Here is a 229,648-nt window from a genome sequence, read left to right on the forward strand (position 1 = left end):
GAGTGTTTTTGATGGTTACTTCTTCCAGATAGCCTTAAAAATTGAAACATGAAGTTACAATAATGTTGTTACTGATGTAAATGGATCAGTCGCTTAGACTTCATTTATCTGAGCAACACAGGACATGATGTAACCTGAATTCAATCCAAAAAGCTTGGAGAAGCTGCTTTCTCTTGACAACATTCTCATCTAGCAAACTGAGCTGGGGGAGCCCTGATCTGTTTGTTATATATGTAACCAGGCTTCTATCTTTCTTCTTGGGAAAAAAAAAACAAACAGTTAGAATGGCTTGCCACGTCCAAGATCACTCCATAATTTGACAAATAACAGCAGCAGCATTGTTATTAATTTTATTTTAAATATTTTTAAATTGCAAATTGTTTTTACATAATGGTAGATTCACATGCAACTGTGGGGAATAATACAGAGAGATCCCTCATACACTTCGCCTAGTTTCCCCCAATGGTAAGTAACATTTTGCAAAACTATAGTGTAATAATATCCCATGCAGGATATTGACATTGATACAATCCACTGATTTTATTCAGATTTTCTCAGTTTTGCTAATACTCACTTGTGTGTGCGGGCATATTAAATTCTATACAATGTCGCCCAGCCGGCGTGGCTCAGTGGTTGAGTATCAACCCATGAATCAGGAGGTCACGGTTCGATTCCCAGTTAGGGCACATGCCAGGGTTATGGGCTCAATCCCCAGTGTGGGGCGTGCAGGAGGCAGCCAATCAATGATTCTCTCTCATCATTGATGTTTCTATCTCTCTCTCCCTCTCCCTTCCTCTCTGAAATCAATAAAAATAATTTTTAAAATTCTATACAATCTCATTACCTGTGTAGGTTCATGTGTCTACCACCACAGTCAAAGTACAGAACAGCCGAAACTGGTTTGGCTCAGTGGATAGAGTGTCGGCCTGCGGACGGAAGGGTCCCGGGTTCGATTCCAGTCAAGGGCACGTACCTTGGTTGTGGGCACATCCCCAGTGGCGGGTGTGCAGGAGGCAGGTGATCGATGTTTCTCTCTCATCAATGTTTCTAGCTCTCTATCCCTCTCCCTTCCTCTCTGTAAAAAATCAATAATATATATATATATTTTAAAGTACAGATCAGTTCCATCACAGGACCTCTTGTGTTCTCTTTTATTACCACCCCCACCTCCCTACTGTGCCCCTTTCCCACTCCCTCAACCACTAATCTGTCCTCCAATTATAAAATGTTGCCATTTGAAAAAATGTTTTATATTGATCAAATCACACAGTATATAATCTTTGGGGATGGACTATTTTCACTCATCATAATTCCATGGAGAGTCATCAAAGTTGTTGCATGCATCAATGGTTCATTCCTTTTTATTGTCCCACCGTTAGGGTAACCATTGACCTATTGAAAGACATCTGGACTCATTCTAGTTTTTGGCTCTGACACATAAAATTGCTATGAACATTCATGTACAGGTTTTGGTGTGAACATAAATTTTTATTTCTCTGGGATAAATGCCCAGAAGTACAATTGCTGGGTCATATGGTAATTGTCTATATAGTTTTTGTTAAGAAATGGCCAAACTCTTTTCCTGGGTGGCTGTAACATTTCACATTCACACCAGCAACGTCGGAGTGATCCAGCTCCCTCTGCATTCTCACACCACTTGGTATTGTCACCATTTTTATTTTAGACATTTAAGAATTCTGCAGTGAAACCTGATGGTGGCTTTAATTTGCATTTCTCTAATAGCTAATGACGCTGAACATCTTTTCATGTGCTTCTCTGTTATCTCTATGTCCTCTTAAATGTCTCCTCGCATCTTTTGTCCATTTTCTAGTTCAATGTTTTTTAAACTACTGCGTTTTGAGAGCTCTTTACTATATTCTACATAGTAGTCCTTTGTTGCATATGTGGATGACAAATATTTTTCTTCCAGTCTGTAACGTGTGTTTTCATATTCTTTATTATTATTTTTCAATGTTTTTGCTTGATTTCAGAGAGAGGGAGAAAGGGATAGAAACATGAATGATGAGAAAGAACCATTGATTGGCTGCCTCCTGCACTTCCCACACTGATTCCCAAGATTTCCCAGTGTACATGGTGAGAAGTGGACAGATTTAGGATATATTTGGGGGATGGGGCTGAGAGGACTTGATAATGGATTTGATGTAGACTGTGAAGGAAAGGGCGGTATCAAGGATGACTCTTGGGTTTTTAGTCAGAACCACTGGGAAAATAGAGTTGTCATTAACCGAGCTGGAGAAGACTACAGGAGGAGCAGGGTTGTGGTGGTGGGAAAACCAAAATTCAACTTTAGATATGCTCAATTAGAGACATCCAAGTGAAAAGTTCAAGTAGGCCACTGAATTTACAAGTGTGAAGTTTAGGGTATGAGGCAAGGGATGTCTATTTGGGAGTAATTAGAATAGATGATGGTAGTTACAGCGTGAGGAACAGACGAGATTATCTGGAGAAATGTCTGAGGACATTTGGAGGCTGGGGAAAAAACTGGCGTCAGCAAAAGGTAATGTGAAGGAGCGGCCAGTGAGATAAGAGGAACACTATGAACTTTCAGTGTCATGAAGACTAAGAAAAGAAGTATTGTTAAGAATGGAAGGGTTGCCGAAACTGGTTTGGCTCAGTGGGTAGAGCGTCAGCCTGCGGACTGAAGGGTCCCGGGTTCGATTAAGGTCGAGGGCATGTACCTTGGTTGCAAGCACATCCCCAGTGTGGGGGGTGCAGGAGGCAGCTGATCGATGTTTCTCTCTCATCGATGTTTCTGACTCTCTATCTCTCTCCCTTCCTCTCTGTAAAAAATCAATAAAAATATATTAAAAAAAAAAAAAGAATGGAAGGGTTAATGCTGTTGAATGTTGGTGTTTTAGTTCCAACTGCATTAACAGAATACCATAGACTGGAGGACTTATAAACAACAGAAATTTGTTTCTTTTTAAAATATGTATATTATTGATTTCGGAGAGGAAGGGAGAGGGAGAGAGAAATATCAATGATGAGAGAGAATCATGGATCGGCTGCCTCCTACACGCCCCCTACTGATAGAGCCCACAACCTGGGCATGTGCCCTTGACTGGAATTGAACCTGGGACCCTTCAGTCTGCAGGCCGACGCTCTATCCACTGGGCCAAACCAGCCAGGGCTGAAACTTGTTTCTCACAGCTTTGGAGGTGGAAGTCCAAGATCAGAGTGCCAGCATAGTTGGGTCTGGTGAGGCTCGCTTCCAGGTTGCAGATAGCCATTTTCTCCTTACATCCTTACATGGCTGAGAGGGCAAGAGCGTTCTCTGGGGTACCTTTCACAGGGGCATAAATGCATTTATGAGGGCTCATAAACTAATCACCTCCCAAAGGCCTACCTCCTAATGTCATCACATTGGGGATTAGGATTTCAACATGAATTTTGGGAGGACACAAATATTCAGTCCATAACAGTTGATAAGTTATTGAATAAAATGAGGATAAAGAAATATGGTTTGGCCCAGCTGGCGTGGCTCAGTGGTTGAGCATCGACCTATGAACCTGGAGGCCACGGTTTGATTCCTGGTTAGGGCACCTGCCCGGGTTGTAGACTTGATCCCCAGTGGGGGGCATGTAGGAGGCAGCCCATCAATGATTCTCTCTCATCATTGATGTTTCTATCTCCCTCTCCCTTCCTCTCTGAAATCAATAAAAAAAATATCTTTTAAAAAAAGTGGGAAGTCGCCAAAACCGGTTTGGCTCAGTGGATGGAGCATCGGCCTGCGGACAGAAAGGTCCCAGGTTCGATTCCGGTCAAGGGCATGTACCTTGGTTGCAGGCACATCCCCATTAGGTGTGCAGGAGGCAGCTGATCTATGTCTCTCTCTCATCGATGTTTCTAACTCTCTGTCCCTCTCCCTTCCTCTCTGTAAAAACTCAATAAAATATATTTTTAAAAAAACCAACTCAAGGTTTATTAGACACTTAAAAATAAAGGCAAAACTTTGAGAAAGAAAAAAAAGAGCATCCCCTGACATTCAGAAGTTGACCTGGCACTCACATCTAGGCCATGTTATTCTCTTATTTAGACATAAACACAGAATACCAACCTCAGACAAGGTTACTCTGAGACCATAATAAATTGAGACACAGCAAGGTCACTTCATAATTTTGTCTATGCACTGTGCCACTCACTAAGTACCAAACACCACTTCTCTTGTCCAAAGTAATGACTTCTACTTCTTGACCAATTACAGCTTTAGCTTTATACTTTTCTCTCCTTCCCATAAATAAGATTTATTGAGCTACCCAATCATAGAATTGTCCCCACTTCTGATGGCATCCAATCTAGACCAAATTTCCACTTTCTTAGACCCTCTTCCAAATCTCTCAACCAAGGTTCAATTCCAATAAAAGTTTTTTTTTCTATGCAGTCTCACTGATACACCCCTTGGTTCCTCTTGGTGTGTGTTCTCCCTTGTACAATGAGTCATGAACCCAACTTGTTCAATTACAGGTGTGTTACCGGTGGTCATTGATAACTTACTAGTAAAAACATTTAGAAGAGCCTGGTCAGGTGGCTTGGTTGGTTGGAGCATCGTTCCGAACCCCAAAAGGTTGCAGGTTTGATTCCCGGTCAGGGCACATACCCAGATTGTGGGTTTGATTCCCTGTAGTGGCATGTATGGGGAGGCAACTGATGGATGTCTCTCTCTCTCTCTCTCTCTCTCTCTCTCTCTCTCTCTCTCCCTCAAATAAATAAAAACATATCCTCAGGTGAGGCTTAAAAAAACATTTAGAAGAAAATATTGGAGAATATATTTTTACTTTGGGATAGGGAAGTATTTCTTAAGCAAGACACAAAAGTACTAACCACATAAGATCAAAATGATATATTTGAATGTGTGGTAGGCAGCCTCCCCTCCTCACGGTTTTTACACTCTTGTAGAATCTCTTTCCTTGGGCCTGGCTGGTGTGGCTCAGTGGTTGAGCACTGAACTATGAACCAGGAGGTCAGAGTTTGATTCCCGGTCAGGGCACATACCAGGGTTGTGGGCTTGATCCCCAGTCGGTGGTGTGCAGGAGGCAGCCAATCAGTGATTCTCTCTCACCATTGATGTTTCTATCTCCCTCTCCCTTCCCCTCTGAAATCAATAAAAAACATATTTTAAAAAATAAAATTCCCTCCTTGGAAGTAGGCTGGATGTAGTGACATGTTTCTAATGAATATGATAGGGTAGAAGTGATAAGATGTTACTTCTGATATTAGGTCATAAATACACTGTGGCTTCTGTCTTGGATAGTGTCTGTCTGTCTGTCTCTCTGACTGCTCACCCTGAGAGAAGCCAGTTATTATGTCATGAGATGACTCTAAGAAGAGACACTCAGCCCTAGCTGGCTTGGTTCAATGGTTAGAGCGTTGGCCTGTGCACTGAGGGGTCCCGGGTTCGATTCCGGTCGGGGACACATGCCCAGGGTTGCAGGCTCAATCCCCAGTAGGGGATGTGCAGGAGGCAGCCAATCAATGGTTTTCTCTCATCATTGATGTCTCTCTCTCTCCCTCTCCCTTCCTCTCTGAAATCAATAAAATTATGTTTAAATAAAAGAAGGAGAAGAAGAGGCTCTCACGACAAGACACCAAGGTCCATTGAGCACCACATACTAGTAAATGAGTTTGAAAATGCTTCCTCCCTTACTCAGTCCTTCACCTGAGCCCCAGTCCACAGCTTCACAGCAACCTCCCGAGAGACCTTAGCCAGAGGCTAGACCATGTTTGAATTCCTGACTCTCAGAAAATGCGAGATAAAAGTTTGTTGTTTTAAACGGTTACATTTTGAAGTAATCTGTTACATGTTGGTAAATAACTAATGCAAACCACATTAAAATGAAGAACTTTGGTTCATCAAAAGACATGTAATTAAAGTGAAATCACAATGCTGTAAATGGTGAAGAGAATGTTTGCCATATACACACTTGACAAAGGACTGGTAGCTAGAATATAAATCAAGAACTCCACAGATCAAAATGGAAAATAAAAAAGGAGTCAGTAGAAAAATGGGCAAAAGACAAGGACAGGCATTTCAGAGAACGGGAAACAGGAATGTCAAATAAATATATGAAAGAACACTCAACCTCATTAGTGATGAGAAGGTGGTGAATTCAGACCTCAATGAGATACCACTTTTACTCATTAGATTGCCAAAAGTTAAGAAGTCCACCAATACAAAATGACAGGGAGGGGAATGCTTATACTAGTATACAGCTGGTGGGAAGGTAAACTGGGACAATCACTTAAGAACACTGGTATTACCTAACTAATAAAATTGAGAATTTTGGCACCCATATCCTACATTGAATATGGCACCCATATCCTACAACCTGAACATTCCAATCTTAGGTATATGCCCTGGAAAGTCTTTTATGTGTGCACTAAAAGATATGTTCATAGCCACATTTTTGGTGATAGCAAAAACAAGAAAACAAGTCAAATGTCCCGTGAGAGAAAGATAAGTTGTGGGCTGAGACCGGTTTGGCTCAGTGGAAAGAGCATCAGCCTGCAGACTGAAAGGTCCCGGGTTCGATTCCGGTCAAGGGCATGTATCTTGGTTGCGGGCACATCCCCGGTGGGGGATGTGCAGGAGGCAGGAGGCAGCTGCTTGATGTTTCTGGCTCTCTATCCCTCTCCCTTCCTCTCTGTAAAAAAATCAATAAAATATATATTTTTAAAAAAGATAAATTGTGACAGGTACACAGTAAGAACTATTATATATCTTTGGAAATGAGTGAACTACAAGTATATATAACAAAATAGTTGAATCTTAGAAACATAATGCTGAGTGAAAAGAGCAAGATGCATTTCTAACTCTCTATCCCTCTCCCTTCCTCTCTGTAAAAAAAAAATCAATAAAATATATATTTTTAAAAAGAGCAAGATGCAGAAGACTTATCTAGAGCACATTATATTTATAAAGTTAAAAATAAATATAACTTTATAAATTCAAAATAAGAAAATATTAAGCAATGTATATATTTTAAAAAGTTGTTCTTTATTGATGAGAGAGAGATCAATTTGTCATTCCACTTATTTATGCATTCATTGGTTGATTCTTGTGCCCTGACTGGGGATCAAACGGTGCCCTCCTGGTTATAGGTCGATGCCCAACCACTGAGCCATACCAACTGGGCAGAACTTTTTAAACAAATGACAAATATAAAATTCAAAATAGTGGTTAGTTCTGTAAGAGGCAGGGTTTGGGATAGACAGAAACATTCAGATAAATGCAAGTTACTAATAATGTTCTAGTTTTTAAGTTGGGTGGTAGATTCATGGGTATTTATTTTATTGTTAAGCTTTACAACAAACATAAAGTTACAAATATTATTCTGTATGCATCAAATGTTACTTCCTTTAAAATATTTTACAGATGAATTAGTATTTTAATCTGTTATAATGGAAAATTAAGAGCATGTTTTTACATCTAAAGAAAGCAACAAAGTTCATTTTGTAATGGAAAGGAAAAACACAGGAGGAAGAAAAGTTTGGTGAGCTCCTAAGAGGATCAAGAAAAGGAATAGAATTCAGGGAAAAAGAAAAAAATTTTTTCCCCATTTTAAGCAGTGTTATTATTTTAATCCTAGATCATTCAGGAAGCTATGCTGGCTAAAACTGGAATTTATTAAGAAGATTATACTTTCACCTGCAGTTCATTTCAAGTCATTTCCATCCATGTTCTGTATCTAGATCTTTAAATAGTTCATAATGCTCTCCATTCTCAAATTAATCTCAAACTTCAGAAAACGCCATATAAGGAAGTAGATAGAGCTACTTCTGTTGGGGCTAGAGGTGTGTGGGAGAGGTCAGTCTAAGTTATACTCTTGGTCTTCCTTGACTGGTTCTGGGGTCTTATGCAATGCCAAGTCTTGGGTAGGAATTGAGAAGGATTCTCACAGGTTATTACTGAGGAATATTGTCCAATGGGCAGCTACAGTCTGTGGCTTCTATGGCAGCGTTGGGACACAGAAATTTCTTATAATGTTTGAAACCCCAGGTCTTGCATCTGTGTCCCTCAAGTTCATTAAAGCAGCCATTCCCCTCTAGGGCCTCACCAGGAGGCTGTGGGAAGCAAGGTCCAGGTCCCAGCTGACTTCTCTCACCTTCTCTCCCCACAGCTCAAGGGACATTTCTTTTGAATTTGGTGGGAGTCCCATTTGGTGGAAGAACACAATTCTCCTTAATGTGCTTGGGCTTTTAGAAAAGGAAGTTCAAATATATTTTTAAATATATCCTACCTAATAATAGACAAATATGCAAATTGACCATACCTCCAACACACCCACAAGCCATGCCCACCATCCAATCAGAGAGAGGATGCAAATTAACCCAACCAAGATGGCTACAGCCACAGAGAGCAAGGTTTCCCAGGTAACAGAGGAAGCCAAGCTTTCCACCTGCCCTTGCCAGGCCTAAGCCTCCACTCAAGCTACAAAGTTTCAATTATAGAAGGTAAACAAATTCAAACAAATGGCGGCAGAATGGAGCTTGAAAGAGCAGGCCAGGGTTGTCCCCGGCTAAACACACACATATCCAATGACCCAGAAATTCCATTTCTAGATATATACCCAAGAGAATACATACATATGTTCATCAATACATATATAGGGTGTTCCAAAAAGTATATATACACATTTGAATAATTATAAAGGCAGTGTTTATTAAAATACATTTCATTGTCAAAATTGAGCTATCAGCTGTTAAAGTATGTATACATTTCTGAAGACACCCTGTATATAAGAATATTTGTGGCCCAGCTCGTGTGGCTCAGTGGTTGAGCATCGACACATTTGAACCAGGAGGTCCTGGTTTGATTTCCGGCCACGGCACATGCCCTGGTTGTGTGGGGTGTGCAGGAGGCAGTCGATCAATGATTCTCTCTCATCATTGATGTTTCTCTCTCTCTCTCACCCTCTCCTTTCCTTTCTGAAATCAATAAAAAATATATATATTTTTAAAAGAGTGTTTGTGACAGCACTACTTATCATATCCCCAAATGGAAAGTACCCAAATGCTCATCAATGATAAAATAGCTAAGGTATATGGTAGTATATTCATACAATAGAATAACATACAACAATGAGAATGAGTAAACAATTTCTACATGAAACAACTTGAAAGACTCTTACCAATGCAACATTAAGTGAAAGAAGCCAGATATAACAGTATATTCCATATTATTCAATTTATATATTTTTTCAAAGAGGCCAAACTAATCGTTGGCCTTAGAAATCAGGATAGTGGTTCTCTTTGAGATGAGTAGTGACTGGGAGGGTACATTAGGAGGGCTTCTGAGGGACCGGTCATGTTCTGTTTTGGGGTCTGCATGCTAGTTACACAGGTATGTTCTCTTCATGAAAATTCATTAAACTTTACACTTAAGATATGTGTACTTTTAATATTTATGCAATACTTCAATAAAATGTATCTAAAAACTTTGACCTAAAATTTATCCAGCCACATTGAACTGCAAGTCTGAGGGCCAGACTCTGAAATGTGATTCACCAAGGGAACCGATGTCACCAAGAAGCTTCTTCTTTTTTTTTTTTTTTAACCCTCACCTGAGGATATTTTTCCATTGATTTTTTTAGAGAGAGTGGAAGGGAGAGGGAAAGACAGAGAGCAAGAAACATCGATGTGAGAGAAACACATCGATTGGTTGCCTCCTGCGCAAGCCCAGACCAGGGCCCGGGCCTGGGAGAAGCCTGCAACCGAGGTCCGTGCCCTTGACTGGAATTGAACCCGGGACCCTTCGGTCCTCAGGCCGATGCTCTATCCACTGAGCCAAACGGGCTAGGGCACCCCTGAAGCTTAAATACTGCCCTTCCACTTATCCTGGTGATATCCCTGTGCAGGTTTTCCTGGAACAGAGGGGACTCAGCAAAATTTCTTCTATAGGTTCTGTTACCGGAATTCTGAATAAAGTAATCTAAGTACATATGTAGATTTTTATTAAACATGGTGGGCTGTCACCCATGGGAAACTTGCTCTGTACCTACCTCAGCTGAGGGACAGCAGTTCATGAGCCTACTTGTCCAACTTTACTTGAAGGCAAATCTTATCCAGTCCCCAAAGCAAATTGCAAATATCTTTCTTTTTTCCTTCTTCAGATTCTCAATTCACACCTTCAACTAAATAGGAGAAGTAAACTTGATTGCTTTTACAAAAATCATGTGTGCTTTTAATTTATTTTTTGTTAATCCTCACCCAAGGATATTTTTTCCATTTATTTATTTATTTATTTATTTATTTATTTATTTATTTATTTATTTATTTATTGTGATGTACTTTCCCTTTATTATCTAACTCTTCTGTTCAATGTACAGCTATTTTGCCTTTAGTTCCTAGTCTTTCTTTTTTTTTAATTTCTTTATTGATTAAGGTATCACATATTTGTCCTCATCCCCCCATTCCCATCCCACACCCCTCCCCACACATGCCCCCACCCCCCTGTTGTCCTTAACCGCTGGTTAGGCTCATATGCTTGCACACAAGTCCTTTGGTTGAACTCTCACCTTTACCCCCATCCTTCCCTACCCTCCCCTTGAGGCCCGACAGTCTGATCCATGCCTCCTTGTTTCTGGTCCATTGATTTTTAGAGAGAGAGGAAGGGAGGGGTAGAGACAGAGAAACATCGATGTGAGAGAGACACATCAATTGGTTGCCTCCCACATGTGCCCCGACCAGGGCCAGAGATCGAGCCTGCAACCAAGGCTCATGCCCTTGACCAGAATCGAACCCACGACCCTTCAGTAGGCGGGTCGACACTCTATCTACTCAGCAAACCAGCTAGGGCTCATGTATGCTTTTTTCCCCATATTCTTTTTTAAAAGATATTTTTATTGATTTCAGAGAGGAATGGAGAGGAGAGAGATATAGAAACATCAATGATGAGAGAGAATCACTGATTGACTGCCTCCTACACACCCCTACTGGGGATGGAGGCCGAAACCCAGGCATGTGCCCTTGACCGGAATCAAACCCTTCAGTCTGCAGGCTGACGCTCTATCCACTGAGCCAAACCGGCTAGAGCTCACATGTGCTTTCTATAGAAAAGTTAAGCAATAGAGACAAGGACAAAGAAGAAGGCAACAAGTGCTCCAAAATCCCACCAACCAGGAATAACCAGAGTTAACAGATTAATGAGTCGCTCTACAGGATGTATTAAAACAGCAAGAAGGAAATATAAATGAGTAGATAGGTAGTGAATGGATAGAGATAATTTTGTGAGCATTCAAGCCACAAATTGGGAGAAGATAAGTTGTCATAAATATAGTAGCAAAAGATTAATGTCCAGTATATATAAAGAACTCTAATAGTAAAAAATAAAAAACTCAATTAAAAAGTGGGAAGCTGTCTGGCCAGCGTGGCTCAGTGGTTGAGCATTGACCTATGAACAAGGAGGTCATGGTTTGATTCCCGGTCAGGGCACATGGCTGGGTTGTAGGCTCGATCCCCAGTGGGGGTAGTGCAGGAGGCAGCCCATCAATGATTCTCTCTCATCATTGATGTTTCTATCTCCCTCTCCCTTCCTCTCTGAAATAAATAAAAAATATCTTTTAAAAAAAGTGGGAAGCTAATATGAAGATAATTCACACAAAGTGAACCACAAAAGAGGCAATAAACATATGAAAAGGTGGCAAATATTACTAGTACAGTAATCAGGAAAATTAAAAGTAGAGTGACACAGCCCTAACCGGTTTGGCTCAGTGGATAGAGTGTCGGCCTGTGGACTGAAGGGTCCCAGGTTCTATTCTGATCAAGGGCATGTACCTTGGTTGCGGGCACATCCCCAGTAGGGAGGTGTGCAGGAGGCAGCTGATCGATGTTTCTCTCTCATCAATGTTTCTAACTCTCTATACCTCTCCCTTCCTCTCTGTAAAAAAAATCAATAAAATATATTTTCAAAAAAAGTAGAGTGACACAGAGTGAAAGAGATGTGACTTATTCCCACATCTGTGCAATCTGATTTGTAATACTTTACACCTACAAGGTTGGCAAATTTAATTAAATTAAAAAATTAATTAGGTCTGGTAATAACAAGTATTATTGGTAAGAATGGGAAGAAAGCCCTAACTGGTTTGGCTCAGTTGATAGAGCCTGGGGACTGAAGGGTCCCAGGTTCCATTCTGGTCAAGGGCACATGCCCGGGTTGTGGCCTCAATCCCCAGTAGGGGGCGTGTAGGAGGCAACCAATCAATGATTCTCTTTCATTGATGTTTCTATCTCTCTCTCCCTTGCTCTCTGAAATCAATAATAATAATAAAAGAATGGGAAGAAAAAGGACCTCAGATATGAATGGTTGGAGTATAACTCAGTACAACTACTTCGCAGATTAATTCAGAAATAGAAGATGGAACTTATCCCTACTTCTATGCATAACACAACCTATCTCTTTAGCACTTGAAAAATTGGAAGTACTGTAGCAAGAGACACACCCATAATACAGATGTTCTCAGGATGTGTTAGCCTCTGTTGTGAGTTGAATTGTATGCCCCAAAAGGATATGTTTAAGTCCTAGCCCCCAGTACCTGTAAATGTGACCTTATTTGGAAATAGGGTGTTTGCAGATGCATTCAAGCTAAGATGAGGTCACACTGGATACTCCTCTCTCTTGCCCTTGCATGTTGCTAGGCATGTCAGAGAACAGTCAGAACTCTGATGACCCAAAATCCTTGGCTTACTACCTCTGCAGGCTCCTAAAAGAGTTATGCTAAAAGCCCATTCCAAGGAACTGTGCCTCTATCTGCTCTTTTATAACCATTTACCTAATACAGTGAAATTTTAAAAAATTATCCCAATCTCTTTGATGTCATAAAGACTGTGACTCACTCTGGGCAGATTTTTTTATTCTAGAAAAAATAATTTGGCTAGTTCCCCCAGTCATGGACATGAAAGGCAGGAAGGCACTCTTAGCCAAGGAATAACAGGATCTTTTTTTCTGTGTTTTAGCAATGTTATTCAGCGTTCTGGAGAGTCCTGAGGAAGGGGCAGATCCATTTGCATACGAAGACAAGAGGATTTCTAAGAACCCCATCAGTGCTTTCTTCCCTAAAGTTTTAAAATTCTGTTGGGGTGGCAAGAAAGGATGCCAGTGGGTCCCCGAAGAGAAATTACCTGCCTGGAAGGCAGCAAGAAGCTGGGCAGCTTATCTGGTGTCAACACCAGGGCCTAAGGGTTCTTAGGGGGTTGGGCTAATTCTAAGGTTTGAAGCCCTACGACTGAACCTGGCAGGCACAGTCGTATGTTTTGAGGGTCAACAGCTAAACATAAAGAATTAACTCAAAGAGTCCCGGCTGGCATGGCTCAGTGGTTGAGCATCAACCTATGAACCAGGAGGTCACAGTCCGATTCCCGGTCAGAGCACATGCCTGGGTTGCAGGGGTGGGGGTGGAGGTGGGGGGGGGGAGCATGCAGGAGATGGCCGATCAATGATTTCTCTCTCATCTCTTTCTATCTCTCTCTCCCTCTCCCTTCCTCTCTGAAATGAATAAAAACTATTTTTTTAAAAAAAAGAATTAAAGAGCCCTAACCTTGGTACTCTGAACCCTTGCATTGTGCAGGACCAAAGAAGATGGCAAGAGAGCTATAGGGCTAGTGGACTGACTGGTATTTCCAGTTCTCTCTCCCTCTGCCTAGCGTTTTGAAATAGGACTCATCACCAGGGAATGAATAGCTACCTAGGTTATTTACCAAGTTAGGGGGGAACAGGGACTTCCCATTAATAAAGGCAGATGATTCCTTACACAATTAATTGAGAGAGAAGACAGCCATTATTTATTCTCTTAAGTGGTAAAGCTGGCCATAACTTCACTAGATGAATATTTATTGGCTTCTATTATGCACCAGGTACTACCAGACTCTAGGACTACGGTGGTGTGCAAAGGAGACATGGTTCCTGTGCTCTTTGACTTTATAATCTTGTAGAGGAGACAGATACTAAACAGACCGGATGAAGACTCAGTGTCTCTGCCAGCTCATCAATCAGTCCATGTAGCCCAAATGTGGGCTGTAAAACTCCAGATGTGTATCCTTATCAGTCCAGAACCTGTAGCTAGCTAACTGGAGTGTCTGAGTTCCCTTCCAAAATCTTAGGGAAGAGAAGCTGATCAGCTCAGCTTAGATTAGGTGTCTACCATAGTCCAATCAGCTGCAGCCTGGAATGAGGTGACAGGGGCCTATTGCCCACTCAGTGGGGCTGTTAGAAAGTTCTGTGAGGAGTATGGGGGGAGGGTAGTTGAAAACAATGGACATGGAAAAGAGTGTGGAATCTCAGAGGGAAGGGGGGAAGGGTGGGGGGAAGGGTGGGGGTGGGTGGGAGGTAATCAACCAAGGACCTTGTACGCATATATGCATGGCTCATGGACACAGATGAGGCCATGCATATATGGGGCGGTGAGGGCCTGGGGCGGGGCGGGGGGTGACGGGCAGGCTGGAGGGGGTCAATGAGGGGGGGAAAGGGGGACATATGTAATACATTCAACAATAAAGAATTAAAAAGAGAAAACAAGGACATGTTGCCTAACTCTAAAACGCAACTCTACATATTGGATCTCACAATGTGCATCAAGTAATTACCATGACCTATACAGTGCTCAACATAATTTAATAATATCAAGTCCTTTCCATCAGCAAGAGAAGACTTCCTTCCCAAGGAAAAATTAAAGCCCAAATATATCCAAAACATCTTCTCTCTCACTTTTTTCCACTTAGAGGAAACCCACGTGGGTACCTGGTCGGGGGCCTGAATTCCTAAGTCTGTTGCTCTGGCCTGGGCTGTCTCCCACTGATGCTGTGTTGTTTGGCTTTGGGAAGAAGTCCTCAGGAAGAGGCCAGGTCTGGCTCTTGTTGACATGAAGCTGGGGTTGCCCTGGTCTCTCCCACCCTGATATGTGCCAGATGGCAAGATCCACAAACTGACCAATGAGAGGTCATCATGCCCCTTTCCATGATCTCTGCCCACCCTCTAAACCTCCACAGGATAATGAGAGGCATTCACTACCATTTCCCAGACAGTAAGCAGAGGTGTTGGCATCACCACATTGCATGTGTATGTACTTACCACAGGTGGCTGAGTCACATTATATGTTAATTGTGCTCTATGAGTAGGAACTTTGCAATGCAAGATCAGGGCGATCTCTAGATATAACTCGGATAAGAGGAACTGGAGTATGCGTGAGCAACAAGGAGTCTAAAAGGAATGATTCTTTCCAGCTTAAAATCCAAACTAGATACTGACCTGTTACGTTCCTTGGTCCTTTCCTCTGGACTCATACTCTGGGTTCTGTCCCTCTCAATCTTATTAACCAGACTATGAGCAGTAAGAGGCATAAAAAAATTTTTCAGAAGTCAACCAGGGGCAATTTTTCCCCCTTTCCTCCATGTCCAGAGGATGTGTGGTAATGCCTGGAGATACTTTTGGTGGTCACAATTGTGTGTGTGTGTGGCGGGGGGAGGTGATACTGGCATCTACTACATAGAGGCCAGGATGCTGCTAAACATCCTACAATGCAAAGAATAGTCTCTACAACAACAAAAAATGTCCATAGTACTGAAGTTGAGAAACCCTGGCTTAGAGAGTTCAAAGCAGAAAATGCCTCTCTTCCACTCCCCATTAACAGGCCTCCAATCTCTTGGAATCCATCTGAATTCCCACTTAGCTTGCGCAGTGAAGGATAGTAGTCTAGGAATGGACATTTCTGCCCCACGACCTGCATAGAAAAAAAAGGCACAATCCAACAGTTTAACTAGAGAGAGAAAGATGTCCAAGCAAGGGGAAGATCAAGAGATGCCAAAGGAGAGGTCTCCACAGCAACATCTTTTTTTTAAAAAAATATATATATATATATTTAACTTAATAAATCTTTATTGTTCAGATTATTACAATTGTTTCTCCTTTTCCCCCCCATAGCTCCCCTCCACCCAGTTCCCACCCCACCCTCTGCCCTTACCTCCCCCCCACTGTCCTCATCTATAGGTGTACGCTTTTTGTCCAGTCTCTTCCTGCACCCTCCATACCCCTTTCCCCCTGAGAATTATCAGTCCACTACCTTTCTATGCCCCTGATTCTATTATATTCACCAGTTTATTCTGTTCCTCAGATTTTTAATTCACTTGCTTTTTAGATTCACTTGTTGATAGATATGTATTTGTTGTTCATAATTTTTATCTTTACTTTTTTCTTCTTCCTCTTCTTAAAGAATACCTTTCAGCATCTTACCTTATAATAGACAAATATGCAAATTGACCGCACCTTCGCTACGCCCAAGCCACGCCCACCAACCAAGCCACGCCCACCAGGAAACCGTTGCAGGGACATTGGGGTGTGGTGGAGCCCAAGGCCGGGAAAGCCGCCCGAGGCTTTCCCGGCCTTGGGCACCAGCGGGGAGCCTGCATGGATTGCAGGAAACCACTGGGGGTCGGCTCCTGCGATCCCTAGCAGGGATGTTGGGTGCAGCCGAACCCAAGGCCACCGCCCGGGGCCAAGCCCCGACCCTGAAAGAAGGCAGAAGGCGGTGGCCACAGCCAAGGCCTGGGTCCCCGGTGCCGGCAGAAAACTGGTGCAGGCAGCCAGGTGAATGAAGGTCTATTGCACGAATCTTCGTGCAAACGGGCTACTAGTTTCATATAATACTGGTTTGGTGGTGATGAACTCCTTTAGCTTTTTCTTGTCTGTGAAGCTCTTTATCTGACCTTCAATTCTGAATGATAACTTCACTAGGTAGAGTAATCTTGGTTGTAGGTTCTTGCTATTCATCACTTTGAATATTTCTTGCCACTCCCATCTGGCCTGCATAGTTTCTGTTGAGAAATCAGCTGACAATCGTATGGGTGCTCCCTTGTAGGTAATTAACTGTTTTTCTCTTATTGATTTTTTACAGAGAGGAAGGGAGAGGGATAGAGAGTTAGAAATATCGATGAGAGAGAAACATCGATCAGCTGCCTCCTGCACACTCCCTACTGGGTATGTGCCCACAACCAAGGTACATGCCCTTGACTGGAATCGAACCCGGGACCCTTGAGTCCGCAGGCCGACGCTCTATTCATTGAGTCAAACTGGTTAGGGCCACAGCAACATCTTTTAACCTTTCAGTTCTTACCCCATCAAGTTCCGCCCTCAAGAGAATGATTGACTAATGTGTCCTTGACTCTTATCACAAAATCTTCATTTTGGGAGTAGGTGGGCATAAAGAAAATGTGAACTCTTCCCACTAACCCAAGTCAGTTACAAACTTCCAATATCCAAGTCTTTGCTTCCACCTAGAATGTCCTTTCCCAGCATCTTGGCCTGTCTAAAGCTTACCAATCTTTCAAGGCCCACATCAGTGTTGCCTCTACCTAATCCCCCACAACTCCCCTTGCTCTCTTAAGCTACATATATTTTTTATAGCACACATTATTTTCTACTTTGTATTCAGGTTATTTGATTTCACAGGAGGTGTTCAGCTTTTATACATTCGACTTTTATAAAATATCCAAACCATCTTTGGATATATTAATATATCCGAACCATCTTTGTGGGGCTGAATTTTGACTTGAATACACCAGACAACAAACATTTCAAGCTATTGCCTGCCGGCCAACCCTCCAGTTCCTACAATGAAGCCATCTTGATAGAGCGCATTTTGTGATTCAAACATTTTATTACATTTTTCTTATTATTTTATAAAAATTCAAATGGGAAGCCAAAGAAAGTGAAAGGGCTAATACTATAATTTAAACAAAGACTAATAACATTAAATGTATCAAAAGCAGTGGCTCTTGAGATAAGCATACTAGAGCAGCTGGTCAACAGGAGATTGAACTGTGAAGGAAAACAAGGTAAAGGAATATGTACAGATGACTGAAAATACATCTGAAAAATGAGTCAATATATCTTTATGAACATATGTTTCTAAATTTTTTAGGTAGATACCCAGAAGAGGGATTTCTGAGTAATATGGTAGCTCTATTCTTAATTTTTTTGAGGAACTTTTGTACTATTAACATAGCAGCTATAACAATTTATATTCCCACCAGCAGTGCATGAGGGTTCCCTTTTCTCCACAACCTTGTCTCATTGATAATAGCATTCTAACAGATGTGAGGTGGTATCTCACTGTAGTTTTGATTTGCATTTCCCTGATAGCTAGGGAAGTTGAGAATCTTTTCAAATACCTATTGGCCATTTGTATGTCTTCTTGGGAGAAGTGTCTGTTTAGGTCCTCTGGCCATTTTTTAATTGGATTGTTTGGGTTTTGTTGTTGTTGAGTTGTATGAGTTCCTTATGTATTTTGAATGAGGTATTGTTTGCAAATATCTTCTTCCATTCAGTAGGTGGTCTTTTTGTTTTGCTGATGATTTCTTTTACTGTGCAGAAGCTTTTTAGTTTGATGTAGTCCCATTCATTTATTTTTCTTTTACTTCCCTTGCCTTTGGGGTCAAATTCATAAAATCCTCTCTGAGACCAAGGTCCTTAAGTTTAGTATCTATGTTTTTTTCTATGTGATTTATTGTTTCAGGTCTTATATTTAGGTCTTTGATATATTTTTTAGTTAATTTTTGTGTATGCTGTCTAATTTCAATCTTTTGACTGTGGCTTCCCAATTTTCCCAGCACCATTTATTGAAAAGGTTTTCTCTTCTCCACTATATGTATCCCTATGCTTATTGCAGCATTATTCATGGTAGCCAGGACATGGACACAACCTAAGTGTTCTTTGATGAATGATTAGATCAAGAAAGGTATAGTACATATATACAATGGAATACTACTCAGCCATAAGAAAAGATGAAATACTGCCATTTGTGACAGCATGGAAGGATCTTTAGAATAAGCAAAGTAAGTCAAATGGAAAAGGACAAGAACCTTTTCACTCATATGTCGGATATAAAACAGAAAGCAGCAAATGAATAAACAAACAAAATGTATAGACAGGCAATAATATGGTGGTTACCAAAAGGGAAGGAGAGTTGATAGAGATTGAAGAGGGTAATGAGGGTCAAATATATGGCGATGGAAGGAGACTAAACTTTGGGTGGTGAGCATACATTGCAATGTACAGATGATGTATTATAGAACTGTGCACTTGAAACGTATACAATCTTATTAACCAATGTCACCCCAATTAATTAAAAAAGAAAAGAAAATTGAGTCAAAAAGTTACAGTGTAATGACAAAGGAAATGGAGTAATTTTGTTTAGATTTTGGACTGATATATATATTTCCAGAATCAGAGAAGCTCACAGCTCCACAGAGCTATTGATTGGGGTGCAATTTATACATTGCTATCAAATGAAAAAGAAGGATGGTGTCAGACTTCCTTTGGACAAATTTGTCAAGAGAGTTGAAAAGATACCTCAAAATCAACATAAAAATGTCCTGTTTAATCTTTTGAAAGCCATCATCTAACAAATCCTTCTTCCCAACATTAAAATAAAAAATGTTTGAAGAACAGTGCTCGCTTCGGCAGCACATATACTAAAATTGGAATGATACAAAGAAAGAAAAAGAAGCTTGAAGAACTAATGGTCAACATTTTTCAAAATATGTTGGAAATTATAAAATCACAGATCTTTCGGGGAGGCCCCTGACTAAATTGCAAGGTCAAATGTTGGGACTTGGCTTAACTTAGCCTTCTGTCCTGGCTTCTCACTTCAGTTGAGCACAGAATGTGTTAAATTAATGAATGTAATAAATAAATGAACCTCATTGTTTTCCAACAAATATTTGCTAAGGTCTATAGAAGAGGGAGGACAGTTCTTGAAAGCAGAAAGTGTAAGGCTTACTGGGAAGGGAGCTTCTGTTCCCAATAGGTTTTATTGTTTGAAACAAAAAGTCTGCTGTCATCCTTATCATTGTTCTTTACCTAAAGAACAATATTTAAAAACAAACTTCCTGGGCCCTGTCCCTCCCAGGAGCACACCCTCGCTTTTCCCCTCCCCCTCTTCCACCCTTCTTTCTCCAGAGCTCCAAGGATCCTTCTTTTGCCTCTGTAACTTGTTTCCTGAGCCTGTGTCTTCTACAGCTCACTTCTACCCCTGTGACTTTCTAAACTTTCCCTTATAGTTTGAAAAATATAAGAATATAAAATAAAAACAAGCTTCCTGGATCTCTTCTTTCCCAATTTTCAACAAATTTTGAAAAATTTCAGCCAATAGTTCTCCAAATTTTTTATGTCTCCTCTCTCTTTCTGGGACTCCAGTTACATGTATATTAAGGCCTCTTGAAGGTTTTTCACAACTCACTAATACTCTTCATTTTTTTCAGTCTTTCAGTGTGTTTAACTCTGGATAGTTTCGCCCAGTTGGCATGGCTCAGTGGTATGCTCACCTATGAACAAAGAGATCAGGGTTCGATTCCTGGTCGAGACATATGCCCAGGTTACAGGCTCGATCCCCAGTGTGGGGCGTGCAGGAGGCAGCCGATCAATGATTCTCTCTCATCATTGATGTTTCTATCTCCCTCTCCTTCTCCCTTCCTCTCTGAAATCAATAAAAATATATTTTAAAAAAATTCTGGCCCTAACCGGTTTTGCTCAGTGGATAGAGCATCGGCTTGTGGACTGAAAGGTCCCAGGTTCGATTCCGGTCAAGGGCATGCACCTTGGTTGCGGGCACATCCCCAGTAGGGGTTGTGCAGGAGGCAGCTGATCGATGTTTCTAACTCTCTATCCCTCTCCCTTCCTCTCTGTGAAAAATCAATAAAATATATTTTTAAAAAATTCTTAATAGTTTCTATGACTGTGTTTCCAAGTTCATTTATCTTTCTTCTGCAATGTCCAAGCAAATCTTAAAGCAGCTTGTTTTTAACACTATATTCATGTACAGAACAATGATAAGGATGGTAGGAGACTTCTGGTTGAAAACAATATAACATACTGGGAACAGAAGCTCCCTTCACAAGTAAACCTTACAATGGAAAGCATTCTACTTTCAAGAACTGTGTTGTCTCTCCTTAGCAAATATTTGTTGGAAAATAATGGGGTTATTAATCCCATCTACTGTATTTTTCATCTCAGACAATGAATTTTTCATCTTTAGAAGTTGAATGCGTCTTTAAAAAATATTGTTCATCTTTCTCCTTAACATGCTCACTCTTTCCTCTACCTCCTTCAACATATAGAATATATTTAGAATAGCTGTTTAAATGTTCTTTTCAATTAATTTTACCTTCGGTGTCATTTCTGGGTCTCTTTCTATTGATTAATTTTCCCCCTTTTTGGTTGCATTTTTTGGCCATTGTGCATGCATGATCATTTTTTTTGTTTTGTTCATCCTCACCCAAGGATATTTTTCCATTGATTTTTTTTTTTTTTTAGAGAGAGTGGAAGGGAGAGAGAGACAGAGGGAGAAACATTGATGTGAGAGAGACACAGCGATTGGTTGCCTCCCACGCGTGCCCCAACCAGGGCTGGGGAGTGAGCCTTCAACCGAGGTATGTGCCCTTGATCGGAATTGAACCATGCCTGATCATTTTTTATTGGGCCACAGACATTGTGAAGTTTACCAAGTTGGGTTCTGGATTTTCTTTTTTACTATTTTAAATGATTTTGAGCTTTGTCTTAGGATACAGATAAGTTACTTGGAAACAATCTTATCCTTTTGAGGTTTGCTTTCAAACACTGTAGATGGGACCAGCATAGTTAGTTTTTAGTCTAGGGCTAATTTTACCTTACTATTGAGGCAATATGCCTCTTAGTGCTTTTCCTGATGTCCCAGGTAGGGAATGCGAATGATTCCAGCTCTATGTGAGCACCAGGAATTTTCCCCTATGCTCTTTTCAGGTGATTCTTTCCTCAGCCTTGGGTAATCTCTTCACATGCATGTGCTGACTAGTAGTCAGCTGAAGATTAGAGAGGAATCCTCTGCAGATCTCTGCAGTTCTTCCTCCATGCAGCTCTCTACTCTCTGTGCAGCTCTCCCTTCCCTGGTATTTTGCTCTGTGAATTCTAGCCATCCTGTTTACCTGAATCCTCAGCTCCACCCTTCAGCTTAGGCAGAAGAACATCAAGCTCCATTTGAATCTCTTCTCTCTGTCCTGTGGTCTGGAAGCTCTCTTCAGGGGTAAGCTGGGGCAATTGCAGAACTCACTTCATTTGTTTCCCATCTCTCAGGGCTGGCTTCTCTGTACTGCTTATTGTTGAACACTTGAAAACCTTTTTTTTTTCATATATTTTGTGTGTTTTTAGTTGTTTTAGGCAGAGGGTAAATCTGGTCCTTGTTCTTTTATCGTGGGTGCAAGTCGATTGAAGGGTTTTAAGCAGGTTAAATGACATGGATGGGTCTATGGGTTAGAAGGATCATTGATGGCTGATATGAGATGGACTGGTGGTACTGGAACATAGGCAGAGATATGTACCCCTACGTTCATTGCAGTGTTATTTACAACAGCTGAGATATGGGAGCAACCTAAGAGCCCATTGATAGACTATTAGATAAAGAAGATGTCCATCCCTGGCTGGGTAGCTTAGTTGGTGGGAGCATCATCCCGATACACCAAGGTTTTGGGTTTGATCCCCGGGTCAGGCACATACAAGAAGCAACCAATGAATGCATAAATAAGTAGAACAATTGATCTCTCTCTCTCAAATCAATAAATTAAAAAAAATGATTTGGGACATATATACAATGGAATATTACTTGGCCTTAAAACAGAATGAAATCTTACCATTTACAATAGCTTAAATGGACTTAGTCAAATAATGGGCTAAGTGAAATAAGTCAGCCAGAGAAAGACAAATACCATATGAATTTCACTCATATGTGGAACCTAAATAACAAAAATAAATGAACAAACAAAACGGAAACAGACTCATAGATACAGAGAACAGGCTGATGGTTTCCGAGGGGAAGGAGGGTTGGGTGACTGGGTGAAAAAGGTGAAGGGATTAAGAAGTACAAATTAGTAGTTACCCAGTAGTCATGGGGATATAGAATACAGCACAAGGAATATAGTTAATAATATTGCAATAACTATGTATGGTGCCAGGTGGGTACTGGAAATATTGGGGGAACACTTTGTAAAGTATATGATTGTCTAAGCACTATGCTGTACACCTGGAACTAATAGAAAATAATACTGAATGCAGACTGTCATTGCAAACAAAAAATAAATTAATTAAATTAAATGGAATCATAGACAATAAAGAAGATATAGCAAATGGTTAAGAGCATGAACTCTCAATTAGACGAACCGGATTCAATTCTAGCTCTGCCATGTAGTTGCTGTGCTACTCTGGGCAAGTTATTTAACCTCTTTCTGCCTTGGTTTACCAATTTGAAAAATGGTGTTAATAATGGTACTTACCCCACAGGGCTCAATGAGTTTGTATAAAGCACATAGTAAATGTTACTTAATTATTAGTTATTAATATTAATTTTTTGTTATTCTACATCTTGGTGGCAGACTCTGATTCATTTCCGCTACATGAAGGATTTGCAGCAAGACTGTTTTTGAAAGATTATTATGGAATGTTGGAACAGATTCAGAGGGATTAGTGGAAGGGAGAGAGAGAAGGAGAGATAAGGAGAGAGAGGCAGTCAAATGCAGCCTGTTGCTATCCCAGGTGACTGACTTCTCTGATTCCCAGAAGAATATACTATGTTCGACTGTACATTTCTTAAAGAACTGATCTTCTGGAGAGGGAAAGGGCTGTTCTAGCAACCCCAACGCAGGCTCTGTATTCTGTCCACATGGGGGCTTGGAACCGGAATCAAGATTCCATACACAGCAAGTTTTAGAGAAACGATGTGGGCTTACTCTTTTAATGTTTTGATTCTTTTTAATACATTTTTATTGATTTTTTAAGAGAGAGTGGACAGGAAAGGGAGAGAGAGAAACATCTGATGTGTGAGAGAGAAACATCAATCGGCTGCCTCCTGCACCCACCTTGACTGGGGACCGAACCCGCAACCTGGGCATGTGCCCTGACTGGAAATTGAACTAGCGACCTTTGGATGCTCGGGACAACATTCGACTGACTGAGCCACACTGGCTGGGGCATGGGCTTACTTCTTTAAAAAAAAAAAAAAAAAATATATATATATATATATATATATATATATATTTGATTTTTCACAGAGAGGAAGGGAGAGGGATAAAGAGTTAGAAACATCGATGAGAGAGAAACATCAATCAGCTGCCTCCTGCACACCTCCCACTGGGGATGTGCCCGCAACTAATGTACATGCCCTTGACCGGAATTGAACCTGGGACCTTTCAGTCCGCAGGCCGACGCTCTATCCACCGAGCCAAACCGGTTAGGGCTAGAAATGGATTTTTGTATTTCCCCCTTTTTTCTGCCACCCCCCCCCCCCCCGCACCTCAAAGTAGTCAGCTTTGTGGTATATCTCAGGGAAAGGAGGTGGCAAGTCAGGAAAACAAATACACAGCCAGTCTCTTGCTTTTGTGTTCCAAAAGTATAAGCCTGCCCGGCCAGTGTGGTTCAGTGGTTGAGCCTCTACCTATGAACCAGGAGGTTACGGTTCAATTCCCGGTCAGGTCACATGCCAGGACTGAAGGTTCCATTCCCAGTGTGGGGCGTGCAGGAGGCAGCGGATGAATGATTCTCTCTCATCATTGGTGTTTCTATCTCCCCCTCTCTCTCCCTTCCTCTCTGAAATCGATACAAATATATACATATATATATATATATATATATATATATATATATATATATATATATATATTTAAAAGTATAAGCCTTAGGGAAGGGGGTATTAGGGTGCAGGGGCAGAGACAAAGTATCTGGGCCAGAAAACTAAAAGGAAGAAAGAGTTGCAAAGCCTATAAAAAGATTCTTCTCTGTATCACTTCCCCCCTCCCCCCACCTTTGGGAAAAGAGGCAGAGAGCTCTGTGGGAGCTCAAGTGGCATATACTCCTAAAATCTACCCTTGGCTGGCAGGGAGACTCAAGAGAGGAAGGGCTGTGGGGAATGTCTAGGTATTTGGACCAACAGATGACCTTGGCAATGAGTTCCATGCCCTAAGTGTGGTAGAGATGTTAAAGAGGACCACAGCACTTGAAAATACCCATGTGGGCAGAGGGCTCAGCAGTAACTGACAGAATCTAAGGACCTGCAAGCAGATACATTTAATCCACCCACATGCCTGAGCACTACATAAGATCCCCAAAATATGGCATCACCTGGGATAAGGGAAGTGAACATCAAGAATGACTTATATTTTCCTTCAAATATTAATGTTTATTGCATGTAAATGGCTATTTTGTATCTACAATCTGGTAATAGATGTACTTTGTATATTGTAAAAAAATAATAATACTGATAAAAAAGAACGACTTACATTGTTTTCCCAGTAGCTTAGTCAAAGGAGGGATCAAGGTCAGAAACTGAGTTCTAGAAACAGTAACAACTCTACCCACGGCTGCAGTAGTGAGCTAATGGCAAACTTTGAGGTTCATCTTGGTTCCATCTTGATGGAAGGAGTTACTATCCTCTGTGGTAAGGAAAAGATCAACAGCTAGCAGGGTCATGAAACTACCCCCCATCCCCACTCCTGCAGAATATGGGGTCTAAAAATGGATCCAGTGCCAGGCTGCCATGGCTCAACATTTGAGTGTCAAGCCAGGAACCAAGAGGTCCCAGGTTCGATTCCCGGTCAGGGCACATGCCGGGTTGCAGGCTCCATCCCCAGTGTGGGGCGTGCAGGAGGCAGCCGATCAATGATTCTCTCTCTTCGTTGATGTTCCTATCTCTTTCTCCTTCTCCCTTCCTCTCTGAAATCAATAAAAATATGTTTAAAAAGAATACATAAAAAATCAAAATGGATCCAGTGAAGGCTTTTGTAATTTCTTGGCACCTGAGCCTTCAGATAAGTTGAAGTAGATTATTGGAAGGAAGTTTTCCTGGAATAATGTAAAGCCAAATATAACTGGTTAATATAAGTCAAATTTTCTATTTGATGATTAGAAACAGTACACAAATTCCATTTGAGAGTCAGTGGAAACCAGTGGGCAAGAGGGGAATGTTCTCTGTTGTTTGTTTGCTGTTGACTAGATATAATTGCCCATGCCCTTTTCTGCCTATAGTGACATTTGTGCTGAGTTATGGACAGGTTGTTTCAAACAGAAGAGCACATCGACATATATAAAAAAACCAGTGACCAGAACGCTGTAAGGACTGTAATGACCTGTTGCTATGACGCCCACTATGGCCAGGGAACTGGCCGGATGGGGGTGGGGCCAGCTGGCCAACCTCCCTCCGCCCCTCCCCACAGCTGGCCCCACCCTGATCAGCCTCTCCCACCCAGATCTAGGGTGGAGCAGCCAGCCAACTCCTCCTGAGGCCCTTCACCCAGGCCAGCATCGCCCCTATTGGCCCGCCCCACCCCAATCGGCCAGCAGCTCCTCCTCCCAGCCGGCCCTGATCCTGATCGTCCCCCCACCCCAAGAGGGGGTGGGGCTGGCCGGCCAACCTCCTGCAGTCCCTCCCCCTGGCTGCCCCACCCCTGATGGGCCCCCACCACCCCAATCGGTCCGAAGCCCCTCCCCCTAGCCGGCTCCGGCCCCACCCCTGATCACCCCCCTTACCCCAATAGGGGCTGGGGTCAGCTGGATGGGGGGAGGGGCTGCAGGAGGTTGGCCGGCTGGCCCTGCCTCCGATGGGCCCCCACAACCCCAATAGGCCCACGGCCCCTCCCTTCAGCCAGTGCCACCCCCAATCACTCCCCCCCACACCAATCAGGTTGGGGCTGGCTGGCCAACCTCTCACCACCCCACCCACAGCTGCTAACCGCGGATTGGCCCCCTCCCACCCCATTCGGGGGCAGGGCCAGCCGGCCCATTGCCCACAGCCCTTCCCCATGGCCGGCCCCGCCCCCAATCGGGGTGCGGGGCCTGCTGACCAATCGCCATGGCCCCTCCCCCCAGCCAGCTCAGCCCTGATCAGGCCCCAATCTAGGCGGTTGGCTAGCCAACCTCCTGGTTTCTCCTACTCCCTACAGGCCCCGCCCAGATCCACCCCAATTGGGGCCAGACCAGCCGGACCCCACCCGTGCATGAATTCGTGCACTGGGCCTCTAGTATGTCAATAAAAGGCCTACATTGAGAAAGGCCTTTACTTAGATGGGGAGCAAACTTGTTGGATTTTCTAATTTCCAAAGTTTATAAAACTCACATGACTTTAGATTTATTTAGCAAATGTTTGTCAAAGAGGGACTTCCTAGATGGGTTCACCTCTGAGCAGATTGAGGGGCTAATGCTTCCAAGTACTGATCTGTGTTGATTAGATCTTCAGGCTCAGAGACAAAGAAAGGAACAGGTGACAACTGAGGGAGCTACCTGTTGCTTTTCCTAAAGGTGGGTTGTATGTGGTGGTGGTGGTGGGAGTAGAGTGACATTGAAAAATAAAAATGGCGGACAGTTTCTAGTTACTATCTCAATGGGAGTCAGGACCTATAAAGACTTGGAATAACGTGGTAACCTTTAATATTGTTCTTAAGTGGTTATTTGGCTATGCATCCCAATTCCCCCACAGTAGTCAATAATTTAACAGGGAAAAGGGACTATCCTCAGGGGCAAGTGAGTAAAGAAGGATTTGGGGAGACCTCATCCATTCTACAGCTAATTGGGAATGTAGACACCTCTAAGCTAGGGAGGTGGCACTATCTGGAGAAACCTTTTCTTTCAAATTTATCCAGGAAGATCTCCACAGGTGGAATAGCTGGACCTTATAACCCTGAATTTCATTTCCTCAGTTTCCCTCCATTGTCAAAATTGGGATATGGCGATTTGAATTTATTCAGGGCAAGGTCTGGTTTCCTTGCATGTCCTGGCAATATTGGGATTAAAAATCAACCTTTGAGAGGAAAGGTGCAGAGACAAGACGCAGGGCCACCATTCCACTCCATTTGGACTAGAAAGTTACATGTATTGCTAGTTTTTTAAAGAGCTGAAAAAGGCTGAGGTTCTGAGGGCTACAGCAGGAAAAGAAAAAAAAAAGTGTTGGAGATAAGAGGTTGGTATAGCTTAGTGATGGGGCCCTTAGGCTGTGCAGTTGAAAATATTAGCTCTGCATTTTCCAGCCTCCGACCCTCAAGGCATCCTAAGGCTTAAGGGGCCTTGAGAAAGCAATCCTGCCCTTAGGGGCTTTCAGTCTAGGGCTGTGACGCCAGACGCACCTTGGGGGGGTTGAAAAATGCCTGAGTTCTGGACTGAGCACACTTGGGTTCAAGTTCTGACTCTTCAATACCTAGTTGTGTGAACTTGAGCAAGTCATGTGCATTTTCCCCTCCTGAGCCTCAGTTTCCTCTTCTGTGGAGCCAGGATTGTTCATGTAAGAATGACAGAAACAATTCTGATACAGTTAAGGAAACAATCTTAAACCAAGTAGCTGCCCGGAGGTTAACATGTAGTGAATGCTCTAAGGAGGTAGTATTCATACCAACTAGAGGATCTGGGAGGTGGATGGTGGGAGATGTGAGAGCCAGTCTCAGGGGGGGTGGAATGTGGCCTTTCCGCATGCGCACAGGCTAGGAGCCCTGCGGAGCAGCGAGGGGGGCGGGGCCAGGTTCTGAAAAGGTTGCTATGGCACCGTGGGGCCAGGGGAGGTTAACCGAACCCTTAAAACCTTACTCCCTCCCCCACTCGCCACCGCCTGGGCCGAGAGCCATTGTTCCTGGCAAAATGGCGTCGGTAATCCCCCTCCCGGCCTGAGGCCTAAGTAAGGCAGAGGGTGGGAGTGGACCTGAAGGTGGGAACAAAAACTACAATTCCCAGAGTACCCTGCACCTGCCCGCGAGGCGCAGGGCACGTGCCCAGGCCTAGCGGTTACAAGCCGTCAAAAATCCCTTTCATAGCTTCCCTTTCCCATCCCAGCTTTTGCTGTTGCTCAGCCCCCGCGCGCGCGCACTGCAGTCACCGGGGGTGGGGGGGTACATGCCGTGGCCGTTGCCCTCGCAACGTAACCGGGAGACCGGTATTTGTAAATCTGTGCTTCGACTTCTAATCCCAAAGCCGGCAGGTATGGGTCTCGCGAGAAAAGCCGGGAGTTGGAAAAAAAAAGGGAGTTAGGGGTGGTAGTTGCAAAGGTGCGGGCGGGTACCACATCTCGGCGGAGCCCCCGCATTTACAGTCCTGTGAAAAACTGAGAGTGGATGGAGGGTGGCTAGGAAGTTGTGTGTGCTTGGACTTTTTTTGTTCTCAGAAAGCAGCCGTGGAGAGAGAGCTTTTGAACCCACGGGAGGTGTCACGCGTGGCTCCTTCCTGAGATTTCCTTCTGGGAGCCTTTCTCCTCGACGCGCATCTCTGGCTCCCGCTGCGCCGCAAAGGGCGGGGGAGGAGCGCGCACTCTCCCGTTGGCCAGCCGCTCGGCACCTCGCCGCGTTCGGGGCCGTTCGGAGTCGGGGCTGCTCCTTCGGCTGTCTCCGCCCCTCCCCCTCCACTTTCCTCCCCTCCCTTTCCCGCCCCCCTCCGCCCCTCTCCCGGCTCCAACTGAATTCCCTGGCTGGAGTACGCGTGCGCTTGCTCAGCTCTCGGGCGAGCGCGAGCTCGGGCTCGCACCCCGCTCTCCGAACCCCGCCCGCTCCATACCTACCGGCGGTAGCTGGCCCGGTGGGCTCGCGGGGAGACGCTCGCGCGCGCACGCGCACACGCCGCGGAGCGGAGCGCGAGACACCGAGGAGGGGAGTTAGTAGCATCGGAGGAGGCGTTAGAGGAGGAGGCGGTGTGTGCGTATGTGTATGCTCTATGGTGTGGCTCGTCGAGGGGCGAGCGGAGGCTTGGAAGAGGACAGAGGAGAAGCGAAAAGAGTCCGAGTCTCCATCTACTAGAACCTCTAATCTGGTGAGGGTCCCGGGCCGGGCAGAGCGCCGGGAGAGAGGGAGGAGGCCGGGGGGCGTGTCTGGGATCGGGCTGAGAGATGAATGGGCCGGGGATGAATGGAGGGAGGCAGCGGCGGCCAGGAGTCTGTTAGGAGTAAGCGCCCTAGTGGGGGGCGCTTTGACCGAGGCGAGGTGATTGCCGTCCCCAAGAGGTATGGGACGAGGCCGGGGCTCGGGTCTTCGGGGTTGTCGGTATCGGCGAACAGGCGGGGAGGAGAATGAAGAGGGTAAAAGTGGGGAAGGGCAGGTCCGAGGTTGAGGTGCGTTTTTTTGTCTTTTTTTTGTTTTTGTTGGGGGGTGGCAACTTTGGGAGTTGATGGAAGACGAGGGGACGGGGAAGGTGAGGAGGGGACACGGTGGGGCGGGAGACGGTTGACAAAGGGGCTGAGTGATCCTTTAAGTTAGATTGAGGCAGCTGAAAGGGGAAGATCGCTTCAGGTATGGGAAGTTGGGTTTCAGTGGGTAATGGGGTGGGGGAAAGCGGATTTCGTTTAGAGATTCAGTGGATGTGTGCAGGTCCTTAGGACTGGATCGGGGCGAGGGATACTGCGGGCTCGTTGTGTAAGTGGGTTAGGTTCAGAGAGACTGAGAGGTGTTAACTTGGGACCCGGTGGTGTGTTCTGTTACTGACAGGTTGGGGATGTGGTATAAGGGGGTTAGGATAAAGTGGCGAGCTGGCTTCACTGTACTGAGAGAGGTTTTGTTTGACTAGTTAAGAGTGGTGAAACATTTATGTAGTGGGGTATGGCTGGAAATCCTGCACGTGTGTCTCCGTGCCTTGGGAGTTGATAGACCTTGTTAAAATGAAATTGAACCCTCAAAACAGATGCGAATGGTATGGCTGGTCCTTAAGAGCTACTGTTGGCTGAAGCAGTTCTATGAAGAATAGCCTTTAAAGTTGGGAAAATGTTCGGTACAATAGTGATTGCATCCAATATTGGGAGGCATTGTTACCTGTTTTTTTCATCTATAGTAAGTTGTAATACCAAGGGAACTTTTGAAGAGGTCTCAGTATATGACACAGAGCAGCAGGTGTCTTTTAGACAGTCTCTATACTCTGGATTTACCAGTTTAAAAATTGTTTCAACTCAACAGTGCAAAGGAAAGTTACCTTGCATTCAAGAGTAGCTAAAAGGCACTAAAGCTGATTTTGAGTGCTAGAATACTTTATATATGATTTTTTTTGGTGTCATTCTGAATTTACCTTGTTTGCAAAATAGGCACTTGATTTTTTAATGTGAGTTTAAATTACAGAAGATTACTTGAACATTTTGTTCTCGGAATACATTACTTATCTGGTAAGGATGTCTTGTGATGGTCTCATTCTGTTCTGGGTCAAGATGAATAGTTTATGGATTTTTAACTTTTCATGATTACTTTTTACAAACTTGACTGACATCCATCCATTTATCTTGGAGATGTTGCACATTTGAGAACATTCTTTCATTCTGCTTTGATGTAGATACAATGTTCACATTCTCTCAGATTAAAATGAATACTACTTACTTATTAAGTGGCAGCCTGGAAATGTTGCACTCACTCTGGCAGGCCAAGGTAGTGTCCCCATTTTCAGCTAGATGTTCCTGGAGTGGAAGAACATTCAAGTATCGAGGCTGGAAAGAGTAAGCATTGTATATTTGGGGAGTGGAATGAGATAAGGCTAGAATCTTACATTGAGGTCGGGGTGAAGGACTACTCTGAAGAGTCAGGAGCCCTTGACTCTTTAAGAAAGGGAACAACATAAGCAGATTTGTGGTCATCTCACCACCTTTGCTTCTGAGCCCCCCTTCCCCCCCCCCCCCCCCCCCCCCCAGTTTGGAATGCTCTCTCTCCCTTTCCCTTTGAATTTGAATTCAATAGCTATTTCTGAAAGTCTGGCCTGCTCCCATCTTTTTTCCTTTTCTCAGCATCCTACACTAAGTTTGGTTAGGTGTCCTCCTTTAGTGGGACCAGCCACCTTGTACATATTTTTATTACTGTACTTCTGTTGGGAGACAAGCAGGAAAGTTTTCCTTTTTATGCCTGAGAGAGAAAATAAAGCTCAGAAAATAAGACTTGCCCTAGTAAAGTAAGTGGTAGACCCTGGAGTTTGGACTTCTAGACCAATGTTGATCCTCATATCACAAGTCTACATTCATTGATATGATTATTCTGTAGTGTTTTAGGAGTTAAATTTCTGTAATGTGGACTTGAACTTTCTTCTGTAAAGTAGAGGGATTTCTTTTTCAGTAAGATGTCCCATCATTTAGCCAGTAAATGATAAAGGCAATGGTTGCAGTGAACCAGAATCAGAAGTAAAGGAAAGAAAATAGTCATAAGGTCCTGGCTGAATAGCTCAGTAGATTAGAGCATCTTCACCATATGCCAAGGTTGTGGGTTCAATCCCCTGTTAGGGCACATACAAGAATCAACCAATGAATGCATAAATAAATGGAACAACAAATTGATCCTTCTCTCCCTCTCTCTCTAAAAGTCAATCAATACTTTTTAAAATTTTTAATAAAAAAGCAAGAAAATAGTCAAGTAGGAAAAAGAAAACTTATATTACTATCAGATTTCTAATCAGATAATTTACATAAAAATAATGGAGGGCCAAAATTTTTGTGTCGTATATGTTTGGGGAGGTTGTGTATAAAAAACGCCCTTCCTTTCTCGTCTCCCATCATAGTATAAGTAGACCAGCTCTATTTGCAGATAAACTTTATTGTGTCTGTTGGCTAAAAGCCAGAATACAACAAGAAGGGTGGGTCTTTTCCATTTGGTTTGAAATCATAAAATTTACGGTGCTGTTAGGAGATATTTGATGACTGGGAAGGACAGCTATAAGGCATTCATTCAGAAATTCTCAGGGCTTCAAAAGTAGAATCTGATGCCGTTTTTTAATTGTTTTGATTGAGCCTGTCATGAGATTGTTGGGTTTGAAAACATGTTGAGATGAACTGACTACAGAAATGAGCCTTTAATGCCCCTTTTTTTCCAGGAATATATAATTTTTGCATGAACTTTTTTTTTTTCAATCCTCACCTGAGGATATGCTTCCATTAATTTTTATTTTTATTTATTTTATATTTATTTTTTATTTTTATTTATTTCAGAGAGGGAGGGAGGGAGGGAGAGAGAGAGAGAGAGAGAGAGAGAGAGAGAGAGAAATATCAACGATGAGAGAGAATCATTGATAGGCTGCTGCCTCCTTTACACCCCCTAGTGGGGATTGACCCCCCCCCCCCAACCCGGGCATGTGCCCTTGATGTGAATCAAACCTGGGACCCTTCAGTCGGCAGGCCGACACTCTATCAAGTAAGCCAAACCAGCCAGGGCATTTTTAAAAATATATTTTATTGATTTTTTTTTTATTTTTTATTTTTATTTTTTTACAGAGAGGAAGGGAGAGGGATAGAGTTAGAAACATCGATGAGAGAGAAACATCCATCAGCTGCCTCCTGCACACCTCCTACTGGAGATGTGCCCGCAACCAAGGTACATGCCCTTGACTGGAATCGAACCTGGGACCCTTCAGTCCGCAGGCCAACGCTCTACCCACTGAGCCAAACCGGTTAGGGCTAAGGCATTTTTAGAAACAGAGGGAGGGAGGGAGGGAGGGAGGGAGGGAGAGGGGAGGGGAGAGGAGAGAGAGAGAAAGAAAAAGAAAGGAAGGAAGGAAGGAAGGAAGGAAGGAAGGAAGGAAGGAAGGAAGGAAGATAATAATCGATGTGAGAAAGAAAGAAAGAAAGAAAGAAAGAAAGAAAGAAAGAAAGAAAGAAAGAAAGAAAGAAAGAAAGAAAGAAAGAAAAAAGAAAGAGCAATAATAATAATCGATGTGAAACATCGATCCATTGCCTCCCACAGGGGCCCCAACCGGGCATACAACCCGAAGCTTTTTGGTCTGTGGGATAACCATTTAACCAACCGAGCCACACTGTCCAGGGCTCATGAAGTTTTGAAAATAGAAATGAAGCAACATTGTTTCCTGTGGTTTTGCCTGGTAACTTTTTATTGTGATAAAATCCACATAGTATAAAAGTTACCATTTAGAGCATACAGTCCCTGGCATGAAGTACCTTCATGATGTTGCATATCTAGTTCCAAACATTTTTATCACTCCAAAAGCAAACCCTGTACCCATTAAGCAGTCGCTCCCCATTGCCCTTTTCCCCCAGTCCCTGGCAACCACTAACATGCTATCTCTGTGGATTTGCCTATTCTGGATATTTTGTATAAAGGAAATCATACAATACATGGCTTTTTTTTGTGTCTGGCTTCTTTCACTTTGCATGTTTTTGAGAGTGGCATATATCAATACTTCATTCCTTTATTATTATTGAATAATATTGCCTTGTATGTATATACTGCATTTTGCTTATTCATCAGTTCATAGGCATTTGGGGTCTTAACATATTTTGACTTTTTTTGTTTCCAAGTATCTTAATTTTTAGAGTTTTAAGTTGTTATTTGCAAAAAAATCATTAAAATACATAGAAATATGTTATTTTCTTTTTTTTGAAATATGCCATTTTCATTGGATTTTGTATATTGGATTAAAAACTATTATATTTGTTTATTTGTGAATTTAAATATCTTATATATATATATTTTAAAAGTTTTCATTGTTGAAAGTATTACATATGTCCCCCTTTTTTCCTCCATTGACCCCTTCTAGCCCGCCCCCACCCCAGGCCTTCACCACCCTACTGTCTGTGTCCATGGGTTATGCATATATGTATACAAGTTCTTTGGTTGATCTCTTCCCACCCACCCACCTTCCTCCACCTTTCCTCTTGAGATTCCACAGTCTGTTCCATGCTTCTGTGTCCCTGGATCTATTTGTTCATCAGTTTATTTTGTTCATTAGATGCCCCATATGAGTAAGATCATGGGATACTTGTCTTTGACTGACTTATTTCACTTAGCATGATAGTCTCCAGGTCCCTCCATGCTGTCTCAAAGGGTAAGAGATCCTTCTTTTTAAAAAAAAAAATAGTTTTATTGATTTCAGAGAGGAAGGGAGAGGGAGAGAGAGATAGAAACATCAATGATAAGAGAGAATCATTGATCGGCTGCCTCCTGCACGCCCCCCACCGGGAAACGAACTCACAACCCGAGCATGTGTTCTTAACTGGAATCAAACCCAGGACCTTTCAGTCCGCAGGCCGACTCTATCCACTGAGCAAAACCAGCCAGGGCAAGATCCTTCTTTTTTACTGCTGCATACTATTCCATCATCTACTGATGGAAAAAACTATTTTATATTATGAATTGTAGTAACCAGATTAGGGAAGTTTTCCGTCAGTTTTTCAGATAGGTTTTAAATTCCTTGCTCGCTCTCTTCTTCTGGCACCCCCCGTGATGTGAATGATGGTATATTTGAAGTTGTCCCAGAGGTTCTTATCTATAATATCCTAATTTTTTCCTTTTTTATTGAATGTGTTGGGGTGATACTGGTTAACAAAATTATGTAGGTTTCAACCCTAGCCAGTTTTGCTCAGTGGATAGAGCATCGGCCTGAGGACTGAAGGGTCCCAGGTTCCATTCCGGTCAAGGGCACTTGCCTGGGTTGCGGGCTCGATCCCAGTAGGGGGCGTGCAGGAGGCAGCCGATCAATGATTCTCTCTCATCATTGATGTTTCCATCTCTCCCTCTTCCTTCTTCTCTGAAATCAATAAAGAAATATATATATATATATACATATATATATATATATATATATATTAAATTATGTAGGTTTCAGGTGCACAATTCTATCACATATCATCTGTACACTGTATTGTGTGTTCACTACCCCAAGTCAAGTCTCTGTCCATCACCATTTATATTCCCTATACCCTCCTGTGCTCCCACCCCACTACTATCCTCATTTTAAAATTTTTCTTTTTGCTGTTCTGATTGGGTGTTTTCTGTTTCCTTATCTTCCTAATCACTAATTTGTCCTCTGCTTCATCTACTCTACTGTAGATTCCCTGTAACGTATTCTTCATTTCATTATTGTGTTCTTCATTTCTGACTGGTTCTTTTTTATGGTTTCTTTTTATCGCCATTTTTATGTTTCTTGTCTCTTTGTTGAAGTTCTCACTGAGATCATTGACTATCTGTTTAACCAGTGTTTTGAACTCTGCATTTGGTAGATTGCTTATCTATTTGATTAATTCTTTTTCTGGAATTTTGTTTTATTTCATTTGGGGCATGTTTCTTTGTCTCCTCATTTTGACTGCCTCCCTGTAGAGTTCCTATGTCTCCTGGTCTTGGTAGAGTGGTCTTAACGTAGTAGGCGTCCTGTAGGGCTCAGTGGTGCAGCCTCCCTGGTCACCTCAGCTGGGTGCTCCAGGTGTTTTCGCCATGTGGGCTGTATGCACCCTCCTGTTGCAGTTGAGCCTTGATTGGTGTTGGTGCACCAATGGGAGGGATTTACCTCCAGGTTGATTGGCTACAAGAACTGGTCATGACCACCGTGAAGCATAGGCTGTGTAGGGATCAACCCCATGAAGCAGGACTGGCTTTAGTGAGACTGGGGCCTGCTGAGTCAGCCCCTTGAGTGTGTCACTTGTGGAGGTGGTTGGGTGGTGGTTTGCCATGGTCTGAAGCTGTCCACTGTGTGCACTGGGTCTGGGGCCTCCTGGGAGGTGCAGACTAAGGTCAGCCGCCACCTGTGTTCTGCCTAGAGCCACCTGGCATGAGCTACATAGCCATGTGCCGATGGCTACTACTTGTGCTGGGCTTGTAGTTGCCTGGGAGTGGTGTAGCTGCTAATCAAGGCTGGCTACCCACTAGTGCCAGGCGAGGGGCCACTTAGCAAGAGGCACCGGGCATGCCAAGCCCAGATATTGCTTGTTTGAGAGATTTTAGGCAAGTCTGAAGCAGGAACCAAGACAGGCCATTTATATGGAAAAGCCACTGGAAATGGATTGGGTGGGCCCACAAGTTGGGTGGGGCCGGGTCTGAGGGAGCCACCATTGCAGGGCTAACGGTGTTATCCAGGTTGATAGAGACTCACATATGGCACCCGCCTGCCAGCTCTATGTGAGGAGGGCTCAGCAAAGGGGCAATGGCTCCTGCCAGTACTTCTGTCTGGGAGAAAGCTGCTCCTCCAATCCTCACTGGACAACTCAGTTCTTCCCTGTATGTTCCCTGGCACCTTTGGAGTTACTGTGAGTCCAAGTACATCCTTGCGGCAGGCCCCTTTAAGAGGAATGCCTGGACTCCAACAGCCTCTATCTCACAGTCAGAGTTAAAGGGACTTCCTGGCACTGGAATCCTGGGCTGGGGGGCCTGGTGAGGGCTTGGGACCCCTGGGTCCTTAGAGGGGATCTCCACAGCCAAGATATCCCTCCCAATTTTTATTTTTAATTTTTTCTTTTTAATCCTCACCTGAGGATATATTTATTGATTTGAGAGAGAGATATAGATAGATAGATGATAGATAGATAGATAGATAGATAGATAGATAGATAGATAGAGAAACATAAATGTGAGAGAGTAACATCGATCAGTTGCCTCTTGTACGTGCCCCAACTGTAACCTGCAACGTAGGTATGTGCCCTGACCAGGAATAGAACCTGCAGCCTTTTTGGTGCACAGGACAATGTTCCAACCCACTGAGCAACCCAGCCAGGACCTCCCTCCTGATTTTTAAATTTCACACGTGGGTGTGGGACCAGCCCATTCCGAGTCTCTCCCGTCTTGTAAGTCTCAATGTGGCTTCTTTTTCTATATACTTAGTTCTAGGACTTCTGTTCAGCTAAACTTCAGGTGGTGCTGAATGATGGTCCTATAGTTTTCGTTGTAATGTTGATGTGGTTGTAAGGTGTGTGTGTGTGTGTGGGGGGGGGGCGAGGACAGCATTTACCTACCCTGCCATCTTGATCGGAAACCCCCACTTTTGGCTTTTGTGAATGCAGACAGTCCTCGGGTTACGTCGGACTCGACTTACGTTGTTTCGTGGTTACGTTGCCATCTCCCATTTATTTATATATATAAAAAAAGTTCCGTCATTTCGACGTATGTGCATATGTGCTTTATGTTTTATATTATTTATTTACCACCAGTAAAGGTCAGGAATTGTTATCTTTCTTTTAACTTATTTTTACTGTTTCACTTCATTACTGCTGTGTCTGTGCTCCGTGTGAGTGACGTAGGTGGGTTCTGACTTACGGCAAAAATCGCTTACGTCGCGCCGTAGTAACGGATCTCTGATGTAACCTGAGGACTGCCTGTAATTCTGGTATGAATATTTGTCCCAGGTTTGTTTGAAAACTGGTTTTTAACTTTTTTGGGTACGTACCTAGGAGTGGAATTTCTGGTACATATTATGTTCTGCACATAATTCTATGATTTACTTGTTAAGGAACCACAAAACTGTTTGCCACAGTGGCTGTACCATTTTACATAGCAGATAACAATGTATGGGAGTTCCAATTTTTCCACACCTTCACCAGCATTTGTTACTGTGTGTGTGTGTGTGTGTGTGTTTTGTGGCCATGCTAGTAGGCGTGAAGTGATACTTCGTTGTGGTTTTGATTTGTAATTCTTTTTTTAAAAATATATTTTATTGATTTTTTACAGAGAGGAAGAGAGAGGGATAGAGAGTTAGAAACATCGATGAGAGAGAAACATCGATCAGCTGCCTCTTGCACACCTCCTACTGGGAATGTGCCCGCAACCAAGGTACATGCCCTTGACCGGAATCGAACCTGGGACCCTTGAGTCCGCAGGCCAACGCTCTATCCACTGAGCCAAACCGGTTTCGGCTGATTTGTAATTCTTTTTTTTTTTTTTTTTTTTTTTAAATATATTTTATTGATTTTTTTACAGAGAGGAAGGGAGAGGGATAGAGAGATAGAAACATCGATGAGAGAGAAGCATCGATCAGCTGCCTCCTGCATGCCCCCTACTGGGGATGTGCCCGCAACCAAGGCACATGCCCCTGACCGGAATCGAACCCGGGACCCTTCAGTCCGCAGGCCGACGCTCTATCCACCGAGCCAAACCGGCTAGGGCTGATTTGTAATTCTTTAATGACTAATGATGTTGAGCATCTTTACATGTGCTCGTTGACTATTTGAATTTCTGTTTCGGAGAAATGTTTATTTATTTTCCCATTTTTAAGTCTGATTGCTCATCTTTTTATTGTTATTTAAGGAGTTGTTGCCAAATCCAAGGTTATGAAGACTTACTAATTTCTTTGCAGAGTTTTATAGTTTTAGCTTTAATATTTAGTTCTTTGCTCTGTTTTGATTTCATTTTTGTATATGGTGTGTATAAGGGTCCAGCTTCGTTGTTTTGCAGGTGGATTAACTTAAAGTTTTTAAACTATAAAATACAGAGTACGCAATACTTACTATATGTGTGTATTAGTTAAATGAAGCTATTTTGTGATGATATCTAGTCACTCTTTGAGCAGTTGTGGGGGAGAAATGCATTTTTTAAGGGCACACCTGATATTTGAAGTGAGAGATATTCTAAAGCTTTTTTGACTCAGGGAGATTTTTATGATCAGGAAACTTTAATACAGCAAGCGAGACAATCTTTATGCTAAAGTTACATAAGTGGTTTTTAAATAACGAATATTATTTTTGTTCTCAAATTGTTTGTCAAGGGTGAAATCCTTGCTTAAAACAAGGAAAAAAGCCTGGCCAGCGTGGCTCATTGGTTGGGTGTCCATCCATGAACCAGGAAGGAGGTCACGGTTTGATTCCCGGTCAGGGCACATGCCTGGGTTGCAGGCTGGATCCCCAGTGTGTGGGGCGTGCAGGAGGCAGCTGATCAATGATTCTCTCTCATCACTGATGTGTCTATCTCTCTCTGCCTCTCCCTTCTTTTGGAAACTGTAAAGCAAGGTGTGATCAACTTTTTCCTATAAAGGACCAGGTAGTAAATATTTTAGGCTTTGCGTGCCATGGAGTCTCTGTTGCAAGGACTCAGCGGCTGTTGTAGCAGCCTTAGGCAATATGTAAATGAATGAGTATGGCTATATTCCAATAAAGCTATTTATGAACACTGAAATAATTAGTTTTGAATATCTTTCATGTGTCATAAAATATTCTTTTTATTTTTCCCAACCATTAAAAGTGTAAAAGTCTTTCTCAGCTCACCTACTGCACAAAAACAGTTAGTTAGGTGAGGTGGGTTTGGCCTGGGTGCTATATGTAGTTTGGCTGCCACATTTTATTTTTTATTTTTTAAAAAAACTGGGTTCTTAAGTACTCATATGATTTTTGATGGGCCAAAGGAGGGAGGGGATACACACTGTTCCTTACATATGTTCTACCATGTTTCTATGCTCTTAGATTTCCTAAGAATTCGGGTTTCTCTGACTGCTCCTTTCAGTGAAAGTCATGACTATCACTTTATCTATAGTCCCTGTTTCAGTGATCTCATATAGTCTTTCTAGAGGCCCGCTGCACGAATTCGTGCACAGGCAGGGACCCTCTGTGTGGCCTGCAGGGATCGGGCCAAAACCCTCAGTGCAATGCCACCTGCAGCTCCCACCTGCCGCTCCCACTCATCCTGGCCCCACTGTGCCTGCCATGGGCTCACACCCATTCAGTCCCGATCAGGAGAGGTGAGTGCTACAGCCATGAGCCCTGCGTCTGGTGCCCTCCCAAGGGGAGTGGTCTGAGGGATTGGGCTGAAACTGACTTTCCGACAACCCCCAAGGGGTCCCGGATTGTGAGCGGGCGCAGGCCAGGCTGAGGGACCCTCTCTGGTGGTCCGTGCACGTCATAGCGACTGGTCAAACAGTTGACTGTCTGCCCCTGGTGGTCAGTGCACATCATAGCGAGCGGTTGAGCAGCCTTAGCATATCATTAGCATATTATACTTTGGTTGGTTGTTTGGTTGTTCTGCCATTCAGTCTATTTACATATTACCCTTTTATTACAGAGGATGGCATAAAATACCGTTTCACACCAAATTCACATCTCCAGCCTAGACCTACCTCATGAACTCTAGCCTTGTTCCTGACATTGGGCCTTTGCAACTAGCTGTCCCTTTAGACATTCTACACCAGGGGTCCTCAAACTACGGCCCGCAGGCCACATGCGGCCCGCCTAGGACATTTATCCGGCCTGCCGGGTGTTTTTGCTGCCACTGCCTGTCCTGCTTAGCAGCCGACTTAGCAGTGTGCATAGGAATTGGTTCATAGTTTTTTTTAAACTATAGTCCGGCCCTCCAACGGTCTGAGGGACAGTGAACTGGCCCCCTGTTTTAAAAGTTTGAGGACCCCTGTTCTACACCCTTACCTCCTCATCTTTGCTCAAATGTTGCCTTTTCACTGAAGCCTATTCTGACCATGCTACTTAATGTTGTAACCTGTTTCTTACTCACAGACTGCAAATACTAGATATTTTATATATTCACTGGGGGCCCAGTGCACGAACTCGTGCACCTTAAAAGGAACTGTGGGCTGCGAGGCTGCGGTAGTAGGCACAGGGGCGGGTCTCGGCCCATCCTCCATGCCCCTGCCTGGCCCCTCCCACTTCGGCTCCGGTCCCCTGTCTACGGCAGCCCTGCTCCTGCTGCAGCCACCACTCCCATGCACTGACCCTGCTCGCACCCGCTGAAGTTGCAGAGCAATTGGGACCAGTGCCAGCAGTGGGTGCGAGTGGCAGCTACTGCCCCAATCACCCCTCAGGAGCAGGGGGAGGTGGAGAAGTCCTCAGGGGTGATCAGGGCCTGCAGCCGCTGCTCACCCATTGATGGCGCTGAGTGATTGGGACCAGCACCGGGCACCAGCAGCGAGTGTGAGTGGTGGCTCTGGCGCTGGCTATGGGTGCAAGTGGGGCTGTCGCCAGCAGCTGGTGCAAGAGGCTGCTGACAGCCCCGATCTCTCCTCAGGAACAGGGGGAGGTGGAGAAGCCCTGAGGGGCGATTAGGGCCGGCATCCTCCACTTGCATCCGCTGATGGCACCAAGTGATCAGGGCTGGCGCTGGGCGCTGGCAGTGGGTGTGAGCAGTGGCTCTGGTGCCAGCAGCGGGTGCAAGCGGATCCAGCGCCGGCAGCAGGTGCAAGCGCTGGGTGGAACCGCGGCATGCAGGAGCCAAGAATTTTCAGTAACTACCAGAGGCTCGCCCCGATGACAGCTACTGGTGCCCCCCCACCCTTGGTCTGGCACCCCCTGCTCACCTGTTCCACCATCCCACCGCAGCCAACACCCACCATGTTCTGCACACGCCCCCCTCCCCGGTGGTCAGCTCACGTCATAGCAACCGGTTGTTGTTTGGTTGTTCCAGTTGTTTTGCCCGTTTGGTCTATTTGCATATTAGCCTTTTATTATATAGGATTATGCTTATTGTTTACTATTGTTTCCCCTTACTAGTATTTAAGCTCCATGAGGGTAGGGATATATATTTTTTAAAATAATTCTTTATTGTTGAAAGTATTACATATGTCCCCTTTTTCCCCCATTGACCCCCTCCAGCCTGCCCCTGCCCCTGCCCCAAGCCCTCACTGCCCCATTGTCTGTGGCCATGGGCCATGCATATATGTATACAAGGTTCTTGGTTGGTTACTTCCCACCCTCGCCCCCTCTGAGATTCCACACTCTCTGTTCCATGTTTCCATGTCTACGGATACATTCCATTCATCAGTTTATTTTGTTACTTAGAGTCCACATGATGAGTGAGATCATGTGATACTTGTCTTTCTCTGACTGACTTATTTCACTTAGCATGATACTCTCCAGGTCCCTCCATGCTGTCTCAAAGGGTAAGACATTCTTCTTTTTTAATGCTTCATAGTATTCCGTTGTGTAAATGTACTACAGCTTTTTTATTCACTCATCTGCTGATGGGCACTTGGGCTGTTTCCAGATCTTAGCTATGGTGAATTGTGCTGCTATGAACATAGGGGTGCATATATCCTTTCTGAATGGTGCTTTAGGTTTCTTAGGATATATTCCTAGAAGTTGGCCACCACATTTTAAAGGGTTAGGCAGAGTAAGGTGTTAATTAAGGATTTGAAGGAAGGTGATTGATAAATAGAAATTGTTTAATTTTGATGATGAAAGAATATAGAGATGATTTCAATCCCCTTTCTAATTTGGATCCAGACATTTTTTCATATAAAATGGGCATCTTTAATTGAAGAAATGACCTTGCCAAATCAAAGCTGGAGGATGGAAGTGAGGAAGAAGATAGTTTTAGTGTTATAAACTCCCAAGGACTGTGATGGGGTTGTGCAGTATATGTACCTGTGAAATTCAGGGTTGTGTACTGTGTGTGCATCTGGCTCCAAGTGATGCATGGCCTCCTGTTAGGAGTAGTTAAGATTGGACTTCGGAATCAAATGCCTGGGTTGACTTCTGGTCCTGGTTTTTACAAGCTGTGTAATCTCAGGCAAGTTAACTTAATTTTTTGAGCTTAGTTTCCTCGTTTGTAAAATGAGAATAAAAATATTTACCTCAAGATTCTTGTGATTATTATATGAGAAAATGCTTACAGTGCTGGGTACAAAACATTCAATACATTTTAACTGATGGCATTCATTTGAATATATTTGTACATAATTATTAGTTTTGTCTTTCCTTTAGTTATTGTAAGAAATTATAATATCCGTAACTGGTTCTTTTGTACAGGTTGTTGATGGACAGTTCTGCTTTAAAGGGTTAAAGATAATATAGAAGTAGATTAAAACCTTAAGATTCCCCTTTACCCAACATCCTGCCCTCCTAGCGGGTAACTGTTAAGAGTTGACTGTGAACTTGTACAGTCTTTTTTTCTCTGTATTTACATATATATGTCAGTATGTATATGCTCACTTCATTCTTTTTAATGGATACACAGTATTTCATACTACCTGTTTTGTTAACCACTAGGATCAGTTTAGAGCATATCCTGTCAGTCATTTTTATATGTATGTACACATATATGAGTACATATAGAAATATAAAGTTTTGGGGGGATTTTTACATAAATATACATAGATGTAATGTATACATAGTACTACAACTTGCTTTTCTCAGTACATGTATGTAGATTTTTATATATTAGTATATATCCATCTCATTTTTTAAACAGATGCATATTATTACATAGTACAGATATACCACTGTTCATTTCACTATTCTCTTAAAGATAGATATTTAAGGTGTTTTTCTTTAATTCTTTATTGTTGAAAGTATTACATATGTCTCCTTATTTAAGGGTTTTTCCAGGTTTTTTCTATTTCAAACAATGCTTCATTAAAAAAATCCATGTACATATATATTTGTACATATATAGGAATATTTCTCAGGTAAATAATAAGAAGTGGAATTGCTGGGTGACAAGTTTGCGCTAGATACTTGGAATTGGAATTGCCATATGAAAAGGCTATTCCAGTTTACCTGCTAACAGTGCAGGATTTCTCACATACTTCCCAAAACATATTAGCATATTTTATTATTCTGCTCATCTGATGGACAAGAATGACATTGGATTTTTTGAGTTTACATCTCTCTGCTTACTAATTAGTTTGAGCCATCCTTCTACCATACATGTATTGGTCGTTTGTATTTCTTCTTCCTGATTTTTTTAGTTCTTTATATATTCTGGATATTAATGCTTTGCTATACCTGTGGCAATTGCTGGCTCCCAGTCTGTTGCTTATCTTTTAACCTTGTTCATGGTCAAATGGCAAAATGTGTTAGCTTTTTCGTTAATGATCTCTGCATTTTGTCTTTTTAAGAGGCCTTTCTTCAGGTTAGAAATATATTGTCATATTTTCTTTAATAGTTGTAGTTTTGCTGTTTATGTTTAGCTCTTTAATCTACCTGGAATTTATTTTTGTGACTGAGTTTTAAGTAGGGCTTTGACCCCTTCCCCCCCCGCCCCCCGCAAAGTGGGTAGCCAGTTATTCTGATACCATTAGAAATGCCATCTTTATCATGGACTACATCCCCATATATTATTATGTGTCTGTTTCTGTACTGATTCTTTTTTTTTTAATTAAAAAAAATTAAATATTTTTTTATTGATTTCAGAGAGGAAGAGAAGGGAGAGAGACATCGAAACATCAATGATAAGAGAGAATCATTGATCGGTTGCCTCCTGCACACCCTCCCCTACTGGGAACCAAACCCGTAACCTGGGCATGTGCCCTTGACCGGAATCGAACCCAGGACCCTTTAGTCCACAGGCTGATGCTCTATCCACTGAGCCAAACCAGCGAGGGCTGATTCTTTTGTTTTATTCTTCATTGGAGGATATGGTCATTGACCCTAGAGAGAAGGGAAGGAGTTGGGGTGGGGGGAGAGAGAAACATAGATATAAGAGACAACATCAATTGGTTGCCTTCTGAATGTACCCTGACTGAGGATCAAACCCACAACCTTTTGGTGTATGGGACAACGTTCCAACCAACTGAGCCACAGGGTCAGGACTCTGTACTGATTTTTCTACTCTATTAGTCCATTTGTCTGTTTCTGTGCTGAAACTACACTGTAATTTACCAGGTGTACCGGTTAATAATGCGGATTTTGTAATCAAAGAAAACACGGTAATTTCCAGAGAAACATCAAAAGTGCTTTATTCAAAGTAATGACCATCACTAGCTACACATTTCCCCCATCTTTCAGGTAATTTGTGGATATCGTCCCAATAGAATAGAACTTTTCTTGTTTTGAGGCAAACCATTCAGAGACACGACTTTCCACTTCTTCGTACGTTTTGAAGTGCTGCTCAGACAGTGCGTGTGCCATCGATCGGAACAAGTGGTGATCTGAAGGAGCAAGGTCTGGTGAATACGGCGGGTGGGTTAATACTTCCCAGGCAAGATCTTTTAACGTGTCTTTAACTGGTTTTGAAGTGTGTGATGGTGCGTTATCATGAAGCAAAATTGCTTTGCCGTGTCTTCTGGCCCATTCTGGTCGTTTTACGATGAAAGCGTGGTTCAAATTGATTGTCTGTTGTCAGTAGCGATCAGTATTAACGATTTCACCTGGTTTTAGAAGCTCATAATATACCACACCTTCCTGATCCCACCAAACGCAGAGCACTGTCTTCTTTCCTAAGCAATTTGGCCTTGCAGTCGATGTTTGATGGTTGACCTGGGTCAACCCATGATTTTGTGCGTTTGGGATTCTCAAAAAAAAAATCCACCTTTCATCGCTAGTCACAATTCCATGCAAAAAAGACTTTCTTTCGTGCCGTTGAAGCAACATTTTACTGATGACTTTTCGGTTTTCCATTTGTCTTTCGTTCAATTGATGTGGCACCCATTTTCCTTCCTCTAAAATCTTTCCCATTGCTTGTAAATTATCGGAAATTGTTTGCTGAGCAATGTTTAATCTTTCTGCAAGTTGTTTTTTAGTTTGACACGCATCTTCATCCAATAATGCTTGTAATTGTTGGTCTTCAAACTTTTTCGGTTGACCTGGACGTTCTTTGTCTTTCACATCGAAATCATCACTTTTAAAGCGTTTAAACCAGCGTTCACAAGTATCTTGAGATGGAGCATGTTCACCATAAGCTTCCCGAAGTATTCAGCAGCACTTTTCTTCAAAATAAAGTAATGAATTAAAACTTACCAAAAATGCTCTTTTTTTGGCACAAAATTCAACATTTTTAAGTGCAAAAATATCTCTGATGTTAAAACCTTCAGCAAATTTGACATATGAAGTTTTGAAGCTTGCTGTCAATACAACAAAATAGCATACATATCAAATCGCATATATGTCAACGTATGTGTAACTCCATCTATTGAAAAAAATCTGCATTATTAACCGGTACACCTGGTACTATAGCTGTATGTAGTATCTGGTAAGACAAGTTCTCATTGTTTTCTTTTTCAAGATTTTCTTGGATTTCCTTGTGTTCTTTTAGAATCCGCTTTTCAAGTTTGGACAAAAAATATCTTTGAGATTTTGATTGGGTTTGCATTGAATTTGGAATAATCTGGCGGGGGATATGAAGATGCTGATATTGAATCTTTTGACAAAGGAAAAGGGTTTTTCATGTACTTCAGTAAAATTGTACAGCTTTCTTTATATGTGTTGCATACTTCTTCTTGAGTTTATTCCCAGATGAATATTTTATAGCTTTGCGGCTCTTATGAACAGGATAGTTTGTTTTTTTTTAATATATCTTTTGCCCTAGCTGGTTTGGCTCAGTGGATAGAGTGCCGGCCTGCGGACTGAAGAGTCCCGGGTTCAATTCCCGTCAAGGGCACATGCCTGGTTGCTGGCTCGATCCCCAGTAGGGGGCATGCAGGAGGTAGCCAATCAGTGATTCTCTCTCATCATTGATGTTTCTATCGCTCCCTCTCCCTTCATCTCTGAAATCAATAAAAATATATTTTAAAAAAATAAATAAATATCTTTTAAAAAATCAACTGACTTGCCTTTCTTCCAGGGTACCCAGCTCTTCCTACCCCTCTTGTGGGGTTGCCTACCCCCCTGCTCTAGCCCTCACCTTAGGATAGTTGTCTTTTAAATTCCATTTTGTAATTGATTATTGCTGATGTCTAGCAAAGCTGTTGATTTGTTTGTTGATTTTGTCTTTGGTTTTTCTGCTGAGCTCCGCTGTTCAGTTCTTATTATAGTTTTGTAGTTATTTTGCTTGGATTTTCTAGATAGATAATCATGTAGTCTGCACGTTTTGAGTTTTGTCTCTGACTTTCCGATATTTGTAGGTCTTTTATTTCCTTAAGTGATAGCAGTGATAATAGGAATTCCTGCCTTATTCCTGACTTTAATTATTGTTTATGTGAAAGATGTTTAAGCTCACTCATAAGATAAATGCTAATTGAAACCATACAGAGATTCCTTTATTAAATCTATCAGCGTTAAAAATCAAAACATTTGATGACACCCTTTTTATTGTGAAGGATGTGGGGTAAAAGATACTCTCACACATTGCAGGTGGGAGTTTACATTGGTACAATGCCTGGGGAAGGCAGTTTGGCAGCATTATATAAAGATACACTTGTATTATGTGTACTCTTCTGGATATATTAGTATGTTTCGATACAAGTTAAATATACAAATTTATTTTGATCCAACAATCCCATTTCAGGGAATTTATGTACACACATAGGCAAAATGAAACACGCAATGTTATCTAGCATAGCAAATAACTGAATACATACTATATAGTTAGTAAAAATAAGAGTGAGGAACATTTATGTACGGACAGGGAACGACATAAAATATTGTGACTAGCCTGGGTAGCTCAGTTGATTGAAGCATCGTCCCCATACGCCAAGGTTGCATGTTCCATCCCTGGTCAGGGCACACACAAAAATCAACCAATGAAGGCATAAATAAGTGGAATAACAAATCTTTCTCCCTTTCTCTCTCTCAAATAAATCAATAAAAATATTGTGACTGTAAAAAATTTAATACATACTATGCTACTTTTTGTGTAGAAAGGGGAGAGAGAGAACATGTATTTATATTCACTTATTTTTTCCTAAAGAAACTCTGGAGGGCTATAAGAATTGAGTAAGTGGTTACATGTTGGAGTGGTGGGAATTAAATGGCAAACAGGGTTGGGAGTGTCCATATATAACTCCCTCTTTCTTTGATTTTTGGATCTTCTATATATTTAAGCTTTTTTCCTTTTTTATTGATTTCAGAGGGGAAGAGAGAGAAAGAGAGGGCGAGGGAAACATCAGTGTGAAACATCGATTGTTTGCCTCCCACACGCACCCTGACTGGGGATAGCACTTGCGACCTGGGTATGTGCCCTGACTGGGAATTGAACCATGACCTCCTGGTTCATAGGTGAATGCTCAATCACTGAGCCACACCGGCTGGGCTCAGGCCTGATTTTTGTAGACTATTTCACCGAGCTGTGTTTCTGCATTGCTGAATGTAGAAGAGATAGTATTGTGGTCACTGAAGTAGATACCCCAGTAGCAATGCAACTGCGAAGCTTTAAAAGAATGCATTATATACTTTTTGGCCTTATTAAAAATAAATGTAATCTCCTGAAAATAATTTACAATTTTGAGTATTGTTGAATAGTGCTTTAATATAGGGCTGCCACTAGGGGTTATTAAGAGATAGAGAATAAAAACTTCCATTTATTGATTATTATATTATGCCAGGCACTATGCTAAATAGTTGATATGTATTTCTGTATCAGTCCTGTGAGATTTCACAAATGAAATCAAGGATGAATGAGGTTAAGTAATTTGCCTCAGATCTACTCTGAGAAGTGAGAGGCAGAACCAATATTTGATTCCAGGTTTCTCGCACCCCAAAACCTGTGTTCTGAAACTGTTTTATGTTCAAGAAAGCTAGTGGATCCACAATGAAAAGGCCCCAGATATACTATGCGTAGTGAAGTTCTTGGCCTAGTTAAATTTTTTTCTTATTCATTGTTTACCCTAAGGCTACCAGCTATTACATTTTATTGTTGTCAGTAGTTTCCCTTCAGAACAGCAATTCTCAACCCAGGAGGCCAGGTTGAAGATAAGGAGAGTGGACAGAAGGGGGGTGGGTAGAGTGTATGGTTTTAAAAAGGCATATTTGATATTATGATTTTAGTAAAAATATTTTAGAATCATAAACAGGGACATCATATTTTATTGAGATGTAATTTACATACCACAAAATTCACCAATATAAATGTCAATGATTTTTTAGCAAATTTATAGAGTTGTATATTCTTGATTACAATCTAATTTAAAACATTCCCATCACCCCAGAAGATCCCCTGTACTGGTTTGCTATCAGTGCTATTCCTGTGCCCCAGCCCCAGCCCCAGCCCCCAGGCAACAACTAATCTATTTTCTGTTTCTAGATTGGCATATTCTAAGCATTTCATATAAATGGAACTATACAGTGTATGGTGTTTTCCTCTGGCTTCTCTCTCTTAGCATAATGTTTTCAAGGTTCATCCTTGTAGCAGGTATTGATACCTCATTCCCTTTTATTGTGTGAATACTGTTCTATTGCATGGATATAACACATTTTGTTTAGCCATCAATTGATAGGCATTTGGATCATTTCCACTTTTTGGCTATTGTGAATAGAGCTGCTGTGAACACTTGTGTACAAGTTTTTGTGTGGACATGTGTTTTCATTTCACTTGGGTAGATGGTATCATATAGTAACTCTATGTTGACTTGTTGAATAACTGCCAGATTATGTTCCAAAGCAGCTGCAACGTTTTACATTCCCACCAGCAATGCATGAGGGGTCCATTTTCTCTACATCCTTACCAACAGCTTGTTGCTGTTCATCTTTTTTATTGTAGCCAACCTCATGGGTATGAAGTAGTATTTCATTTTAGTTTTTGATTTGCATTTACCTAATGAGTAATTATGTGGAACATTTTTTTCATGTGTTTATTGGCCATTTGTATATCTTCTTTAGAAAATGTCTATTCAGATCTTCAACCCATTGGATTATTTATCTTTTCATTATTGACTTGTAAGAATTTTTTTGTATGTTCTGAATATTTTGTATGTTCTGAATACTAGTCTCTTATCAGATAAATGATTTGCACATATTTTCTCCAAGGCTTTTGTGTTTCACTTTCTTGGTGGCATCTTTTATTTTTTTAATATGTTTTATTGATTACAGAGAGAGCAAGGGAGAGGGAGAGAGAGAGAGAAACATCAAAGATGAGGGAGAATCATTGACTGGCTGCCTTCTGCATGTCCCCTACTGGGGATTGAGCCCACAACCTGGGCATGTGCCCTGACTGGGAATCGAACCCGGCAACCTCCTGGTGCATGGGACAATGCTCAACCAACTAAGTCATACCAGTCGGGCTCTTGTCACTTTTAACTTAATGTATTTTGGGGCTTTGTTGTTAGATGTATATAATTTTACTAGAGGCCCGGTGCACGAAATCGTGCACGGGGAGGAGGGGGGTGTCCCTCAGCCCAGCCTGCACCCTTTCCAATCTGGGAACCCTCGAGGGATGTCCGACTGTGCGTTTAGGTCCGATCCTACCTCTAACTGCCCTCCCCTGCAGGCTTGATCGTTCCCAACTGCCCTCCCTTGCAGACCTGGTCCCTCCCAACTGCCCTCCCCTGCTGGCCATCTTGTGGCGGCCATCTTGTGTCCACATGGGGGCAGCCATCTTTTGTGTTGGAGTGATGGTCAATTTGCATATTACTCTTTTATTAGACAGGATTGTTCTAATGAATTAATCTTTTCATACTTATAAAATATCCCTCTTTGTCTCTATAACATTTTTCGTCTTAAGGTTGATTTTTAAAAGACTGAGGGAACACTCCTTTCCCCATCCCTCTTATTTTCTGCTTCTTATCCTATAGTTTGGAAAACCAGGTGACCAAACATGTTAAAATTATACTAGAGCAGGACTACTTGCCCCTCTATTTTTATGTTAGGGTTTCGAGTAAGATTTCACTTTTTAAAAAGAATTTCTGCAGTTACTTAAATTATCTTATTTTACTTATTTTTGTCTTTTTAGAAGTCCTTTTGGCTTATGGATCTCTGTTCTTGAGGTTTCTGGATAATTGGCCTTTAGTTAAGTGAAGTGAGTAATATTTTTAAGAATATCTCACCTAAAATGTTAACATTTGGGAAATTTGAGTGAAGGGTATATTGGATTCTTTGTGTACTTTTTTCCAAGTCCAAATTGTGTCAAAATAAGTTAAAGAAAAAAATCTGCACCTAAGTGAGGTGTTATTAGTTACCTTTTCTTACTTACAGGTAATACTAGTCTTATTCATTGACTTTTGAAATACATTGATTTGGCAATGTAACCTCATAAAGCGGTTCATGAGTCCTTAGATTGCAGTCATGCACCATTTAACAATAGGGATAGGTTCTGAGAAATGCACTGTTAGGTAATTTCATCTATGTGAACATCACAGAGTATACTTACACAAGCCTAAATGGTATCGCCTACTAGACACGTAGGCTATATGGTGTATGTGGTCTGTCTTTGACCAAAATGTCATTGTGTGGTCATGACTGTAATTCTTATCTCTGGTATTGACACAGCTATGTCCTAGTAGTGTCATGTGATAGGCAAAATTTCTGAGAATTATCATAGATTCTTCCTTTCCCCTCAAAACCATATTCACTCAGGTAATAAACCTCGAATTTAGAACTTCCTTTAATGTATCTTGAATCTATCCCTCTTGCCAATATTTTCATTCACACATCAGCATCTCTTTCCTGGATTATTGCAGTAGATTTCTAACTGGTCTTCTTATTTTATATCTGCTCTCTGTCTTCATCTGCCTGCTTCTAAAGTATGCGGTAAACTATTCACGGTACCATTCATACACTTAATCCATGCTGTCTCATGACTTTGCTTGTAATCTTCCTTCTGCTTGGATCAGGTAATTTTCTTTCTTTGAGACTCAGTTCCAGCATCTCTTCCAGTAAACCTTCCTTAGAGTGTCGACTTCATTCTTTTGCATATAGATATCCAGTTGTCCCAACACCGTTTGTTGAAAAGAGGGTTCTTTCCACATTGAAATGTCCTGGCACCCTTATTGAAAATCCACCATAAATATGTGGGTTTATTTCTGGGTTCTCTGTTTCATTCCATTTATTTTTACATCTATCCTTATGCCAGTACCACGCTGTCTTAATACCATAGCTTTGTGGTAGGTTTTAAAATTCGGAAGGATGAGTCCTCCAACTTTGTTCTTTTTTCAAGATTGTTTTGCCTTTGGCTATTCTGGTCCTTCAAAGTTTTATGAGTTTTAGGATCAATTTGTTAATTTCTGCAAAGAAACTAGGTGGATATTGATTGGATTTATGTTTAATATGTAGAACAATTTAGGGTATTTCTCCCCATTTTGTTTTAGTTAAGGATTGTTATTCTCAGGTTTTCAAATTTGATATTTCTGCGTATTTTTTGATTGTGACAAAAAGTGCCTTCTAAGGTGCATAACATAATAATAGTTAGACAGAACTTAACTTTGTGATGCATGTTTGTGGTGAGAAGAGAAGAATTTTTTTATTGGTAGTTCGACTATTCATTTAAAAAACTATTTCCTTAGGCGATCATATACTTTACAAAGTGGTCCCTGAAATATTTTGCTGTACACCTGAAACTAATGCAAAATAATATTGAATGTAAACTATAATTTTAAAATAAAATTAAAAAAATAACTTTTTCTTTATATGTTTCACGTATTTCCACATGTTCTTTGTGGAAAACTATAAAAAATACAGAAAAGCAGAAAGTCCATAATTATACTATTCAGAATTAATATCATGTATGTATGTATATATGAAGGCTTATTGTATATATTTCATTTAACCATATAATATATAGATGTCTTTTAATCTCATTAAAAGCTAGTGGTTTTTAAAAAATACTGTATCCATCTCATTTTGAGATATTTAATTAAATCCCTATTAGGCTTATGTTTAGTTACAGTTTTTTCCAACTTATAAGTGCTGTAATGAATGTCTTTATAATTAAATCTTTGCTCAAATTGACTATTTTCTAAGGCAAGTTCCTATAAGTAGAATTGCTGGTTCAAGAGAATGTATATTTTAAAGTGTTTCTTAAAAGATTTAGTATAGTGTTTTAATTTTTTCGTATTGTATGTTAATATTTTACAGTAGTTTCTGCTAAAATCGGAGGCAAGCTCATAAACAAGTATCTGTGTACCTCAAAACTACAATTGGATGTTCATAGCAGCATTATTCATAGTATTCAAAAGGTCGGAACAACCCAATCCATTGACCAGATGAATGGATAAACAAAATGTGGTATACAGTATACATACAATGTAATATTGTTCAACCTTAAAAAGGAATGAAATTCTGATAACATGCTACAACATCAGTGAACTTTGCAAACATTTTGTTGAGTGAAATAAACCAGACACAAAAGGACAAATACTATATGATTCCACTTAGATGTAGTACTAGAATAAACAAATTCATAGAGACAGAAAGTAGGATAGGGATTACTAGGGACTGGAGAGATGAAGAGTTAATGGATACAGTATTTCCGTTTTGTATGACGAAGTGATCCAGGATGGAGAGTTCTAGAATAGATCATGGTGATGATTGCACAACATTGTGGCTATACTTAAAGCCACTGAAGTGTATGGTTAAAATAGTAAATTTGGTATTAAATATATTTTACCACAATAAAAAAAGACTACCATCGGATTCCAGAATTTTATTTTTTTAAATAAATCTTTATTGTTCAGATTATTACAATTGTTTCTCCTCCCCCCCCCATATGGATTCCAGAATTTTAGACGAAAAACAATTACTGAGAAGCAATGTGCTTGTTTTAATTATTGTGTGTTACCTTTTACCTTGTAGCTAAGTGAACTCAGGTTTAGATACTTGTTTTAAATATGATGGATTGGTAGATGGGACTGAGAACTAGGTTCCTAACCAACATTCATTCAATATGAAGACTTACTGAGCTATATGCCAAGTAGCCTGCTAGGCAGTGAAGGTTACAGTGGTAAACAAGATAAGACATAGTCCCTGGAGTCTGCTGGTTGCTAAGCTTGGACAGAAAAAAGAACAAACTTCTTATTAAGAAAAAAATGGATTAAACCATCAGGTGACTTGTTTTCTCCTTAATGATTTCCTTTGTGAGGTAATTTTAAAATATCCTTTTTTTTTCCCCTTTCAGGTTACTATGGAAACATGACCACATAAAAAGGAAGTCCATTCTGATCATTCTGATACCTGAGATGTAACTGGACTGAAGGGTAGAACAGGGAAATTTTTAGTGCCAACCTTAATTACCATGGCTACTGATTCAGGGGAGCCAGCTAGCACAGAAGATTCGGAGAAACCTGATGGAGTTTCACTGGAAAACAGAGTTCATCAGATGGCAGCCACTCTGACCGTGGAAACTAGACTGAAGGACAAAGGCAGCGCCCTCTCTGCTGGCGGGGAAACCGTGGAAAGGAAGAGGTTCTTCCGAAAGAGTGTTGATGACAAGGTTGTTGATTCTTCCTCCAAAGATGACGAGAGATCGAAGACTGCAACAGATACGCCAGGAGGAGAAAAGCTTCCTGCAAATGTGCTAAGAAGTGAAAAAGAAGCCAAATTCTCACAAGGTTCAAAGGCAACTTCCGAGTCCTCCAAAGATTGTCTCAAGGAGAAGAATGAAAAGGAAATGGAAGAAGAGGCGGAAATGAAGGCTGTAGCCACTTCTCCTAGCGGCCGGTTCCTGAAATTCGACATAGAGCTGGGAAGAGGAGCCTTTAAAACAGTGTATAAAGGACTGGACACAGAAACATGGGTTGAGGTTGCTTGGTGTGAGCTGCAGGTCGGTATATAATCTTCCTGGTTTTAATAAAGTCCAGCTTTAGTGGACCTGGTCTTCTGTGTGATCCAGGATTAAAACGCATCCGAGATTAAAATAAAATTAAGCGCTTGTCCCCCCACCTCCCGGAAATTATGCCCCTTTCCTAGACCTCTTAGGACCTCACACCAACTGGTTTTTTTTTTCTTGTCCTGTTGCTTTCCCCTCTGGTTTAAGAGGGAGAAACTCTATGGTGTCTTTCCGTGGGAAAATGCTCTTAATTTATTAACGTTAGGAAATTCCTGAAACTCTTAACGTCTCATTTTTAAAACTTTTTACTAAATTTGTGCCTTAAGACGTGATATAATAAGTGCTTGAGACTGTGATATGTTAGTCATATATTCTGTGATATCTCCCTTTTCTCTTAACACATTTTTGGGGGTTCATGTACTGTTTTTTTAGAACAGGAAATGCTTTTCTTGATTCTTTGAGGACTTCTGTTAGTATAAACTCCCACATGCCTTTGTGTTTACCTTGAAGAGGATCTCTGGAAGAAATAATCAGCAGAATTTACTGAGGTTAGTCAAATGTAATGTGCTTAGAAAGGAGAAATGAAAGCAACAGGACTGTAGTTGAAATCAACTGGATATTTGGTTCCATAATAAATGTTTATGTGGACTTCTAACTAATGAATGACTACATAGGGGGTCAAGCATCATAGAAGGAGTTATAATAGTAGTTTCAGACAGATGTAGGTCAAATATAAGGAAAACCTTTGTGACCTCAATCAGCTCAAGAGAAACGGTCAGTTTTCACGGGAGATGCTTAAAATTAACATAGAATAAAGCCAGTAATTCTAGGCAGGTGATGGTTGTTCAAATTCTAGTAGTCTCTGTGCCTCCAGTGGGTGTGTCTTATTTCACCCTTTCTGAATATGCTGCAGGTTACCATTTAGATAGGTTTGAAATTTAGTGCAAGTCTCTGCATTTCTAGGGAGCTTTTTTGTTTAACACCAAGTTTCCAAACTTTACTCTCTGTAAAAGTCAGTGATTGCTTCATATGCAGATTCAGGAGTTTATTGTCAGAGATTCAAATTCAGCAAGTCTGGGTGGAGTGCAAGACGGTAATTTTGGTTAAGGGCATTTACCTAGGTTGCAGGTTCAATCCCTAGCCCTGGGGCCCTGGTTGGGGCAGTTGTGACAGTAGATGTGTCTCTCTCAAGTAGGTCTCTCCCTCCCTCCCACTCTGTAAAAAAGCAATGGACTGGTTGGGGTGGCTGGGACAGTAGATGTGTCTCTATCACATAGATGTATGTCTCTCTCTCTCTCTCTCTCTCTCTCTCTCTCTCTCTCTCTCTCTCTCTCTCGTCCCCCCCCTCCTCCTTCCCTCCCTCCCTCCCTTCCTTCCTCCCTCCCTCCCTCATTTCCACTCTGTGTGAAAAAGCAATGGAAAAAATATCCTGGGGTGAGGATTAACAAAAACAAAACAAAAAACAAAGTGTTTTGAATGTGGGAAATCCCTTGATGACTCTTTGGAATGCAAATAATTTAGCAGTAGAGCCATTATAGTAGTTCTTGAAAAGTGTGTGCAGGTATGGGGTTTGCTTGATTTTCTTCTCACCCCCTTTTTAATCTTTGAAGAATTTTATAAGGTCTGTGCCACAGTAGAAATATTAGATAATGCAAGGAAACAAACATGAAAACCATCTGAGTCCCTGGCCGGTGTTGCTCAGTTGGTTGAGCATCCTCCCATGCACCAGAGAGTCCGGTCAGGGCATTCCCCTCCCCCTCCCAAAGAAAAAACAACCACCTTAAATTCTAGTACTTTGAGGACGCTTTAAACAATTTAGTATATCTTTCTGGACCCTTTTGCATAAATGTATATATGGCTTTTTGTGTATTTTCTCCCCCACAAAATGGAATCAAACGATAAGCTTTTACAAAACCTTTTTAAAACTGATCACTAACATCTTTTCAATACCAGTAATTATACATTTACGTCATTATTTTACTAGGTGCCCTTATAAGTTATTTAATCAGTCCTCTATTATTGGACGTTTAGATTTTTCTCCAACGTTTCACCATTATAATCATGTTGTGGTCAACATCCTTATATATTTATTGGATATTATGTACATTTTAATTTCACCTCTGCATCATGACATTGGTAACACTCATCTTTCAGTGATACTCTGTAAATGGGGGAAGCAATTTCCATTCCCTTGGGTTATATAGTAGGTTATATAGTAAAGCTAGGTCAAGTTATTTTGCAAATTGTGCATTCTATTTATGCTAAAGGATGTTTAGATAAAAGTTGAAGAATATATTCTAGCAGTAGGACCTGCCTCCTATCATTCGCCTGGGGAAAGATTGAAAGATCCTATAAGGTCTTCCTAGCAAAGCTTGTTGGAATTGTATGTTCCCAGGCCTCATTCCAGACCAATGAATCAGAATCTGCCGCTTAGTAACATCTGCAAATGATGAACAGCAGAGTTTGAAAAGCACTGAAATAAGGGACCAGTTCCAAGAATTAGCTGAATCAGAGGAGGAAATCCCTGAGTACACTTAACATGAGCTTTATATTTTATTATATACTAGAGGCCTAGTGCACAACATTTGTGCACTGGGGGTGGTCCCTTTGCCTGGCCTGCCCCCCTCTCACAGTCCGGGACCCCTCGGGGGATGTCCGCTTGCCTGCTTAGGGTGTGGGCCTCAGCCAGCAGGCGGACAATCCCCCAAGGGGTCCTTAGCGCTGCCACAGAGGTGGGAGAGGCTCTCGCCACTGCGCTCCCCAGCCATGAGCCCGGCTTCTGGCTAAGCGGGGCTTCCCTAGTGGTCAGTGCAGGTCATAGCGACCAGTCGTTCTGCCGTTCAGTCTATTTGCATATTAGCCTTTTATTATATAGGATACTGACTCCTGGCACTTACTCCAAACTTTCCAAATCAAAATCTCCAGGAGATGGGACCTAGGAATTTCTTTTTTCAAATATGTTTTTATTGATTTAGAGAGAGAGTAGAAGGGAGAGAGAGAGAGAGACAAACATTGATGAAACAGAAACAGATCAGCTGCCTCCTGCACACCCTTACTGGGGATGAGCCCACAACCCAGGCATGTGCCCTGACTGGGAATTGAACCTTGGACCTCTCAGGTGCATGGGATGTTCTCAGCCAACTGAGTCACAATAGCCAGGGCCCAGGAACTTATTTTTAAAATGTTCCCCAGGTACAATAAAGATTTAAAAAATAAAAGTTCCCTAGGTAATTGGATACAAAGCCAGATTTGGGATTCTCTCATGTGCAGCAAATGTTATAAATTATATAAAGTACATTTTAATTTATACAGAGAAAAACAATTGCAATTTTCTATTATGAAAGGAATGTCAGAATTAGTGAATTTGGTTGATATAATTTTTGGATATCATTTCATTTTCTGCATATTTGGAACTAAGAAAAACTAACTTATTTAGAATATCAGAAGGATGTGCTTAGTGATTTGAGAGAGAGGGAAAAGAGGAGAGAGAGAGAGAGAGAGAGAGAGAGAGAGAGAGAGAGGAACATCAATGTGGGTTGGTTGACTTTCATACGTGCCCAGACCAGGGATCAAACCCACAACCTAGGTATGTGCCCTGACTGGGAATTGAACCCACAGCCTTTTGGTTTAAGGTCGATGCTCCCACCATGGCCGGGGTGGGGCATCACCTTTCAATTACTTTCCTGTGAGTACTATGCAGTTTGTAATGGACAGTTTCTCATATTTTTAAAAAATAAAGTGTTCTTTATTATATAATTAAACAATTTTATAGAAAAACATTCCAGTTAGCAGTTTAAATTATTCTAGATTCTTTTCAATCTTTGCTTATATATGTGTATGTAATATAAAAAATTGGTATGTCCACTAACAACATGATATACACTGAGTGGCCAGATTATTATGATCTCTGAAAGCATAATAATCTGGCCACTCAGTGTGTGTGTGTGTGTGTGTGTGTGTGTGTATTTTAGAGGCCCGGTGCATGAATTTGTGCATGGGTGGGGTCCGGCCAGCCTGGCCAGGGGGAGGGGACATGGGCGGTTGGCCGGCCTGCCTGCTGGTTGAACTCCTGGTCGAGGGGACAATTTGCATATTAGCCTTTTTTTATATAGGATATACACTGAGTGGCCAGATTATTATGCGTTCAGAGATCATAATAATCTGGCCACTCAGTGTATATTCTATTTACTAACATCATTTAAATTGTAAACTATATTGCATTCACACCACCTCTTGCTTACTCTTCTCCCCTGAAATTAGGCAATTCTGTTCTTTTTTAAAAATTTTATCTTTTACATGTTTAATTTGAAATTCACAGCTCAACAAAAAGTTTTTATACCTTTTCTCTTGATGGCATTTCCCCTCCATTGTGGACATTTGAGCCTTGTGTACAAATTCTTAAAAGCACCAACCACTTCCATTTGTTTAGATGATGTGGACTTTATGGCAGTGCAAAGAACCAGTAGAGAGATTTTTACTGCTGATACTTGCCTTTCAGGATGTTAAAAACAAACAAGCAAACAAACCCTTTGATGTAAGTCAGATTTAGGATTAGGCCATAAACAACTGCATTTCAACAGTTTGTCATATTTTAGGGTTTCCATTCTTGACTTTTTATGCATTAGTGCAGAAACTTTGACCTATTGTTCTTTGTAAAGAACTTGGTAAATTACTTGGTAATTCCTTGGTAAATTGGTAATTTACTGTGAGTGAGGGCTTTAAGACCTACTTCCCGTTTACAAGACTATTTATTTCAGTTCATGATGTTGAATGACCTGGTCAGAATTTACTGAAACTGTTTAGTAACTCTCAGGAGGAGTCAATCACAGGTATTTTTAATAGTTTCTTTCCTCTTCCACTAACGGTTAGTGACTAACCACTTCAGAATCAGCAGCACTCTGCTTTTACACCTGGAAACATAACCAGGTTTTGCTTTGCTATAACTTGGAAAAATATTTCCACTAGTACATTTGTCATTTGTTTTCTTGATGAAAGTGAGTTTTCATCTAATGGGGCTATTTTCCAAATGAAGGAACATAGCTATCTGAAAATCTTTGTTGTTTATGCCTAAAATGTATTTGAATGTGCTTCACTGTGGGGTCACATGTGATTGTGTGCTTCTCAGGGTAATTAAACAGGCCTCCTTTAAGTAGCATCTAACAAATAAACATCAAAAAGTCTACCTGTGGTCTCTGAACTCAAGCAAAATGTCACTGAAAAGAAACATTAAAATAAAAGACACAATCGACTTTAGCAGGATGACATGTGGAGTGAGCCTTCTCATACACTTTCATTATAGTAGCGAATATATTCAAAGCAATGCAATGGAAATAACAGTTTAAAAATCCATACCTCCACACTGAAAGCTTATATCAAAATTGTGGAGCCCTGACTGGGTGGCTCAGTTGGTTGGAGCATAGTCCTGTACACCAAAAGGTTTTGGGTTCAATTCCCGGTCAGGGCACATGCCCGGGTTGTGGGCTTGATCCCCAGTGTGGGGCGTGCAGGAGGCATCCAATCAGTAATTCTCATCATTGATGTTTCTATCTCTCTCTCCCTTCCTCTGTGAAATCAATAGAAATATATTTTTAAAAAGTATAAACCAAAGGCAGATGCTTTCATAAAATGACAGGGTGAGAGCAGCAGGAGACAGAGGGACTTGGTCTGTGAAATATTCATTTTCCCAGTTATGTCAAAGGGTTAGTTTTGAGCTATCTGCTTGGTAGATAACAAATTGATACATGTATTAGGCTGAATAATTGCACCTGAAAGATGCCTGTGTCCTCATCCCTGGAACCTGTGAATATGTTACCTTACAATGCAAAAAGGGCTTTGCAGATGCAGTTAAATTAAAGATCTTGGTAGATTTTCCTGGATTATCTGGGTTGGTCCCGGGTAATAACAAGGGTCCTTATAAGAGAGTAAGAAGGGTGGCCAGAGTCAGAAGGAGATCTCATGATGGAAGTGATGCAATTGTTGGAAGCAGGCAATGAACCAAGGAATGTGGGCAACCTCTAAAAGCTGGAAAAGGCAAGGAAACAGATTCATTCTTCCCTAGGGCATCCAGTAGGAATGCCGCCTTTCCAACAACTTGACTTTAGTGAGATTCATTTTAGACTTCTGATCTACACAACTGGAAGGTAATACATTTGTGTTGTTTTAAGGAACCGAATTTGTGGTAATTTATTACAACAGCAATAGGAAATGAATATAATACACACAGCTGCCATTCATTCATTTGTTCATTCATTCATCAAATAAATATTTAGTGTCTATAATGTACCAAGACTGTGCTAAGTGCTAGGGACATAATGGAGAAAACCAGACACAGGCCCTATTTTTATAAAGTATAAGCAGAGGGAGTTTATAATCGGTAAGAAGAAGGTTTGGAGATTGGAATTAGTGAAAATCAGATGAAAGGGCTGTTAAAATATAGGTTTGTTTGATGGAAATGGTAGGGTTGGGAGTAGCAGGCAACAGAATACCACTCCATTACTACATGGTTTTCTCTTTTTTAACTTTTTATTCTGAGATAATTTGCTACTAACAGAGGAGTTGCAAAGATAGTCTAGAAAGTTCCTGTATGCCCTTCACTCAATTTTCCCTTACGTTAATATGTTAACCAGAGACAGAAATTATTGTTAGTGCAATACTATTAACTAAAGTTAGAACTTATTTGGATTTCACCAGTTTTTCCACTGATGTCCTTTTTAAAAAATATATATTTTATTGATTTAGAGAGGAAGGGAGAGAGAGTTAGAAACATTGATGAGAGAGGAATATCAATCAGCTGCCTCTTGCACACCCCCTACTGGGGATGTGCCCGCAACCAAGGTACATGCCCTTGACTGGAATCGAACCTGGGACCCTTGAGTCCGCAGGCCAACGCTCTATCCACTGAGCCAAACCCATTAGGGCCTGATGTCCTTTTTTAATGCTATGATTCAATCCAGGATCCCACATTGCTTTTATTTTTAAATATATTATTGATTTCAGAGAGGAAGGGAAAGGGAGAGAGCAATAGAAAAATAAATGATGAGAGAATCATTGATCAGCTGCCTCCTGCACACCTCACACTGGGTATCGAGCCTACAACCTGGGCATGTGCCCTGACTGGGAATAGAACCTCCTGGTTCATAGGTCAGTGCTCAAGCACTGAGCCATGCTGGCTGGACCCACATTGCATTTAGTTATGTCCCCTTAGTCTCTTCCAAGATGTACTAGTTCTTTAGTCTTTCCTTGTGTTTCATGATCTTGAGCTTTTGAAGAGTATTGTTTAGCTATTTTGTAGAATGTTCCTTAATTTGGGTTTGTCTTATGGTTCCTCATGATTAGATGTAGGCCAGTGATGGCGAACCTATGACACGCGTGTCAGCACTGACACGCGTAGCCATTTCTGATGACACACGGCCACATGCGGAGGATGAAACATTTGCTGCTCCTGAGGATGAAACATTTGCAACTAGAGTCTTGGAGTTAGTTTTTTCCTCAAAGTGACACACTACCCGAGTTATGCTCAGTTTTTTGGTGAAGTTTGACACACCAAGCTCAAAAGGTTGCCCATCACTGATGTAGGCTATGAATTTTGGCATGGATACCACAAGAGTGATAATGCCATTCTCAGTGCATTATAGTAGGGGGTATATAGTGTCGACTTGGATTACTGGTGATGGTAGCCTTGATCACTTGGGTAGGGTAGCATATGATAGGTTTTCTATACTATTAAATACATATTTTTATATTAATATCTTGAGGGTAGACACTTTGAGACTTTGCAGATATCTGTTTCTCCTCAAACTTTCCCCTGTTGTTTTGGCACTCATTGGTGTATTTCCCTGTAGTGAGTATTACTGTGGTATTATAATGGTGATTTTCTATTTTCCACATTCCTTCTACATTTATCATTGGAATTACCTCTTAGTTTTATGTGGTCTCTTCCTAAAATGACTGTTGAATTTCTGAAACCACCCCTCACCCAAATTGGGGAATTTGTGGTTGAGGAATTTTAATATATCTTAAGTTATTAAGATACTTTCCTTTTATCATATACTAGAGGCCCGGTGCACGAAATTCATGCAGGGGGGGGGCGTGTCCCTCAGCCCAGCCTGTACCCTCTCCAATCTGGGACCCCTTGAGGGATGTCCGGGATCAGGCCTAAACGGGCAGTCGGACATCCCTCTCACAATCCAGGACTGCTGGCTCCCAACCACTCCCCTGCCTGCCTGCCTGCCTGCCTGCCTGATTGCCCCTAACCACTTCTGCCTGCTGGCCCAATTGTCCCTAACTGCCCTCCCCTGCAGGCCTGCCCCCACCAACTTTTCTCCCCTGCAAGCCTGGGTCCTTCCCAACTGTCCTCCCCTGCCGGGCCAGTCACCCCTAACTCCCCTCCCCTGCAGGCCTGGTCCCCTCCCAACTGCCCTCCCCTGCAGGCCTGATTGCCCACAACTGCCCTCCCCTGCTGGCCATCTTGTGGCAGCCATCTTGTGTCCACACGGGGGTGGCCATCTTTGACCACATGGGGGCAGCCATCTTGTGTGTTGGAGTGATGGTCAATTTGCATATTACCTCTTTATAATATAAGATAGACAGGCTCTATTATATGCTGATTTCTTGATTAATTCTTTGGCGGTACCATATACTAACTGCCATTGCCCTTGTGTGTGTTTATTTCATTTCACTGTAGTTCTGGGGTGCTACTCAGTCTCTCCATGGAAAGTGGCTTGTGAGTGAGGTATCTGCAGTCCTTGCTGTGAATATTGTTTCTGAGAGGCACAGTGATGACCTGGAAAATGCATGGGTTTCAGAATACAGCAGACCTGGTTCCAATGTTGCCTGTTCCCGTTAGGTACCCTGGACAAGCTAAGCTACTTAACATTTTGAAGCCTTAGGTTTTCACTTAAAAATAACGAATATTTCTGATATACAAAAATAATAAAGAATAACACAGTGCAGCTTGTGTACTTACTACTCAGCTTGAGAAACAAAATCTTGAGGGTTAGAGATAATGCTTATAAAGCATGTGATACATGTCTGAGTGTTCATTAAATGACAGTGATAAAATACTGAGCAATGCCATATTTATCCAGGCTAGTCATTGATAGACTGCTTTGTAAAGTGAGCAGTGTGTTTTGAAGCCTTCATAGTGTTCATCCTTATTTGAACAAGTTCTTTTATAGTACAGCTTTTAGAATATGTTGATTTCTTCCTCCTCTTGCGTTTGCAGAAACGTATCCACGTACCCTCTGACCTGATTCTGTACTTCATTGTTGGTGTTTGCATTAAGAGACATAGCTGATAAGGCCAGAGTTTACCTTTTGGAAATGAAATGCTTCTTATCTTGAATAAATACATATGCAGGTTACTCATGTTGGTATTGTGCCTTGCTTCAGGAAAGGTTTTGTGTACATTTTAAGCATGCCATATATTATGATAGATTAAGTGTTTAGTTAACATTCATAGAAGGACAGTAATTCTTTTTAAAGTAGTGTTGGAGTAGTTGAAATCTATTCGGTGAATTTGTATTTGACCTCTTATTATATTTATCAGCCATACAAATTAATATCTATAACACTAAAACATTGATATTTGATGCTTTTTGGGGGGGTGACATTACCTAGAGACAGTAAGATTAAAGGATCATTTTTGTAGACTGTAATTTTCCTGCCTTCTGACTATGTCAACTCCATTATCTATCAGTGATCTCTAGTTTGCCATTTGTGGGTCATCATTCCTTTCTTGTGTAAGAACTCTTCATTGGCAATGTGTGAAAGTTACTGATTAATACGAGAGAGAGAGAGAGAGGGGGCGGGGAGTGTTTAAAGGAGAATTATTATAGTAGCTGAAAGCTCTCCTCTGGATTTGGGTGTGAATTTGACAGGTTTACTTTCCACTCTGAATTAGAATGGACCTTTGAAGACCTTGGCCATACCTTTTTTAAAAAAGATTTTTTAAATTGATTTTTAGAGAGAGAGGAAGGGAGCTGGAGAGAGAGAGAAACATCGATGTGAGCAGAAAATGAATCGGCTACCTTCTGCACACCCCCTACCTAGGATCAAGCCCATAACCCGGGCACATGCCACGACTGGGAATCGAACTGGCAGCCTTTCCTTGCACGGGAGGACGCCCAACCAACTGAGCTACACTAGCCAGGGTTTGGCCGTACCTTTTTAGTGGAATTTTACCTTTAGTAATATGTCTGAGACAGCAGTTACAACTTTGTAAAGTTGTTTACTCTGAATGCTGACTACTTTTAATCCATAGGATCAAAGGATAAAATGAAGTATGTAGCTTATCTTGGCACATGACTTGTGTTTGCTAATTTCATCAGAGGGCATCAAAATTTCTTCACTGTTCCTCAGATCAGATCTGCTGACCTATCACAATGGAAAGACTTCTAGCTAATTATAGGGACATTTAGGACTTATTCGTCATGTTAGGTTAAACAGAAAATCATAAACACTTGTTTTTAGATATCTTCTAAGTTTAGCATTTCTTACTTTTCCTTTGAGTTCCTTAACTCTTATTAAGTCTTTTTTTTCTTCAGAAATACAATTGAAATATAATATTGACATATGATAAGCTTAAAGTGTACAGTGTCTTGATGTAATATATTTATCTATTGCAGTATGATCGCCACCATAGCATTAGCTAGCACCTCCATCATGTCACATAATTATCATTTTATTGTGTTGAGAACAGTTAAGATTTAGTCACTTACCAATTTTATTTTAAAAATATTTAAGGCCCGAACCAGTTTGGCTCAGTGGATAGAGCGTCATCCGCGGACTCAAGGGTGCCAGGTCCAATTCCGGTCAGGGGCATGTACCTTGGTTGCGGGCACATCCCCAGTAGGGGGTGTGCAGGGGGCAGCTGATTGATGTTTCTCTCTCATTGATGTTTCTAACTCTCTCTCCCTCTCCCTTCCTCTCTGTAAAAAAATCAATAAAATATATTTTAAAAAATATTTAAGGAACTCGTACACTATTTGTCTATGTCTGTCTGACATCTCACTTAGCATGCCTTCAAGATCTATCCATATTGTTGCAAATGGTAGGATTTCCTTCTTTCTTTTCCAGCAACAGAAGTTTTATTTATTTTTCCAGTTTTATTCAGATATAAATGACATATAACAATGTATAAGTTTAAGGTGTACAATGTAATGATTTGATATATGTATATATTACAAAACTAGAGGCCCAGTGCATGATTTAATCATGCACCTGGTGCACCAGCGGGCTGTCCGCCGGTGCCCCAGGCCTTCCGAAAGCCTCCGGCGCTGCGGAGGCTTTCGAAAGGCCTTGCGCCGGAGCAGACAGGCGGCCAGGTCCCCCGCTTTGGCCTTTGATCGCGGGGGACCTGTCCGTCTGGCTGTCCGCCGGCGCCCCAGGCCTTCCGAAAGCCTCCGGCGCTGCGGAGGCTTTCAAAAGGCCTTGCGCCGGAGCAGACAGGCGGCCAGGTCCCCCGCTTTGGCCTTTGATCGCGGGGGACCTGTCCGTCTGGCTGTCCGCCGGCGCCCCAGGCCTTCCGAAAGCCTCCGGCGCTGCGGAGGCTTTCGAAAGGCCTTGCGCCGGAGCAGACAGGCGGCCAGGTCCCCCGCTTTGGCCTTTGATCGCGGGGGACCTGTCCGGCTGGCTGTCCGCCGGCGCCCCAGGCCTTCCGAAAGCCTCCGGCGCTGCGGAGGCTTTCGAAAGGCCTTGCGCCGGAGCAGACAGGCGGCCAGGTCCCCCGCTTTGGCCTTTGATCGCGGGGGACCTGTCCGGCTGGCTGTCCGCAGGCACCCCAGGCCTTCCGAAAGCCTCCGGCGCTGCGGAGGCTTTCGAAAGGCCTTGCGCCGGAGCAGACAGGCGGCCAGGTCCCCCGCTTTGGCCTTTGATCGCGGGGGACCTGTCCGGCTGGCTGTCCGCCGGCGCCCCAGGCCTTCCGAAAGCCTCCGGCGCTGCGGAGGCTTTCGAAAGGCCTTGCGCCGGAGCAGACAGGCGGCCAGGTCCCCCGCTTTGGCCTTTGATCGCGGGGGACCTGTCCGGCTGGCTGTCCGCAGGCACCCCAGGCCTTCCGAAAGCCTCCGGCAGCCATGGTACAAACGCTGAGCTCGCGGCGCCAGAGGCGCCGCGAGCTCAGCGTCCTTATGGCCCAATCAGCTACCCCGGCCACCCTGAGTCCCGCCCCCTGCGCCTCCTGCTGGCCCAATCGTGGGCGTAGCGGAGTGATGGTAATTTACATATTACCATTTTATTATGTAGGATGATTACCGTAAAAAGTTAACTCCCAAGATATGTTTTTCAAGGTATTGGTTTATTATGCAGGTGGGTTTATAACAGTTATGAAATGCAGCAGCTGCTGCATTGCTGTATGGGAGGAGTCAAAATCACTAACAAGGGATATCTATCAGTGATTATATAGAAAAGAATTGTCAGGCAAAAATAAATACATATATAAATAAGTACAATAAAGTAAAGCACTCATTTGAGTGGTATTAGAAATGTGCATGAGAATTTCCACGCTTTAATTTGGAATTTGTGTCTTCATTCAGGATCGGAAATTAACCAAAGCTGAGCAGCAAAGGTTTAAGGAAGAAGCAGAGATGCTAAAGGGTCTCCAACATCCCAATATAGTTCGATTTTATGATTCTTGGGAGTCTACATTGAAAGGAAAGAAATGCATTGTATTGGTGACTGAACTTATGACATCAGGGACATTAAAGACGTAAGTTGACCCTGATAGTATTAATGGAGTTCTTTTTGGAAATAATTTTCAGAGTCATAAAAGTTGCTTGTAAAATAACAGTAATTGATTAAAGAATTTGTAGAATCTGAATCTAGAGACTATGTTTCAGAGCAGGTTAAAAAATTATGATGTTAATGAATTTTGTTAGAAAATACAATGTTGTGAAATTATTTGTGGCATAGCAGGATTTTAGAATTAGAAATCATAGAGATAATAGAATGTTGTGTAAAAAATACTGAAAAGTTGGCCAGGTTCACATATCTAATGAGCTATATACTATGTGATTATAGTCCATTGCTTTGTTTCTGACTAGTTTTTCATTTGATGGTTTAATCCCTTATTTGTAACTATTAAATGTGAGGTATACTTCCTCTGTTTCCTGACACCCTTGCTCTAAAATTTTACATAGTTAAAGCCTCTAGTGGTCTATATAAGCAGTTATTAGGAAGTAGAGGCGGACTTTTAAAAATATATATATTTTTATTGATTTCAGAGAGGAAGGGAGAGGGAGAGAGATAGAAACATCAATGATGAGAGAGAATCATTGATTGAGCCCGCAACCCCGGCCTGTGCCCTTGACCGGAATGGAACCTGGACCTTCAGTCCACAAGCTGAAACTTTATCCACTGAGCCAAACCAGCTAGTGTGAGACCGACTTTCTTAAAATTGTGCTGCCATTTCACAAAAGGCCACCCTGATTGGAATGATTCTTGTTTTGAATTAAAAATACTAATCTTGGTAGGATTCTTTTCTAAGAATGAGGCCTTAGATTTAGAATTTTCTTGCCATAACAGACAATAAAAAACAACTTAGTGCCCAGCCGGCATGGCTCAGTGGTTGAGCGTTGACCTATGAACCAGGAGGTCATGGTTTGATTCCCAGTCAGGGCACATGCCTGGGTTGTGGGCTCGATCCCCATGCAGTAGACAGCCAATCAATGATTCTCTCTCATCATTGATGACTCTATCTCTCTATCCTTTCCTCTCTGAAATAAAAAAAACCCATATATTTAAAATAAATTAAAAAAACAACAACTTAGTGATGGTAATAGTAGTATGGCACATACAATTTCTGCTAGCTTAAGTGATTTACTCTAATACTGCTCATATAGTAAGTTAGGTATGTTTATTAACATGTGGTCTTTTGTTTCTTTATATAGGTACTTAAAACGATTTAAAGTCATGAAACCAAAGGTCCTAAGGAGCTGGTGCAGGCAAATTTTAAAGGGGTTACAGTTCTTGCACACTAGGACTCCTCCTATTATTCACCGGGATCTCAAGTGTGACAATATTTTCATCACGGGACCTACTGGATCTGTGAAGATTGGTGATCTAGGCCTGGCTACCTTAATGCGCACATCATTTGCTAAAAGTGTCATTGGTGATTAACATTTTATAGTTGATTGGTTGGGTAAAGAGAGTTGTTGATTGTATTTGTCTAGAACAGGGAGCAGCAAACTACAGCCCATGGGCCAAATTTGGCCCTGCTGCCTATTTTTTATAAATAAAGCTCTATTGGAGCACAGCTATACCCACTTGTTTGTGTATTGTCTGTGGCTGCTTTTGTACTACAGTGGCAGAATTAAGTAGTTGTGACAGAGACCGTATAATGGCAGAGCCTGAAATATTTACCATTTGTGTCTTAATGGAGAAGTTTGCTGACCTCTGGCCTAGTATGTGAATTTGCTTTGAAATATTATATATTGCCTTATTTTTGAGATATCCTACTGTATTTTTTTCTTTTGTGGGGTATATTTTAAATTATTGAAAGTTTCTAAGGACTTAAGAAAGCTAATTTACTAATTTAATTATGAAAAATTTCAATAACTAAAAAGGATAGAAATAAAAACAAATTTTAGTGATCATGACCTAATCTTGAGCATTACAGATTGTACTTTATCAGTACACAAAGTTAATGAAATTCTTTAAGTGCTTTATATAGATACTAGAGGCCCGGTTCCTTCAGCCCAGCCTGCACCCTATCCAATCCGGGACCCCTCGGGGGATTGGGCCTAAACTGGCAGTCGGACATCCCTCTCACAATCCTGGACCACTGGCTTCTAATCGCTCGCCTGCCTGCCTGGTTGCCCCTAACTGCCCCCCGCCTTGCCAGCCTGATCACCCCTCACTGCCTCTGTGTGCCAGCCTTATCGCCCCTAACTGCTCTCCCTGCTGGCCTGGTCACCCCCAACTGCCCCCTGCTGCTGGTCAGGTCACCCCCAACTGCCCCCCGTTCTGGCCCAGTCGCCCCCAACTGCACCCCCCCACCGGCCTGGTCGCCCCCAACTGTCCCCCTCTGCTGGCCTGGTAGCCCCTAACTGTCCCCCCCTGCCAGCCTGGTTGCCCCCAACTGCACCCCTCCCCCTGCTGGCCTGGTCACCCCTAACTGCCACCCCCACCAGCCTGGTCGCCTCTTACTGCCCCCCCGCCTTGCCGGCCTGGTCACCCCCAACTGACCCCTCTGCTGGCCTGGTTGCCCCCAACTGCGCCCCCCTGCTGGCCTGGTCGCCCCTCAACGCAGCCTGCTGTTCAGTCGTTTGGTCATCCCTCACTAAACCCCCTGCTGGCCTGGTTGCCCCATGCAGCCTGCTTGTTCAGTCATTTGGTCGTCCTTCACTAACCCCCCTGCCAGCCTGGTTGTAGGCAGCCATCTTGTGAGGGCGTGAGGGTTAATTTGCATATTACCTCTTTATAGGATAGCAAGTATTCAACAAATTTTATATTTATAAATTTCTTTTAGGAAGTAGAAATTATCTCAAGTAATCCTTTTTTGCAAAGGGAAAGTAATTTTTGTGAACACATTTTTCTTTTTAATAAAAGTGCGGTTGTGGTATTACCTTGTAGGGACTCCTGAGTTTATGGCCCCAGAGATGTATGAAGAGCACTATGATGAATCTGTAGATGTCTATGCTTTTGGGATGTGTATGCTGGAAATGGCTACTTCGGAGTACCCTTATTCTGAGTGCCAAAATGCAGCTCAAATATACCGTAAAGTAACTAGTGTAGGTATAACTTTATTCTTTTTACTTCGCAAACTGCCATATTTCATGTTGAAGTTGGTTTAAGTAAACTGAGTAAAACCTAATTTTGGTTTAGTTCTGTATAACAGTGCAAAATTAAAATAATTGTAACGAAACAAGCTTTAGATATATGTTGTATATCTATATTCTATTGGGGTCATATAAAATGCTCTGTATTAGTATTATTGGGAAAACATAGACATCTCATCTATATCCATTTGTTTGTAAAGAATTTTTAGATACTTATTAGATGGTTCTTATTTTCCAAACCTGAATAATAAAAATTGGCTAAATAGTTTTGAGGGTCTCTTTTAGTTCTAAAAGCCTGATTAAGAAAGGGCATTCAAAATATAGTTATATAGTTAAACAGATACAGTATTTGATTCTTACTATGCATAAATTTTTAGAAATTGCAAGGAATGCAAAGATGTATACGAAGTGTCTGCTACCCACAAAGAGCTTATATTTTTAGCAGGACAGTAATATAAATTCACAAATAACTATAAAAATAACAGCATGGGAGTATTTATTGTAAGGGACATAAGGGAGGTAGAAGCAAAGTGTTAGAATTGTTCAAAAGAGGTCTACATCATATCCAATTAGGTGACTCAGGATAGGCCAGGAAGGTGATTGTTAGACTGTTTCAGTAACTAATGCTAATAGGTACTGTTTTTAAAAGTATGCTGTATGCCACATGCTTTCATCTTTGTATCTCTACAAGATGGTGCTATCTTCAGTTTATAAATGATGAGACTTGAGTATCAGAGATTGTGACTTATCCACATTCACATTGCTACTACTAATGGATTTTGATCCCAAGTCTGACTTCAGAGGTTTGTGTAGGTAGACAATAAGAAATAAGGCCAGCCCTGGCTGGTGTAGCTCAGTTGGTTTGAGTATCATCCCATACACCAAAAGGTGGCAGGTTCCATTCTCAGTCAGGGCACATACCCAGGTTGCTAGTTCAACCCCCAGTTGTGGTGTGTGTAGGAGGCAACTGATTGATGTTTCTCTCACATCAGTGTTTCTCTCTCCCTTCCTCTCTCTAAAAAAGTCAATTAAAAAAAAGAAATAGGCCAATGTCCAGAATATGGGATATTCTATAGGAAAAATTACCTAGTTTCTCCAACAAATCAATTTGATTGTTTATTGTTTCTAGCCATTCTAGAAGACTTTGAAATAATATTGATTTGGAATATTTGCAATAAAGCAGCCCTTCTTAGGAATTTTCATAAGTGTTCTTTAATAACATTGAATATTTTCTGATTTCAAAAAATATTTGTTTATTATATTTTGCTAATTGGGGTAGTACTATTTATACATTTTGGGGTCTTGTTTTTTCCTTACTTAATGTTGAAGTGAGAATTTCCCATGTTAATAATTACTTTGAGAACAATTTTAATTTCTACATAATATTGGCACATATATATTACATAATATGCAATTTTGGCTCTATTGTTGATTTAGATTATTTACAACTTTTACTGTTATCTATAGAACTAGGACAAAATCCTTGTCAAAAAAAGTTGTTAAAGACATAGTGTATGTATATATTTATCTCATTTAAAACTTGAATATAGTTTAGGGTAAAAACCATTATTGTAATAAAAGTCATGTTGATTTGGGCTTTCAGTTGCTTCATTTGTAACTAGAAACCATTTTCTCCTCCCAGGGCATAAAACCAGCCAGTTTCAATAAAGTCACTGATCCTGAAGTGAAAGAAATCATCGAAGGTTGTATTCGTCAAAACAAATCTGAAAGGTGGGTGCCGATTTAGTGAAATGACATAACTGATGGATGCATTTTCTCTTACCTTGCACCCAGTCATTTTCTGACCTCTGCATGGAAGCCAAACCCAAACCATACTGTCTTTAGTAAAGTGTATCAGTGTACCTTGTTTGCCATTTTAGACTTTGATATCATCTGCTAAATTTTCCTTGAAGCAACATTTGGGTTGTGTGTGTGTGTGTGTGTGTTGTGAGAAGCCTTCGTCACCTTGAGGCATCAGTTTAAGTCAGTGGGTTCTCCCTCCCCCATTAACTTACTTCTGACAGTTGATTAAGTAGAGAGCTTCTGTGGGTCACCTTTATGTAAGTACTTAAATGGTTTTTTTATGGTAGTTTTAAAAAATGTAACCATCAACTCACCAGGTTTTTTAAATTTAACCCTATGTCCTTATAGTATGACTAGAGGCCCGGTGCACAGATTCATGCACATTGAAAGGAAATTAATTAGAAGAAATATTTTAATATCGCTATTCGCCCTTTCCCTATAATAGAAGTATCAACCAAATTCACGATCAACAATGACAGATCAAAACACACGTGTGCAGTTGGCACCAGCAAGAGCTTTATATGTATCATGCATGCATGAGTCAACTTAGCCATACACACACACACACACACACACACACACACACACACACACTATGTATAGATGGAATAAACTTGCTTAATTAGACATGCTTTCTGATTTAGCTAAACTTTTTCCAGCCCAGTGAAGCACCCCAATTTCTCTTTCAGGTAATTGTCAGCAACACAGCAGATTATTATTATAGATCACACAGGGAGAACAAAGGATAAAATATTTAACTGTAGCAGTGTTTGACTATACTCTGCAGTGAGAAAACCTGAAGTCATTTTCAAGGTCCACTATTTCTTACTTCTTTTCAGTTGGGTCAAGTTTCTAAACTTTCTAAATCTCCGTTGTCTTGCTAATGAAAAGAAAATAGGATTCTACTGAGTCTCCTATCTACCTACTCCAGGACTTCTGTAAGGATCAAATGAGATGAGGCACAGGAAAACGCTTCGCAGACATTTGGTTAAAGTGTAAAATGTTTGCACCTGGCTATAAAGCAAGTCATGTTCCTGGGCTGAAGAAACTCCAAGGAGGCTAGTCGCCAGGGAGAGAAAGCTCGGCGTTGCTACCTGACGTCATTATCCCCGCGTCCACAGCAGCCGTTTCCGGGCTGGGTTGGGCTGGGCTGGGCTGGGCTGGGCTGTGGGCCGCATTTTGCACCATGGAGTCTTGGCAGCGTTTTGCTGCCATTTGGTGGGCTGTTGCTCTATGGTCGTGGCAGGGCCTCTGTCCCACTTAGGGGAAGCTGAGTGTTGCTTTGTCAGGCATCAGGTCCACAGTGCCATTTCTTTGTAAATGGCCAGTGCGTCATGACAGCTCCTATGTTGAGTGTCTCCCCACCCCCCCTGTGGTCAGTGCACATCATAGCGACTGATTGAATGGTCGGAGGGACACTTAGCCTATTAGCCATATATATATATATATATATATATATATATATATACACACACACACACACACACACACACACACACATATATAGTAAAGTTGATAGGGCTGTTTTTGTTCAAGAATTGGTATTCTAGATTATTTGTATCACAATTTCTGTCTTTCTTGTGGACAACACCCTTTAGTTTTAGCTTATATTTCCCTTTCATTTGAGCTTTGGACAGTTGCTGACTTAAATTGATAGATTAGTCATTTGATTTTTACCTCCTTATTGACTATGGTTAATAAAGATGACAGGTCCTGCCCTGGCTGGTGTGGCTCAGTGGTTGAGCATTAACCTATTAACCAGGAGATCATGGTTCAATTCCTGGTCAGGGTGCATGCCCCGGTTGTGAGCTCAATCCCCAATGGGGGGCTTGCAGGAAGCAGCCGATGAATGATTTTCTCTCATCATTGATGTTTCTTCCTCTCTCTCTCTCTCTCTCCCTTCCTCTCTGAAATCAATAAAAATATATTTTTTAAAAAGTGACAGGTTCTTTATAGAAATTATTTCCACCAGCATTTGATTGTTGCCTACTTTTATTATTTTTCCATCTAAGTTTAGTGTTGCTTATCTGAGAATACATAAAGCCATTAAGGTAAGGCCTGTGTAAGCTTTATTACAGAATATTCTTTGTATTTGTATAGCTTTATTACAGAATATTGTATAGCTTTATTACAGAATATTCTTTGTGTTTGTACCAACAGGCCATATCTAGGTATGTATTTGTTTTCATTATGGTAAAATTTATATAACATAAGATTTACTATTTTAGTCCTTTTTGTGTGTTATAATTCAGTGGCATTAAGTACATTCACATTGTTGCACAACCATCACCACTATTTATTTCCAGAACTTTTCAGCAGCCCAACAGAAGCTCTGTACCCATTAAACAACTCCTAATTCCCTCTTTCCCTCAACCCTTTGTAACCTCTCTTCTACTCTCTAACTCTATGAATTTGCTTATTCTAGTTACCTCATATAAATGAAATCATACAGTATTTCTCCTTTTGTTTCTGGCTCATTTCACTTAGCGTAGTTTTTCAAGTTATAGCATGTATCAGAATTTCCTTCCTTTTGAAGGCTGAATAATATTATAACACATATATGCATATATACACACACATAAACATGCCACATTTTGTTTATTCATGTATCTGCTGATGGACACGGGTTATTTCTACATTTTGTCTATTATGAATACTTCATGAAAATTGGTATACAAATATTTGCTTGAATCTCTGCTTTCAATTCTTTTCAGTATAAACCTAGGAGTGGAATTACTGGATGATATGGTAATATTACATTTAATTTTTAAAAAAATATTTATTGATTTCAGAGAGGAAGAGAGAGGGATAGAGAGATAGAAACATCAATGATGAGAGAGAATTATTGATCGGCTGCCTCCTGCCCGCCCCCTACTTGGGGGGAATAGAGCCTGCAACCCAGCCATGTGCCCTTGGCTGGAATCGAACCTGGGACCCTTTAGTCCACAGGCCGATGCTCTATCCCCTGAGCCAAACCAGCTAGGGCTACATTTAATTTTTTGAAGAACCACCCAACTGTTTTCCACAGTGGCTGCACCATTTTGCATTCCCTACAGCAATGTAGGAAGGTTGTAATTTCTCAACATCCTCACCAACCCTTGTTATTTTCTGTTTGTTTGTTTGTATGATTTTTTATTATAGCCATCCTAGTGGGTGTGAAGTGGTATTTTATTGTGGTTTCTATTTGCATTTTCCTACTGACTAATGATGTTGTATGTTTTCATGTGCTTATTGGCCATTTGCATATCTTTGGAAAATTATCTATTTAAGTCCTTTGCCCTTTTTAAAATTGAGTTATCTATTTTTGTTCTTTTTGAGTTGTAGGAATTTAGGCTTGCTCTTTTTAAGCAAGGCTAAAATACTATGTTGAAGTATCCATTTTAGTTTAGATTCTGATTATTGTTTGTACAGCATTTTAATTACGATTTATTAAGAACAGTGGAATATTCAAAAGGATTCATGGCATATTAGTTTATTAGAAAGAGCACAGGCTTCAGTATGAGACTAAAATTCAAATCTGGACTCAATCAGTGTGATACTGATTTAACTGTTACTCAAAACAGGCATTGTTTTGATGATTAAAAAGATAATGAATGCATATAAAATACCTAACAGTGATATGTATTTAATGAATGGTATCTTCTGCGATTGCTATAATTATTCTTTAATCAAGTAGGCAAATTTTTCATTGAAGGCAGAGGGTTTAACTTGGTTGTGCTTTCTTAAACACATTTCTCCTTAACCCTAAAACTAATTAGTCTGAGCAAGATTATTCTTTTTATATCACTGCCTTAGTTAAATATTTGTCTTTTTTTCTTTTTCTGTTTTTTTTCTTTATTGATTAAGGATTATTTGTCTTTTGATCACTAAATATGTAGAGGGTTTAAATCCTTAATTTACAGGATAACACTTTGTCAATATGCTTTATCTGTTTTAAATAGCACAGCAGGGCTTTCTACGTAGACATTATGGAATACATCAATTTTAGTGCTCCCTGGCCTGTAATACAGATAGATTAGATATTATATATCTATTTTGGAAATTGGTCAAAGGAAAGGAAATTAACTTCCCAGCTTGTAAAAGAATCTTTAGAACCCCCTGTACTTTTTTTTTTTCTTCAAAGATGGTTAATCCCTGATATTAGGCTAGTCTTGTATCCATTGTATGTATACTTTGGCCTAAAACACTAGACATAAATACTTCAAGAAAACCATGGGACTTTGCTGAGCTAAATTATAAATTATAAATTAGCTTCACCTGTGGCATGCTCTAAAGTGTGACATACACTGATTATGGCTGATGAAGTCTACGAGTTCTATTTTTTTTATGTTCTTATTGATTTTAAAGAGAGAGAAAGCAAGAGGGAGAGAGAGATAGAAACATCAATGATGAGAGAGAATCATTGATCAGCTGCCTCCTGTATGACCCCTACTGGGGATCGAGCCCGCAACTAAGGATGTGCCCTGACCAGGAATCGAACCAGCAATCGTTTGGTGCCACACTGGCCAGGGCTATGAGTTCTATTTATAACATTTGCAAAGAATTTGAACTTCTAATTTACTTTAGAGTTTACATATCTGGAAGAGTTTTTCATTTCCTTGGCAGACAATCTGTTGTTTGAGTCTTAAAAAAATTTGGACCAGTAGTTTTATTGCTAGCTTTACCCAGTGTCCAGGTAAGTTTCTATTGAATGAGGACAAAAAACGTTTTACATAAATGTTACAGGCACGCCTTAAAATTAAATACCCATTGCATTTTGAAGTTATTTATTACATGTTCTTACAAGCTACTATCTTTTTAAAGTATGATACTTTGTAAAACCCTGTGTAATATGAAAACACGAGAATTCGCATGATCCGTCTACAATGTGTTTTAATAACCTAAGCCAGTGGTTTAGGGAAACTACTCAATTCCCGTAACATGAACTGCAGCACTTCTCTAAATTTCCCTCTGTCTCTTTTAATAATTCTTTATTGTTGAAAGTATTACATATACCCCCCATTTACCCCCTCCAGCCCGCCCCCTCACCCTCCCCCCTCCACCTGCCCTAGGCCATCACCGCCCAGTTGTCTGTGTCCTTGGGCCATGCATAAATGCATACAAGGTCCTTGGCTGATTACCTCCCACTCACCCTCCCTCCAAGATTCAGTCTTCAACTTTCTTTAAGGCATACTTTTAGGTATGTAAAACTTCAGTATCTAGATATGTTGCTAGTAATAATCTTTAATTCAGGTCCCTACAGATGCATGTTAGTTGGAATTTTTTTTGCATCCTTGGTAATAATAAGTTAGAGAAAATATTTTGTTTTTATGACAAGGCAGATTAATAGTTTAATTAATAGAAATTTTAATACAGAGTGTTACTTTGATACAATTAGTTTTAAAGGTTCTATATGTTGTTTATGATTGGAAGGATTGCTAATAAGCTATGTATTTTGTTTATTAGGTTGTCTATCAAGAACCTACTAAACCACGCATTTTTTGCTGAGGATACAGGACTGAGGGTGGAGTTAGCAGAGGAAGATGATTGCTCAAATTCATCTCTGGCTTTACGACTCTGGGTTGAAGACCCTAAAAAATTGAAAGGCAAGCACAAAGACAATGAAGCTATTGAATTCAGTTTCAATTTAGAAAAAGATACCCCTGAGGAAGTAGCCTATGAAATGGTAAGTGAATTCTACTGCTATTTCCCTGCCCCTTAGAAGTATCAGCATTGATTTCCTTTCTCATTACTTTCTTTTTTCATTTTCTCCTTTTCTTTTTTAAATTGATATTGTACTATGAAATGTATTGCTATAGCAGAGTATATTAAATTTGTACATAAAGTATAAAGACTGATAATATACTACCTTTGTTAAGAAACAGAATGCAATTGGTATCTTAGAAGCCATCTGTGTGCCCCTCCAGGTTGCATTTCCCTCGCTCATCACCACCAGCAATATCTATTCTGACTTTTGTGTTGTTCATTCCTTTGCTTTTCATTGTAGTTTACCTAAGTAACACATGGTTTTGTTTTGAAAACCTGAGTGGCAAGCACACGCCCCACTGGTTACTGAAGTTACTCCTATAGGTGAAGCTGCTCAGGAGAGGAGGAGCTGAACAGAACCCCTCAGTCACTGTCTGGCTTCAGCTTCGAGAAGGGTTTACAAGAGCCCCTTCTGGCAAAGTCAGTGGGTGAGGTCACGCGGGAGTCCAGGGAACTAACCATGTGGCTCCCCTCAGTCAGTGCATCAGTGGGGCTGTTGTGTGGACCAGAATGAGTTGTCTGGGTCCCCAACCTGGACTGTTGCAGTGCTTGGAGGGAGGGCTTGCAGGAGCTTCATTCAGCAGCATGTGGTCAAGGTTAGTGAAGTACAGATACTGTGAAGCAGGCTCATCTGGAAATTCTGTTCTCAGGTTAAAAAGAAGAATGGGCCCTAGCCGGTTGCTCAGTGGTTAGAACATCAGCCCCTTCTGGTCAACGGCACACATACCTCGGTTTCAGGCTTGATCCCTGGCCATAGTCAGGATGTGTGTTGGAGGCAACCAATCAATGTGTTTTTCTCACATCAATGTTTCTCTCTGTCTATTCCCCTCCCTTCCACTCTCTATTAAAATCAATGGAAAAAATATCCTCTGTTAAGGATTAACAAAAAAAAAAAAAAGAAGAAGAAGAAAAAGAATGGGACAGTGATGGTGGAGATCTTGGAGACAACAGGGCTGTCTGTCTAGTCACACTTCCAATCTGGAATGACTGCCTTGAACATCTGGTGCACAGCTCTCATCCTGGTATCTCCCTTCACTGTCTTCATAGGCTTCTCTGCCTCTCTCCTGTATTGGACTTCATGTTCCTGAATCGCACATCTTTCTCTTCCATGGCTTACTCTTTTTTTTTTCTTTCTGATTTCTTTTTTTTTAAATTTCTTTATTGATTAAGGTGTCACATATTTGTCCTCATCCCCCCATTCCCATCCCACACCCCTCCCCACAGATGCCCCAACCCCCTGTTGAACTTAACCATTGGTTAGGCTCATATGCATGCACACAAGTCCTTTGGTTGATCTCTCCCCCCTCCCCCCACCCTCCCCTATCCTCCCTCTGAGGCCCGATAGTCCGATCGATGCCTCCTTGTTTCTGGTTCTGTTCTTGTTCATCAGTCTATGTTGTTCATCATTTCCCCTAGATGAGCAAGATCATGTGTCACTAGAGATATACTTATATGAACTGAATGTGAGATGAGCAATAATAGTTATGCTGACAGGCAAATGAATCAGTCTAGTGAGTTTCTTTCTGGACCAACAGTTCTTTTGAGACCCAATATCAATGTCCACCAGTTCCTTATGTGTACATGTCGGCACTGACCCCTCAGCTCTGGATGGTGGACAAATGGTGGTAATGCAGGTTCGATTCCCTCTGGTTGGGTCTCGGCCGGACCCAGGGGCACAGCTTCATCTGGACCCAGGGGCACGTGGCCTCACCCGGACCCAGGGGGTGCGTGGCCTCACCTGGACCCAGGTGTGCGCGGCTTCTCCCGGACCTGGGACCCAGCCTCACCCGGATCCAGGGGCACATGGCCTCACCTGGACCCGGGATCCAGCTTCACCCGGACCCAGGGGCGCGTGGCCTCTCCCAGACCCAGGGGCACGTGGCCTCACCCGGATCCAGGGGCACATGGCCTCACCCGGACCCGGGATCTAGCTTCACCCGGACCCAGGGGCGCGTGGCCTCACCCGGACCCAGGGGCGCGTGGCCTCACCCGGACCTAGGTGTGTGTGGCCTCACCCGGACCTGGGACCCAGCCTCACCCGGATCCAGGGGCACACGGCCTCACCCGGATCCGGGATCCAGCTTCACCCGGACCCAGGGGCGCGTGGCCTTACTCGAACCCAGGGGCGCGTGGCCTCACCCGGGCCTGGGACCCAGCCTCACCCGGATCCAGGGGCACACGGCCTCACCCGGACCCGGGATCTAGCTTCCCCCGGACCCAGGTGCGCGTGGCCTCACCCGGACCCAGGGGCGCGTGGCCTCACCCGGATCCAGGGGCCCACGGCCTCACCCGGACCCGGGACCCAGCATGGCTTACTGTTTTGTTATGGTTTCATACTTCCTCTGTTAGCGTCTTCAGAAAAGTTACATGGGAGGTAAATTCTTTGAGACTTGCATTTATAAAAAGTGTCTTTTTTCTGTCTTCATATTTTAACCGATTATTTGGCTGGCTAAGGCATTTTAGATTGGCAGTTAAAAAAAATTAAGAGTCATTGCTTTTCTAGCTTTCCATATTGATATTGAGAAGTGCAAAGTTGTTCTGTTTGCTGGATCTTTTGCATGTGATCCATTTTACCTCTTTGGAAGCTTGTAATATCTTGGCATTCTTCTCAGTATTCTAAAATTTCACAGTTATGTCTTGATTTGGGTCTATTTTCATTTACTGCCTTGGCTACTCAGTGGACCCTCCCAATCTGTCAACCCATAACCTTTCTTTCTTTCTTTCTTTCTTTCTTTCTTTCTTTCTTTCTTTCTTTCTTTCTTTCTTTTTAAACTTATTTATTTATTGTTAATCCTCACCTGAGGATGTTTTTCCATCAGTTTTTAGAGAGAGGGGAAGGGAGGGGGAGAGACAGAGAAAGAAACATCGATGTGAGAGAGACACATCGATTGATTGCCTCCTGCATGCTCCCCGACCAGGGCTGGGGATCGAGCCTGCAACCGAGGTGTATGCCCTTGACCGGAATCGAACCCGGGACCCTTCGGTCCGAGGGCGGACACTCTATCCACTGAGCCAAACTGGCTAGGGCCAACTCATACCCTTTAGTTTCTGGGAGATTTCCTGAAGTATTTTATTGATGAGTTCTTCCCCTTTGTTTTCTCTTTCTGGAGCTGTTATTATTTGGATGTCGGACCTCTTGAACTGTTTCTCCAATTTTCTTATCATTTTTATGTTCCATCTTTTTGTCTTTTTATTCTCCTTTCTGGCAGTTATTATCAACATTATCTTCTAACCCTTCCATTGAGTTTTTCATTTCTGCTATCATGTTTTTAATTTTAAGAGTTCCTTTATACTTTGGTCTGTTTCTTTTTTAGAGTAAAAATCGTGTTCTTTGTTGTGTTGATGCAATATTATTGCATCTTTCTGTAACCTTAGTAAAGGGAGTGCTTTTGACATTTTTTTCTCCCTGCATAGTCTCTTTACTCCAATTTGCTGTTTTTTTTTCCTTTGTTAGTTTTGTGCTCCATCTTCTTGTTAGAGGCTTTTCTCATATTTCTGGTAATTCTTGGCCGGCTGTTCATGATTAATAGTGGAAGAGTGTATGAGTTTTCTGTTGCTGTGTGACAAATGATCACAAACGTCTTAGTGGCTTAAAACAACACTCGTTTATTATCTCAGTTCTGTAGGTCAGAAGTCCTAGTGGGCTTCGCTGGATTCTCTGCTTGGGGTTTCGCAGGTTGAAATCAAGGTGTTGGCCACCAAGGCTCTTATCTGGAGGCTCTGGGGAAGAATCTGCTTCCAGGTTGTTGGCAGAATGTAATGCCATGCAGTTGTAAGACTAAGGTCCCCATTTCCTTGCTGGCTGTTAGTCAGGGGGCCACTTTCAGTTCTTACAGTCCCTTCACATGCCCCCACTTCTTCTTTAAGTTAGCAATGGCATGTTAAATCCTTCTAGTGTCACCAGCTGGTAAAAGGCTCAACCAGATCATCTCCCTACCTTCATGTCAACTGTGCATAGCACAGTGACATCTCATACGCTCAGGTTTGAGGATCAGGATGTGACATCTTCCAGGGGCCATCATTTTGCCTACCACAGAGACTGACAAGCTGATTGGACCGTATGATTGCTTGTGTCAGACTTATTAACTTTGACCTCTACCACCGGGTATCTGGGTAGGCCATTAATTGGGGACTCTCTGACATCAGTATTTGTAGGTTTTTCTTCTTGGATTGGTCAGATTCCCTAGAGAGGAATCTTTCAATGTCCTTCCTGGAAGGTAAGGGTCTGGTTACTGGTATTTTGGTAGCCAAGTGGGGAAGAGGGCTGGAAGTTTCTGCATAATGGCATTCAGCATGCATATGGTCACTTAATTTTTTTGTTATAAGCCATATCCTCAACTGTGCCTGGTGTTCCATAGTCCAGAGAACTAAACTGTAGACTCCTTGGGTAGGGGAGAAGCAGTCACTGAAAAGTATGGAATGGAGGGCAGGGTACAGGATCCTACATATCTGCTTCTCAAAACCCTTTCCCTTAGTCTTCCTTATTTTAGTCATCTCTTGATTTTACCCAGTTTTGGAAGTACCTGGTACTACCAGTCCCTGCAACTTGTGAGTAGTGTTGAGCGTGAATGGGAATGAGTCTCCGCTTTCTCTAGTTCACCTTTTTGAGGTTTGCTAAGTCAATTATTATCTACTAGAGGCCCAGTGCACGAAAATCATGCACTCAGAGGGGGGAGGTCCCTCAGCCCAGACTGCACCCTCTCGCAGTCCTGGAACCTTCAGGGGATGTCTTAGGCCCACTAGGGAGCGGGCCTAAGCCATCAGTTGGACATCCTTAGCGCTGCCGTGGAGATGTGAGAGGCTCCCACCACCACTGCTGTGCTAGCCAGCCATGATCCGGGCTTCTGGCTGAGCGACGCTCCCCCTGTAGGAGCACACTGACCACCAGGGGACAGCTCCTACATTGAGCATCTGCCCCCTGGTGGTCAGTGAATGTGTTCTGCTATTTGGTCGATTTTGCATATTAGCCTTTTATTATATAGGATTTGTTTTCCGTATTCAAAAGAGTCCAAACTATTGTTGCGGTTGTCTTTCTCTCATTCTCCCTGTCCTTACGGGCTTATAACTTAAAAATCCATTTACTGTGGGGTTTGTTTGCGTGTTCTTTTAGCTTTCAAAGGGAGTGAACTTAAATATATGGACTCCGTCTCACATTTTAATCATCTTTCAACTACCATGAAATTTCCCCAAGTCTGCAGACTCCCAAGACATACTCTAAAATGCAGATAGTAGGACTGAGAATGATAGGCCATAGCACCTCCCCAGGTCATTTCTACTCCTCAGCCCTGTTCCTCTCAGACAAGTCCTTAACTTCTCCTCACTCCTCTAACACCTAGCACGCTGTAGTACTTTGCTGTTAGCATACTTCCCTCTGCCTGGAGTGTTGATCTGTAAATGTCATCTACACTCAATAGCCTGCCAAGTTCTTTTTTTTCCGTTTGTTTGTTTTAATCCAGGTCAGAGTTTATCTTCTGTGACACTTTCTCTACTTCCTCCAGAGAGGCAGGTGCGCCTTTAGGGCTTTTACAGCAGCTCATTCCTACCTCTTATTTCCTTTTCAGTGTGTATCTGTCCCTCAGCATCAGATTGTGTGCTCATATAGGACAAAGGGCCAACTTAATCACCGCTATGTCTCTAGAGCCTATTGTAGGCACTTAATGTTGCTGAGTGTGCAAACCCTTTTAATGTCACAAAACAGGGCAGTCATAAATGCCCTGTAATGAGACTGCATGTACTGAAACATCAAGTTATTTGCTTGTTTGATTTAAGACCAGAATTCTTTTAACAATGCTTGGTGATAGTATTGTTTTCCTTTTGTTGATTAAAGACTCTGACATTTACCTATGTCTAATTAAGAAAGAACATAGAAACTGTTATTTAATAGCATTTGGGATTTGGGGGCACTAAATAACTCCACTAGTTTTTTAAAATAAGGTTAAAATCTTAAATGTTGGATGTGAGGGCACATCTTGCTGCAACATCTGTCACCCCATTGATCCCCAGGGTTAAATGTTAAAGATATAGTTTGCTGTTTATGTTTTGTTTATAGGTCAAGTCAGGATTCTTCCATGAAAGCGATTCCAAAGCTGTTGCTAAGTCCATTAGAGACCGGGTGACCCTGATAAAGAAGACAAGAGAGAAGAAGCCAGCTGGCTCTTTAGAAGAACGCAGAGATTCGCAGTGCAAGTCTGTGGGGAGTGCTCTCCCCACACCCCAGAATACAACTTTGCCCCCTGCTCCTGCTCAGCACACCGCAGCTGAATGTGAAGAAACTGAAGTCGATCAACAAGTTCGACAACAGCTTCTACAAAGAAAACCACAGCAGCAATGCTCCTCTGTTACAGGTAACATAGTTATAACTTTTAAAAATAAACAATGCCTGGCTGGTGTGGCGCAGTTGTTTTGGCCTCGTCTCGTCAGGACACATACCTGGGTTTCAGGCTTGATCCCTGGTAGGGCGCGTGCAGGAAGCAGCTGATCGATGTTATGCGCTTACATTGATGTTTCTCTTCCTTAAAAAAAAAAGTAAAAAAAAAAAAAAGCAAACAAATGTGTAATTATATTCCCTTATCTTTAGATAATACTTTTTTTATTTTTCAAAGTATTGTTATCTATCATTTTATCAGTCCTTTTACAAATTCCCTGAAATAGATAAGCCGGCTAGTTTTATTTGAAACTGTTCTGTTACATGACTTGCCCAAGGTACTAGTGGCATAAGGATTATAATCTTTCTACCATTTTAGGGGACTAAAATAAGTCCTTTAATATAGAAAACTAGGAATTAAAGGGTATGATTTTTTCTTTAAGAAGGAATTTTCTAGACTTTAAGACCCTTTGTATTTTTATTCAAGTATAAAATTAACACTAATTTTATACTTGAATTAGTGCCTCTAATTTTTCTATTGTAATGCATTCTCTTTTCTAGAAGGGCACAGCATTTTCATAGTAATAGCTAATTGTTGTATAATGACAGTATTATTCTCTAGCTAGGTTCTAGGAGAATAAAAAAGAATATGACATTTAGATTTTACTGAAACCCTATTGAAAAGTATAGGCTAGTTAGGGATATATGTGAAATGGCCAGCAAATGGATTTGATTTTTATGTGATTCTTTGTTTTCAGCTTTTGCTTTACTAAGAAAAAATTTGCCATTCTACCATGTCAGCACAGAGCGTTTACACTGAGGGTTTTTGATTAATTCTGCATTATGCATATTTTATTTGAAGATGTCTCAGGTTGTCAGCGTAAAACAAAATGAAAGAAACACCATTTCCTATGCCGTTTAGACCTGGTGCTTCAAGTTTTCACTTCTACCTGTTGCTTATTATCTTTGTTCTAGGTGACAACTTATCCGAGGCTGGAGCTGGATCAATTCCACACTCAGATTCAAGTCAGCCCAGCGCAGGCTATTCCTCTGACCAGATGATGGGCTCTCAAATGGTTTCTAACATCTCACAGGCCGAAATGAATGTTCCAGGGAAGATTTATCCACCCCAGCAGCTAGTAGGACATTACCAGCAGATTTCAGGGGTAAGATGAGCTGTTATAATCAGTATATTTACTGTAAATGGTAGGAATTATCTTTAATCTGTGTTTTTTTTTTCTTATTTGACTGTTACAGAAGCAGCCACAGCTGACTCAGCCCCAAATTTTGCCTTTGGCTCAAGGTCAGTCCACTGTTTTGCCTGTACATGTCCTTGGACCACCAGTCTCACAACCCCTGGTGTCCCCATTAACTGTCCAGAAGGTCTCACAGACAAAGGTAAGATTCATTTTCGAAGCCTTGTATTCAGTTAAGCATATCTGACACTGCCTAGATTTTTCTGCTAGGCAAAGGCTCTCTTTCACAAATTCATCATCTCTATATATAAAAGCCTAAATGCAAATTGTCCCTGCGAAGTTCGACTGGGAGACCAATCGCTCGCTATGACATGTGCTGACCACCAGGGGGCGGCACGAACGAAGGAAGGCCCTGATTGGCCCTGATTGCTGGCCCTGCCTAGGGACCCTACCCGTGCACTGGGCCTCTAGTGGTTTTTATAAAACTCACTAAAAGCTGAAAGTTTCTGCTTTCCTTCACCTACGGCATTCTCCTTGAGGATGCACCTAAACCAGTGATGGGCAACCTTTTGAGCTTGGTGTGTCAAACTTCGCCAAAAAACTGAGCATAACTCGGGTAGTGTGTCACTTTGAGGAAAAAACATTATTTCGCAAATGTTTCATCCTCAGGAGCAGCAAATGTTTCATCCTCGGCACGTGTCATCAGAAATGGCTACGCGTGTCAGTGCTGACACGCGTGTCGTAGGTTCGCCATCACTGCCCTAAACTAACATTGTATAACGAGGATCTTGAGACATTGCTCATATAATTGGAAAAGAAACCACCCTTAAACTTTGTCAAGCCATTCTTCTGCTCAGTATGTGAGTACAGCACAGTTCCCTTCTAGTTCCATTAAAGGCCATTCAGGGGCCCATCAGACTTCACAAAGGATACACTGAGTATGCCAGTCATACCCAGTGGCACATCAGGAGTCTATAACTCCAGGGTCTTCAGTGCCACAAAATCAGATTCTGCATTTGAAGAAGCCTTGTTTCCAAGCCTGTATTCAGCAGCAGCCATGAACTTGACAACCTAAGATTATGGCATCACCACTGAAAAACGTTCATCAGGGTTGTATTCTGCAAGAGTCTGAAGCCCATGCCACTCAGTGACAGCCAAAGGGTGGTATTGAAAGAGTGACTCAGCCTCTGGAACAGCCATCTTATTCTGTTCAACACACTTATCCAGGACCATCACAGAACTTCCATCCTTCCCTTGAAGGCTCCTGAGCAGCTGCTCTTTGGGATACATCCCTGGGAACAAGCTCATCATAGCTTACCCAATCCAGGCTCCAGCACAGCCTGTTGATATACTGCCAGCCAGAGAGCATCCTCTTTACACTGTACAGCCATCGGGATCACAGCCAACTCATTCTTTGCAGACTTCTTATCCAGTCTCACCCACTGGTACAACCCTCTTATTCAGCCCCAGGCCAAGGGAAGCCTGCTTATCCAGTGCAACTTCCAGTTCAGTCACCTTTTCCAGACCAGGGAGCATATAGGATCCAAGCAGCTTACCCCATGCAACCTATGGAACAGCCCGCTTACCAGGCACTGTCTCTATAGCATGCCCCTTATTCAAGACAAACTTATTACACCATCCAGACAACTTAACAGGCAACCTTTATAACCCAACATGTATACACTGTAAACCCTTCTAATAGCAAGAAAACACATATTACAAACTCTGCAGGTCAGAAGTTGTATTCAGTACCACCTTATGTAGCAGACATCTGAACAGGCCTTAAGGTAATTCTTCAACGAAAGACATTTAACATCAACCTTAGATACACAGATTATACACACACACACACACACACACACACACACACACACACACACACAGACAGAGAGGGAGGTGGGGGTGGGGGCCGGTGCATGAATTCATGCATTGGTGGGGTCTGGCCAGCCTGGCCAGGGGGAGGGGACATGGGCGGTTGGCCGGCCTGCCTGCTGATCGAACTCCTGGTCGAGGGGACAATTTGCATATTAGCCTTTTATTATGTAGGATATACACTGAGTGGCCAGATTATTATGCATTCAGAGATCATAATAATCTGGCCACTCAGTATATATACTAGTGACCCGGTGGATGGATTCATGCACATTGAAAGGAGATTAATTAGAAGGTGGCCAGCGGGGCAGGACTGGGCGAGAAGGACAGGACACGTCCTGGAGCCAACCTCCTGCAGTCCCTCCCCGGCTTGCCGTATCTGGGGTGGCACCGTGGCTCGAAGGGCATCTGCGGAGTGAGCAGGGTCCCTCCGGCAGGTGGGGTCCCTTGGCCTGGCCTGCAGGGATCGCCTGCAGGGATTGGGCTGAAACTGGCTCTCTGACATCTCCCGGAGTGTGAGAGGGCACTTTGCAAAGTTGCTGTCATACAGGGTGTGGAATGCAAACGCAAGTGTGCAGTAAACCAGATTCGGGCCGACAGTGCCCCAGCAACAACATAACCTACGGCCAAAGGTGGAATTATGCGTCCCCTCAAGGAATTGGGCTCCCTCCCTGGTTTTAGGGTGCATCACCCAAGAACTGCCGCTGCCAAGTCACTGCAGCTCTGCAGCTCCTGTGTTGAGTGTCTGCCCCTGGTAGTCAGTGAGCGTCATAGCGACGGGTCAGTCCAACATTTGGCATATTAGCCATATATGCATTGATTTCAGAGAGGAAGGGAGAGAGAAACACCATTGATGAAAGAGAATCACTGATTTGCTGCCTCCTTCACACACCCCCTCTGGGGATTGAGAGCGCAGCCCCGGCTTGTGCCCTGACTTGGAATCGAATTGTGATTTTCTGGTTCATAGATCAATGCTCAACCACTGAGCACGCTGGCTGGGCCACAGACACTTTCTCCTGAGCCTTTATTTAGTGTCCAGCATTCAGAAGCTCCACCCCAGATAGATGTCAATTTTGGACACGAGCAGCTAAAAGCCCAGTCAACTAGCATTCCATCTCAGAGGGCCGTGGAAGGACAGTTTCAACACCCTGCGTAGATGTCCTTCATTCAGCAGACCTCCTCACTGGCCCACGTCCAGCCCTGTACTTCTCTGCACAGCTTTCTGCCTCACATCTAACACCAAGCCAGGTTTCTCACTCAGCTGTCATTCAGCATCAGCAGATAATTCATTCATCTCATAGACAAACACATAAAAGCCATCAGCAGTCTACTCAAGAAGGTCACATCAGCAGTAGCATTTTTTTTGTTTGTTTTAAAGAATATTGCCTATTTATTCCTTACACCCAGTGTTTAAAATATGTTTTTATTGATTTCGGAGAGGAAGGGAGAGGGAGAGAGAGATAGAAACATCAATGATAAAAGAGAATCATGGATTGGCTGGTTCCTGCCCGCCCCCAACTGGGAATCGAGCCCGCAACCCAGGCATGTGCCCAGCATGTGCCCTTGACCAGAATCAAACCTGGGACCCTTCAGTCCACAGTCCGACACTCTATCCACTGAGCCAAACCAGCTAGGGCAGTGGTCGGCAAACTCATTAGTCAACAGAGCCAAATATCAACAGGACAACGATTGAAATTTCTTTTGAGAGCCAAAGTTTTTAAACTTAAACTTCTTCTAACGCCACTTCTTCAAAATAAACTCGCCCAGGCCGTGGTATTTTGTGGAAGAGCCACACTCAAGGGGCCAAAGAGCCGCATGTGGCTCGCAAACCGCAGTTTGCCGACCACGGAGCTAGGGCAGCAGCAGCATTCTTTGTGTAGCCAGCATGCTGTTTTCCTGCAGCGGGTACCTCAGTCACAGGCACCTAACCAAGTTCAGCCATTACTAGGTATTCTAAGGGCCATTCCAAACACAGTCTGGATTACACATCCTTGGCAAGAACAGTTGCAACCAGCAGCAATGGGACAACATATAATACAACCTTTAGATCAGCCGTAAGTGCTTCAGGCATTAGACAGAAGTCAGACTTTTCCTCTACAGAAACACCTAGCATGGCACCAGCCAGCATGGACTCGGCAGTGGCCTGCTGTCCAGCCACAGTGGCAGCCAGCTTCTGGCTCAGCACTTGTTTCTGGGTCAGCAGAAACACAATTACAACAGCAGACCCTCTATCAAAGTGCTGGGATAGCCCTTCCAAATCGGCCATCTTCTTCTGTTCATCTATCAACACTTGGTCTCCCAGTACAGGCTCCCACTGCCTTTCAGAGCATTTTCCTGTTACAGATACAGCAGCATTTGCAAAGCCAAGAATTTCCAAAGGTAAATCCTCCTGGGAGAAGATAGTGGGTGATTGTGATTTTTCTGTAATGTTCCAGGGTCAGGGAGATAGTGAGCTATAGTAGAAATGGCACTGAACTGGGAGTCACAGTCCCTGTTTTGGCTCTTTTCCTTACTGAGTGGCCTTGATGCAAGTCTCTCTGGGTTTTCCTTATCTGTAAAGTGAAGGGATGAGACCCGATGATGATAACAACAATTACTTGAGCACCAACTTGGGATGTGTCAGTTAATAAAAAACAAAAACGCTTTCTGTCACTGAGTTTTGTTGCCTAATCGAAGGAAGACTCAATTACCATAATAAAAAGTAAATTATATAATACAGTACAAAGAGATTGGGGAAATTTAGAGCAGGGTAAGGAGGAAAGTGGGTTGCAATTTTCAGTAAGGTGGCGATCAGGTTAGGACTCATTGAGAAGGTGACATTTGAGGAGGCGAGGGAGTCCACAGTGTACATTCCAGGCAGAGGGAATAAACCGTGGAAAGGCCCTGAGTGAGGACTGTGTCTGGCATGTTTGAAGAATAGCAAGGAGGCCAGTGTAGTTGTTAGTCCTAAAATGTTAGAAGCCCGTTTTTTTGTTCTACATCCTATAGAATAAAACCCTAATATGCAAATCAACCGAACAATGGAATGACTGGTTGCTATGATGCACACTGACCACCAGGGGGCAGACGCTCAATGCAGGAGCTGCCCCTGGTGGTCAGTGCACTCCCACAGGGGGAGCGCTGGTTCAGCCAGAAGCCAGGCTCACAGCAGCGCTAAGGACCCCTCAGGGGATGTCCAACCACCCTGCAAGAGGGTACAGGCTGAGGGACACCCTCCCAGTGCATGAATGTCGTGCACTGGGCCTCTAGTTTATTATAAAGCATTGCCTTTATGAAATGATACTAACGATCACCATTGAGTGATTCCTAGGTGCCAAATGCTGTTTTCTAACAGCCTAACATGTACTGTCCTACCCTATGAAGAGTAGCTGTCATTACCCCCATTTTTACAGGTGAGAAAACTGAGGCTCAGGAGTTTGAGTTACTTTCCCAATGACATACAGGAGGGTCAGGGTTTAAACCCCAATTTCCCAGCTGCAGAGGCTGAGCCCTTAATCATGACACCATTCAGCCTCTTTGTAGGATAGCTGTCTTCTCTACTGGAAAGGAGAAAAAAGGGTATGATGACTTCAGTGAGATTTACTTAAAGCAGGGATTGATTGAAATAATTGAAGGAAAGAACTGAGAATCCAGTTTATTCTTTTCTTACTCTTCTGGTCTGCATTAGATATCTCTAACATCCCTGAATTTGTTGAGTTTGGCTAATAAAAATGCCTTGAGCTTCTTAGATAAAATGTACGCTGCACTGGAAGAGTTTTGTAATTATGATATATTACTGTTCCAAAGAGCTATTATCTCAAGTATTATGTGTTTTATAAAATTCTCTTTTTATCAAGGGCATATATCAGTGATTTTCAACCTTTTTCATCTCATGGCACACAAAAACTAATTACTAAAATTCTGCGGCACACCAAAAATGTATTTTTTTTACAATCTGACAAAAAGTAGGTATAATTTTTATTTGTTCACACTGGATGGCTATTGTTATGTTAGCTGTTGTCATTTTTTAATTTGACAATCTAAGGGAAAAGAGGTTAGTGTCCCTGACTAAACAGTCAGGTATTGCATGATTTAAAAATTATTGTGCACACCAGCCTGGTTGAAAATTGCTGGCATAAATTATAAGGAACTAGAGGCCCAGTGCACAGATTCATGCACATTGAAAGTAAATTAATTAGAAGGTGGCCAGTGGGGCGGGACTAGGTGAGGTGAGCCGGACACGCCCTAGAGCCAACCTCCCACGGTCCCTCCCTGGCTGGCTGCACCTGGGGTGGCACCGGGGCTCAAAGGGCATCTGCAGAGTGAGTGAGGTCCCTCCAGCTAGTGGAGTACCTCAGCCTGACCTGTGAGGATCTGGTCAAAACTGGCAGTCCGACATCCCCCGAGGGTTCCCTGAGTGCAAGAGGGAACTCTGCAAAGTTGCATTGAGCATCTGCCCCCTGGTGGTCAGTGTGCATCATAGCTACTGGCCGGTCAGCCGGTTGCTTAGGCTTTTATATGTATAGATATAGATTGCTATGTGTGCGTGCTCACTCCTAGCAGGAATGGTCAAGGATTAATAAAGATCTTTCTGCTATTATGAATCAAACTGATATATTGCTTTCTATGGCCTCAGAAACCTTTGCCGGCACCCACATTACAAAGATACTCTCCTGTTTAATGGTTTTAGGTTTTATGTTCAGATCTATAGTCCATTTTGAATTAATTTTTATGAATGGCATGAAGTAGGGGATCAAATTTCCTTTTTTATTTCTCCGCATGAACATCCCATTGTTCAAGCTCTATTTGTTGAAAAGATTTCATTTTCCCATCGGGTTGTTTTGGTACTTTTGTCAACAGTAAAATCTATATATAAAAGCCTAATATGCAAATTGTCCCCTCAAGAGTTCTATCCGGGAGAAAGGGAGTTCAATCACTCACAATGATGTGCGCTGACCACCAGGGGGTGGCACAGAATGAAGGAAGGCCCCAGCCGGCAGCCAGCAGCCAGGGAAGGGAAGCCCTGGCCAGCAGCCAAAGGCCCCGATCGGCCATGTTCGCCGGCCAGGCCTAGGGATCCTACCCATGCATGAATTTGGTGCACCAGGCCTCTAGTAACCATATAAATGTGCATCTGTTTCTGGGCTATATAACCTATTGCATTGATCTAGTTGTCCATCCATAAGCCAAACCACAATGTCATGATTACTATAGCTTTATAGTATGTCTTGAGGTTAGGTAGTACAAATCTTTCTAATTTGTTATGCTTTTCAAGATTTTTTGTATATTCTAAGTCCTTTGCATTTTCACATAAATCTTAGAATCATATGGACAATTTCTACCAGAAAAAATGTCTAGCAAAATTTTAATAGGGATTCTATAAAATTTTTATGGTTTTTCATTTATGATCCATGTGACCTATGTTATTTTGTAATTTTTGTATAAGGTGTGAGGTTTAGATTGAGCGTTTTTCTTTTTCTTTTGCCTGTCCATGTATAGTTGATATAGTGCCATAATATTTGTTGAAAAGACTATCCTGTTGAATTCTTTTTATACCTTTGTCAAAAATCAGTAAGGCATATTTGTGTGGGTCTTGTTCTGGGCTCTTTATTTTGTTTAGTCCATTTGTGTCTAGCCCTCTCTTAATTACATACGGTCTTGATTATGTAGTTGTATAGAAAGTCTTACATTGGGAAAGTGATTTCTCCCACTGTCTTCTTTTTTTAAAGATTACTTTAATTATTCTAGGACTTCTACCTTTCCATATAAATTTTAGTATAAGCTTGTCTGCAACAAATCCTGCTGGGATTTTGATAGGAATTTGATTAACCCTATATATAAATTGGGGAGAATTGACATCTTTATTATATTTAGTCTCCCAGTACATGAACACAGTATGTTTCTCCATTTATTTAGGTCTACTTTGATTGCTTTTATTGCCTAAGTTTATCCCTAAGTATTTCATTTTCTTTGGAGGGATTGTAAAATGGTATTTTTTAATTTTAGTTTCTACATGTTCATTGTTAGTATATAGAAAGCAAATTTATTTGTGCGTGTCTGTACGTGTCTTGTATCCTATGACCTCGCTGAATTTATTATTAGTTCTAGGAGGGTTCTTTATACAATCCTTGAAACTTGTTTTTGTGGACAATCATATCTCCAAAGTAGAGACAGTTTAACCTCTTTCTAAACTCTGCCATTTAGTTCTTACTTTTTCCTTTTATTGTGCTGGCTAGAATTTCGAGTACTGGGTAGAATAAGGGCGGTAAGAATGAATATGCTTACTTTGTTCCAGACTTGGGGGAAAACATTAAGTCTTTCACCATTAGGATTATTATAAGATAGATTTTTTATACATGCTCTTTATCAAGTTGAGGTGTTGCTCCATTATTCCGACTCCTGGGTTAATTAGTATGCTCATACTATTTTTATTTCACCTATTGATAAATGTGTTATATTGACTGATTTTGGAGGTTGAAATACTCTTGCATCAAACCCAATTGGTCATGATATATCATCCTTTGTGTACATTATTGGATTCAATTTACTAATATTTTGTTGAGGATTTTTTGAATCTTAAGTTCATGAGAAACAGTAGTTGGTAGTTCAGTTCTTCTATGTCTTTCTAATTTTCTATCTAGAGGTTCGACCAATTGCTGAGAGTAGGGTTGATGTTCCTAACTATAATTGTGGATTTATGTATTTCTCCTTTTAGGTCAGTTGTTTTTCCCCTCATTTGTTTGAAGGCCTCTTGTGTGGTGCATCCACATTTAAGATGCAGTGCCTTCTTGGTGGATTGGTCTTTTTGTCATTATATTATGTCCCTCTTCATCCCTAGCAATTTTCTTTTTTTCTGAAGTCTACATTATCTGATATTACAGATCTACTCCTGCTTTCTTTTGATTAATGTCAGCATATTTTTTTTATATCCTTTTACTTTCAACCTATTTATCTTGTGTTTGAAGTGAGTTTCTTGTAGAAAGCATATAATTGGTTTTTTATCCACTCTGCCAGTGTCTCCCTTTTAATTGATATATTGAAACCATTTTTGTTTAAAATAATTTTTGGTACCTTAGTATTTGCTTTTTGTTTTTTCCTTATGTTTCTCTTTCCTCTGTTTCCCTTTCCTTGTCTTCCTGTGAGCTACTTGCAAGTTTTTTAAGATTCTTTCCTGTTATATTTATACTGTTTTGAGAATATTGTAAGAATATGGGTTTTCAGTCTTATAAGAATATGGGATTTTTTTCCTGAGTTTTAGCTTCTGTAGGGCCCTCCCTCAGGAGAAAAGCCTAAAAATGGCAAACTCCTTCATCCACTGTCCTTCCTTTCTTCCAAGTGGCACCTTCCTCTCAGTTTCTACCTGCTTTTGGTTGTTCTCTTATGCCTGCAGGCAGTTGTTTTTTCTTTTTGTCCAGCACTTTTTGTTGGTAACTACAGGGTTCTGATGGGGTCCTTCCAGAAGTAGAACCTCTCTTTCCTCATTTTTGTTGTTGCAAAATAGCATCCCTGACTTAATTGAGGTAAGTAACCACTATATGCCCATCTGTAAACCCTGAAGAGTTAATGACAGAGGAATGGAGTGAATTTCTGCTGTTGGGCGGTTTTTCTTACTGCCTAGGGCCCCAGTGATGGGCAGCCTTTTGAGCTTGGTGTGTCAAACTTCGCCAAAAAACTGAGCATAACTTGGGTAGTGTGTCACTTTGAGGAAAAAACATTATTTCACAAATGTTTCATCCTCGGCATGCGGCCGTGTGTCATCAGAAATGGCTACGCGTGTCAGTGCTGACACGCGTGTCATAGGTTCGCCATCACTGGCCTAGGCCAGTGGTCGGCAAACTCATTAGTCAACAGAGCCAAATATCAACAGTACGACGATTGAAATTTCTTTGGAGAGCCAAATTTTTTAAACTTAAACTTCTTCTAACGCTACTTCTTCAAAATAGACTCGCCCAGGCTGTGGTATTTTGTGGAAGAGCCACACTCAAGGGGCCAAAGAGCCGCATGTGGCTCGCGAGCCGCAGTTTGCCGACCATGGACCTAGGCAAAGGGGAGAGGGCTCTTCACCGGGGTCAAATTGCAGGCAGTGCTTATATTTTGTGTCTGTACCCCCAATAAAACTGAAAATTCTTTACAATGAGATCTGTACCTGATGTATCTCTATTCCTAGCACCTAGCACAGTGTTGGACACAAATAGTTGCTTGTTAACATGTTTGTTGAATAAATTAATAAATAAGAATGGCACCCGGCCGCTTTGGCTCAGTGGATAGAGTGTCGGCCTGTGGACTGAAGGGTCCCGGGTTCGATTCCTATCGGGGGCACATGCCCGGCTTGTGGGCTTGATCCCATTGTGGGGTGTGCGGGAGGCAGCCAATCGATGATTCTCTCTCATCATGGATGTTTCTTTCTCTCCCTTTCCCTTCCTCTCTGAAATCAATAAAAATATATTTGGAAAATAAATAAATAAATTAATTAATTAATTAATTAATAAAACTGGCTATAGATATTGCTATCAGCCTGCTATCAATGGGAGAACAATCCTTTGTTTATGTTCAGCATTCTTGTTGCCTAATCAGGACTTCTAAGTTGATAATGAACTTGTATTGGTGGACAACCTAAGATCTGTTCTTGTTTCTCCATTTTATTTCCCCACGTAGCAATAGGGCTTATGAGAGACAAAGCAGATTATGAGTTCAGATGTGTTGACTGTGCTTTTGGTGGTTTTACCTAGAAATAGGAAAAACCACTTATTCTGATTTTTATCTATCGCTGAGGCCAGCACTTTTTACCTCCTGTTCTGTGATGTGATAGTATTAGTGCATTAGTACTTTGGTGGTTGACATTGGTTCCTTTTCAGTTGACATTGTGGTCTAATCAAACATTTGTTTAGATGGTTTTATTTTAAGCCTCTGGAAAGAAATACTAAACCTCAGCATTTTTCTATGCAGGTTTATTTCTACTCAGTACAGTGTTTGGATATCATTTTGATTCTCTACCACAATATTTGCATTCTTTTAAAAAATCTCTTCTGATTAATTTAATTACTTAGGTAATAAGCCAATATATACTCCTGGTAAAAATTTAAAACAAGGCAGAAAAGTCTCATTTGACCTCCTTATGTCCTTGTCCCTTCTGTTTTCAGTTTGGTGTGTATCCTTCCAGATTAAAAATTTTTTAAATATATTTTTTATTGATTTTAGAGAGTAAGGGAGAGGGAGGGAAAGAGAGAGATGGAAACATCAATGATGAGAAAGAATCATTGATTGGCTGCCTCCTACACACCCCACACTGGGGATCGAGCCCACCACCTGAGCATGTACCCTAACTGGTAATTGAACCGTGACCTCCTGGTTCATGGGTTGATGCTCAACCACTGAGTCATGCCGGCTGGGCATCCTTCCAGATTTTTTTTAGTGTAGTTACATACATAGATATGTACCCTTAGATCATATAGTACTGTTTTCTGGTTTGGAATGGTTTTAAGCACATAAAAGAGATCCTACCATATGTGTCACTTTGTATGTTTTTACTCAATTATATGTCCTGGAGATATGCCTCTGTTATTACATAGAGATATACTTGCTTTTCTGTAATTGCCCTATAGTATTCATTTGTAAGACCACACTGCAGTTTATTTAGCTCTTCCACCTTACTGGTGGACATTTTGGCTGTTTCCAGTTTTTCACTATTTAAATTAATGTTATAATAGTAGATCATGCTAGACAAGGCACTGGAGCAAAAATACTGCACCATAAGTTCTACACATTTTTAAATTTAATACATACTAGAGGCCCGGTGCATGGGATTCATGCCCTGGTGGGGGGCGTGGCCTGCGGGGATCAGCCCACTGTAGGAGCACTGCTCATCCTGGTCGCCGAGTGGCTGTGGACCCGCCCTCTCTGAGTGGCTGCTCTCTGGTCCGGCATCTTCCGTGGAGCCGGAGCATTCGCCTCTCCAGGGGAACTGGTCGGGGCTGGGCCCAGGGACAATAGCACTGAGAGGCAGTGGAGTAGGCCTCAGTCCTGCAGCGGCCACGAACCCACCTCCCAGCCTCTGGGGTGCGGGTATCTGGAGGAAGTGGCAGAGAGTGAGGAGGAGGAGCCTGGGGCAAGGAGGCAACGATTGAAGCCCAGGTTCCTGCCCATGGACCCAGGGTTCGCAGTGGGAGCAGCCACTCATCCCAGTCAGCCAAGTGGCGCTCCCACTGTGGTAGCGCACTGACCACCAGGGTGCAGCCCCTGCATTGAACATCTGCCCACTGATGGTCAGTGCATGTCATAGTGACTGGTCAACCAGTCCTTCTGGTCATTCCGCTGTTCAGTCGCTGGGCTTTTATTATATAGGTCTAGTGGCCCAGTGCACGAAATTCATGCACAGGGGGAGGAGGTTCCCTCAGCCCAGCCTGTACCCTCTACAGTTGGGGACTCCTTGGGGGATGTCTGACCGCTGGTGTAGGCCCGATCCCACAGGACATCCCTCTCACAATCTGGGACCACTGGCTCCTAACCGCTCACCTACCTGCCTGCCTGATCGCCCCTAACTGCCCTCCCCTCCCAGCCTGATCTCGCCCCCAACTGTCCTCCCCTGCTGGCCTGATTTCACTCCAAACATCCCTCCCCTGCTGGCCTGATCTCGCCCCCAACTACTCTCCCCAGCCGGCCTGATCACCCCTAATGACCTCTGCCTTGGCTCCCACCCCCATGGCTTTATCTGGAAGGAAGTCGGACATCCGGAAGATGGCCAGTTGACCCGGTCTAATTAGCATATTACCCTTTTAGTAGTATAGATTATATAGGATAGGATTGCTTAAATGGGGGGAGGAGCCTTTTTCATCAGGAGGAGATGCTCTTGGCAGACAAAAATACATAATCCCTATACCTGGACTGATAGCCTATGCACTATACTGCCAAACCAGTCATTAAAAAATTGAACTGCTTTCTTACACCTTACACCAGGCGTCCTCAAACTACGGCCCATGGGCCACATGCGGGTGTTTTTGCCATTTTGTTTTTTTACTTCAAAATAAGATATGTGCAGTGTGCATAGGAATTTGTTCATAGTTTTTTTTAAACTATAGTCCGGCCCTCCAACGGTCTGAGGGACAGTGAACTGGCCCCTGTTTAAAAAGTTTGAGGACCCCTGGGTTACACCAAACAGCTGTTGCCCTTAAAACCCCTCCTCAGCCCCCACCTTAGGTTCTGCCTTTGCAGCTCACCCAGATTTGGTTCTGATTGGTCGGATTCTATACCAGTCAACGTCTCCAGGCCTATCAATAGGCCTGATCAGAGAGGGGCTGATCAGCAGTCTCAGTGGAGGCCCGAGAGAAAGACAGGCGCTGCTGCTGGCCAGGCCCCGAGAGAAAGAGAGAGGCAATGGCTGATCAACAGCTGCCACGGAGGTTGCGGATCAAACCCTGTCTCTCTTTCCCTGGGCCTCTCTTCGGGCCTGATCTGAAGCCCCCTCAGCAGTCAGTGTAGGGTCACCACGCCCGCAGTGGCGGGCAGTCAGTGCTGGGTCGCCATGGCAACCCAGCACTGACTTCTGGTTGGTCGAGCCATTTTGGATGTTACGGACCCTGGGTTTTTATATATTAGGGTTACAAAATTGCTTTCCCAAGGGACTAGACCAATTTAAAATTTCAACAGCCAGTGGTATAATCTTACTTTCAATGTTTGGTAATTCAGATGTTTTTTGATAAGCTGATGAGTGAAAAATAATATATTATTTTAGTTTGAATTTCCTGAGTACTAGAGATGATGATTATATCTTCATATGTTTATTTATTTTTAACTTTTTATTTTGAAATGATTTTAGACTCACATAGAGATTGCTAAAAGAGTACGGAGTTCCCTTGTACCCTTCACTCAGCTTTCCCCAACATATATATATAATATATCCATAGTACAATAATTAAAACCAGGGAATTGACATTGGTACAATACTATTAACTAAACTATAAACCTTATTTGGCTTTTACCAATTTCCACATGCATTCATTTATTTTGTGTGTCTGTAGTTCTATTAATTTATTTCATGTATAGATTTATAGAATAATCACCACAATTAGGATATATAAGTTTCATCACCCCCAAAAACTCCTTTGAGCTATCCATTTATAGTCACACCCTCCCTCCCCACCTCTAACTCCTGGCAATCACTGATCTGTTCTCCATCATGATAATTGTCTTTTCAAGAACCCTATATAATAAAAGCCTAATATGCTAAGTGTCCAACCATTCTACCAGTCACTGTAATACACACTGACCACCAGGGGGCAGACTTCCAACTGGTAGGTTAGCTTGCTGCTGGGGTCTAGCTCAGTGGTTCACAAACGGCTCTCGAGCCACGGTTTGCTGCTCTGTTGACTAATGAGTTTTCCGACCACTGTCATATACTACCCTTTACCTCTTTGCACACAATATGCCACAATTGCCTAATCCTCACAGCTTCCAACTACACGGTAACATTTAGTCTAGTCCAGTGGTCGGCAAACTCATTAGTCAACAGAGCAGCAAACCATGTCTGGTCTAGCTGATTAGGTCTGGGCGAGATGGGCCGGACACGCCCTGGAGCCCTCCCTCAGTCCCTTCCCGGCCCAGTTGTGCACCGGTGGGGTCCCTCAGCCTGGCCTGCACCCTTTCACAATCTGGGACCCCTCAGGGGATGTCAGAGAGCCGGTTTCGGCCTGATCCCCGCAGGCCAGGCCGAGAGACTCCACCAATGCCCGAATCCATGCACCAGGCCTCTAGTATTATATAAATAGAATCATACAATATATAAACTTTTGAGATTGACTTGAGATCCATTCAGGTTGTTATGTGTATCAGTATTTGCTTACTTTTTTACCCTTTTTTATTGTTGACACTATTACAGGTGCTTACATCCCCCCCTCCACCCAGCCCCTGCCCCAGTAGTTTTACTTCTTCATATGTTTATTGAATATTTATTATTCTTTGTAAATGCCATTCATATCTTTTTGTCCATTTGTCTATTGAGGTCTTCCTCTTTTTCTCTTTGATTTCTTTATACATTCTAATACTAATCCTTTGTTAATTATATTACAATTACTTTCTCTAATTGTGTCCCTAATTTGCTTATAGAATCCTTTGTCACACAGAAGCATTTATCTTTTATACAATCAAATCTATTCTCCCCCCTTTTTTTGCTTTTCGATTTTGCATTTTGCTTAGGAAGGCTCATGAGCATAAAATATTCTTCTGTATTTTCTTCTGATACTGAAAATATTTTGTCTTTGTTTAGCTCTATATTCCATTTGGATTTTTTTGTTTGTTTGTTTGTTTGTTTGTTTTTGGTTTTTTAAAATATTTTTATTGATTTCTTACAGAGAGGAAGGGAGAGAGAGAGAGAGTTAGAAACATCGATAAGAGAGAAACATCGATCAGCTGCCTCCTGCACACCCCCCACTGGAGATGTGCCCACAACCAAGGTACGTGCCCTTGACCGGAATCGAACCTGGGACCTTTCAGTCCGCAGGCTGACGCTCTATCCACTGAGCCAAACCGGTTTCAGCTGGATTTTGTTTTTTGTGTGCTGTGTGAGGTAGAGATCTAGCTGTGTTTTTTCAAAGTTAATAGACATTTCCCCCGACATTCTTACTAAACAGTCCATCAGTTCCACACTGATCTGAAATGCCATCTCTATCATATCTGAAGTTACTATACATTCTTGGGTCATTTCTCAACTGTCTGTTTTGTTCCTTTGACCTTTATCCATTCTTATACCAATACTCGTGTTCTATTTACTTTATTTTTAAGAAGTTTAAAATTTTTGCTTTGATTTCTGCTTAAATAAAAGTTGTTTTTAAATGATTATGAGTTTATTTATTTTGATGCACCATCCATCTCAGATTTCGCTAGTGGGATCCTCTTCAAGCTGGTTCCTTTGTCCTTTTGACATGTCCCCATCATTCTTTGAACTTATCTTTTACACAACAAGACGTTCCAGGCATATCCTATTCGTCACTGCCCCAGCTTCATAATCGGTCATATCTCAACAAGCCTTGGTGGAGAAGATTTGTTTTAATAGAGATACAATCTCATGTTTATAAAAGGAATGATTTAGGAGCATGGGGAAAATATGGTGAGATAGGAGAATTACTGGAATGATATCCTTGAGAAGGTGAGAGGAGGTAAAATTTAGTTTCTAAATAGAGGGGTTGGCCTTAGCATAGGAGCCCAGACAGGTTTTTTTTTTCCATAATAAAGGCAAAGGCAGAGAATATGGTCACAAATGCTATTAGGTGAGCAGATCTGGTAGTGGGAGCTTATGGAAATGCTCTTCTTTGTTGCTTTTTATTTTCTCATTGAAATAGATAGAAAGCCATAATCTGAGCATGAGTTTGGGAAGGAAGTGGGTATTCAAAGTTTGAGGAAAGCCCAGGTGGCATGGCTCAGTGGTTGAGCTTAGACCTATGAACCAGGAGGTCCTGGTTCAATTCTTGGTCAGGGCACATGCCTGGGTTGCCAGCTCGATCCCCCAGTATGGGACGTGCAGGAGATAGCTGATCAATGATTCTCTCTCATCATTGATGTTTCCATCTCTCTCTCTCTCTCTCTCTCTCTCTCTCTCTCTCTCTCTCTCTCTCTCTCTCTCTCCCATCCTCTCTGAAATCAATAAAATATATTTTAAAAAGAAAAGTTTGAAGAAAGAGGCAAAGCTATAAATAGTTTTCTAGGAGAATGGTAGAATGAACAGTAGTAAGATTGCCAGGCAGCATTAAGTACCTACTTGAAATTCGTTGTTCTAAAGAACTAATCTCTTTGTTGAATTTGGTGCTTATCTTTTTCTAAACTTTAGTTTTTCCATAGATTTTGTTTCCCTATCGATGTGATCCATTTGGTTTCTGTTCCTTCGGAGATTCTCCACCATTTATGATTTGTGGATGGCACTCTTTTTTAGTTTACTATAGTATTAGAGTGGATGTATATATTCCTTGTTATCATGTTGATTTAGTCTCTTAGAATTTTTTATCTGCATGAATAATGCGGGTTAACATTATAAGAGAAAGGTGACTGAGTGATTTTTGTTGTTGTTAATGTTTAGTATTGACAAGGAGGAGAAGGGGTTTTTGTTGATACATCTTTAGAAGCAGTGATAGAACTGTCCAGATTTCAGACTTTGAATGCATCAGGAGTCAATAAAATATTATCATGCATTAACTGTTTTCACAGATAAATCTACATATTAGCATATCTGAGTTGTCTATATATAAAATCACTCTGGAGATTGTGGTTCTTAGCAATTCCTATTTTCCTACTGTTTCCTAGCTCATCTCAGTGGAATAATTTTCAACTCTACTTGCTTTTTTATAAATGTGTTTTTATTAGAGAGAGAGGAAGGGAGAAGGATAGAGAGATAGAAACATCAATGAGAGAGAAACATCAATCGGCTGCCTCCTGCACGCCCCCCACTGGGGATCAAGCTCACAACCTGGGCATGTGCCCTGTCTGGGAATCAAACAGGGACCTCCTGGTTCATGGGTCGACGACGCTCAACCACTGAGCCACACTGGCCGGGTGGCTCCACTTTCTTAATCAGTGAAGTACTTAATATCTTTACACTTCAGACTTGGTGTTTTTAATTCTAACCATGGAAAGGTAGTTACTGAAGATAACAGTGCCTTTTTTTAAAAAAAAACATATTTTATTGATTTTTTACAGAGAGGAAGGGAGAGAGATAGAGAGTTAGAAACATCGATGAGAGAGAAACATCAATCAGCTGCCTCCTGCACACCCCCTACTTGGGATGTGCCCGCAACCAAGGTACAGGCCCTTGACCGGAATCGAACCCGGGACCCTTCAGTCCACAGGCCGACGCTCTATCCACTGAGCCAAACCGGTTTCGGCTAACTGTGCCTTTTAAATGTGTACTTTGTCTCTGGTTACGTTTCTATTCTTCAGTTTTTTTGTGTGGGTTTTTTAATATATTGCTTTCAGAGAGAAAGGGAGAAGGGAGAGAGATACAAACATCAATGATGAGAGGGACACATGGTTTGGTTGCCTCCTGCATGCGCCACAACTAGGGCTGGGGATCAAGCCTGCAACCGAGGTTATGTGCCCTTGATTGGAATCGAAGCCTGGACCTTTAAGGCCTCAGGCCGATGCTCTATCCACTGAGCCAAACCAGCCAGGGCTCTTCTACTGTTTTTAAGACAGTACAGAAACTATATGAAGAACAGACTTTGTTTTGTTGATGTTTATAATGCTGCTATCAATTGGCCAAAGAATCTGCAAGTTCAGTTTATTGAGAAATATCTGTGGGCTTACTGTGTGTGAATATGATTAAAACAATCAAGTTTATTATGGTAAAGAAGGTTTTAATATATCATGAGACCATTTTTCTGAAGCATTCTAACAGAGTAAATCTGCCGAAACTGGTTTGGCTCAGTGGATAGAGCGTTGGCCTGCAGACTGAAAGGTTCCAGGTTCGATTCCGGTCAAGGGCATGTACCTTGGTTGCGGGCACATCCCCAGTAGGGGGTGTGCATGAGGCAGCTGATTGATGTTTCTCTCTCATCGATGTTTCTAACTCTCTATCTCTCTCCCTTCCTCTCTGTAAAAAATCAATAAAATATATTTAAAAAAAACAACTAACAGAGTATATCTTACAGTTAGTGAACTGACACTGAGGATCAAGCTAGCCACCTCATTTCATTTTCACCGTAACTTCCTCTATAAAGCCGTTAATTCCATTAAATGAAAATCTTTGTGTAAAAATTGAGAAAGTTATGACTGGTTTCTTTAGAAAGAGTGATTCTGGCTTTCAGGGTATTAAACCAGTTATGTAAAAATGCTATTTAGCACAATAGTGGTTTTATGTGAAATTACTGTACTGTAATTGAAGGGAAATTGGTCTAAGTAGTGGGTGTGTTTCCTGAACATTGTCAAAAAAATGTTCGCAAAAGGCACACACTGCTTTGTATAGCTTCATCATGTCCAAGGACATTAGTCATTTGGATTGATTTACAGGGACATTATTCAGCCTTCTCCCCGTTGAATGTAAATTAGGTAAAGCATGGAACATGTTGAAAGAATGGGGACCTTTCTGGTTGATCTCATTCTCCAGGAAGGAACCAGCCTGTAAAATAGCACAGTTGAAATCTTCAATTTGGGAGATTGGTGGAATGAGATAAGAGAATGATTACCTGTGGATTACTACTATATAAAGTATTTAAGGAAAAGGCAAACTATTATTTCTGGGGGATAGTATGAAAGGTATTTTTTATTTTATCATACTATACATTTTACATTTTCAGTTTTTATGTGTACAATTTTGAAATGCAGTTTTAATAATTTGGACTTAATACTGATTGCTAGTGTTAGTACACAGGACCAGTTGTTATACCACAACTATCCTGGATTCTTAAATTTTGCTAAGTGCCTCTGTGGTTAGGAAAATGGGTTTGTGTAATTTTTTAAGGTTACTTTGGTGTGCTATTTTTGATCCTGTGGGTATGTGAAACTTACCTTTCACTCACATTCATAAATGAAATATAATTTGGGTAGAAAAAAGTATCAGATTGCAACCTTTTCTTTCCTTCTACAAGATATTTTGTTCTGCCCTGGCCAGGTAGTCTAGTTGGTTAGAGAGTCGTCCCAATACGGTAGTTGTGGGTTTGGTCCCTAGTCAGGGCACATACAAGAATCAACCAGTGAATACATAAATAAGTAGAACAACAAATTGATGTTTTTCTCTCCACCTGTTAAAGCAATCAATCCGGTTTTTTTAACTATAAAGAAATATATTCTAACTCGACCGGCATGGCTCAGTGGTTGAGCATCAACCTATGAACCAGGAGGTCACGGTTCAATTCCTGGTCAGGGCACATGCCCTGGTTTCGGGCTCATTCCCCAGTAGGGGACGTGCAGGAGGCAGCCTATTGATGATTCTCTCTCATCATTGAAGTTTCTATCTCTGTCTCCATCTCCGTTCCACTCTGAAATCAATAAAATAGATATTTTTTAAAATGTGAGGTAAACATACAAAAGTGTAGATGTTCTTCCTGGTTATTGAATTAACCAAAATATGAAATGTCACATGTATGTTTTCTGAAATAATACCAAATTTCATCTTTAGCCTGAAGTTTGCTGTTAACATAAGTTTTATTTCTATACTATTTACAGCCTGTATCCCACCCAGTTGCAGCTGAACAACAAGCAGCAATTCTAAAACCGGATTTAGTTAGAAGGTGAGTATCTTCAAATTTAATACCATGGAAATGATAAGGGTATGTTGAAGTATTTGCAATCATTAGGGGCTCATTGTATCATGACTGGAGAAGATTTTAGTTTCTTGAATTTATGTGTACATTCAATAAAAATAGTAGGTATTGTTTTTTACTTTTTTATTTTAATGAAGCTCATGTATTGTGAAATTATTGACCATTTTCTTGTTCTCATTATAACATTTCTGTTTCTAAGAAAAACTTAGAAGAATTAATAAAGGAAAGAAGTAATATAGAGTAAAATTCCAGCTAATGTAAAGAAATAAATTATAATGAGATATATAATTGTGCTATTATTTGGTAGTTGTAAACTAATGTTTTACGCTGTGTTATTCAGATTGGCTAATTCCTATTGCTCTGTTTTCAAGTTCACTGAGTCTTTCTTTTGTCCTACTCATTCTGCTATTATGCCCATTCCAATGCATTGTTTTTCTGTGGTTGTACTTATAGTTCTATAATTTCTATTTCGATCTTTTTTAATACTTCTTTTTTATGAGATTTTTAAATTTTTTAATGTGCTTCAAGAGTATTTGTAATTACTTATTGAATCATTTTGATGATGGCTGCTTTAAAATCCTTGTCAGTTACTTCCAATATCTTATTCATTCTGGTGTTGGTGTTGGTGTCTGTTGACTCTCTTTCCACATTCAAAGTGTGATTTTTCCAGGTTTTTGGTATGACAGGGAATTTTCATTTGTCTCCTGGACCTTTTGGATATTATTTCAGGGGACTCTGGACTCGATTTAAATATTGTAGCTTATCAGGCAGTCACCCTGTTCTGATGGCCATTTAGTTTTCACAGTACTTGGAGTATGATTCTGGTCTCCTTGGATCACTTGCCGCTCCTGGGCTCCACCTCTGGATGGAAGGGTTGGGAGCACTCTCTAGGCCCGCTGTCCCAGGCCAGGTCTCTAGGTCACATGCTGCTGGTGGAGTGGCCACCAGTGTCATCAGGGGGAGGAAAGGGCTTGCCTGAACCACTTTCTGCTGCTGGGTTGGGGGTCAGGAGACTGGACTTGGGCTGCCTTTGCCTTTGGGCTTTGAGTTAAGAGACACTAAATGTGGACTGCCTTGTGTCACTGGGTACGTACATACCAAGCTGCCGTCTTTTTCCTTAAGTTCTGGGAAGTCCCATCAGTGCCCTCCTGTGATTGTCTACTGTATTATTTCCAGATTTTTTAGTTGTACTTTGAGGGGAGATGCAGGGAGAATTGAGTTTCTGTCATCTTGTCCCAAACCCTATACTAGTTTTTTAAAGTAACTCTGCAGCCCTGGCTAGTGTGGTTCAGTGGTTGGAGCATTGACGTGCACACGGAAGGGTCTCCGGTTTGTTTCCTGGTCAAGGGCACTTACCTGGGTTGCAGGTTCCATCACTGGCTCCAACAAATCAATGTGTCTCTCCCACATGGATATCTCTCTCTCCCCCTCTCCCCCTCTCCCTTTCTCTCTCTCTTGTCCCCCTATCCCTCCCTTCACTCTCTAAAAACCAATAGAAACGAATATCCTGGGGTAACCCAACTGGCTTGGCTCAGTGGTTGAGCATCAACCTATGAACTAGGAGGTCACAGTTCAATTCCTGGTCAGGGCACATGCCTGGGTTACGGGCTCAATTCCCAGTAGGGGGCATGCAGGAGGCAGCCGATCAATGATTCTCTCTCATCGTTGATGTTTCTATCTCTCTCTCTCCCTCTCTTCCACTCAGGAATCAATAAAAATATATATTTTTAAAATTTACCCATTTAAAGTATACAGTTCAATTGCTTCTAGTACATTCACAGGATTGTGAAGTCATAACTTTTTAAAAGATATTATACTACTTACTTTCCATAAACTTACTATTTATGATTTTAAATTGGGAGGTTTTCTTAGAATTTTAATATCAGGATGAAATGATTCTATCCATGAAGAAAGTTTATTTGGTAAGTCTGATTGGGGTCAAATATTGGGTTTGAGAATCACAGAAGAATGTCTGTCGTGAGAAATTGAATAGAAGTTGCTTCTGTATTTTTAATTACTAGTTTGCAGCATGATGTGGCAACTGTGAAGGAAAACAACAACACCCCCGATAATTCAAGTGGAAATGGCAAACAGGATCGGATCAAACAGAGAAGAGTGTCCTGTCCTCGACCAGAGAAGGGGACCAAGTTCCAGCTTACTGTCCTGCAGGTCAGTGTGTGAACATGGGTGGGCTAAGGGCGCGTAGAGGTCTGGGGAGTCAGGGAGGGGCAATGTTACTGTGCACGTGGGGAATTGTGAGACACTCTAAATTAACTTTTCCTTCAGTAAAAGTTTTTAGTGATAAGAGTATTATGTATTAATTGTTAAACATGGGTAATATAAGGAAAATAAAAATCACTTGTACAGCCTTAGATTGTTTGGCTCAGTGGATAGAGCATCGGCCTGTGGAGTGAAGGGTCCCGGATTCAATTCCGGTCAAGGGCACATGCCCGGGTTGGGGGCTCGATTCCCAGTGGGGGGCATGCAGGAGGCAGCTGATCAATGATTCTCTCTCATCATTGATGTTTCTATCTCTCTCTCCCTCTCCCTTCCTCTGTGAAATCAATAAAAATATATGTTTTTAAAAATCACTTGTATTCTCATATATAATACTTGTTAATGTTTTAGTTTGTTTCATCTCTTTTATTCTGTATGTATGTATCATCTTTTACATTAAGATTGTAATAGTACCAGTAATAGTGAAAATGTATTGAACTATTTTGTGGTAGACACCCCAAATGTTACATACTTGTTTTATCATTTAATCCTTTGATAATCTTGTATGATATGTGGTAGTATACTTATCTTTACAAATGAGAATTAGAGAAGTATAGTAATTTGCCCAAGGTCATTGGACTAGCAAGCCATAGTCAGACCTGAATCCAGATCAGACTGTAACCCCATATCTCTAATCAATATAGTATAGGTTTTGGATGGATGCTAAACCTTATATTTAATTTTATATCCTGCCTTTTAAATATATACATATATGTATAGTATTAATTTTTACAGAGAGGAAGGGAGAGGGATAAGAGAGATAGAAACATCAATCAGCTGCCTCCTGCACACCCCCCACCAGGGATGCGCCCGCAACCAAGGTACATGCCCCCGACTGGAACCGAACCTGGGACCCCTCAGTCCACAGGCTGACGCTCTATCCACTGAGCCAAACCGGTCAGGGCTATCCTGACTTTTAAAAATCTTAGTATATTATATATACTTTATTGTGTCATTAAATAAATTTTAATTTTTTTTCAGAACTGATTGTGTCTGTACCACAAACTTTAAGAGTTTTAAATGTATTTTTATTGATTTCAGAGAGGAAGGAAGAGGGAGAGAGCTATAGAAACATCAATGATGAGAGAGAATCATTGATCGTCTCCCTCCCGCATACCTCCTACTGGGGATCGAGTCTGCAACCCAGGCATGTGCCCTGACCAGGAATGGAACCTTGACCTCCTGGTTTATGGGTTGACACTCAACCACTGAGGCACACCAGCCAGGCTCATTAAGTAATTTTTTTTAATATATTTTTATTGATTTTTTTTTTTTTTTACAGAGAGGAAGGGACCTCTCCCTTCCTCTCTGAGGGATAGAGAGTTAGAAACATCAATGAGAGAGAAACATCGACCAGCTGCCTCCTGCACATCCCCACTGGGGACGTGCCCGCAACCAATGTACATGCCCTTGACCGGAATCGAACCTGGGACCCTTCAGTTCGCAGACCGACGCTCTATCCACTGAGCCAAACTGGTTTCGGCTCATTAAGTAATTTTTAATAACATATTTAAAATGGCTACCTTGCCCTAGCTGGTTTGGCTCAGTAGATAGAGCATTGGCCTGCGGACTGAAGGGTCCCAGGTTTGATTCTGGCCAAGGGCACATGCCTGGGTTGCGGGCTGGATCCCCAGTAGGGTCCGTACAAGAGGCAGCTGATCAATGATTCTCTCTTATCATTGATGTTTCTATCTCTCTCCCTTACGCTCTTAAATCAATAAAGAAATATATTTTAAAAAATAAATAAATAAAATGGCTGCCTTGGATAGTTCCTTGTATAAAATAATTTAATCATGCCTTCTGTTTTTTTGTGTTTTTTTTTCATTTAGTCTGTTTCTTTCTGTTTGTCTGTCACCATCTCTGTCTTTGCGGCAAACACCTTGGAACCACAAACCTTTGTACTACATATCCCTGATTTTTTCCTTTATGTTAGATTCCTAGAAGTAGAATTAGTGGGTCAAACAGTATGAAGATTACATGTTGCTAGATCACTGTTCTAACAACATGTTGGACCAGTTTACATTTTCATTAGCAGTGCCAACATTGCTCAGTGGTCGAACGTTGATCTATGAACCAGGAAGTCACGGTTCTATTCCTGGCCAGGGCACATACCCGGCTTGCGGGTTCAATCTCCAGGAAGGGGTGTGCAGGAGGCAGCCAATCAATGATTCTCTCTCACCACTGATATTTCTATCTCTCCCTCTCTCTTCCTCTCTGAAATCAATTAAAAATATTTTTTTAAAGAGAGTTTTGGAAATCAATGACCAAATTTAGGTCTTTGCATTGCAGATAGTGATACTATTATAACTTGTTTTTGCCTTGTTATAAAAGTTGTTTCCACCTGGCTGGGGTGGGTCAGTGGTTTGAGTGTCGACCCATGAACCAAGAGGTCACCAGTTCAATTCCTGATCAGGGCATATGCCAGAGTTGTGAGCTTGATCCTCTATAGGGGGTGTGCAGGAAACAGCTCATTGATGTCTCTTCTCAAATCGATGTTTCTCTCTCTCCCTCTCTCTAAAAACCAATTAAAAATCTTTTAAAATATATTTTTTTTGCCCTAGCCACTTTGGCTCAATGGATAGAGGGTTGGCCCACGGACTGAAGGCTTCCGGGTTCAGTCTAGTCAAGGGCATGTACCTTGGTTGCAGGCTCGATCCACGGCCTTGGTTAGGGCACATGTGGGAGGCAACCAATTGACAAGTCTCTCTCACATCGATGTTTCTCTCGGGTGAGGATTAGCAATATATATACATATATATAATTATTTTTTAAAATGCCATTGGCATTTTGATGGAGATCACATTAAATCTGTATATTGCTCTGGGTAAGATAGTCAGGCATTTTAACTATGTTGATTTTCCGACCATGGTTGATTCTTAATCTGGTGATGAAATGTTTGTGCCCAGGTGTCAACCTCTGGAGACAACATGGTAGAGTGTCAGCTGGAGACACACAATAACAAGATGGTCACCTTCAAGTTTGATGTTGATGGTGATGCACCCGAGGATATTGCGGACTATATGGTAAGTACAGTAAAACCAAATGATTCTCCTTTCAGTGTTCTCTCTTTTTCCCCTGTGACTCTTCCCCCATTTATTCAGAGTCATCTTTTTCTTAGGATACTGTTTTTAAAATTTGTGCAGAGCTAAATTGGTTATGATCAAGAGGAAGCCAGTGCACCTCCTCTGGTTTCAGTTTATTTATCTGCAAAATATGAAGGCGTTTCATTGAGAGATGTTTTAGATCAGTGGTTCTTTATCCCGGGCTGCATGTTAAAATCACCTGAAGAGGTTTTTTAAAAAACAATTCCCTAGGTCCTTAATTAAATCAGAGTGTTTGGAGGTGAGGCCTAAGCATCCATCCTATATAATAAAACCCTACTATGCAAATCAACTGAACTGCAGAACGACTGGTCTCTATGATGCACACTGACCACCAGAGGGCAGACGCTCAATGCAGGAGCTGCCCTCTAAGGTTAGTGTGCTCCCACAAGGGAAGCGTCTCTCAGCCAGAAACTGGGGATGTCCGTCTGCCAGGGAACGGGCCTAACCCGGCAGACTGACATCCCCCGAGGGGTCCTGGACTGCGAGAGGACACAAGCAGGGCTGAGGGCACCCTCCCCCCCCCCCCAGTGCACGAATATCATGCACCAGACCTCTAGTAGTTTATAAAGTTCACCAGAATTTAATCTTCCCAGGAGCATGCCTGTGCACACAACACCTGCCCTGCCCACACCAGCTTCTTTCCCCACAGGCATGCATCTCCTAAACTTTAAGGGACCCCATGAGGTTTGCAACCAGGGCAAAAATGGGCAGTGGCAGTTCATCCCCGGCAAACACCCCGAGCCTGTCCCCAAGGTCGTCTTTTCCCTGACTTTTTAGTGAGCCTAAGTAACCCAGTCTAGGCTCATTTCCCCAGCCCTTCCTTGTTTCACTGTCCCCAACTTAAATAAGTAAAAAAAGGTTCACCAGTTAATTCTGATGTGTTAGCCACTGATATAACATGTTATATTTCAGTGTTTAAGTGATGTTCATTATGTCATTTAATTTTCATATTTTTCCTGAATTGTTAGGCTTAAGTTAGTATTTTCCCATTTGTTTGTTTGTTTGTTTGTTATTTTTTTAAAGAATAGATTATTGATTTTTAAAGAGAGAGGAAGGGAGAAGAGAGAAATAGCATAACATTGATCAGCTGCCTCCTGCACGCAACCCGGATATGTGCCCTGATTGGGAATCAAACCAGAAACTCTCGGTGCTTACGATGACATTCCACTGTGTCACACTGTACAGGGCATATTTTTCCATTTTTTAAAAATGAGGATGTGCCCGGCCGGTTTGGGCTCAATGGAACAGGAGGTCAGGGTTCAATTCTGATCAGGGCACATGCACAGCTGCAGGCTCGATCCCCAGTAGGGGATGTGCAGGAGGCAGCTGATCAATAATGCTCTCTCATTATTGATGTTTCTGTCTCTCTCTCTCTCTCCCTCTCCCTTCCTTTCTGAAATCAATAAAAATATATTTTTAAAAACTGAAAATAAAAACCTATTTTAAAAAATGGGGATGGGCTACTGTGACAGGAAGAGTACACATGCTTTTGTTTCTGCCAGTTTTCTTTAGACATATATTCCTGGGCCATTGCCTCAGTTATGTCCTTCAAATGACAATCAATTTCTAGAATGCCAGATAGTTTTTCAAATGCTGGCTTCTTCTCTGGGAGGTAATGCCAACCTGACAAATGTTAGTGGTCTCAAAATAGAACTAATAATTTAATAACTGGTCTTTGTTAATTCTGTTGTGGCATTTGGATGTAAATAATAAATTTTAATTTATTTTTCTTTAGGGTAGTAACCATTGATAGACATAATACTATAATTTGGAAGACACTAAATTCATTCTCGTAAATAGACTTACTTTTACTTTTGGACAGGTTGAAGATAACTTTGTGCTGGATAGTGAGAAAGAAAAATTTGTAGAAGAATTGAGGGCTATTGTAGGTCAAGCCCAGGAGATTCTTCATGTCCACTCTGCTGCAGAAAGAGCCAGTGGAGTTGACGCTGTCGCTGTAGAACCCAGCAGTGGCCAAGTAAGAGCAATTATTTAGCAAATAGGTCTTCTGGGATATGTATCAGAAACTTCTTTATTTACCTATTCATTTTTAATTCAGACAGGGTCATCTGAACAAGCACAGATAAATTCTGCATCCACTCAAACCAGCAGTAAGTATATTTAATAAAATTTACCAGTTGGCATTTGAAACAAGACATTGGGAGACTTTAATTGATACATCTTCATTGAGAAAGATGTTGGCCAATAAAGGAATTAGATAAGTTGTTAATGTAGGATTTCCCATGCTCTGAAAGAACTTTATAGCCCAGAAGAAAGTAGAATAAGAAGTAAAACTATTCTCCAAATTTCCTTCAAGGCTTGGTTCTTTATCTGATTCATTTATTTCTGAGTTGCTGTATGGTATGCTACCAGAAAAAGCAGTCATGGTACTGATGATCTTTAACGGCTTTATTATTTGAACTTGACTGCTAAGTCCGTTTCTCCCCTCCCCCACGTGAGATGTACAGAAACGTTCTTAACTAAAATCATTATGTTCAAAGTTTACCTCGTGTTTTAATAGTCACTGATATGATTTCATTCCACTAGTGATAAGCTTCTCCTTGCTCTGGTCACTAAGTTTTTGTAAATCAGATTCCAGATAAACTTCCAGGGACTAAAAAGGGGGGAGGGGTCCTCTGTTTTCTCTGAGGACTTGATCTCTCCATTCTTCTCAGCTCTGGTCATGGGTATATTTAGAGTATCTGGGAGGGGGAGAAAAGCCATAGACAAGTGAGGACCTCTGAAGGAATTATAACGACACGAAGAAGCAACAGGTGGTGTGCGAGTTATGGAACCAGATACCATTCCCCTGAAATTCAGTTTGTGCTGGAATGCCAGGGTCCTTCTCTAGCTTCTTTTTCTCGTTAGCAGGAGTCTGAACAGATTTCTGGCTGGCAAACTAGTGTAACGTTTAATAGAGAATTACTTATTTCAGTAAGTTTACAAAGTAGGGGTAAGGACGTAGGGGCTTATTTTACTTTATTTTTTTAAGTTGTCATACAGGAAAATTGACTTTTTTCTTTTGGTGTACAGTCCTGGAAGTTGTGATACTTAGTGTAGATTTCTATAAGCACCATAATCAGGATACAGAACAGGAAATGTAGGCCTTAATGGTAAAAGTGCTTTCTTCCTCCCCCAACCCCCCGCCCCCCCCCCCCAAAAAAAAAAAAGTGCCCGGCTTCTAACTGCTATTGATATGTTTGTTTCAGAAGAATCTAAAATCTTTCTCTGAAGTCATCTTATGTTTAATTCTTTTTAAAACATTTTTTAAGTTTTTATTGATTTTAGAGACAGAGGAAGGGAGAGGGAGATTGAACTTTCAATGACAGAGAAACATTGATCAGCTTGCCTCCTGCTCACCCACTACTTGGGGATTGAGTTTGCAACCCAGGCATGTGCCCTGACCGGGAAATGACCTCTTGGTGCATGGGACGAAGCTCAACCAACTGAGCCACACCGGCTGTGCTATTCTTTTTTTGTTGTTGTTAATCCTCACCCGAGGATATCTTTCCATTGATTTTTGAGAGAGTGGACAGGAGGGGAGAGACAAAGAGAGAGAAACATCGATGTGAAAGAGACAAATTGGTTGCCTCCTGCACACACCCTGGCCAGGGCTGGGGATCTAGCCTGAAACTGAGGTCTGTGCCCTTGACTGGAATCAAACCCAGGACCCTTCAGTCTGAGGGCCCATGGTTCAACCACTGTGCCAAACCAGCTAGGGCAGGGAAGGGCTATTCTTAATTCTTTAGAGTATTTTTCAGGATTGGGGAGGAGGTCTGGTCTCATAAATTGCACACATCCTAGTGTTGTTGGAAATGGAGGTACAAGAAAAATTGGTGTTTTAACCTGGTTTCCTTAGTCAGTAAGGTAAACATGCTGACAGTTGCTTAGCATATTAAATTTTCCACAGATGAATCTGCTCCTCAGTCATCCCCAGTTGGTCGGTGGCGATTCTGTATCAATCAAACGATAAGAAACCGTGAGGCTCAATCTCCTCCTTCTCTTCAGCAGTCCATATCTACAGTGCCTGGGCTATATCCACTTTCTAGTAAGCATTCATTCTCTGCCAACTTTATCCAGACTTGGAGGATAGGGGTGCAAAATATGGACCGTATCTTTTTTTTAAGGATTTTTAATTTGCTTTTTTTAGAGAGGGGAAGGGAGAGGGGGAGTGAGAGAGAGAGAGAAACTTCAATGTGAGAGTGAAACATCAATCAGCTGCCTCCTGCACAACCCCTACTGGGGATTGAGCCTGCAACCCAGGCATGTACCCTGACCAGTAATCAAACCTGCAACCTTTTGGTGCACAGGATGACACCAATGAACTGAGCCACGCTGGCCAGGGCTGGACCATATTTTTAACTTGTTTTCGTGGGTATTTTGTGCTTATGAGAATTTTCATAATCATTTTGGAAGATGTTAATACCAGGGTGTAACTTAAGCCATTTTTATTTAATATTTATTTTTTAAAAAGAAAAGCTTTTCTTTTCCTTCGCAGGTAGAATTGTATATTCTGAGTCCTTTTTACAAAAGTACTTTCACACAAGTTCTCATTTGCCCCTTGATCTACCTGTCCCCTTTGAGTTTGGGTAGTAGTTCATGCTTTGTGCTTACCAATACATGCTTACCCATTCTTTGTTATTGTTCCAGGTCCAAGAAAAACAAATAATAAGGAAATGTCACAGGACACACTGCTCACTCTAGAAAATAATCCATGCCAGCGTGCACTTTTCACCTCCCAGTCAGAACACAAGGATGTGGTTGATGGTAAGATTTCTGAATGTGCCAGTGTAGAAACTAAGCAGTCAGCTGTACTTTATCAAGTGGAAGATGACAGGCAGAGAATGGCAACAGTTGTAAGTAGTTCCGCTTACGCTGCTACTTCAGTTCGTACAGTTCCAGTTAAATGTGAGGGACCCACCAACCAAGCCGGAACATTTCTACCTGTGCTTCCCTGTCACCAAGCTGCCAGTCAGGCTAATGTACTCACGGCACCTCCTGGCGAGTCGACTCAGATTGCTGGTAACTCTCTTAAAACTTCAGCATTGATTTCTGATCAAAGGCCTCAATCCTTATCAGTGCAGCAGCCAACTATGGATGCAGAGTTTACTTCCCAAGAAGTAGAGAAAACCACAGTGAACACTGAAGCAAGTTCTCCTAAGAAGGTCATCCCCACTCAGACCCCCGGCCTTGAACCGTCTACCCTTCTACCCACTGTCCTGGAATCAGATGGGGAAAGACCTCCAAAAATGGAGTTTGCAGATAACCGAATTAAAACTCTAGATGAAAAACTAAGAAACTTGCTCTATCAGGAGCATAGCATGACTAGCATCTACCCTGACAGCCAGAAGGACACCCAAAGCATAGACTCTCCATTTTCTTCCTGTGCTGAAGATACACTCTCGTGTCCGGTGCCAGAAGTCATAGCCATCAGTCACTGTGGAATTCAAGACAGTCCTGCGCAGTCCCCCAGTTGTCAGCAGACAGGCTCTAAGGTTCTGTCCAATGTGGCTGCCAGTCAGCCTGCTAACGTATCAGTGTTCAAAAGGGACCTGAATGTGATTACTTCTGTACCCAGCGAATTATGTTTACATGTAAGTATGATTCTTTCTAAACAATTCCTTATCCTTGTGCTTTTAAAAAATGCATTCTTTAAAAATACATGTTTTTATTGATTTCTGAGAGGAAGGGAATGGGAGAGAGAGAGAGGAGCTTCAATGATGAGAGAGAATCGTTGTTCAGCTGCCTCCTGCATACCCCCTACTGGGGACCAATCGAACCGTGATTTCCTGCTTCATAAGTCACCCCTCAACCACTGAGCTACACCAGCCAGGCAAAACATTCTTTGCTAAAGTTCTATCCTTCGGAATGTAATTGTCTGTGTCACAAGATTCCGAGGGCACAGGTATTTCAGAAGGCCATCTTAGTTGCAGGTGACCAGAGCTTCTCAACAGAGATGGCAGACCTATTTATGGTAAGAGCGCCCTCTGGTGAATTAGTTAGGAACTTGCAAGCCAAATCTGTTTTGTATTAATAACAAGAACAGGACTGATTTATTGATTTTGTGGGTAGGAAGAACTTACTTTTAGATTTACAGTTAAAAATGTCTGTTGTTAGTTTCCTTTTCAAGAATTTTATGGTATTAATGTAATTTTGTTTTTGTGGGTTTAATTTATTTAAAATTTTTCTTTCATCCACAATCTCATGACTTTCTTTTTTTAGGTTACATAATATAGCAATTTAATTTCCCTTTTCTGTCTCTTTAAATCACAGAAGTAATCATTATCTGATGTTTATTTACTATTTGGTACTTAGCCCTTCTTTTTAAAAAAATCATTATTGTTGAAAGTATTACATATGTCCCCTTTCCCTCCCATTGACCCCTTCCAGCCCTCCCCTGCGCCACTCCCCCACCTGCCCCAGGCCTTCACCACCCGATTGTCTGTATCCATGGGAAGGTTCTTTGGGTACTTTTTGGGTACTTAACCCTTCTTGACTTGAGCTTACACAGATCTATTTACATACCTGGAATTTTTCATTCACAAAAATAGGATTGTGCTATCTACATATTGATCTGCAACGTTATTTTTTCAATTTATAGTATATTATAGTCATGTTTCTAAATCTTTACCATTGTATCTATTATTTATATTATTATATTTAAATAGTATTTGTGTATATATAGAGTAAAATCCATCCCACTTCCAAACCTATAGACATAGCTGTAAATAAATCTTTTCAGACATGGTTTTAACTGACATACACATATTTATCTAGACATATTTCTTTATATATACACTATACTAGAAGCCCGGTGCCTGAAATTCGTGCACGGGGGGGTGTGTCCCTCAGCCCAGCCTGCACCCTCTCCAATCTGGGACCCCTTGAGGGATGTCCGACTGCCCATTTAGGCCCAATTCCAGTAGGATTGGGCCTAAACGGGCAGTCGGACATCCCTCTCACAATCCAGGACTGCTGGCTCCCAATTGCTCACCTGCCTGCCTTCCTGATTGCCCCTAACCACTTCTGCCTGCCAGCCTGATCACCCCCTAACCACTCCCCTGCCAGCTTGATTGATGCCTAACTGCTCCCCTGCCAGCCTGATTGCCCCTAACTTCCCTCCCCTGCAGGCCTGGTACCCCCCCCCTCCAGTTGCTCTCCCCTGCAGGCCTAGGTCCCGCCCAACTGCCCTTTTCTACAGGCCCGGTCACCCCCAACTTCCCTCCTCTGTCGGCCTGTTCACCCCTAACTGCCCTCCCCTGCAGGCTTGATTGCCCCCAACTGTCCTCCCTTGCAGGCTTGGTGCCTCCCCTTCTGGCCTGTTCGCCCACAACTGCCCTCCCCTGCTGGCCATCTTGTGGCAGCTATCTTGTGTCCTCATGGGGGCAGCCATCTTTGACCACATGTGGCGGCCATCTTGTGTTGGAGTGACGGTCAATTTGCATATTACTTTTATTAGATAGGATAGATGTCTGGTGCACGGGTGGGGGCCAGCTGGTTTGCCCTGAAGGGTGTCCTGGATCAGGGTGGGGGTTCCCTTAGGGCGTAGGGCAGCCTGAGTGAAGGGCCTGTGGTGGTTTGGAGGCTGGCCACGCCCCCCGGCAACCCAAGTGGAGGCCCTGGTATCTGGGATTTATTTATCTTCTATAATTGAAACTTTGTAGCCTTGAGCAGAGGCCTGGGCCGGCCAGGGTGTGCAGGAAGCTTGGCTTCCTCCATTGCCGGGGAAATCCAAGCCTCTTGCTCAACTCCGTGGCTGCAGCCATCTTGATTGGGCTAATTTGCATACTCACTCCTGATTGGCTGGTGGGTGTAACAGAAGTATGGTCAATTTGCACATTATTCTTTTATTAGATAGGATATTTACGAGACATGGATACATATTATATATTTATATACTAGAGGCCCAGTGCACGGATTTGTGCACCACTGGGGTCCCTCGGCCTGCCCTGTGGGAATTGGGCCAAACCGGCTCTCTGACATCCCCTGAGGAGTCCTGGATTGCGAGAGGGCGCAGGCCAGGCTGACGGACCCCACCGGTGTACGAATCTGTGCACCAGGCCTCTGGTATGCATATGAGATCTTTGGTTAATCTCTTCCCACCCTCCCCACTTCCCTCCAAGATTCATCAGTCTGTTCCATGTTTCCATGCCTGTGCATTAAGTGTCTGCCCCCTGGTGGTCATTGTGCATTGTAGCTACCGGCTGGTTGAATGGTTGCTTAGGCTTTTATATATATAGACACTTCTTTTTTTAATGTTTTTATTGATGAGAGAGAGAGACATCGATCGGCTGCCTCTTGCACCCGCTACTAGGGACCAAGCCCAAAACCCAGGCTTGTGTCCTGACCTAGAATCGAACTGGTGGCCTTTTGTTGTATAGGGTGACCCTCAACTAATTGAAGTCATACCAGCCAGGGCTACATATACTTCTTTACATAGGTGGACTGGTTTGCATTTCTTAACAATATATTTTTATTGATTTTAGAGAGTAAGGGAGAGATAGAAACATCAATGAGAGAGAATCATTGATTGGCTGCCTCTTACATGCCCCACACTGGGGATTAAGCCCACAATCCAGGCATGTGTCCTGACCGGGAATCAAACTGTGACCACCTGGTTCACAGGTCGATGCTCAACCACTGAGCCACACTGGCCGGGTCGATTGCATTTTTTCCCACTTATTTTGTACTATTCATGTCAGTACATATCGTTCCACCTCACTTAAATTTTTAGAGCAATAGTAAAATATTTTATTGAATAGATATAATTTAAATATTTACTTTTTGGTAAATAGTAATTTTAAGTTATTCAATTAATACATAAACATGAAAGCAATTCAGAAGAATAGAAAATTTAAAGTAATTGTTTTGTTAACACCCCCAACCCCCATTGCACTCCCCAAACACGGTTAAGTTCTTGATTTGGGGGTTTTGTTTTGGTTTTTAATAGATTTTTATTTATTTCAAAGAGGAAGGGAAAGGGAGAGAGAGTTAGAAGCATCAGTGATGAGATAAAGCCATCAATTAGCTGCCTCCTGTATGCACCCCCCCTCCACACTGGGGATCGAGTCCACAACCCGGGTATGTGCTCTGCCTGGGAATCAAACCCTGACCTTCTGGTTCATAAGCTGATGCTTAAAAACTGAGCCACACCGGCCGTTCTAAGATCCTGTTTTTTTGTTTGTTTGTTTGTTTGTTTGTTTTTTAATATATTTTATTGATTTTTTACAGAGAGGAAGAGAGAGGGATAGAGAGTTAGAAACATCGATGAGAGAGAAACATCGATCAGCTGCCTCTTGCACACCCCCTACTGGGGATGTGCCCGCAACCAAGGTACATGCCCTTGACCGGAATCGAACCCGGGACCTTTGAGTCCACAGGCAGACACTCTATCCACTGAGCCAAACCGGTTTCGGCCTAAGATCCTGTTTTATTTTTTTGTTTTTTAAATATATTTTTATGTATTTCAGTGAGGAAAGGAGAGGAAGAGAGATAGAAACATCAATGATGAGAGTGAACCATTGATCGGCTGCCTCCTGCACTCCCCCTACTGGTGATCCAGCCCACAACCTGGGCATGTGCCCTTGACTGGAATCCCAGTCCACAGGCTGACACTCTATCCACTGAGTCACACCGGCTAGGACCTAAGTTTCTGTTTTAATTCTTGTGCTCATTGCCATTAATAACTAGTAAATAATATACTTATTCATTTTTTAATTTAGTAATTTCAGACAGTACTTATTGGCTTACTGCTATGAAGGGTGAGGGAATTATACTTTTTCTTTCCTCCACTCGTACATCTTCCAATTTTTATTAATTATACTAGAGGCCATTCTTGCACGAATATATAGAAGATTCGTGCAAGAATGGGCCTTCCTTCCCCTTGCTGCCGGCAGCGCCTTCGCTCTGGCCGGAGCCACCTTTCCACTCCGGCCCGGAGCCACCTTTCTGCCTTCCCACACTGCCCAGAGGCCTGGAGCAGCTGGAGTGGTGCCGAATGCCTGCATCATCGCCATGGCGATGACACAAGCATCCCGCCCTGCCCCTAGGCGCTCGGCACCTGTGTATGCAAATTAACCCACCATCTTTGTTGGGTTGATTTGCATACTCACTCCTGATTGGCTGGTGGGCGTCGCGAAGGTACGATCAATTAGCATGTTACTCTTTTATTATGTAGACTAGAGGCCCGGTGCCCGAAATTCGTGCACGGGGGTGTGTGTCCCTCAGCCCAGCCTGCACCCTCTCCAATCTGGGACCTCTCGAGGAATGTCCTACTGCCCGTTTAGGCCTGATCCCGGTAGGATCTGGCCTAAATGGGCAGTCAGACATCCCTCTCACAATCCAGGACTGCTGACTCCCAACTGCTCGCCTGCCTGCCTTCCTGATTGCCCCTAACCACTTCTGCCTGCTAGCCTGATCACCCCCTAACCACTCCCCTGCCAGCCTGATTGATGCCTAACTGCTCCCCTGCCAGCCTGTTTGCCCCCAACTTCCCTCCCCTGCAGGCCTGGTCACCCCTAACTGCCCTCCCCTGAAGGCCTGGTCCCCCCCAACTGCTCTCCCCTGCAAGCCTGTGTCCCCCACACTGCCCTTCCCTGCAGGCCCGATCGCCCCCAACTTCCCTCCTCTGCTGGCCTGGTCACCCCCAACTGCCCTCCCTTGCAGGCCTGGTCACCCCTAACTGCCCTCCCCTGCAGGCTTGATTGCCCCCAACTGCCCTCCCTTGCAGGCCTGGTCCCTCCCAACTGCCCTCCCCTGCTGGCCATCTTGTGGTGGCCATCTTGAGTCCACATGGGGGCAGCCATCTTGTGTGTTGGAATGATGGTCAATTTGCATATTACTCTTTTATTAGATAGGATTCCTTTTTAATTTTGGTAAAGTTTAGCATCTATATATTTTCTGTAATTATTGGTTGTACTTTGTCTATAGTTTGATTTAAAGAATTGGAAATCAATAAATAGCATTTATATTATAAATATTATCTAATGATCATATAATGTGATTAGGACTATAAAAAATGAAATATAGCCCTGACCGGTTTGGCTCAGTGGATAGAGCGTCGGCCTGCGGACTGAAAGGTCCCGGGTTCGATTCCGGTCGGGGGCATGTACCTTGGTTGCGGGCACATCCCCAGTAGGGGTTGTGCAGGAGGCAGCTGATCGATGTGTCTCTCTCATCGATGTTTCTAACTCTCTATCCCTCTCCCTTCCTCTCTGTAAAAAATCAATAAAATATATATTTTTTAAAATGAAATAAAATTCTCTGTCATTTACACTTTGTTATTTGAAGGAGACTTCTTCCAAGTGTTACTGTCAAATGGATTCTTTTGTTTAAGTGTCCATTGCTGCATCTTGATCAAACTTACCTGCCATTGTTTCTGGTGTCCTAAAATTCCTCCCTCCCCGAAATGTTTCTGTGACTGATATTTTAAAATATGTTGCATGAGAGACGTGTGTATGTGTGTATGTTGGGTGCACAATGCAGTGTGAGATGTATTCTTTTGTGAACCATGTCACCCCAGTAAATTCAATTTTTAAAAAACCCACTCAACTGGATAGTTTAAATGGCTGAACTTTTGAATATGTGAAACATGGTGGGGTTTTTTTTAAATAAAAAGCAATACCATGTTGAAATAATAGTTTTTTAATGTCCAAATATGTCTTTATTTTACTTCACACTTGATTAATTACATATGGTAGGATCATTTTGAGTTAATTTTTGTACATCGTATTAAGAAGGGTCCAGCTTCAGTATTTTGTATGTGGAGATCCAGTTGTTCCAGCACCACTTGTCATTCTTTGTTGTTATTACAAATGGAATTGTTTTCTTAATTTACTTTTCAGATTTTTTTATTGCTAGTGTATAGAAATAGAACTGATTTTTTGGGAGTGTTATATTCTACAAGTTTGCTGAGTTTATTAGCTCTGACAGCTTTGGGTGTGTTATTTAGGATTTTCTATATAGTATATAAGATCATATCATCTGTGAATAGAGATAGTTTTATTTCATTTCCTGTTTTTCTTATCTATTAACTTTTCATTTCACACTTTCATCTCTGTCCCTTTGCTTTCTATACTGGGAGAATTTCTCAATTTTTAAGCTGTTTCCAATGTCCTATTCAGCTATTTTTTAATGTCAATGATTATGTTTTTAATTTCTAGTCATTGTAGGTAGTTCGTTGTTTTTTCTTATAGATGTTGTATATTCACATATCTCTTGAAGATATCAGTCTTATTTTATGTTACTAATGCTAGTTCCTTGGCTATTCTTCTGTTTGTTGAGTTAAGTGTTTTTTTTATTGTGTTGATTTCCCATAAGTGTTTGGTGATTCTTACTTGTGTACTCATCTTTTCTTTTTCCCCTATAACATGTCTTGTTAGTCGCCTCATAAATACTATGCATCATTATTGTAGCCTACCTCCAGAGATTTCGAGGAAGGCATGGGCCATGCTTCCTTTTTTTATATATATATATTTTATTGATTTTTTACAAAGAGGAAGGGAGAGGGATAGAGAGTTAGAAACATCGATGAGAGAAAAACATCGATCAGCTGCCTCCTGCACACCCCCTACTGGGGATGTGCCCACAACCAAGGTACATGCCCTTGACCAGAATCGAACCTGGGACCTTTCAGTCCGCAGGCCGATGCTCAATCCACTGAGCCAAACCGGTTTCGGCTGGGCCATGCTTCCTGGCACTGGATTGCACCTTGTTTCTAATGCTGCCTAGAGCAGCAGTCGCCAACCGGTGGTCCCCGGGCCACTGGTGGTCCGTGAGGTCCGAAAGGGTGGCGCCCGCTGGCCTAGAGGGTGGCCCAGAAGACGAGCTTCCCCTTTTTCCTGGATGTTGTCTCCTCCCTACATCGCTGACCTTTCTCTTGGCCACACACATTTTCCTCTTGCCACTCTTAATTTGGGAGCAGATGTCTCCCGCTGTCTTTTGCTTGCTGTGGAGGTGGAGAGAGAAGGGCCAGAACTGCCTGGCTGTTCCTTTTTTGCTACCCCAAGTAGTGTACTCTTCCCCTCAGGGAGCATTGAATAAGTCAAGATCTCTGTTTTTGTGCCGTTCACATCCTAGTGGGGGGAGATAGGCCCTAAAAAGATAAATAATTAAAGTAAAGGGCTATGATAGAAAGACTCAGGGTGACTTCATGTAGGGTGGTCAAGGAAGGACTTGTATTTGGCGGTGACATTCACAGATGGAGACCTGTTCCAGGAACCAAACGAAAGCCAGCATGTAGGAGGGTGTTATGATATGATGTTGAAGAGGCAAAGAGAAGACAGATCGTGTGGAACTTTATAAGCGTTCTAGCCAACCACTAATTATCTTGGTCGGCCAGGACTCTCTCCCACTGCCCATATCTGCCACTCGAATTTGCAACATTTTGTAACAGTTCCTGCATATGTCATGGGCTGCTTTTTCCTCCTTTAATTATATATGCATATGTCTACATCTGTTTTTCCTGTGTGTCTGTGAATTTGGATTGGTAAAGGAGGCTAGAACTTGTATGTGATTTACCACATTGATCCAGTTATTGCTTATGAAAAGTTTTGTCTGTAATTTCAGTGGGACCAATGCAACACTTTCTACATTATAATATTATTGAGAATATTTTCCTCTTTTTTACAAATATATTTTTATTCATTTCAGAGAGGATTTCAGAAGGGAGAGGAAAAGAGATAGAAACATCAATGATGAGAGAGAATCCTTGATTGACTGCCTCCTACACGCCCCGCACTGGGGATTGAGCCCACAACCTGGGCATGTGCCCTGACCGGGACTCTAACCGGGACCCTTCAGTCTGCAGGCCAATGCTCTACCCACTGAGCCAAACCAGCTAGGGCTATTTTTCCTCTTCATGAAGGTAGTATTATTACCATTCCAAATGGGATTTTGGAAAATTAAAACTAATTGTTTAGAATTTTATTTTCAATAACTGCTAACCTGCCCCAAGTGTTAATTCTTACCCAGGACTGCAATATACTTAGTGCCACTTAGGCTGTCTTCCTTCAGACAAATGCTAAATCCCATTCCTTGAGCTTTTAAATACTCTTTCAACTTTCTAGATTAGTAGTGACCATTCTCATGTTTCCTAAATTATTTTTGATTGTGTATATTAATTTTTGTGTTATTATAGGGAACTTATTTTTAAAGTGCTTATTTAGAAGACAACAGTTAATTCTAGCTTTTTTAGGAGAGTGATAGGAGGTCAAAGAAGAGGGAAGAGTGATTTTATTGCCAGCCATGCGTAGCCTGATGTTAACAGTTTTTAGAGCATGAATTTAAAGTAATTTTGAGATCCATTGTAAATTTCTGTGTGCTTACAGAAAGTAAAAAATTTGATTTGGTAATATTTTCCTGTAAATCTACATGTCTAGAAAACAAGCATAAATAAAAATGTTCAGTTTAAGAATATAGGGTTTTGCCTAAACCGGTTTGGCTCAGTGGATAGAGCGTCGGCCTGCAGACTCAAGGGTCCCAGGTTCGATTCCGGTCAAGGGCATGTACCTTGGTTGCGGGCACATCCCCAGTAGGGGGTGTGCAAGAGGCAGCTGATCGATGTTTCTCTCTCATCGATGTTTCTAACTCTCTATCCCTCTCTCTTCCTCTCTGTAAAATATCAATAAAATATATTTTTTAAAAAAAAGAATATAGGGTTTTGCCCTAACCGGTTTGGCTCAGTGGATAGAGCGTTGGCCTGCGGACTGAAGGGTCCCAGGTTCGATTCCGGTCAAGGGCATGTACCTTGGTTGTGGGCACATCCCCAGTAGGGGGTGTGCAGGAGGCAGCTGATAGATGTTTCTCTCTCATCGATGTTTCTAACTCTCTATTCCTCTCTGCAAAAATCAATAAAATATATTTAAAAATATATACAGGGTTTTGCCCAGCCAGTGTGGCTCAGTGGTTGAGCATCAACCTATGAAACAGGAGGTCACAGTTAGTTTCCTGGTCAGGGCACATGCCCGGGTTGCAAGCTCGATCCCCAGTAGGGGACGTGCAGGAGGCAGCTGATTGATGATTTTCTCTTATCATTGAAGTTTCTGTCTCTCTCCCTCTCTGAAATCAATTTAAAAAACATTTTAAAAATCTTGAAAAGAAGAAAAAAAGTATAGGGTTTCAGTAACCTTTTTTAGTAAATTAGTGCATATGAAGGAAATAATTTCAATTTTTCAAAGTTGCTATAAGGGAAAATATTCTAGGGTAGGAGATTCATATTCTGTTGTTTTATTTATCTGAAGTCTAAATAATATATATTTTTTATTTACTGACTAGTAGCCCATTTGCAGGAAGAATCCTGCAAGCGGCCGCTGCCGAGGCGTGCGCTGCTGCCGTTGCTTCCGCCGCGCCTGCACCCACGTGCCGCTGCCGCCCGGCCCGCTCCGCCCCGCCCTACCCGGGATTTCCCTCTGGCAGCCACCTTGCTTTCCGCTTTTCCTCCCTCTTCCTTCTAAGATGTCTTCAGTCTTCACTCCTCCCTCCCTCAGCGTATGCAAATTAACCACCATCTTTGTTGGGTAATTTGCATACTCGTTCTGATTGGCTGGTGGGCGTGGCTTTTGGCTGGTGGGTGTGGCGAAGGTGCGGTCAATTTGCATATTACTATTTTATTAGGTAGGATTTTAAACAGGAAGGGGGGAGAGAGGGGAGGAGACAGCCATTAGTTCCACTTATTTATGCATTCATTGGTTGATTTTTATATATGCCATGACCTGGCATTGAACCCACAGCCTTGGTGGATGGGGACGACACTCTAACCAACTGAGCTCTGCCAGGGCCTGAGCTTTTTAAAGAAAGGGGAAGGCTTCATTCCGTAAGCTGAATACTTCAGGTTCTGTCTGAAATGGTACTATTAATGCAAGTATACACGGCATTCTGTTTTTGATTACCGATTCGTCCATACAAGAAACTGCAATGGCATAACCAACTGCGACACCTTACCTAAATTTTTACCATTTTGATTTTTGTCTCGATCAGGAGATGTCCCCAGATGCCTCACTTCCAGGGGATCCAGAGGCCCATCCTGCTGCTGTGCCAAGCGGTGGAGCCACTCGTCTGCACACAGGAGGTGGATATTTTGGCCTAAGCTTTACTTGTCCTAGTCTCAAAAATCCTATTAGCAAGAAATCCTGGACTCGCAAATTAAAAAGCTGGGCATACAGGCTACGGCAGTCAACCAGCTTTTTCAAGAGATCAAAAGTCCGTCAAGGTAGTGTGCTTACAGTCAGGGACCTAGACTAGGTAACATCACTTTTCATTTACTTCTGTTCGGTTTTTGTTTGTTTTTTTTCTTCATACACAAATGTTGCCACTTTTTGCCACGTAGCCCATGTATGTGACGCATCCCATTAACGTCATTGCCATTTGATTTTTCCTTCTGTAAGTAATTTGATTTTCTACTTTTTCATTTCATATAGATACTAAGTCGGGATAAATCTTGCAATGTCTGGTTGAGAGTTAGGGTAACACTTTTTAATTGTCTAGCCGGAGTTAAGCTTTTTTCTGCTTTTTCTTCATTTTGGGGAATGTACACAAATTTAGCCTTAACCAATTTTCTCTTTTCTCTTTACAATTTGGCGAAACAGTGGAAACAGATGATGTGATATCCACAGTTGCTCCTGGTCCCATTCCTCTGGCAGGAGAGTCCGCAGCTGATAGTAGGCCTTTGAGTAGATGCAAATCGATGAGTGGATCCTTTCAGCGGGGCCGGTTCCAGGTTTGTGCTTTTGATTAAATCCTTATCGACAATGCATTATAACAGGTAACAGCATTGAAGCCAGTGTAGATCAATGGTCGGCAAACCGCGGCTCTTTGGCCCCTTGAGTGTGGCTCTTCCACAAAACACCACGTGAGGGCGCGCACGTACAGTGCGATTGAAACTTCGTGGCCCATGCGCAGAAGTTGGTTTTCGGCCTGGACGAGTCTATTTTGAAGAAATGGCCTTAGAACACTCAAGAGGCCAAAGAGCCGCCTGTGGCTCGCGATCCGCGGTTTGCCGACCACTGGTGTAGATCATTGTCATATTTAATTTGCATCCCTTCACCTTTTGAAGCCATCCAGTAAAGGTGTCTAAAGAAATGGGGATTTATAGAGGGGGGATAAATAGTGATGGAAAATGAATGACTGAATGAATGGCATCCTTTAAGAAAAAAGAAATGGATTTTAGTAGCTGGAAGAGAACATAGAAAGGGATCATTATTTTGTGGTGGTGAAGCATCCATCTTATATAAAAACTGCTGTTTGAAATGTTAACCCTGCTATTTTGGCTTCTGTAAATGCTTGCTTGCTTAAATAATAAGGAAAATAAGACTACTCCCGTTCTAGAGAGGCCATTGAACCTTCCCCAGATGAAGTTATCAGTGCTGGCACCAGGCCAAGCCTTTGGTTGTGGTCTCAAAGCCCCAGCACATAGGGGCTCTTTAAGAACTTGCTAAGGGGACCGGAAAACCCCATATTGGGGAGACAAAGAGGGTAAAAAGGTATAAATACAGGAAACTTCCTATGTGACTTCGCCCAGAACTCTAGAGACATTTTTCTCTGGGCCCCGCGCGGAATAATAATAATAAATGTAACTCCATCTCTCCAAGGGTTGCTTGGTTCTTCTCCGTTCTTCTGTAACAGTGGGAGGTTGGGTCACCTGTTTTTATAAATCCCATTTCATGTCTTTTAGTATCTTGGCATCTTTAATTATGGACTTTTTTTTTTTAATTGTGGAATTTTATTTGAGCAGTCAATGCCAAGGCTCTTTACCCAAGGGGACCAATTGAAAGCCTTTGAAGCCCAGGTGGGGTAGCTCAGTTGGTTAGAGCCTCGTCCCCATGCACCAAGGTTATAGGGTCAACCCCCTGTCAGAGCACACACAAGCATCAACCAATGAATGCATGAATGAGTGGAACAATGTTTCTCTCTCTCTCTCTCAACCAATGAATGCATGAATGAGTGGAACAATGTTTCTCTCTCTCTCTCTCTCTCTCTCTCTCTCTCTCTCTCTCCCTCCCCCCTCTCTCCTTCCTTCCCTCTCCCCCCCCCTTTGTCTCTTTAAAATCAACAAATAACAAAATTTAAAAGAAAGACTTGCAATATGGGGAGATGCATGGGATTTTAAAGCTTTGGTATTATCAATGTGTACACCACAAGCAGAACAGCCAGTTGTCTGTGCCACATGTTGATCCTGAATTTCTTGGTGGGTTCGCTCTTTGGTTAGGCGGAGCCAGCCACTTTTGCCTTTTTGTATCTCAGGTGATTACCATCCCTCAGCAGCAGTCCGAGAAAGTGACATGTACTGGAATCAAACACGGACCAGCCTTCAATGACACGCCAAGCCATTCTAGTGAAGAAGCGCCAGCCTTCACTGAAACAGCAAAGGCTCAGGTAGTAGAAATAGAACCTGCCACGCACAGTCCAGAGACTGTGTTCGCTCCTCAGAACCCAGAAGCTCTTCATGAAACCGTTCAGGAAGGTAAACCAATTCCTAAACCAGGAGACAGTTCCTCTTTCAGCACAGCCGGTGAGACTGATGTCTCCTCTGTAACCCCGGAAAAGGAATTGGCAGAAAACTCAGCTACGGGAAGTAGCATGCAGTCTGGCTCCGAACTGCTGCTTAAAGGGAGAGAGAGACTTACCGTTGAGAAACAGCTTTGCTCTGATGGTGAATTTTCAGCCACTCTTACCGACAGAGGGAACCCTGTGGCGGAGAGTAATCCGGAGAGCGATCAGGGCCTACCACTCCATGAAGAAAAAGCCTGCGCTCAGACAGAGAGCTCACTCTTCTATTCGCCATCTTCCCCAATGAGCAGTGATGATGAATCCGAAGTAGAGGATGAGGACTTGAAGGTGGAGCTTCAAAAATTACGAGAAAAGTAAGAACTGTTTCTCTTTTGTCACCTAGCTAGTTGCCCTGGGTTTAGTTTGGTGTTTTTGTTTTTAAATATATTTTTATTGATTGCAGAGAGGAAGGGAGCGAGAGAGAGAGAGATAGAAGCATCATTGATGAATCATAGATCAGCTGCCTCCAGCACGCCTCCTACTGGGGATTGAGCCCGCAACCCAGGCTCGTGCCCCTGACTGAAATCGAACCCGGGACCCCTCAGTCGCAGGCTGACACTATCCACTGAGCTAGGGGTGCCCTGGGTCTTATAGAACTGTTAGGTTGCTAACTAATTTAGGACTGGTGGCATTTTATATATATATATAATTGATTTCAGAGAGGAAAGGGTCAGGGGGGAGAGAGACATCGATGTGAGAGTGGGACATTGATCTGCTGCCTCCTGCGTGCCCCGCACTGGGGACTGAGCCCATAATCCGGGCATATGCCCTGACTAGGAATTGAACCATGAATTCCTGGTTCATAGGTTGACGCTCAACCAGTGGGCCATGCTGGCCGGGCAGGACTGACGACATTGTAATGATTGAAAACTTTTTTTATGATTGAAAACTACAAAGACAGCATCTGATCCCACTGGTTATGAGCTCAGTCCTACAAGACTGCGCCCCCCGCCCAGATGCCAGTCACAAGTCCAGGTGGTATTACCTATGCTTCTGACTAGCCTGTTATAAGTTGGAGGTTCCCTCCAAAGGATGCAACTCAAGAACAGCCAACTGGCAAGGTATGGGGGAAGGAACATGGAACTTCCATGCACTCTCGTGAGTGCCACTCTCCGACCAACCTGGAAACTCTCCGAACCTTGTAATACAGGAATCTTTATGGAATCTTCATCTAGATAGGTGTGACTGAGTAAATCATTGACCATTGGTGATTCATTTGATCTCCAGCCGCACCCCTCATCAGAGGTCAGGGGGAGGAGCTGAAAATTCTCATCCTATAATCACTTGGCTGGTTCCCCGGGGACTTTTACAAAAGTCACTTGATTGACTTAGACACCGGTGTGAGGTTGTGCGTCGTTTCTCATTAGGAATAACAAGACACTCCTTTCACCTTTATTACTCTGGAGCTATTTGAAGACACAAGACCAAATATATCACAAACAATTCTCCCATTGCTCTTATCAGGAAATTACAAAAATCCATCTCCTATTTCTCATGCCCTAATATAATTTCTCAACCACTGTGACCTATTTCATTTACAAATATATAGTTTTTGCTTTTGACAAAAGTGTTATCATGATACACATGTTATGCTGCAATTTTTTACTTTGTCACCTATGTATATTCATGTTTGCACAAATAATCTGTATTCCATACACTGAAATAGCTTATCACCATTGAAAGTTTATTTAATCTCTCCTTAATGGACATTTCAGTTTTATCCCATGTTTTGCTTGAAGTGAACATCCTTATTTGTTATACAGTTATGCAAGTATTTTTGTAGGATCAATACCTAAAAGTAGAATTGCTGGGTTAAAAGATATGTACATTTTAAAGTCCATAGATATTGCTATTATCAAATGTAGCTATACCGTTTTGCACACCAAACAAAAATATATGAAAGTGCCTATTTTCCCACTTCTTAACAACATTGGGCTGGATATTGTTGATCCTTTCAGTTTTATTCCAATCAGATTAATTCCATTTTTAAAAATTATATTATCTTAACTAAAAGTGAGGTTGTGCATCATCTCATTTATTGGTTATTTGTATTTCTTTTTCTTTGGAGTCACCTTTTCATATTCGTTCCCTCTTTTCTAAAAGATAGTTTCTTTTTTTCTTAGTGATTTTTAGGAATTATTTACATATTCTAAATATTAACCTTTTCTATATAATGCAGATACTTTTTTTCTTGTTTATACCTGCATCATATAATAAAGAAAAAATTGATATTATCAATGCTCTGTGACTTTTAACCTTTGTTTTGCTGTTTTTCACTATATTGAAGTTTTAGAAATTTATTCCTATCAGTTTGTTGACCTTTCTTCTTTATGTCTGATTAGTTTAATGGTATGCTTAAGAAGACATTTCCCATTTTAAAATTGTGAAAACATTCTGTATGTCCACATTCTTAATCTAAATTCCTTGTTAACCGTTACTTGTAGTGGTGTGACATTTTTTCGCTCATCTGTACAGAACCAGCACCATTAAAACGCTTTCTGCCTCATTTTTATGTAGACATATTCAGGAGGTGATAAATCTTCAAACCCAGCAGAATAAGGAGCTGCAGGAGCTCTATGATCGCCTCCAGGCAATTAAAGATAGCAAACTTCAGTCATCTGCGGTTTCTCTGCCATCCGCATCCCCACCGCGTCGACCAAGATCTCTCAGAAGCAAACTTCGGAGCCGCCCCCAGTCCTTGACACAGGTGGACAGTGATTCGGCTGCTACAGGTAAATCGATTTTAAAAGTGGTTTTAAAAACATTGGCCAATGATCAGCAAAATGAGAAAAATCATGATCATGTATTTTTTATTAAGCTAAGATGATTTGAAGAGGTGCACATTCTGAGATTCTTTTCTACCTTTTTTGCTGTTAAATGTTCTTTTATGAAATAATGATGAGGATAAATGAGAGATTTTGGAGAGCAGATTAATCTATTTCATGTTTTTATTTGGAAAACAAAAACCCGAAGTCCCAATTTCAGTCCCCAAGTACTTTTTGAAATTTTAGCAATTAATGGGAACTGCTGGTCTAACATTTAGAGTTTATTGTTGGTTGCCAACAAAGATTATCTTAAAAATATAGTCATGTTCTATCTGATACAAGATCTTTATTATTTATGAGAATATTAGAAAATGTACTTGTTTTTGTTAATCCTCACTTGAGGATATTTTTTCCATTGATTTTTAGAGAGCGTGGAAGAAAGGGAAAGAGAAAACGAGGAACACGAACATGAGAGACACATCGATTGGTTGCCTCCAGCCCCCTCCCAGACCAGGGCTGGGGATGGAGCCTGCAACCGAGGTAAGTACCCTTGACTGGAATCAAACCCATGACCCTTAGGTTAGAGGGCCAACACTCTAACCACTGAGCAAAACAAGCTAGGGGTGTACTTTTTTTTTTTTTAAGGATCAGTCTCTATTTAACTAATAAAGAAGTTGTTAGTTAAGTCAGCCTTCCTTGGTTACATGTGCAAAGTCAAGGCGGGAGTTGAAGGTGTACGTTAAGGATGTATGTGAGATTTCAATAGAATTTGTGGTAGACGGAATGATGGCTACCTCCCACCCCCACCCCAAGAAGTCTGTGTTTACATCCCTGGAACCTGTGACTATGTTCATTTGTATGGCAAAGTGGAATTGAGGTTGTAGATGGAATTAAGGGTGTTAATTAGTGGATTTTATTTTATTTTTATTCTTTTGCTAATCCTCACCCAAGTATATTTTTCCATTGGTTTTCAGAGAGAGTGGAAGGGAAACATCGATGAGAGAGAGGAGAAACATTGATGTGGAAGAGGAACATTGATTAGTTGCCTCCCGAACATTGTAGCACGGGAACAAGCCTGCAACCGAAGTACATGCCCTTGATCAGAATCAAACCTAGGACCCTTCAGTTTGCGGGCCAACGCTCTATCTACTGAGCCAAACAAACCAGGGCTCAATGAACTTTAAAATAGGGAGATTTTCGCCCAGTGACGGGGGGTGGGGGGAGTGCAGGAGGCAACTGATCAATGATTCTCATCATTGATGTTTCTATCCCTCCCTCTCCCTTCTTCTCTGAAATCAATAAAAATACATTTTTTTTTAAAAAAAAGATAGGGAGATTTTCCTGGATTATCTGGGTCCAATGTAATCATAAGCATTCTTTAAATTACAAAAGGGAGACAGAGGAGAGGGTCAGAGAAAAGATGTGAGGAGGGAAGCAGTGTCAGAGAGAATCAATACGGCTGGCTTTGAAGACGGAGGGAGGGGGCCACAAACTAAGGAATGTAGGCAGCCCCTAGAAGCTGGAAAAGGCCTGGGAACATCTCTAAAGCCCCCGGAAGGACAATGCAGCCCTGCCAACACCTTGATCATAGCCCAGTGAGACCCATGTCAGACTTCTAACCTACAGCACTATAAAATAATACATTTGTGTTGTTTTTACGCCACTAATTTTTTGAAGCTCATTGTAAGTCAATATGGTATACTGAAAAGAGAGAGAGTCCCTGTCTCAGCTTCATTATTTCCAGGCCTGGCTCTGTGGTAACTAATTGCGTTAACCCAGGCATGTCAATTAATTTTTCTGGGCCTCTTCTCCCCATTATAAAACAACTGGTTTAGATTAGACTTCTAAGAGTCTTTCTACTTTTAACATTCTGTGATTGTTTTTTTTGTTGTTTTTTTTTAAATATATTTTATTGATTTTTTACAGAGAGGAAGGGAGAGGGATAGAGAGTTAGAAACATTGATGAGAGAGAAACATCAATCAGCTGCCTCCTGCACACTCCCTATTGGGGATGTGCACACAACCAAGGTACATGCCCTTGACCGGAATCGAACCTGGGACCCGTGAGTCCCCAGGCCGAAGCTCTATCCACTGAGCCAAACCGGCCAGGGCCTGTGATTGTTTTTTAACTCTTCTAAGTATCTATCTGAGGATTAGGGTTGATGCTAATTTTTTAAGCGACACTACTATTTATTATACTTGATTTATACCTAAGGTGAACATATAATTTGCAATCCAGACAAGAGGAAGTGTTTGAGAACAAAAGGAGTATGGTTAGTAATTACTTCAGGACAACAGCTTTAAGCCAGAACTGCCCCAGATAAACTGAAATGTCTGCTTACTCTGTCAATTGCATTGGTGTTCAAATAAGAGTATTTATCAGTTTTAATTCCTTTTCATGGTTTCCCTGGTTTTCCTTATAGATCCACTGTGTGCGGAGAGTAATACAGCATCAAGCCAGCAATCTCCAGCTAGTAAAAAAGGGATGTTCACAGATGACTTACACAAATTGGTAGATGACTGGACAAAGGAAACGGTTGGAAATTCTCTTATTAAGCCAAGTTTAAACCAACTTAAACAGAGTCAACACAAATTAGAGACTGACAACTGGAACAAAGTACATGAAGTAAGTTGTTTCTACCCAATTCTCTTCACTTATAAGAATTAAAACCCTGGCTGGTGTAGCTCAGTTGTTTGAGGGTCATCCTGTACACCTAGGGGTCCCCGTCAGGGCACATGCCTGGGTGTGTTTGATATTTAGAGAATGGAAGGGATGGGGAAGAGAGAGAAACATTGATGTGAGACATATCCATCAATTGCCTCCACATGTGCCCCAACTGGGGCCAGGGATCGAATCTACAACCCAGTTACATACCCTTGATCAGGAATCCAACCTGCAACCCTTTGGTGCTCAGGCCAACACTAACTGTTGAGCCACACCGGCCAGGGCCTGAGATGCTTTTGAAATATCCAGTTCAGTCTTTTAAAAATAAAAGTCACATTATTGTTTATAAAATGCTTGTTATAGAATTTAATCAATGTGGAAAAATACGAAATTTAAAATACTGCCTTCAAATCCCACCACCCAGATATAATTGTCACTAGCTTTTGATAAACACCATTTCAGGTATCTTTCTATGTCTGTATATGGATACATGGAAATCCTATATAATAAAAGTGTAGTATGCAAATTGTCCCCTCAACCTGGGGTTGTCCAGGAATTTGACCAGGGGGTGGGGCCGGCTGGGGGAAGGGAGGGAGGCCCCAGCCAGCAGCTGCTAGAGACTCTACCAGTGTATGAATTTTGTGCACTGGGCCTTTAGTATATGTATAAAAAATGCAGTCATACTGTTTGTGCTCTTTTGAATCAGAAGTGTTAAATTCAGTTTTACTTTAACCGAACAAAAACACTGATATGAAGAAGGAATTGCTGAAACTTAAGCAAATGTGTGGGGGGTTTTTCACCTCAAGAGATATTGTCATTTATTCTTTTTTAAGAAATATATATTTTATTGATTTTTTTACAGAGAGGAAGGGGGAGGGACAGAGAGTCAGAAACATCAATGAGAGAGAAACTTCGATCAGCTGCCTCCTGCACACCTCCCACTGGGGATGTGCCCGAAACCAAGGCACATGCCCTTGACCGGAATCGAACCTGGGACCCCTCAGTCCACAGGCCGACGCTCTATCCACTGAGCCAAACCGGTTACAGCTGTCATTTATTCTTGAGTCAAGCTCAAAAACTTTACCCTAACTTTGGCTTGAAACTTTCAGTTTAGTTGAAATGGTTTTAGCTTGACCATTCACTTTAGAAGAACTAAGCATTTGGGACTGATACTAATCTCTCCTTTGAGAATTATTTACTTCCATTAGACTTATTAGTCCCATGTGCATAAGATTTCAGTAATCTTTATACATATGCTTAATCACAATACAATATAAGAAGAATCAGACAGGGATATATTTCCTCAATACTGCCAAAAGCATAATTGTCTTGAGTTTAAATTTCCAAAAATATAATAGAAATGTCAGACTTTATTTAAAGACAGTGAGTAGAAGGGAGTAGGGAGATGACATTTATTGAGCACCTACTGTATCCCAGGCTCTTTACCCCATGCCATACTAAATCATGCTCCTCTGTCTTCAAAGAATTATGTAATATAGTAAGACTAGAGGCCCAGTGCATGATTGAATCATGCATGTGTAGGGTCCCCTACACGCTTTCGCTTTCGATCACAGGGGAGCTGGGTGCCTGTCCGCTGGTGCACCAGGCCTTTCAGAAGCCTCCGGCGCAGCTAAGGCTTCTGAAAGGCCTGGTGCTTGAGTGGACAGGCACCCAGCTCCCACGCTTTTGCTTTCGATCGCAGGGGAGCTGGGTGCCTGAGCGGACAGGCACCCAGCTCCCCCACTTTTGATGGTCCGCGGTGGGACGTGAGCTCGCTGCCCCAGAGGCCCCTTCTGTGCCGCAGCACAGCCATGGCGCAGACGCTGAGCTTAGGCCGCCGCTGGCGACGCGAGTTTAGCGTCCCGCTGGCCCAATCGGCCACCCCGAGTCCCGCCCCCCCCCGCGCCTCCTGGCCAATCGCGGGCATAGCGAAGTTACGGTCAATTTGCATGTTTGTCTATTATTAGGTAGGATGGGCTATTGTGCGTGGTGTTGAATAAGGGAATGCCCAGGACTGGCAGAAGGAAATAAAAATAGAAGAGTAATGCTAGCATGAGGACAGGAGACACTAAACCGAACAGAGATTTAGCAGGGCCCTTAGAGTTAGCTGGAACATTGTTCAAATCCTCAGCTCACTATGAATTTGCTTAGTGTGTCAGCTGCTACCAATTTTGAGCTGCTTTTTCCACATCTGAAAACGCCTACCTCGCAGGGCAGTTATGAAGATGAACTAGACAAGGTATGTAACTATGCTTAGCACACAGAAAGGTGCTGCAAAGACGCTAGCCACTCATCGTAATCGTGGGAGCAGAAAGCCAGAAAGAATCGGAAGGAACATAGATGGGTAAAAGCATCTGCCAAATAAACTGATCTTTTGTTTTTATTTTTGTTTTCGTTAGAATACTCCATCTGCTCTGGGCTACACACCAACGTGGATTTCTTCGCTGCCCCAAATCCGAGGAGCTGTTCCGGCCTCCTCACCACAAGGACTCCCACTCCCTGCGTATCCTGGGCCATTACCATCATATGGCGTGCCCCATGTCTGTCAGTATAATGCTGTGGGGGGGGCCGGGTATCCAGTACAGTGGGTAGGAATTCCCGGACCAGCTCAACAGCCTGTGGTCATGCCTACCCAACCAGGGCCACCGTTCCAGCCAGGAATTAATTTGCCTGCGTTTCCATCATCCTCAGTGCAGAATCCATCCACGAACCCTCCGGGTCCCAAGTGAATCAGAGTAAATGATGAATGAAGAAAAGGGAGCTTTTCTTCAGAATTATTTCCGGGACACCTGAGATATAAAACTTTCTTCTTCTTGGGTTCTGCCATCTTTTCCTCATTTGAGTTTACTTTCCACTGTATTTTTTTGGGTTCCGATGTAGTCTTTGATATAGCTCGTCATTCTGTAGAGCTGTGCAGTTTGTACATAGAACACTGCGCACAGAAATGTTTTTTCACTTCAAATCCTATCCTCTTTGATACTTGATTTTTTAAAAATACTGTTCAGAATGCTTTAAATGAGCTCGGCTTGAGCATTACCATTTCCAGGACACTTACCATGAATTGCTGAAAAGCCTCCATTTTTTACTGCTGCCAACTGCAGCTGGATGATACTTTTCTTTAAAATGTATAAGAACTATTTAAATTGATATTCCCCCAATGTGGACAAAGTGAGATCCTCCGACAGCCGGAGTCTTGTGGGATTCTTCACATGTTTGTCTTAGGTTTACCTCTCCCAGAAGGCAGGGTAATGCTGCAGGAAATGTTTTGGTGTATAAAATTAGAATAACTTTTGTCAACTAATATAGAACATGAGCCCTTTTTAATGTGATTTTCTTCCCGTCTTCACAGCTGTAGGAGTGAAGCCTTGTTCTAGGTGAGGCGGAAAGAAAGGATAAAAACAGAACTGTAACAGTTCCTTGATTCTGCAGATAATGTAGCTGTTTTAGGATTTCCATAGTAATTCAAAGCAGCTGTCTCCTTGTTTCTCATGTGCACACTGCGTTGTTTTTGAGCATCTGAGAGGCATTGGTTTGGCTTGCATTCTTTTGCAAGGGATATATTGCAGCTGATACGAATCTCATTTGGGGGGGAATCTTTGTATTCCTAACAAAGAGGATTCAAGTCACACCTCTATTGACCCATTCTTCTGAAGTGAAATTTACTTGACACAGTAGGTTTTGTAGGTTTCAAGACTTACACATGAAACACTGGCTTTACAGGGTTCTAAGAGATGTGGGGTATACACTGTCCTGCAGTGAAATAGTAGACCCTTGAAGTATACTATTTAATTGCCCTTAGCTTTTTTTTATTGCCTTTTTTTTTAGTTGTTCTAATTTCTAGTTAGTATCTATAGCCTCTTGTTTTTAGATCTTAGATTATTTTTGCAACCTCTTTAGAATCTGCGAGAGGTCACTGTCAAGTTGCACTTTACTGGGTTTTATCCAGTTTTAGGAGGAGGGAAGGCAATGTCAAAATATACACTTTTGGTTTTCAAAGAAGGTTAACTATAATCATCTTAAAAGGCTGGTCACAGAGTTACCTAATGCTCCGTCTGTGAAACCTGAGTCAAATTCGTAAATGGTATTTACCGACCGCCACGTAGACATGTTTAAAATACTTTTCCCTCTTGACAATTTCAAGGTGGTTTCCAGTGCACGTTTACCTTAAGAACAAGTACTGTCTACTGGTAAACATTCCAAATTCTCACCCAATATTTCTGTGAACAGATTTTCTTCCATATTCCACTACAAATTTTTGCCCATGAGCCTGCCAGGTAATGAAGCAAACTTGATGGGTGTCGTTTGGTTTTTTTGCACCGTTTACTTTGTGACATTCAGTGCCCTTTCTAAAAAGATATATGTCTTATACTGCTTACCTGAGGATTGCCCTCGCCATGGTGAAGATTCTGTCACTATCATTTGGGGCATGGAGGGTAGCATTTTGAGAATTGCTGTTGGTAAGAGCCAAAGTTTCTTTGCATATAACATGCTAGTTTGGATGAGTCTTCCTAAATCTTTTGTACACATTCTTCAAATTCCTTCTACAGTATTGCTTTGCGAGTTGAAGTGATTTTAGGACAGTAGTATAATGCAAATGCTTGCATTGCAGTGTTTACCATCTATAGAAAAACAATGTGCCTGAAATTTGTAATTCTTTCAAACTGCTCGTGTTTCATTAGAAGATTTGGATTTGTGTGATTACATTGAGACTTATAACCTAGAACAGCGGTCGCCAACCTTTCAGACCTCCGGTTAGCGACCACTGACCCAGAAAGTGAAAATACTGCAGGTTTTAAGGTCCCTTCTCCTCTAGTCAAAATCCTTTTTTTTTTTTTACTTTTTAATTTTGGGAGGGAGGAAGGGAGAAAGAGAGATAGAGAGTGAGAGACATCTATGGGCTGCCTCCTGTACACACCCTGACTGCAGATGGAACCCGGTACGTGCCCTGACCGGGACTCGAATCTGTCACCTTTCAGTGTCCAGGACAACGCGCCAACCAACTGAGCCACACCAGCCAGGGCTCCAGCCACAGTCCTTTTAAACAGTGTACCTACCCCAAGATGAAAAAAGCTCCATGGATGATATGCACAATTACATTTATGAATGGCTGCTCTATATCACATGCCCCACCACGTTTGGCCACCACCTCTGTTTTATGTCTGATTCATCATTTGTTTGCCTGCAGACTTTTGCAGTGCCTTGTAGTATTTAGAATCTTTTCAGATTTTTTGCTGGAAAGAAAAGTAGTCTTCTAAAGTTTGAAGATGGTGAATAGTGTACTGCCGCGTCCATGCTGACTGCAGTGGTTGGGTTAACATATATGTTATGTATACATTGTGTATATGTAACGTGTGTGTGAGTTTAAAAATGCAAAAAAAAACAAAAAAACAACCAGTGACATTGTGCGGAAATGAAGAAAACAGTGTTATTCACATCACTGTGGGGTTTTTTATTTATTTTTTTTTTCCATTACTTAAATGTTTGATTCAGCTTATAGTCACTTTGACTGTAAATATTGGCTAGTTTTCTATATAGGGATTTTGCATTATTTCCTAACTTTTTGCTAAATCATATACTAGTGCTGTTTGCATCCTTGCTGAGGTACTTTTCCAACCCAGAAATAGTTAATTCTTGAGGTAAAGCTCAGAAGTTCCCTTCTTACTTAACCAAGAGCCTACTGTATGTATAACAAGGGCCTTCTACCCAAACACAAACTGTCCTTTTCATTTTCCTTCTTGTGGGAGAGAAAAGGGTTTATTATGTCATCTGCTTGTAACGTTTATTTGGGGGGGGGGGGTAGTCTGTATGTCCAGCCGCCATGTTTACTTCTCAAAGTGCAAGTCTGACGAATAGTACTGTACCTCCATATGTGCTAATGTGAGCATCTCTTCATGAATTACCTGCTGCTATGTTTGTGAAGTTGGGTGTAACATCTTAAGAACATGAAACCAGTATTGGTGTAAATCTAATGAAAATTACCCTATGTATATTTGTAGCAGTCTTGAATCTCTGTTTAAGGTAATTTGCTGTAATATAACCAATATCCATTCTGTTTCTCATCCTCTTCTTACCCGTTTTATATCGAGCATGAATTCTAATGGTTTGACAGCAAAATTATCTGTGGAAGTTGAAAAGGCACTTTTCCGCTGCGATTTTTAGATTGAGTGTAGAGTGTTTTGAGTGTAGAGTATGATGGGATGTATCATTTTAGAACCCCAGGTTTAATTCCAGTCCAGTTGCTTTTGTTAATCTACCTCGTTTTCAGTGCTGTTTGGGGGTGCACAAGTAAACACTGCCTGTGAAACTTGCTTTTTTTTTTTTTTTTTTTGCCTTGATTCTCAGTATTCTTTCAGGTTATTAACCTAGCCTGCCTCTTTGTCCCAGCGTTTAACTCTGAATTTGTGATGAGAGGGGCTATCACTCTGCCACCGATCTGTGTTTAAGTGAGGAGAGCCACACGCATCTCTGAAATAAGCTTTGGGGATTTGGGGGTGGAGAGCAGATAAATAAATCCAGCTTGTGGCAATATAAGAATTAGTTGTAGGAATTAGCTGTCAAATGAGCAAATGATAAGAAAGCACCCAAATTAGACAGTTCAGTGCCTGTAACTTTGTGTCTTTTATTAGAGATGCGTTTCCTATCTGTGTTCCTAAAGGGCTATGGGAGAAACTGTTTAACTAACTACCACGGTGAAATAGCTTGACAAATCCTACAGCGGTGGCCTGTCATTCAGCATATTAGCATCTGCGAGATATTTGCAGCGATGTTTGGTTACCTGGAAATAGCTGTAAGCTTTCACTTGAATTGTAGTTGGTGATAACTTGATCCCATCTCTAAAGTTTATTGGAGGCATTGACTTTCTTTGCTGTCTTTTCCGAGTGATGAAAATGATGCATTCCTTTTTCCCCAAAAAACTCAGCAAATGTTTGTAAACCACATGGCCCTTGTTCCACATGTTTACCATGTGCAACACTACAGCATATTTCATGGCAACAAATACTGTATTTCAGGCTTCGTGCACAAGTACATTCCTGAGGTATATGTGCCATCAGTTTGGGATTCAGTTTCTTCATCTTTTTGTTTCAGAAAAATTGGAGATGACATGTGGGCCATTTTCTGGAATAGATTGTTCACATTTCATTCTGATTATCGGCGACTTATTTCCCCACCCGATGAATCAGAAAAGGGTGGGTGGCATAGAAAAGACAATTAATTGATTTGGTAAATGTAATTTCTGGGATCGACATTTTTAAAAAACAACAACAGACTATAAAATGGCGACAGTCAAACTTGCTAAAATCCTTTGAAGTGAAATTAGCACGAAACTTTAATGGAGCCAAATGCCTTCAGGTCACCCCGGAGATAGTTTTACATGTGAAGGATGAACACAAACATTGGTCAGGTCTTGACAGCCGACTTAGGCAGGGGCCTGGGATAGTGACTGGGTTACACTGAAGTTATTTTTAACTGAGATAGCTAACAGAGTGTACACACCACCAGCTCCCATTCTGGAAGGTTTTCTTTTCATTTTTAAAAAGTTCAAAAGGCTGAAAGTCAAGCAAGAAGGGAAGAGAGAAACTGGGCTCTTGAGAGAAAAAAAGTGCCAGTGTAAAATAAATTCCTAATTGTGTGCTTGTCATCCTTCCAGTTTTTGTGTGTTGTTTTTTTTTAAGTTGCATTTCCTTTTCACTATATTTTAAGATTTCAGATTGAGGTTTGTGGTCCAGTACATACCCTCAGCAGAAATCGTGACTGATCGGAAAGTGCAAGGTCTGCCATGCTCAATCACATAAAGCTTTGTTTGATATGAATATTAAGCATGTAGACCTAGTTCAGCATGGGAGCCACTCAGGAAGTTTATGCAATTAATAAACTTTCATGCATAATTTACTATGAAGTATACAGAATTTCAGTCACATCTCTACATTTAACATTTAGTTGTATATGTGAACTCTTTTTTTTTTTTCATTGATTTTTTTTTTTTTAAGAGAGAGGAAGGGGGAGAAAGAGAGAGGAATATCGATCAGTTGCCTCCAGTACACTCCCTGACCGGGGATTGAACCCGCAACCTGGGTATGCGCCCTGACCTGAAATCCAACCTACCACCTGTTAGTGTACAGGACAATGCTCCAACCAACTGAGCCACACCGGCCAGGGCTGAACTCTCTTTTCTTAATTGGGGAATGTAGCGTTATATAGAATGTTGTTAAACTTCATTTTAATCCTTGACATTAACTTTTTTTTTTTTTTTTTTTTTGGGTAAACCAAGTGATCTGCCTTTAAGCAGTTGTCTTATTTTGGTTATTTGAAACTGTGACTTTTATTTCATTTGTACCCAACCATTGTATTTTGTTTCCTGGAAATTTTGTTTTCAAACAGAAAATAAAGGCTGTGTTAAAATGAGTATGTCATCTTATTAAAATACTGTCGGAGTCACTGAAGTCATCTGGCTTAAACTAGTTCTTCACTTACCAAATTTAATTCGGCAGATATTTAAAATCAAGTCCTGTAGATTACACTGGCTGATCAGACCAACCAAGCTGTGTTATCTCTCGATTTATAGCCCCAACAAATTTTGAGTCGGACCTCTTTTCCACATTGTCAATCAGCGATTAGTGTCACTATGATTTACTGAGCACCTACTTTGTTAGGTAGGCTTTTATCTGTGATATTTTAATTCATAAAACAATCCGATAAACTAGGTCTGTTACTATCTACACTTTACAGAGAAAATTGGAGAATCAAAGAGATTAAAGAATTCACCAAGGTAACAAGAGCTAGTAAATGGTGAAGCCTGGATCCAAACCCAGGTCTATCTGGCTCTAAAGCTCATGGGAAAAATCCCAAGCTGTACTGTCAGATGTACTACATGAAACATAATCCAAATACATTTTCAGTAGGTTTTCATCAAATTAGAGGATTAGTATGTATTCTTTTACACATCTTACATCAAGTTCTATCTAGTACTTGTTTCATAATTTCAGCCATAGTATATGTAGTACAAGAAAATTCAAAATATGCCCTCTGCACATACTTATTATTTCTTTTCATATTGACTGATTATGGTCCACCTTTAGAAAAAAAGTACATTTGGCTATGCCCCTCCCTCATTTCTTGTCACCACAATACTGTGATTTAGGAGACTATCAATGATGTCAGATCACTTGTTCATTTGGTAATTTAGGTAGAAAGATCATGCATGTGTTTATACAAACAGTCATCGAGGAAGAGATCATTCAGAAATATTCAAGATTCAGTAGGGATTATTTTTTGTATTAAAAATTGGCACTTTTTTATTTCAATGTGAGAGATTGCCAGTGAAATTAAAGTGGTTTTCCTTTTTTAGAAAATAAATATAAACCACAAAAATCAGTGTAAATTGTATCCCTTACATATTTTCCCAGACAGTACTTTATCTATAGGTAGGGTTTTTTTGTTTGTTTGTTTGTTTATTTCAGAGAGGAAGGGAGAGAGAAAGATCAATGATGAGAGAAAATCATTGATCTGCTGCCTCCTGCACGCACCCTACTGAGGATAGAGCCCGCAATCCGGGCATGTGCCCTCGACTGGAATCGAACCTGGGACCCTTCAGTCCGCGGGCTGACGCTCTATCCACTGAGCCAAACCGGCCGGGGCAGGTAGGGATTTTTAATGATGTTAATTCCATCATTAAAAGCACATGGTGTATGCTTCCATACTTACTCGTTATAGCTTTTTGGTGGAGTCTTTAGAGTTTTCTATGTATAATATGTCATCTGCAAATAATGACAGTTTTACCTTTTGCAACAACATGGATGGACCTGGAGAGCGTCATGCTAAGTGAAATAAACCAGTTAGAGAAATACAAATACCACATGATCCACACATATGTAGAATCTAATAAATAAAATAAACTAACAGAATACAGACTCATTGATACAGAGAACAGACTAGCAGCTGTCAGAGGGGGAGGGGGGTGGGGGGCTCAGTGAAAAAGGTGAAGGGTTTAAGCAAAAAAAACACAACAGACAGCAGTATGGTGATTACCAGAGGGAAGGGGGGATGAGGGGAGGTTGAAGAGAGTAAAGAGGAGATAAATGGTGATGGAAGGAGACTTCACTTGGGGTGGTGAACACAATACGATGTGTTATAGAATTGTATACTACCTGAAACCTATGTAATTTTATTAACCAGTGTTACCCCCAATAAATTCAATAAAAAATGAGAGTTCCCAGGTGATATATTAATATCATACATATTAATGTAACTAGGGTTAAGAGCCACCGTCTTGTTTCCTTTAGTAACCAAATGCCCTCCCTGTTATTAGCCAGTGGCTGGCTCAAGAAACTCAAGCAGCCCTATCTGGTTTGGCTCAGTGCATAGAGCATTGGCCTTCGGACTGAAGGGTCCCGGGTTCGATTCCGGTCAAGGGCATGTACCCTGGTTACAGGCACATCCCCAGTAGGGGGTATGCAGGAGGCAGCTGGTGGATGTTTCTCTCTTGTCAATGTTTCTGGCTCTCTATCCCTCTCTCTTCCTCTCTGTAAAAAAAATCAATAAAATATACTTTTTAAAAAGAAAAAGAAAAGAAACTCAAGCAATATGGCTGTCTCATTAGACATTCTAATGGATTGTTTTCTATAACCATATGAGTTTATAGGCTCTCAAACAGGCTCCACAGATTTGAGCAAGAGAGAAAGCTTAAGTGGGCCCCTTGCAGAAACTGAACAGCTAGGTACTATTTAGGTGGAAGATGTCAGAAGATAATCCAAGTGAACTCTCCATGAAACCTCTTTATGCTTCTCTCCACCCTTCAAACACTTATTAGGTGCTTACTGTGCAGTTATTATGCCAAGGACATTGCTTCATCATATATATATATATGATGTTTTACAGAGAGGAAGGGAGAGGGATAGAGAGAAACATCGATGAAAGAAAAACATAAATCAGCTGCCTCTTGCACACCCCTACTGGGGATGTGCCCGCAACCCAGGTACATGCCTTTGACCTGAATCAAACCTGGGACCCTTCAGTCCGCAGGCCGACACTCTATCCACTGAGCCAAACCGGTTCGGGACCATCTAATCTTCTGAGATAGCTATCATTACCATCTCCCTTCTAAGTGCCCAGCTTTATTCCTGTTAAATAAATTAATGAGTCCCTATGTCACAGATCCAGTAAGGGGTCAAGAGGTTAAGTAACATGTTAAAGGAGTTGAACTGGTATTGGAACCCAGATCTTACATCCAAAGCACACACTTTTTTTTAACTAAAAATTTTTTTTATTGATTTCAGAGAAGAAGGGAGAGGGAGAGAGAGAAACATGATTATGAGAGAGAATCATCCATCAGCTACCTCCTGCACACCCCACACTGGGGATCGAGCCCAAAATCCAGGCATGGGCTCTGACCGGGAATCGAATCTTGACCTCCTGGGTCATAGGTTGATGCTCAACCACAGCCAAGCCGGCTGGCTACAGCAGGCTTTTTCATCTCTCCTTCAGCTCAACCCCAAATTCTCTGGAAAGGTATATAAAGGTTGGCTCCTGCCCTGGCCAGTTTTGCTCAGTGGATAGAGCGTCGGCCTGCTGACTGAAGGGTCCAGGGTTCGATTCTGGTCGGGGGTGCATGCCCAGATTGCAGGCTCGATTCCCAGGTAGCCGATCAATGATTCTCATCATTGGTGTTTCTGTCTCTCTCTCTCCCTCTCCCTTCCTCTCTGAAATCAATAAAAATATATTGAACATGCCCCTTCCTCGTCTAAGTCAGTGACAAACTCAATGTAACTCCTCTTGATTCTAAAACCTGCCACCAATAGATCTGCAGAGAAAGAAGTAAATTAACCATGATAAACATTGTCTTTCAGGAAAGGCGAGGGGCATACTATTATCAACCACCAGGTCTGAGCCTGCACCGTTTCCACCTGCGTAGGAAAAAGGAACTAATTCACAGGCATAGAACAGTGTCTGGGAGTCCATTGTTTTAAAAATATTTTTTTATTGATTTCAGAGAGGAAGGAAGAGGGAAGAGATAGAAACATTCATGATGAGAGAGAATCATTGATTGGCTGCCTCCTGCACGCCCCCCACTGGGGATCGAGTCCGCAACCCGGGCATGTTTCCTTGACCGGAATCGAACCTGGGACCCTTCAGTCCACAGGCTGGCACTCTATCCGCCGAACCAAACCGGCTAGGGCGGGAGGCCATTTATTGATGTGCCCTTTTGGTTATTAATTCTCACCAGAGGGTATTTTTCCCACTGACTTTTAGAGAGAGTAGAAGGGAGGGAGGGTATGGGGGGGGAGAGAGAGAGAGAGAGAGAGAGAGAGAGAGAGAGAGAAACACTGATGTGAGAGAGACACTTTGATTGGTTGCCTCCTGCACGCACCCTGACCCAGGCCAGGGATCAAACCTGCAACCCAGGTACGTGCTTTGATTGAGAATCGAACCTGCATGGGCTGATGCTCTGACCACTGAGCCACACCAGCCAGTGCTCGATGTACCTCCCTGTACTGGGGATGTGCATCGATGTACCTCCTTGCTTAAGTAGTCTGTACTTGGGCCAGGGCCTGCCCTAAAAGAGCAGCGATTCTCAAACGTGAGAGTGCACCTGGAGCACTAGCGAGATCTGCAAAAACTCGACACAAGCACTCTGTTCAAACACCTGCTTTAAGAGACTGGACCAAATTTTAGTGTGGCTTCTAGCAGCCTAAGGCAGAGTTCTCACCCGGAAAAGCTCAGGACGGTCCAAAGAACTTACCTTCCCCTGTCCCTTTGCGTTGTAGATGTACCTCCCACAGCTCCAGGGCGTCTCTCTCAAGGGCCATTCCCTTGAACTGCAATCATCAGGAAGCCTAGGGCCTTTATCTCCCAGTCTCGGTGGGAGGATAGACTCCTGACTTCCGTAATGGACAGCTAGCAGACACAGCCGGCCTAACTGCACCTACACTGAGCAACCCGTTGTGGTTTTTCCCTTCCCTGACACCACTGAGCCCCTGCTTGCTCCTCTCCCTGCTTCAAATGCCCAGGCCCCCCTGCACAAATGGGAACGGGGCTCAGCCTTCCCCCTAGTCAGTAGCGGCTGAATGAAATGTCTTCACTGCTTTAACTATTGCCCTATCTTTGACGATACTTAAACCACAGGTTGCTCCGCACTTGCACCACCAGAGTTTCTGGTTCTGGAGTTCTGGAGCGAGGCCTGACAATTTACATTTCCAGCAGTTTGTAGGTGATGCTGATATGCCGATCGAGGGAGAATCACTGCTCTGGCTCATGGTCCCTGTTCACCTAGGGAGGGTAGAGATACGATTTTCTAGTGATACAACTTCCTGGACACTTCATTTGGCTGCCTGTATATTTCATTTGACTGCCGGTATATTTCATTGGAGGGGATTCAGAATGCTAATAAGTGCCAAGCATCTTGTCAAGTTCTGCTCCGTTGCCTCTTCAGATCTGTTAAAGAGAGTAACCCGGCTCATCCTGTTGCAAATTCGATTTCTTAGCACTTTACCTACGGACTTGGCTCATTCTCCCTGGCTTTCTGCTCCACATTTGCGGTTCAGAGCTTGGATAGGAAATCATGGGCTGAGGTCAGGGCTGTCAAGCTTCTCTTTTCTGATCTCTGAGAATATTACACTTAGTCTTGCCTCCTTGCATTCCAGCTGACGGCATTTACAGAGAGAGACATCATCACATTAGGGGGCCTGAAGAACAAGGCAATACTATGCACCTTTATGCAGATCACCTCATTCCAATCGCCTGTGCCAGTTTCCTAATCAGTGAGACATTTTATTTTTTATTTTTTTTAAAGTATATTTTATTGATTTTTTACAGAGAGGAAGGGAGAGGGATAGAGAGCCAGAAACATCGATGAGAGAGAAACATCGACCAGCCGCCTCCTGCACACCCCCCACCGGGGATGTACCCGCAACCAATGCCCTTGACCGGAATCGAACCCGGGACCCCCCAGTCCGCAGACCGATGCTCTATCCACCGAGCCAAACCGGTTTCGGCGAGTGAGACATTTTAAGTGCGAGTTTTACTGTAAGTCAGCGAAGCCCACTATTACCTGACCCTCAGCAACTGCATATCTCTTAATACAGGCAGGAGGGCTGCTGTGTTTTGAGTCCCAAGGACAATAAGCAACTGCTTTATTGCCAAATAACATAGAATGCCAACTTCTTTTTTTTAAATCATCTGAGGACATGCTTAGAGAGAAGAGAGAGAGAAAAAAATCAATGGAAAAAAAGTATCCTCGGGTGATGATTGAATGAATCTCTATCTCTATCTCTATCTCTATCTCTATCTCTATCTCTATCTCTATCTCTATCTCTATCTCTATCTAATTTAGAATTGGAGTCCTTGTAGTAATTTTACCAGACTTCCCTGACAGATTGATTCACAATGAGGTGTAAAAACAGAGGTCCTAACTATAGGACACTACACCTCAGTGAATACCAGAAAGGAAAACTGGTAGTTTAATTTGTGTTGGTGCTTATCTCCCTGCCTAAAGAGATCCTGAGGACAATGGATAGTCAATTTCACTTTTTCTCTGCATTGCCTTGGGCAAAAAATAATAATAATGTAAGTTTCACTATTCATTAACTGGGGCCAACAACTCTTCAAAAAATTGCAGTTGCTAAAAGTTAAATTAATTGCTTCAGAAATTGTGGTGGTTATTATTTTTAATGTTCCACAGCGTCCTTCCTTCTCATGCATTAAAAGCTATACATTATAGTCCTGGCCGGTGCGGCTCAGTGGAGTGTCCACCCGCGTACTCAAGGGTCGAGGGTTCACATTGGGCACGGACCAGGATTGCAGGTTCAGTCTCGCCCTCAGTGTGGATGCCTTACAGGAGGCAACCAATGGATGTGTCTCTCTCACATCGATGCTTTTCTCTCTCTCTTTCCCTCCCTCCCTTCCACTCGCTCTAGGAAATCAATAGAAAAAAATATCCTCGGGTGAGGATTACCAACAACAAAAGAGCTACACGTATTATTTTTTTTTCCCCCTGAAATGAAAATTCCACCTTCCAGAGAATTTTAGCATACTTTAACTTAATCCAATTAATCCACTCCGCTTCCTTTCCCATGATGCATCGCTCCTTCTCCCTCTTCCCTGGGAAAGGCAGTAAATACCATGAAGCAACTCGGTGGGTGCTGGGAGTTGAGGTGCAAATCCTAAACATATATCATCACGCCCCGCCACTGGTGATCCTGTGAGACCAAGGGCTGACGGGGAGGGAATTTGGTTCCTCGCCTGTATACGGAGGCCATGGAGAAAACTACAACTCCCAGGATGCCTCTCTGCCCCGCCCCGCCCCCACTCCGCAGCTAGAAAGTGTGTACCATCAATACTAGGCAACATGGCTTCCGGAAGTGGAAGGAAGAGGCTTCACCACTTTTGAAGCGGTGAGGAGCGGTAGGAGAGGGGGAAAAAAAAAAGATTGAAGTGACCAGAGCCCGTCATTGCTTTTATCCTCCCAGTCTTTCCTAAATCCCGTTGGCCTCATCCCTCCTCTCCCCCCCCAAATCCAATCAGTGGTCTCTTCCCACCCCGCCCTCGCTCCCGCGCTCCCGCCCCTCGGGAATCCTTTTCCCACCCCCTCGCCCCCCGCGGAGTGCGCACGCGCTCGCCCCCAGCTTCGCGCCCAGATCGCCGCTCAGCTCGCTCGCGCAGCCGCAGCCGCCGTCTCGTCTGCCCGCCGACGAAGCATGGGCGTCCAGGGCTTCCAGGAGTTCCTGGAGAAGCGCTGTCCCGGGGCCGTGGTCCCCGTGGACCTTCTCAAACTCGCACGCACGGTCTCGCGCCAGCAGCAGCAGTTCCAGCATTGCCAGCTGCCGCCTCCGGTGGCCCTGGCGCCCGGGGCTCCGCGCGTCGCCAGGGGACCCGGTCCTCTGCAGCCGCCGCTCCCGCCCCCTGGCTTGGGCGCCTACTCCGGGGGCGCGGGGCCGACTCGGCACCATCACCCGGCTCACCACTTCCACCACCATGGCCCGGGGCATCCCGGCCTCCACCCGCCGCCCCCGCCGCCGCCGCCCCCTCCCCCTCCGCTTCCAGGGGCTCGGGTGCTGGTAGACGCGGGCTCGGCGCTGCAGCGGCTCTATGGCGGCTACCAGACGGATTGGGTGTGTGGCGGCCAGTGGAACGCCATGCTGGGCTACTTGTCAGCGCTGTGCCAGGCTTGTGCCTATCCCGGCGGCGAGGGCCTGGAGCTGGTCGTCATGTTCCCCGGGGGCCTGGGCAAGGACCGGCTAGCTGAGTGGGGCCGTCGGTGCCAGACTGAGCGGCAGACAGCGCAACTGATCGTGGGACACGTGGGCAACAAGGGCACCCCTCCTCCACGGGCCTGGTTCCTGCCACCGGCCTGCCTGAGCCACTGCGTGAGGCTGGCACTCATCCGTTTCCGGGTCAAGGTGAGGGAAGGGCCCTATCTTAATGTGCCCCACACCTGTTCCCTCCTAACTAAACACCTACCCACCCATCCCCCCACTTAACTGCCTCCCCTCCACCCATTTACCGCCCAGCTAACGCATTTGCCTACCTACCCTCGATCATTTTCTCCATCTCCCCACCCCCTTCAAACCATCCCTTATCCATTCGCTCAACCTCCTTAACCACATTTCTACCCATGTCATCCCAATAACTCCCTTTACCTTCCATTTATCCAGTTGGCCTGTCCCCGGGTTGTAGAAGCATTTCTTTTGTATCCCCAACTTTCTCCTGCTGTTTTCTGCCTAAAGCTGAAATGCCTTTTTCCAATTTTTTTCCACTTGGCATCTCTCTTCTGTATGTGTCTTTCCAACCCTGAAGCAAATCAGTTAAACAGATGTTAATTGAACACCTTCTACAATATTCCCCCCCCCCCCCATTTTGACCTAGTGCTTCTCCCTCCCCCACCCGTGTGTCCATTCAACCTTTGTTTTTTTCATTTCAACAGGTACCTCCTCCCGTAGCCTAAACACACAAGCAAAAAACAAACACACACACAAAACACCCACCCCACTGATTCAGTTACTGTTCAACAAGTATTAACTCACTGAGAAGGAGAGATTGAAAAAAACATGAGACATGGTCCTACCCTTGGAAAAATCAAATATGTATACAGGAAATATTTATTTCGTGGTATAAATGTGTACGTGATTATGCTTTACGGTACATATTGCAAGTACAGTCCCTGTTTGGTGTGTTGCGGGGGGGGGGGGTATCTGGGGGCTAAAATGGTCAGGGGAGGTTTCCTTGAAGAAGTTGGCCCTCACCTGGGTCTTCGAAGACGGGTTGGCTTTTGAATGGGTTGCTGGTTTGGGAGGAGGCTGCTTTAAGGGGGAGAAAGAAAAGGAGCAGAAGCCACCGGAATATGAAGCGGGTGAGGAGGCCCCACGGGCCGTTAAGTCTAATCTCCCCCATGTAGTTGGTCACTGCCTATGGGGCCTGGGGAAGAGCTTGGCAGCATCCCCAGTTCTTGGCACTGCTATGGCTCTGTTGCTTTCCCATGCTCTTAGGTTTCAAGTTCCTACGTGTGGGGAATAGCAAGGCCTGAGAAGTAAAGGAGGTGGGCAGGAAGAAGAAGAAAAAGAGTGCAGGATCGGGTAGGGCAAAACCCTCAAATCCATTCAGCCGCTGCGGCTCTGAGGGATGTGCTCACAGTCAGAAGACAGGACAGGAAATTGTGGGGATCATAAACTAAAGAAATGGGGCTGCAGGGAGTAATGAGAGAAAAAAAAGAATCGCAGCTGAGACACTGAAAGACCCGCATAGAGAAGCTTACAGTGGTCATAGAGCTTGTGGCTAGAGTTCGGTCATACTAGACTCCTTGTGCTCTCGGCTTCAAATCTGTGCCTACGCTGGGGAAGTTATAGCTGCTTTTAATAATGAAAAATCCAATCATGAGCCACGTCAAATGTACAAAGCCAAAATATATATATATATATATATATATCAAGCTCCTTTTGCTGGCCTTCCTGACTGAACACTTTTTAGTAGATTCGTCATTCATGGCTGTTCTTTCCACTTTGTTTTCATCACTGCCACTCAAGCTTTTTTTTTTTTTTTTAAAAATACATTTTTAAAAATTGATTTTATGGAGACAGGAAGAAGAGAGAGAGAGAGAAACATCGATCAGTTGCCTCCCATATGCTCCTGACCGAAGGCTCCTGACTGTAGGCTCCTGACCTGGGAATCAAACCCCCAACCTAGGTATGTGCCCTGATCCGGAATCCTTCCGGCTACCTTTTGGTGCCCAGGACAATGCTCAACCAACTGAGCCACACCGGCCAGGGCCCACCCAAGCTTGAAGGACTTTTTTTTAATATATATTTTTATTGATTTCAGAGAGGAAGGAAGAGGGAGAGAGAAACATCAGTGATGAAAGAGAATCATTGATTAGCTGTCCCCTGCATGCCCCCCCACTGGGGATCGAGCCCACAACCTGGGCATGTGCCCTTGACCGGAATTGAACCCGGGACCCTTCAGTCCGCACGTCGACGCTCTATCCACTGAGCCAAACCAGCCAGGGCATTGAAGGATTTTTTTACCTCATTGTCATTAACTGGGTTGCTGGCAATAATGGCTCACATTGATAGAATGCTTAGTGTGTGCCAGGTGCTAAATTATGTGCTTTAACAAAACAAAAACAAAAATTCTCTCATTCGATCCTCACAGTAACCAGTGAAAGTGTCTGATTCCTTTTCCAAATCAGGAAACTGAGGCACAGGAAGTTTAGAAACTTGCCTGGAGTCACCCAGCAATAAATGGCAGAGCTGGGATTCTGGGACTCATGCCCAGGCTGGCTGGCTCCAAAGCTCATCCTCTTAACAACGGTGCTCTCTAAGAGGAATCTTTCTAAAGTGCCAGTGCGATTAGGTCATCCCCACACTTGACTAAAATCTTCCCCGGCTCCTGGGTAAAGACAGGTCTGGGGGGTTCATTTCTATAGGGTGTCCCCCCCAAAAAATGTATGCACACTTGGAATTATTATAAAGGCAGTGTTTATTAAAATACATGTCATTTTCATAATGTAATAGAATCAGCTGTTAAAGTGTGTATACCTTTTGGGGGGGATACCCTTGTATTACTCATTTTTCGAGTGCTTGCTATATAGGCTGGGGACTGTGCTGGTTGCTGAGGATTCAGAGGTGAATAAATGCCCCCTGCCCTCAATGAGGTCAGTTTAGTAACAGCCAGACTGAAAGCAGAATTGCAGATGCCGTGGGCTAATTGCAAAAGATCATGCATGTGTCTAGCTGCTTTTAATAACGTGGCCCTTATGGGGGGGAGTGGGGGGCATGCTTAATTCTGAGTGAGGGTGTGAACGTTGGAGGCGGCTTCACAGGCTGATGCTGAGTGTTGAAGGGGGCTGGGAAGAATAGTTCAGACAGTGCCCGAGGGTATGGAGACCTAAAATGGCCTGTGGTGAGCTCTGAATAAATTTTGATTGGAGGTTGGCAGGAGAGTTGAATGCTGAACATGGGTATGTGTTTTCCAGACGTTTTGATAACACAACAGTCAAAAAAAATTTTTTTAAATATATTTTTATTGATTTCAGAGAGGAAGGAAGAGGGAGAGAGACAGAAACATCAATGCTGAAAGAGATCATTGATCGGCTGCCTCTTGCAAGCCCCACACTGGGGATCGAGCCTGTAACCAGGGCATGTGCCCTGACCGGGAATCAAACCTGGGACCCTTCAGTCTACAAGCCGGTGCTCTATCCTGTGAGCCAAACTGGCTAGGGCTCAGTCAAAATTTTTGAGATGCAGCCCTAAGGTAGGGCTACCAAGTTCATAAAAAAAATAAGATGTAAGGATGGATGTGTGAAAAAGCAGCTCTAGTAAAAATGGTAGAATCTTGGTGGTATCCGTGTGTTCAGTGTAAAATTATTTCAACTCTGCCATATATTTGAAATTTTTCATAATAAAATGTTCAGGGAGGAAAAAATCCCAGCAACTCTCTTCCACCCGAGAAACACCATTTGGGGAATATATAAATTTTATTCCCCAAGCTAAATTATAAACAAGCTCTTTGATCTTTTCAGATTCTTCATAGTGCCTCGCATATTTTAGGTGCAGGATAAATTTTTTTCCCTGAATAAATAGGTCTGTAATCCTAAGAGAATGAAATGTAAGAGTAACTTAAAAAGTGTGGAATGTGGTTCTTAATTTCGTGGATTTAAGACTGGCTCCAAAATTGCATAGGTGAAGTTCTCTCTCCTGGTTCTGGTCAATGATTTTTTGTGGTAGTGCTTGTTGTTATTGTTATAGAGGACTTCCTGGTTTATAGCACAGATTCGAGAAGTGTTGGTTAAGAATTGATTGCGGTTTGCCTTTTGGAAGTTTTTCTTTTTTTGAAGTTGAAACTGGATTAATTTATGATAATAAAGACAACTTTAACTTAGAGAAAAATGAATGTGGTTGGTGTATGCTGTTCGTGTCTTTTCAGATACATACTCGTTTTCACAGAACGGACTTGCCCAGTTAAAAGGGGGTCTTTTTCGGTAGTTCGTGGACCCCGATGTGAGAGCTCCTTCCTGGGCCAAGACGTCTGCTTCCGTTTGTTGTTGTTGTTAAATATGTTTTTGTTGCTTTTTTAAAGAGAGAGGGAGAGAGAGAAACATGGATGGGCTACCTCCTGCATGCCCCACACTGGGGATCGAGCTGGGACCCCTCTGTCCGCAGGCCAACGCTCTAGCCACTGAGCCAAACCGGCTCGGACTCCGCTTCGGTTTTGCTCATCCCTGCAGGGATCAGAGTGGCTAGGTCTTCCTGTCTATTGGGCCGCAGGATTTCTCTGCCGAGATGGCCGACAGAGATGCCAATTGTGATGTTCTGCGTACCCTTCCCCCTACGTGCACGCGCATGCAGTCAGAAGGCAGCTCAAAGGGCTGACTTGGAAAACATTAAAAAAAAATAGATAAATAAAAGTACTGACTCGGAGTAACCAGCGACCCAGCGAGGGCCAGCAGGTGACCCCGGATGGGGAGTTCCAAATCCGTGGCTTCTCCCGTGTACCCCACTTGTGACCCGATTCCGTTTTGTCCCTTTGCCTCAGTGACGCAGCGGGGTCGAGCTCTCGGAGGCAGTAGCTCAGAGGGATCTGAGATATTTAAAAAAAAACAGCAACTAGAAAACCCGTCGCCCCAGGCCCCGGCCGCACTCAGGATCCGGGAGTCGCCGCTGGTGAGCGGTGCACGTGGCCCGGGGCACCGCGGGGGGTGGGGGGGAGGGGGGGAGGAACGGCCGACCGAGGGGACCGGACCGCGTGGGGAAGCGGGCGGCGCGTGAGAGGCAGCTCCGGTGCCCCAATAAAGTCTGTTTTGAGGGGAAAGAAAAAAGACAAAAAAGCCCTAGCTGGTTTGGCTCGGTGGATAGAGCGTCGGCCTGCGGACTGAAGGGTCCCAGGTTCGATTCCGGCCAGGGGCACATGCCTGGGTTTCGGGCTCCATCCCCAGTGGGGGATGTGCTGGAGGCAGCTGATCAATGATTCCCCTTCATCATTGATGTTTCTATCTCTCTATCCTTCTCCCTTCCTTTCTGAAATCAATAAAGATATATATTTTAAAACAAAACCGGCAACTACGCGGTGGTGGTGGTGGTGGTGGTGGGGGGAATGACGGTGTCGTTTCAGATTTTCTAGTCGCTCTGCGCCGCCATTTTAGAGACGCTCGCCACCATCTTGAAGATAACAGATTTCACTTGCGTGATCGGAAGGATCAGTGTGCTTACCGTTTTTAAAAAAATGTATTCTAGGTTATGTACGCACATGTATTCCATTACAGTTTATATTCAGCATGGTTTTCCATTAGTTTCAGGTGCACAGCATAGTTACTGAAACGCTAGTGCTTCCCAACAAAACCCACCACTGTATTTCTCCTCCTCCTCTTGGCGTTCTTCAGACCAGGCCGGGGAAACGGGCCTTTGTTCCCACCTCATTGCCAAATGCGCTAGAGAAAAGAGCTGGAGGGATAAATAAAAGATAAAATGCGGGGTTGGATGTTGAGCTTTAGACAAGGTAGGACTTCTCGTGAAAAACATCCAGTGTATTTAATTGGGATGAATTTTGTTATTTGGTTAGTTTCACTTGTACGTTCTACAAACCTTTGTAAGTGGTCAGCACCAGTAGCAGAAAAATTCAGCCAACCTGATCTCTTCCGAAAGGTTTCAGAAGCAGAGCAACCTAAAGCAGTTTTAGAATATAATTTGGGCCCTGGCCGGTGTGGCTCAGTGGATAGAGCGTCGGCCTGCGGACTGAAGGGTCCCAGGTTCTATTCCAGTCAAGGGCATGGACCTTGGTTGCAGGCACATCCCCAGTAGGGGGTGTGCAGGAGGCAGCTGATCCATGTTTCTCTCTCATCCATGGTTCTAACTCTCTATCCCTCTCCCTTCCTCTCTGTAAAAAATCAATAAAATATATATATTTTTTAAAAAAGAATATAATTTGGGAGAAGATGTGGGGCGGTCAGGGAATGAATACCTTGTTTTAATGGTTAATATATACAGTAAACCCTCGATTTTGCAGAACTCAATTTAGCAGACTTTGGATCATTTCCGGTCCCTATGGCATATGCTTTTAACCACGATTTGCTCATAATTAAATTAACAGGTTATTTTGTGTTATTAATACACTGTTATTTTAAACAAATTTTAGGGGATAGGTTATATGTTGTAAAAAAAAAACTATAGTAATTTCGCCGACATAAGTAAATATTACATATGTACAACTATAGTCTACATATTCAAATCCAAGTGTCACTGCTGGTAAACAGTATTCGGCAAATGATTAGCACATGGTCACACCACCTCACTATCGGGTAATTGGTTCTGTTGTCACCTGGTGTGACTTTCCGCAGCAGTTTTTGTTTTGTTTTAATCCTCATCGGAGGATATTTTCCCATTGATTTTTAGAGAGAGTGGGAGAGAGAGAGAAAGAGAGAAATATTGATGTGAGAGACACATTGATTGGTTACATGTGCCCCAATCTGGGCCCGGGCCAGGGAGGAGCCTCGCAGCCAAGGTACATGCCCTTGACTGGAATCGAACCCGGGACCCTTCGGTCCACAGGCCGACCACTGAACCAAACTGGCTAGGGCCCTGCTGCAGTTTGAACACAGCCGTCTGATGTTCCTATATGCGCATTCATTTGCTTTCAGTGACTGGTGAGTGTACACATTTACTAGACTAAACAGTATAAATTTAAAATTACAGTAATACACATTTTTCTGTGAAATCTTATCATTCATAATTTTACACAAACATGTCTATGTAAGTAAAAACAGGTAAACTAATTTGTCTTTTTTTTTTTTAATTTGTCAATTTTTTAACAATTTAGAAAACGTACTGTGTTATATAACAGACTTTTGGCTTCAGACAACCCTCACCCAAGTTATAAAAACCTCTGTTGTATCGAGGTTTTATTGTATTAGAAAAAAAGATAATCACATGAAACCCACCATTTCACAGCTATGCTATCTGAAAATTGAGAGAGAGAGAGAGAAACATCGATGTGAGAGAGTAATGTCGATCGGTTGCCTCCTGCATGTGCCCCAACCAGGAATGGAACCTGCCACCTTTTGGTGTACGGGACGATGCTCCAACCAACTGAGCAACACTAGCCAAGGCTCACAGGTATGCTTCTTTAGAGCAGGGCAATTAGAGAAGTGTGAGCTGATTAAAAGAAATTTATTAAGGTGAAGTACAGTGGAACCTTGGTCCTTGAACTTAATCCATTCCAGAAAGCTGTTCAAAACGGAATCATTTTTTCACATTAGAATTTAAGTTGAATTAATTCATTCCATACCCCCAAATGATTCCCTGTTTTATATGCAGTACATCTCTAATGTACTGCTTAATCTATAAATAAACACTTTAAAAACAAAAAGGACAAGAAATGTAAAGGAATATTTAACAAAAAAGGAAGTGAAATGTACACTAAAAAAATGAAAATTTAATCAGCAGTAGCAAAAACAAAAGAACACCAACATATTCACAGCACAATTTCCTAAGATGTTAACAACATGAGGTTTAGTGGTAAACTGACTCATACTCATGCATTCTCTCCTTTATTTGTCACCTTTGAGAGACGTGTGAATGATCATACAGGTATCAGCGTGAAGGGTTGGTTGAATTTCTCAAACTTCTCCCATCTCAGTTCTGTTCTAGTCCAAGTTGTTCACAGAAAAAAATGTCTTGGTTCTTGAACCAAACTTCAGTTTTCTACCTGACAACCCTTTCTTGCTGATACCTCAGCATGACAAAAAGCGTCTCTTAGGCAACAAACAAAGGAGCCAGTGCTTTTGTGGCTGGTGAAATCAACAGATGAGCACAATTGAAAAAAAAAAGAGGCCCCCAAGAATGCCGGTGTTGCTAAGGATGTGAAAGACACTGGTCACAGGCAATGGAAGAGGTAGAAAGACTGTTGTTGATTTGGATAAAAGAAAAGCAGTTAGGCAGTGACAGCACTTCGGAGGCAGCGATACGTGGACAAGCAAAGATGCCGCATGCTGACCCGAAAGACATCCCTGGACCAAACGCTGAAAGTGACTCCTTTAAGGCTGGTAGGGGCGGTTCGATAAACTTAAGAAAAGACGTGTTTATTTACACCTTAAACAGTACATTAGACATGCACTGTATGTAAGAAAGGTTAAAATAGAATCATTTGGGGGTCTGGAATGGATTAATTCAATTTACATGATTTCTAATGAGAAAAAATGATTTGGTTCTCAAACAAATCACTTCTCGAACAGCCTTCCGGAAGGAATTGAGTTCGAGAACCGAGGTTCCACTATATTACTATGTGAGCACCAAGTTGTATATAAAGTGCTTTTTAAATATCTTGTTTAATCCTCACAAGCTTGCAAGAATGCATGGTATTCTTCCCATTTACCAGTTGAATAACTGAGGTGCATAGAGGTGAAATGATTTTTCCTTGGTCTGAATACTAGTCAGTGGTGGATAAAAATCCTTGTTCTGGGTCTGTATCGCTCAAAGTCTCTTTCCACACTCTCACCATGCAGTTTCCTTTGTTTCGTACATCTTGTGTAAGATTGTGTATTTTTATTAGCCAGGTAATATGCATAGATACATGTAGAAAAGCAATAATGAGATTATTGAGCACTTAGTTTGTGCGGTACTGCCAGTACAAGGCAAATGTGTACGCTAAAGGCCAAGGGAAAGAGTCAGATAGTGAGGTTATAAGAATTCAAAAGTAATCATCTTTTTTCTGCATTTTCAGTCTCTCCATCTCTGGTTTCTTTCACTTACAGTATACGTGAATAACTTAAAAAAAAAACCCAAAACTTCCCATTTAATATTTTTTCATAATTGAGATTTTATTGTTTGTTTCGAGGATCAGTACACAGACATTTCAATTTGTACACAATTCTCAACATTCGTAAAAAAATGTAAAGTCATGGAGTTGTGATTCTTTCCTAAACAGTGACTTTCCAGCTTAAAATTTAGAGGCTAACTTTCCTTAAGAGTATCAAGTACCAATATCTTCAGATGTTGATAACGCTGTTACATCCAAGTCCCACGAATTCACAATTTAATATCATGTACTACATGATCAAATTTTCAGTCTTTAACAGGACATTGACAACGTTACTGGGAAAACTGGACTACCACAACAAAGCTGCTACAGATGCACAAAATTCTGACAGGGAGAGCCAGGATCAAGGAGTGGTTTCCTTTAGGAAACAATTCTACCAAAAGCATGTGAACAGAAGTAACTTAAAATGTTCAGGACATGGCAAACGCACGACTGACTCCAAATTGCCATTTAGCATGCTTTGTATTCTAGGATATAAAAACTACCCCCATCGCCCTAACCTGTTTTGCTCAGTGGATAGAGCGTCAGCCTGCGGACTGAAGGGTCCCAGGTTCGATTCCGGTCAAGGGCATGTACCTTGGTTGCAGGCACATCCCCGGTGGGGAGTGTGCAGGAGGCAGCTGATCGATGTCTCTCTCTCATCGATGTTTCTAACTCTCTATCCCTCTCCCTTCCTCTCTGTAAAAAAATCAATAAAATATATTAAAAAAAAAACTACCCCCATCTATGGAATGTTAAGCTGACACCCAAGACAAAGTCTCCCATATTCAATATCCCACTATTTTCTGGTTGTACCAAAAAATAAACAACCAGCAAATGATTTCACCTCTTAAAAAAAAGCATTTACACTTTAAAAAAATGGGATGAGATGGAATTCCCTCCTTCTTAAAAATGTTTCTAGAGCTACTAAAAAACTTTCATTTGCAAAAGAGTTGATAAAATTATTCCTCTGGGTTGTACAGGAAGGGAGAGAGGGACGGCTGGTGAGACAAGGCATATGACATTAATCAGACGTGGCTGCTTTTTTCCTGCTTCATCTGAGGCTCCGTTTTCCACAGATAGATCTTTAGGTTCCTGCTCAGCCACGTCGGCCTGCTTTCCCTTCTCCCCTTTTCCCTTTCCTTTGCACTTTTTTGTCTGCAGATTTATCCTTTCCTGCCGCCTTTTTGGGCTTCATTTCCACTTTTGCAGGAGCAGGTTTGGCCGACAAGCTGGCCACCTCCTCTTGGGCTCCTCCTTGGCCGCCCCCTCCGCAGAGCATCGTGGGGGCGGGCCGGGTGGGTGCTGGGTGCCTGAGGGCCACGGCGCACCTAGTGGCTTGGCGAACCTGGCTGCCTGGCTGCTGCCTCGTCTCCCGCCGCCCAAGCTGCTGAGACCCCCATTTACTTTTTTTTTTTAATATTTTATTAATTTTTTACAGAGAGGAAGGGAGAGGGAGAGAGAGTTAGAAACATCGATGAGAGAGAAACATCGATCAGCTGCCTCCTGCATGCCCCCTACTGGGGATGTGCCCGCAACCAAGGTACATGCCCCCTTGACCAGAATCGAACCTAGGACCTTTCAGTCCGAAGGCCGATGCTCTATCCACTGAGCCAAACTGGTTAGGGCCCCCCATTTACTTTTTAAAAATATATATTTTTATTGATTTCAGAGAGGAAGGGAGAGGGGGAGAGAGAGAGATGGAAACATCAAAGATGAGAGAGAATCATTGATCGGCTGCCTCCTGCACACCCCTTCCTGAGGATCAAACCCGCAACCCCAGCGTGTGCCCTTGGCCAGAATTGAACCTGGGACCCTTCAGTCCACAGGCTGATGCTCTATCCACTGAGCCAAACCAGCCAGGGCTCATCCATTATTGTGATTTTAAATAGTAACTATATTCTGATGATTCCTAGAGTTCTTTCTTTACTCCCAACCTCTCTCATGAACTTTTGGCACAACTTAGGTCACTTCATCCAGCGGTCGCCAACCTTTTGGACCTCACGGACCACCAGTGGTCCATGGACCACCAGTTGGCGACTGCTGACTTAATCTAAAAAATATCCAAGATGGAGCTCAATAGTTTCCCCTCAAATTTATTCTACTTTCTGTATTCTCTTTTTCTTTTTAATCCTCACCTGAAGATATGTTTTTATTGATTTGAGAGAAAGAGAGAGAGAGAGAGAGAGAGAGAGAGAGAGAGAGAGAGAGAGAGAAGGAGAAACATTGACCAGCTGCCTCCCGTATGTGCCCCGATCGTGAATCAAACCCACAACCTCTTGGTGCATGGGACAATGCTTCAATCAACTGAGCCACCTGGCCAGGGCTGTATTTTCTTTTCCTATGAATCTTGCCTCATCCATTTCAAGCCAGATACTCTGAGATAATAAATGTTTTTTTAAGCCACTAAGTTTTGGGGGTGATTTATTATATAGAAATAGATAACAAAAATAGCATTGATTGTGGCGCTTGTACTTTTTTTTTAGCAGTTTTGATGAACATGAAATATTTTTTGTACCCACACCTATGAAAAGTAAACAAAAAGGTTATATAAGAAAGTCACATATTTAAAGGAAAATTGGAGAGAGCCTTTTTCTTGTTGGAAGTTGTAAGAAATAAGGCAAGCCCCCAAATTCAGGGGTCCTGGTAGAACACAAAGCATACTTGGGAGCCAGGTAGCAAGGCACATATATTTACTTCTGAGCAGAAGGGTGCGCAGCACATGGTCTGGGAGCAAAGGCACACTGAGCAGGCAGTCAGCTGGGCTTTTTAGTCCTGACCCACGTGACCTGTCCCTTACTTTTGATTGGGGCTCAGGCACACAGTCTTTTGTGATTGGCTAATTCAAAGGGAAGGGTTGGCCTTTGCCATTTCAAGATGGCGACTGCCAAGTCACACAGTCCAAAATGGCGGCTGTCTAAACTGTTCTTTGACAGAAAAGATGACTTGTTTATTCTCACAAAGTGATGAGTTCCTCTATACCTAAATAAAATGTCTATTGAAAGACTATAGTTTAAGAAACCATTTAAACATAAACCATTATAAGAAATACAACCAGTGTACAAAAATGACTAGTGCTGAAACAAAAGGAACTTGAAGCCCTAGCTGGTTGGCTCAGTGGTTAGAGCGTCAGCCTGCAGACTGGAGGGTCGTGGATTTGTTTCTGGTCAAGGGCACGTACCTTAGTTGCAGGCTTGATTCCTGGCCCTGGTTGGGTTGTGTGTGGAGGGCAACCAGTCGATGTTTCTCTGTGTCTCTCATCTCCCTTTCATTTTCTCAAAAAAATCAATGGAAAAAAAATATCCTTGGGTGAGGATTAACAACAACAAGAAAAAGCGATTGAAATTTCAATAGACTGTTTTTTTGTTTTATATATTTTATTGATTTTTTACAGAGAGGAAGGGAGAAGGATAGAGAGTTGGAAACATCTATGAGAGAGAAACATCAATCAGCTGCCTCCTGCACACCCCCTACTGGGGATGTGCCTGCAACCAAGTTGCATGCCCTTGACCGGAATTGAACCTGGGACCCTTCAGTCTGCAGGCCGACGCTCTATCCACTGAGCCAAACTGGTCAGGGTTCAATAGACTGTGTTTTTGAATACAGACAGAATAAATGACACTAGCATGAAATGCAAATATGTACTAAGTAAAACGTTGCTAGGCCTTGAAAGCCTTTTGTAGGTAGTAGTTTGAGAAAAGAGTGAGTATAGCAGAAATTACATCATAAACAAGCATTTGCAAGGGTAGGAAATACTGTTGCTCCAGATGTTAAAAATTGGTGATCGAACATTTTGGGGACAACTTGGGTCAAGAAGTTATTTGTGAAGTTTTAGATTGCAACTACTTACAACAGATATAAATGCTGCCCATATAGTTATACACTTGGCTATGTGCCTAGCTAGTAGTTCTCACAGTATGGTCCCTGGCACTGTACCACCTGGACACTTGTTAGAATTGCAGATTCTCAGGCCCTGTCCCAGACCTACTGAATCAGAATCTGGAGATGGGGCTTGTCAGTCTGTTTTAACAAGCCATCCACCGTAGAGTTCGAGAACCACTGCACCTACGTGTTAAAATGTTTGATGCAGCCCAGCCGGCCTGGCTCAGTGGTTGAGTGTCAACCTAAGAACAGGAGGTCATGGTTCAATTCCTGATCAGGGCACATGCCCGGGTTGCAGCTCCATCCCCAGTGTGGGGCGTGCAGGAGGCAGCCAATCCATGATTCTCTCTCATCATTGATGTTTCTCTCCCTCTCCCCTCCCTTCCTCTCTGAAATCAATACCAAAACATTAAAACATTTTTTATGCCATCTCACTCTTTTGGCCTAGTAGCCTGTGACAGGTGCATCCAGAAATAACTGGATTTGGTATGTTGAGAAAGTCTTGAAATTTTTAGTATAAATTGGTCAAAATTAGTGAATATGACTACACGCGTCCTTCTGCAAAAGCAATACTGTGGGACTTAGGGAGCTTCCATTTGAAACAGAAACATTTTACAAGGGCTTAAAGCTGTTTGTTATGCCACTCCTTAGGAGTCACTGTGCAAAAATGTTCAAAATGAAACATGTCAGGAGCTAGTAATTAACATGGTGATTTGTACCAACCACAGTTGAATACTTTGCTTAGTGACTAGATTCATGTTTTGGAAATCTGCCCTATCATATGGAGATTGGTTGGCTTGGTACTGAAGACACTGAGAAAACAATTTCTTATTTGGCATTTAAAGGGCATTCCGCACTCCAGAAATGATTGAAATAAAATATTTAACCTGTTTAGTTGGCATTTCAACTCATCCAGACACTTTGAATTAAACCAGGGTTGTTCAGAAATACCTTCACAAATGTATGATTGCATTTGCTTGTTACTAGCATAATTAGGCCTTTAGGAAACTCATTTGCCAGGAGATGGAAGGGTCCTGGGTTCGATTCTGGTCAAAGACGCATGTCTTGGTTGCAGGCTGAATCCCTGGCCCTGGTCCGGGCACCTGTGGGAGGCAACCAATCGATGCCTCTCTCTCACATCAATGTTTCTCTCTGTCTCTCCCCTCCCTTCCACTCGCTCTAAAATTCAATGGAAAAATATCCTTGGGTGAGGACTAACAAGAACAACAAAACATTTTTAAAAATTGTAAATGCCAAGATTTTGCATATTTATATTGTTAACACCCACAGTATAGTTTAGTAAAAAGATTACATTACTGGCGTTTGATTTTCCTTTTTTTTTCTTTGTTGATTAAGGTATTACATATGTGTCCTTATCCTCCAGTGCCCCCCCCACTCATGCCCAAGTCCTTTGGTTGATCTCTCCCCCTTACCCCACCCTCCCCTACCTTCCCTCTGAGGCTTGATGGTCTGATCGATGCTTCTCTGTCTCTGGATCTGTTTTTGTTCATCAGTTTATGTTGTTCATTATATTCCACAAATGAGTGGTATCATGTGATATTTATCTTCCTCTGACTGGCTTATTTCACTTAGCACAGTGGTTGGCAAACTCGCGAGCCGCGGTTTGCTGCTCTGCTGACGAATGAGTTTGCCGACCACTGCCTTAGGGAAAAACACTTAAAAACCATTTTAATAATATACTAATGTCTTCAACCTGAAGTCAAAACTTCTGGGTAAGGGTAATGCCTTAGCAGTGGTCGGCAAACTCATTAGTCAACAGAGCGGCAAACCGCAGCTCGCGAGCCGCAGTTTGCCGACCACTGGCTTAGCCCAATGCTTATTGTGAAATATTAATCACTAGAATGTCAGCTCCATGAAGATAGGAATTTGGGGCTCTTGTTCACTGTATCCCCACACCTAGATCAGTGCCTGGCACATATCACTTCCTGGCTCTATAAATATTGGTAGAGCCCTAGCTGGTTTGGCTCAGTGGATTGAGTGTCAGCCTGTGGAATGAAGGGTCCCGGTTTCCATTCCGGTTGAGGGCACATGCTGGGTTAGGGGCTCAATCCCCAGTGTGGAGTGTGCAGGAGGCAGCCGATCAATGGTTCTCTCTCATCATTGATGTTTCTGTCTCTCTCTCCCTCTCTCTTCCTCTCTGAAATCAATAAAAAAAATATTGGTTGAAAGTCAAAATGGCTCATTGGTCCCCTACTCTGTGCCAGGTGTTCTATGCACGAGAGATACAGCAGTAAACAAAACAGACCAAAAAAATCCCAGCCTTCTTGGAGCTTACATTTTAGTGACAAATACTTCTAGATTTTAAAAAAATAAATTTTTAGTGATTTCAGAGAGGGAGAGGGAGAAAGAAATAGAAACATGAATGATGAGAGAGAATCACTGATCGGCTGCCTCCTGCATGTCCTCCACCGGGGATCAAGCCCACAACCCAGGCATGTGCCCTGATCAAGAATCAAATCTCAACCTCCTGGTTCATAGGTCGACGCTCAACCACTGAGCTACGCCAGCCGGGCTACTTCTAGTTGTTTTCAACAGCAAATATTATTCAATAAAATAAAATATTTCTGAAAGAGCCGAAATATAAAATAGGTAAATATGAGCTCAGTTTGAAGAGAAAGTAGGTGCATCTGTCCTGTCTGGTTATTTGATCCAATTTTCTACTTACCCAAATCCTGGTTTGGGAAGCACAATTTAAAATCCACTGCTTTGGTCTACTTAGATTGGAAATGAAACATTAAACTTCTCAGGGAGCTGTTTTCCCCTGAGTTTTATTCTTCTTTGTATTCATGCCACTCTGTGCTGTCTGTATCCTAGCACTTAGCAGGCTCTCAATTCATATTCGTTGGACTAAAATTGAGTCAGTGATTAAAAGCTAGACAGCCCTAGCTGGTTCGCTCAGTGGTTAGAGCGTCGACCTGCGGACCAAAGGGGTCCCGGGTTTGATTCCGGTCAAGGGCATGTACCTTTGATTGCAGGACTGCAGGCTCCTCCTGGGCCCGGGCCCTGGTCGGGGCTCATGCAGGAGGCAACCAGTTGTGCAGGAGGCAATCAATTGATGTGTTTCTCTCACATGGATATTTCTTTCTTTCCCTCTCTTCCACTCTCCTTAAAAATCAATGGAAAAATATCCTCAGGTGAGGATTAACAACAATAAAAAGCTATAGACAATTCAGAATCTCAACTCTTGCTTTCTTTATAGCTCAAATGTACTTCTTTTTCTGCTTAGTCGTTTGGGTATGTTGTTTAATTTCGCCTGAATCATTTTAGTCTCCTGGAAAATTGCACGGTTGCCAAGGAAACTGGATCAGCTTGGACCAGGGCCTGTAAGTCATTCTGCATAGGTGGTAGTAATCATCAGAGATGTGGAAATGGAACCAGGCTGCTCAGCTGTTCTCTAAGAGGCATTGTGGCTGGAAGGCTTTTTCCTTGCCCGTCAGGGTTTCATTGTCACCAGCAGATCTGAAGCACAGGTTTGTATATTTTGAAGATGCTCTCCAGTCATTGTGATTTACACTCCTAGTGTTATAAGAGCCACCAGCTTAGTTAAAAATCACTAGTCCTTGGCTTTCTGGAATTGAAATCAGTTGGATAGTGGCGTAATCTGCTTTAGACCAGACAAAAGTAATGTGTTGTCGTCGAAAGAGCAGTGTGACCCAGGTTTCTGTTTCCCAGTTCTGTGGCCCTGCGTATGGCACCTCATTTCTCTAAGCCTCAGTTTCCTCATCTGTAAAATGGGGTTTACATGGTTAGGTTGTGATGATTGGGGAGAATATATCACACGTAGCCTTATGCCTGGTACAAGGTAGAAGGATGCTCCATCAGTGACTTGTACGAGAGATGTGCTGGAAGAAATTATCACCAGGGGCAGCATAAAACTGTACTACCCTGACCCAACTGGAGTTTATCATAGCTCTAGGCTTAAATATGTTACAGTGTAATATAAGGGATTTTGGTTCCTTTGCCTGAATATCAAATATAGACCTTACTTTGCTATCTGCTTACCAGTGGCCCTCCCCTTGTATGACTAATGTGTGACATGATTACTGTGACTAGTCTCCCTTTACAAAGGCTAGCAAAAGCTTAATGCATTGAAACTCCTGTCAGAAAACTACCATTCCTTTACAACTTAAATGAAAGAATAGATCAGTTGGGTTCAACAAAATTATTATTATCTTATATATATATTTTATTGATTTTTTTACGGAGAGAAAGGGAGAAGGATAGAGAGCTAGAAACATCGATGAGAGAGAAACATCGACCAGCTGCCTCCTGCACACCCCCACTGGGGATATGCCCGCACCCGAGGTACACGGCCCTGACCGGAATCGAACCTGGGACCTCTCAGTCCGCAGGCCGACGCTCTATCCACTGAGCCAAACTGGTCAGGGCGGTTCAACAAAATTATTGAGGCCCACAGGCTCTAGAGCCAAAATCCAGGTTTAGCTCCTTCCAGCCATGTGACCTGAAGGATAGTAATGTAAAATGGGTATAGCAATAATAGTTATGGCCTCCTAAGACTATTTTTGGGTATTAAACGAGTTAATGCATATAAAGTACTCGGGACATTACTTCGCACATAGTGCATGTTCAGTATCTGTTAGCCATTACTATTCATATTACTGTGTTCTAGGTCTTACGTGGGAGCCGGGAATACAGAGATAAAGTCTCTGAAATTAAGGAAGTTAGTGTGGTGGATCCAGTGTGCTCTAAGCGCAGCTATAGAGGGCTGCATTGGAAGGGCACTTAATGGTATGTCTCAAAATATAGTGCTCTCCAGGGAGAAGCCTGGTGTAATGGAAAGTATGTGTGTCGGCATCAGATGAGCTTGGGTTTGAATCCTGTCTTCTTCACTCACTCATTATGTAACTTTGGGGGCAGCCAATTTCTTGCAGCATGAGTTTTCCCATTTTTAGAAATGGGGTTAAGTTGCCCTGGCCGGGTTGCTCAATTGATTGGAGAATCATCTCATGCACCAAAAAGGTTGTGGGTTCGATTCCCGGTCAGGGCACATACCTAGGTTGTGCGTTTAATCAACCCCCGGTTGGGATGTATACTGGAGACAACCTCATGTCAATATTTCTCTCTGTCTCTGTCTCTGTCTCTCTCCCTCTCTCTCTAAAGAGCAATAAAAACATATTCTCAGGTGAGGACTAAAAAAATAAAAATGGGGTGAAGTTTCTGATACCTACATGATGGAAGTGCCCTTGGTGCTCTTAAAGCAAGAAATAATGTTTAAAGGAGAGTTAGATGAACTTCGGTTCAGGTTCTAGCTATCTGGTGTTTAACCTTTCTGTGTAAGTTTTTACATCCATATCTCCCTTGCCTATGGTTGTTATGATGAGATAATTTATGTAAACTATGCAGGATATATAGAGGTGCTGAGCAATAAATAATAGCTTTATTATCTTTCTATTATAGGTATCTTCTGTTATTGTTTAAAGTAAAAACTTATATACCATGTTAATTTCTTTTAAAGAGGCTTAGGCCTCTCGGTTTCATGAAAGGAGTATAAAAAGACTGGGCATTTGAACAAACCCAAAGATAATTCTGCCTTTACAAGAGAGGCTTTAAATATAAATACACAACACACACACACACACACACACACACACACACACACACGTATGTATTGATTTCAGAGAGTAAGGGAGAGGGAAATAGAAACCTCAGTGATAGAGAATCATTGATTGGCTGCTTCCTGCACACCCCACACTGGGGATCGAGCCCGCAACCTGGGCATGTGTCCTGATTGGGAATCAAACTTTGAGTGACCTCATGGTGTTCATGGGTCAGTGCTCAACTGCTGAGCCACTTCGGCAGGCAAGAGAGAGCCTTTTTTTTTTTTTTTAACTCTTCCGTTCAGTCTCATATAACCTTAAGTTTCAACAAACTGTAAAATCTAGTTACTAACCTTCGTGACCTCTAACCAAATGCAGCTCAGCTTCTGTTGCATGACCTTGTTCTTCTCTTCTTCCCTCCTAGGTCTTTCAGAGCCTCGAAGACCACCATTTGGAAGTGGTGGCTTTTTTCAGGGAAAATGGCTTCCATGGCCTTCTTGCCCATGACTCCGAGTATGCTCTCTACAATATTCCCTTTTACTACAGTTCCCATGCTCTGAAGCTGAGCTGGAATGGGAAGAACCTCACTACCAACCAGTTCTTGATGCAGGAGGTGGCCAAGCAGCTGGGCCTGAAGCGGATGAGTTTTCCCATATTCGCTGCGCTGCTAGGTAGGTCGTTCAGAGAACAGATTCCAGTGATTAGTTACGTTTCCCCTTCTAGTGATAAGAGATGAAGACCAGAACCATCTAACCTATCATTATTAGATTTGTCTTCCGAAAATTCTCATGCCAAATACTATGCTTCTGAGCTTTTTTTTTTTTTTAATTACTTTTTTAAAAATATATTTTATTGATATTTTTTTACAGAGAGGAAGGGAGAGGGATAGAGAGTTAGAAACATCCATGAGAGAGAAACATTGATCATCTGCCTCCTGCACACCCCCAACTGGGGATGTGTCTGCAACCAAGGTACATACCCTTGACCGGAATCGAACCGAGGACCCTTCAGTCTGCAGGCTGACGCTCTATCCACTGAGCCAAACCAGTCAGGGCTGAGCTTCTTTTTTAAAAAAATATATTATTATTGATTTCAGAGAGGAAGGGAGAGGGAGAGGGAGAGAGTAGTATTAATGATGAGAGAGGATCATTGATTGCCTGCCTCCTGCATGCCCCCCACTGGGGATCAGACCCGCAACACGGGCATATACCCTTGACAGGAATCGTACCCAGTACCCTTCAGTCTGCAGGCCAACTCTCTATCTACTCAGCCAAACTGGCTAGGGCAGCTTCTTTTTTTAAAATGTATGTTTATTGATTTCAGAGAGGAAGGGAGAAGGAGAAAGAGATAGAAACATCAATGATGAGAGAAAATCATTGATGGACTGCCTCCTGTACGCCCCATGCTGGGGATTGAGCCTGCAACCAGGGCATGTACCCTGACTGGGAATGGAACCGTGACCTCCGGGGTCATAGGTCAATGCTCAACCATTGAACCATGCCAGACGGGCTTCTGAGCTTCTTACTACAAATTCAGCATGTTTGCCTTATGAATTCATGCATGATATTCCAGAACATTATTTTAACTCATATGCACTCTTTTGTTATATTCCATAACTATTTTGTGCAGAATACTGTCTTAGGCCAAATGTTTTACTAGCCCTGGACAGGTTTAGTTTTCCACTCAGAGCATTTCCCCAGTGTCTAAATTTATCTATCTATCTATCTATCTATCTATCTATCTATCTATCTATCTATTTATTTAAATCCTTACCTGAGGATATTTTTCCATTGATTTTTACAGAGAATGGAAGGGAGAGAGAGAGAGAGCGAGCGAGCGAGAAACATCGATATGAGAGAGACATCAATTGGTTGCCTCCCACAGCACCCTGACCTGGGCCAGGGATCGAGCCTGCAACTGAGGTACATGCCCTTGACTGGAATCGAATCTGGGACCCTTCAGTCCATGGGCCGACGCTCTATCCACTGAGCCAAACCAGCTAGGGCCCAGTGTCTAAATTTAGATCAAGAACACAAATTGCTATGTTTTTCTTTTTTTAAAAAAAAATATATATTATTGATTTTTTACAGAGAGGAAGAGAGAGGGATAGAGAGTTAGAAACATCGATGAGAGAGAAACATCGATCAGCTGCCTCCTGCACACTCCCTACTGGGGATGTGCCCGCAACCAAGGTACATGCCCTTGACCGGAATTGAACCTGGGACCCTTCAGTCCGCAGGCCGACGCTCTATCCACTGAGCCAAACCAGTTTCGGCTATGTTTTTCTTTTTGCTTCTGTTGTGCTAAGATTTTATAATGAAATTTCCAAACATAAGCAAACTTGAAAGAATTTTATAGTGAATATCCTGTATCTACCTCCTGTTTTCTGCCATTAACATTTTACTATGCTTGCTTTAATATATATATATATATATATATATATATATATATATATATATATATATATACATTCTAGCCTTCTATCCATCTCCCTTTTATTTTTTAATATATATTTCTATTGATTTCAGAGAGGAAGGGCAAGGGAGAGATAGAAACATCAATGATGAGAGAGAATCATTGATTGGCTGCCTCCTGCATGCCCCCACAAGGGATTGAGCCCCCAGCCCAGGCATGTGTCCTGACCGGGAATCGGAACAGTGACTTCCTGGTTCATAGGTCATCTGACGCTCAACCACTGAGCCATGCTGGCCAGGCTATCCATCTACCTTTTATTTATTTATTTAAAAAATACATTTTTTATTGCTTTTTTACAGAGAGGAAGGGAGAGGGATAGAGAGTTAGAAACATCAATCAGCTGCCTCCTGCACACCTCCTACTGGGGAGGTGCCCGCAACCAATGTACACGCCCTTGACCGGAATGGAACCTGGGACCTTTCAGTCCGCAGGCTGACGCTCTATCCACTGAGCCAAACCGGTTAGGGCTCCATCTACCTTTTAAATGGCAGAGTTGATTATGTTTTGAGTTGGTTTTCCATGTATTGACAGCATAAAGATTAATGTCTTAGGTGTGAACTCTTATAATCCCAGAGGAGTTGAGCTTGGATGATCTGGTGCAGTCAGCACAAGTTTTGCAATTAGGCCTTGGGCAAATCACTGAAGTTACAGGTAGCTCCCTGGTTTCAGTCGCCTCCTGTGAAATAGGATAATAAATAGCGCATGGTGTTATTATAAAGTCAAGTGAATTGAGATATAAAAATGTCCAGCACTTGGCAGACAGTAATTGTGGCTCTGTTATAAAAGACAGGGTGACGAGGTCATAGAAAATAGCATGAGCTTTGGAGTCAGACAGTGCTTAGGTTTTTATCCTGGTCTGGCACTTAATTAACTCTGCCACCTTAGGCTGTCACCAAACTTGTTCAAACCTCAGTTTCCTTATGTGTAAAATGAGGGAACTAATACTATCATATATGGTTATTTTGAAGATGATACATATAATGCATGTGATGCATAGTAGGTAATCAACACAGCTACTGTAGTCATTACATGAAGTATATTGGCCTATGTGAATTATTTGATCATTTTCTCTCTCAGAATCTTTGTCATGCCCTGGAGGCTCTAAGAAAACATTTGTACAGTCAATAAGTGATAAATGTATTTTATAGGTAACCACATTCTCCCAGATGAGGACCTGGCGGCTTTCCACTGGAGCCTCTTGGGACCAGAACATCCCCTTGCATCACTTAAGGTATTGTGCCCATTTCCTGCGGATACATCCATGCCTAGGGGACATCAGGTTTTGATTGGAGTTTTGTTAGAACAATTATCTTTCATTAGGCTTAAACTATTCCAAATACTTACCAGATAAAAATTTATAATTATGATCAATACCCTTTAAAGAGAAAAAAAGTTCGTTTTCCACCTTCTGTGTACGGGAAAACCCAGCTCTTCCCTCCTATGTTTTTCTTTCCTGTGTGTCTCCTTTACTTTCACACTTCTACCACACTCATTCAAAATACATCAGTTCTGATACTTCTGGTCACCAAAAGTGCTGGGGTTTTTCCCCACATCAAGCACTTCTCTGCAATAGCAGCTGGGTATCCTACAGTTGAACTCATTTAAATATATATATATATATATATATATATATATATATATATATATATATATATTTGATGATTACTTTCTCTTTTTATTTATTTTTATTTATTGTTTTAAAATATATTTTATTGATTTTTTTATAGAGAGGAAGGGAGAGGGATAGAGAGTTAGAAACATCGATGAGAGAGAAACATCGATCAGCTGCCTCCTGCACACCCTCTAATGGGGATTTGCCCGCAACCAAGGTACATGCCCTTGACTGGAATCGAACCTGGGACCCTTCAGTCTGCAGGCCAACACTTTATCCAATGAGCCAAACCGGTCAGGGCTCTTTTTATTTTTAAATATATTTTTATTGATTTTTAGAAGAAGGGAGAGGGATAGAGAGAGGAAGTCATCGATTGGCTGCCTCTTGCACAGCCTCCTGTGGGGATTGAGCCCACAATCTGGGCATGTGCCCTGACTGGGAATCGAACCGTGACCTCCTGGTTCATAGGTCGACTCTCAACCACGCCAGCCAGGCACCTCGCCCTTTTTCCTAACGACCTATGTCTGATGCCAGTGTTTCTTGTTTATATTAACTCTTCTAGGTTCGAGCTCATCAGCTGGTTCTTCCTCCTTGTGATGTGGTGATCAAGGCTGTTTCTGAATATGTTAGTGCCATCAAAGACCCCTCTGACCTGGATGTGGTTGGGAAGGATGTTTTCAAACAGTCTCAGGTGAGCTAGCCTCCCCCTTCCTAAGAGTAGCCAGTTTTCTTACCTTTACCAGTACCACCAGCAGATTTGATCTTTCCTGTGTTGGCTACCTTCTCTCCTCCTAGCTGCTTGTCTTCTCCATGCATACAGACCAGAGCCTCAGAGTTTCCTTGAGAAAACATTACTAGGACTAGATTGAAAGGATTCTTTAACTTTTTCCCACTGACTATCAAAGCTATGCAAGCTCATTCTGGAAAATTTAGAAAATAAACAAGCACAAAAAAAGTCACTTAAAATCTCATTACCCAGAAACAACTTGCTATATTATCACTAGCATATATCCTCTTACTCTTTTATTATTATTATTATTTTAACCCTCACTCAAGGATATTTTTCCATTGATTTTTAGAGAGAGGGAAAGAAAGAGAGAAATATCAATGTGAGAGAAACACATTGATTGATTGCCTCCTTCACAAGCCCCTACCAGCGCCCAGGCTGGGGAGGAGCCTGCAACCAAGGTACGTGCCCTTGACCAGTAATGAACCTGGGACCCTTCGGTCCACAGGCCAATGCTCTTATCTACTGAGCCAAACTGGCTAGGGCTCTTTTATTTCATTGTATATTTTAATATAAAGGCAGTCTTGCTTAGTGGAAGATAATGGGTAATGAGAAAGACTACTTAAAGTAGGTTCACATAAAAAAAATTGATATTTTATTGTTAATAGTGACAAAAGAGCTTGACTATGATTTTGTCTTGTGAAATGAAGTTAGGAAAATAAGTTACTTTTACTTTTCTTTTAAATATATTTTTTATTGATTTCAGAAAGGAAGGGAGAGGGAGAGAGAGATAGAAACATCAGTGATGAGAGAGAATCATTGATCAGCTGCCTCCTGCACACCCCACACTGGGGATCGAGCTCGCAACCCAGACATGTGCCCTGACTGGGAATTGAAATGCGACCTCCTGGTTCATAGGTTGACGCTCAACCTCTGAGCCATCCCGGCCGGACCAGTTCTATGAATTTTTAACACGTATAGATTTATGTAATCACTATCACAATTAGGATCAGAGCAGTTGAACCACCCAAAATCTCTCATGCTATCCCTTTGCAGTCACGCCCAAACTTATCCCTAACTCCTGGCAACTATCAGTCTATTCTCTGTTACTATAGTTATTACTTTTAGAGAACAGCATATGACTGGAATCATATAGTATATAATCTTTTGAGAATGGCATTTTCATTCAACATAATGTCTTTGCCAGTCTTCTAAGTTGTTGCATGTTGCATCCAGCAATAATTTATTCATTTTTATTGCCAAGTAGTATACATTGTGTGGGTATACCGTTTGTTTATGCATTCATCCTAGAGGATATTTGAGTTTCCAGTTTTTGGTAGAGCTGCTGTAAACATTTGTCTATAGGTTTTTGTATGAACATACGATTTCATTTCCCTAGGAGTGGGATTTTTGGGTCATGTGGTAAGTATATGGTTAACTTTATAAGACTCTGCCAAACCATTTTCCACAGTGGCTATTTCATTCTTCATCAGCACATGTTACTGTCAGTATTTTTATAGCCATTCTAATTGGTGTATTGTGATAGCCCATCATAATTTTAATTTGCACTTATCAAATGATTAATGATGAACAGTTTTTTTCTTCTGTTTATTCGCTGTCCATATGTCCTCTTTGGTGAATGGTCTGTTTGTTAACAGTCTTTTGCTCATTTTTTTAATTAGGTTGTTTGTTTACTTCCTGTTGAGTTTTGAGAGTTCTTTATATGTTCTGTATACAAGTCCCTTGTCAGATATCTGGTTTGTAAATATTTTTCCCCAGTCTGTGGTTTGTCTTTACATTCTTTTTTTTTTGAAACTATGGCTCTTTATTTTCACATGGACACTTCAAAGGAAGTCATTAGTAGCTTTTTTTTTTCTTCTTTTGCTGGGTTTTAAAATGTTTTTTTATTGATTGATTTTTTTGAGAGAGAGAGAGAAGGAAACATCAGTTTGTTGTTCCACTTGTTGATGTATTCATTGGTTGCTTCTTGTATGTGCCTTGATCGAGGATCAAACCTGCAACCTTGGTGTATTGGGACAATGTTCCAACCAACTGACCTACCTGGCCAGGGCCTACTTTTGTTTAATGTAATAAAAAGAAGAAAACCCACACACAAAAAGAAAACCTTCGGCTTAAAGGAAACCCATCTGTCACTAGGAGCCTGGTTGAAGGATTCATACTTTTAGAAGGGACATACAGTGCAGAATTCTCTAGAGAGCAAAGCAGTTTTGAAATGAGTTGGGGAGCTCATTTCCCAGGCTCAAAGTGATTTGGGGGAGGTGTCACAGTGCTTGGCATAGGGTGATGGGCCTTGGAATGGATCTTGCTGTCACACAATGCAGGTAACAGAGAGTGAGACACCAAAAAGTAATTAAGGCGCCAACCAACATTTTTTTAGTTGAGCATTTATCATGTAGGTCCAGAAAGTGTAGGCATAGTTTGTGTTGGGGTGGAGGTGCCGGAAACTGTCAGCCAGTAGAACAGCTTATATCAGTTTCCCAAAGTTGTGCCACTCTTTTTTTTTTTTTTTGATAAATTTTATTGATTTCAGAGAAGAAGGGAGAGGGAGAGAGAGAGAGAGATAGAAACATCAATGATGAGAGAGAATCATTGATTGGCTGCCTCCTGCACGCCCCCTACTGGGGATCCAGCCCGCAACCCAGGCATGTGCCCTTGGCTGGAATTGAACCTGGGACCCTTCAGTCTGCAGGCCGACGCTTTATCCATTGAGACAAACCAGCTAGGGCTGTGCCACTCTTTTTAAAAAATATATTTTTACTGATTTCAGAGAGGCAGGGAGAGGGAGAGGGAGATAGAAACATCAATCATGAGAGAGAAACATTGATCAGCTGCCTCCCGCATGCCCCACGCTGAGGATCAAGCCCTGACCAGGAATCGAACCATGACCTCCTGGTTCATAGATGAATGCTCAACCACTGAGCTACGCTGGCCAGGCAAGTTTTGCCACTCCTTTGGAATGAAGCCAGCATTCTTTTTGTTTCCCTTGGGGTTGCAAAGGTCAGTTTCTTCATAAGCCACATCCAGGTTCCCATATAGCACAAGGAGCTTGCGGGAAGCCAGGCCCTTCAGGAACTTGGAAAAGGCTTTATCCCAGGGCTGCTGATACTCCAGGCACACCAGATCTGGGCCTACATTAGGTACATAGTCTGTTAGCAGCACAAATGTGTCAAATTCAGCCACAATCACAAATGCATCCAATTCAGCCAATGCCATGGGAGACACTGAGTGGGCACTGGTGGGAGAGTAGGCCCATGCCACTGTACCCTTCATAGTCCGAAGAAGCTGACCAGTACTGATGGGGTAGTCTATACAGCTCTTGAAGTTCAACTGGTAGTTTATTCTCTGAACATTTGGTCTACTGCAGGCACAGGATCTCTGGGGCATCTTCCTTTATCCAGTCTAAACCTTTCTCCTTAATCCACGCCTGAAGCCCAGCCACATTCCAGGACTATGCCTCATTTGCCCCTGGGTGAAGTGTTCTGATCTGGGGATGCCCTCATACAGGGCTGGCCCCTCCCCTGCTGCCTCTTTTTCATTGTTCTTTGCTCTTGATCCCAACTTACTCTTCCTGACCCCTCTGGTCCAAACTTGGGCTCTTTCTTTCTTTTCTTTTTTAAAAAAATATATTTTATTGATTTTTTTTTACAGAGAGGAAGGGAGAGGGATAGAGAGCTAGAAACATCGACGAGAGGGAAACATCGATCAGCTGCCTCCTGCACACCCCCTACCAGGGATGTGCCCGCAACCAAGGTACATGCCCTTGACCGGAATCGAACCGGGGACCCTTCAGTCCGCAGGCCGACGCTCTGTTCACTGAGCCAAACCGGTTAGGGCTTGGGCTCTTTCTTATCTTTTCCCACCGCACCCCTTTTCCCCAACTCCCCACCCTTTTCACCTCGTGGCCTAGTGAAGCAGTATTTCTTCAGCATTGCTTGCTCAAGACCTTGTCCAGCTCCTCCTTATCTGAGCACAAAGAATGGATCCCCTGTCTCTACTTTCTTTTGCAGACAAAAGTTTTAAATTCTTACCAGTTTTTATCTTTTATGGATCATGCTTTTGGTGTCATGTCTAAGAACTCTGCATAACTGCAGGCAGGACAAATTCTGTTTCCTTCTAAACATTATATAGTTTTATATTTAGAATAAATAATTTGTTTTGAGTTCATTTTTGTATAAAGTGTGAGGTGTTTCAACACACTTCATTGAAAAGGGTGTCTTTTCTCCTTTGAATTGCCTTTGTCAAAAATCACTTGTCCATATTTGTGTGCATCTGTTTCTGGACTCTTCTGTTCATTTGACCTATGTGTCTGTCCCTTTGCAAATAGCACATTGTCTTGAATACTGTAGCTTTATGATAAGTCTTAACATTGGGCAGTGATTCCTCCAATTTTATTCTTTTTCAAAATTACTTTGTCTATTCTATTATTATTTTTAATTCTCACATGAGGATATGTTTTTGTTTGATTCTAGAGAGAGAGAAAGTGGGGAGAGAGACATCCGATCACCTGTCTTTAGTACTCTCCCCAACCGGGGATCGAACCCGCGACCCTTTGGTCTACAGGATGATGCTCTAACCAACTGAGCAGCACTGGCCAGGGCTCCTGCTGGGATTTTAATTGGAATTTCTTTAAATATATAGATGAATTTGGTGAATCTTCAAATCCATGAATTCAGTGTGTCTCTCTATTTATTTAGATCATCCTTGATTTCTTTCGTCAGCATTTTATAGGTTTTAGTCCTGTTGATACTTTTGTTTTTGGAGACAATCAACCCATTTAGGTTCAGATCACAAGTTCTCACCATCCTTTTGTGGGTTGTGGTTTCAATGTCTGCAATTTTCAAGGCCTTTGCAAACCTATTTAGATCAGTAGCATGTACGCCACCCAGTGGCCAGTCTGGGACTTGAGCTGTGATTTAGATCTTCAGGTCTCAGTCTATGCAGGGCTGTTTGCTAATGTCAAGTCCATGTGTGTGCTGCTCCCCCTCTGCAATCTCTTCAGTACGTCACGGTTCATTGGACCAACCTTGTTCAGCGTCTGGAGCCAAGTAGCAGGAGGGGGGGTGGGGAGAGAGAGAGAGAGAGAAGGCATCGAAAGCTCACTCCACCTCTTCAGACTTTTGCTTCTCTGATTGGAGAGGAAGCTTCCTGTCATTCAGTTTTAGATTTCTGCTGTTCCCCTATTGTCACTTCTGCCACCACAAGTTTGCTTCGGGCTGGCACACAGGAGAACAGAAAAAAGAAAAAGAAGGAAAAATGGGCTGTTTCTAGACACTTCCTTGAGTTTTTGGAGACCCCTTTCCCACTATTTAAGCCAGAACAAGACTAGGTTTTTTTCTGGAGTTTTCTCTGTCCACGTCAATGGATGCTTCCAGATTTCAGGCTGTGTTGTGTCCACACCAGGGGATACCAGAGGAAAAAAATGCTAAACTCATCCTTGGTTCAGTGGTACTTTGAATTCTGGTCTTCTCCCCAGTCCTCCTGCTTCACTTTTCAGAGTCTTCACGTAGTTGCTCCTGCTTATTATAGCTACCTTTAGTGGGAACAAGGTGGAGTATGCTTGGTCCATCTTATCCAGGACAGAAATCTCTCTATAGATTTATTTAGATGAATAAAGAATAAAATCAGTGTTTGATATTGGAGGCATATGTTTTGCTAACAACATTTTGTTATGTCTATTACTTCACATTTAACTTTCTGTTTTTTAAAATATATTTTATATTGATTTCAGAGAGGGAGGGAGAGAGAGACAGAAACATTAATAATGAGGGAGAATCATTGATAGGCTGCCTCCTGCACGCCCCCTACTGGAGATCAAGCTTGCAACCTGGGCATGTGCCCTGACCAGGAATCGAACTGTGACCTCCTGGTTTGTAGGTCAATGCTCAACCACTGAGCCAAAAAATAGATATTTTATATATATATATACATATATGTGTGTGTGTGTGTGTGTGTGTGTGTGTGTGTGTATGTGTGTGTGTGTATTTATTTCAGAGAGGAAGGGAGAGGGAGGGAAAGATAGAAACATCAGTGATGAGAGAGTATCATTGATCGTCTGCCTCCCGCACGCCCCCTTCTGGGGATTGAGCCCGCAACCCGGGCATGTGCCCTGACCAGAAATTGAACTGTGACCTCCTGGTTCATAGGTTGATGCTCAACCACTGAGCCATGCCGGCTAGGCAAGGTCATACATTTTTTTAAATTGGGGTGACACTGGTTAATAAAATTACACAACTTCAGGTGCACAATTCCACAACACATCACCTGTACACTGCATTGTGTGTTCACCACCCCAAGTCAAGTCTCCCTCCATCACCCATTTATCCCCCCATATCCCTCTCCTCCCCCCAGCAATCACCACACTTTTATCCCTTTTTAATTTAAAAAACAAGAACAAAAAACTAAAATAGGCCCTTTGCTCCTAATTCCATCCTAAGTTGCTTACAATGTTTCCTGTCTCCTTTATATGTGTGTTTTGATGTGGTATGGTAGTCATCTCAGTGTAAAACATTTTAACCTTTTTTTTCACTTTATTTTATGACTTCACTATTTTTCATTGTTGCTGTAGCATTTTCATAAATATCACCTTTGTAGATCTATAAAAGAAAAGGATAGAACTTTATTAAATGCAGTTATATATCAGATACTAAATGAACCTGTATAGACAAGGTCTCATGCTACATACTAGGACATACATGTGAATAAATCATTCTTCGTCCTCATGGAACTGAGGTTAAATTTGGGAGGCAGAAGCAAATAAATGAGCACAATAAAGAAAAACCCCAGTAAAGGTTTCCTAGAGAGGAAAGGTTTCATACAACTGGTGCGTGCCCCTTGAAGGAAGAGTAAATATTTGTCAGGACTCAGAACAGAGTGGTGCATTGTGGGAAGTATGCATAATTCGTATTTCAGGGGATTGCATCATAGGCCTATACTCACTGGCAATGAATAGTTTATAAGATTTATTGTTAAGTACAAAAACCAGGTTAAAAACGTGTGATATGACTTCATTTGTGTGCAAAAAAAACCTGGTGTACATGCAGCAAAAATTATGACAGGACATATACCCAACTGGTAACAGTAGTCGCTTCTGGGGAGGGGGGAGTGGGCGCAGAGGTAGAGCTAGTAGGGCTAGTAGGAGAGACTCTGTATAGCTTTTATCTTGTAAGAGATTGTTTTCAATTATTATGTATATTATTGAATATACTAATGAAATAATAATGCATAAAAATGAAATTTTGAGCCCTAACCAGTTTGGCTCAGTGGATAGAGCATCAGCTTGTAGACTAAAGGGTCCCAGGTTTGATTCCGGTCAAGGGCATGTACCTTGGTTGCGGGCACATCCCCAGTTGGGGGTGTGCAGGAGGCAGCTGATCGATGTTTCTCTCTCATCAATGTTTCTAACTCTCTATCCCTCTCCCTTCCTGTCTGTAAAAAATCAATAATATATATTTTAAAATGAAATTTTGATTCAAAGGAACGTTATTCAACCATGTAGATATTCTGTAAGTCAGTATAATTTGAAAACATTCTTTAGACATGGGACCCTTTTTTCAAACAATTATAGTGAGTCCAATTTTTAATTTTTTTTATTGATTTTAGAGAGGAAAGGAGAAAGAGAGAGAGATAGAAACATCGATGAGAAAGAAACATCAATCAGCTTCCTCCTGCATGCCCCACACTGGGGATCGAGCCTGCAACCTGGGCACATGCCCTGATCGGGAATTGAACTGGCAACCTCTTGGTTCATGGGTTTATGCTCAACCACTGAACCACACAGGCCTTCTCAAGTCCAATTTTTTTAGTAAGCAGAGTGATTTTGTTTCCAAGTGAGGCTGGCGGACCTGGAGATCTTGATTTCTGTGTTTGTGTGCTTGCGTGCATGCCCATAAACACCTCTGGAATGCTATCTAGATCCTGGGGTGTTAATAGTTACAACTCTGAGAGATGAGATTATGAATATTTAAAGTTTTCCTTTTTCATTATTTTTTAAATTAAAAATTATTTTAATTTTTCTATAAGAAACAAATGGATTATTATAGTTAGTAGATGCTTTTTTTGTAGAAAATATTCAACACTTGGGGCTACATGGCGAATTGGGCACTCTCATGTATTGATGATGAAAATACAACTTGTGACACTGTTCTGGAAAGAGATTTAGTATCATGTGTCAAGAGTCTATGAACATGACCATATCCTTTGACCTAGTAAACCTATTTCTAAGAATTTGCCTTATGAAATAACCCAAGAAACTTGTTAACAATATGCTTATAAGAGCATTATTTATAATGAGAAATTAGAAATGACTTTAATATCTTATGTTCCATTTGATGAAATACGAAGACCATAAAATTATGTTCAAGGGGATTTTGATAAGGAAAAGCCCCGTCTCAGTCAGCCCCAACCCCACAGAGGGAAACAGCCATTTTACTCCTATTGCCATAGATTAGTTCTGCTTCTCCTTGAACTTTATATGTACGCTTTTGTGTCTGTCTGTCTTTCACTCAGTATGTCTTTGAGATTTATCCATAGCATTGCATGTATCAGCACTTTGCTCTTCTTTATCACTATATTGTATTCCATTGTATGAATATACCACAATTGATCCATTCTTCTGTTAATATGCATTTGAGTTATTTCCAATTTAGGGCTATTATGAATAAAGCTGTTGTTAGTTTGTTCATACTTTTTGGTGGACAAATGTATTCATTTCCCCTAGGTAAATTACTTAGGAGAAGGATTACTGTGCCATTCGGTAAATAATGTTTAGTTTTATAAGAAACTGCCAAACTGTTTTCCAAGCTGTACCTAGATACACCTACCAGCAATCTACTGGTATTCCAGTTACTCCATATCCTTGCCAGTGCTAATATTTATAATCTCGAATTTTTGCCATTCTGTGGATATACAGTGATGTCACATTGTGGTTTTATATACACTGAGTGGCCAGATTATTATAATCTCTGAATGCATAATAATCTAGCCACTCGGTGTATATCCTATTTAATAAAAGACTAATATGCAAGTTGTCCCCTCGACCAGCAGGCAGGCTGGCCAACCGCCCATGTCCCCTCCCCCTGGCCAGGCTGTCCAGACCCCACCCATGCACGAATTCATGCACTGGGCCTCTAATATATATATATATACACACACACACACACTGAGTGGCCAGATTATTATGTGTTCAGAGATCATAATAATCTGGCCACTCAGTGTATGTTTAAGTGCTTTTGTGTGTTTTAAAAATACTTTTATTGATTTTGGAGAGGAAGGGAGATGGAGAGAGAGAGAGAGAAACATCAATGATGGGAGGGAATCATTGATCAGCTGCCTCCTGCACACCCCACACTGAGGATCGAACTTGCAACCCCCCGGGCATGTGCCCTGACCAGGAATTGAACCGTGACCTCCTGGTTCATAGGTTAGCCATGAGCCATGCTGGACGGGCTGCTTTTGGTTTTAATGTTCATGCCTTTTGAACCAGTAATTTCACTTTGGGGACATTTTCCTAAGGATATAATCTAAAGTCCAGAAAATCTTATTTGATGTGTTCTTTGCTGTATAACTTATAAAAGCCAAATGTGAGAAATAACCTAAATGTCAGGTATTAGGGAACTAGATGCATAATTTATGATATATTTATAATGATAAACTATGCAGCCATTCAAAATTATCTTAAAATGTAATAAAAGTAGGATACAATATTATACATAGAGTATGGTATTAACTATAGAAAATATGTGTATTAAAATAGTACAGCTATATATGTCAACAAAAAAAGTTTATTTTTAAGTAACAATTTTTATTTATTTTTAATTTATTGTTGCCACTATCACAGATGTCCCCCATTCCTCCCCTTACTTACCTCCACTCAGCCGCACCCCGCTCCTTCTGGCCATCACCACACTTCTCTGTGTCCATGGGGTATTCATATATCTTCTCTGGCTAATCTCTTCACCTTATTTCATCCAGTGCCCCCCCCATTCTCCTCCTCTCTGACCTCTGTCAGTCTGTTCCATATATCCATGCCTCTGCTTCTCTTTTGTCCAAAGAAGACATACAGATGGCCAATACATATATGAAAAATGCTCAACGTCACTAATCATCAGAGAGATGCGAACTAAAACTACCATGAGGTATCACCTCACACCTGCCAGAATGGCTACCATCAATAAATCCACAAACAACACGTGTTGACAAGGATGTGGAGAAAAGGGAACCCTAGTGCACAGCTGGTGGGAATGCAGACTGGTACAGCTACTGTTGAAAATAGTATGGAGTTTCCTCAAAACATTAAAGATGGAGTTACCTTTTGACCCAGCAATCCCACTTCTGGGAATATACCCTAAGAACCCTGTGTTCATAGCAGCATTATTTACAATAGCCAAGATCTGGGGGAAAAGTTTATTTAAAAAAATACTAGAAGGAGAAAACACACCAAAATATCTTTCGGTGGTGGTACTATGTAATTTTCCCCTATCCTTATGTGTTTTTCTAATGATCATGTGACCATTTTAGAAGAATACAAAATTTAATAAGTCAACTTTTATTTATTTTTAAACTTAATTTAAAAACTTTTCCCAGATTTTATGTTCTGTAATGCTTTCTTCTTATCTAATCTTTCCTGCAATGAAAAATTACTCTCTTGGGTTTCTTTAAATATTTGATTTCTGCTACTGTTTTGACTCTCAAATTATAAATTGCATGAAAAAGACACTCTCGTGTTGTTTCTTCTTCTGAACATCTGATGTTGCAACATCCAGTCCAGGACGGAAGATAAAATAGAGCGATTCAAGAAAGCAGTTGAGTACTATTCAGTCACAACCAAAATCTCTTCGCTGCCAGTGGGTTCCTCCTCCTTTCTAGGTAAGGCTTCCACCTGACCCAGAGCTGCTCTGTCCATAGAGGAAACTGAGGTGGCCCCTCAGAAACTCCTGGGCCAGAGTAGAATCACTTGTTTGTATTGCATCCTCCTAGAAGTCATTCCTGTTTGGTAGACATCCTCCTTTGGATTTCCATGCAATAAGAGAGGTGACATGAGACAGGGCCCCGATTGCTCAAAACTTTAGATGGGGTCCTCTGCCATTCTCTTAGCTTGGGCTTCTTCTGGTGCTACCTTCCGTTGTGGCCTAGTATACGTAAGACAGCCCTCTCAGTGGTGTCAGACCTGAGTTTGAATCCCACCTCTGCTGTTTACTAGCTGTGTGATCTTGGCAAGTCACATCTGTACGAAAGGTGGCTCAGGATACCTATTGTATAAGGTTGTTATCAGATGCAATAATTTACGTAAGATTCCTGGCATGACGCATAATAGCTGTTCAGTAAAATGTGACTTATTTATAATTAATAATAATTTTTCAGGTGATGTGGGGTTAGCAGAATGTAACGTGGTAGAATTATTATGATTGCCTAACATGTAGCCCTTTCTCTTGGCTTCAGGTTTCCGTAATAATCGGCTGGGAAATCCTCCCCTTCCACGAAGTCAAATGAACAGTATTTCTGCTGGGAAGCCAGTGGTAAGTATCCTTTAAGGGGCCTCAGACCGTTAGCTAGCATTAGACTCTGGTGGCTTCCTGAGTTTTATAATCTGAGTTAGGTTGTCTCCGTGTAATCAGTATGTTAAGACTGGTATCTACCTATGTCACATTCTCAGCTGGAGGCCAACAGACTATGTCAAGAAAACATCCAAATCAGTAACCACTAGGGCCTGGCGAAGGTAGATTTGCTAATGTTGGAGAGTGTTCTAGGAGACCATGGTTTGGTTCATTGTCCTGCCTCTAGAGAATTCTATGCATACATCACTGTTAGAATTATTTCTTGTTACTCTCAGTAGGTTCTTTGTATCCCAATAACCCTTGCTACAGCCATCATCTGCTATGTCACAACTTTTGAGGGAACCATCTTGGAGCATGGTAAAATGTTAAAGAGCTTCTCTGTCTGTTTTATCCTTCAGTTTTCTCACCATGTGCCCCAGAAAATGAAATATCCACCACCATTCCCATTGGGACCCAACTCCTCTCTTCTCTTCTCCCCCCATACTTTGGGGGAATCCCATGCTTTTTCTGAGAATCCCCTGCTGGAGGACAACCCCCTTGCCACTTGGGGTATCTCTTATGACTCATCACAGTTTCCCAATTACCTGACTTCCAAAGCCTCACCTCCTCTGGGACCAGACTCTTCCCACTCTTCTTCCTCTGGTGATGAGCCAAACGGAGTCAGCTCTGAGTAAGTATCTGTATAGGCACCCGAGGAAACAGACTTCGGAAGCATCTCTATTCTTTTGCTGCTAACCTGGGCAGGGGTGTGGGGAAACATATGCTCCTGGCTTCTCTCTGTGGCTTTTTGCTCCTAAGCAAAGTAAGAAAACTCTCTCTCTGCTTGGCCACTTCATGCTCATTTTGACCCTAGACGGGTGGTAATTTTCAGATACTCAAGCCATGGAGGTAAAAGGCAAAATAGCAGCTAGTTAGGGGAGCCCTGGTATGGCTGTGCTACATGTCATGGCTGCCATTTCTCAATTAGTGAGGGGAGTAGACTGAATGTTAAAAAAATGAAAATAATTTTTAGAGTGGTGGTATTGGAACAGTTGTGTAGGCTATTATATTCTTGGTGACTCAGGGTGCTGATGATTAAAATATCGGCATTTTGTATTAGCTCATTTGTTCTTAGATTGTTCTCTAAGCAGATTATCCCTGGGAAACAGGGCTGCCTTGAGGTTTCAATTGCAATTATTTTCTTAGAACATATGCAGACTCTAAATGTGATCTCTTATGTGTTGGGAAGGATTCAGAATGGTTCCCACAACTTCTGATCACGTTGGTTTGTGGCAGATGGAAGAAGCCAGGAGGGTGGTGATGGCCACTGAGTGGAAACAGGCCCACTGCTAACCCACTGTCCAAACTTCCAGAGGGTTTGTAAGATTCATTGAGATCAGAACAGACACTTGAGTTGGAATACATTTATCAACCTCCTTTCTCTTTCTACATTGTCTTTCTCAATCTTTTAGTCACGTCACAGAAACATTTCATCGGCAGCCTAGATGGGAGGATCCCAATGGTAACAGAGGTCCGTGGGTACAGCCTATTGATGCTGGAGTTTCAGATGCTGCCCTGGGAGATGGCGAGCCCCACATCCCATCTCTGCTCTCTATGTCTACGAGGAACCACATGGACATCACCATTCCGCCGTTACCGCCAGTAGCCCCAGAAGTCTTGCGGGTGGCCGAACACAGACACCGAAGAGGTCTTATGTACCCATATATCTACCACGTCCTCACTAAGGTGAGAGCGCACCTCAGTACCTCCTTCCCTCCTTGCTCTTAACAGTGCACTTCACACTTCCTAGAACTGTGTCACCAGAGAAAATGCTGATTAATGGTAACTAAAGGGAGATAAAAGGAGACCAAGTGTGCTCGGGCTTCTCATTGTATTAAGGGTCTTAGGTGAGATGAGACCAGAAGGAGATGGGACTGTGCAGTAAATGAGGCCCCAAGAAGTGTAATTGAGATTTCAAAGAAGAAACTTGGTAGATTCTGGTCTAGGGGAGGACACTAGAAGAAGAGGCTTTATGCCCTAGTTTTTTGCCTCTTTCTCTACTCCAGAGCTGTTCCCCTCCATCATCTTATTATCCAAATCCACCCCCCAGCAAAAGGTCTAAGATGGACTTTCCCCATTTAGTCGGCTAGTCAGTTATAGCAAAGACTTTAAAAACAGAACAGAGCTTTGAAGCTGGCTGTGGTCAGTTGGGCTTCTTGCTGCTTTTTGTTTATTTTGTATTATTTTTTTAAGAACCATCTTGCATTCTTTTTTAAAATTTTTAAAAAATCTTTTTATTTCGGAGAGCAAGGGAGAGGAAGAGAGAGAAACATCAATGATGAGAGAGAATTATTGATAGGCTGCTTCCTGCATGCCCTACACGGGGGATGGAGCCTGCAACCCGGGCATATGCCCTGACCGGGAATTGAACCTTGACCACTGGGTTCATAGGCCAACACTCAACCACTGAGCCACATCAGCTGGGCAATGGCTTCTTTTTAAAAAAAAAAATAAATCTTTATTGTTTAGATCATTACAATTGTTTCTCTTTTTTCCCCCCATAGCTCCCCTCCACCCGGTTCCCACACCACCCTCTGCCCTTACCCCCCCACCACTGTCCTCATCCATAGGTGTACGATTTTTGTCCAGTCTCTTCCTGCACCCCCCACACTCCTTTCCCCCCAAGAATTGTCAGTCCACTCCCTTTCTCTGCCCCTGATTCTATTATATTCACCAGTTTATTCTGTTCATCGTATTTTTAATTCACTTAATTTTTAGATTCACTTGTTGATAGATATGTATTTGTTCATAATTTTTATCTTTGCCTTTTTCTTCTTCTTCCTCTTCTTAAAGAATACCTTTCAGCATTTCATATAATACTGGTTTGGCGATGATGAACTCCTTTAGCTTTTTCTTATCTGTGAAGCTCTTTTTTTTTGTTTTTTTATTATTATTATTATTTTAAAATATATTTTATTGATTTTTCACAGAGAGGAAGGGAGAGGGACAGAGAGCTAGAAACATCGATGAGAGAGAAACATCACATCAACCAGCTGCCTCCTGCACGCCCCCCACCGGGGATGTGCCCGCAACCAATGTACATGCCCTTGACCGGAATCGAACCCGGGACCTTCCAGTCCGCAGACCGATGCTCTATCCACTGAGCCAAACCAGTTTCGGCTGTGAAGCTCTTTATCTGTATTTTAATTCTGAATGATAGCTTTGCTGGGTAGAGTACTCTTGATTGTAGGTTCTTGCTATTCATCACTTTGAATATTTCTTGCCACTCCCGTCTGGCCTGCATAGTTTCTGTTGAGAAATCAGCTGACAATCCTATGGGTGCTCCCTTGTAGGTAACTAACTATTTTCCTCTTGCTGCTTTTAATATTCTCTCTTTGTCTTTTGCTCTTGGCATTTTAATTATGATGTGTCTTGGTGTGGTCCTCTTTGGATTCCTTTTGTTTGGGGTTCTCTGCGCTTCCTGGACTTGTAAGTCTATTTCTTTCACCAGGTTGGGGAAGATTTCTGTCATTATTTCTTCAAATAGGTTTTCAGTATCTTGCTCTCTTCTTCTGGCACCCCCATAATTCTGATGTTGGTATGCTTGAAGTTGTCCCAGAGGTTCTTTACAGTATCTTCATATTTTTTTATTCTTTTTTCTTTTTGCTTTTCCGATTGGGTGTTTTTTGCTTCTTTGTATTTCAAATCTTTGACTTGATTCTTGCGATCCTCTAGTCTGCTATTGGGTCTCTGTATATTATTTTTTATTTCAGTCAGTGTATGCTTAATTTCTAGTTGGTCCTTTTTCATATCCTTGAGGGTCTCACTAAATTTATCGGCCTTTTCTAGGAAATTCTTGAAAAACCTTATAACCGTGGTTTTGAACTCTTTATCCAGTCGTTTGTTTTTCTCCATTTCTTTCATTTGTGATCTGTTACTTTGTCTCCGCATTTTCACTGCTTCCCTGAGTTGGTAGATTAGCTTTGTGTGCTGGGTGTCCTATAGTGCCCAGTGTCTCAGCCTCCCCAGTTCCCTGAGATGGACACTCTTGGTGCACCCTTTTGTGGGCTGTGTGCACAGTCTTGTTGTAGTTAAGCCTTGATTGTTGTTGGTATCACTGGTAGGAATTGACCTCCAGGCCAATTGGCAGTGAGGATCAGCTGTGTGTACGCTGGGAGAACTTCTGTGCTGGAAACACCCTTATGAGACAAGACTTGCTTCAGTGGGGCTTTGGTGCTCACTGAGTCTGTGTGTCCCTTAGGGATCTGAGGAGTTTTAATCTGGATGGTCCCACTCTGACCACTGGGTACACTGGCTCTTGGATCTCCAAGGAGGTGCTAATTTAGCCTCTGCCTGAGACCACCCAGCAGGAGCTATGGAGAGATCTGCAGATTCCTCTTCTTTGTTTGGGGTTTGGAGGTGTCCAGATGAAGCCCAGCTGTGAAGCAATGCAAGCTGCTGTGGGGCCTTGGGCCTTCTTTTGGATTTTCTGGGTCTCACTGACTCAGCTGTAGTTTGTTAGGTAAGTTTAGATTTCAAAGGACCAGGCCATTCATATGCAAAAGCCTCTGTGCACAGCTTGGGAGGGGCGGGGTCTCAGGGCGGAGCAAACAGCAATGGCTTCCCATCAGCCCTGCCCTAAGAGGCCCCTGGGTCTCAGTGTCCCTCGGTAATCGCTGCAAGCACCTCTGAGAGAAAGCCACCCTCCAGTTCCGCCTGATGCCAGACAGTCCCGTTTCTCCCCATATGAGTCTGGGTTCCCAGAGTCTCGCCTGGAACTGGAGTTCAGAACAGTTGGGAGCTTTTGTCTCCCTCCCGATTGAGAAAGCCAGCCCCGTACTCAGTTGCCAGCCCTCTCCACGTGTGCGCCTCCGTACCTCTGCTTTCCGCAGCTCCTCTGAGTCTCAGTGTGCTTTTCTCTTCTAGTTGTAGAATTTCCACTCAGCCAGTTTTCTTGTGGTTCTGGATGATGTCCATTTTGTCTTTTAGTTGTAGTTTTTTTTTTTTAATATATTTTATTGATTTTTTACAGAGAGGAAGAGAGAGGGATAGAGAGTTAGAAACATCGATGAGAGAGAAACATCGATCAGCTGCCTCTTGCACAACCCCTACTGGGGATGTGCCCGCAACCAAGGTACATGCCCTTGACCGGAATCGAACCTGGGACCTTTCAGTCCGCAGGCCGACGCTCTATCCACTGAGCCAAACCGGTTTCGGCAGTTGTAGTTTTAAAATTGTTGTGCGAGGCAGCAGTTTAGGTGTTTACCTATGCCGCCATCTTGGTTTCTCCCCTATGGCTTCTTTTAGTCTGAAACTATCTAAGTACAAGTAGAAAATTTAGTGGCTAGGCTACATACAGTTCCTTACTGGTTCTCCTCGGCTCAATTCCAAAGCTTGAGGTAACTAATTTCTCCTTCTCTCTGGCCCATTTTCTTATTAGGGTGAGATTAAGATCCCTGTATGTATTGAGGATGAGTGTAACATGGAGCTGCCACCAGCTGCTCTTCTGTTCCGGTCAGCTCGTCAATATGTATACGGGGTGCTTTTCAGTCTGGCGGAGACACAGCGGAAATTGGAACGCCTGGCTATACGGCGTCGGCTGCCTGTGGAACGTAAGCATAGTTCTGGCTTTGATAAATCTCTCAAAGTTTGATGCAGAGCAAAAATGTATCTGCAAACACATGATACTTTTGGCTATGGAACAGTTTTTGAGAAAATGTATAATTCACCAGGATACTTATTGGTATGGGGAATGTATTAACTTAAGCTCCAATTCTTTTTTTTTTAATTATATTTTATTGATTTTAGAGAGGAAGGGAGAGGGGGAGAGAGAGAAACATTAATAAGAGAGAATCATTGATTGGCTGCCTCCTGCACGCCCCACACTGGGGATTGAGCCTGAAACCCAGGCATGTGCCCTGACTGGGAGTCAAACTGTGACCTCCTGGTTCCTAGGTTAACACTCAACCACTGAACCACACTGGCCAGGCGAGCCTTAATTTCTTCATCTGCAAAATGAGCACTACATTTTGTGATAATGTAGGCATAATCTCTCTCAGGATTGTTCTGAAGAGTAAATGAGATTTACTTTTATATGTAAAGTACTTAATACATATCAAGCATATAGTAAATGCTTACTACTGCTAACAATAAATATTATAGCAACAAAAGTAAAAAAAGGTGTTGAAATGTGATCCATCTTGTCCATTGTGGCCAGCTGCAGAAATACTCAGAAATTCTCTACTTCCTGGTTTTCCTCAATTTCTGTTTTCCAGTTCCTGCAGTGATCCTTAAAGAGTGGTCTGCCTATAAAGGGAAGTCACCTCAAACCCCCGAACTGGTGTCTGCACTGACATTTCGGGAATGGACTTGCCCAAACCTCAAGAGGCTCTGGCTAGGCAAAGCCGTTGAGGACAAGAACAGAAGGATGAGGGCCTTCCTGGCCTGTATGAAGTCAGATACACCCAGTATGCTCAATCCAGCCAATGTGCCCACCCATCTGCTGCTCATGTGCTGTGTACTCCGGTAAGCTGTGGGACAGGGAGGCAGCCAGTTCATTTCTCTTTTACTTTTTGCATATTTCCTTTAATCAGGTGTTTTGATGGTGTTTGGGGTGGGGAGGTTTTTGTTTTATATTTAGCTTAGACTTCAGAAACACGGAAATTGATTGCTTTGATAGTCTCCTTGGTTTATGATCTCTGTCATCATCAGTCCAAGCACGACCTATCTTTTTTTTAAAATATATTCTTATTGATTTCAGAGAGGAAGGGAGAGAGATAGAAACATCAATGTTGACAGGATCATCAATCGGCCGCCTCCTGCATGCCCCCTACTGGGGATCGAGCCTTCAACCCGGGCATGTGCCCTGACCAGGAACTAACATCCTAGTTCGTAGGTCCTTGCTCAACCATTGAGCTGCAACAGCCAGACATGACCTCTCTTTTATATTTGGTTTTATATTTGTTTTTTTTGTCCCTTTTAGTCTGTATTTCTGATCCAATTCCCCTTTTCTCCTCTTAGTTATCTCCTCTGGGATATTTGATGTGTGTCTTTCCAAGCCATCTCCCATAAATTTATTTAAATACTAGAGGCCCGGTGCATGAAATCGCAGTCCGGGAGCCCTGGGGGATGTCTGACTGACGGCTTAGGCAGTGAGCAGGCCTAAGCTGTCAGTCGGACATCCTTAGTGCTGGTGCGGAGGCAGGAGAGGCTCCCGCCACCACTGCTGCACTTGCCAGCCATGAGCCTGGCTTCTGGCCGAGCTGTGCTCCCCCTGTGGGAGCGCACTGACCACCAGAGGACAGCTCCTGAGTTGAGCGTCTGCACCCTGGTAGTCAGTGCACGTCATAGCGACCAGTCATCCCGCTGTTCGGTCAATTTGCATATTAGCCTTTTATTATATAGGATAGCCTTTTGTTTTCTCATTTTCTGAGGTGCCTATTTATTTATCTTGCACATTTTTTTTTATCTTGCACATTTATTTTAGGTTACTTGTCTTGCTGATTACAGAAGTTTTTTGTCAGATATGTGTGTATACACATACATGTATAGCAAATATATTTTCTATATCAGTGTGTGTATAATATCTTTTCCAACCAGTCACATTTAAAAAAAAATTATGGCCCTAACCAGTTTGGCTCAGTGGATAGAGAGTCAGCCTGTGGACTGAAAGGTGCCAGGTTTGATTCCAGTCAAGGGCATGTACCTTGGTTGCGGGCTCGATCCCCAGTAGGAGGTGTGCAGGAGGCAGCTGATCAATGTTTCTCTCTCATCAATGTTTCTAACTCTCTATCCCTCTCCCTTCCTATCTGTAAAAAAATCAATAAGATATATTTTAAAAAAATTATGTACAGTATCTTTGTTGAATGAAAGTATTAAAGTTTCACCAACCTTTTATTATTTCACACATACAGAAAAGCTGGAAGACTAGTATGGTGAACACCCATATGCCCACCACTTAGATTCTACAATTAATATTTTACTATACTTTATTCCATATAACTATCCATCTGTAGCCATCCATTTATGCATCCATTTTGATGCATTTCCAAGTAAATTGCAGATATTGGTACACTTCACCCCTAATAAAAAAATATTTAATTTTGGTTTTGTCAAACCCATCAAATTGTAGCTTTATGATATGTACGTTTGGAATCTTATTCAATGAGTCTCCTCTATCCCTGGGTCAAAAATATATTTTTTTTACCTTTTATATATTTTTATAATGTTGCCTTCCATGTTAGGTCTTTAAATATACTGGGTATTTATTCTGTATATGCTATAAGAAAAGATCTAATTTTGTTTTCTCTACAAAATAAGCCAGTTTTCCCAATTCTGTTCATTAAACGATTTCTCCTTTCCCCACTGATTTATATTACCACCTTTCACATATACCAAGTTCCTGTATATACACGAGTTCTTTCCTGACTTCTATTTTGTTCCATTGTCTATTTGATGCCTCGCCAGGACCACATTGTTTTTATTAAGGGTTTATAGTTTGCCTTAATATCAGGTCGGACAAACCTCTGCTCTTTGCTTTTCATGTTTCATACTTGTGGCTATTCCTGAACCATGTGAACCTTTATTCTTCCAAATATAATTTAGAATTAGCCCACTTTCCACAAAAAATCTTATTGGGGATTTTTTCCCAATGAATTGAATTTATAGATTGATTTGACGTCTTTATAATGTTAAGTCTTCTCATCTAAAGATCATAGTTTACCTTTCCTTTTTTTTTTTTTTTTAGGTTTCTTCCTTTATATCTTAGTAGAGTTAATTTTTTTCCATAGAGGTTTGCTGTGTTTTAAATTAATTCCTTGGCACTTGATACATACTATTGCAATAATGGATAGTATTCTGTTTTCTATTATACTTTCTTGTTTATTTGCTGATGTACAGGAAGCAAATTTTTGTGCAAAGAAGTCAGTCCCTACAAGTCACCAGAGGGTTATAGAGCACTGAGCTTTGAAACTAGACAGACCTCAGTTTGAATTCTGGCTCTGGTACTTTGCAGCTTGGATAAATCACCTTAACCTACTAAAATCATCCATTTCTGCCCAGCTGGCATGGCTCAGTGGTTGAGCATCAACCTATGAACCAGGAGCTCATAGCTTGATTCCCAGCCAGGGCCCATGCCCAGGTTATGGGCTTGATCCCTATTAGGGGGTGTGCAGGAGGCAGCCAATCTCTCTCTCTCTCCCTCTCCCTTCCTCTCTCTAAAATCAATTTTAAAAATATTTAAAAAAATAAAATCATCCATTACCTCATTATAAATAGTTATAAAAATCCTTCTGCAGAGCTGTTTGAGGATTTAGATAATACATGCAGGGGGCCCTATAACATGAGAGAGACTTAATCTTAATATATATTAATTCTCTAACTACCTTAAGATTAAGATTGGTGACTTAAGAAGTCTTCCCATTGCCCTGGCTGGTTTGGCTCAGTGGATAGAGCGTTCACCTGCGGACTGGAGGGTCCCAGATTCAGTTCTGGTCAAGGGCACATGCCTGGGTTGCAGGCTCGATCCCCAGTGGGGGGCATGCAGGAGACAGCCGGTCAATGATTCTCTCTCATCATTGATGTTTCTCTCTCTCTCTTTCCCCTCTCCCTTCCTCTCTGAAATAAATAAAAATATATTTAAAAAAAGAAAAAAGAAGAAGTATTTCCATTAAGAATAATAGATAGGCCCGGCCGGCATGGCTCAGTGGTTGAGCGTCAGCCTATGAACCAGGAGGTCAAGGTTCAATTCCAGGTCAGGGCACATGCCTCGGTTACAGGCTAAATCCCTAGTGTGAGGTGTACAGGAGGCAACCAATAAATGAGTCTCTCTCATCGTTGATGTGTCTTTCTCTCTCTTCCTCTCCCTTCCTCTCTGAAATTAAGAAAAATAATATATTTAAAACAAAGAATAATAGATAAGATTTATACCTCCTAATTTCTAATATATTCCTGGGCTACAGCCCTGTATTGTCTCATATTAACTCTGGAATTACATGTTTTGTTTATCTTTTCTCTCAAAAGTATAGTAGTAGTTCATTTTCCCATTTATTTGATTTTCTGGGTTTTGTTTTTAAAGTAGAATGCCCCCCTCCCTTTTTTGTAATGTATTTTTATTTCTTTCAGAAAGAGGAAGGGAGAGGGAGGGAGAGATAGAAGTATCAGTGATGAAAGAGAATCATTGATGGGCTGCCCCCTACATACCCCCTACTGGGGATCAAGCCTGCAACTCGGGCACGTGCCCATACCAGGAATCGAACTGTGACCTCCTGGTTCATAGGTCAGTACTCAACCACTGAGCCACACTGGTTGGGCAATTCTCTGGGTTTTTTTAAACACATCCAGGAACATGAAAATAAGTAAAAATTGAACAACTATGAACTATCACTTAGTCTGTGTTCTAGTAGTCTAATAGTTTCTGTTTGCTTCCGCTGAAGAGAACCCTAGCCTCTTGTTCAACCTATTTATTCTTAATTTAGACACATTTCTGACAATTTGGTCATCTGATTACCCAGTGTACAACAAATCAGAGGTAGCCAATTGTAACAGAGGTGACTAAAGACCTAAGAACCGAAAAAGAGGAGGCATCATCTGGAGTCATTTATCGTGGGGGAAACTGACCTGCATAAATCAGTACCCTGTATAAGCTGATTGTTAAAGCATGAGGCAATAATCAATGTTTGGAAAATCAAGAACAGGTTTTATAATATTACATATATGTACCTGGCAATATGCTAAGTCAGCCCTTTGTGTGTGATACCACTAAATCCTCAGAATAGCGCTAAAAAATAAGTATTATTTATCTCTGTTTATAGATGAGGAAATAAAGTTTCAAAGGTTGGGTAGCTAGTAAGGGGTAGTGAAAGAGTTTGAACCCAATTCTCTCCGGTTCCCAATTCCTATGCTTTTTTAAAAGATAAAATGGGCCCAGCTGGTGTGGCTCAGTTGTTGAACATCAACCTATGAGATAAATGTTTTTTTAAAAAAGATAAGAAGCAGAATAAAAACCAAGCAGGAATTTAACTGATCCTGAGACAAGAAAGGGATTTTAAAAATAAAAATAAGTAAGACTCAAGTCATAGCCCTCTTCTGTGTTCTTATAGCTCCCTGTGGATTCTTCTATCTTGGTACTTAACACACTGTCCTATCTTTTACTTTATTTCAGTAGAATCACCAAAACCGAGCCTAGGATCTGGCCCATGATCAGTATCTTAGCTTAAATGAGCTTTTATGACTTAATAGTGATGCTTTTATTTTCTAGGTACATGGTTCAGTGGCCTGGAGGTCGAATCCTGCATCGCCATGAGCTAGACACTTTCCTTGCCCAGGCTGTATCTTCCCAGCTTTATGAACCAGATCAACTTCAAGAACTCAAGGTGATTTGATCTATCCTCGTTTAAATTTTCTTTCATGAAAATAAATAAATAAATAAATAAATAATTTTCTTTCATGAGCTCATAGCTTTAGTTTAGGTCTTTTTTTTTTTTCTGGAGCTGGGGAGAAGAGTAAGTTCTACAGGTAAATGTTCTATTTACAGTAGCCAAATATGTCTAATAATAAAATCAAGAGGTGCCTGTAGCGCAGCCAGTGTGGTTCAGTGGTTGAACATTGACCTATGAACCAGGAAGTCACGGTTCAATTCCCGGTCAGGGCACATGCCCAGGTTGTGGGCTCCATACCCCATGTGAGGTGTGCAGGAGGCAGCCCATCGGTGATTCTCTCTCATCACTGATGTTTCTGTCTCTTTCTCCCTCTCTGAAATCAATAAAAAATACTTTTTTTAAATAAAAGAGGTGCACTGCCCCCATACCGATGGGTGAGGATGGACAGAAAAGGTGGATATTATACAAGACTAATAAGTTGTGGCCCATAGACCATGAAAATTTTCTGACTCTTTAAGATACACTTCAGAGACTAATCCTGATGTCTCCTTTTTGTCTCTGAATAAATGTCCACTTTCCATCCTTTTATTCTAGTTTAATTGAGATGTAATTGATATATAGCACTATATAAGTTTAGGTGGTACAGCACAAATGGTATATACATCATGGAATTATTACCACAATAAGTTTAGCTAACATCTGTCATCTCATACAGATACTATATATACAGGGCAAAAGTAGGCTTATAGTTCTTCATATAGAAAAGAATAACATAAGAATAAACTGTGTTTCACGTACTCATAAGTGCAAACCTACTTTTGCCCACCCTCTGTAATTTTTTCCTTATGGTGAGAACTCTTAAGATTTACTCTCTTAACTTTCCTATACATCATACAGCAGTGTTAGCTATAGTCATCCTGCTGTACATTACATCCCTAGTATTATTTACCTTACAACTGGAAGTTTTTGCCTTTGACCACTTTTATCTACTCCCACCTCTGATAATATCAAATCTGATCTTTTTTCCTATGACTTTCATTTGGTTTTTGTTTGTTTTTCTAGATTCCACATATAAATGAGATCATATAGTATTTGTCTTTCTCTGTCTGACTTATTTCCTGTAGCATAATACCCTCAAGGTCCATCCATGTTGTCGCAAATGGCAGAATTTCCTTCTTTCTTGAGGCTGAATATTCCATTGTGTACATACCACATCTTCTTTATCCATTCACCCACTGATGGACACCCTCCTTTTTAAGAATACTTATTGGGTGTTAGAGAGAAGTCTAGAAAAGCATAAGAAAGAAAATAAATCCACCCCATAATGAAGGTAGGTTAGCGGGCAGACTCCGAAGCCTGGCTTCTTAGCTGTGTGACCTTGGGCAGGTTATTTAACCTCTCTAGCTTTAGTTTCCTTTCTTGTAGGGTTGAGGATATTAAATAAAAGAATAGATGCATGCCCTAGCTCCGTGGTCGGCAAACTGCGGCTCGCGAGCCACATGCGGCTCTTTGGCCCCTTGAGTGTGGCTCTTCCACAAAATACCACGGCCTGGGCGAGTCTATTTTGAAGAAGTGGCGTTAGAAGAAGTTTAAGTTTAAAAAATTTGGCTCTCAAAAGAGATTTCAGTCGTTGTATTGTTGATATTTGGCTCTGTTGACTAATGAGTTTGCCAACCACTGCCCTAGCTGGTTTGGCTCAGTGGGTAGAGCATCGGCCTGCGGACTGAAGGGTCCCAGGTTCCATTCTGGCCAAGGGCACATGCCTGGGTTGCGGGCTTGATCCCCAGTAGGGGGTGTGCAGCAGGATGACTATAGCTACCACTGCAATGATTCTCTCTCATTATTGATGTTTCCATCTCTCTCTCCCTCTCCCTTCCTTTCTGAAATCAATAAAAATATATTTTAAAAAAAGAATAGATGCAAAACACTTAGAACATTGCCTTGAGTGCTCAATAAATATTAGCTATTAATGCAGGATACCCCTCTCCCAACTTCCATTAGCCATGGACTTTTGAGGACCCAGGATAAACTAGAAGAAGATCAAGTCTAACAAGACTTGCAAAATCTTAATGTAAGTGAGGTCAACTAAGGGAAATATGAAACACTCTAAGACAAACAGTGCATGGTTCCCTTTTATTACAAATGTAAGACCACACCTAGGAGGGGACCTTCAAGTATGTCCCCTTTTCCTTTTCAAGCCATCCAGCACACCAACTTGAGGTAACCACTGAAAATTTTGGTAGTTTCTTGCAATGTGTGTGTGTGTGTGTGTGTGTGTGTGTGTGTGTGTGTGTGTGTGTGTGTGTGTGTTTTGTTGTTGTTGTTGTTAATCCTCACCCGATGATATATTTTTCCCATTGCTTTTTTAGAGAGAGTAGAAGGGAAGGAACAAGGGAGAGAGAGAAACATCGATGTGAGAGAGACACATCAATTGGTTGCCTCCTGCATGTGCCCTGACTGGGGTCGGGGATCAAACCTACAACCGAGGTACATGCCCTTGACCAGGAATCAAACCCACGACCCTTTGGTGCTTGGGCCCACACTCTAACCACTGATCCATGTGGGCCAGGGCTCTTTCAGTCTTTTGTCATGCATTTTTTACATAGTAGAAATACTGTTTATGTAAAAAATATATATATGTATATATATATGCATATATATATATTTACTTAATATAGCATATATTTTATGTCTCAAAATTTTTTAATAAATAATATTTTATATAGATGTATCATTTAATTATTATAGTGTTGGCTGTTTAGTTTCCAGTTTTCCTCTATTATATGTAATATTACAATTAACATTTTTATACACAGTGCTTTATTCACATTCCTACTTCCTTAGAATAGATTCATAAAAGTGGAATTTCTGAGTCAACAAATGTGAGCATTTTCAAATTTTTTTATACATATTGCTTAATTGTCATATCCCTTCCTTATCAGTTCTTTATGAGCATGCCCATTTATTTCACTGCATGCTCATCAGCAAACTGATGCTGGTGTCTTCTTTTTGTCTCTGAATAAGTATCCACCTTCCGTCCTTTTATTCTAGTTTTATCCTCCTATCTAATAAAAGAGTAATATGCAAATTGACTACTCCAACACACAAGATGGCTGCCCCCATGTGGACACAAGATGGCTGGCAGGGGAGGGCAGTTGTGGGTGATCAGGCATGCAGGGGAGGGCAGTTGGGGGGGACCAGGCCTGCAGGGGAGGACATTTGGGGGGGACCAGGCCTGCAGGGGAGGGCAGGTGGGGGGTAACCAAGCCTGCAGGGGAGGGCAGGTGGGGGGTAACCAAGCCTGCAGGGGAGGACAGTTAGGGGTGACCGGGCCAGCAGGGGAGGGCAGTTAGGGGCGACCAAGCTGGCAAGGGAGGGCAGTTAGGGTTTACTGGGCCAGCAGGGAAGGGCAGTTAGGGGTGACCAGGCCAGCAGGGAATGGCAGTTAGGGGCAATTGGGCCAGCAGAGGAGCAGTTAGGCGTTGATCAGGCTGGCAGGGGAGTGGTTAGGGGGTTATCGGGCTGGCAGGCAGAAGCAGTTAGGGGCAATCAGGCAGGCAGGCAGGCAAGGGGTTGGGAGCCAGCAGTGCTGGATTGTGAGAGGGATGTTCGACTGCCCTCAAGGGGTCCCAGATTGGAGAGGTTGCAGGCTGGGCTGAGGGACACACACACACACACACACACCATGCATGAATTTTGTGCACCGGGCCTCTAGTTGAGATATAATTGACATATCACACTGACATATTTTGGTCTTTAGTTTTTTTAAATTTTTTCTAATTTGACAAGCAAAAGAACATGGTATCTCAAGTTGGTTCTTTTTAAAGTTTCAAAGCTGATGTCTTTTTTGTTGTTGTTGTTGTAATGAGTGTCTTTCAAACCGTCTCAGGGAAAGATGTGGATAGAAGCTGCTTGTGCAGCCAGATGTCTATATTGAAAGATAACATGTTCAGATTTAACTGGAATAATCAGCATAACAGGAATAAGATTAAATGTAACCAATAACATGAATTTCCTAATAGGTTTTCCTTTGTGGTGGTTTCAGATTGAGAAACTGGATGCCCGAGGGATCCAGCTTGCTGCCCTCTTCATGAGCGGGGTGGACACAGCTCTGTTTGCTAATGACGCCTGTGGCCAGCCAGTCCCCTGGGAGCACTGCTGCCCCTGGATTTACTTCGATGGCAAGCTGTTCCAGAGCAAGCTCATTAAAGCGGGCCGAGAGCGAGTGTCCCTGGTGGAGCTCTGTGATGGCCAGGTACCAGCGTTGCAGGCAGCTGCTGAGAACCTTTGCTGATCTGCTGTGGGGATGAATGGGCGGGGTAGGAGCAGCACAGAGACATGGGGAGGGAGATAGCAGAAGTGGCAGAATGTGTCTGACCTTGACCTAACTTGGTCAGTGTCAGTCCCAAAGGCCCAGAGAGTGATATGCATGTTACGGAATCATATGCTGGAAAGCTTTTTTTCTTATGAACTTCACGTTTTCATATTACTTTTCTTACTCTGAGTATTTTCCCCCATGGAATCCTCAAATATACTATGTGTCTTTCCTGTAATTCTTAGAATGTCATCTTCCTTATTATTTACAAAAACTAAGTCACTTTTGCAAGTGATAATATTTTTATAAAGGAACTATGTTTAGAAATAGAAGAGGGTAATGAAGCAACAAAGTAGAAGAAGAGGATTTTTTTTTTACAATGAAATTTTGGGAAAGGTGAGGAGAGGCAGGGAAAGGAACCCTTAATTTCTCCTGTATCCATTCAGGGGCGGGGGCGGGGGCGGGGGAGGAGGGCTTGAGCTCAAGGACTAGAGCAGGGGTCAGCAAAGTACCCCAGATTCCAAAATTGGAGTTTTTATTATCTTCATAAAGTTTTATTGGGGCACATCCATGTTCATTCATTTATGGTGGAGTAGAATGTTTGTAACAGACCATATGGCCCACAGAGCCTCAAATATTTATCATGGGGCCCTTATCAGAGCAAGTTCATCGAAGCTGTGGGCTAGAGGCATGGACTTACCCTCGACAGGTCAGGGACTTTGATCCTGGGGATGGAGGAGAAAGTTGAAAGGCTTTGTTTTGTATATGTCAGAGTTTGGTTCTCTCTTTTACCTAATTCTGTTACCTCCGGCTTGCCCTGTAATGGACCATCAGTGAATACTTATTATTATACTAGGGGCCCAGTGCACAAAATTCGTGCATGGGAGGGGGGGTCCTCAGACTGGCCTGCACCCTCTCCAATCCGGGACCCCTCGGGGGATGTCTGACTGCCCTCTCGCAATCCGGGACCACTGGTTCCTAACCGCTCACCTGCCTGATCTCCCCTAACTGCTCTCCCTTGCTGGCCCAATTGCCCCTATTGCTCTCCCCTGCCAGCCTGATCGCCCCTAACTGCTCTCCCCTGCTGGCCCAATCACCGCTAACTGCCTCTGCCTCAGCCCCTGCCACTGTGGCTTTGTCCTGAAGGACATCCGGAAGACGTCTGGTCTAATTAGCATATTACCCTTTTATTAGTATAGATTTCTCTTTCTTGACCTAGTCAATGTGCCTCACAAGTCCTCAACCAGAACTGGTATGATGGCAGTGCGGTGTCGTGTGAAAAGTGGGGGCTTTGGTGCCAGACAGGCTTTTCTGAGTGTGTCGCCTTGACCATTTTACTCCAGGCCTTGATTCCCTTGATCGGAATAGACTTATGAGACTGTACCTAGAGTGCCCAATAAATACTGTATTTGAAACAGAGAAGTTCAAAGAATGGCAGCTGCTATTATTATTCTGTTCCTCATTTGAAGGCTGAGCTGGCAACCAAAGTGGAAAAGATGAGACAGAGTATCCTTGAAGGAGTCAACATGAACTATCCACCGCCTTCTGCTCTACTTCCGTCACCTACTTTTGTGACTCCCGTGATGCCGTCTCTCTATCCTGTTTCATTTTATCCCCGAGCCATGGGCTCAATGCCACCTCCCCCTCATGGAAGGAGCCGGGGTTTTGCAGGTCAGTACCTAAGAATGAGGCATTTGATAGCCTCAACCTATTTCACAATAGCCAATCCAGTAATTATTGCCGTTTACAGAATTAGCGGTGCTACATACGTCTTATCTCATTTACCATCTGTGCTGTGTTGTGGTCGTTTGAAGAGGAGCTTATTGAGATAGAGGGCTGTAACCCAGCCAGCATGGCTCAGTGGTTGAGCATCGACCTATGAACCAGGAGGTTATGGTTCGATTCTTGGTGAGGGCACGTACCTGGGTTGTGGACTTGATCCCCAATAGGGGGCATGCAGGAAGCTTCCAATCAATTATTTCCTTTCATCATTGATGTTTCTATACCTCTCTACCTCTCCCTTCCTTTCTAAAATAAATAAAATATGTATATATTTTTAAAAGATAGAGCATATGTAATATTTTTAACAATAGAAAGGAGAGAGGTAGAGGGCTGTAGCTGGGGAAGCAAGTCCCCTGACTTCCCAGACCACTCTCCATAGAGGTGGTTGATCCCAAAGAATTTGACTCTCACCAACCAAACTCCTGAAGTAACTGGTGTAGAAACCAGGAGCCACTTAATTACCTTTGAGAACTATAATTCATGTGAGTGGGTTCTTCATGGTTGCTGGTTTGATCTCTCAGTCCTCATTAGGCAGATATACAAGAGGCTTACAGGTAGAGTGGTGACAAGTAAGAGTAAGTGACCATTGTCGGCGGATGACCGTAGCATGATGTACCCATTTCCACTCGGGGGGTGATCTGATACATTTCCAGAAGCACAGAGCGAAGTAAGTTACCGACCATGCCCTCCCGGGTAGCAGTTTAATGGGGAAAACACACACCCACACCCACAAACATGTATAAATTATTAAGTTATGCTGACACCTGAGCTGCAGCTTAATGATGAATAGTCTGTCATGCTTAGGTAGCTCAGAAAGCTGATCCTGATAATGTAAACAACCTGTCCCCTGGTAAAACAGAGTATTTTAATGGGGACATTTTAACATGAAATATGGAGATTTTATGATCAGGTGGGAAGTCATTGCTGTGGTTTCTGTGGTTGAAGGTATTTGTTACCTGTTGCTCGTTATTTTAAAAGTAAAGCTGGAGCCTGGCCAGTGTTGCTCAGTGGTTGAACATCGACCTATGAACCAGGAAGTCACGGTTCAGTTCCCTGTCAGGGCACATGCCTGGGTTGTTGGCTCCATCCCCAGTAGGGGGGCGTGCAGGAGGCAGCCGATCAATGATTCTCATTAATGTTTCTATTTCTCTCTCCCTCTTCCTTCCTTTCTGAAATCATTAAATATATAGTAAAAATAAAACTGTAAGTTGAAGTTTGTGTTAAATTGAGGGTCACAGAATTCAATAGGGATGTTTAGCTTAAAGCTCTGCTGAGATGAGCAGTGTGATATATCTGCTCTGGTAACTAACTCCCTGTTCAGGAAGGTAGTGATCAAATCTTAGAAACCAGGGAGGCACCCATTCATTTCATCCTTTGAAGGTGACACTATGGCTCTGATCTCTCATTCTTTGCTTACTGATTTGATTGTGTCTCAGAAGACAGAGTTAAGGTCAGGTTCTCAGGAGTTCCGCGCCATTACCCCAGGTTACAGCGATGCTTAGTTGCCAGTCACGAGTGGTTTGTGAGGAGCCTTCCGCCCCCGAAGGGCTACAAGATCCCCTAAATGCAAGTTTTCCTGCCCTCTTAGCACTAGCTAGCACCCTAGTCCCTTAGAATCCCACTTTTATGTAAATGAAGGGCTCTTTACTAATAACCTGCTAAATGCGAGAAGGGTTATTAATATTTGGGTTTTATCCATGAATTAAAATTTTTTAAAAAATATATCTTTATTGATTTCAGAGAGGAAGGGAGAGGGAGAGACAGATAGAAACATCAGTGATGAGAGAGAATCATTGATTGGCTGCCTCCTGCACGCCCCCTACTGGGGATTGAGCCTGCAACCCGGGCTTGTGCTCTGACTGGAATTGAACTGTGACCTCCTGGTTCATAAGTGGACACTCAACCACTGAGCCACACCGGCTAGGCTCAATGAACTAAAATTTAAGGTTTACTAGAACTCTGTATTTTATGAATTATTCCTTTAGTGCCAAATTACGAAGTTCTGTGCCAGTAGGCTCCCACACAAGGAGTTGGAATTTCCTGTTTTAAGAAGATAGGCTATCTTGTCTTGAATTTGTTCTGGTTTTCAACTGTTGCTATTCTTACTTTTTAGTGATAAATTACTTTTAGTTTAGTTTCATTATTTTCAGCTTCATTTGGTTGCTTGGCTAATCCTCCAGGGACTAATGATACATATTTAAATCAAAAGTGGTTTTGGCCTACAGTTCTCCTATAATTAGATTATAAGACATTCATTCCCTCAATAAATATTGAATGCCCGCTATTTGCCAGGCTGTGTAGTTGAAAAAAATGAATCATCCACAGCCCACTTGCTGAAGTGGATGTGTACAGATCTTCAACCCTCCGTCCCTAAATTTGCTTCCACCATGACCCTTTGTTGTTATCATGGAGTCTTTATCCTAGGGAAATGGAAATCAGCCAAGTAGGAGGGCTATAGGATCTTTTGTTACATGTCTTATCTAAGCTGCCTTGTACTTACCGCCCCTTACTGCCATTTTTCCTCTCTCTCTAGGCCTCCATCCAATCCCACCCCAAGGAGGAAAACTGGAGATTGCTGGCATGGTTGTGGGCCAGTGGGCTGGCAGCAGACCCTCCAGGGGCCGTGGCTTTGGCATGCAAGTGGTTTCTGTCGGTGGGCCAGGAAAGGGGTATGTATTCGAGTAGGTTGGTATGAGCTAGTGTCAATCAAGGGACCCTTAGGGAAATGCCCGGCTATTGAATCCTTCTAATAAGGTTAGGGGCATTAAGTATCTTTCCATTTTTAAAGCTAGTTTTCAATTTAGTTCAGGAAACATACACTAAATGCCCTGCCTTGATGACAAAGTTTTTGCCCCTAGAGGAGGACATGGGACACAGAATAATTTGGTATAACAGAAATGAAAGGGATAGAGATTTACAGTGGGAGCACGGAGGAGGGGCATCTAACTTATAAGGGTCAAACTTCTGTAAGGAAATGAGTTGTCGACTAAGTGAAAATGGGGGTATGGGCTTTCTGTGTTTCTCATGATCACTTTCCCCCCCACTTTCTAAAGGCATGGAAAAGAACAGGCTGGTAGGGGATTCAAAGGATCTAAAAAAGGAAATAAACAAGTAAGTACCTTTTTGAGATTACTTTGCTTCTGTTTGATACCTCTTATCTTTTCAGCGAAATTGCAAGAGGTCAGAAACCTGGGACCTTTCACAGCTTCTCCTGGCATTTGATGTCATTCCCTTGCTCTCTAGCTGTCTAGTGAGGGTTAGCTGCCCAGGCTGTTTCCACAGGGCTGCAGAGTGTCATCCTCTTCACTGAGCGAGGCCACAAGATGGAAACCAGGTGTATTCTCCAGAAGACCTTTAAGGACCGTAATATGTGCGGCCAGAGTGAAGGACCAGAGTGAAGTTAACATTAGGATTGCTAGCAATATACCTGAGCTCCTTAAGGGCTACCAAGGATGCTTAGAAAACTGGACTTTGGCCTTTGCTGAATATGCGAGGGGAGGAGCTGAAACCATTCTGCTAATTCTTTTTTTAAAATATATTATTGATTTCAGAGAGGAAGGGAGAGGGAGAGAGAGATACAAACATCAGTGATGTGAGCGAGTCATTGATTGGCTGCCTCCTGCACGCTCCACACTGGGGATTGAGCCCACAACCCAGGCATGTGCCCTGACCAAGAATTGAATCGCAGCCTCCTCATTCATAGTATGACGCTCAACCACTGAGCCACAAGGGCGGGGCAGCAGCTCCCATTTCTTGAGTGCATACTTCCTACCACACCCTCTACTAAACATTTTACATGCGTCTCTAATCCTCACAAGGGTCACTGACTAAAGCATACTGCAAGGCCACTTTATCGTCAGTTTTCAATCTCAAATGCGCTCTCCGGTAGACAGCCAGCCCTCAGTGTATCCATGTTCACCCCCATTGTCTGATGTTTTCTCAAAGAATACAGATTTGCTTTAATGTTACTTTGAGCCAAAAATGGAACGAGAATGGTAAGCACACACCCCCTCCCCAAAGCATTTTGTAATGCACTCCAAAGCCAGAGAGCAATAACTTCGGGATTTTTCCAAAGCTTCTCAACTTTTTCCAGGAGCTGTTCCATAAGGTAAAAGGGATTACACCTAGAAGGAAAACTGGTCACTAGGATAGGCTCCCATAAGGTAATTCAGCCTTGGGGAATTGGCTATGGTTCAGGATCTGATCATTGGGTATATAGTCTAAAAAACCTCCTATTTTTGCTACAATAACAGGGAGTCCATCTCGCAGTGGTTGACTCACATTAATGAGGATCACAGAAATAGTATGTGGGCCCTGCACGGCATGGCTCAATGGTTGAGCATCAACCCATGAACCAAGAGGTCGCTGGTTCGATTCCCAGTCAGGGCACATGCCTGGGTTGCAGGCTCCATCCCCAGTAGGGGGTGTGCAGGAGGCAGCCAATCAGTGATTCTTTCTTCATTGATATTTCTATCTCTCTCTTCCTCTCTTTCTAAAATAAAATTTTAAAGTATTTTTTTAAAAGAAGTTTGCTTGAGGACCTGAAATCAGAACAATAAAAGTAGCTGGCATTTAATGAGTTCTCACAGTGCCAGCCACCACATATCTAAGTACTTTACAATGAGTGCTTCATTGAACCCTTACAGGAACCTATCAAATAGATACTTTTATTCTATGTCACACATGAGAAAACGGGGAAGACAAGCGGTGCTAGGTCACACTAAGTTTCTCTTGACTAAGATTGCTGGGGGCACTGTTATCTACTCTAGAAGCCTTCTTACTTGTTTTTAGGTGAGGCATCTTCCCTGGGCAGAGCTGCTGCTGCTTGCCTTGCTACCTCTCCTTTGTCTGTTCAGTCACCCTTTCTATAGAGTGTTATACACTGAGTGGCCAGATTATGATGATCTCTGAACGCATAATAATCTGGCCACTCAGTGTATATCCTATATAATAAAAGGCTAATATGCAAATTGTCTCGACCAGGAGTTCGACCAGCAGGCAGGCAGGCCGGCCAACTACCCATGTCCCCTCCCCCTGGCCAGGCTGGCCGGACCCCACCCATGCACAAATTCATGCACCGGGCCTCTAATACACACACACACACAGGCCAGATTATATATGCGTTCAGAGATCATCATAATCTGGCCACTCAGTATAATTTATTGTTCAATCTTATTAAGTCTGCTTACATTATAGACCTGTCTTCTTGAGAGTATTTCTAGGCCACTGGAGTTTTGTGTGTTTTCAAATTTTAAGTCACTTATTTGTAATGGTTTGTTTCTTTGTTGGCTCCCACCCACGGGTGGCTAATTCCATTCATTGTGTGGATTTTTTGCTACAGTGGAACCTCGGTTCTCGAACTTAATTCCTTCCGGAAGCCTGTTTGAGAAGTGATTTGTTTGAAAATTGAGTCATTTTTTCCCATTAGAAATAATGTAAATTGCCCTGGCTGGTTTGGCTCAGTGGATAAAGCATTGGCCTGCGGACTCAAGGGTCCCAGGTTCGATTCCGGTCAAGGGCAGGTACCTTGGTTGCGGGCGTGCAGGAGGCAGCTGATCGATGTTTCTCTCATCGATGTTTCTGGCTCTCAATCCCTCTCCCTTCCTCTCTGTAAAAAAATCAATAAAATACATTTTTTTTTTAAAAAAGAAAGAATGTAAATTGAATTAATCCGTTCCAGACCCCCAAATGATTCTATTTTAACCTTTCTTACATACAGTGCATGTCTAATGTACTGTTTAAGGTGTAAATAAACACGTCTTTTCTTAAGTTTATCGAACCGCCCCTACCAGCCTTAAAGGAATCACTTTCAGCGTTTGGTCCAGGGATGTCTTTCGGGTCAGCATGCGGCATCTTTGTTCACGTATCGCTGCCTCCGAAGTGCTGTCACTGCCTAACTGCTTTTCCTTTATCCAAATCAACAACAGTCTTTCTACCTCTTCCATTGCCTGTGACCAGTGTCTTTCACATCCTTAGCAACACTGGCACTCTTGGGGGCCACTTTATGTTTTAAAATTGTACAAATCCTTGATACTGATTTCGCCAGAAACAAAAAAGCATTCTCTCTTTTTGTTGCCTGAGAGATGCCTTTTGTCATGCTGAGGTATCAGCTTAAAAGGGTTGTCAGGTAGAAACTTGAAGTTTTGTTCCATAGCCGAGACATTTTTTCTGTAAACAACATGGTCGAGAACCAAATTGTTCAAGAACTGAATTATTCAAGATGGGAGATGGTCAAGAACCAGGGTTTGAGTGTAGTTTCATATTTTTTTCCAGGTTCTTGAGCAACAATTCACAGTAGCCCCCATGTTGTATAGGCTTTGGAGCCAAATGATCTAGCTTTGAATCTGACTCTGCCATGTACCAGTTCTGTGACTTTGGACAAGTTATTTAACCTCTCTGTGCCTTAGTTTTCTCAACTGTGAAATGGAGAAATTGTTATCTACCTCAGAGTTGTTATGAGTGTTAAATGAGATGATATATATTGCACTAGCCAGTTTGGCTCAGTGGATAGAGTGTTGACCTGCAGACTGAAAGGTCCCGGGTTTGATTCCGGTCAAGGGCACATACCTGGGTTGTGGGCTCCATCCCCAGTAGGGGGCGTGCGGGAGACAGCCATAAATGATTCTCTCTCATCACTGATGTTTCTCTCTCTCTCTCCCTCTCCCTTCCTCTCTGAAATAAATAAAAATATATTTTTTAAAAAATGAGATGATATATATAGTGTTTAGCACAGAGCCTAGAACATGGGAGGTATTCAAGAAAAATTAGTAGTTATTGTTTCTAATTAACCACTAATTCAACAGGAATTAGATTTCCACTATGTATTGTATTCTAGTGGAAAGAACAAGATCTTTGGAGTAAAACACTCTTGGATGCATGTCTAGGCATCCTAATGACCTTGGGCAAGTCATTTTACTTTTGAGCTTCGTTGGTCTTATATATAAAATGAACAGAGCATTTGACATGCCCAACCACTTAGTAATCAAGTTGTTATTATTTCCTAACAACATTCATTGAGAGCCAGCACTGCACTGCAAGGTAATGAAATTCATGTCATTAGCATTTCAATAACAGTCACATTCCTGGAATTAGAAGAAAAACCAGTGATTTTTAAAAATATATCTTTATTGATTTCAGAGAGGAAGGGAGAGGGAGAGAGAGAGAAACATCAGTGATGAGCCCTAACCGGTTTGGCTCAGTGGATAGAGCGTCGGCCTGCGGACTGTAAGGTCCCGGGTTCGATTCCTATCAAGGGCATGTACCTTGGTTGCGGGCACATCCCCTGTAGGGGGTGTGCAGGAGGCAGCTGACTGATGTTTCTCTCTCATCGATGTTTCTAACTCTCCCTCTCCCTTCTTCTCTGTAAAAAAATCAATAAAATATATTATTAAAAAAAAGAAACAATGATGAGAGAGAATCATTGATCGCCTGCCTTCTGCACTCCTCCCACTGGGGATCGAGCCCACAACCCAGGCATGTGCCCCAGACCGGAATCGAACCTGGGACCCCTCAGTCCCCAGGCCGACGCTCTATCCACTGAGCAAAATCATCCAGGATCAGTGATGTTTTTAGTTATGAAAGATTCTGAGGAATATTGCACATAGATCGCATGGTTTGTTTCCTTTCCTTTTATTTACATGTCCAGCTGTCAGCATGGAGAGCATCGCATGGCAGTTAGAATAGACTTTAGAGGCTGGCTGACTTGCAGTGGAATCCTGGGCCCACAACTTAACTTTTTAAAAAATATATATTTAATGATTTTTTACAGAGAGGAAGGGAGAGGGATAGAGAGTTAGAAACATCGATGAGAGAGAAACATCGATCAGCTGCCTCTTGCACACCTACTGGGGATGTGCCCGCAACCAAGGTACATGCCCTTGACCGGAATTGAACCTGGGACCTTTTAGTCCACAGGCCAGCGCTCTGTCCACTGAGCCAAACCGGTTAGGGCACAACTTTCTTTTTTTAAAAAAAAATATATTTTTTTATTTCAGAGAGGAAGAGGAAGGGAGAGAGAGAGAGATAGAAACATCAGTGATGGTAGAGAATCCTCGATTGGCTGCCTCCTGCACACCCCCTATAGGGGATTGAACCTGCAACCCAGGCATATGCCCTGATTGGGAATCGAACTGTGACCTCCTGGTTCATAAGTCGATGCTCAACCACTGAGCCACGTCAGCCTGGCCTGATCCCACCACTTTCTAACTCTTTCTATCTGGGTGTCCTTGAGCAAGTTACATTACTCTCTCTGAGCCTCAGCTTCCTCATCTCTAAGTGGGACATGATAATATCTACCATTTATTGTCCCCATTAGTATCAGAAAAGTAGATCGTAAAGCTTGTAAATGGTAGTTGTGTCATTATTATGTACTGTCATTGCCATTGGATTTTAGTCAGATCCATCTGTTGTCACCCTAAGTTCTCAGGACAGTAGCAGAGCGCATTAAGTGTTACGCTTTGGGCTCTGTGGCGTCTCGGACGAACTGAAGGAGCGTTGAGTTCCTAATGAGTATGCTTGGGCAGGGTCAGCCAGTCTGGGATTGCCTTTTCCACTGAGCATCTCTGTTGTTGATACAGGGCACTTCAGATGGAGTCTTTAAATCCCTGGAGCCTCCTCAAAGTCTGCCCCGCTCACAGGTAAATGGAAACAATGGCACATTGACCAAGGAGGAGAAGAGTGATCGCCATCTTCCAGCTCCATCCCAGTGTGCCTTATCCAGCGAGAACAGCGTGTGCGACGAGAGCCGCTACTTCCCCGTGAAGAACGGCGAGCAGAGCCTTCTGGGAGAGCAAAACCTGGGAACTGTGGCACGACAGAAAGAGGAGTGACAAGCTACAATGGCTTTACCAGATCAGGAAGAGGGGAAAACATATACTTGTCTGATTTGAGGCCCACCCACGTTAGAGGAGCACATCAATGCTTACCCTAGATTTACCCAGGACTTTGTGGCAATGTCCTATTGTATCCATCCTTCTCCCTGCCCGGTCTTTTTCTGGGCCTCCAGACCTAGTGGTCTGCTCCTGGGGAAGGTCTGGTCAAAAATGAATGGCAACAGGACTGGCTCCTATTGTCAGCTTTAACGCAAAATGCCAGTATTCTCTTGACCTCCCCTGGGAGCTTAGTAAGGTAGTGACCGCCAGAAATTAATGTCATCACATAAGGCCCTATAATAGGAAAGTTCCAGTTTTGATTTGCTGAGTCTTCAACATGATACTTGTTTATGAAACCCATGGGGTGGTAGGGACAGCTACCTACATGGCTCCCTAACTTCCTGTTTGCTCTCTGAAGTAGTGGGGCCTTTGTATGTAACCAGTATCCACCCCCTCACTCTTTTTCCCCCACTCACCAACCCCAGGTTCTTGTACGATTGCCTCTAGCGCTGGCCTGACAATCAGATAAGTAGATGTTTTCAGGGAAGTGAGGTAGTGTTGGCTATTTTATTTTATTTTATGTTTTATTTTATTTTGTATACTTTTGAAAAACACAAAAACTACCAATGGCCTTTGTACTGGGGGATTCAAGTGAGTCAGAAAAGTACTGGGCAGATTTTTCCTGCCTCTGAACTAATGCGTTCTTTGTAAAATAGAAGATGTGGTGCAGTCCGCCCACTCCCTGCTGCCCACACCCTGAAGGGGTGGGAATCAGTGTAATGAAACTGAGTACGAAAGGGAACTCAAGACTGTGTCTGTGTGTGTGTGTGTGCACGCGTGTATGTGTGCGTGCATGTGCGCCTTGTGTATGGGTGTGTGTGGATGTATATATGAATATGTGTATCTATATGCATACACATACCCTTTATATAAAAGAAACAGATCTATTTATCTATACATATTTTATATATAAATATATGTATATGTGTGTGCACATAACTGTATATCTATCTATCTGTCTATGTAAATAGACAGATAGATAGATATACAGATATGTGTATGCATGCATACATACATGGTGATGTCCCAGAGGATTTACTGAATTTCCCAGAAATGCTTCCACTGCTATGGAGTGGTGGGTTTCAAAAGACCACACTTGAAAATCCTTACTAAGTCACAGCCCATCACAATTATAAGGAGATGGGCTTTTCTCTAAAGCAGACAAAAAGTACTTTCCGGAGATTGCCTGTTCAGAACAACAAAACAGTTGGGTTGTCACAAGCTTAATCTTGAACCGAGCCCTCACATCCCATATGATGAAAACAGAAGGTTGGAATAGGATTGGGACGATTCGGGCATTTCCTTGTGTGAAGGAGCAGCCTGGATCGGAGACCGAGAGCAGGTGGGAGGTGATGACCAGGGCTTGCAGCCAATTTGGAGGAAGTCTCATCTGGAACTCCACTGTCTAACTGGCCTCAGGCTAGAATCAATTGCCAGGACTAGCTGAGGGAGAGAGGACCGGCATTGGAAAGGTGGTATAGGAAAGTGTGAGGAAATTGACAAATTTGATTTTCCACGCCTAGATTATTTCATTCGTTCATTGATATTTTGACTACGGGATCTTTTCATTTGCTTTGCAAGGAAGACTTCAGAGGACTCTGGCCTGGGCCTTTAGGAAGGAGTATTCTGGAAAAGGTTGCCAGCCCTGCGCGAGGCTAGAATCTACCCAGGACAAAGAGGCTATTCCTCCTTGTCAGAGATACCCTTGAGACAACCTTGCACTTCCAGTGTCCCTCCTCAGCAGTCTGAGTCTGAGGGATGGGAACGTGGCTTGCTACAGATTAGCATTCTATCTTCATTCAAGAATTGAGGCCTTCAGCCTCACACACCTCCTTTTGGGCTCTGTGATATTCTCGCCCAAGAAGTACTTATTTCTATAGGAATTGACCTGACTAGACTTCTATCAGGGTTCTCTCCCTTTTCGAAAAACCCCATGCACTTTAACCCACTGCAGGTCCTTGGTGATTTTTTCCCAGACAACCAGAAGGCTCTTTGCTCACTGCCCACTTACAATTGGTGTATCATGAGAGATTGAAGTCCGTTTCAGACTGTCTGATCCTAGTCTGGCCCAATTTAAGAGAACCTACAATCTGCAGGGGGAGGGAGCCCGAAAATGCCTCTCCCCCTGCCCAGACACTTCTTACATAAACCAAAGCAGGATGACAAGAGTGCACACCGAGCCAGATTTAACCAGGAACAAAGCGTACAAGCACCCTCTTCGGAATCAGCTCCCCTCATTTGGTGCCCCGTCTTCTCCTGGACCTGCCTGACCTTTAACAACATCATGAAGGTTGGGACTTCTATATCCAGCAGGAGAGGGATTTAGTAGTGAATGGCTTGGAAATTTCTTTCTGGAGCCACAGGGGGAGGTATCCTTAGGAGCTGGAGAAGTAACCAGAGTCACTGAGCTGTGTTAAATTAAATCTGTCTAGATCTCCATTTTCTAAATAGGAAGTATTTGGAGTTACATGGAAAGGTATTTTCTTCTGTTGCTGTTTCTGCGCATCTTGAATCTATTTGATACAATCAAACGACAGTATTGTAAACTCTCACAGCATGGGGGACATTTCTTATTTTGTAGGCATTCACTGTGAGAATTGCTGCTTTGACGGGTGATTCCAGTTTGCCAAAAGGCTTGCTTTTCTCCCTTCCACAGACCTTTCTCCTAGGCTGGCCCAGGGTGAAGCAAGTGGCTCAATTCCAACCTTGATTATTATTTACATTCATCATTTGGGGTTTGGAAGGTTACAAAAAAAGAACCAGAAAGAGCCATATTCCTATGTTTTCATTTATCTGCCAAAAATACACAATTTGGAAGCCAGAATGACCAAGGTTCATTACTGGGAGATGAACTTTTTTTCTAATTGGAGGACAAATTGGAGAAGGCAGATTTGATCTTTGCCGTGAGTACCACTTTTAAGAGACGGTCATCCTTCATTTGAGGTTCCTTTTTTGACGATAATGTGGCTTCTCCAACAGTCATAAAGGAACCCCTAGGAATGACCCCTTTACCTTATAGGGCCACAAGCAAAAGCCCCCTGGTTGGTTATAGACACTGATCCCCAAGGACTTGCAGTTCTGATTTCTGCAGGTGTGCCTTGGGGTCACCCTATGACTCCCACCCTTACTGAGTGGCCAGTCTGGTCTAGACCAGGTCTGACAAACTTCTGCTCACTTGCATCATTTCATTCTGAGCCAGTAGAACTTGGGGTAGACTCTAAAGCCCAAGAAATGGCACTTGCTTTAGCTAGTGACATTTTATTTTTGTCTCCATCTTGATTTTCTGGCATTGTTGGCCGAGTCACACTAACTTTTTTTTTTATCACTGTGGAAAAAAAACAGCCAGACAAGGCATTAGGGAGGATGGTTAAGGTGGGGGGAGGAGAGCAGTGCTTATGTAGGCTAGAAAGAATGTGTAAGTCACTGGTTCTAGCGATCCAGTCCATGGGACCCACAAAAGGCTCCTTCAAGACCCCCTCCTTTGAAATGACAATACAAGTAGACCACAGTTTAAAGTAGTTAGTATAATCCTACTAAGGTTTAATCATTGTACTTGTTCACTTCCTGACGCATATTTGCTAAATATGCTTGGGTTTCGGGGGCGGGGGGGTAAGTTTTCACTGTTCCATTGTGTGTCGCCAGATATTTTCCTCCCTCTCGTGCCTTTGGCATTTTCTTGGATTCGGCTCTCCATTCTCTCTTTCCTTGGCTTCTTGCAGTAGTCTGCTGGTGCAGGTAGAGCTCAGTGTCCCTATTCCCCGTTACTGATCATTACCTTCAGTATTGCCACAGGTTGTGTTGATGTCCTAAGAAGATAACTTCATTTTTTTACAAAAGCATCGTTCCCAAGGTAAAAGGAAAATAAAATCCCTCTCGTGCTAGGGTGCCCATTGCAGCTTCTGCCGTCGCCATTGTATTTCTATTGGTGTTCTTTTTGTCCGTGTTGGTAGTAACTAATGACTAGTGAATTTTCATGTAAATGAAACAAATTAAACATTTCAGATTTTCTCTCATAACCCTGCCAAATCTGATGACTTCATTTTAGTTCCTTCCCAGAAGATACCTCCCCTCCTATCTTTTATTTGATTCTGTTCTATTTTTAGAATAACATACTTGGTAAAGAAACCGTAACCACAGGAGCCAATGTTTTTTTTTTGTGTGTGTGTGTGTGTGTGCTCCCTGATAAATGATGTTATTGACAAAAGTAAGAAATTCTTTCATTGTTTTTTTCCCCCCGTGTTAATATCTCTTCTCCTGTGCTCTTGACAGTGTGATTAGTGGATGGATAATATGTATTTCTCTTTCCCACTTCCAGATTCCAAATTCCCTGCCTTTTTGGCCCACCTCACCACAAAAGCTCCATAGTTTATTAATGTAAGTTCGAATGGATGCTTCTTAGGGGAAACTGCAGGAGGTAATGGAAGTGTTTCAGAAAGGAACGAAAATGTCTCAGGAGTTGTTCTGTGATGGAAATTGGTCTGTTGTTCTGTTAATTGCGATGGAAAGAAACTTACAGTGCTTAATAAAAGTTTATTCTTTTAGTAAAAAATGGTTAAATCATTTTGGCTGTGTGACGTTTCATTTTTTTCCTCCCACTTCTGGATCCCTTTCTGCACATGGAGGATATACTAGCACTTGTCTCAGTGCAGAAGCGTTGCTCAGAGATGTGGAGCCTATTTGTAGTTGAATGTCAGGGCACCTGAGCCAGTAGAGAATCATCCAAAGGAAAGGCATATTTTACTTCCTGCTAAACTTCTTTATTTGCCCGGCCGGTGTGCTCAGTGGTTGAGCATCAACCCATGAACCAAGAGGTCGCCAGTTTGATGCCTTGCACATGCCCAGGTTGCTGGTTCGATCCCCAGTGTGGTGTCATGCAGGAGGCAGCCAATCGATGATGTTTTTCTCATAGATGTTTCTATTTCTCTCCCTCTCCCTTCCTCTCTCTAAAAATTAGTAAAAACACCTTTTTTAAGATTTCCTTTTTTATTTTTTTGTTAATCCTCACCTGAGGATATTTTCCTATTGACTTCTAGACTGGAAGGGAAGGGGGGGGGAGAGAGAGAAATGTTGATGTGAGAGAGACACATCGATTGGTTGCCTCCAGTACTCGCCCTGACCAAGGCCAGGGATGGAGCCTGCAATGAGATGCATACCCTTGACCAGAATCAAACCCAGGACCTTTTAAACTTCTTTTTTTTTTTTAATCAATTTTTTTTTAAACTACAAATTTAACTTTTTTTTTATTGATTTTTTTTACGGAGAGGAAGAGAGAGGGATAGAGTCAGAAACATCGATGAGAGAGAGACATCAATCAGCTGCCTCCTGCACACCCCTCACTGGGGATGTGCCCGCAACCAACGTATGTGCCCTTGACCGGAATCGAACCTGGGACCTTTCAGTCCGCAGGCCGACGCTCTATCCACTGAGCCAAACCGGCCTCGGCAAAACTTCTTTATTTGGATGTTCTAAAGGCAGTTTTGACATTTCCTAAACTGAACCCATCCTTTCTTCTGAAGCCTACTCCATGAGTGGCATTACCTTCTGCTCAGTTGTCTGAACCGCAAACCAACGGACTTCTCCCAGACTCCTGCCTTTCCCTCATTTCTCAAATAGTGACGAGATCTGTTAATAACAATCAACCATCTTTCTGTTTCTCACATCTGTATCTTTTCTGTTCCTGCAGCTGAGGCTTAGTTTGGGCCTCCTCATGTGTCCCCTGAGTTGTTGCAGTTGCTCCCCTGTCTTCCTACCCAGGTGATTGTAATCAACACTTCGTGTCTGGGTGTATGGACCTTCTCCTGGTGAGAGGGCCCATGCCCTTTTTCAGGTTCTTAAAGTCTATGACGGCCCTAGCTGGTTTGGCTCAGTGGATAGAGCACCGACCTGCAGACTGAAGGGTCCTGGGTTCGATTCCAGTCAAGAGCACATGCCCAGGTTGTGGGCTCCATCCCCAGTAGGGGGCGTGCAGGAGGCAGCTAATCAATGATTCTCATTGATGTTTCTATCTCTTCCCTCCCTCTCTGAGATCAATAAAAATATATTTTAAAAAAAGAAGTATATGACCATAGCCACATTAGAACAATTGCTTTAATCCATCATGCTTATCAGCTTCCAGAATAATCTGTTCTAACATGCTGCACTCCCACCTCCATGGTCCTCACAGGATGTGCCTCATTTCCAGCCATCCCTAGCTCCCTCCAGTGACGCTCAAGTGCATTCCATAAACATTAACCTGTTAATACCCAGTTCTTCTCTTTGGCTATACCATTACCTAGAATGACTGTCTCCCCTCATCTCTCTCATGCATTCTTTTTTTTTTTTAATATATTTTTTTTCTTATTGATTTTTTTTTTGCAGAGAGGAAGGGAGAGGGAGAGAGAGTTAGAAACATCAATGAGAGAGAAACATCGATCAGCTGCCTCCTGCACACTCCCTACTGGGGATGTGCCCGCAACCAGGCTACATGCCCTTGACCAGAATCGAACCTGGGACCCTTCAGTCCGCAGGCCGACACTCTATCCACTGAGCCACACCAGTTAGGGCTCTCATGCATTCTTGACTTGCCCCCCCCACACACACCAATATTCATCCCCATACCTTTTTAAAATTTTTTTGTTAATCCTCACTTAAGGATATTTTTCCATTGATCAATAGAATGGAAGGGGGAGAGACACTAAGGGAAACATCAATGTGAGGGAGACGCGTACATTGGTTGCCTCCTGCACATGCCCCCGACCTGGGCCAGGGATCAAGCCTGCAACCGAGGTATGTGCCCTTGGCCAGAATCAAACCCGGGGACCTTCAGTCCCAGGGCTGATGCTCTATCCACTGCACCAAACCAGCTAGGGCCATCTCCATATCTTTATGATTCTTTCCCTAATCCTTGACTAATGGATCCCTGTACAGACTCCTCACAGCCAGTCCCTAGAGCATTTTGCTACATCTGCCCTACGATTAAACGTGATCATCTCTATCTTTTATGTTGTTGTTCTTGTCTTCGTAACACCTGCCACCCAGCATGTACTTAGTAAATATCTGATGACTAAATCAAGGCCAGCTAAAACACCTTTAAAAATGTTTCCCCGCCCTAGCGGGGAATAAAAACTTTATTGACTACTCCGAATTGCCTCCCACCGCCACCGGGCTTCTCCCGGCGGCTTTTCGGGCCATTTTCCTCGCAATAAAAACTCAATGGTCCCAGGTTCGATTCCGGTCAAGGGCATGTATCTGTTGCAGCTTCCCCTGCCCTGGAGGCAACCAATCGATGTGTCTCTTTCACATCGGTGTTCCTCTCTGTCTCCCTCTCCCTTCCACTCTCTCTAAAAATCAATGGAAAAATGTTCTCAGGTGGGGGGGGGAGGTTTAACAAAAAAGAAAGAAAAAAGTTGCCTGGTGCAAAGCAGATTGCAGACTTCTGAGGTAGAGGATACGTTGGTGGCAAAAACACAAGATTGAATATAAGTGTTCAGCGCTGAATGGTATTTAAGTATGGTCTTTAAAAATATTTCTTTATTGATTTCAGAGAGGAAGGGAGAGGGAGAGAGAGAGAGAGAAACGTGAACGATGAGAGAGAATCATTCATCAGCTGCCTCCTGCAAGCCCCCCACTGGGGATCGAGCCCACAACCCGGGCATGTGCCTTTGACCGGAATTGAACCTGGGACCTTTCAGTTGGCAGGCCGATGCTCTATCCACTGGGCCAAGCTAGCTAGGGCTAAGTATGGTTTTTTTTTTTTTTCTAAGTATGCGTTTATTTTTTTAAATATATATTTTACTGATTTTTTTTTTTTTACAGAGAGGAAGGGAGAGGGATAGAGAGTTAGAAACATCGATGAGAGAGAAACATCCATCAGCTGCCTCCTGCACACTCCCTACTGGATATGTGCCTGCAACCAAGGTACATGCCCTTGACCGGAATCGAACCTGGGACCCTTGAGTCCGCAGGCCAACGCTCTGGCCACTGAGCCAAACCGGTTAGGGCTCTAAGTATGTTTTTAAAAATATATATTTTTATTGATTTTTTTACAGAGAGGAAGGGAGAAGGAGAGAGAAAACATCAATGAGAGAGAGAGGGAGAGAGAGAGAGACATCAATCAGCTGCCTCCTGCACACCCCCCACTGGGGATGTGCCCGCAACCAAGGTACATACCTTTGACCAGAATCGAACCTGGGACCCTTCAGTCCGCAGGCCGCCGCTCTATCCACTGAGCCAAACCGGTCAGGGCTCTAAGTATGTTTCCAAATGGGGCTCTGAAAAAACATCGAGCTCTGAGTCCACCTTTGAACAACAGAGGGATGCATGGAGTAGAGTCTGAAGCCAGGACTTGAGGCCATTCTTACCTTACGGCTTCTGCAGAAGCTCCTGCTGAGTGATGCCAGCTGGGTTTGGCCTGTCTTACTGCTCTGTGCCTCGTATGTACCGATTCCAAAAGGAACAGCTGAGCCTAAAGGTGAGGCTTACTGAAGCTTATAAACACTTTACCCTTAAACAAAACTATTATTTGTAACATACTTGGTTTTATATTCAGATCATTATGGCTGTGGTTGTCTTTTGCTAGCCTTTGATCTTTGGGTGTTGGGACTCAGAATTTAATAGCAGGACATTTTTAAGATTCGGCTTTTAAAAGTTACCATATATTGCCAAAACCGGTTTGGCTCAGTGGATAGAGCGTCGGCCTGCGGACTGAAGGGTCCCGGGTTCCATTCCGGTCAAGGGCATGTACATTGGTTGCGGGCACATCCCCAGTAGGGGGTGTGCAGGAGGCAGCTGGTCGATGTTTCTCTCTCATCGATGTTTCTAACTCTCTATCCCTCTCCCTTCCTCTCTGTAAAAAGTCAATAAAATATATTTTAAAAAATAAAATAAAAATAAAAGTTACCATATATTGAGGGCCCATAAGGTTCTAGGCTCTTGTACATTATTTCTAATGCACAAACAACTCTGCCAAGTAAATGTTATCCCCACTTTACACATGAGCAAACTGAGTTAGTGTCGCTCAAGTTCCCGCCAGCTAATAAGTTATCAAACCAGGGTTCTAAAAACCAGGGTTCGAAATCTAAGTTTGTCTTGACTAGAGAACATTTATTTCCGCCTGCCCAGCATTCTTTCCTCTTTCTGGCAGTCAAGCCAAGTTTTTTTCCCTTTGAGGAACTGCTCCTCCCTGTCTTGGGGTAGAGTTGGGTTGACCACCAGTCACATGGCTTTTCTTCTAGAATCACAAGCATTAGTAATAATGGGAGCCTTCTATTTGCGCCTTCTACAATTAGTCTTTATTTGTGTGTGAGAAATATAAAAATTCTGTAGTCATTCATTAGGATCAGATACAGGAAGTGATCTATGTGTCAGAGAGAGGTCTAGGCACTTTATTATTTTTAAATATATTTTTATTGATTTCAGAGAGGAAGGGAGAAAGAGATAGAAACATGAATGATGAGAGAGAATCATGAATCGGCTGCCTCCTGCACAATGAGGATTGGAGTCCACAACCCAGGCATGTGCTCTTGACCAGAATCGAACCTGGGACCTTTCAGTCGCAGGTAGACACACTCTATCCACTGAGCCAAACCAGCCAGGGCTAGGCACCTTATCTTACACGTCATATACATTTTCATTTCATTCAGTCCTTATACATTCATAATCTCCAACTCTAGAAAAGGGGAGTGTATCAGTCAGGATAGGCTAGGTTTTGCTGCAATAGTAACTCCCAAATCTCAGTAACATAACTAAGATATACCTGTTGCTCATATATGTCCACCATGAATTGGCGGGGGGCGGGGGGGGGGGCTTTTTGTCATCCATAGTCACTTGGAAACTCAGACTAACAAGCCTCACCACTGAGTCAGGGGAAGGCATGTGACCAAAATGCACATTGACTTTTAAAGCTCAAAATGTCACACATCATTTCTCGCTTTTCATTGCCCGAAGCAAGTCACAAGATTGCACCTAATTTCATAGAGGTGGAATAGTACAATTCTATATGCCTGGGACAGGGGAGAGGTAAGCGTGGTGAGTTGCAATAATAGCATCAATGGTTCCCTCGCATCATTGATGTTTCTAGCTCTCTCTCCCTCTCCATTTCTCTCTGAAATCAATAAAAATATACTTAAAAAAAAAGTTGCTCAACTTCACCAGTGATTGGAGAATACAAATTAAAAAACAAAACAAAACACGAGTTACCATTTTTTTCCATCTATCAGGTTGGCAAACAATTGAAAGGTCAGAGTCTTAGGAAATGTGAAGATGCAGTGCTGATGGGAGTGAAAATTGGCATAGTGCTTTTGAAATTCAATTGGGCAGTATGTATTTAAAATGGAAAATATCCAGCCCTGACCAGTTTGGCTCAGTGGATAGAGCATCAGTCTGCGGACTGAGGGGTCCCAGGTTCGATTCCGGTCAGGTCAAGGGCATGTGCCTTGGTTGCGGGCACATTCCAGTGGGGGGTGTGCAAGAGGCAGCTGATCGATGTTTGTCTCTCATCAATGTTTCTAACTCTCTATTCCTCTCTGTAAAAAATCAATAAGATATATATTTTTAAAAAATTGAAAATATCCATACCCGTTTCTGAGTGTCTGACTAGAGAAACAAGGAGGCCCCTGCGGGTGTATTCACTGCAGCTCTGTATTCATGAAAAAATAAAACCACTTAAAAAATCCATTAGGGGAGTGGAGAAATAAATCAAGACCCATCTGAATTATGTAATTACCTGAACAAGAATTTTTTAAAAAAAGAACAAGGTTGATTTATTTTGGTAGAAAGAGCTCCAAGACATATTGCCAAGTGAAGAATGCAGTTGGCCAAATAGTATGGACAGTGTGATCCTGTTCAGTTGAAAATGATAAATCTCGTCCCTAACCTTAATACCTCTGTGTTGTCATCTTGTCTCTACCCACCCACCCCCACTCCTAGTGGAGAGGAGTTTGGCGAGAGCAGGGAGGCTGTTTGCATAGCTATAATCCCTTCAAATCACCTCATGATTACCATCCAGCAGTAGTGGGAGCCTCCTACATAATTGTGGGGCCCAGTGCAAAATGAAAATGGAGGACTCCTTGTTCAAAAACCTGGTGAGCCCTAACAGGTTTGGCTCAGTGGATAGAGCGTCAGCCTGCAGACTGAAGGGTCCCAGGTTCGATTCCGGTCAAGGGCATGTACCTTGGTTGAGGGCACATCCCCAGTTGGGGAGGGGGGGTGCAGGAGGCAGCTGATTGATGTTTCTGACTATCTCTCTCCCTTCCTCTCTGTAAAAAATCAATAAAATATATATTTTTAAAAAAACAGAACTAGGTGAGAGGTGAGAAGTGCAGTTAAAGGTACTAAAATATTAAGTTTTTTTCCTTTATTTTTATTTTTTTTAGAAACATCTATCAGCTGCCTCTTGCACACCCCCTACTGGGGATGTGCCCACAACCAAGGTACATGCCCTTGAAATTTCAGTCGTTGTACTGTTGATATTTGGCTCTGTAGACTAATGAGTTTGCTGACCACTGGTGTAGGGGGTGGGGCCTTGGGGAGGTGATTAGGTTTTGAGGGTGGAGTTCAGTGCCCTTAAGAAATAGAACCTCGCCCTAGCTGGTTTGGCTCAATGGATAGAGCGTCAGCCTGCGGACTGAGAGGTCCCAGGTTCGATTCTGGCCAGGGGCACATGCCTGGGTTGCAGGCTCGATCCCTGGTGGGGGGCGTGCAGGGGGCAGCCAATCAATGATTCTCTCTCATCATTGATGTTTCTATCTCTCTCTTTCCCTCTCCCTTCCTCTCTAAAATCAATAAAATATATTTTAAAAAAAAAAGAAATAGAACCTGAAGCCCTGACCGGTTTGGCTCAGTGGATAGAGCGTCGGCCTGCGGACTGAATAGTCCCAAGTTCGATTCCGGTCAGGGGCATGTACCTCGGTTGCAGGCACATCCCCAGTAGGCAGCTGATCAATGTTTCTAGCTCTCTATCTCTCTCCTTTCCTCTGTAAAAAAATCAGTAAAATATATTTTAAAAAAAGAACCTGAAGAGCTCCTTCACCCCTTCCGGATGCAGCAAGAAGCTGGGCATCTATGACCAGAAAGTGGGCTCTCACCAGACATGGCATCTGCCAGCACTTCAATCTTAGACTCTTCAGCCTGCAGAATTGGGAAAAATAGATTGTTGCTTATCAGCCACCCAATCTATGGCATTTTCATTATAGCAGCCTGAACGGACTAAGACAAGGTCATAAAAGAAAGAAAATGCCCTGACAGGTTTGGCTCAGTGGATAGAGCGTACTGAAGGGTCCCAGGTTCGATTCCGGTCAAGGGCATGTACCTTGGTTGTGGGCACATCCCCAGTAGGGGGTGTGCAAGAGGCAGCTGATCGATGTTTCTCTCTCATCGATGTTTCTAACTCTCTCTCCCTCTCCCTTCCTCCCTGTAAAAAATCAATAAAATATATATTTTTTTTAAAAAGAAAGAAAACAATGGCTCCATGATTTATTTATAATTCAAAATGTCTGTTTATTCATTCTACTACTGTATCTTCAACTACAAGGAAAAACTTTAAAAATTTTTAAATATATTTTTATTGATTTCAGAGAGGAAGGGAGAGGGAGGGAGAGATAGAAACATCCACGAGAGAGAATCATTGATCGGCTGCCTCCTGCATGCCTCCCACTTGGGATCGAGCCCGCAATCTGGGCCTGTGCCCCGACCAGGAATTCAACCCTGACCTCCTGGTTCATAGGTTGACGCCCAACCACGCAGCCACACCAATGAGACCATTTTTTAAACTCAACAATTCTATGTACATATATGCAGAGATGAATCAGACTAGAGGCCCCCTGAGGTGGTCAGCAGGGATCTTATCTTCAGCCTGTTTGAATGTACACAACGGGAATGCATTTACTGTTGTCTGTGGAATTAAAAATAAGTGTTTCCAATTGTTAAGCGGAGGTGGGGTAGGGGAGGGGTCTCCAGGGCAGTCTCATGCCATGGCAGCCAGTTCAGACCAGTGAGAGCACCCACTTCCAGGGCAGCAGCCAGCTGCCCCCAATCCATGGCAGTTCCAAGAATTCCTTTGCCAACAAATCTAAGTGCCTCAGATCCAGTCTCCGGACAGCTTCGCCTTCCCCATTATCCCCCAGTGCCCCCACCTCACCTCCCAAGAACACTGGGGAGGGGCTTCTCAGGGTGGGTACCAATGTACCTGGGTCAAACGCCACCTCCTATGAAACCTTCCCTGACACACCCACGGAACATATTCGGATTACTTGTGGCTCCCTTTGTGCCCACACGTGTTGCTCAAACGTCTAGTTAGCACTTCGAGTTTGACCTCTTTCAAACTACTTATTGTTCATTGAACCTTGCCTCCCTCATTAGATGGTACGCACACTCCTTTAGGGATACACACATGGTCTCTTATTCATGTCTTCCAACCCACCCCAACTCCCCCCTGTACTCCACCCAGCCCATCATAAATGCTCAGGAGGTGTTATTGGGACGGTGCCCTGAACTGACCCTCCCCCCACAATAGGTCTTTTTCTTTGGCACTTTTTTATTCCTCCTGTCTTGTCCCTGGCCAACTCTTCTTGTTATTCAGGTCTCAGCTCACTTGGCACCTTCAAGAGGCGTTCCTTGATAGTCTATCTCAAATAGACTATCTTTCATCCAAATCTCTATTTCATAACTTGTGTTATTTTCCTCATAGCACTCACTGCAGTCTGAAATTCTCTTATTTGGCTCACTTTATTGTCCGTCTCCCTCACTGGAATGTGAATCACAGGAAGGCAGGGGCCATTTCTGTTTTGTTAATCCTTGAGTCCCCAGTGCATAGAACAGTGCCTGGTATATAGTAGGTGCTCAATAAATATATGAATGAAACTGTATTTGTTAAATTATTATTTTTTAATATATTTATTGATTTTTTACAGAGAGGAAGGGAGAGGGACAGAGAGTCAGAAACATTGATGGCAGCTGCCTCCTGCACACCCCCTACTGGGGATGTGCCCGCAACCAAGGCACATGCCCCCGAACGGAATCGAACCTGGGACCCTTCAATCCGTAGGCCGATGCTTTATCCACTGAGCCAAACCGGTTAGGGCTGCATTTGTTATTGACTGATCCCCCAGTAGAATGTCAGCCCCTGAAGGCCCAGACCTTATTTTTGTTACTGCTACATCCTCAGCACCCAGCACCCTGCCTGGTGCATAGTAGATGCTCAATAAAGAATGGTGGAGTGAGTTACTGTTCCACATACACCTTAACTCTACATACTCCAAGCTAAACTTAGTCTCTTCTTCCCTACCAAACCTGCTTTTCCTCTGTGTACTCTCCCTCAGTCAATGGTATCACCATCCACTCTGACACGCAACCCAGAAATGAACACACACTTTTTCACTCATCCACTCCTGTTTTTTCTTTCCTTTCAAATATTTTTTTAAAATAATTATTGTCGAAAGTATTACATGTCCCCTTTCCCCCCCCACTGACCCCCTCCAACCCTCCCTCCCCTCACTATCTATTTTCAATTAGTCCCCAAGCCCTGCCTATTCAATCTCTACTTATCTGATCCTTTTCTACCCCTGCTACAACTATCCTGACTTAGGCCACATCTTTTTTTTTTTTTCCATGACTAATGCAACAGTCTCTTACCTCATTCTTTTTTGTGTGTGAAAACTTCATGCATTTGCATGCCATCCTTGTGTAGGGGCCATGCTAATCTCCTCGTTCCAATTTAATACACGTGCTGCTGAAGTGAGCGCCCTTCTGCATCCTTGTGAAGCTAAGAAAGCTTAGTGAACTTTCTTAATAAACTTGCCATATGGTCACATGGTCATGTGTTTTATAAAGTTGGTAAAATATACTTAAACCACAATTGGTTAAAACTGCTGTCCCTGCTGGGCTGGTGTGGCTCAGTGGTTATAAATCCAGGAACCAAGAGGTCACTGGATCGATTCCCGGTCAGGGCACATGCCAGGGTTGTGGGCTTGATCCCCAATGGGGGGCATGCAGGAGGCAGCCGACTGATGATGTTTCTTTTTTTAAAAAAAATATTTTATTGATTTTTTACAGAGAGGAAGAGAGAGGAATAGAGAGTTAGAAACATCGATGAGAGAGAAACATAGACCAGCTGCCTCCTGCACACCCCCCACTGGGGATGTGCCCTCAACCAAGGTACCTGCCCTTGACCTGAATCGAACCTGGGACCCTTCAGTCTGCAGGCCGACGCTCTATACACTGAGCCAAACCGGCTAGGGCTGATGTTTCTATCTCTCTATCCTTCTCCCTTCCTTTTTCTCTAAAAATTAATAAAAACATAAAAAACTGCTGTCAGAGAAAGACAAATATCACATGATCTCACTCATATGTGGAATCGAATGAATAAAATAAACTAACAGACAAAATAGACTCAGAGACACAGAAGCATGGAACAGACTGCAGAATCTCAGAGGGAAGGGAGGGGAGGGTGGGTGGGTGGGAAGAGATCAACCAAAGAACTTGTATGCACGTATGCATAACGCATGGACACAGACAATAGGGTGGTGAGGGCCTGGGGTGGGAGGTGGAGGTGGGTGGGTGCGGGCTAGAAGGGGTCAATGGGGGGAAAAGGGGACCAATGTAATACTTTCAACAATAAAGATTTAATTTAAAACAACAACTGCTATCCCTTTCCACTGAGTTTCCCTGGTCACATTTTCTCCTGTAGTAGGTGGTGTTGGAGTTGCCTCAGACATTTTTGAGATCCAGCTAAGTGGAAGTTGATTTGGGGCCCATATTTAGTTTGGGTTTACTGGGACATTTATATGTGGTCTATATAACTTCTATTCATCGTTATTACTCAGGAATGGCTTCTGGAAATATTCTTACTGTCTACCCTTTGAACCTAATTTTGTATTCACAAGTGTATATTCTTTTTTAAAAAAATATATTTTTTATTGATTTCCGAGAGGAAGGGTGAGGGAGAGAGAGTTAGAAACATCAATGATGAGAGGGAATCATGGATCGGCTGCCTCCTGCACGCCCCACACAGGGGATCGAGCCCACAACCTGGGCATGTGCCGGGACTAGGAATCGAACCGTGGCCTCCTGGTTCCTAGGTCGATGCTCAATCACGGAGCCATGCCAGTCGGGCACAAGTGTATATTGTTTGCTTAAAGTCCCACCTCACAAACTGTATAAGCTTTAGGTGCCAGTAAACCTGGCATTTCCTGTGCCTAAGACACAAATGTCACTCAGCTGTTCTTGCTCAAAAACCTTTAGTGTTTTTTTATTGCTTGCAGGAGAAAATCTAATACTCATTTATTTTGCAAATGTTTCCCCAGGTGTCTGCATGCGTTTATATTTGTTGATTCTTTCACCTGCAATGGTAAGTGAAATTTTATGTATCCTCCACGTCTCCCTGAAGTCTCCCTTGACAGCAGCAAGCAGCTGCTGAGCACTGTCTTCGCTTTACTTGGCACCTTGCAAGAGGTGTGTGCGTGCTTACTGGACTTGTACTCCCACTGTTGATTTGCAAGCTGGCATCCTGCACTAGCTGGCAATTTCTCACTGCACGGTCCCTCTTTCCATCATTGCACCCCCAGGGCCTAACCCACTCTCATTAATAAAACTGATGTGCACACTCCCATTTTTAATTTTTTTTTAAAGCGTGGGACCCTTTAAGAAAATCCAATAGTAAGAGGATTCCTGGAGACTCTTCTCAATTGCCTGAGCAAACCAGCGCCATCTTGAAGCAGGTGTGTGGCGCTCCATTCATTCAACCTCTTCTCCCACCTCACCCTCAGGCTGGAGTCAGAAAATCGTGGGACGTGGGCAGGGAAATATATACATATACATACATATATACATGTGTAT

At 42.4% G+C, this 229,648-nt stretch overlaps 2 protein-coding genes and 1 pseudogene across 9 annotated transcripts; 2 read left to right on the forward strand and 1 right to left on the reverse strand.

The window, feature by feature from the left end:
- The first annotated feature begins 21,942 nt into the window (after positions 1-21,942).
- WNK3 (WNK lysine deficient protein kinase 3) lies at positions 21,943-143,689 on the forward strand. 3 transcript variants are annotated; one of them, XM_079765008.1, is made up of 24 exons: positions 21,943-22,064; positions 54,361-55,005; positions 67,541-67,713; positions 68,894-69,114; positions 70,578-70,735; positions 72,426-72,514; positions 78,032-78,251; positions 84,381-84,675; positions 85,671-85,861; positions 85,953-86,093; positions 105,884-105,948; positions 108,003-108,150; positions 111,165-111,281; positions 113,185-113,340; positions 113,422-113,473; positions 115,273-115,410; positions 116,013-116,956; positions 127,338-127,428; positions 127,946-128,076; positions 129,600-130,219; positions 132,423-132,637; positions 133,097-133,210; positions 135,094-135,296; positions 137,735-143,689. In XM_079765008.1, exons 2-24 carry the CDS (start codon positions 54,478-54,480, stop codon positions 138,062-138,064), a joined length of 5,340 nt encoding a protein of 1,779 aa, XP_079621134.1. In that variant the 5' UTR covers positions 21,943-22,064; positions 54,361-54,477; the 3' UTR covers positions 138,065-143,689. The 3 variants fall into 3 exon arrangements, with proteins under 3 accessions (XP_079621134.1, XP_079621133.1, XP_079621135.1); XM_079765007.1 differs by lacking the exon at positions 21,943-22,064 and adding an exon at positions 29,519-29,803; XM_079765009.1 differs by lacking the exons at positions 21,943-22,064; positions 54,361-55,005 and adding an exon at positions 29,782-29,803.
- Positions 143,690-150,701: 7,012 nt separating this feature from the next.
- Positions 150,702-217,399, forward strand: FAM120C (family with sequence similarity 120 member C). Of its 5 annotated transcripts, XM_079765552.1 has the most exons (16): positions 150,706-151,726; positions 170,493-170,739; positions 173,692-173,774; positions 174,718-174,846; positions 185,664-185,766; positions 186,340-186,416; positions 186,854-187,125; positions 187,907-188,180; positions 191,875-192,046; positions 192,710-192,959; positions 197,692-197,806; positions 201,858-202,067; positions 203,597-203,798; positions 206,443-206,578; positions 206,963-207,020; positions 212,486-217,399. In XM_079765552.1, exons 1-16 carry the CDS (start codon positions 151,025-151,027, stop codon positions 212,735-212,737), a joined length of 3,282 nt encoding a protein of 1,093 aa, XP_079621678.1. In that variant the 5' UTR covers positions 150,706-151,024; the 3' UTR covers positions 212,738-217,399. The 5 variants fall into 5 exon arrangements, with proteins under 5 accessions (XP_079621679.1, XP_079621682.1, XP_079621681.1 ...); XM_079765556.1 differs by lacking the exons at positions 201,858-202,067; positions 203,597-203,798 and having other exon boundaries at positions 150,703-151,726; positions 212,486-212,681; XM_079765553.1 differs by lacking the exons at positions 186,854-187,125; positions 191,875-192,046; positions 192,710-192,959; ... (4 more) ...; positions 206,963-207,020; positions 212,486-217,399 and having other exon boundaries at positions 150,702-151,726; positions 187,907-188,078.
- Positions 177,121-178,518, reverse strand: LOC307096054 (DNA repair nuclease/redox regulator APEX1-like; annotated as a pseudogene). Its single transcript has one exon. The product of its transcript is annotated as a DNA repair nuclease/redox regulator APEX1-like (transcript).
- Positions 217,400-229,648: the final 12,249 nt, after the last annotated feature.

The sequence above is a fragment of the Cnephaeus nilssonii genome (assembly GCF_951640355.1).
Source record: "Cnephaeus nilssonii genome assembly, chromosome: X".
Classification (NCBI taxonomy): Eukaryota; Metazoa; Chordata; class Mammalia; order Chiroptera; family Vespertilionidae; genus Cnephaeus; species Cnephaeus nilssonii.

Excerpts from the sequence above, each read along its gene's own strand:
- WNK3 (XM_079765008.1), top strand. The coding sequence starts at position 54,478 with ATGGCTACTGATTCAGGGGAGCCAGCTAGCACAGAAGATTCGGAGAAA. Across the intron at positions 86,094-105,883 it reads AGAAGGTCTCACAGACAAAG|CCTGTATCCCACCCAGTTGC; the intron begins GTAAGATTCATT and ends TACTATTTACAG. Across the intron at positions 113,341-113,421 it reads TAGAACCCAGCAGTGGCCAA|ACAGGGTCATCTGAACAAGC; the intron begins GTAAGAGCAATT and ends TTTTTAATTCAG.
- FAM120C (XM_079765552.1), top strand. The coding sequence starts at position 151,025 with ATGGGCGTCCAGGGCTTCCAGGAGTTCCTGGAGAAGCGCTGTCCCGGG. Across the intron at positions 197,807-201,857 it reads ATCAACTTCAAGAACTCAAG|ATTGAGAAACTGGATGCCCG; the intron begins GTGATTTGATCT and ends TGGTGGTTTCAG. Across the intron at positions 202,068-203,596 it reads TGGAGCTCTGTGATGGCCAG|GCTGAGCTGGCAACCAAAGT; the intron begins GTACCAGCGTTG and ends CCTCATTTGAAG.